The sequence below is a fragment of the Biomphalaria glabrata genome, chromosome 9 (assembly GCF_947242115.1).
Source record: "Biomphalaria glabrata chromosome 9, xgBioGlab47.1, whole genome shotgun sequence".
NCBI classification, from domain to species: Eukaryota; Metazoa; Mollusca; class Gastropoda; family Planorbidae; genus Biomphalaria; species Biomphalaria glabrata.
This window is the reverse complement of record NC_074719.1, coordinates 24,882,383-25,118,975: the sequence shown is the minus strand read 5'-3', so window position 1 is coordinate 25,118,975 and position 236,593 is coordinate 24,882,383. Positions and strand designations below refer to the sequence as shown.

The window sequence follows — 236,593 nt, the reverse complement described above, 5'->3', positions numbered from 1 at the left end:
CTTCCTTCCTTGTCAACAAATGATTGTCTGCCTTTTTATGACGATATGAAACCAATTACGCCGGAGGACCATCTGAGACAAAGCCATCCTAACAAAATAGATTAAGATTTGAAGAACTTTCGAACACTCAAAGACAAAATTCTGAATAGACCCACAAAATTTCTCTTCGACATCATATAGAGAAATGATGGTTTGTGAGCGTCTTACAATATCTCTTTACTTATAGCAAAATACGGAAAACACTGTAGATAAAACATTGATTTTACCCAAACCTACATCTGATATTATTAAAAGAATTTCTTTAAGCAATAGTTCCAGGGCACATTGGTGGCATGAGTTATAATATAAAAAGCTTCTTATGTAATTTTTTGCATACGACATGTACAGTTTGGGATTAGCGTCGTCGCAGGCTCTGACAGGGTGTAGTGCTGTGTGATGCAAACTACCTAAGAAACGCCGGCTATTTTTCCTCAGGTCTGACTCACAAAACCTTTCTCATATTTGGGTATAGTTGCAAGGCAGCAGAGTTTTAAATTCAGTTTCCCTTCTGCTAGGCCAAGGCTAATGAGCCCTTCCTGCTCGAAGCTTACTGGTTTAGTCTACAGTTACTCGCCTTCGACCCTTTCCTGCTTGTGAAAACAGTTCCGCGGGCCCGATATTTGAGCCACACGTGAAAGATCAAGAAATACACGAGAAACTGCTCTTTGCGAAAACTTTTACAATGATACATAAGGCAAATCAATTAATTAATTAATATTTAATGTTTGAAGGACTACTTCAAAGAACAATAAATTCATACATGAAACATAATATCCGTAGCTACGGTTGATAAATTTGAAAAAAAAAAAAAAAAAAAAAAAAAAAGTTTCCTGTGTATTTGGTGATTCCAACAATACATATTAATTGTTATTTTAATTGGTTTAAATTTTGAATTTTATTTTTTAAAAAAGATATATATCTATAACTTAGTATGTAGCTTTGGATTACTTTTTTACTGTTCAACTTGCTACAGTTACAAATTAGTTTTAAAAATGTTGATGAATTTGTAAAAAAAAAAAAAAAAAAGCAGGGGGTCTGCCGAAAACAAGAAAACATGGCTAGGGGTCTACGAAACAAAAACGTTTCGGAACTACTGGCAATCATGGCCTTCCGGTTGTGGAAAGGACAATAAACGGTCTCCACCATTATCTAACTATGACTAAAATCCAAATTAGCATCATTAGAATTTGCGCATTATTTAGATCTAGTTTATTTAGAGATACAAATACGCGCCAATATGCGTTTTTTCCTTAAACTAATTTTCTGTGTTGCACCAAGAAACACGTAGCAATCTGGTGACTCCACAAATATTTCCTAGATTTATACACATTTATGTCATTAATCAAAACATGACATGCCACATGGTGATTTCGTTTGTATAATTTATACTAAGTAAGTTAAGGTAAAAACGAATCGAAATCACATTTAAATCTGGATGCACTGATACCATGATTTTATTATCGGGGGACTAATTAGATCTAGAATATAGATCTAGATCTATGATATAATTATAGTAGGCCTATCAAGTTATAATCAAGATCTAGATACTAGATCTAGATCTAGAACTCAAAAGAGTCAGACTGCATGAATGATGAATCTTGCCGTGACGATCTAGATCTAGATAGATTTTGATCTAGATTTAATTATCTAGAATGAATATCTAGATTAGTTTATATAGATCTAGATTTAGGCCAAGGAATTAGATTTTTTATATTATTCAAGGTCTATAGAGTCTAGATCTAGAAATCTAGATATTGCCTGATAAATTACTTTTAAAAAAGAAGATGATTACGTCCTACCAGCCTCTAGGTTTATGTGTTAATCACAGTTAATCAAGTCAAGCATGTTAATTATAGACGATTCAGGCTTATACAGAAAGCAACTAAGACTACTAGAGCGCTTTTACCAAAGATGCTTGAGCTCCATCATGGACATACGGTGGCAAGACCGCACTACAAACAGCGATGTCCTTGCGAACGCCGGCATGGACAGTATAGAGGGGCTTCTTATGGTCCGAGAGTTACGCTGGGCAGGGCACGTATTCCGTATGGGAGACGAACGTATGCCAAAGGCAGTCTTTTTTTGAGAGCTAAAAGTTTGTCGACGTTAACAGAGGTGCCCAACGGAAACGCTTTAAAGACCGGCTTAGGCGCCAACAAGCCTTAGCTGACATATACGAGAGCACCTGATTGCATTTGAGACCAAAAAAAAAAAAATCCGCTGCCAAGGACAGAGCAGACGGCGAAAAGAAAATCTTAATCGACCATCGACCGAAAATGGTCATACATGCGCTCGATGGGGCAAAATATGTAGGTCACAGTTGGCGCTCTGCAGCCATGGGAAATACTGCATTCCTCATTAATGTTCGAAGACAAGCCTTATTATTATTATTATTACAATCTGTAGGAATTTGTTAAAGAATATGGAATAAGAACTATTTTATTATGTCATGTTTTTGTAAGCTATGGTTCAGTGTTTTGTGCATTATTGCTATTTTATTTTTTATTCATCTGTCCTGAAAGCTGAAACGTCTCTAAATTTAGTGATTTTACTAATGGTGTTACTCTAACTCAGTGACTCCCCATGGGTCTACGACCTTAAATGGGTCTGTGTAAGTAAACAAAAATAATATGAGGGCTATGAGATGTAAACGGGGGTCTACGTTAGTGAATCTCATTTGAGCAGGTCGATTTAAATTTCCCATTAATGAAATAACTTCATGCACGCATTCGAATGAAAATGTTTTTGTTATAAACTATTCAAATAACTTTTGTCAAGAGGTAACTAATATTGAACATGGTCGAATATATAAAATCATGTAGACCTAGACACTACAGTGTTGATTATTTGACATTCGACCTCATTCCTTGTCAAACAAGCTATTGCCTATAAGCATTTTACGCAACAGTTTTATGTCATTTTGCTAGGGAACCATCAAAGTCATTTGAGACGATGCCATTCTAACAAAATAAAGATTTGAAATACTTTCGAAAACTGAAAGATAAAGTTTAAAATTGTAATAATAACTAGCAAGTTAGGTAGGAAGCTGACCTTTCACAGTTTGAAATATGTAGTTATCAAATAGCCAAAACTGAATGTATACTCTATCTACTATAGTGAAAGAAACTTATGTGTTGTTGTTTTTAATTATCATCAGAACTTCTTGCGCAAAAACTGCCATCACTAAAATGGCTGCGTCAAGTGTTGCGTACCGTCACTAGTGTTAGAGTAGTTTTCTATATACATGCTTTTCTGTTAGAAAGTAGATCATACTGTAGGTATCAAAACGCTACGATAGGGGCTGTTTAATAAAGCTGAAATAATTACGTTAACCAATGGTAAACAGCAAAAATTGAAGTTTTTAAAAATACTTCATACAGTAGCGTCTTAACGATCCCTTACCGGCGGCCAAAGCTACACCCGATGGGCTGAGCAAATCGATGCAGATTTTAAAATCACAAACTGCTGTATAAGTCAGAAATGTCTTAAAGTTTCATTTTGTTGTAAAAAGTTGTAACAATAAATCATCATGTTCTAAAATACTTTAATAGATTACTTCATATTCTTCGTCATTGTTATTAAGGTTTAAAAAATTTACTCAAGATCATTTCCTGCCAATTTTATCCAATTATCCCTAGCCATTTAAATCTTTTAAAGAAATCACATCTACAGTAGAGACCCAAAGGGCTCTCTTGAAGCAATGGCAGCATTAATTAAAGAAGCGAGTTCTACTCATTTGTCTATTGATGAAGACATGTGTATAGTATGTTGAACAAGCAAGGGACTGATGTTTTCTTCAGCAAATACATGTATTGTCAATGTTAGGATGTTATGATCATTATTACTGTTACACTAATTAGCTTGTAAACTTTTAATGGGTAGACCGGTGTTTCGAAAAGAGCTCTAAAAATGTCCTTAGAGATTTAAAAACGTATGCCTATCTTCGAGGAAAAAAAACCTACCTAACTGGCAAAACAGAGAAAACTCTAGTTTGACCGTTAAACTAATCTAGATCTACATTCTAGATGATTAGATCTAGATCTACATCTATCTAGATCGAGATCGTCACGCCACGGCAAGATTTATCATTCATGCAGTCTGACTCTTGAGTTCTAGATCTTGATATATCGTATAATGATCTATTTTCTAGATCTGATCAGTCCTCCCTTACTAATTCAACAGTTTCAATAATCCACTTGCTATTAGAATGTATACACGTAGACGCAACCAAAAGATTGCTGTCCAGAACTTTCTACTATCGTTTGAAAATGACGCAGACGATACTACATTTTCCTATCATTATCCAGGTTGAGAAAGTTCATGAACAGTGTTCAACTGTCTTTTAAACAGACTATTTGGCCATTTGAGAAGTCGTCAGTTGACTATCATAAGATCTAATCAACTGCAACAGTTCCGCGACAAGGTCACTGATTGGATCATGCAAACAGAGGATGGCTTCATCGCAATCCTAGGTCAGTCTGACACTCACGACCTGACGCAGCAAGAGAAGGGTGAACACATGTGTGTAGAACGAGCTAGTGTAAGTCAATTCAATATGTGTACTAGTTTGGTTTGATACCTTCAATGAAGTCCAGTAGGGCATCGGCGCCGAAGGCGCCATTATCCCGTTGATGGTTAGAAAGGCTTTTATCCAACCACCAGGCCTGGACATGGGGCTCTTCACCCTTGTCCTGTCTGAGGGCACCCAACGGTAGGCGGCCATATCGGTTGACTGAATGGGAAAACCGGGCCGTGCCGTGTACACAGCGCACCGTCCCCGCTCTTTGTACCACCCGCTATAAGTGGCCGAGAACAGTGCTAACTGCGGGGAGCTTGTCTCATATTCCTATACTGTAACTGCCACAATTCCGTGCTAAGGTCGCCAATCCAGGCTCCTGGTACTGATGACGACCCCCTTGTGGAACGGCGTGGCGGACTTTTTGGACTGGGTTCCGGGCGTTCTTTCCATCCAAACCTAGAGTGAGAGAAAAAAAACAAAAGCTCACCCAAGGAAGCCCGGCCGGGCCTGGTTTGCTACTCGTACTTAGCCTATCTAGTATCCACCCACTAGACGTATCCACCGGAGGGCCACGCTGAGGCGACGGGTAGCGAATTCCTCCGGTTTGAGGAAATGTTTGGGTCGACACATTGAATGTTCGACTTAAGAAGCAATAGGCTATTCTAAACTTATATCATGGAATAAATGCTGATATTTTGGTCTGCAGTTATACATACACCTCTCTAGAAATCTGGCAAGGGAAGGAAGACGGAATAGAAGGGACACACTTGTTAACTACCTAGTTATCTCCCTTGCAAAACAAAAAAAAAAAATAGAATTTAAGTAATACACACACACAAATATATACATAAGCATAGTGTCATAAGCCTGCCTTGCACATCGCTCTCCAAGTTAGTACGTAATGTGCCATGTGGCTCGTGCACTGTTAGAGTCTAGACTTCAGAGAACAGTTTAACTTGTAGAAAACAACGGATTTTAGTCTAGGTTTTAGGAAGAGACTGTGCTCAAGACAGACGTTGTGATGTGTTTGGGATGTCCTGTAAATAAACACATGACCTTGCTGTTATGTGTTTGTGATGTCCTGTAAATAAACACCTGACCTCGTTGTTTATTACAATAGATTCTGGTATCAAAATATAATGTTTTTTAGTTATATTTTGTTATCTTCAAACTTTAAAGCGGCGACTTACAAAGTATAAAGGGGGCTAATGCAACTTGTACCACCACATCAGCCAAGTACTATTTCTTTCCCTTGTTCTAGATATTAAACAAAATAATTAATTACCAATATTTAATTAACTAATTGTGCAAAATTTCAGCTTAATCCGAGATTGGGTGTTGGATAAATATCGTGTACAAACCTTTTAGCAGACAGAGTGAGTTGATTGAAGCTTTGTACAATTGTATACAATCGAAGGAAACTCATCTTTCTTGAAAGTAGATGGTTCAACATAATGCATTATGGGAAGAGATGGCGGCAATGTCTGTTCAAGTTTCTAGTCAAATGAGGAATTAAAGCGTTAGGCTTCCGAACCAGATATTCTCGGGTTCGAATCCTGATGAAGACTGGGATTTTAAATTTTGGACGCCTCTGAGCTCCCTCAGCTCTAGTAGGTAACTGACATAACTAGGGAAAAGTAAAGTTGGTTGGTCATTGTGCTGGATACATGACACCCTCGTAAACCGTGGGCCACAGAAACAGATGACCTTTACATCATCTGCCCAATAGACCACATGGTCTGAAAGTGGAACTTTTTTTACTCACTCAACACAAGAAGAAGCACTTCATCAAAAACAAGACTTGCATGTCAAAATACGCATGTGCAGCGGGAGCATACATTGTCAGTCGGCGCCGCGTCGGATTACTGAGTATGTCGGATATAAAATGTCGGACTATCAAGGGTCAACTGTACACATTTATAATCTTAGTGTTATCTAAATATATTAAATACAAACATCTTTATAACTTAAAGATTCGGTTTCCTAACTGCACCACCGTGCGAGAGGTTCCTATAGCAATATATCAACGTGTTAGCTAGACTGGTTGTGAACCCGGGACTCCTTTGTTCAATCATACTTTGTGCAATGGATAGTTAACAAGATTGTACGGATTAGTAGCCATTACGTTTTTCAACTTTTTTTTTCCCTAGGGATTGATATCAGAAGCTCATAATATTATCAACCGCCAGCCTTCCCTGTCAAGTGATGCAGCCCAGGGAAGCTCAGTCGTCCAGGTACTCTAAGTCAATTCAATAAAATGGCTAGGTACTTTGTTTAAGTATACATATATCTCTGTAGATCACTCAGATAGAACTCGATTCAATTAGGAGCCAACTAAAGTCTATAGCGCTGATTTATCTTTTTTTTTAACAAAGTATTTGTCATGTAATATAGACACTTTTAGACATATAAAGAACCACACTCGTGAATAATAAGAAATAAGTAGAGCACACGCGGTATCATTTTGATTATTTTGACATAAAAACACAACAACACAATCGCGTATGTGGAGAAATGTTTATTGAATTCTAATTTTACTTGCTCAATATTCAAATAAGGATTCAAATACAACACATTTTCGCTCCTTGAATACAATAAATAACCATCTGCAGTTTTAGAAACGCATTTTTTAATACTGAAAATCAATTTTAGAAAACTATATAAGTACCAGAAATGAATCTTACACAATTTCTCGCTTTCTGGCTGATAAACTAAACAATAATTAAAAAAAAATGTTTTTCGAAATTTTCAACCAGCTCAGTGAACGAAATGGCCAAATTAGTGAGAGTTACATTTGGCATCGTAGATCGTCAATTGTTTATGATCAACAATAGATTGGAAAAGTTTGTCACATTTACCACCATTGGCAGAAATATCACGATTACGATATTTGTAATGCTCAAAAAGTTCTTCCTTCGGAACATCGGAGATTTCCAAAGAAACTACGACAGCCCTTTGAAACTTCATGTCTATGTCGCTAGGAACGCTAAAGACTTTAGAGATAGATTTCGATGGATAAAATCGTTGTGAAGGCGACACTTATTCAATCTGCCACATTTTAAATTTACACAAATCGACTGACTATTTCTTGAAAATCCGATCCTAGGAAGAATACATTTCCATGGTAACAAAACTTCCTCTACTAATATTCAGTGTCTCCAGAATTTCAATATTTTTGAACATTTCTCACTGACCATCTGGCGCTTCAACGTTGATTTCCATTTTGGGCCACTTTTCACTTTCGTTTGTCTTGATGAGGACGAACTAACGGTGAAGTTAAATCAAAAAATGTGTTACCTGTCCAGAGAGCAAACAAAATTACGGAATTCATCTCAGCTGTAAAATTAAAATGGTTTTAGCAGCTAATATTTTGTGCTTCATAAAAGCTTTTGGACACTGAAGTGTAGATCTCTTATCATCATTATCTTTTCTTTGCGTTCCTCATGGAACATAGGGCCTTAGTAAAAACACGCCACTCTCCTCAGTCTCTAGTTTTTTAATGGCTTCCTAGCTCTTCCCTGTCCTCTCGGCTTCATTAGTACACTGCGTCGCCACGTTCTTTTTGGTCTTCTTTCTTGTTGTCTGGGGGTTTCACTCTAAGGCCTGTCTAGCTCTGTTGTTGGTATCTGTTCTAAGGGTGTAACCCATCAATCTCCACTTCCTCTCTAAGCTCTATACCTCTATATTTTTCTGTTCACCCATCTCCCACAGTTTGGTGTTTTCTATTTTGTTTTACCAGTGTATTTTAAGGATATTCCCCAGACATCTGTTGATGAAGGTCTGTACTATTTTATGTGTGTTGTTGTTTCTTTTATTGTTCTCCATCTTCAGATCGCTTAGAAACGCAGTAAAAATCATGGCCATGATCTTGCTGCAGCGATTTCAGTGGCCTACTTCTCCTGAATGTCGATGTCCATGAGGGACTCTTGGACTTGTTCCCTGTCATCATCCATAACATCTTAGTTTACAATTTAAGTTTCATCCAGTCCTGAGATTTCAGGTGTATTGGGAACATTAAATCGCAAAGTGAGTGCACTGACGGCCTGCGCACTGAAGATCGTGATCATTCCATAAAAAGATGAAATGTGTTTTGTATTTGTGGTGCATATAGGTCTGCATATAGAGTTTTTTTTAGTTATTTTTTCAATTACGAGCTCTTTATGGTAAGATGATTGAGACTGATAGATCCAGTTGACGGATATGGATACATCAAATAAAATATTTTCGTGAATTAATTACTCCGTTTGTTGCCGAGAGATCCCTGCACTATATGAACTCATCTCTTCTATATATAGCCTATATATATATATATATATATATATATTGATACAAAACAATAACTACCTCAGATCCCTATGGGAAAATATTATTGGCTCAATATAAAATACATTTTTTCATTTATAAATTACATTAAATAGTAAAATACTCACTAAAAAGTTTTTTTTAAGATTCTTGATTCGATTATTCGTTATTTTAAGTCTATAAAAAATTTTTATCACAAGGGAATATTTCTTTATGGCGCAATTGATATAAATCATAAATGAAATTCAGATCTAGATATAAATCTAATTTAACCATTCTGTAACAGTGTTTTAATTATTAGATCTAGATCTATATAATGAACATTGAATAGTGTAAGTTTTAAACATGTTAGAGACGCGAGAACTTATTTATATGTTATCAATCACACCTAGAAATAGATCGAGATTTGGGTAGATCTTTACAATAGGCCTACTATTCTAGATTGCCTCTAAGGGTAAATCTAAACTTAATTTAGTCAATAGGCAAAGACTATAGGTCTAGATCTGAATCTAGCCTAGATCTACATCTATATTGTGTATTTAGGCATATATTTAGATTGAGATATAATGTAGCTGAGATTGAGCTATATGTAGAAGATAGGTTCAGATCTAAAAGCTATAAACTGAAAACTACATGAAATAATCTACATAATAATACAGATATAGAAATATAGATCTACTTTGGTACTTTGACAAAATTTTTTAATTGATATAATACAACAAAAAATATCTAGTTATGTAGAGCAGTATTTCCCAAACTTTCTCCTTAGAGGAACACTTCGCACAATCTGAGTATTTAGCGGAACACTTCGCACATTCTGAGTATTTAGCGGAACACTTCGCACATTCTGAGTATTTAGCGGAACACTTCGCACATTCTGAGTATTTAGCGGAACACTTCGCACATTCTGAGTATTTAGCGGAACACTTCGCACATTCTGAGTATTTAACGGAACACTTCGCACATTCTGAGTATTTAGCGGAACACTTCGCACATTCTGAGTATTTAGCGGAACACTTCGCACATTCTGAGTATTTAGCGGAACACTTCGCACATTCTGAGTATTTAGCGGAACACTTCGCACATTCTGAGTATTTAGTAGAAAAATTTGCTTATTTGTACGTGGTGGCCTAGTTACCAGGCCTTGCTTGAATGTTAATGATAGAGATATCCAGGGCGGACTGGGGCGTTTGACCAATGTTTGCTTGAATGTTAATGATAGAGATATCCAGGGCGGACTGGGGCGTTTGACCAATGTTTGCTTGAATGTTAATGATAGAGATATCCAGGGCGGACTGGGGCGTTTGACCAATGTTTGCTTGAATGTTAATGATAGAGATATCCAGGGCGGACTGGGGCGTTTGACCAATGTTTGCTTGAATGTTAATGATAGAGATATCCAGGGCGGGCTGGGGCGTTTGACCAATGTTTGCTTGAATGTTAATGATAGAGATATCCAGGGCGGACTGGGGCGTTTGACCAATGTTTGCTTGAATGTTAATGATAGAGATATCCAGGGCGGACTGGGGCGTTTGACCAATGTTTGCTTGAATGTTAATGATAGAGATATCCAGGGCGGACTGGGGCGTTTGACCAATGTTTGCTTGAATGTTAATGATAGAGATATCCAGGGCGGACTGGGGCGTTTGACCAATGTTTGCTTGAATGTTAATGATAGAGATATCCAGGGCGGACTGGGGCGTTTGACCAATGTTTGCTTGAATGTTAATGATAGAGATATCCAGGGCGGACTGGGGCGTTTGACCAATGTTTGCTTGAATGTTAATGATAGAGATATCCAGGGCGGACTGGGGCGTTTGACCAATGTTTGCTTGAATGTTAATGATAGAGATATCCAGGGCGGACTGGGGCGTTTGACCAATGTTTGCTTGAATGTTAATGATAGAGATATCCAGGGCGGACTGGGGCGTTTGACCAATGTTTGCTTGAATGTTAATGATAGAGATATCCAGGGCGGACTGGGGCGTTTGACCAATGTTTGCTTGAATGTTAATGATAGAGATATCCAGGGCGGACTGGGGCGTTTGACCAATGTTTGCTTGAATGTTAATGATAGAGATATCCAGGGCGGACTGGGGCGTTTGACCAATGTTTGCTTGAATGTTAATGATAGAGATATCCAGGGCGGACTGGGGCGTTTGACCAATGTTTGCTTGAATGTTAATGATAGAGATATCCAGGGCGGACTGGGGCGTTTGACCAATGTTTGCTTGAATGTTAATGATAGAGATATCCAGGGCGGACTGGGGCGTTTGACCAATGTTTGCTTGAATGTTAATGATAGAGATATCCAGGGCGGACTGGGGCGTTTGACCAATGTTTGCTTGAATGTTAATGATAGAGATATCCAGGGCGGACTGGGGCGTTTGACCAATGTTTGCTTGAATGTTAATGATAGAGATATCCAGGGCGGACTGGGGCGTTTGACCAATGTTTGCTTGAATGTTAATGATAGAGATATCCAGGGCGGACTGGGGCGTTTGACCAATGTTTGCTTGAATGTTAATGATAGAGATATCCAGGGCGGACTGGGGCGTTTGACCAATGTTTGCTTGAATGTTAATGATAGAGATATCCAGGGCGGACTGGGGCGTTTGACCAATGTTTGCTTGAATGTTAATGATAGAGATATCCAGGGCGGACTGGGGCGTTTGACCAATGTTTGCTTGAATGTTAATGATAGAGATATCCAGGGCGGACTGGGGCGTTTGACCAATGTTTGCTTGAATGTTAATGATAGAGATATCCAGGGCGGACTGGGGCGTTTGACCAATGTTTGCTTGAATGTTAATGATAGAGATATCCAGGGCGGACTGGGGCGTTTGACCAATGTTTGCTTGAATGTTAATGATAGAGATATCCAGGGCGGACTGGGGCGTTTGACCAATGTTTGCTTGAATGTTAATGATAGAGATATCCAGGGCGGACTGGGGCGTTTGACCAATGTTTGCTTGAATGTTAATGATAGAGATATCCAGGGCGGACTGGGGCGTTTGACCAATGTTTGCTTGAATGTTAATGATAGAGATATCCAGGGCGGACTGGGGCGTTTGACCAATGTTTGCTTGAATGTTAATGATAGAGATATCCAGGGCGGACTGGGGCGTTTGACCAATGTTTGCTTGAATGTTAATGATAGAGATATCCAGGGCGGACTGGGGCGTTTGACCAATGTTTGCTTGAATGTTAATGATAGAAATATCCAGGGCGGACTGGGGCGTTTGACCAATGTTTGCTTGAATGTTAATGATAGAGATATCCAGGGCGGACTGGGGCGTTTGACCAATGTTTGCTTGAATGTTAATGATAGAGATATCCAGGGCGGACTGGGGCGTTTGACCAATGTTTGCTTGAATGTTAATGATAGAGATATCCAGGGCGGACTGGGGCGTTTGACCAATGTTTGCTTGAATGTTAATGATAGAGATATCCAGGGCGGACTGGGGCGTTTGACCAATGTTTGCTTGAATGTTAATGATAGAGATATCCAGGGCGGACTGGGGCGTTTGACCAATGTTTGCTTGAATGTTAATGATAGAGATATCCAGGGCGGACTGGGGCGTTTGACCAATGTTTGCTTGAATGTTAATGATAGAGATATCCAGGGCGGACTGGGGCGTTTGACCAATGTTTGCTTGAATGTTAATGATAGAGATATCCAGGGCGGACTGGGGCGTTTGGCCAATGTTTGCTTGAATGTTAATGATAGAGATATCCAGGGCGGACTGGGGCGTTTGACCAATGTTTGCTTGAATGTTAATGATAGAGATATCCAGGGCGGACTGGGGCGTTTGACCAATGTTTGCTTGAATGTTAATGATAGAGATATCCAGGGCGGACTGGGGCGTTTGACCAATGTTTGCTTGAATGTTAATGATAGAGATATCCAGGGCGGACTGGGGCGTTTGACCAATGTTTGCTTGAATGTTAATGATAGAGATATCCAGGGCGGACTGGGGCGTTTGACCAATGTTTGCTTGAATGTTAATGATAGAGATATCCAGGGCGGACTGGGGCGTTTGACCAATGTTTGCTTGAATGTTAATGATAGAGATATCCAGGGCGGACTGGGGCGTTTGACCAATGTTTGCTTGAATGTTAATGATAGAGATATCCAGGGCGGACTGGGGCGTTTGGCCAATGTTTGCTTGAATGTTAATGATAGAGATATCCAGGGCGGACTGGGGCGTTTGACCAATGTTTGCTTGAATGTTAATGATAGAGATATCCAGGGCGGACTGGGGCGTTTGACCAATGTTTGCTTGAATGTTAATGATAGAGATATCCAGGGCGGACTGGGGCGTTTGACCAATGTTTGCTTGAATGTTAATGATAGAGATATCCAGGGCGGACTGGGGCGTTTGACCAATGTTTGCTTGAATGTTAATGATAGAGATATCCAGGGCGGACTGGGGCGTTTGACCAATGTTTGCTTGAATGTTAATGATAGAGATATCCAGGGCGGACTGGGGCGTTTGGCCAATGTTTGCTTGAATGTTAATGATAGAGATATCCAGGGCGGACTGGGGCGTTTGACCAATGTTTGCTTGAATGTTAATGATAGAGATATCCAGGGCGGACTGGGGCGTTTGACCAATGTTTGCTTGAATGTTAATGATAGAGATATCCAGGGCGGACTGGGGCGTTTGACCAATGTTTGCTTGAATGTTAATGATAGAGATATCCAGGGCGGACTGGGGCGTTTGACCAATGTTTGCTTGAATGTTAATGATAGAGATATCCAGGGCGGACTGGGGCGTTTGACCAATGTTTGCTTGAATGTTAATGATAGAGATATCCAGGGCGGACTGGGGCGTTTGACCAATGTTTGCTTGAATGTTAATGATAGAGATATCCAGGGCGGACTGGGGCGTTTGACCAATGTTTGCTTGAATGTTAATGATAGAGATATCCAGGGCGGACTGGGGCGTTTGACCAATGTTTGCTTGAATGTTAATGATAGAGATATCCAGGGCGGACTGGGGCGTTTGACCAATGTTTGCTTGAATGTTAATGATAGAGATATCCAGGGCGGACTGGGGCGTTTGACCAATGTTTGCTTGAATGTTAATGATAGAGATATCCAGGGCGGACTGGGGCGTTTGACCAATGTTTGCTTGAATGTTAATGATAGAGATATCCAGGGCGGACTGGGGCGTTTGACCAATGTTTGCTTGAATGTTAATGATAGAGATATACAGGGCGGACTGGGGCGTTTGACCAATGTTTGCTTGAATGTTAATGATAGAGATATCCAGGGCGGACTGGGGCGTTTGACCAATGTTTGCTTGAATGTTAATGATAGAGATATCCAGGGCGGACTGGGGCGTTTGACCAATGTTTGCTTGAATGTTAATGATAGAGATATACAGGGCGGACTGGGGCGTTTGACCAATGTTTGCTTGAATGTTAATGATAGAGACATCCAGGGCGGACTGGGGCGTTTGACCAATGTTTGCTTGAATGTTAATGATAGAGACATCCAGGGCGGACTGGGGCGTTTGACCAATGTTTGCTTGAATGTTAATGATAGAGATATACAGGGCGGACTGGGGCGTTTGACCAATGTTTGCTTGAATGTTAATGATAGAGATATACAGGGCGGACTGGGGCGTTTGACCAATGTTTGCTTGAATGTTAATGATAGAGATATACAGGGCGGACTGGGGCGTTTGACCAATGTTTGCTTCGAATGTATATTTTTTCTTGTAATAGGGTCCCACATACTGTCTTGATTAATGAGGAAAAAAATATAATAGGTTACGAGGTGTGGTGTACAATAGCGCAAGCTGCTGAACGCTGTATTATTAATGAATGGCATTGTCGTCTCCATGTCTTGGCGAGTGTTTGGATGTATTATCAAACGTTACATATGTTAACAGGTAGGAATGGATGCACACCATTGTTGGCTCGGTCACATTGTAATGCCAGATTTTGACACCCAGTTTGCCCGTGTAAATATCTAAATAAATGTACATAAATGTCTGATGTTAAGAAACGCTGCCATCTTTTTTTCCCCCTAGCGTCCAAAGAAACGCTGCAAGAAAAGTCAGGCACCTCTGAGTGAAGAGCCACCGTGTAAACTGTTCAAGTTAAGCGATGAAACAGCTGTCCCGAGACATTGTCAACAAACTTTCAAGCCAGGAGAAGACAATCGACTTTGGAGTTTGTTGAAGCAGCTCTTCCCTGATCCCACAGTAGCGACAGAGACTCGCTCTAGTTCTGGAACACAAGCCACTTGCTCGTGGAAAGTAAAGAATTTTAAAAAATATATATTCTCAGTTCGAACCAGGAACCATTGAGACAAACGAAAGATGGTCCGGAGAGCATACCACACGACCAAACATTTAGATCTAAAATGCATTTGCAACAGAGTATTGTTTTTTATTAAAAGGAAACTAATAATAGTCACGCCTCTTTTAAGCAGACATTTCGCCCCAAAGGTTGCAGTTTGAGAAACATTACCTTAAAGTTAAGACGTTGAAAGATTCATTGACAAAAATTTGCTAGACTGACTGGAAAACTGTGACTCCTTTTCCAAAGCTTATATCAACTCACTCTGTCTGTCTGTCTGTCTGTCTGGTAAAAAGTAAGTTATTTCTCCTACACCCAATCTCGGATCAAACTGAAACTTCGCACTATTATTCATTGACATAGTCAAGACATGAATCAATTAAAAAAGGAACCAATTAGACAATTAATTATTGGTGATTCCTTATTTTGTTTATTAGCAACAAGGGAAACTAATTCTACAGTATTAGTTTTGGATGCACTATCAAACGTTACATACGTAAACAAGTACGAATGGATGCACACCATTTTTGTCTCGGTCGCAGATTTTGTTTCATAGCAACAAGAAAAACTAATACGTCACTATTCATAGCTATGGCTAATTGCGTTGGATTTAGTCCTCTTAAATAATTGTTAACGCTATTTCTCCCTCACGCATTCTCGGATCAAGCTGATACTTTAAACAATTATTTATTGTACCTAACAAATTATTAATCAATAAACACAATACTCAATTAGTCAATTAATTATTGGTAAATAATTATTTTGTTTGATAAAGAATAAGGGAAATAGCTTGTACATTATTTGTAGATCGTAGATATAGTTTTAAGGACGGAGTTCTTCCCCTTTAATCTAAGGCTTTGCTGTTTTTTTTTTAATATTTTTTTATATTTTGCTTGTTTACTAAACGCACAGTGTAATGTAACCCTAACCCCGAACCCTAACCCCTAACCCTAACCCTTAACCCTAACCTAAAACTAAAATTTCGTAGTTTCCGATTTTTCCATTTATAATTTCCCAATCAACAAAAGATCAGCAGAGTGTCAACGCTCAGTCTTCTCAACCGAGGGAAGCAGAAAAGGTTAGCTGGGTCGTCAAGGTACTGTACGCGTGCTGACTACAATGTTTCAGCCTACTTATATCCCAGTAGAGCACTCCTAAGTTAAGTCAATTCAATAAGTAGCCTAGCTACTATAGTCCTTTTTGTTTATCGCGTTGCCTTGTTCCTTTGTTTTAAATATTTCTTATCGAACTATTAATGTGCAATCGTGAGGGCCCTTACGTCAAATCCACGTGTGTTCTGAGCACGCTATTGTACAGCAGTGAGTCATGAATTACCTGTGCACAGCAAGAGAGAAAAACAATACAAATATAAACAATACTTAAAAAAAAAACAAAGCTTATATTAAGTGTAATTGTATCAATTAGTTTGCAACAGTCATGTCATTAAATTAAAACAGATGTAGACTAACAATAATCAATCTGTGCGATTCGAAATATTTTCACCTATTGTTTGTGGTTAGCACTATTTCTTGCCTTTAGCTTTCTCAATGCGCACTGATCCTATCACTAGACCCGTTGGGAACGAGGGAAAGGGTGGGGGAGAAGGGGGGGGAGAGAAGGGGGGAGGAGAAAGGGGGGTATCTGTGTCAATACAACCGTGATCGTTTTTTTTTAAATGCATTTTTATAAATCAACAAAACAGTGTACGACTTGAATTCGAACTCGAGGGCTCAAGCCTCCTCTAGTCAATGTGCTAACCACTGAACCAGCGAAGTGCCACTGAAATTAGACGGTTTCATAGTTATCTATTGTTAGTTTCAAACTTTTAAGCGACGACCTAATTCTCTACACACAAAAAAGTATAAAGGGGACTAATTCAACTTATATCACCACAACTATCAGATACTATTTTTTCCCTTGTTCGATACCAAACAAATTAATTAATTACCAATAGTTTATTAACTAATTTGTTTATTTTTTGTTTATTGATTCTTGTTTATTCAGGTACAAGAAATAATTATGCAAATTTCAACTTGATCCGAGATTGGATTTAGGAGAAATAACGTGTACAAACTTTTTACCAGACAGACAGCTAGAGTTGATAGAAGCTTTGTAATAACGCAAACGTCGGTATGGCATAAGATTCTCAGGACTTCTGAAGACATTCCTTCAAATAAAATTACAAGAAAATAAGTTAAAATAAAAAAAATAAAAAAACTTGTTCATTTTGAGTGAAATAGCATCAATTATTTTGAATCAATCATGTAGTCAATCATCTGGGAGAGGGTTTCCGATTATTTTGAATCAATCATGTAGTCAATCATCTGGGAGAGGGTTTCCGTGCTGCAATTTCTAAAGCAATTTGTATCTCAAGCCTGAATGATGGAAAGCCGACTTGTTTTGCCACAAAGCTACTTAATTACCTATAAAAATACTTTAAAAAAACTTATACGAAGTGTAATTACATCAATTAGTTAGGATCAGTCATGTAATTAAATTTGTTCTTATATATTTTTACCAATTGTTTTGTTTAGCGCTATTCCATGCTTTTAGCTTTCTCAATGCACTTATTACTTATCTGGACCAGGTGGGAAAAAGGGGGAGGGGGGAGGAGGACAATCGTATTCCAAATGTCCCCCTTTGCGTTCAACTCGTGACTGGCTCAAGAAAAACTACCACCGTCCGCTCTTCCGAAATGTGAATATCATTCAACGTGATCTCAAAGCAGGAGATATTGATATTGAATAGAGGAAACACATAGCTTTGGACCGCACTACGTGACCAAGAAAGCTTTGGACCGCACTACGTGCCCAAGAAAGCTTTGGACCGCACTACGTGCCCAAGAAAGCTTTGGACCGCACTACGTGACCAAGAAAGCTTTGGACTGAGAAAAATCATTAACCTAAGCTCTGGAAGAAAAAAGTGGCAAACGAAAAATGGCTGGCTCCTCTACCACCTTAACCTACGGTACACGTGGACGGCAATGTCTGGCTCTTCTACCACCTTAACCTACGCTACATGTGGACGGCAATGTCTGGCTCCTCTACCACCTTAAACTACGCTACATGTGGACGGCAATGTCTGGCTCTTCTACCACCTTAACCTACGCTACATGTGGACGGCAATGTCTGGCTCTTCTACCACCTTAACCTGCGCTACATGTGGACGGCAATGTCTGGCTCCTCTACCACCTTAACCTGCGCTACACGTGGACGGCAATGTCTGGCTCCTCTACCACCTTAACCTACGCTACATGTGGACGGCAATGTCTGGCTCCTCTACCACCTTAACCTACGGTACACGTGGACGGCAATGTCTGGCTCTTCTACCACCTTAACCTACGCTACATGTGGACGGCAATGTCTGGCTCCTCTACCACCTTAACCTGCGCTACACGTGGACGGCAATGTCTGGCTCCTCTACCACCTTAAACTACGCTACATGTGGACGGCAATGTCTGGCTCCTCTACCACCTTAACCTGCGTTACACGTGGACGGCAATGTCTGGCTCTTCTTCCACCTTAACCTACGCTACATGTGGACGGCAATGTCTGGCTCTTCTACCACCTTAACCTACGCTACATGTGGACGGCAATGTCTGGCTCCTCTACCACCTTAACCTACGCTACATGTGGACGGCAATGTCTGGCTCCTCTACCACCTTAACCTACGGTACATGTGGACGGCAATGTCTGACTCTTCTACCACCTTAACCTGCGCTACACGTGGACGGCAATGTCTGGCTCCTCTACCACCTTAACCTACGCTACATGTGGACGGCAATGTCTGGCTCCTCTACCACCTTAACCTACGGTACACGTGGACGGCAATGTCTGGCTCTTCTACCACCTTAACCTACGCTACATGTGGACGGCAATGTCTGGCTCCTCTACCACCTTAACCTGCGCTACACGTGGACGGCAATGTCTGGCTCCTCTACCACCTTAACCTGCGCTACATGTGGACGGCAATGTCTGGCTCCTCTACCACCTTAACCTGCGTTACATGTGGACGGCAATGTCTGGCTCTTCTACCACCTTAACCTACGCTACATGTGGACGGCAATGTCTGGCTCTTCTACCACCTTAACCTACGCTACATGTGGACGGCAATGTCTGGCTCTTCTACCACCTTAACCTACGGTACATGTGGACGGCAATGTCTGGCTCTTCTACCACCTTAACCTACGGTACATGTGGACGGCAATGTCTGGCTCTTCTACCACCTTAACCTACGCTACATGTGGACGGCAATGTCTGGCTCTTCTACCACCTTAACCTACGCTACATGTGGACGGCAAAGTCTGGCTCTTCTACCACCTTAACCTACGCTACATGTGGACGGCAATGTCTGGCTCCTCTACCACCTTAAACTACGGTACATGTGGACGGCAATGTCTGGCTCCTCTACCACCTTAAACTACGCTACATGTGGACGGCAATGTCTGGCTCCTCTACCACCTTAACCTGCGCTACATGTGGACGGCAATGTCTGGCTCCTCTACCACCTTAAACTACGCTACATGTGGACGGCAATGTCTGGCTCCTCTACCACCTTAAACTACGCTACATGTGGACGGCAATGTCTGGCTCCTCTACCACCTTAAACTACGCTACATGTGGACGGCAATGTCTGGCTCCTCTACCACCTTAACCTACGCTACATGTGGACGGCAATGTCTGGCTCTTCTACCATCTTAACCTACGGTACACGTGGACGGCAATGTCTGCAGATAAAAAGGCTACACGGTCACATAAAAAGTGCCCAACGAGATCAATCTTAATCTACTGAAGGAGGGCAACAAATAATATTGCAGAAATGAATAAAGTATCGTAACATCTGTAGGATGATGAACGGAAATATTGGTGTAAGATTTATTTGCATACAAACCTTCTCTCTTGTATGAGCTTTTTTTTCTTTGGTGATTTAGACCTCAATTCATTTGATATGTGGGACTTATTTCTTCCTAATAAGGTGTATACGTTCTTTCTGATGTGATGTTGGGCTTTCTTCCCTATTCAGGGCCTACTTTCTGACGTAATGTTGGGCTTTCTTCCCTATTCAGGTCATACTTTCTGATGTGATGTTGGGCTTTCTTCCCTATTCAGGGCCTACTTTCTGACGTAATGTTAGGCTTTCTTCCCTATTCAGGGCCTACTTTCTGACGTGATGTTGGGCTTTCTTCCCTATTCAGGGCCTACTTTCTGACGTGATGTTGGGCTTTCTTCCCTATTCAGGTCATACTTTCTGATGTGATGTTGGGCTTTCTTCCCTATTCAGGGCCTACTTTCTGACGTGATGTTGGGCTTTCTTCCATATTCAGGTCATACTTTCTGACGTGATGTTGGGCTTTCTTCCATATTCAGGTCATACTTTCTGACGTGATGTTGGGCTTTCTTCCATATTCAGGTCATACTTTCTGACGTGATGTTGGGCTTTCTTCCATATTCAGGTCATACTTTCTGACGTGATGTTGGGCTTTCTTCCCTATTCAGGTCATACTTTCTGACGTGATGTTGGGCTTTCTTCCCTATTCAGGTCATACTTTCTGACGTGATGTTGGGCTTTCTTCCCTATTCAGGGCCTACTTTCTGACGTGATGTTGGGCTTTCTTCCATATTCAGGTCATACTTTCTGACGTGATGTTGGGCTTTCTTCCCTATTCAGGTCATACTTTCTGACGTGATGTTGGGCTTTCTTCCCTATTCAGGGCCTACTTTCTGACGAGATGTTGGGCTTTCTTCCCTATTCAGGGCCTACTTTCTGACGTAATGTTGGGCTTTCTTCCCTATTCAGGGCCTACTTTCTGACGTAATGTTGGGCTTTTTTCCCTATTCAGGGCCTACTTTCTGACGTAATGTTGGGCTTTCTTCCCTATTCAGAACCTACTTTCTGACGTGATGTTGGGCTTTCTTCCCTATTTAGGGCCTACTTTCTTCCAGATTTGTGGCATTTGCTCACTACTCAAGGCTGTCATTCTTTCCCTTTTTAGTACAAGCAAATATTAAAAAATCCTTTAAAAAATATATATATAAGGGAAATAACTCCAAACTTACAGTTATATATCTCAGTAATGTACACGTTATTCCCCTTATTCGATATGAAACAAAATAATTAATTACCAATTATTAATTGGCGAATTGGTTAATTTTTAAATTGATTCATGTTTAGTTAGGCACAATAAATAATAGTTTTCACCTTGATCTGAGAATGGGAAGTGTGAGAGAAATAACGTGTTCAATAGACTTTAAAAAGACAACTCTACAATCTTTATTCTTAGAGAAATGAGGAGTTCTGTACAATGAAGGAGACACTATCCAGCGAAGAATCTCCTTCAGATGTGTTCAACCAAGAAAAGGTAGTAGCAAAATATCTAGAAGTTGAGCCAACAATTTGTCCGCAAGAATTCACACCAGTACCAGAGAACTATCCTTTGGGTTTTGCAAATCGAGCGTTCCCTGATACGATAGCAGATACAAAGAGAAGTCCTGGACTGCAGGTCACTCGTTCGTTGGAGGTGAAGCATTTTTGTCATATACATATATATATATATATATATATATATATATATATATATATATATATATATATATATATATATATATATATATATATATATATGTATGTGTGTGTGTGTGTGTATGTGTGTATATGTGTGTGTATGTGTGTGTGTGTATGTGTGTATATATCTTTCTTGGATGTTGGCGTTGTTGTTTAGATTTTTGGAATCGATTTTTCGATCAGTTTTACACATTCAATCGTTAGCAAATTTAGCATTCAAACTCATGATCGATGACAAAACTTGAATAAAAAAATACCATTAGTCGTAATTAATTAATTTAAGAATGTAGGATAATGTAAAGATGTAGGTTAATTTAAGAATGTAGGATAATGTAAAGATGTAGGTTAATTTAAGAATGTAGGATAATGTAAAGATGTAGGTTAATTTAAGAATGTAGGTTAATGTAAAGATGTAGGTTAATGTAAGAATGTAGGTTATTGTAAAGATGTAGGTTAATGTAAGAATGTAGGTTAATGTAAGAATGTAGGTTAATGTAAGAATGTAGGTTAATTTAAGAATGTAGGTTATTGTAAAGATGTAGGTTAATGCAAGAATGTAGGTTAATGTAAGAATGTAGGTTAATTTAAGAATGTAGGTTAATTTAAAGATAATGTGGAAATCTGTATGTATAGTAATTTATTATAAATAAAACTGTATAGTTATCTTTGTATTCATTATCATTTTCACAAATGATTTTCTTTCTACATACACCAATATCTCACAGAATGTCTTGCAACATAGACTCTACATTTAAAACTATATCTTTCAATAATATAGAAGTTATTTTCCCTTTAAGAGATCAAATAAATTAATTGATTATCAATATCTAGTTTACTAGATATAAAAATAATAATAATAATAATCATAATAATTATTATTATTACTTAATTTTTAAATTGATTCATGTTTTGGTTGATACAATAAATAATTGCTTGAAGTTTGAACTTGACTCTGAAATAAAGAAATAAGTCTAAGGGCACAAAACCCAACATATTTAGCCAGATCTCTGAAAAAAATAATTAACTACCAGTAATTAATTGACTAATAGGTTATTTATTTTTTAAATTAGTATTATTTTCCTTCGCCAATGAATAATTGTGCAAAAGTTTCAACCTGATCTGAAAATGGGTGTGGGAGATGCAACGTGTCCAAACTTTGTACTAGTCAGCCAAACAGAGGGAGTTGATAGAAGCTGTGTAAACACGCAAAATGTAAAGAAATACCTTTTAAATAGCTTACTCACGGGAAAGAGCAAAACATTTAGAGCGATATAGTTTAATAAGATATGATTAAGTCCCTTTTTATATCAAACATAATTAATTAATAACCATCAATTAATTACTCTAGTTAATTACTTTAATCTCTGTCTCTATCGATTAGATAAATGTATACAGACAGCAATCCAGATGTCTAAATATTAATAATGATAGATTCAAGAACAACAAAGAAGTGTAAAATGTAGCCCTAAGTCAGCTTGTGATCTCTAATGTAAGATGTAGCCCTAAGTCAGCTTGTGATCTCTAATGTAAGATGTAGCCCTAAGTCAGCTTGTGATCTCTAATGTAAGATGTAGCCCTAAGTCAGCTTGTGATCTCTAATGTAAGATGTAGCCCTAAGTCAGCTTGTGATCTCTAATGTAAGATGTAGCCCTAAGTCAGCTTGTGATATCTAATGTAAGATGTAGCCCTAAGTCAGCTTGTGATCTCTAATGTAAAATGTAGCCCTAAGTCAGCTTGTGATCTTTAATGTAAGATGTAGCCCTAAGTCAGCTTGTGATATCTAATGTAAGATGTAGCCCTAAGTCAGCTTGTGATCTCTAATGTAAGATGTAGCCCTAAGTCAGCTTGTGATCTCTAATGTAAGATGTAGCCCTAAGTCAGCTTGTGATCTCTAATGTAAGATGTAGCCCTAAGTCAGCTTGTGATCTCTAATGTAAGATATAGCCCTAAGTCAACTTGTGATCTCTAATGTAAGATGTAGACGTTTTGCTTGAAGATGTGCCTATGTGGAAGCTCTATATAGTTTATCAAAGAACTTGTAACGCTAAAGAGGAATCGAAACTTGATAGTTGTCTACACAAAGTTGTTTTTTTTTTTTACATTTCAGATGAACAACTTCAAAGCGATGGAGAGATTCATCTTTCTGGACTTAGCCTCTTGTCCATTATTTTTCAAGAACTTTCGGGGGCTGTTTATGGATAAAACCTTTGTATTCGGATTAACGAAACCCTGTTGTTCCATTAAGTTTACGAAGTATGCTATTAACAATTCTCCCTCGTTGATTGATGTGAGATTCATGGATTTTGCACATGAATCTATTGTAACAATAATCTATTATAATAATATTAAAATGTCGCACCGGTTAAAATAATTCATTAGCGCAGGTTGTTAGAAACTTCCATCACTACTAAGTTGCAATAAAATGACACCGTGTAGATATAAGTTTCTTGAGTTTCATTTTTTTAAACTCCAACTTTAAACAATAAATATATGCACAGTAAATAGGATTCAGATACAGGATACTATAATATTAGAAATGATGAAACAAACTAACCAACTTTGCATCTTAACTAGTGACATCTAACTCTCAATCTGTCAGAGTCAAGGAAAACCTTCAGTAATCTACTTTATAATCTCTAGCCCCAAACCTCTATAATCTTCCTCTGACGCCAAAGCTACTTTATAATCTCCAACCCCAAACCTCTATAATCTTCCTCTGACGCCAAAGCTACTTTATAATCTCTAACCCCAAACCTCTATAATCTTCCTCTGACGCCAAAGCTACTTTATAATCTCCAACCCCAAACCTCTATAATCTTCCTCTGACGCCAAAGCTACTTTATAATCTCCAACCCCAAACCTCTATAATCTTCCTCTGACGCCAAAGCTACTTTATAATCTCTAACCCCAAACCTCTATAATCTTCCTCTGACGCCAAAGCTACTTTATCCTATACTCTTAAGCGAGCAATTCTTGTATGTATGTATATATATATATATATACATATATATATATATATATATATATACATATATATATATATATATATATATACATATATATATATATATACATATCCTATACTCTTAAGCGAGCAATTCTTGTATGTATCCTATACTCTTAAGCGAGCAATTCTTGTATGTATGTATGTATGTATGTATATATATTTATATTTATATATATATATAAATTTTATTTCGAAAACGGCTCTAACGATTTTCTTTAAAAGTTCACGGTATGTGCATAATAGTGAGAAAAAAATTCTCAACTCATTGGCCAAATCAGGAAAACTCGAGGTCGACCGTTATATCGGTTTGAAAATGGCTCATTATCGAAAAATTTATTTTGGCTAGAACGTTTTATGAATGAAATTTTCTATATGACGTCAATGGGAAAAAAAAACTTGACACCGCTTACGTCACTAGGCTCACAGCAGTACACTAAGACATTTCTTCGCAAACAAGAAAAAGTTTTAATGATTCAATTGGCGTAATTAAACATTTGCGCACCATCTTAATTTACATTGATCCATTATGAAACTATGGAAGAAAAATAATGAAATATCTTTATGTATAATTAGTTATTGTGTTTTAAAGGCTTTATAAATTGTTTACACTTGAATTGCGTACACCCGTAGGTAGCTTTTACTTTGTTATTATTTTGCTGGTGAATTATTTCAATGTGTTTAAGCTTCGAAGTCTGCCGTCCAATACCAAAACGTAGGAAATGGTCATAACACAGCTTATCTATGCCTTACTTGCACAATCAGGGCCGGCCCTAACATTTGCGGGGCCCTATGTGAAAAAAATGAGGATTGCGCGTGGACCAGTAAGGGTATTGATAAGGATAATAAGTGAAAATAAAGATTTTGTATTAGAAAATAAATTCGTATTTGCATTACATTTTTATTAAATGAAAGCTGACGATGCCGTTTTTTTATATCACGCGTAGGACTGGCGTTTACCATATTGATTGACACCCCAAAATGACAATTTTGTCTTTTTAAGGACATTTTTATGTGTTTCAGGAGGAGATTTCCAGGAGCTCCTTGAAAACAAGGAGACCACGGGAACCCTATTATAAATTATAATGGTTTAATTTAATAATTTACACCTAGAATTAGCGCGGAGCTTTTGAACCTTCGGGGTCCACCACTGTGACAACATAGGCCTAGGGCTGGCCCTGATGATATCCAGCTCGCGGTCAACGAATTTTCATCACGCTGCTGCCCTTTTTTTTTATTTGTTAACCTATAAACCTCGGTAAAACAGAAGTCATGTTCCAAAAGTCACTCAATAAAACCTACTCAGCCCAAAGATCACTGCCATAGACATCCCTTAAAGTGGTAGATAACTTCACATTATCTGGGAAGCATTGTATCAATTGACGCATTGTTTTAAAGAGAGTTTGATATGTGATTATGGATAGTCGTGCTTTTGGACGCCTTCAAGCGAGAGTGTGGCGAAATAAATCGCTCGCCTGTCTACAAAAATCAGTTTCAACCAGTATTCTCTCAACCCATCTATGTGGATCTGAGACATGAGTACTTTATAGAAAGCAACTAAGACTTCTTGAACGACTTCACCAAAGACCACAATACAAACAGCGATATTCTTGCAAAATGGTATGAAATTCGAGTCCGAAGATAAGTGAGGAATGCAGTATTTCCCTTTGCTGTGCAGCCCCAACTGTGATCTACATATTTTGCCACATCCAGAGCAAGCATAACCATTGTCCGCAGGTGGCCGATTTAGATTTTCTTTTCGCCGTCTGCGTTTGTTCTCGGCTGCAGATTTTCTTTTTGTCTCAAATGTGTATCCCGCGGCCTTCGTGAGAGACCTCCAGCTGTCTCGTTCGGAGGCCGCATGCAACCAGGTGCTCTCTTCTATGTTAGCCAAGGAAAGTTGACGACTAAGCTGGTCTTTGAAGAATTTCCGTGGAGCGCTTCTGTCACGTCGACCAACTTTTAGCTCACAAAAAAAGACTGCCTTGGCATTCGTTCGTCTCCCATACGGGATACGTGCCCTACCCAGTGCAACTGTTGGACCATAAGAAGTCCTTCTATACTGTCCATACCGGCGTTGGCAAGGACATCGCTGTTTGTAGTGCGGTCCTGCCACCGTATGTCCATGATGGAGCGCAAGCATCTTTGGTGAAAGCACTCAAGAAGTCTTAGTTTTTTCTGTAAAGTGTCCATGTCTCAGAGCCATAATGAATATATTAATTGCAATATTAAATGTCAGAAAGTAACAATTTTAGAAGTTACACTGCAAAGACTTTCTTACAAGCCTATAATAGCCCAATAGTTCTACATGAAAGAAGCAATGTAAAACGTTAAGACGTGAGCTGTGGTTTTCTATAGGCCTACTGTTGGGGTGACTTTCTATTCTAATCGCCATGTACACTTACATTGAGAACTGAAAGAACTAAAAAGCAACTCTTCGGATTGATAGTCTTTACCCGATAGTTCATTTTCGTAATTACAACAATATTCCCAAAATAACTTCGGGTAAATATCCTTCCTTAACAAATTATTCATCCGAGCGAGGCTCGGTCACCTGATATTGTATATATATTTATATATATATATATATATATATATATATATAAATTTTATTTCGAAAACGGCTCTAACGATTTTCTTTAAAATTTCACGGTATGTGCATAATAGTGAGAAAAAAATTCTCAACTCATTGGCCACATTGGGAAAACTCGAGATCGACCGTTATATCGGTTTGAAAATGCCTCATTATCGAAAAATTAAGTTTGGCTAGAATGTTTTATGAATGAAAATTTTCCATGACGTAAACGGGAAAAACGCTGCTTACGTCACTAGGCTTAACGCAGTACACTAAAATATTTCTTTGCAAACAAGAACAAGTTTTAAAGAATCAATAGACCTAATTAAACATTTGCACACCATCTTACTGTAGATTGATTTATTATAGAACTATGAAAGAAAAGTAATGAAATTAAATGTGCCGATATATGATTAGTTATTGTGTTTTAAGTGCTTAATAAGTTGTTTACACTTTAATTGTGTAGAGCGGTGTAGATATCTTTTACTTTGTTGTTTATTTTGCTGCTGACCTTCAGCTGTCTCGTTCTGAGGTTGCATGCAACCATGTGCTCTCTTCTATGTCAGCTAAGTCAAGTTTGCGCCATAAGCTGGTGTTTTAAGCGTTTCGGTGTTACGTCGCCCACTTTTTAGCTCACCAAAAAAGACTGCCTTTGGCATGCGTTCGTCTGAGATTCGTCTCCCATACAGGATACTGCTCTGTCCAGCCTAACTTTCGGACTTAAAGAATTCCCTCTATACAAAGGCCGCGGATACACATTTGAGACCAAAAGAAAATTTGCTGCCGTGGACAGACGCAGACGCTAAAAGAAAATCTTAATCGAGCACCGCGGACAATGGTTATGCTTGCCTTGGATATGGCAAGATATGTAGGTCACAGCTGCAATCCTCATTAATTTTCGGACTCTAAGACAAGCCTTATTATTATTATTATTTTGCTGGTGAATTATTACCATGTGTTCATGCTTCGGTGTCTACTGTCCTGTACCAAAACAAAGGAAATGGTCATAACACAGCTTCTCTACGCCTTACTAGCTCACACTGAACATGATATCTAGCGAGCGGTCAACGAGTTTACTTACGCTGCAGCCTCTTTTGATTTAATTATAAACCTCGGTAAAAAGCTTGGAGTTAGGGCGTGTTGACGGAAAGCCCAGGAGAGATCTGAATGGAGGGATGTGTAAAAGCAGGTCATAGCACCACTGGGATGGATGGATGGCAAAAGCCGGTATGAACTTCTTATAGTCCGACAGTCAGGCTGTGCAGGGCACGTATCCCGTATGGGTAACGAGCATATTATTCGGCGTAACAGAGGTGCCCTACGGAAACGTTTCTTTAAAAAACTAATGCAATGATTTAAGACTAATAAGAAAAAATGAGCCATTTTACTTTGTCACTAAGTGCATGTTTTACCCTATAACGTAGAGAAGTTACACTGCAAAGACTTTCTTCCAAGCCAATAATAGTAAGCCTACAATAGTTTTACGCAAAAGATGGATTGCAAAACTTTAAGACGGACTTGAGCTATAGTTTTTCTAGACTGTAGGAGGACTTAAAAGACTTTAAATTTAATCGACATGTTCAATTAGGCCTACAATTAGAACTAACAGAACACTAAAACAACTCTTCAGATTAGTAGTCTTTATCCGATCGTTCATTTTCGTAATTACAAGAATATTCCCAAAATGACTTCGGGTATATATCCTTCCTTAACAAATTATTCATCCGAGCGAGGCTCGGTCACCTGATATTATATATATATAATATCAGGTGACCGAGCCTCGCTCGGGTGAATAATTTGTTAAGGAAGGATATATACCCGAAGTCATTTTGGGAATATTGTTGTAATTACGAAAATGAACGATCGGGTAAAGACTATCAATCCGAAGAGTTTTTTTTCGTTCTGTCAGTTCTCAATGTAAATGTACATGGCGTTTAGAATAGAAAGTCCCCCCAACAATACGCCTATAGAAAACCACAGCTCACGTCTTAACGTTTTACATTGCTTCTTTCGGGTAAAACTATTGGTCTGTTATAGGCTTGGAATAAAGTCTTTGCAGTGTAACTTCTAAAATGGTTACTTTCTGACATTTAATATTGCAATTAATATATTCATTATGGCTCTAAGACATGGACACTTTACAGAAAACAACTAAGAATTCTTGAGTGCTTTCACAAAAGATGCTTGCGCTCCATCATGGACATACGGTGGCAGGACCGCACTACAAACAGCGATGTCCTTGCCAACGCCGGTATGGACAGTATAGAGGGACTTATTATGGTCCGACAGTTGCACTGGGTATGGCACGTATCCCGTATTGGAGACGAACGTATGCCAAAGGCAGTCTTTTTTTGGTGAGCTAAAAAATGGTAAACGTAACAGAGGCGCCCCACGGAAACGCTTCAAATACCAACTTAGGCGTCAACTTTCCTTGGCTGACATAGAAGAAAGCACCTGGTTGTATGCGGCCTCCGAACGAGACAGCTGGAGGTCACTTACGAAGGCCGCGGTGATACACATTTGAGACCAAAAGAAAATCTGCTGCCGAGGACAAACGCAGACGGCGAAAAGAAAATCTAAATCGACCACCTGCGGACAATGGTTATGCTTGCCCTGGATGTGGCAAAATATGTAGGTCACAGCTGGGGCTGCGCAGCCACGGGAAATACTGCATTTCTCACTAATATTATGGCTTTAGTAAGAATCACCAAAGGATGCAAAATCTCTACGTTATAGTGTAAAACGTGCACCTAGTAACAAAGTAAAATCGCGCATTTCTTTTCTAAGAGACTTAAAAACATCACATTAGTATTGTAAAGAAGCGTTATTGTGAGACATCTCTGCTACTCCGACAACCTTTCAGCTTACTAAAAAAAAGATTGTCAAAATATGTTCGTCCCCCATGCGGAATAAGTGCCACGCAAAGCGTGACTGTCGGATTTTAAGATTTTAAGATGTCTATGTGCGGTGATCTTTGGGCTGAGTATGTTTTATTGGGTGACTTCTGGAACATGTTTTACTGAGGTTTACTTGTTAACCGTTGACCGCGAGCTGGATATCATCAGGGCCATCCTTAGGCCTATGCTGCCGCAGTGGGCCCTGAAGGTTCATAAGCCCCGCGCTAATTCTAGGTGTAAATTATTAAATTAAACCATTATAATTTATAATAGAGTTCCCGTGGTCTCCTTGTTTTCAAGGAGCTCCTGGAAATCTGAAACTCATAAGAAAAAGACAAAATTGTCATTTTGGGGTGTCAATCAATATGGTAAACGCCAGTCCTACGCGTGATATATAAAAACGGCATCGTCAGCTTTCATTTAATAAAAATGTAATGCAAATACGAATTTACTTTCTAATACAAAGTTTTATTTTCACTTATCCCTACCCTTACTGGTCCGCGCGCAATCCATTTCACATAGGGCCCCGCAAATATTAGGGCCGGCCCTGGTTGTGCAAGTAAGGCATAGATAAGCTGTGTTATGACAATTTCCTATGTTTTGGTATTGTACAGTAGACTTCGAAGCTTAAACACATTGCAATAATTCACCAGCAAAATAATAACAAAGTAAAAGCTACCTACAGGTGTACGGAATTAAAGTGTAAACAATTTATAAATCCTTTAAAACACAATAACTAATTATACATTAAGATATTTAATTTCATTATTTTTCTTCCATAGTTTCATAATGGATCAATGTACAATAAGATGGTGCGCAAATGTTTAATTACGCCAATTGAATCATTAAAACTTTTTCTTGTTTGCGAAGAAATGTCTTAGTGTACTGCTGTGAGCCTAGTGACGTAAGCGGTGTCACGTTTTTTTCCCATTGACGTCATATAGAAAATTTCATTCATAAAACATTCTAGCCAAAATTAATTTTTCGATAATGAGGCATTTTCAAACCAATATAACGGTCGACCTCGAGTTTTCCCGATGTGGCCAATGAGTTGAGAATTTTTTTCTCACTATTATGCACATACCGTGAACTTTTAAAGAAAATCGTTAGAGCCGTTTTCGAAATAAAATTTATATATATATATAAATATAAATATATATACATACATACATACATACATACAAGAATTGCTCGCTTAAGAGTATAGGATATCAGGTGACCGAGCCTCGCTCGGATGAATAATTTGTTAAGGAAGGATATATACCCGAAGTCATTTTGAGAATATTTTTGTACCAGGTGGCCGAACCTCGCTCTGTTAAATAATTTCGGAAGGTTATATACCCGAAGTCATTTTGGGAATATTCTTGTAATTACGAAAATGAACGATCGGATAAAGACTACTAATCTGAAGAGTTGTTTTAGTGTTCTGTTAGTTCTAATTGTAGGCCTAATTGTACATGTCGATTAAATTTAAAGTCTTTTAAGTCCTCCTACAGTCTAGACAAACTACAGCTCACGTCCGTCTTATAGTTTTACAATCTATCTTTTGCGTAAAACTATTGTAGGCTTACTATTATTGGCTTGGAAGAAAGTCTTTGCAATGTAACTTCTCTACGTTATAGGGTAAAACATGCACTTAGTGACAAAGTAAAATGGCGCATTTTTTCTTATTAGACTTAAATCATGGCATTAGTTTTCTAAAGAAACGTTTCCGTGGGGCACCTCTGTTACGCCAAACAATATGCTCGTTACCCATACGGGATACGTGCCCTGCCCAGCCTGACAGTCGGACTATAGAAAGTTCATACCGGCTTTTGCCATCCATCCATCCTTGTGGTACTATGGCCTGCTTTTACACATCCATCCATTCAGATCTCTCCTGGCCCTAACTCCAAGCTTTTTACCGAGGTTTATAGTTAAATCAAAAGAGGCTGCAGTGTACTCAAACTCGTTGACCGCTAGATGGATATCATGTTTAGTGTGAGCAAGTAAGGCGTAGAGAAGCTGTGTTATGACCAGTTCCTTTGTTTTGGTACAGGAGAGGTAGACACTGAAGCATGAACACATGGTAATAATTCACCAGCAAAATAATAATAATAATAAGGCTTGTCTTAGAGTCCGAAAATTAATGAGGATTGCAGCTGTGACCTACATATCTTGCCACATCCAGGGCAAGCATAACCATTGTCCGCGATGCTCGATTAAGATTTTCTTTTAGCGTCTGCGTCTGTCCTCGGCAGCAAATTTTCTTTTGGTCTCAAATGTGTATCCGCGGCCTTTGTATAGAGGGAATTCTTTAAGTCCGACAGTTACGCTGGACAGAGCAGTATCCTATATGGGAGACGAATCTTAGACGAACGCATGCCAAAGGCAGTGTTTTTTTTTTGGTGAGCTAAAAAGTGGTTGACGTAACACCGAAACCCTTAAAAGACCAGCTTATGGCGCAAACTTGACTTAGCTGACATAGAAGAGAGCACATGGTTGCATGCAACCTCAGAACGAGACAGCTGGAGGTCACCAGCAAAATAAACAACAAAGTAAAAGGTATCTACACCGCTCTACACAATTAAAGTGTAAACAACTTATTAAGCACAATAACTAATCATATATCGGCACATTTAATTTCATTACTTTTCTTTCATAGTTCTATAATAAATCAATCTACATTAAGATGGTGCGCAAATGTTTCATTAGGTCTATTGATTCTTTAGAACTCGTTATTGTTTGCAAAGAAATATTTTAGTGTACTGCGGTAAGCCTAGTGACGTAAGCAGCGTTTTTCCCGTTTACGTCATGGAAAATTTTCATTCATAAAACATTCTAGCCAAAACTAATTTTTCGATAATGAGGCATTTTCAAACCGATATAACGGTCGACCTCGAGTTTTCCCGATGTGGCCAATGAGTTGAGAATTTTTTTCTCACTATTATGCACATACCATGAACTTTTAAAGAAAATCGTTAGAGCCGTTTTCGAAATAAAATTTATATATATATATAAATATAAATATATATACATACATACATACAAGAATTGCTCGCTTAAGAGTATAGGATATATATACATATATATATATATATATATATATATATATATATATAAATTTTATTTCAAAAACGGCTCTAACGATTTTCTTTAAAATTTCAAGGTATGTGCCTATTAGTGAGAAAAAAAATCTCAACTCATTGGCCACATCGGGAAAACTCGAGGTCGACCGTTATATCGGTTTGAAAATGCCTCATTATCGAAAAATTAATTTTGGCTAGAATGTTTTATGAATGAAAATTTTCCATGACGTAAACGGGAAAAACGCTGCTTACGTCACTCGGCTTACCGCAGTATATTTCTTTGCAAACAATGACGAGTTTTAAAGAACCATTAGACCTAATTAAACATTTGCGCACCATCTTACTGTAGATTGATTTATTATAGAACTATGAAAGAAAAGTAATGAAATTAAATGTATGTAAATATCACGCACATTTTTTAGAATGGATTTTTTTTTGTAGCGACTTGCGCGCAGTAGCGTAACGTCGCAACATGATTAGGCGCTAAACCAATTCCTTAAACTTTTTTAAAAAATCAGATTTTATTTATTTTTTGTTTAGTGCCCCCATCCGAATAAAAGAAGATTATTTTTGTGCGTTTTGTCTGTTGGTCGGTCTATCCATCACGATTAGATTAACAGATAACACTAGAGGCTATTGTAATTCTGATTTAACCTTTAATTTTTCATTCAGAAATATTGCAATAGTTTTAAGTATCTATAATAGATTGTTCCAGATGTTTTGTGAAAAACAAATCAATGCCAACAGATATTTGTTTTCTCTTCTTACTTATATTAGATTTTATTTCCATGCTTAAAAGTTGCAAGAAACACATGATCTTTAATATATTGTTCCGGTTTTTTAATGTAAATAACATATAAATGCTAAATAAAAATATCTATACTGATTTATATTTCATTAACTATAAAGTTGTTCCGGATATTGTTTTATAAATAATAAATTATGTCAAATGATTGTTTGAAATCGCATAATTGACTAATATTACACTTATATTCTTTGACACTACGTCACTATAGTTTATTTATCAATATCAATTGTTCCGAATTTTACATTAAAAACAAATTTATGTCAAATAATTTTATTTTTTTCAAAAATATCGACAATAGGTTATTCAGGATTTTAAAATAAGAAAAGTAATTTACTAGAAACGATTATTGAAAATCAATTTTTAGACTTATTTTACAGTTAATTTTCTTGCCGAAACATAATAAAAGTTGTTTAATCAGTAAATAATGTTCCGGTTTTTGTTTCGAAAAAGAAATCGACCTACATTACCTTAATTTTCTTACAAATCGTCGCCAAAAATGATCCGAATTTTATATGAAAAATCTAATAACGCTAATAAATGTTTGAAATCCCTCTTCTAATAAATAAAACAAATAATTTTCTCATTTACGAAAATTGGTTGTTCCGGATTTTTTATGAAAAATAGTTTAACTCTATGTACACTACATTTAACTTTCTAGCTAAAACGTTAGAAAATCTAATTATCGTTAATATTATGCTCCGATTTTTAAGGAAAACAACTTCCTAACACCAAACTATGGTTTGAAAAATCTCCATAAGGCTATGGTACATTTAATTTTCATACCAGACCATCCCACAAATTTAATTAACGGCTTTTGATTAATCTGGAATTCTTATTTTCTCTCACTATAAATATATAAACATTCGGAACAATCTATAATAGAAACTTAAAACTAATGCGATGTTTCGGAAGGGAAATTAAATTTTAATCAGATTTTCAGTAACTTTTAGTCTTTTTTTTTCTCGCTATTAACATAACGGACAGACAGACTGACAGACAAAACCAAAAAAAGCGTCTTTAATCCTTATATATATATATATATATATATATATATATATATATATATATATATATATATATATATATATATATATATATATATATATATATATATATATATATATATTAAGTCTAACTAGCCCATCAAATGAAATGCCAAAAGAACAAACTCGGTGCACCAATGTCTATGAACACTCGACAAGCTTCTCATATAGATGATATTTTTTAGTCTAACTAGGCCGTGTGACGTAGTGGATTTTTTTTCCTTTCACGTCATATGGAATACATTCTTTAAATGCTAAAACAACTCGGTATAGTAATGTTTATTTAACCTCGTAATGTGACTCGCATTTTAAAAAGACATAATAGCTAGATTTAGATCTAATCTAGATTTTCCACACTAGATCTAGATTTTTGTTTACACTAGAGCTAGATTTTTTACACTAGATCTATATTTTTTTTTCTTACACTAGAGCTAGATTTTTAAAACTAGATTTAGATTTAAGTTCTAATTAAAATCATTATAGAATCTAGATTTAGAATTTCTTGGTCTAGTTTAGAATGTTTGTAGTTTTACATGTTTCGGATGTTCCTTCAGAGTTGTAGTCCAAACCTCCCGTAGGACGACGGGGGATGGGAGCGGGCAGGGTTTGAACCTGGGACCATCGATGAATTCAAACGACAGTCCAGCGCGCAAACCGCACTACCAGACAGCCATGATTTAGACTAGATCAAGATCTATAATTTTAATTTCTAGGCTTAAAGATTTTTATTTCTAAAGTCTAGATTGTCAATATGTCAATATTGCAATGTTATAAAATACTAAAACTAATCTACTATTTTAATATTTCATATTGCAATTAGTCTATTAATTGATTATCTAATGTTTTTTTTTATATAAATCTTATCTAAATTACATCTACATTATCCCAAATATATATTTTAGATCTAGATCTAGTAGATATAGATATTGAGAGTGCTAAATTAGTAGTTTAATTTAGGTAGATTTACATCCTTATTCTAGTTCCATTTAGGCCTAAATGAAAATGCTCAATACCAAAAGATTATCTAAAATCGCTCTTCTGACATATTGTACATATCCGGTAGTTGTCATTCCGTAATGTGTAGGTATATTATCAATAGTAGGCTATTAGTTTGTAACCAGTTTGTCATTAGATTAAGAGCAATGCCTGGTCGTGCGGTTAGCGCGCAGGACTGATTATCTCTACGGTCTCGGTTTCATACCCTGCTCGATGCCATCCACAGTCGACCAGCGAATATGCGGATCCGACAGGGATCCGTCTCCCACGGGGGCCGCCTTTGATCTTGTTTCTTTTTGTTTTTCAGACATAAATTATACTGTGAGTTGACTGAAAAGAAATGTGTTCACATCTCAAATGACATTGGAGATTCAAAAATATCCATTGGTTTCGCTTTGGCTCTATTGGTAAGTAACACTCATGTGATCATAGCATACATTGTTATCATTGTATCCTTTATACAATATATAGACCACTTTGGGAATCACTGGCCTAGAGAGATTTAGTTGTAAGTGTCTACGTCTTGCTTTTAGATAAGCTTTGTGTGTGTGTGTGTCTGTGTGTGTGTGTTTAAACTTTTTTTTTTAAAATTTTGCTTGTTCCTAGTTTCTAGTCCCTCATTTAAGCTGATGATTTCTAGCAGACCAAGCGCCTTACTCGGGCAGTGAAAAAAGAACTATTGTTCATTATTATTAGAAACCTGACCAGCGACCCCACACCTTTCCCAACATTAAACGTTAACATGTTGTTGACCTTTTCTAGAGTTTTTGTTTTTAAAAGTCTTATTCCTTTATTTGGATAGATACCTAAGATGGATGACAGAGTCTCATTTATTTATTTGGTTAGATAGATAAGATAGATGACAGAGTCTCTTTTATTTATTTGGTTAGATACCTAAGATAGATGACAGAGTCTTATTCCTTTATTTGGTTAGATACCTAAGATAGATGACAGAGTCTCATTCCTTTATTTGGTTAGATACCTAAGATAGATGACAGAGTCTCATTCCTTTATTTCGTTAGATACCTAAGATAGATGACAGAGTCTTATTCCTTTATTTGGTTAGATACCTAAGATAGATGACAGAGTCTCATTCCTTTATTTGGTTAGATACCTAAGATAGATGACAGAGTCTCATTTATTTATTTGGATAGATACCTAAGATAGATGACAGAGTCTCATTTATTTATTTGGTTAGATACCTAAGATAGATGACAGAGTCTTATTCCTTTATTTGGTTAGATACCTAAGATAGATGACAGAGTCTTATTCCTTTATTTGGTTAGATACCTAAGATAGATGACAGAGTCTTATTCCTTTATTTGGTTAGATACCTAAGATAGATGACAGAGTCTCATTCCTTTATTTGGATAGATACCTAAGATAGATGACAGAGTCTCATTCCTTTATTTGGATAGATACCTAAGATAGATGACAGAGTCTCATTCCTTTTTTTGGTTAGATACCTAAGATAGATGACAGAGTCTCATTCCTTTATTTGGATAGATACCTAAGATGGATGACAGAGTCTCATTCCTTTATTTGGTTAGATACCTAAGATAGATGACAGAGTCTCATTCCTTTATTTGGTTAGATACCTAAGATAGATGACAGAGTCTCATTCCTTTATTTGGATAGATACCTAAGATGGATGACAGAGTCTCATTCCTTTATTTGGTTAGATACCTAAGATAGATGACAGAGTCTCATTCCTTTATTTGGTTAGATACCTAAGATAGATGACAGAGTCTCATTCCTTTATTTGGATAGATACCTAAGATAGATGACAGAGTCTCATTCCTTTATTTGGATAGATACCTAAGATAGATGACAGAGTCTCATTCCTTTATTTGGTTAGATACCTAAGATAGATGACAGAGTCTCATTCCTTTATTTGGATAGATACCTAAGATGGATGACAGAGTCTCGGCGTCATTGCCATTTTATATCATTTCCAACACTGATGGATTGAATGAGACAGTTCGACAGTTGGGCAATGGTAAAAGGAAAATAAAATTAATGACTGCAGCCATCAAGGAGGCTTTTTCTTCAAACGACTTTACCATATAAGACAAGCAACACTAAGACCTTCAATGACCAGTGCTTGCTGTAAACTCGACTAAACTTACTAATAGACTATCTCGATAAAAAGTGTTTTTTTGTTTGTTTGTTCAAAAGAGTCTATTTATGAAATATGGAATATGATCAGAACAGAATGATTGCAGGTATGAATGAAAATAAATGTGTCGATTTCAATTCAAGGACTAGAAGATGCACAGGATTGTTGAGCCAGTGGTAGACTAGCTAGGACGTCACTCCCCTTCCCCGATCAATGAGCTAGTGGTAGGTTAGATATGACTCCCCTAAAGATGGATGAGCCAGTGGTAGGTTAGATATGACTCCCCTAAAGATGGATGAGCCAGTGGTAGGTTAGTTATGACTCCCCTAAAGATGGATGAGCCAGTGGTAGGTTAGATATGACTCCCCTAAAGATGGATGATCCAGTGGTAGGTAAGAATTGACTCCCCTAAAGATGGATGAGCCAGTGGTAGGTTAGATATGACTCCCCTAAAGATGGATGAGCCAGTGGTAGGCTAGATATGACTCCCCTAAAGATGGATGAGCCAGTGATAGGTTAGATATGACTCCCCTAAAGATGGATGAGCCAGTGGTAGGCTAGATAAGACGCCCCTAAAGATGGATGAGCCAGTGGTAGGCACTGGCGGATCCAGAACTTTGGAGTGGGGAGGGGCGATTTTTTCCAAACCCTAACCCTAACGTCCAGTAAACCCTAACCCTATGCATAAACGTGCGTACAGCATATATATATATATATATATATATATTCATATATATATATATATATATATATATATATATATATATATATATATATATATATATATATATTCGATATATGAGAATAAAATAAGACTGTTTCTCAATCTTCGGCGAAAAAAAAAGTCATGTTGAGGCCTTCCTCTTGCAAGCTTGGGGGGTCTGTGAGAGCGCTGTAAGCTTACTCATTGGGGTTCGGGGCGAAGCCCCAACGCCAAAATCGTTTTCTTGCACTTTTCACTGCAGAAACGCATTCTCCTGACATCTACAGCTCATTACTTATTAGTGGGGTTCGGGGCGAAGCCCCGACTCCAAAAGCGCTTTCTTGCATTCTTCACTGCAGAAACGCATTCTCCTGACCTACAGCTCATTATTCATTCTATTATAAAGGAACTTTTGAATAATGTGGAAAAATATTCTAATATGAATTTATAGTCCCTTAATACATCGCTAATACAACCGATTGGTTCTTTGAAAAGATAAGATACCCCACATCTTTAGATTAAGGATTTGAGGATTGCCGCCGAAAAAAAAATTCAATTAATAATATTCAATAGAATTCAATAATAAATTGTGAGTTATAATCCTAAATTTATTTAACTAGAAAAATATGAGATAGAGTAAAGGTTGGAAAAAGTCAACTAGGAAAAGATTATTTGGCTTTTGAACTCATCTCAACCGTGACTAATATTGAAAAATTTCGTTTGAATTATAACTTTTCCAAAGCAAAGTCTTTCTTAAAATAGTTATGATAAATTCATGTGAAATTACACAAACTCTATCTGGAAAGGGGAAGGGCGGTAAAATGAAAACGATTAATCCTCTCTCCTTTTTATAATTTCTGCTAATGATTGCATTTTGCATTAAAGAATAGGGATTGGGCGACTCGATATAAGAATTTACTTTATAGCATATATAAATTATATTAGTGACATATTCTTTTAATTATGTAATTTCTTACTATAATACAAAAAGAAAAAGTATTGGTTTGTCCGATGGGGGGAAGGTGATTGCATGTATCGCACTTCCATCTGTTTATATTATATAGATATTCGACTAATTTTGTTCATATACTATGATTTCTCCATAAATGTAGGACCGCCCCCCCCCCCCACACTCAAAGGGTTTTGATGGGAAGGGCAGTAGAGGTATTCGCTCCTCCCCTTCCAATCGGCCAACAGGTGAACGACATAATATAAAGACCGGTTAAAATACCAATAACAAGTTTTAATCATATAGATATTTAATTAATTCTTTTAGCAAGCTGTGATTTCTACAAATAAATAGGACCGCCCCCCCACTCGAAAGTTAATGTGGGGGGGGGGCGCATTGATGCCATCGCCCCTACCGCCCCCCCCCCCCCCTGGATCCGCCAGTGGTGGTAGGTTAGCTATGACTCCCCTAAAGATGGATGAGCCAGTGGTAGGTTAGCTATGACTCCCCTAAAGATGGATGAGCCAGTGGTAGGTAAGATATGACTCCCCTAAAGTTGGATGAGCTAGTGGTAGGTTAGATATGACTCCCCTAAAGTTGGATGAGCCAGTGGTAGGCTAGATATGACTCCCCTAAAGATGGATGAGTCAGTGGTAGGTTAAATATGACTCCCCTAAAGATGGATGAGCCAGTGGTAGACTAGCTATGACACACCCCCAACCGATCGATAAGCCCGTGGTTATTAGCTATGACGTACCTAATTGATAAGCCAGTGTCTAACTATTGATGACGTACCTAATTGATAAGCCAGTGTCTAGCTATTGATGACGTACCTAATTGATAAGCCAGTGTCTAACTATTGATGACGTACCTAATTGATAAGCCAGTGTCTAACTATTGATGACGTCCTTGATCGATGAGTGACAGGTAGACTACCTATGATGGTTGTTAGTTGATCGTAAAATGAAGATAAGCCTGAAGTTAGGATTCCAGTGCGCCTTACGGCAATAGAAATAAGCATTACATTTGACTGGTGTGATAAATTACATATTTACAGATTTTGGATACTTTAAATATTTTGTATTGACATAAAATTGTTTGAAATGAACTTGTTGTTTTCTTTCTTTTTTACATCCATTCATTTTTTTTTTATTTATAAATCTTTTTTTTTTTTTTTTTTGTCAAAGACATTTAATTATTTCATTTCGACTATTGGGATTAAATATAATCAATGCTCTAATTATGACAAAAAAAAATACAGACAGACATCTGATCTAAGACTAATTAGTCTCTCATAATTAATATAAATATTCAGAATCTAGATATAGACCTGTATGCATTGGTTAATATCCATGACTAAATGCATGACGCGTAGCACGTAATCATCTTCTTTTTTGAAGTAACGTCTGTATTATATAAGATAGGATAAGATGCTTTTTTTTTGCAAAAAAAAATAGGTGCCGGTATTCAGTGATTAGGTGCCGATACTCAGTAGTTGATTGCCTAACTTTTAACTAATAAAAATTAATAATTGTTAAAATAAAAGAAAAGTAATAATTTTTTTTCAAAAGGTGCGGGTACGCAGTACTGGTTCGTACCGCCACACACACAAAACCCCCCTGCATATAGATATCTATAGTATATTGTGAGACACTTAGTTAGTATTAGTAGTTTGTATAGAGACGCACCTTAGTTGACGGACTTTAAACGCGACTTAGTGACGTCATGACTTAGTTGGGTTAGAGACTATTGATGTAAATAAAGTCAGTTGGTTTTAGGATTTCTTAGGGAGAATGTGTTTTATAGACTCGACTGTGGCCTTTTTCGGTATTAAACCATCTGCCGTGCGGTATGCGCGCTGGACTGTCGTTCAGACTTCTCGATGGTCCCGGGTTCAAACCCTGCCCACTCCCAGAACAGCACGCCCCTGTGTTAACGCTTTCATTTTTTCAATAAGTAAATGAAGTATGGTATTAAAAGCTGATGAGAAATCAATAAAGAACAATCTAAGAATCCTACATAAGTGTTAGATAAGTCCAGATGTTTGTAGACACAATTTAAAATACTTAGGACTAGTCGACCGGCGGCGTAGCATACGCCGCTATTTTTAGGGCCGGCCTTAGGCCACTGCAACCTATGCGACCGCAGTGAGCCCCGCACTTTCATAGGACCCGCTCTAATTTAAGGTGTATAAATTATTAAATTAAACCATTTTATAACTTAAAACAGATTTCCCACGCCCTCCTGTCGATTTAACAGGAGCTCCTGGAAATCTCCCGAAATCGCAAAATACACGAAAAAGTCCTTAAAATTTATGGAAATATTTACACAAAAATTGTCATTTTGGGGTGCCATTCATATGGAAAACGCCAATCTTACGTGCGGCATTATGCATCAGCCGTAATTGTGTAATCTGGTGAAAGAAGCTACTCGCGCCTCAAACTAATGAAGAATTACTTGAGGTCAACAATTCTCAAAGATTATTTGAAACATTTGGTAATTCTTGCTATTGAGCGTGATCTATGTAGAAAACAGAATTATTATGATATACTGTATGACTTTGCTACACGCAAGGCTCGTAAAGTAATTGTGTAGGTAGTAAAGAATGAATAAAATGCATCGACGAATTTATTTTCTAATACAAACTCTTAAATTTTACTTATTATCCGCTTCCCTACCCAAACTTGGCCCCGCGAAATCCGTTTCGTGTTTGTAAAATGTTTTACATGCTTCGGATGTTCCTTCAGAGTTGAAGATAGTTTAATTATTTAGTCCAAACCTCCCGCATGACGAAGGGGGATGGGAGCGGGCAGGGTTTGACAGTGCAGCGCGCAGCCATCCGTAGCGAGCTGTGAAAACATGTTCTCCCCCCCCCCCTCTATTCGCAAAAATAAGAGTGATTTTTCCTTTACTTCTTGCTTCTCGTTCAAACTCTTGAGGGAAGAGGAGAATTATATATATATATATAGATTGCATCGTCTACACCAATACTCTTTTGGTAAGCTAATTGTAAAGGGTCCAAAGATTATTCAGAAAAAACATTTTAAACAGTTTTTCTAAACATTTAGACACAATGGAAGTTAGTGAAACAGATCTAAAGTCATTCATTTCCGTAGGTCTGGGAATAATTATGGACGACTTCCACACAGGTGGTATCTCATGGTTTAATAATGAAGTGGAGAAAATATCTTGAAAAGGTTCAGCTAGTTGTTCAGCACATTCTTTTAAGATTCGCCCTTTTATTCCATCAGGCCCAGCAGCTTTCATTGGCTTTACGTTTTTGAAAATGTTGCAGACTTGCTCTTTAGTAATCGCTAATTCTAAACAGTTGTTAACTTTGACATCTTCAAGGGCTTTGAGTCTTAGATAATTAAAATCGTTAGTGTCAAAACGACAATAGAAATTTTGACTTGTGCTCCTGCCATTTTGTTCATGATGCCCCACGCCTGTCTCATGTGACCTGTGTTAATCGAGTCTTCCAGCTTGGTGCGGTAGTTTCTCCTCCCTTTCTCAAGAGCGACGTTGAGATTTCGTTGTGCTCTTGTCCTGTCTGTCGCCACTCATATATGCTCTTGTCTTTTTGATAATTTCTCGTATTATTTTTGCATTGACCCATGGTTTATTGTTGGGGTATATGTTGATACTCTTAGTACTGATACACATGTTTTCACAGAATCTATATATATAATTCTCTTCTTCGCTCAAGCGTCTGGACGAGAAGAAGAAGTAAAGGAAAGATCACGCTCTTATTTCTGCAAGTCGGACGAACTAGAGTTACGCCACGGATAATAAGTGAAATTTAAGAGTTTGTATTAGAAAATAAATTTGTCTTTGCATTTTATTCATTCTTGACTATGTACATATGTACTATATCATAACAATTATCGTAAAAATCCATTCTTGTACGTTTTTTTAATGACTTTGCCATCTTTAAGTTTCGTGCGGTAATTAGGCAGCAGTTGTACTGTTTTGTGGTCCGGTGATCCTATTGGTGGCTTTTCACGAGAAGTGAATGCCCCTTTGATGTTACAGTAACATAAGTCTAGAGTTCTTTTCTCTCTTGTTGGACATGAGATGTGTTGATAGAAGGTGGGTAGGTCAACCTTCAAGGTGCATTTATTAAAATCACCCAGTATAACTACTGGTGCGTCCGGTGACCTTGTCTGAAACTCATGCACACGTCAGCGATGATTGCAGCTGCAACGTCCGTCTTGACTGTAGGCGTAACATAAACCAGGACTATGTAAATAACACCAAAGTCTCGTGGCAAATAAAAAGGTCTCAATGAGAGCGCCAGTTGTTCTAGATCCGGACAGCACATTCTCTTTTTAACCGTTTAGTTGGTACAGTATTTGAGGTTGATGTACACACACAGCCCGCCGCCTTTCTTGTTCTTAGACTGAGCCGTTCTGTCAGATCTCATGCAAAAGAAACCAACAATAGCAATTAGATCGTCGTTGTCATCCTCCTCTAACCATGTCTCAGTAAAAGCCAATAGACAACTTTCCCCGAAAACGTGGTCGTAACGAACATGGGCATATATCTCATCCACTTTGTTTCTGAACATAATTTTCTTAAACGTCAATTTGGTCTCGAGGTCAAGATAATCTAGAACTTGAAGACACATACGTCAGAAGGGTTTTCCTGCATGTCTTCATTAAAGAGTCAACTAAATAAAGAGATTTCAGGAACATTTTAAACATTATCTTCTAAGTCTGGATCTTATAGGCCTATCGCCTATCACGAGACTAATAAATTTAAATCCATTTTTTTTCAGTCTGGACTACTGTAGTATCTGTATTATATAGTCTATGGTATTACCAAAGTGATCATACATTCATAGATTCTGAGCAGAATTATACATTCGCTTTATAGAATATTTGTTTAATTAGCTTCATTAGCTATTAAGAGCTGTAAATTGCTCTTTTAAAAACTCATCAAACTCATCAAATTCATAAAGGATATTTGGACATTTGGCACAATGTCGTGATTCTCAAAGGAGAAGTTGTCTTTATATATATATATATTTATATATTTTTGTCTTACTTGTTAGGCCTATAGAAAAATATTAAATCTCCATGTCGTATAGTGTTAATAAAAACAGAAATAGATGGAAATTGAAAATCTTTATTTAAACGAACAATTTTTGTATAAGTATCTGTAGACTTTTGTTTTTTTAATAAATTATTGGACTATACATCCGAAATACTCAAAAAAAGAAAAAAAAGGCATTTGTATTCCTCTCTCTCTATCTAAACATGCAAAGCAATTGACTGTGTACCTAATATTGATTTGCATCAAATCAAGAAGAATGTGAAAACTTTATCTTGACAAACCTTTTTTTCTAGCTGTTTTTTTTTAAATACGTTTACATTTTTCTAAATAAATGTTATTTTATATAGAAAACCTCAAACCCCTATCCCTCAAGAGCCATGGTCTGCGGACATTTTCAGTGCACGGACAAAAGTTTTGGAACTCACTTCCCATTGATCTCAGACATACAACAAGTTACGCTACATTCAAGAAGAACATTAAGACCTATCTGTTTAAAACTTTTGTTAGATTAACTTGTGTTTGTAGCGCCTGTGTTTATGTCTACAAGGTTATCACCTTGCCTAAAGCCTACATTTTGTTTGTTAACAGCATTAAATTATTATTATTATTAAATCATGCGTTCCATGTAAAAAAAAAAAGCATAGTTCCATGTGAAAAATCATGCGTTCCATTTAAAAAATCATACGTTCCATATAAATAACATGCGTTCCATGTAACAAAAAAAAAATCATGCGTCCCATGTGAAAAAGTGGTCTGCGAAATGCAAAATATTTGAAAATTTGTATATGGTTCTTAGATTTCGTATTTAGACAGATCTTAATATACACGGCAAGAAATGCATTGAATAACGTAATCTGGGACCAGCTTAAAGGTTTCATACTGTTACGTTCCTTTCTAGAATGAGACTCTTTAAACAGTACATTAACACTAAAACAACAACGTCATCGCTTAGAACTCATTTTAATTCTCATGAACACTAGAACACTATTTCGTTTCTATTTTCTCCATTTTCTTTTCTCCTCTCCGTTCAACATGCATTCGCACCATTTCACATTTACATTAACATGCGCACGTAACACCCCCCCCTGTTTAACAAGTTCGATGTACATCGAACGTCCCAAATATAAATTGTCACATATCTTATCAGCCTATTCCAAGTTAAAACTACTTTAAATTCTCTGTAACATAGAGAACCATAATGTACTACAAAACAAAATCATACACAATGACATATTAATACCAATACAATTCTAACATTAGATTTAACATATAGCATTTATATTCACCCATTGTGACAGTAACAATCACAATACTAATTGTTATTATGAACAATTGACACATATATATATCTATGCATATCTCTATGTAATCATGCAGATTTCGTTAATACCACTCCCCGCCTATAATTCAATTTAAATCTATATCTGTTCACTAATCATTGTTGTGTATACTCCCAATTGGACAATCCTCTGTGGAATATCTACTACACTCCGTGCCAGAATTTACAATTGTAAACAATAAAATAGATTAATTCTTAACAGCATGTAAGTAATCATTATATACCCTACACAATCTCACCAACCTAAGTACATCGTGATAATGTATCTGCCACAACATTTTCTTTCCCTGGTATTGTCTTGATCTCAAATTTATAGTCCATCAGTTGTAATGCCCACCTAGCAATTCTATTATTACCACATTTATTTAAATTAATAAATGCCAACGGAGCATGATCAGTCCATAATTGAAATTTAGCCCCCATCAGATAAAAACTTAGCTTTGTTATGCACCACACAATTGCCAGCCCCTCTTTTTCAATAGTTGCATAGTTTAACTCTGCAAGGGTTAGTTTCCTGCTTACATAAAAAACAGGGTGTGCAATTCCACTATACTCTTGCATCAAACAGCCCCCTATAGCTATGGATGAAGCATCCGTTGCCAAAATAAATTCTCTAGTACTATCGGGCAATTTTAATATTGGGTTTTCAGAAAACACCCTCTTAATCTTGTCTAGCGATCTTTGACATTGTTCAGACCAGACTATAATGTTAGATTTCCCTTTCTTGGTAAGATTTGTAAGAGGTTCAATCATTTCTGCAAATTTTGGAACAAATTTTCTATAAACATTGCATAGACCTAAAAGGCTTCTAATTTGTTTTTTTGTTTTTGGTACACTAATATCCATTATTTTTGCAACTGTTTCTTCCAGTGGTGTAATTGATTCATTTTTTATCTTGTATCCCAAAAAAGGAATTTCACTAAGTCCAATTTTTATTTTTGTTGGTTTCAATGTCAAATTGTTTCCCTTGATAATAGCAAATATCTCTCTTAGACTCTGTAAGTGTTCGTTCCAGTCCTCACTGAAGATGCAGATATCATCTAAATAGCAAATAGTGTCTCTTCTGTGGCCCAGTATCTTTGCCATCATCCTGTTAAAAGTGGCTGGGGCATTTACTAAGCCAAAACTCATCACATTCCACTGATAGACTCCGAATGGTGTCTTAAATGCGGATAGTGGTTTAGCCTCTTCCTTTAGAGGTACTTGCCAGTATCCTCTAGAAAGGTCCAACGTGGTGAAAATTTTCGCTTTTTTCAATTTAGTAAACATTTCCTCTGCCTGTGGCATTGGGAATGGGTCAAATTCTGTAACTTTATTTAGTTGGCGGTAATCTACACACAGTCTAATGTTACCACATTTTTTTTAACCAGTACAACTGGTGCAGCACATGACGAATTAGATGGTTCTATCACTCCCAATTGAAGTAGTTCATCTATTTCTTTCTGTAATGCTTCTCTGTGATGCAATGGTACAGCATATTGAGGTAGTTTATTTGGAACTCTGCCTGTTAATTTGATATCATGTTCTATGATATTCGTTTTTCCTGGTAAATCTGTAAAAATATTCTTAAAATCTTCTAATAATGTTGTTACTTCCTTAGCTCTGTCTGACGAAATTCCCTTCACTTCCACATCTTTCCATGTTTGACTGGCATCGGTTGAAATTGTTTCTATGTGTCCCAATCTTTCTTCTGTCTCAATGTCTACACTCACGGATGTACCCATGACCAATGGGTCTTCTTTACTGCTTTTTTCACTTTTTTGTTTCGACCTAAATTCTTTTAGCATATCCACATGAAATATTTTCAGCCTTGAATCAATATTAATTTCATAATCCACATCACTAATTTTCCTTGTTACCTTATAAGGACCCAACCATTTCGTGAATAGTACATTCTCCTTATCCTTTAGTAATACCAAAACATCTTGACCTACTTCTAGTTTGGTCAATTTCCTGTGTTCATTCACCCTAGACTGTGTTAGTTCATTTTTATCAAGCACATGTTTGCTCGCTTCCTCACAAGCCTTTATTACTTTATTTCTAGTTTCTGTCACTATATCGTAACTTTCTTTATTTCCAACATGTTCTTGTGGGAGTATTAGTTCTTTTAGGATTGCCATTGGGCCTCTTGGATTTCCTCCATAAATCATCTGAAATGGCGAATACCCCGTGGTTTCGTTACGGCTCTCTCTGTATGCGAAAAGGATTGAGGGTAATGCCACATCCCATTCTTTGGGATTGTCATCTGCTACTTTCGACAACGCCTTCTTTAACGTACAGTTAAAACGTTCACAAATACCGTTGCTCTGCGGGTGGTACGGGGCTGTAAACCGTTGCCGAATTCCAAACATTTTCAAAAATGTTGTCGTTAGTTGGCAGTGGAACTGTGTGCTCCTATCTGACAGTACCTCTTCAGGAAATCCAAACCGTGTAAATAATGTATATAACGCTTGAACTATATCACTGGCTTCAATTCTTTTTAGTGGGATCGCTTCTGGCCATCTTGAGCAAACGTCTATTACAGTTAGAATATATCGATGACCCCTATTTGATATCACCGGCATGGGTCCAATCAAATCAATCGCAATCTTCCTAAATGGCCTTTCTGGTATATCTACCTTTTGTAATGGAGCTCTGATTTTTTTAGTGCCTTTCATTTGACAAACTTTGCACGACAACACATAATTTTTGATGTCTTTGCTAATAGATGGCCAATAAAAGTCCCTAAATATTCTTTGTTTTGTTTTGTGAATTCCCATGTGGCCTGCATATGCTTCATCATGCCCATTCTTCAATATAACATTTCTAAATTCAGCTGGTACAACAACCTGTATAATTTTTCTTCCTTGTGACTCAATTTCTCTTACCAAAATTCCTCTTTCTATATAAAATCTTCCTCCTCTACCTCCTTTCTGGGCCAACTGACGCATCTCTGGGTCATTTTTTTGTTCTGTAATAAACCTTTCCTTGTTGAATACTACATCATTAAGTTCTAATGTTTCTGAGTTTCCTAATAATCCTTCTTTTTTTTTTTCTTATCTGGTAACTGAAATAATTTTTCCAGATCTCCTGCATCCAGGTCCTTACATTTGGATCGAGTAATACTCATTCCGAAACACTTCTTCCAATTTCCCATATCCTTTTCATTGCAATTCTTTATACCTGGAATATTTCCGATAATCAAATCAATATGAGCATGGTCTATTACACATGCATCCACAATTCCAGTAAAATATGGTGTATCAATTTTAATTCTAGCAACTGGTAATTGTACAGTCTTCCCATCAAACATCACACAATTCCTGGTTTTGCCGGTATATTCTTGTTCTTCTACTAATTTCTTATTAACACCCACAATTGTACTGCCTGAATCTCGTATCGTCCTTGCTATTTTGTTTCCCACGAAAGTCTCAAAATACTCAAGGCTTCCTGCACATGTTAACATTGAAAGGCTTTGATCTCTTCTATCTCTCACTCCGCCGTATCTTCCCTGTACATTTCTTTGGTATCGCCCTCGGTTACTATAAAAATGTCCTTGTCTACTACCCATTTGGTTCCTTCCTTGTCCTCTAAATCTATTTTGTTCATCATATCTAAATCGTCTTCCATTGTTGATGTAGTTGTCTCGTGTATCTCTTGTTCTGTTAAATGCAACTATTTCTTCTATGTCACTGCCTCTGGATAGTTTCTTATCGGGATGTGCCACTTTATAAGCCCTTATCAGTCTCACTATGTCTTCTATGGCTTTTGGTTTCCTCTCCAACAAAAATATTTTTAATTCCTCCTGACACTCATAAATTGCTTTGTCTATCATTAGAAATGTCTTTAAACCGTCAAAGGTCTTTTCTATTTTAGCGGTTTCAGTCCAATTTTCAAAACTACTGGTCATTCTGTCCAGGAATGTCTGTGGGTCATCATTTGTTTCTATCGCACAGTTAACAAATTGTTCACGGTAGTACGCCTCTGTTTTTCCGTACGTTCGTAGTAATTGTTCTTTCACCACGCTATAGCTGCTCTGGTTCATGCATATCTTCGATGGAACCTCTGCTACGAATGACTTCGATAATAAGAATGACCATTTGTCTTCGGGGTATTCCAGTTCCCTCATTTCAATTTCAAATTTCTTCAAAAAAATGTCTATGTCCATTTTAGCTTCTTCGAATATTGCACCTTTATACTTTGCTAGTTTGTTCCCTGTAGTTTCCCCTTTTCTTTTATCACTCTCTTTTTCTTGGGTTGTTTTTAACTTTTTCTCGGCCGTCTCTTTTTCGAACGCCAATCTCTCTCTTTCAATGGCAACTAATTCGTTTTTCTTTTCCCTTTCAATGGCTATCTTTTCTCTTTCTCTTTTGTCCTCCTTGTCTAATCTTTCCTTTTCTTTTTCTCTTTCTCTTTTGTCCTCCATGTCTAATCTCTCCTTTTCTTTTTCTCTTTCCATTGCTAATCTCTCCTTTTCTTTTTCTCTTTCCATTGCTAATCTCTCCCTCTCCATCAACCTTTCTTGTACGTATTTTCTTAGTTCTGCCCCTTCAAGCTCTAACAACCTTCCCTCTTCTTTCAACGCTGCTACCTCAGCCTTGTCCGCCATTTTCTATTACTATTAATCGAATTGAATAGTATCCTATCGCTAGATCTAGACTATATAATATGATATCTCTACTATCTGTTGACAGGAGATCAACTGTGTATAAAGGACTACGTAGGTTTTACCTTTACGTTGGGCGCCACTTGTTACGTTCCTTTCTAGAATGAGACTCTTTAAACCAGTGATTCCCAAAGTGGTCGATATAGACCCCCAGGGGTCTACGAAGACTTCCAAGGGGTCTACAAAAGAGAAAAAATAAATTGGGGGTCTATGAGATGTCCATGGGGGTCTACGATAATGAATTTCATTTCATTTGTGACTTTAATTTTCACTAACATTAATGCAATTATTTCCTACACTAATATGTAAATGTACAGAATACACCCACAAAATCTCTCTTCGACATCATATAGAGAAGATAATGCATTTGTGAGCGTCTTACAATGTCTCGGAAAACACTAAAGATAAAACATTGATTTTACCTGCCCTTGAAGTAGTTTTAAAAACTTGTATTACACACAAACCTACATCTGATATTATGAATTTTTTAAAGCAACGATACAGTTCAAGGGCATATCAGTGGTATAAATTATAACATTAAAAGCTTCTTATGTAATTCTTTGCAAACGACATATATATATACAGTTTGGGATCAACGGTCTAGCAGGCTCTGACAGGATGCCTAAGGGTTGCTTGCTCATTATTTTTCCTCAAGGTTGACTCACAACACCTTTCCCATGTTTGGGTATAGCTGCAAAGCAGAGGTTTGAATTCAGTTCTTCTGCTAGGTGGGTAGAAAGCGCCCGCCTTTCCAAAGCTTACTGGTTTTAGCGCCAGTTACTCATCTTCGCCCCTTCTCCTGTTAGTGAAAACAGTTCTGCGGACTCAATATTTGAGCCACACATGAAAGATCAAGAAATACAAGAGAAACTGCTCTTTGTGAAAATGTTTACAAGAATACTGAAAGCAAATTACTGAATTAATATTTAATGTTTCATAGAACAACAAATTCCTATATGAAACATAATATCCATAGCAACGGATGATGAGCCTACAAAAAAAAAACAAAAACATTTCCAGTGTGTTTGATTCCAGAAATATATATTTTGTTATTTTAATTGGCTTAAATTTAAATTTTATCAATCTGTATAACTTCAAATGTAGCTTTAAATTGCCTTTTCACTCTTAGACTCACTATAGTTAGACATTAGTTTTTAAAAATGTTGATGAATTTGCAAAATGCAATACAAGTAAACAGGAGGTCTACGGAAAATCAGAAACCATGGCAAGGGGTCTACGAGACAAAAAAGTTTGGGAACCACTGCTTTAAACAGTACATTAACACTAAAACAACAACGTCATCGCTTAGAACTCATTTTAATTCTCATGAACACTAGAACACTATTTCGTTTCTATTTTCTCCATTTTCTTTTCTCCTCTCCGTTCAACACGCATTCGCACCATTTCACATTTACATTAACATGCGCACGTAACACATACAATGATTTATTTACAAATGAGCGAGCTAAAATGACTAGTCTCATTACATGACTGTAGAGTCGCTGGATGATGTGAAGGAAGACAGGATTAGATATTATGGAGATGACGAATTGAAAAGGAGATTTAAAAGACTTTGATGCTGTTGAAAGAGATATAGACATTTTCAGAATGCCTTTTAGTGTATGCGGTATAGTAGTGCGACTGAAGTTACAGCTTCAATTAATAGAACTCCAAACTAATTATATCTAAATATTCTAAAACAGAGTTCTTCAAGAGTCTTGTCCAATTCCAGTTCACCATCAGGACCCCATTTTGTCATCAATACAAAATCATTCTGATATTTAAACAATGTCCACTTGGATAAAATAGAATCTCTTCTTAAATGTAGATCCTCTCACCCCTTTGGCGCTTTGGACTGCAAGCCGTCTCTTTAGATATCGTCTCCAGCAATGTCTGCAGCCACTTCCCGACGAAATGCGCACCATAAACTAACAGATCGTGCGCATCATAAACTAATAGATCGTACAGGATTATAATGTAAGATTTATGCACCTCTTGGCCTCATTATAACTGTAATGTGCTGCACCACAACATTTGTAGCTCTTGTGTTTTTGCAATCATTTTATATCTACTGTAGACGTAGATCTAGACCTATATCAAGTTTTATCGATCTAGATCTAAGTGATTTCTATTTTATACAGTACGATAAGTAAAGTAAGATTAAACTAATCGACAACTTATAATAAATCGAGACAGATTTACATCTAGATCTAGTTCATTGAATATTAAACCACTAAAAAATATCAATCTTGTTCTAGATCTAGATTCTAGATCTCGTTCTAATAGATTTTAGTGTGTAGATCTAGTTGTTATCTAAATCTTTATTCTATTGCCGTATTGGTGTGTAGTTTTCATCTTTCCGTTACTTTTAATAAGAAGTTAATAAAAAAAATGTTTATTACCACTTAGGGTGATAGAAACGTTGCGGAACCAGAGAATGGGGAAAGGTGAGCCAGTGGCGCCTATAGTGTATGCTTCGGACATGGGGGGCTCGTTACCCTTGGCTGGCCACTCGTCTAGGAGGAGAAATCTGAATTCAAAACTCCGCTGCCTTGTGGCTACACCTAGCATGAGTTCGAGAGTCAAAGCTGAAGAAAATGGCTACCAATACTAAATTGTATTGGAGACTTGCCGTTCTTTTAGATACAAAGGATAACTGGAGAGGGGGGGAAAATCTGTTGTGTTGGCGACATCGTTCCAACCATAGCTAATGTTTAGGCTTTCATCTCGTTACAAATCTATGGGCAGTGAAAAAAAGAAAATGGCTTCAGCGCTGGAAACAAATGAGCCAAACAAAGAATGGTTGCTCTACAACCAAAGCAAAAGTCACATTTCTCTTGAGTTGTATGTGGAATGGAATATCTGTCCAGATTGGGGCTCTACACTTTCACGTTCAAGTGTTGTACGAGATGAATCATAGTCGCTCTATGACAGAATAAAATACAATAAGAAATGATTAAAAACTTTTGTTTTACAAAGCTTATATCAGCTCACTCTGTCTGTCTGTCTGGTAAAAAAATTATACACGTAATTTCTCCCACTTAATAGTTACAGAAAAATTGGTTGCGGTGCTGTTGATGGATTTTTTTAGACAGTTGTTTAGACAGTGGTTTTAAAAACAAAAGCTATACTGAAGAAAACGAAAAAAGTCAATTTAGAATTTGTTTGGCTTTTGACTGACATATTGTACAGCATTGAAAGCTCAATACATTCAAATGTTCTCCTATGGCCCAAAGACTGGCCTCTCTCTTTGTATAACGTAGTTTATATATTGAAAATCTGGAACTAATAATTGAAAACAAATAAAAAAAAATTATAATAAAATAAAATAACCAAATGTATATAGTTCGTCCATCGTGGTTCGATGATGACCACTTTGTCATCCAGGGGGCTGAGGGCTTTGCACTGGGGTTTTATGCCTCCTCATGTGGCTGGTGAGACCTATGTGAGCCCGGAATGTTCGGCTGCACACTGGGCAGGTTATTCCAGCTGAAGCTAGTGTCGTTTGTCTTGCTTTTCTTTTCTGGCGTTTTTCTTCTGCCTGCGTTGTTCTTTTTTCCTCAGCAACCTGTGCGCCAGTTTTCACAGCGCGACGCCATGATGCTCTGTCGTGTGCCTCTGTCTCCCAGGTGCCAGGGTCTATGCTGAACGCCTTCAGAGAAGCTTTGAGGGTGTCCCTGAAGCGCTTTCTTTGCCCACCTTGCGAGCGCTTTCCTTCGCTTAGTTGACCATACAAGAGTCGTTTTGGGATGCGGTGGTCTTCCATTCTGTAGACGTGACCTGCCCATCGCAGCTGGGACTGCATCAGGATTGTGTGGATGCTTTGCAGACACACTCTTCGAAGGACTTCTGTATCTGGTATTTTGTCTTGCCATTTGACATTTAGTATTTTTCTCAGACATGTCATGTGGAAGCGGTTTACTCTCTTTGCATGTTTACTGTACACTGTCCATGTTTCTGAGGCATAGAGCAATGTAGGGAGGATGACGGCTCTGTAGACCCCTAGCTTGGTGTTTGTGGTGATACCACGTCTGTTCCAGACATTTGTAGACAGTCTGCCATAGGATGCACTGGCCTTGGCGATACGCAGGTCGATTTCACTATCGATTTTTCCATTTCTGGAGAGTGTGCTGCATTATACTTACAATGTATTGAGTTGAAAGCTATTTAACAATCAATCTACGTCTGTTGTAGTTGCTACGTTCTTCCACTGAATTTTCAGGAAAAAGCTTTAGTTTAAATGTCATCATTTAATCAGTTTTTTTTTAATTTCTCCTGAAAATGCTTAATGTGGTATGAGTTAAATTGGATAGTTTTTGACCTGCTCAGGAAATAATTAACTAAAATAAAAATAGATTAACATGAAGAAAAAACAAAATTATGAATTCAGCATTTTGTAATGAATACTTATTCCATTTCATTTCTAGCATTTACTTTATAAAAATCCAGACTCAAAGGTACTCTTGAAATAAATGGCATCACTTACTAATGAAGATAGTATTGAACCGGAGTGTATAACTGAACACTTGTCTAGTCTCTTTACCAGGTCAGTGCTACATTCCTTTTAAGAAATATAGAAATAGTGTAATACTCCCGATTCTATATTTTAATCTCCCTTTAAAAAAATCTTTGATGATGATCATGATGATGACATTGACATTTTCCCCCTAATTTAAACCAACTGTACACGATTCTTTAATAGATCAAATCCCTAGACTCACTGGAGAACGTAGTGTACAATAAACATAGTTCAACTCTTATCAAATCCCTAGACTCTCTGCTCACTAAAGAACGTAGTGTTCAATAAACATAGTTCACCTCTTATCAAATCCCTAGACTCACTGGAGAACGTAGTGTACAATAAACATAGTTCAACTCTTATCAAATCCCTAGACTCACAGGAGAACGTAGTGTACAATAAACATAGTTCAACTCTTATCAAATCCCTAGACTCACTGGAGAACGTAGTGTACAATAAAAATAGTTCAACTCTTATCAAATCCCTAGACTCACTGGAGAACGTAGTGTACAATAAACATAGTTCAACTCTTATCAAATCCCTAGACTCACTGGAGAACGTAGTGTACAATAAACATAGTTCAACTCTTATCAAATCCCTAGACTCACTGGAGAACGTAGTGTACAATAAAAATAGTTCAACTCTTATCAAATCCCTAGACTCACTGGAGAACGTAGTGTACAATAAACATAGTTCAACTCTTATCAAATCCCTAGACTCTCTGCTCACTAAAGAACGTAGTGTACAATAAACATAGTTCAACTCTTATCAAATCCCTAGACTCTCTGCTCACTAAAGAACGTAGTGTACAATAAACATAGTTCAACTCTTATCAAATCCCTAGACTCACTGGAGAACGTAGTGTACAATAAAAATAGTTCAACTCTTATCAAATCCCTAGACTCACTGGAGAACGTAGTGTACAATAAACATAGTTCAACTCTTATCAAATCCCTAGACTCTCTGCTCACTAAAGAACGTAGTGTACAATAAACATAGTTCAACTCTTATCAAATCCCTAGACTCTCTGCTCACTAAAGAACGTAGTGTACAATAAACATAGTTCAACTCTTATCAAATCCCTAGACTCACTGGAGAACGTAGTGTACAATAAACATAGTTCAACTCTTATCAAATCCCTAGACTCACTGGAGAACGTAGTGTACAATAAACATAGTTCAACTCTTATCAAATCCCTAGACTCTCCGCTAACTGGAAAACTCATCAATCGGTTGTAATAAGAAATAATCAACTGGATGAGTTCCGTAATAAGTTTCTTGTTTGGATGAAACAAGCTGAGGATTCCTTCGTTGCACTGACCAGACACACTGAGACTCACCAGCCGACTCAAACAAGAAAACGTCTCACCGCGAAACGTGGTTCTGTAAGTCAATGTTGTCAGTTATTATTGCGATTATATCTACACAAGAACACGCATTTCTTCTATAATATCAGGGTTTATTTGGAAAACTGCTCTCAAGATTTGTAAGTGAAACTCGACTCAACATTTATCGTATTCCTTAGAGCAGTGTTTCCCAAACTGTGTTCCGCCGGAAACTATTGAAGCAAGTAGACAATAAAAAATAATGTATTAGCTCTTCTCGGTAACGGAAAAAGCCCCCCCCCCCCTTCTATATTCTGACTCTAATTTGAAACCAAGATCAACGATTTAATGAATTCTGATCGAGTTTGTCTGTAGAGTGATTCAAAACAAAGCTGTCGTCTCTTGCTCGTATGGGCAGGGTTTAATCCACGAGTGGAGTGAGGCAGAAGACCTTTTTTGTAACCACCAGTCTATAGCCTGCATATTTTAAAAGGCGTGACCCTACAATAGTCTCCAGGGAGACGGCTGATCAATGTCAGCATTAGCTCTTTCATGTCAGTCAGAGCTCGGCGCTTCCCCCAAACCCCCAACCAGAGCTGAAAGTCAGCCAGGGAGAGTTGGAGATTCCAGCGACATTGCCCCATTATGAGAACGCCCCGAGAGCAAGAGGGTGCACTGACTCCAGTTACCAGAGGAAACCACGAGGAGGTCGGCGGGCACTGTTGCCGTCCCTCGACCTTCTTGGTGACATACATGCACTACGCATAAAAAGCAAGGTTTCTTTCCAGAGCTTTTGCAAGAGAGGATTTGAAACTGTCAAGCATTCACTTCAACGGAATTAGATAATAATGAGGAAGATGATATTGTTGTTTTACTTCGGTCTTCTATAAATCATTTGTGCGATGCAGGATATTTTATAACTTACCTTTACCTTTACCTATCCCTTAGTCTGTTGGACCGTTGGGGCACCAGGCAAGATTTGTCGACCGTCTTTCTCCATTCCTCCCTTTTTTTTGCCTTGTTTAGAATCTCTCTCAATGGCAGGCCTGTCCATTCTTTAATGTTGTCCTCCCATCGCTTTTTCTGTCTGCCTCTTCTTTTTTTTTTCCCCGGCACTGTTCCCTGAAGGAAGGTCTTTGCGAGCCCCGTAGATCTTGTAATGTGGCCAAAGGTTTTAAGCTTTCGTCTTTTCACAATAGTTAGCAGACTTGACACCATACCAGATTGTACAATTCAGTTTTCTATATGCCAAAAATAACATCGGTCACTATGACACATTATTTGAATATGTTTATATATACATATATACAGAAGTAGTAGAGTGAACACCTTCGTTTCGTGGACAAGACAGTAATAGTTTTTAATGTTCGTTCCTCTCAATGTTATGTCCAGGGATTGCTAGGAAAAGGTCAGCTCAGAATTCGTCCGCCTTCATTTGCTACATGTTCAACCTCTGACCCCCAGGTACTGTGTGAATGGTAATATGTTGAAGTCTATATAAATCTCTGTATAACTCACTTTTTTATTATAGGGCTTAAGACAGGGCCCACATCAGTAAATAAATAAGATTCATATTTGAAGTATGGAAGACATCTACACAATAGAACACATCTACACAATAGGACACATCTACACAATAGGACACATCTATACAATAGGACACATTTATACAATAGGACACATCTATACAATAGGACACATCTATACAATAGGACACATCTGTACAATAGGACACATCTACACAATAGGACACATCTATACAATAGGACACATCTATACAATAGGACACATCTATACAATAGGACACATCTACACAATAGGACACATCTACACAATAGGACACATCTATACAATAGGACACATCTACACAATAGGACACATCTATACAATAGGACACATCTATACAATAGGACACATCTACACAATAGGACACATCTATACAATAGGACACATCTATACAATAGGACACATCTACACAATAGGACACATCTACACAATAGGACACATCTATACAATAGGACACATCTTCACCATACGACAAGAGGATATTTGATTCCCACTTCTCGAGACACATAAATAGCTGCAATAAGCATAGTGTCTCTAAGCATGCTAAAGAAATCTTTATTAATCTGGTGTTCATCTAATCATTTCTAATGCAAGGCCATGATGTGAAGGTTTGCTAGACTCTCTGGTAGCCTGTAACTCCTTCAGACAAACCCACTTGTCAAATAAGTTAAAAGTAAATGTTTGGATTCATAGCCATTTCTAGTTTTCAATTTCCGTGTCCTTTTAATGTTGTATTTAGGGATCGCAAGAAGAAGGTCAGCAAAGAATCAGTCCACCTTCCGTAGCCAAACATTCAACCAAGAAAGCCTCTACCACCAAGGTACTGTAAACTTATTGGCAAGTTGCACAAGGTCCAGGTCTATATGTGTCTTTGTAGAACTCACTTTTTGTGAACAATAGTGAATAAATACGTTTTATATTTGGCTTATGATAAGCACCGTAGGAAACATCTACAAAATAGGACACATCTTAAGGGGAGGATTCACCTCAATTATATCAATTTTCTTATTTTTTTTACATTTTTCAGATATGGTTTCAAATGATTATCTATTCATTTCTCTACAGTTTTTCATTATTTTTAGTTATATTAGATGTTTTAAAATATTTTAAAATAATTTTACAAAATATCAAGTGTTCTAATTAATTTAGCTCATTAATCAAAGACACATGTACATCATAGGGCACATTTACATTCTATAAAACTTCTACACCTTATGACACAGCTAGGTCATAGGAAACATCTAGACAATTAGATACATGTACACTAAAAGATATATGTACGCTCCAGGACACATATACTCTTTATGATTAATTAATCTACACTCTAGGACACATCAAAATTATAGGACACATCTATACAATAAGACTCGTCCAAATCCTAGGGTTCATCTAACAGATAGGACACATCTATACAATAAGACTCGTCCAAATCCTAGGGTTCATCTAACAGATAGGACACATCTATACCATAAGACTCGTCCAAATCCTAGGGTTCATCTAACAGATAGGACACATCTATACCATAAGACTCGTCCAAATCCTAGGGTTCATCTAACAGATAGGACACATCTATACCATAAGACTCGTCCAAATCCTAGGGTTCATCTAACAGATAGGACACATCTATACAATAACAAGAGTAGCCTGATTTAGTTTAGGTAGATTGAGTTCCAAACAATGAAAGTACCCATAGATTAATTAAAAAACTACACAAGTTAGGAGCTTTAAGTTTCTCTCTGTGCTCACTTGGCAGTCTGGTACACCGAGCGATTGTTGGCGTGAACGGGTTCGACTCTCAAGAAGGGCATAGGAATTTTTTTTAAAAAACTAGTACAGAAAACAGAAAGAGAATATTCTCCAAAATGTATTGTAAAGTAAATCATGCAGTGGCGAACCATCCGTGTAGACAGGAAGAATGTTGACTGCCCCCCCCCCCTTTGTCTTTCTGTATGTCATTTGACACAATTAGATAAAAAAATATGAAATAATATTGAAAAGATTATTTGTTTTATTAAGCAAAAAAATATTTACTATAAGTCTCTTTATATATTATAGGTTATTATTTTTTTTTTCAAGTTAAATGTAAAGCCAATTAATTTGTTGAAATTCTTTTACTTTAAATGATAATAAAAAAAAAATCATGGCTTGAATATTCCTTGCCAATTGGCAGATCCAATGTGGGCTGCCTCTGAGTTTGTGTGATAACACAAACTCTCATAGTAATCTTGTTTCAAAATTAAAATACTCTAAATATATATATACCATGTGTTTATAAAGTGCTCTAAACTTTCCCCTAGTGTGATAAGCAACGCTCCGAAAAAAGAAAGGCAAATTTTCGCGAAGGACCACCACCAAAAAAGTTTAAGTTAACCCAAGAAGGATTACAAATGAAACACAAAGAATTAGTTTCCAAAAAGTGTCAGCAAACGTGGAATCCAGTACCAGAAAATCAGCCTTTGGGTTTCGCAAATCGAGTCTTCCCCGAAAAGATAGCTGATACAGAGAGTTGTCCTGGTCTGCAGATCACTCGATCGCTAGTGGTACAGTATTTTTTAAAATGAATATTTTATTTGCACAATGCATTTTGTTTCTCTCTGGCTGTGCCATAGAATGAATATTAGTTCGTTTTTTCCACTTTTTAAAAATACTTTTTCTAGGCAAGTGACATGCATACAGTTCTTAGGACATTTTTTGTCAGCCGTCAAAATGTGAAACAAAAAAAAAAAAGAAATTCGGATATAATTTTTTTAAATCTTTTATGGAAGCTTCTTTCTTGTGGAAGCCCCGGGCTGTAGCCACACCTGCCTTCCCTTAGATCTGGCCCTGCCTCTCATATTAACATAGAAACTCCCTTTTCCCTCAGCCTTGTTAATTAACACATGTTAATGAGTGTCCAGTGGATCAAATGTCTAAGTATAACTAAAGAAAAGAAAATGTCTAGACGAACCTAGAAGTAAATTTTGCGGTGTCTCATGTAAGATGTAGCGATGTAGTCCTATGTGAAATTATAAACTTTAATTTGAGATGTAGCAATAAGTGATCTCTAATGTAAGATGTAGCCCTAAGTTAACTTGTAATCTCTAATGTAAGATGTAGCCCTAAGTTAACTTGTAATCTCTAATGTAAGATGTAGACCTAAGTTAACTTGTAATCTCTAATGTAAGATGTAGACCTAAGTTAACTTGTAATCTCTAATGTAAGATGTAGACCTAAGTTAACTTGTAATCTCTAATGTAAGATGTAGACCTAAGTTAACTTGTAATCTCTAATGTAAGATGTAGACCTAAGTTAACTTGTAATCTCTAATGTAAGATGTAGACCTAAGTTAACTTGTAATCTCTAATCTTAGATGTGAAATATTTTTACTCACATGCACAGGCTTTCAACAGTTCCATAAAAGAATGTGTTTGAAATGGTCATTTCTAATTATTTGTCTTCACCCCTTAAATAGTATTGTTTGTTGAAGGTTGAGCTGACACTTTTGAATGAATCTATTTTGGATTAGTGTAGGTTCCATCTTTTGTTAATCTTTATTGTGTTTTCCCTTCGGTGACAAGTTTGACAATGCAAACAAGACATTCATTAAAACTTCGTTTCAGACAACATTCTGTCTTTATTTCAGTTATACAATTTCCAACAGTTGGAGAGATACATTTTTGTGGACTTAAACTTTTATCAATTTTTCCAGCAATTTAATGGAAAGTTTATGGATAACACTTTTGTGTATGGATTGTTTGTATCCAGCTCATTGGGAGATCCAACAGAGTATGTTATTGACAGAATCTTTTCAATTTTCTTTTTTCGTAAGAATGTAGGCTTCATATAGATGTGTGCATTATAGAATTGTATCTCTTTGAACATTACCCCCCCCCAGTCTCTCCATAGTAGGCTACGTCCATATTGTGGTAGAGAACCATCTATGGTTCCCTAACACAGGGACAGTCCTCCACAGTGATGGACAAGTTACTTCATGCGAGTCAACTTCGGCCCTCTTTCACCTTCACCTATCCCTTAGTCTGTTAGATAGTTGGGGAGCGAGCCAACTCCGGCCCTCTTTCACCTTCACCTATCCCTTAGTCTGTTAGATAGTTGGGGAGCGAGCCAACTCCGGCCCTCTTTCACCTTCACCTATCCCTTAGTGTGTTAGACAGTTGGGGAGCGAGTCAACTCCGGCCCTCTTTCACCTTCACCTATCCCTAAGTCTGTTAGATAGTTGGGGAGCGAGCCAACTCCGGCCCTCTTTCACCTTCACCTATCCCTTAGTCTGTTAGACAGTTGGGGAGCGAGTCAACTCCGGCCCTCTTTTACCTTCACTTATCCCTTAGTCTGTTAGACAGTTGGAGAGCGAGTCAACTCCGGCCCTCTTTCACCTTCACCTATCCGTAAGTCTGTTAGACAGTTGGGGAGCGAGTCAACTCCGGCCCTCTTTCACCTTCACCTATCCCTTAGTCTGTTAGACAGTTGGGGAGCGAGTCAACTCCGGCCCTCTTTCACCTTCACCTATCCCTAAGTCTGTTAGACAGTTGGGGAGCGATTCAACTCCGGCCCTCTTTCACCTTCACCTATCCCTAAGTCTGTTAGACAGTTGGGGATCTATCGCCCGTTATTCTCGATTCCTCTCTGTCTTTTCCATTTCCTAGATTCTGTTTCAATCACAAGCATGTCAAATCTTTCAAGTCTTACCATCGCTTTCTCTGTCTGCCTCTTCTTTTTCCTGGTACTGTTCTCTGCAGAAAGTTTTTTTTGTGAGTTATTTAAAACCTTCTGCGTTTGCTGATCTCAAGTTCGTACAATCGTTAAATGACATGCAAACAACTGACAGCTGTGTTTAAGTTGTTTCTTTATTTCATTAGCGAAAAAAATTTTAACGCGAATGTCAAATACAAAAATGAAGAGTAGAATAAAAATGTCGTGTCTTAAAAAAAAATAAAAACAAGATTACAAAGAGAGTTTGTGTTATCACACAAACTCAGAGGCGGCCCCCGTCAGAGTCGGATCCCTGTCGGATCTACCTATTCGCATGGAATATTCATGACGTGATTTAATTTTGATGGTCAAAAGTAATAATGTTTAAAAAAATTCATTTGCGTCTGTAAAAAAAGATTTTTTTTTCTGTTTCACATGTTTCATGTGTTCCTTCTAAGTTACAAAGAATGAACCTCTCGCTGGACGACGGATAATGGCAGCGAGTAGGTTAGGAAGCCTGCCTGGTCGTGCAGTTTGCGCGCTAAACTGACATTCGGATTTATCGATGGTCCCTGGTTCAAACCCTGCCTGCTCCCATCCCGCGTCGTCCTGCGGGAGGTTTGGACTAGAAACTAAGCTATCTTTAACTCTGAAGGAACATCCGAAACATGTAAAACAAAACAAACAAACAACCCGGGACCGTCGAGATAATTAGTTCAGTACGCTAACCGCACGACCAGGCATTGCTCTTAGCTTAATAATAAACTGGTTAGTAACTAATAGCCTATTATTGATAAAGAGATATATTACACATTACGGCATCTATTGGATATGTACAATATGTCAGAGGAGCGATTTTAGATAATCTTGCAGCATTGATTTGTAATGAGTTGTCATGATTTAGTGTGTAATATATCTATTTATCAATAATATGCTATTAGTTTGAAACATTATTACTTTTGACAATAAAAAAAATCACGTCTTGAATATTCCTTACGAATAGGCGAATTCAACAGGGATCCAACTCCGATGAGAGCCGCCTCTGAGTTTGTGTACCAGAATTTCTCAAGCGGGCACTGCAAATATCTTTAAATCGGATTTCAATATCTTCTTTAGATTTTTAGATCGAAAAATGGCAGACGGACGGATAGGCCACACAGAACTAATAATGGTCTTTCGGGGGCCACTAAAAATATAAAATATTTTTGAATTCATTTTTTAAATAAATGTATTTTTTTATTTCCTTTTTTTCATTCAATTATATTTGTTTGGTTAGAGATAGATTATACTGTGAGTTAAACAAAAAGAAATGTGTCCACATCTCAAACGACATTGGAACATCCAAAAATGCTGTTGGATTCGCTTTGGCCCTATTGGTAAGAAACATTCATGTGGTTGCAGCAGCTCCTGGACCACGTGGGCTTGATTATCTGTATTTTGCTATCAACTGCGTCTTTGCATATTAAATAAATACTTTTAATGGTCTTTTTGCTATACAGCCAAGAAATTAAACTTTTTTTTAGACACTTGACACAGCTAACAGTCAAACTTTATTTTTCAAGACTTAACATTGACCCACCAGCCATCCATAAAAGAAAAAAAAAAAATCCCCAGCCAAGGGGTAACGTTATTTTTTTCTTTCAGAGGAATTAGGAGTCAAGAACTTTAGTACACAGTAACCTGCCGGAAGGCATTTGACTGGCGTCTACAGCGAACATTTTATTGAAATGAGTGCAGTAGATCATAAAGCGAAAAAGAAATGCTATACTTTAAATATTAATAAAAGTTTCTTTATTCAAGAATGTCATGTTTGAAACAATTTAATGAAACAGTTTTTACTTGATCACTATTGAGATATGAATGTATAACTCTAATATAAATGGAACAGAGACCTAGTTTCTAGACAACACTTATAGTTATAAAATGTGTCATAAACAATGCCTAAGAACAAAAGATATAAACGACACATAAATCAACAACATTAATGACAGTACCACATTATACCAGCACAAATAAGCACATAGAAACATCCTATATAAACTATACATATGAATTGCGGTCATTTCATAACAACTTATTGAACTATATTCTTTCATTTCTCAACACGTATGAAGAGAGTAGAGGGAACACTATATATACACTACAATGACGTGTCAAAAAATATCAAAAAGTATTCTAAATAAGCATATTTATATAACCTATTAGATGAAATAAGGGCTTAAAGGCAAAGAGTCTTAACAGCACAATTACACAATAACAAAGTAGAAAAATTTAATTGGGGATGAAATAACTGGTGGAAGAAGTGACTAATGATGAAATGGCCGGGGATGAAATGACCGGTCACCATCATATGTACATATAATTGACACATAGTGATGGGCAAAAGTTAACTAAAAAGTTGCTAACTTTTAGTTTAACTAAAAAAAATTAGTTAAGGCCAAAGTTTAATTAAAAAAAAATAGTTTAGTTAAAATCCTAGTTTAATTAATTTTTTTTAGTTACAAACTAAAAAGTTTAATTACAAATTTTACAAACTTTTTTAACATACATACGGTCATACCAATAAATATTTAGATATATGTAATTCAGAGAATATATATAATGAATGATAGAGAGGATAATAAACTAGAGGGTTCACAGGTCACTAGAAAGCCTTTTGACCTTTACCCTATAATGGCCGCTTTTCCCGCCTTTTAAAAAAAAATACACGTGTTCATTATATTTCTATCAAGTTTCGCTGCTTGATAAATCCTGATAATTCCTTGTTTCTATAGATCTACATTTTGCTGCTTTTTTAGTAAACACCAGTGTGTTCCTGTATAGCTGCAGGCAAAGAATTTTGCTTTACTATATAGACGTAAAAGAAATGTCGACTCTTTTTATTTTAAAACTTTTTACTAGATAGATCTAAAGTTAGAGTCTAGTGACGTCTAGTCTATTAGTATTAGTCTATTACTACTATTAGATCTATAGACATAATAGTCTATATTTAATTATTTTAGTCTTAAGTAGAGTCTAACTCTTAGTAGTCTTAGATCTAAATGTAAATTTAAAATTATAAGTGAATAATATAGATCTATTAGTTTAGAGATTCTACTATTCTAGAATTAGAGTCTAGATTAGATCTAGATATATCTAGAAAATTCTAGATTACTTATTAGGCCTATACTGAGACCTAAGATGCAAAGATGATAGTTCTATAATATTAATGACTATAATAGGCCTACTAATAATAGTCACTATACTAGATATCTAATACTAAATTAACTAAATCTAGACTAGATCTACAATCTACATTAATCTACATCTACTTCTATTATAATTATACTTATATCTACTATCTAGATCTATTAGATCTAGATCTAGTATTATCTACTAGAGTATATTATATTATAGTATATTATAGATCTAAATACCTATATCTTGTTATAATCATAATTATAATAATCTAAAATCTCTAGATAGATCTAGAGTTACTAAGATATCTACTAGACTCTATTTAGATCTAGTAGTAGTAGTAGTAACTAGTATTTCTTAAATTATTTTTAGATTAAAATATTATGTTTTGATCTTGGTCTAGTAGCTAGATCTAATTCTAGATCCAGATTATATTTCTGATCATTTCGTATGTAGAAGATATTATTAATATTCTAGAATCTAGAGTTAGTTAGCGAGTCAACAAGCAGTTTTATCATTACTTCTAAAAAGGTAACTTATATTAGAACTTGGACAATTACTTCTAATTTCTTGCTATAATAGTATCATTCTAGTCTAATCTAGTGATTCTATTAAGATCTACATCTATCCCATAAAGACATTTAAATCTTTTTTCATGTGCACAAATAAATGTTTATTACATTTTGCTAATGAGATTGGTTGTTGTTTATATTTTTCATTTTTGGCTGTTTCGTCCTTAAAAAAGGTCAAAATAGTTAGTAAAAGTTTAACTAAAGTTTCTTAGTTTAGTTTAACTAATTTTTTCAATTTGTGATTAACTAAAAGTTTAATTACTTTTTTTTAGTTCAAACTTAGTTTTAGTTTAACTAAAAAAAATTAGTTTAATTCCCATCACTATTGACACATAAGCAACAAGTAGTCTATATTGTGACAAGTCAAAAACTCGCTGTCAGAGTCACTCAAATTTATCACAGCATTAATTATTATTATTTATTTAGTTTATTTCAATTATTTCCCCGTCCTAACCCCAATTTCTTCACCCGCACCACCCTTTCCTCTCCAGGCTAGACTTAGTTGACCACATTGGAGATAGCTAAAGCGCGTCCTTTCATTTATCTGCCCTTGATCGGGGAAAGGTAAACACACAATCTCTTTTGTCTTGCCCGCCGGATGTCTGAAGGACGGTCGCGGTTGACACCACCTTGGTTTGAATGCAAGCTAATCCTTCTCCCCCCCCTTCTCTCACGTCTTTCTTTGATCTAAGAGATTACCCTGGTCAACACACCGCGTGATATTCCAAAGTGCGGCTCCCACCTCGAGTCAAATCCACCCACGTGTAAGATAAAACTTAGCCTAGGGCATTTCCTGTGTCCGCCCGCACTTTCCAGGCTTATATAAAGTGAACCAACTCAAATCAGACTCTCTTTCATTCTCATGCGAGCTGAGCTATCGAGTCTGGACTGCTTCATTTTTTCTCACTCCTAGAGGAATACCTGGTGGTAAGCTGAACTTGATCACAAGTTCAATCTTAGTTACTTTGTGCTATTTCCATTGGATATTATCATGTGTATTTTGCTTAGTTCATTTATATTTAATTAGTGCATTGTGTAATTCTCACTGGCGTAAGTAGAGAACATAGACATGTCCTATGTATGTATTTATGAATTGCATTAATCTATTAATGCTACGTTGCTCAATTGATCGTTGATGCAACCATGTATATATTTGTACATCTTATTTTATTTCCTTTATCTCGGTTGACCGCCTTGATAACCTTACTAGCGCACTAACGCTGCGTCTAGAAAAGATATACGAGTTATCTCCCCTGTAGTGAATTGTCTCCCCTGTACTCATTTTACTCTAAGGAGAGTCGCGCCGCTTGAAGGGACACCCTCTCCATTCAAGCACGCTTCATTGTTCTCGACCCACGGTCATATGTAAACAAACCATCTGGGTCGCTGACCACCGCCCATCCCCCCCCCCTTCTTTCTCTATCCACCTGTGTTGTTTATTTGAGATTATTATTTCCCCTTCTATGTACATTTTTATATTATTATTTCCCCTTTTATGTACATTTCTATATTGCTACTATCTGCCATCTATTTTCCCAAATCCCATTTGTCATCATCTCCTCATTGTGCTCTAAAGCCATTTCACCAATCTGACGAATGCACCTCAGTCGAGGGCATCGATAAGATGCATGAGAGACATGTCCTAACTTGTCTTTATTTATCTGCAGCCTCCCTCAGGTGTCTGCCTATTGCCTATTTACCTGCCTAGTTATTGGATCAACGATCTATTTACCTGCCTATTTATTCATTGGATCAACGATCTATTTACCTGCATCTGTGCTTAGTGCTATTCAGCACTGCACTTGCCTACTGAGATCTACTCAACTCTACCACTTGGCGCTATCGGCATTGCCCGCCTATTCGACAGCCTACCTGTCAAGCTATTAGGTGCGACGTCCCTATAGATTCAGATCTGTGTGAGACGTCATAGCTACGCCAACCCTCTGCAACTCACTGGACATATCCTGTCAACTACGCTGCCCACGGCAGATCAGCTCTGCCCGCAGTAACCTTGTGCCCACGGTAGCCGGCCACCATGCCCTACTGTGCCCACTACAGATATTAGATTTTGGGGATTGAGACTCCACAAGAACTATATCACCGGCGTCCCTCTATCCGCTAGAGCACCACCTCCAGCTGCAGAACCTCAAGCCAGGACACAGCCAGCTGCGACATCAACAGGAATACCAGCTAAGTCAGAGGACAAAGTGACATGCTCTCTTATTAAATGCAAGAGTGATGATTAAATCTACTATTATTTAGAGATAGGTGCAAACCCTCCCCCTTTTTATTCATATATGTATATTTATGTAAATAAATATTCTTCATTTTAAACTTTTGTATCTATCTTTCATTGCTTTGTCTCGTTGCGTGTCTGCTCCCGATTCATATGCTGATAAGTGGGTGTGTGATAGCTTTAAAAATAATCATCCCCTAGACATTAAAACGCGCCAAGCACACATCACATTTCCCCACCTGTCACATATATACAGGACTAAAAATGAAACATGTAATAACATATATAAACCACATATAAAAGCAACAGTTGAGCAACACATATGCATCACTAATAAACAATATGTAAGCAACAGAAACCAACAACACGAGTAACCAAGACTTATTAACAATATATATTAACAATACACATAAACATCATATACAAAAACACATAATAACGACTTATTCAACCAACACATTTAAAAAACACATAAAAACAACGATAAACAGCACATAGCGAGCATATATAAACAAAACTTATTAACAATACAAATAAACAATACATTTAAACAACACATACAAAAACACACAATAAGCAAATATATACAACAAATATAAGCAACACTTACTTACTTAGACTTAGGTCCTCCCGCGCCTTTCGGCGCATTGGGCGGCAAGCTGTCTCCATAAATGATCTGTCACTGGCAATGTCTGAAGCCTCCTCCCACCTGGTGTCCACTGTTCTGAGGTCCTCCATGAAGGTGTGTCGCCAGGTAATACGAGGACGTCCCTGTTTGCGCTTTCCTCGTTTTGGCTTCCATGTTATCGCAACTCTTGGTGTGCGTAATTCATTTTGACGTACAACATGTCCCGCAAACCTCATGCGACGCTCAGTCACAACCTCACTAAGTGTTCGACTTCCAGTTCGGCATAGGATTTCCTTGTTTGAGATCCGGTCTCTGTAACTGACTCCCAAAATCCGTCTCAGCCATCTCTGTTGAGCCACATTTAGTCTTTTCTCAATTTTGACAGATGACTTCCATGTCTCACATGCATATGTAGCAGTTGGAATGACGATTGTGTTGAGAAGGTGTATTTTTGTCTCGAGTCCAATGGCTTGGCTAGTCCAAATAGGCTGCAGCCTTTGGAAAATGCTCCCTGCCTTTCCTATTCGGCACGCTACATCATGGTAAGCATCTCCATCATTTGTTATGATGCTGCCAAGGTACGTGAACTTGTCCAGCTCTTCAAGCTTTGACTCGCCAAGTCTGACGGGGACACCCTTTGCCTTATATCCCACTCGCATAATTTTAGTCTTATCCAAGTTTATGCCGGAGGCCAATTTTGGGTGCCTCTCTGCCTAGGCTCTCCGTCATTTCTTGAATGCATTTATTTGTAGCCCCGAGTAGCGCAACATCATCAGCAAAGTCCAAGTCCGTCAATCGGAGTTGTTCATGCCATGGAATACCAAAAGCAGTCTGGTTTATTGCTCTCCTCATTATGTAGTCGATGGCTAGGAGGAAAAGGAAGGGAGATAAGATGCACCCCTGTCTAACACCTGTCTCGATTGTAAAAAACTCTGTTGTTCCCTCTTCTGTTTTAATGCAGCAACTAGACTGACTGTAAAGGTGTCGTAGGATCTGGACGAATTTTTCTGGGATACCGTATTCTCTAACTATTTTCCATAGTGATTCTCGGTGGACACTATCAAGCGCTTTTTTGAAGTCCACAAAACTGATCGTTAGCCGTTGTTGGTACTCAAGACTTTGTTCTATATTTCGTAGAACGAAAATCTGCTCTGTACATGATCTGCCTCTTCGGAAACCTGCTTGTTCTTCTCTGAGCATTTCATCTACAGACTGTAGAAGCCGTCTCAACAAAACAGTGCTGAAAACTTTGCCTGGGACAGAGAGGAGAGTAATGCCCCTCCAGTTGTTGCAGTCTGCCAAGTTGCCCTTTTTTGGAAGCTTTACAATCACTCCCTTTTGCCAGTCCTCTGGGACTTTTGAAGTTCGCCAACAGAGATTTAACAGATCAGTCATTCTGTTAACAATGCACTGTCCCCCATATTTTAGCATTTCTGCTGATATCATGTCTAGTCCTGGTGCTTTGTTATTCTTTAGCACTGCAATGGCCATGGTAACCTCCTCAGCAGTTATTGGGTCTGTCTTGACCTTGAGATCATTGTCTGGAGAGGGGTCCTTGAATATGTAAGTTAGGTCTGGCGACAGTTGGTTAAGGGTCTTTTTAAAGTGCTCTACCCATCTTGCATCCTGTTCTTCTTTCGTTAACAAAGTTTTGCCTTCCTTGTCTTTTACTGGTGCCCCATGTCCACTCTTTGCTCCAGTGAGATCTCGGACAATACGATGAAGGGTTTTTGTGTCATTTCTGCTTGCAGCTGCTTGTGCCTCTTGTCCCTCTGCTCAATCCAGTCCCGTTTATCTCGCCGACAGCTTCTCTTTACTTTCAGATCTGCTTCCCTATAGGCTTCTTCCGCTAGGCTGCGATCCTGTGTTTCATTTTTCTGATCTCGTCTATGTTTGGCCTCTTTCCTCTCATCTAACAATTTCCTTGTTCTGTCTTGTATCCACCGTTCCTTGTATGAACCTCGCCTCCTTCCAATAACTTCTTCCGCGCACCCAATAGTGGTATCTTTTAAGTTGGCCCACTCTTCTTCAAGGGTCAATATATCTGCAAGAGCCTCAAAGCGGTTCGTTAGTTTCAATTGGAACTGTGCTGCAGTATTGCCGTCTTTGAGATTCTCTACATTAAATGGGCGGGGTCGTGTGGCTCGTTTTGGTTGGCGTTTAAATCGGAGCTTATATTTGCCACTGACAGATTTGTTTTACGTTTAATGCAATTCTTTTTAGCTCTGTGCTAATTTTATTTTGGACAGATTCCAAAGATGGATGACAGAGTGCCGGCGTCGGTGCCTTTTTTTATTCTTTCAGCAAGTGATGGATTGAAGGAAACAGTTCGCCAGTTGAATAATGTCAGAAGGAAAATAAAAGTCATTACCCCACGGGCTAAAGTCTCTTCTGAGGACTTCGTCCTATAAGAGCTACTCGTGTGGCTTCGTGACCAGTGCTTGCTGGGAACTTAACGGAACTTACTGACAGACTTGACATAATGTTTCTTTGAGCAACATTTATTTTAATTTATGATATATATACATGCTTATAATGGAAGCTAGGGATGGTCACTGAAAATTAAAGCGTGTTTTTTTGACGAGGTGTGCGGAGGGTCTTGGAGCTCTAAAGAGCCTGACAGATTTGCTATGAGTGAGCCTGTGGTCGACTAGCCCTATTATGTTGTTAATCTATAATGCAGCTAAGTCTATGTTTGCTATTGTCTCTGTTTTCATACCAATGTACACTATATTCGACTTTTGTGACAATTTATATATTTATATACATTTTTACATTAAATATAAATTATTTAATTTACTGTTTGTTTCTTCTTCTTTTATGTTATAACTAACAATAATGAAATCGGACTTTTTTTTTGGTCAGTGATATTTGACCATTTGAGGAAAATTCTAGTCTCAATCTATGGCCATTAAAAAAAAGACAAGACAATTTTTTAAAATACTTTAAGTGTAATTGAATTAATTCGTTTGGATTAGATATAAGACATAGTAATACTAGCTTCATGGGCGTAGCCAGGATTTTTTTTCGGGGAGGGTTTATCCTTCCCCCCCCCAAACCCCCCCCCCCCCCGGACAAAAATTATTTATATATATATATATATATATATATATATATATATATATATATATATATATATATATATATATATATATATATATATATATATATATATATATATATATATGTGTGATTGTGTGTGTGTGTACATAATTAATCTTTATTACATCTGACCCTTTCGGAAGACGTTTATTGTTCATTGTAGACTCCCCGCCCTTGCTAGCAAGAGGGTCTGGGGGAGTTCGCTACGCTCCCCCTGCGCGGGGCGAAGCCCCGCCGCCGGGCACCATTTCTGGTATTGAAAGCCAACAAAATGCATATTCTGAGGTATCTACAGTGCATTATCTTGCTATTAAAAAGTTTTATTTTAAAAACCTAATGTGCTATTCTTACTGACTTAGACCCTCACGCGCCGTTCGGCGCATTTTCCGGCAAGCTGTTTCCGCAACTCTTATTTTGCGTAATTCATTTTGTGTGAGAACATGTCCCGCAAAACCTCATGCGACGCTCTGTCACAACCTTACTAAGGATTCGACTCCCAGTTCGGCATATGATTTCTTTGATTTAGACCCGATCTCTATGACTGACTCCTAAAATCTGTCTTGTCCATCTTTGTTGAGATACATTTAATGATTTTCAATTTCGGCAGAAGACTATTCACACTTTATTAATGGAGCCCAAGCCACTGGTAGCAATTTGTAACCTTTCTTGACTACGCTCTTGGAATTACATGCCTGTATTTCGCTTTAGATTTTATATCGAAAAGGAAAGTTTTTTCGTCAAATCATCTGTTGAGGGGTTTTAAACTAAGAAATCTCTGGAGTTTTTTTTTGTTTTGTTTTTAATTCAAAACCCCATTTAGCTACGATCATAGAATTTGGTGACTGTAGTTTGCTTTAAAATAATATTGAAGAGAGAGGTTTTCAACTCTAAACGCTCTGTAGGGGAATTTTAAACTCAAAACCATCTGGAGGGGTTTTAAACTTTAAAGAAAAAGCCATCTGGAGGAGGGGGATTTACACACAAAACCCCTTTGGCTACGCTCATAGATTTTATAGTGTGTACTTTGCTTTTTTTTTTATATTGAAGAGGTACTTTTTAGCTTCAAACCCCAACTGGGGGGGGGGGGTTGAAACTCAAAACCCCTTTGGCTACGCTCATAGAATTTTGAGTGTGTAATTTGCTTTTTTTATTTTGAAGATGGGGTTTATCGTAAATTTTGGAGGGGGTTTTAAAATCAAAATCTTCCTGAACTGTGCTGTTGGAATTTGGGGATTGTTGTTTCCTTTTTTTTGTTTTGTTTTATAGAAGAGGGGGATTTAACTGCAAAAACCTCTGGTAGGGGGTTTAAAATTCAAAACCCCCTGTAGGGGGTTTTAAACTCAAAGCCCCCTGGTAGAGGGATTTGTATCTCAAAACCACCTGATAGGGTTTTTTTAAATCTCAAAACCCCCTGGTAGGGGGATTTAAACTCAAAACCCCCTGGTAGAGGGTTTTTAACTCAAAACTGCTTCGGCTGTGCTGTGGTAAGTGATGATTTAGTATTAAAATCTCACCTAAAATAAACAAAATGAAAGCAAAAATCAGTCACTTAATTCCGTCCCCCCCCCACCGGGGGGGGGATTTCATTTCGGGGGGGGGTTTGAACCCCAAGAACCCCCCCCCCTGGCTACGCCCATGACTAGCTTTAACTAAATTTCTATCCAAACTTTCGTGTGAATACATTTCCTACCTCTGGACATTAGCGGAGTATTGGTCCAGGCTGACTCTACTGGACATTAGCGAAGTATTGGTCCAGGCTGACCTTACTGGGCATTCGCGAAGTATTGGTCCAGGCTGACTCTACTGGACATTAGCGAAGTATCTGACTCTACTGGACATTAGCGAAGTATCTGACTCTACTGGACATTAGCGAAGTATTGGTCCAGGCTGACTCTACTGGACATTAGCGAAGTATTGGTCCAGGCTGACTCTAATGGACATTAGCGAAGTATTGGTCCAGGCTGACCCTACTGGGCCTTCGCGAAGTATTGGTCCAGGCTGACTCTACTGGACATTAGCGAAGTATTAGTCCAACCTGACCCTACACTTGTTGGTCTACAACTTCGAAATTGTTTTACTTTTTTAAGTAACAACGTGCAATCAATGAATGAGCAAGAGCCATGCACTGATAGTAAGTCAATGGTTTAAAATGATCTTGAAAGAATAGATGATATAGACATGAATGAATTTGAAATAATAAAAGTAATCAACAGTGGGGGAAATATAAATGACGGCATTTGTTTCATAAAGACATTTATTTGTAAAGCAACGATATGGTGACAATACCGACAGAATAAAACAAATTTATAAACAAGCCATATAAAAAAAATTAAATTTGAAATAAATCAAGACTAACAATAATAAATCTGTGCGATTAGAAATATTGTTACAAATTGTTTTTATTTAGCGCAATGGTATGCTTTTATCTTTCTCAATACGCTAAGATCCAATCACTTGTCTGGACCAGTTGGAAAACGGTAGTGGGAGAAGTAAAAGTTTGTTTTGGACTGAATCACAAAGTAACATTTTATGTTGGACTGAATCACAAAGTAACATTTTATGTTGGACTGAATCACAAAGTAACATTTTATTTTGGACTGAATCACAAAGTAACATTTTATGTTGGACTGAATCACAAAGTAAATTTGCCTCTTTTTATAACGCTAATATCAACATGTCTGTCTGATAAAAAAAAGTTTGTAGGACTCAAGGGGTTGAAGCATTTTGGTTGTAAAGGAAGTCATTTCTGATAACAAAGATATATAACAGTGACGCATCTTTTGCAAGAGTGTCCGCAGCTCCGAGAGCTGCGGGGTAGTTTGTCTGCAGAGTCACTTGACCTGTATGGGAGCTTAAAGGCACTACGCCTAACAGCAGAGTTTCTTGCCAAGGCTCTACGGGAGGACTGATCCTTCCAGCCTTGCCACCAATTGGAGTTCATCTCAGATAACAAAGATAAGATAAGAAATACACTGACAAAGATGAGAGATAAGGGAGAGCTAAGGGAAGCAATCAAGTCAATTAATTTAATTATTGTGGGCTGTGTGGTCAAAACCGCTTGGCTGTCTATCAAGGGGGAGGGGGCTTGAGTTCGACACTCAACTAGGGCAGAGTTGTGTTTACTGAGCGCCTAAAACAGCACGGAAAACATTCTCCCAGTGACCCCCTCCCACTGGTTCACAAAAGAGATTAGATTATAACGCTCTGAGCATGCCATACGTTGGAAAGTTGTGCTATATACAAGCAATTAAAAAAAATTACTGGGAGTAACTTAAAAAAAACAACTAAACCTATATTGAAGTATCCTATATTAGGAGCGCCTGGAAATCAGACATTGTAAAATATAAGAAAAAGTCCTGGAAATCTCAGGAAATTATTAAAATCTTTAGAAACCTCATACAAATCTCAAACTAATGAAGAATTACTTGAGGTCAACAATTTTCGTAGATAGATTGAAACATTTGGTTATTCTTGCTATTGAGCGTGATCTATGAAGAAATATAATTTTTATGATATGCTGTGTGACTTCGCTACACGCAAGGCAGGGGCGTAACTATTGATTTGGGGGCCCGGGGGGATTGACCTCTTTGGGGGCCCCTTGCATTTTGACATTCGACATATGACATGGGATAATGTACTCAAAAATATATAAGCCCCAAATCAAATTGGTTTCTTATATCAGTAAACTTAACAAAAAGTAATCAAGACTCTTTTAATGAATAATACCTTTGTTTATTAGTTAAATAATGCACAAGTGACAAATCTAAATTGATATCGCTTCACGTCGTGCATTCTGTGCAGCAAAGACATCTATAACATCAACTACATCGATACTTTCTAGTATTTGTGACTTCACTGACATTAAAGCCATGATAAGCCTTTCTTGTGTCATTGTGCTCCTGAGATAGCTTTTGATGAAGTTGAGCTTTGAGAATGATCTCTCACATGACGTAATGGAAGTGGCCTGAGTTAGAAGTATTCGGAGGAGGTTGCAAAGTTTGAGCACATGTAATTACCATATGAAGCCTATTTCCTCAATTGGTGATTGTATTACTGGTTTGTTGACGAAAAGTGCTCGTGCATCAATGACATCATTGAAAAAGCGATTTGCCATTTATTTCATCATACAAACAGGAAAAGTAGCACAGTTTGTCATAAGCTGGTCTTCATCTAACAGGTGTCTTGGTTCAAGAAGAAACCCTAAGGTATCCATTTTCTTTCCAGCCTTTGAAATCTGCCCTTCATCTCCATATGAAATCTGTCCAGCACTTCTGTCGCAACACGTTTGAATTGCAGTTCTATTGACAGTCCTACATTAGAACTCAACTTCCCATCTAGTCTTTTCTTTCTTCTGGTTGTTTTGATTACAGGGAATCCATAGTATTCAATACCTTCTTTTGCTTTTTAGATGGATTGGGTTTTTGTCAGTTTCTCATCATTTTGCAGAAAGCATGAAAGGGTACTCATTTCTTTAGCAGCTTCCCGTATATGCAGTCCAGACTTTTGCAGTTTCTTCTGAACTATATTAATTGGGCGCAAGAGCTTTGACCAGAATTCAAGATAGGCAAAAAATTCTTAATTTTCCACTGCATGAAGAAGATTATGTGCTAATATTATAATGGTATTACGTCATTGTTGGTTGTTTATGTTTTGTGCGCAAGCAAAAGGATTCAGAGCAGACAAAAGTGGGAAAGATCCATATCTGGTTATGCTCAAGTATAGAAATACTCCGATAAGTGGACTGCCTTATTCACCATCACAACTGCTGACGAGTAGAAGACTCAGGGAATCATTTCAACTGATCCCAAACTGAGACATTACTCAACGAACGGCAGATGAAAAGCAAAGTGAAATACAATGCAAAAGAAAGACTACCTAAAGATTATTCTGTCGGAGAGTTCGTCTAGGTCAAACATGGCAGAAAGCAGTTGTCATAAAAAAAAAAAACATTCAGCACCCAGATCTTACATGTAGTCGCTGAATGAACTCTTTATGTTGTCTTTTGTATTTATGTGTATTTTTCTGTTGTGTTGTCTTTATATGAGAAACGAGTCCTTGTAATCAAAATTGTAATCACAACAAATTTCCGTAAGGATCAATAAAGCAGTCTTAGTCTTAGTCTTAGTCTTAAAGACAAACGGAAAAACATACAGAAGAAATCAACATTTTTTTAGTAAGAGGTTCGATGAAGACATCTCTGGGTACTATGATACCGATGGAGACAATGAACTGCAAACTGTTGAAACAAACGAAACAGACAGTTATAGACCAACGTCTAGAGAACTTGTTGTGCCAGTCAAGACAACCAGCAGTGGACGAATTGTTAAAGTTCCTAGTAGCCAGGGCCGGCCTTAGGCCACTGCAGCCTATGCGGTCGCAGTGGGCCCCGCGCTTTCATAGGACCCGCGCTAATTCTAACTGTACATTATTAAATTAAACCATTATAACGTATATAAAATAACAGGGTTTTCGCGACCTCCTGATTTTCCAGGGCCTCCGTGAAATCTCATGAAAAGGCTAAATATACGATAAAGTCCCGAACTTTTTTTGAATTTATTCAAATCTCCTGAAGAATAGACGAAATTGACATTTTGGGGTGCCTATAAATAAAAAGTGGCATTGCGAGCTTTCATTTGATAAAAATTTATTGCAAAGACGAAAGTAGGCCTATTTTCTAATTAAAAAAAAATAATTTTGACATTATGCTCATCCCTACCCAGACTAGGCCCAGCGCGATCCGTTTCGCATAGGGCCCCGCAAATGCTACCCTGCTAGTAGATATCACTCTTAAGAACTTTAAAAGGAAGGGTGTGATAATAACTTCAAAAGGAAGGATGTGCTAATATTATATGATATTACGTCATTGTTTTTTGTTTATGTTTTGTGCGAAAGCAAAAGGATTAGATGGAAATAAAAATAGAGTTTCCATTGGATTGAGGAAAGATGAATAGAGGGGTAATAACTCGAGTGTGAAGTTTAATTCTGAAATTATAGACGCCAAACCCGAATAATGAACTATTCTAGCATTATTAAAAATTACTTTTGGATCTGTTATATTCGATTCTGTAAATTTTGCTTCAAGGTTAATTAGTGTAGCCATAAAATACTCGCCATTTAGATCTATTATTAGTAAGGTAACAAGATACCTGGAATTCGCTGTATATCATGCAGTTTATTCGTGGCAACAAAGTTTAAAATGTAAAACTAACATTAAAAAAACCTTTGATCTCTGTGGGAAAAAATATTTTTAAAATGTCAACAAAGTCAACGTAATGATAGACCTAGATCTAGGTTTAGTCTTTGTAATAAATTTAATCCATAAATGTTGAAAAAAAAAAGACACCCGTTGACACTATTTGTCAATCAAATATATTAATTTATGTATTTACAAATAAATTTCGGACACCCATTTGGGGCCCCCCCCCTAGGTGGGGGCCCGGGGGGATTTTAAAATTCTCCCCCCATCCCCCCCCTTTAGTTACACCACTGACGCAAGGCTCGTAAAGTAATTCTGTAAGTAGTAAAGAATGAATAAAATGCAAAGACGAAAGTATTTTCTAATATAAACTCTTAATTGTTACTTATAATCCGTATCCCTACCCAATCTGGGCCCCGCGAATTCCGTTTCGCATAGGGCCCCACAACGCCGCTAAATTTACGCGAGGTTGAAATAAAAATAAAGAGTCATCTTTCTTTGTCACAACGGTCCGGCCCTGCTATTTCGTGACGGGTGAATAGTACTTTTTCTCCCCCCCCCTTTTATTTTTCGTAGGGTAACTCTAGTTCGTCCGACTTGTAGAAATAAAAGAGTGTTCTTTCCTTTACTTCTACTTGCGTGTACAAACTCTTGAGCCGAGAAGAGAATTATATATATAGATGATGCAAACAACAGCGTCATGAATGTCATCTATTTACTGGTTTTCATCCATGCATTTTTTTTTATTTCAGTGTGCATTGTAAAATTTATATTAAAAAATTATTATATACTTTTTTTTTTTTCAAATTAATTTTATTTCATTCTATAAATTCTGTTTAGTGAATAGTGTTTAGCTTTGTTTTTTTCCCCATAAAATAATTGTTTACAGAGGTGATGAAATCATCTTATATCCTCCAAGTTCACCAATTAGTTTAAGAAAAACTCATAAAAGTCTATTATTTGGAAGGTGGTTGGAGAGACGGGAACATTACTATGAGAAATTCAGCTCTTCTTTCGTGGTCAAAGATAAGCACATTTCGCATTTCCTATGAACTTGAAGATGGCTAAAGGGTCCAATCCTTGCTTTAAAAAGCCAGCCGCATACATGGCATGGGGTAAGTTGGGATCTGTTGCAGATAAGCCTGGCTTCTTCTCTAAGACCCTTGTTAGCTTTGCGTTCTTTCATACTAGGAAATACATAGATCTAAAAGAAGATTATATGGAGAATATTTAATTAATCTGAAGAGAACAATACATTGCAAGGTAAACAACGTTTCAGACCATTCACGTATGTTGATTATGTTGATTATGTACGTTGTTCACAGCTAAAGAAATATGGTCTATTACAATTAGCATCATTTAATCTGTGGGCATTATAGCGTAGAGAAATACAATCCTCGTCGCCCAGATAGTTGTCTGGTTGGTCGTCGTAGAAAAAAATTGAATTCAAGCTCGTGTCAAAAGGTTGACCATCTTCTGACCAAATGAATTGACCTTCAGTTACAAGGTCGTCCAGCCCTACCCAGATGTTATGCTGTGTTGTGTAGGCCAGGTCAGCGATAAGTTCCAGTTTGTCCAAAGTTTTTGGTGCATAGAGCATCGAATTCATGCAGTGACATGCTTCTAGAGCCTGGAGGTAGGTTACAGGCACATAGAAGTAGGCCATGTTGACGGTCGTCAAGTTGAATGTGTGAAGACTGAAACACAGAGAAACACAGATCAGAACACAGATCAGAACACAGGTCAGAACACAGGTCAGAACACAGATCAGAACACAGATCAGAACACAGGTCAGAACACAGGTCAGAACACAGGTCAGAACACAGATCAGAACACAGGAATGAGAAGTTTTCAAAGTTAATCTCAAAATGTCTATTCTGACAATGTTTCTTTCTTTCTCTGAATCTCTCTTTTTTCGCTCTCTTTTTCTCTTTCTCTTTCTCTCTATAATCCGATTGTTCTCGTTTTAGCTTTCTTCTGTCACTCGAGCCAAATATTGTTTACTCTAGAGGTCACAGAGTAAGTGATGAAAGGTCAACATGTATTAGAAATAGTAGAAATAAAACAAGGTTACAAAGACAGTTGGTGTGGTCCCAGGCAGGTAAAAAGGCAGGTTTCAATATTATCAGAATAAAATTCTATGAAAGACAAATGACAGAAAATAATGAAGAAAAAAAGGTTAACAGATCTTGAGTGGTGCCCCAGCGGTCCAGCAGACCGAAGGATAGGTGAAAGTGAATGTGAAGTTAGATGTGAACCTGGCCTAACTGATGTCTTATACTAAGATAATATAATATAAGATAATTTTTATTGATCCAATCAAATGGAAATTCGTTTGACTACAATTGACAGCCTCAGCGTAACTACTGTGCAATAATAACATGGATGCAAATACGAACAACATTCACATCTTGGTGATAATGAATATGTAATTGATCTAATTGTTTTGTAAAGTGCCAATCTCTTATTCCTCAACAATAAAACATTTCCGTAAAACAAAATTTTAAAAAAAATCTTTTTTTCTTTGGTTAGGTGTTCTATAGTGCTGCAATTTTGATGCAGTTCACGCGATAATATGAAAAACTACTTATTAATTGTTGTTTTAAATTATGTCTGACTTATATGTATATTAAATAATTTTTTTCTCTTTAAAAAATAGTAAACATTTTTTGTGTATAAATATAGTACTAAGTATAACAGAACTTACATAACTTAACAATAAAAATTACAACCGTTTGCATAAATGTGTTTAAAATATGGTATAATGCTACTTTCCCTTATAAAGAGACTCATGTGTTTGTTACTGTAAATAGTGAATAGTTGTAAAAGTGGTGTATTTTTATGAAGAAACTGCTTGCATAAGTGATTTAATAAATTAGACTTTTCGCTTTCAGAAAAGAAAAAAGGAGCCGTTGCAACATTACTTTGAATGGTCTAAAATATTGTGATATCGGATTTTCACTATCTTTTCTAGTTTACGAGATCTAAACGGGACGGACGGACAGACAGGTCACACAAAACTAATAGCGTCTTTTCCTCTTTCGGGGGCCGCTAACGGCATGCGGAATAGATGTTTATAATTAAAAAGCAACAAGAATAGGTACAAATATAGAGCTTACACTGCTTATATTAAGTGTAATTCTATCAGTTATACAGATTTAATCATGTAATTAATTTGTAATATATCTAGAATAACAACATTACATTTGTGCGATTAAATCAGATAGATACAATGTTCTGAATCCAGATCATATTTGTTTCGCTCCTATTTTTCTTTGAACTCACCTGAACCCTTCATAGGCGTCATCCCTCGGAAGCACGTAGAGGTCACCTTCTTGTAGAGTTGGTCCAGGCTGTAAGGGAGACAGCTTGCCGCCAGGGGTACACATACTAGTGACTTCATCGAACATAAAGCTATAGCAGTTAGTAGCAAACCTTGACAAACAAAAACAAAACCCAAAGTTTTCTGAAGTTTAAAGGTTGATTATGTTTAAATCAGGGCCGGTCTTACAGATTGCGGGGCCCTATGCGAAACGGATTGCGGTAAGGGTTAGGGTTCTTAGTTGTGATAAGGATAATAAGTGAAAAGTAAGATTTTGTATTAAAAAATAAATTCGTCTTTGCATTTTATTCATACTTTACTAATTGAAAAATCACTGTCAAATTAACTTTACGAACCATCTACATTAGATAAAAGATTTCCAACAAAAAGCCGATAAACATTCAGATCTGCCTTTTATATTTACTATCGACTAGCAAAATATCGCTTTTTTAAGACGTCGAAATAGATTTAGATCTATAATTGTATACCAGTGACTATTAAAGTAAATTAAGAATTCGAACTTCTTGTTTTGGTTAAAATTCGCCTTATTAATACATTTTTATTAAATGAAAACTGACAATGACGTTTTTTTTTTTTAATCGCTATTAGGATTGACGTTTTCCATATTGAATGACACCCCGAAATTACAATTTTGTCTGTTTCTTAAGAGATTTCCATCAGTTTTCAGAAGATTTTAATAATTGCAGGAGATTTTCATGACTTTTTCGTATATTTTAAAATTTCAGGAGAATTCCAGGAACCCTTTAATAATAAGTTAAAATGGTTTAATGTAATAATTTACACCTAGAATACGCGCGGAGCCTATGAAATTGCGGGGCCCACTGCGGCCGCATATGTTGCAGTGGCCTTAGACCGGCCCTGGCTTAAATTAATAAATTATGCTCATTGTACAAGAGTATAGGCTTTTAGCGTTTTTATAGCCATGACTTGTGTGAGTTTTAAATGTGCATTATACAAATACATAGACTTAATGTCTATAGGATGGACATTCATAAAGTACAATTATAACATTTAGAGATTTCATGTTTATTTTTACAAAGCTTACATCAACTCACACTGTCTGTCTGTTTGATCAAAGGTGTGCCCACGTTATTTCTCCCACACCAATTCTCGTAACAAGTTGAAACTTTTCACAAATATTCTTTGGCATAGACAAGACATGAATCAATAAAATAAATAAACCAATTTGTCATAACCTTAACATGGGCGTAGCTGGGGGGGGGGTTGGACCCCCACCCCCCAAATGAAATCCCCTCCCCGCAAGGGGAGGGATCGGAATTTAGTGACTGATTTTTTGCTTTGATTTTGTTTATTTTAGTTGATATTTTAATACTAAACCATCACTTGCCACAGCGCAGCCAATGGGTTTTTGAGTTTAGAACCCCTACCAGAGGGTTTTGCAGTCAAACCCCCCTCTTCTATAAAACAAAACAAAACACAAATAATGTAAACGACAATCCCCAAATTCCAAGAGCATAGCTAAGGAAGATTTTGATTTTAAAACCCCATCCGAATAAAAACCCCTCTTCAATATAAGACTATCCATACATCAGTCACCAGATTCTAGCCAAGAGGAGTTTTGTGTTTAACCCCGCCCCCCTCCAGCGGGGTTTGAAGCTGAAAACCACCTTTTCAATATAAAAAAAGCAAATTACACACTCCAAATTCTATGAGCGTAACCAAAGGGGGTTTTGAGTTTAAACCCCCTACAGCGGTGTTTGAAGCTAAAAAATATCTCTTCAATATAAAAACAAACAAATTACACCCTCAAAATTCTATGAGAGTAGCCAAAGGGATTCTTTAGTTTAAACCCCCATTCAACGGGGTTTGAAGCTAAAAAAATACCTCTTCAGTATAAAAACAAGCGAATTACGCACTCAAAATTATATGAGCGTAGCCAAGCCAAGGGTGATTTTGAGTTTAAACCCCCTTCCCCAGAGGGCTTTTTTTTTAAAGTTTAAAATCCCTCCAGTTGGTTTTAGTTTAAATACCCCCATACAGAGAGGTTTGGTTGTTTCAAAACCTCTATCTTCAATTTTATTCTAAAAGCAAACTACAGTCACCAAATTCTATGAACGTAGCTATGAATTTGTTAAAAAAAAAACCTCCAGAGATTTAGTTTAGGACCCCCCAACAAATGATATTGACGATAAAACTTCCCTTTTCGATATAAAATCTAAAGCAAACTACAGTCGCCTATTTCCAAAAGCGTAGCCAAGAGAGGTTACACATTTCTACCAGTGGCTGGGCTCAATTAATAAAGTGCAGTGAATAGTCATCGGCCGAAAATGAAAAAGACTCAACAAAGATGGCTAAGACGGATTTTAGAAGTCAGTTATAGAGATCGGGTCTCAATCAAGGAAATTCTATGCCGAACTGGAAGTCGACCCCAGGTTGTGACAGAGAGTCTCGCATGAGGTTTGCGGGACATTTTATTGTTTAACTGTTGAAGTATACTGTGACCAAATTAAACCAAGTAAAAAATGAATTACGCATACAAAGAGTTGCCATGACATGGAGGCCATTACGACAAAAGCGCAAACATGGACATCCTAGTACAACTTGGTGCCACACTTTCATGTAGGTTCTCAGAGCAGGTGGGAAGAGGCTTCAGACATCGCCAGTGACAGGTTTTTGTGGAAGCAGCTTACCGCAAAATGCGCCGAACTACGCGGGAGGATCTAAGTCAGTCAGAATAGCACATACGTTTTTTTTAAATAAAACTTTTAATAGCAGGATAATTCACTGTAGATACCTCAGAATATGCATTTGGTTGGATTTCAATGCCGGAACTAGTGCTTGGTAGTACGTTAGAAATACGTTAGTAAATATCAGAAATCAATTGGAAACCACACATAAATCAATGTGAGACCATATACATTAGACAAAGTCTTATCCAAGACCAGAAAAATAGGCTTCATATCATACTGCAGACATATGCGACTAGGTCTTGGACCACAAATAATAGGCAAACATAATGAATTGACGAAAAGACAATAATCTATCTTTCTCAATTCGATGTGTTAGACTGGAAGTTATCATTGCTCATCTTATAATAACTCTAATGTTTAACTGTTGACCAAATTAAACCAAGTAAAAAAATGAGCTTTACATAACTCTGCTGAAATGCATTACTAACGTGTGCAAACAGTTGATACCACAAGATGCTGCTGATGTATCTCTCCAGCCAGTCGCAAGTCTCGTTGGTCCACAGTATTTCTCCTTTTTATTCACAAACAAAACTTGGGTCGTGTTGCTTGTTAAACTCATAGAAACTTGGGTGGACACCAAACCTTAAATACAAAGATATTTAATTGAATATAACTTGCCATGACACTGACTTGCGTCATGCACTTAACAAATGGCTGATCCTTGAGACAAAACAAAACGAAGCTTATACAATATCTATTATTATATTCCTAAGGACCCTGATTCATTCATGTACTGACTGACATAGCACTAATTCCCCCACTTGCCTTGGACAAAAAAAATGTAATCGATTACTACTTTTTGTGGGCCTAGAACAACTTTCACGACTGAAAAAGCAGCGGCTAAAATTACCAAAAAACGATTTTGTATTCGCGTTATAGACAAATATAGTTTTGAAGCCGATATATCAAAAAGTTCAAGAGGATCTTTCCTTCCATTTCGAGGAACTATTTAAACTATTTTTGCGTACATTTCTTCTTGGCGATTTTTGTAGACATTGTATAAAATATTTTTTTACAATACCTCTGTTCAAGTCAGAACTTCTTCAAACTTGGAAACAGTCAAGAACCCGCAGGGACAGCCGATCTCAAAAATGGCTCTAAAATTTTCCTAGAAATTTGTCCGTTGATGTATATCACTGAGAAAATAATTTCTTGCTTGTAGGCCCATGGGGAAACTGTAGTTTATGTATGGGAGTGTCGATAGAAGCGGCCCCCCCCCCCCGCTGTAACTCAACGTAACAAACTAGAAATCATAAGCCACAATTAGGTTAGAGGAGAGTTCAAATGGGTCAGGAGGTGGCGGTGGGCTGGGAGCTGGGCCAAAATGCGAGCAGTCGATGCGCAGGAAGCAATAATAGGCTCATGCCGAAAAGCATCCGAGAGATTTTGAACTATTTCGATTAAGAGCTGAACATTTGATGACTCCTCAGAGATTGTGTGTAGGACTAGTTCCTGAACATTTGATGACTCCTCAGAGATTGTGTGTAGGACTATTTCCTGAACATTTGATGACTCCTCAGAGATTGTGTGTAGGACTAGTTCCTGAACATTTGATGACTCCTCAGAGATTGTGTGTAGGACTAGTTCCTGAACATTTGATGACTCCTCAGAGATTGTGTGTAGGACTATTTCCTGAACATTTGATGACTCCTCAGAGATTGTGTGTAGGACTAGTTCCTGAACATTTGATGACTCCTCAGAGATTGTGTGTAGGACTAGTTCCTGAACATTTGATGACTCTTCAGAGATTGTGTGTAGGACTATTTCCTGAACATTTGATGACTCCTCAGAGATTGTGTGTAGGACTAGTTCCTGAACATTTGATGACTCCTCAGAGATTGTGTGTAGGACTATTTCCTGAACATTTGATGACTCCTCAGAGATTGTGTGTAGGACTATTTCCTGAACATTTGATGACTCCTCAGAGATTGTGTGTAGGACTAGTTCCTGAACATTTGATGACTCCTCAGAGATTGTGTGTAGGACTATTTCCTGAACATTTGATGACTCCTCAGAGATTGTGTGTAGGACTATTTCCTGAACATTTGATGACTCCTCAGAGATTGTGTGTAGGACTATTTCCTGAACATTTGATGACTCCTCAGAGATTGTGTGTAGGACTATTTCCTGAACATTTGATGACTCCTCAGAGATTGTGTGTAGGACTATTTCCTGAACATTTGATGACTCCTCAGAGATTGTGTGTAGGACTATTTCCTGAACATTTGATGACTCCTCAGAGATTGTGTGTAGGACTATTTCCTGAACATTTGATGACTCCTCAGAGATTGTGTGTAGGACTAGTTCCTGAACATTTGATGACTCCTCAGAGATTGTGTGTAGGACTAGTTCCTGAACATTTGATGACTCCTCAGAGATTGTGTGTAGGACTATTTCCTGAACATTTGATGACTCCTCAGAGATTGTGTGTAGGACTAGTTCCTGAACATTTGATGACTCCTCAGAGATTGTGTGTAGGACTATTTCCTGAACATTTGATGACTCCTCAGAGATTGTGTGTAGGACTATTTCCTGAACATTTGATGACTCCTCAGAGATTGTGTGTAGGACTAGTTCCTGAACATTTGATGACTCCTCAGAGATTGTGTGTAGGACTATTTCCTGAACATTTGATGACTCCTCAGAGATTGTGTGTAGGACTATTTCCTGAACATTTGATGACTCCTCAGAGATTGTGTGTAGGACTAGTTCCTGAACATTTGATGACTCCTCAGAGATTGTGTGTAGGACTATTTCCTGAACATTTGATGACTCCTCAGAGATTGTGTGTAGGACTATTTCCTGAACATTTGATGACTCCTCAGAGATTGTGTGTAGGACTATTTCCTGAACATTTGATGACTCCTCAGAGATTGTGTGTAGGACTATTTCCTGAACATTTGATGACTCCTCAGAGATTGTGTGTAGGACTATTTCCTGAACATTTGATGACTCCTCAGAGATTGTGTGTAGGACTATTTCCTGAACATTTGATGACTCCTCAGAGATTGTGTGTAGGACTAGTTCCTGAACATTTGATGACTCCTCAGAGATTGTGTGTAGGACTATTTCCTGAACATTTGATGACTCCTCAGAGATTGTGTGTAGGACTATTTCCTGAACATTTGATGACTCCTCAGAGATTGTGTGTAGGACTAGTTCCTGAACATTTGATGACTCCTCAGAGATTGTGTGTAGGACTATTTCCTGAACATTTGATGACTCCTCAGAGATTGTGTGTAGGACTATTTCCTGAACATTTGATGACTCCTCAGAGATTGTGTGTAGGACTATTTCCTGAACATTTGATGACTCCTCAGAGATTGTGTGTAGGACTATTTCCTGAACATTTGATGACTCCTCAGAGATTGTGTGTAGGACTATTTCCTGAACATTTGATGACTCCTCAGAGATTGTGTGTAGGACTATTTCCTGAACATTTGATGACTCCTCAGAGATTGTGTGTAGGACTATTTCCTGAACATTTGATGACTCCTCAGAGATTGTGTGTAGGACTATTTCCTGAACATTTGATGACTCCTCAGAGATTGTGTGTAGGACTATTTCCTGAACATTTGATGACTCCTCAGAGATTGTGTGTAGGACTATTTCCTGAACATTTGATGACTCCTCAGAGATTGTGTGTAGGACTATTTCCTGAACATTTGATGACTCCTCAGAGATTGTGTGTAGGACTATTTCCTGAACATTTGATGACTCCTCAGAGATTGTGTGTAGGACTATTTCCTGAACATTTGATGACTCCTCAGAGATTGTGTGTAGGACTATTTCCTGAACATTTGATGACTCCTCAGAGATTGTGTGTAGGACTATTTCCTGAACATTTGATGACTCCTCAGAGATTGTGTGTAGGACTATTTCCTTAGGCGTAGGGTGTAAGGGGGAGGTGTAACTAAGTAACTCGGTACTCGAATTTACGGGTAAAAAGTATATAGTTGGAGGGAGTAGCGTTGTAAAGCAGGCCGTGACAATTAGATGTAAAGCAGGCCGTGGCAATTAGACGTAAAGCAGGCCGTGACAATTAGACGTAAAGCAGGCCGTGACAATTAGATGTAAAGCAGGCCGTGCGAATTAGATGGAAATGGGGGTGGGGGTGGGGGGGGAAGCAGGACGCACAAAGTAAAAAATGACAAGCCCAAAAATATCCAAAGGTCTATCAAATATTTCAACACAAATGAAAACCAGAAGTCAGATAGTGTAAAGAAGACTTTGTTAAGTGGAGAGTCAGATAGTGTAAAGAAGACTTTGTTAAGTGGAGAGTCAGATAGTGTAAAGAAGACTTTGTTAAGTGGAGAGTCAGATAGTGTAAAGAAGACTTTGTTAAGTGGAGAGTCAGATAGTGTAAAGAAGACTTTGTTACGTGGAGAGTCAGATAGTGTAAAGAAGACTCTGTTAAGTGGAGAGTCAGATAGTGTAAAGAAGACTCTGTTAAGTGGAGAGTCAGATAGTGTAAAGAATACCTTGTTAAGTAGAGAGTTGGAGAAGGAGGGGAGAAAAGTGATACTCGAATTTACGGTTAAGTAAGAAAAATATATACAATATATAGCCTGGGACCAAATGAACGTAGCTGGCCACTGCGGTGGTTAATGCTAGTTTATGTATAGAAATGATACTTTTTAAATTTGGAGGAAACGAGACCTATGTCCTCCTTCAAGTTTATCATTATACATATTACCGCACTTTATAATTATATTATAATAATTATTAAAATAAAATAAAATATTAAAATAATTATAATCACGTTTTTATATCCTTTTAATACTTATATTTATTAAATTATTTAAATTATTACACCATTTCAATTCTTTGAGATTAATATACTTAATCCAAAGACAGCGATTGTTTGTATCACGATTTATAAGCTTTTCGTTGCTGTATCCCATTATGTCAAAAGCCAGTATATATCTTAGAAGATAGAACTTAATGGAAAAACAAATCCTCTAGAGATGATAGCACCATTTAAACTGACCTTTTTATTTCATGACTACTGTTAAACCGGGTTGTTCTTTTATTTTGTGTTTTACGACTGAACATTCGAAATGCCTTCACAAATACCCAGAACGAAAAAGACAAATCCTATGTTAATATTACTGAACATTCGAAATGCCTTCACAAATACCCAGAACGAAAAAGACAAATCCTATGTTAATATTACTGAACATTCGAAATGCCTTCACAAATACCCAGAACGAAAAAGACAAATCCTATGTTAATATTACTGAACATTCGAAATGCCTTCACAAATACCCAGAACGAAAAAGACAAATCCTATGTTAATATTACTGAACATTCGAAATGCCTTCACAAATACCCAGAACGAAAAAGACAAATCCAATGTTCATATTACTGAAAATTCGAAATGCCTTCACAAATACCCAGAAAGAAAAAGACAAATCCTATGTTAATATTACTGAACATTCGAAATGCCTTCACAAATACCCAGAACGAAAAAGACAAATCCTATGTTAATATTACTGAACATTCGAAATGCCTTCACAAATACCCAGAACGAAAAAGACAAATCCTATGTTAATATTACTGAACATTCGAAATGCCTTCACAAATACCCAGAACGAAAAAGACAAATCCTATGTTAATATTACTGAACATTCGAAATGCCTTCACAAATACCCAGAACGAAAAAGACAAATCCTATGTTAATATTACTGAACATTCGAAATGCCTTCACAAATACCCAGAACGAAAAAGACAAATCCAATGTTAATATTACTGAACATTCGAAATGCCTTCACAAATACCCAGAACGAAAAAGACAAATCCTATGTTAATATTACTGAACATTCGAAATGCCTTCACAAATACCCAGAACGAAAAAGACAAATCCTATGTTAATATTACTGAACATTCGAAATGCCTTCACAAATACCCAGAACGAAAAAGACAAATCCTATGTTAATATTACTGAACATTCGAAATGCCTTCACAAATACCCAGAACGAAAAAGACAAATCCTATGTTAATATTACTGAACATTCGAAATGCCTTCACAAATACCCAGAACGAAAAAGACAAATCCAATGTTCATATTACTGAACATTCGAAATGCCTTCACAAATACCCAGAACGAAAAAGACAAATCCAATGTTCATATTACTGAACATTCGAAATGCCTTCACAAATACCCAGAACGAAAAAGACAAATCCAATGTTCATATTACTGAACATTCGAAATGCCTTCACAAATACCCAGAACGAAAAAGACAAATCCAATGTTAATATTACTGAACATTCGAAATGCCTTCACAAATACCCAGAACGAAAAAGACAAATCCAATGTTCATATTACTGAACATTCGAAATGCCTTCACAAATACCCAGAACGAAAAAGACAAATCCAATGTTAATATTACTGAACATTCGAAATGCCTTCACAAATACCCAGAACGAAAAAGACAAATCCAATGTTAATATTACTGAACATTCGAAATGCCTTCACAAATACCCAGAACGAAAAAGACAAATCCAATGTTCATATTACTGAACATTCGAAATGCCTTCACAAATACCCAGAACGAAAAAGACAAATCCAATGTTCATATTACTGAACATTCGAAATGCCTTCACAAATACCCAGAACGAAAAAGACAAATCCAATGTTCATATTACTGAACATTCGAAATGCCTTCACAAATACCCAGAACGAAAAAGACAAATCCAATGTTCATATTACTGAACATTCGAAATGCCTTCACAAATACCCAGAACGAAAAAGACAAATCCAATGTTCATATTACTGAACATTTGAAATGCCTTCACAAATACCCAGAACGAAAAAGACAAATCCAATGTTCATATTACTGAACATTTGAAATGCCTTCACAAATACCCAGAACGAAAAAGACAAATCCAATGTTAATATTACTGAACATTCGAAATGCCTTCACAAATACCCAGAACGAAAAAGACAAATCCAATGTTAATATTACTGAACATTCGAAATGCCTTCACAAATACCCAGAACGAAAAAGACAAATCCAATGTTAATATTACTGAACATTCGAAATGCCTTCACAAATACCCAGAACGAAAAAGACAAATCCAATGTTAATATTACTGAACATTCGAAATGCCTTCACAAATACCCAGAACGAAAAAGACAAATCCAATGTTAATATTACTGAACATTCGAAATGCCTTCACAAATACCCAGAACGAAAAAGACAAATCCTATGTTAATATTACTGAACATTCGAAATGCCTTCACAAATACCCAGAACGAAAAAGACAAATCCTATGTTAATATTACTGAACATTCGAAATGCCTTCACAAATACCCAGAACGAAAAAGACAAATCCTATGTTAATATTACTGAACATTCGAAATGCCTTCACAAATACCAAGAACGAAAAAGACAAATCCTATGTTAATATTACTGAACATTCGAAATGCCTTCACAAATACCCAGAACGAAAAAGACAAATCCTATGTTAATATTACTGAACATTCGAAATGCCTTCACAAATACCCAGAACGAAAAAGACAAATCCAATGTTAATATTACTGAACATTCGAAATGCCTTCACAAATACCCAGAACGAAAAAGACAAATCCTATGTTAATATTACTGAACATTCGAAATGCCTTCACAAATACCCAGAACGAAAAAGACAAATCCTATGTTAATATTACTGAACATTCGAAATGCCTTCACAAATACCCAGAACGAAAAAGACAAATCCTATGTTAATATTACTGAACATTCGAAATGCCTTCACAAATACCCAGAACGAAAAAGACAAATCCTATGTTAATATTACTGAACATTCGAAATGCCTTCACAAATACCCAGAACGAAAAAGACAAATCCAATGTTCATATTACTGAACATTCGAAATGCCTTCACAAATACCCAGAACGAAAAAGACAAATCCAATGTTCATATTACTGAACATTCGAAATGCCTTCACAAATACCCAGAACGAAAAAGACAAATCCAATGTTCATATTACTGAACATTCGAAATGCCTTCACAAATACCCAGAACGAAAAAGACAAATCCAATGTTAATATTACTGAACATTCGAAATGCCTTCACAAATACCCAGAACGAAAAAGACAAATCCAATGTTCATATTACTGAACATTCGAAATGCCTTCACAAATACCCAGAACGAAAAAGACAAATCCAATGTTAATATTACTGAACATTCGAAATGCCTTCACAAATACCCAGAACGAAAAAGACAAATCCAATGTTCATATTACTGAACATTCGAAATGCCTTCACAAATACCCAGAACGAAAAAGACAAATCCAATGTTCATATTACTGAACATTCGAAATGCCTTCACAAATACCCAGAACGAAAAAGACAAATCCAATGTTCATATTACTGAACATTCGAAATGCCTTCACAAATACCCAGAACGAAAAAGACAAATCCAATGTTCATATTACTGAACATTCGAAATGCCTTCACAAATACCCAGAACGAAAAAGACAAATCCAATGTTCATATTACTGAACATTCGAAATGCCTTCACAAATACCCAGAACGAAAAAGACAAATCCAATGTTCATATTACTGAACATTTGAAATGCCTTCACAAATACCCAGAACGAAAAAGACAAATCCAATGTTCATATTACTGAACATTTGAAATGCCTTCACAAATACCCAGAACGAAAAAGACAAATCCAATGTTAATATTACTGAACATTCGAAATGCCTTCACAAATACCCAGAACGAAAAAGACAAATCCAATGTTAATATTACTGAACATTCGAAATGCCTTCACAAATACCCAGAACGAAAAAGACAAATCCAATGTTAATATTACTGAACATTCGAAATGCCTTCACAAATACCCAGAACGAAAAAGACAAATCCAATGTTAATATTACTGAACATTCGAAATGCCTTCACAAATACCCAGAACGAAAAAGACAAATCCAATGTTAATATTACTGAACATTACCCATGAACACTTGAACAGTGATAACTCTCTTCATTGTCTCTCTACGTGGCCAGGTAAATGCGTGAAGATGACAACAGAACCAAATCCCAATCAACATATTGCCAAGTATTGCTTCAAGTTTACTTCTATCTCAATATTCTTGTTTTCTCATTAAGTTATATCCTTCAATATATTTTTGAGTGAGTGAGTGATATCCCTTGTTGGGAAAGGGGAGCAATTAGGTGATGATATAATATATTGAATCCATAGTTCAGATGAGATTAAATCGTTTAGGAATTAATACAAGTTCAAAAAGAACACACCTTTATCTCATTGACACAAGACTGGTCATAGTATAAACTCAGCTCATTTCATATTAATCAATTGGTAGGAAACTAGATCTTATAGTTTAGATTCAGTATTTGGCCCAGCGTCTCGGGTTTTATTGGTTTATTCAAGGTCATGTTTCTGTGTTTGAGCAGAGTCTTGAGTTGACATTATGTGCTGTATCAATGAACATGGGAAATATCTTTTATACAAAGGAGAGAGAAGAAAGAAAATAACAGACAATTTTAAATGATCTCTCCTTTTCACAATTTTGTATATTTCACCTTCCACTCTTCTCTGGTTTTCCTCTGACTCCCAGCAGTGTCGGCAACGGGCATCAAAATTTGGCTGGAATTGGGTAAAGTATGCATAACTGGTAGAGTGTTCCATTCGCCACTCTATGAATGCAATATACATTAGTAGATGAAGGTCGAATAGCCATGTTGATATACATTTTAGTTTCATTTTTAATATTGCGTGCATGCGCAGCGCAGTCATACAAATTAAATGAGCACACCTCGTGATGGTGACATCTAATTCTAAGATCTAATCTTCTCAAAGATATTTCTTAATTGTACAGACGAAAGAACAAAATAGTGTCTATTCATTGGATTATTCAATAAAATTTACCTTCAAATTTGTGTTTTAAAAACATTTTTACAACTACACGTTTGCTATAACTGCGAATCCCATTGGACACGACAAAAGGGTTACATGAGGCACTTTGTAGGGGTTTTTAATGTGTACTAAATCAAACAGCTCTACATTTGACACGACGAAAGGGTTACATGAGGCACTTTGTAGGGGTTTTTAATGTGTACTAAATCAAACAGCTGTACATTAAAAGCCATATCTATCAACACAATAAGATTTAATTACCATAATCAATATCGCATTGGTTAATATTTTAAGTTTCTCATGTTTTTTTTTAAGAAAAATAAATAATTGTGTAAAGTTTCAACTTGATCCGAGAATGGGTGAGGGAGAAATAACGAAAACTATTATTAAAGGGAACAAAACACCACATATTTAGTCCTATCTGTTAATATTGAAGGACTTTTTTCCCTTTCTGGTATCAGTAATCAATTGACTATTTTGTTTCGTTTGTTTATTGATTCCTGTTTTGTTAGGTACTCTATAAATAATTGTTTTTCCACTTGATGGGAGAATGATCAAGGGGGAAATAACGTGCACGAAATGTAGCGCAGTAAGACAGACAGACAGACAAACAAAGAAAGTTGATTAAAGTGGATATATAATTTCTAAGTCAAAATGTAAACAAATTACAAACCAGAAAACTAGTACAGTGATTCTAAACCTACGACCTAGGAGCCATATGAGCCCATGGTATGGCTCTATACATCGAGCTTCAAAACTTTTGAGTACACTGCATGAAGAACCGCAGAGTTCTCTCTCTCTCTCTCTCTCTCTCTCTCTGTAATGCAGTACGTGACGATCGTGCTAGAAATGTATTTGACCCTCAGACTTGCAAAGTTTGGGTAGCTCTGTGTGTAGCAAAGTTTCATTTCCAATCGGATGCCTACAAACACGCAAGATGTCAGATATCTCCAATGTCTTTGTAATACTCTAGGTTATTTTCTGGTATCATTGGAATATGGATTTGTTTCTCTTTCTCTTTTTAATAATTACCTCTTGGTCAATATTTGTTCGAGGCCAAAGAACTTAAAAAAACCCACAAATCTTTTGTTTGCAAAAAAAACATAGAATACAATGTAAAATAAATTCCTTCTATTATCCGAAACTACAACAATAAAAGCAATCAATAATCTGAATATTATTATTGAAAGACTTACATTGTTCCCTTAAATATAAAAAATGTATTTTTTATGTATAAAATAAATTCATATATAAATAATATAATAACTATTAATTAAATGTGTGTAATTTTATGAAGGTCAATTATTTTTCCTCATTCGTTACATAATCTATTTAATTTACAACAAGCGTCCTCGACATTGTTAAGTTTGTCTTCTTCATTTGGAACAAGCGTCCTTGACATTGTTAAGTTTGTCTTCTTCATTTGGAACAAGCGTCCTCGACATTGTTAAGTTTGTCTTCTTCATTTGGAACAAGCGTCCTTGACATTGTTAAGTTTGTCTTATTCATTTGGAACAAGCGTCCTTGACATTGTTAAGTTTGTCTTCTTCATTTGGAACAAGCGTCCTTGACATTGTTAAGTTTGTCTTCTTCATTTGGAACAAGCGTCCTTGACATTGTTAAGTTTGTCTTCTTCATTTGGAACAAGCGTCCTTGACATTGTTAAGTTTGTCTTCTTCATTTGGAACAAGCGTCCTTGACATTGTTAAGTTTGTCTTCTTCATTTGGAACAAGCGTCCTTGACATTGTTAAGTTTGTCTTCTTCATTTGGAACAAGCGTCCTTGACATTGTTAAGTTTGTCTTCTTCATTTGGAACAAGCGTCCTTGACATTGTTAAGTTTGTCTTCTTCATTTGGAACACAAGCGTCCTTGACATTGTTAAGTTTGTCTTCTTCATTTGGAACACAAGCGTCCTTGACATTGTTAAGTTTGTCTTCTTCATTTGGAACAAGCGTCCTCGACATTGTTAAGTTTGTCTTCTTCATTTGGAACAAGCGTCCTCGACATTGTTAAGTTTGTCTTCTTCATTTGGAACAAGCGTCCTCGACATTGTTAAGTTTGTCTTCTTCATTTGGAACAAGCGTCCTCGACATTGTTAAGTTTGTCTTCTTCATTTGGAACACAAGCGTCCTCGACATTGTTAAGTTTGTCTTCTTCATTTGGAACAAGCGTCCTTGACATTGTTAAGTTTGTCTTCTTCATTTGGAACAAGCGTCCTTGACATTGTTAAGTTTGTCTTCTTCATTTGGAACAAGCGTCCTCGACATTGTTAAGTTTGTCTTCTTCATTTGGAACAAGCGTCCTCGACATTGTTAAGTTTGTCTTCTTCATTTGGAACAAGCGTCCTTGACATTGTTAAGTTTGTCTTCTTCATTTGGAACAAGCGTCCTTGACATTGTTAAGTTTGTCTTCTTCATTTGGAACAAGCGTCCTCGACATTGTTAAGTTTGTCTTCTTCATTTGGAACAAGCGTCCTTGACATTGTTAAGTAGTTCTATTGAATGAACAAAGTTTGTCTATGTCTTTCCAAATTCTACTCTTTTGATTTCTTACGTATTTCTCTCTTGGTTTCCTCCAAGCCACATTTCTACTACATCGTTCTCTCTTCTAGTTCTATGCTACCGCATGTTAGTGCTTAAATTACTTGATTATCGTTGAACCGATCCTTTTGTATTTAAATGCATAGAAAAAGGAGATAACTGTGTTAAAATTTAGCATGCACATCCCCTAGTGGAGATTGACATAGAATGTAGAACATCTATAAATAGCTTTGTTCTGGTGTCTTCGGTGTACAAGATAAAATGTTGATTGGCTACATCATTTTGTTTAAGTACTTGATAAGTTTGTGTGCACTTTTTAGCACTGCCGAGTTCAAATTCTCTAAGCACTTCTTTATGTGGCACAAATTAATTTCCAATAGACTTTCCTACTAGGACTTATAACTTATTTGTAAAAAAAGAAAAACATTTTAAAATACATTTGAGAAAAACAAACAACAACAACTCCATTTTACAATTTTGAAAGCAATAGAGTATAAACAAGAAATTATAATTGTAAAGAGTTAAGTCTAGCCGGGGGTCGAGCTCGTTCACCGTCAGCTCAGATTAACCTTCACCTGTATCCATTAGGCCCGAGTTACTCTGTTTAGTATAGTTGATCATTTATCGACACTTTCATGATCTAAGCATCTAGAAATAGATCTAGATCTAGACTGCTGATTGAGAACTCTCTGCAACTAGAATCTAGATCTAATCTATAATGGACATTAGATTTACGTAAAAATATAAGCTAAGCTTAGATAATTTATCAATAAACAGCAAGTTTAATTTAATAAACAACTTATTTATCGGTACACTAGTCTACGTCTGACAATGCCTTGCTTTTTACAAATTGTTTTCTCTTTATAAATTAATGAATGTTTTTGCCCAGCCCCTTTCTCCCCATTACCCTCGTTTAAGAATCCTGGTTAAGCAAATGTCTACAAATCTAATAACATTTATACAATTCCAATTACAAGCCTTTTGATAAAGACTTAGAAGACAATGCGCACAATTTCCTTGAGCATTAATAATTATTTAACTATTGAATCAGTAATGCTTTAAATTCGGAAATTCCCTAATGTCCTTTTAAGAACGCTCTGGTCCTTTCAATACCCATGCTGGATCTAGGCCTTGTTCTGTAGCCAAATTTAAATTTATTGCTTTTTTACTTTGAAAAAAATATGACGGTTAAACTACAGTTTTTCCCGTGTAGCCAACGAGCTAGTAATTCTTTTCTCAGCGATATACACCAACTGTTAAATTTCTAGGAAAAGGAAAATCGTTTTTGCCGTTTTTGAGATACGCGTCCTTGTTCTAGGTTTTAATTTCCAGGTTTCAGTTTCCAGGTTCCATGTTACGAAGATCAACTGCTGTCCATTGAGTTATTGTTAAAATTAGAGATCAATTCACTGTTATTTAGTTGGAAACAATGACGTTTAGTTTAGCGTCCTTGATATTGTTCAATTTATCTTAAAAATCTCCAACAGTTAGCCAAGTTCTAGCCCCTCTGAAAATCTCCAACAGTTAGCCAAGTTCTAGCCCCTCTGAAAATCTCCAACAGTTAGCCGAGTTCTAGCCCCTCTGAAAATCTCCAACAGTTAGCCAAGTTCTAGCCCCTCTGAAAATCTCCAACAGTTAGCCAAGTTCTAGCCCCTCCAATAATATAGCAACTTTAATGAATAAATAAAATGTGTCGGTACGTTCTGTAACCAAGAGTAAGTATTAGATATCTATTTAAAGAACAGCTTAAAAAAGAATAGCTTTTAAAATGATAGACCTAACAAAATAATCAAGTAGAGCATTTTAACCTCAAAAAGTCTGTGCTGAAAGTAATATAACCTATTTCAATAATATTTGTATCAAATATAATGTGGTTCAACTTTAAGAAATTCCACTTATATAGGATATCAGTATTGTAGATTCTAGTGTTAATATTTTAATATACTCATTTATAATTTAAACCTTAATGGATCCATATTTTGACCATATTATGTAAAATTAAAACTATTTTACTATTTTTTTAGCTCTTTGATTATTATTTTTAAGTTTTGGAATTACTTGATTACAGACTCATCAATATTTTAGAGAACAACAGACTTTGTGAATATTGATGGGAAACATTGATTTCACCAGCAGTCTTTTTGTGTTATCTTTGCTTTGAACTGTTTTTAAAAAATACTGTAGGCGGAAGTGGACCAAGATCACTAAGAGGACGATCTTTTGTTAGTACTGCGAGGCTAGTTTACTGACCACTGGAATCAATCGAGTCGATGATCTCTCTGTGATAGGACGTCTTACACGACAGACAATAAAACCCACAAGTTGGTCTTTGGTTAAGAAAAAACACTTATAAATGTTCTTGTGAAATGTGGTGTAGATGATGAACTCTTCTTTTGAACTGAATACAAGTTTAAGTATTGAACTGAACTCCTTGCGTCCACTTGGGCTTATTAAATACTTTCCTCTTAAAATCAATACTATTATTGATTTCTAAATTATGTACATAGGCGTATACTTTAACATACGTAGATGGAATAAAACTTTACAATGCTGTGAACCTTTTTAAAAGTTTATAATACCTTAATTATTTACAAGCATCAGTTTATTAAAATTATAATGTCAAAATTTTTAACTAGAATGTAATATTGTGTATATATGTTTGTGTCTGTGTGTGTGGATGGAAAAAGGGGGGTGACCGAAACAACGTGCACATAGGTGTTTCAACATAAATATTCTCATTTTTTTACAAAGCTTTTATCAACTCCCTCTGTTTGTCTGTCTGGTAAAACGTTTGAACACGTTATCTCTCCCACACCCATGCTCTGGTCAATCTGCAACTTCGCACAATTATTTACCGACTTAGACAAGACATCAATCAATAAAAAAATGTAACAAATCAGACAATTATCACTAGTAATGCATTATTTTTTATATTAGCAACTAGGGAAATAATGCTTCTGTATGCACATATATGGCTAAATATATTGGGTTTAGTCCCCTTAAATAATTGCTATTTCTTCCTCAGGCATTCTCCAATCAAGTTGATACTTTAAAGAATTATTAATTAAACCTAAAAAAGATGAATTAATAAACAAAAAATATTTAATTAGTCAATTGATCATTGGTATTTGATTATTTTGCTCGATATCAAATAAGGGAAATAACTTGTACATTATTTGTAGATATAGTTTTAGTGACGGAGTTCTTCTCTTAGATAAGATAATTTGCTTGTTTAAAAAATCATCTTTGTCCACAGTTACTGTATTCTTTTTAATACAGTCCCTGCTATCAGCGTGTTATTTATTTTTGGGTTCAAAGTTGATGATCTTAGTGATCAAAGCTAGAAATCTTTTTACCTTAATCTGTATGCAAATTAAAAATTACAATTAACACGCGTGTTTTTTATCTTTTATTTCCATATTACAATGATTTTTGGGAATATTTTAGAAGTGACATTTAACCTTTGAAGTTGGAAAGACTAAGCATTACAGGGCTTTGAAAAGGATATTATTATGTTTATTTCAAATTAGCGTTTCATCAGACGGATGGCAAGATCTTATAAATAGGGCACACTCAAGATATAAAGACCAAGTGAATGGATTTGCTATTAATTACATTAAAAATTTTGTTTCATGATTGTATGGCCCTAAATGTTCCAATAAACATGCCACCTAAATGTTCCAATAAACATGCCACCTAAATGTTCCAATAAACATGCCACCTAAATGTTCCAATAAACATGCCACCTAAATGTTCAAATAAAACATGCCACCTAAATGTTCCAATAAACATGCCACCTAAATGTTCAACTAAACATGCGCCATAACAATTCGTAGATCAAGAAATCGTGTTTTTGTTTAGCAATTGTTTTATACAAAGTAATTTCATCTTTCTACACTTTGACTTGGTGATGTGCAAACTAACAGTAGATATCAGTGTTTGTGGAAATCTAGTACAGACTAAATTGAACATATGTCCCCTTTATAATTGGTACAGTTGTTAAGTGTATTAGCTTCAGCATCATAGCGCATTGAGAAAGCTAAATGCATGTTATTGCGCTAAAAAAAAAAACAAGTGGTAACAATATTTCTAATCGAACAGATTTACTATTGTTAGTCTAGATCTAATCCAAATTATCTAACGGATTCGAAATAATTGATACAAATACACTTTGCATAAGTTTAGTTTATAAAATATATATATTTGTTTATATTTTTATTGTTTTATTGATTCAAACAGTTGACAATGTTCTTTTTCATTCAATGTATTTGTATTATTATTGTTGTTATTATTATTACTACTATTACACTTTATCTTCCTCCTTCTCCTCAATCCCTTGACTTGCGTGGGTGGTTCCTTCCATTATTTCTTATCAGCGGCCGGTCAGTTCTTTTATTTAGCTTTTTCTTCATGCTATCTCCATTTGAAGGATGACTTTTGTCAGCAAGTCATGTCTTACACTATCACCTAAACAGCTCAGCAAGACATGTCTTACACTATGACCTAAACAGTTCAGCAAGACATGTCTTACACTATGACCTAAACAGTTCAGCAAGTCATGTCTTACACTATGACCTAAACAACTCAACAAGTCATGTCTTACACTATCACCTAAACAGCTCAGTAAGACATGTCTTACACTATCACCTAAACAGCTCAGCAAGACATGTCTTACACTATCACCTAAACAGCTCAGCAAGACATGTCTTACACTATCACCTAAACAGCTCAGCAAGACATGTCTTACACTATCACCTAAACAGCTCAGCAAGACATGTCTTACACTATCACCTAAACAGCTCAGCAAGACATGTCTTACACTATGACCTAAACCGCTCAGCAAGACATGTCTTACACTATCACCTAAACAGTTCAGCAAGACATGTCTTACACTATCACCTAAACAGTTCAGCAAGACATGTCTTACACTATCACCTAAACAACTCAACAAGTCATGTTTTACACTATGACCTACACAGCTCAGCAAGTCATGTTTTACACTATGACCTAACCAGCTCAACAAGTCATGTTTTACACTTTGACCTAACCAGCTCAGTAAGTCATGTCTTACACTATGACCTAACCAACCCAGCTTATGTCTCTGCACAGTATTGAAGTGTCCCTCATTAGAAAGATTATAAACTATATTTTAAACAAAAAAAAGCTTCTTCCTCGGTCTCTTTACTATTAAAGCCAAAAAGTGAATAAAGAGGGAGATGGGTGGGAGGAGCCTATTTCTTCTGAACGTCGAGAAAGAAACTCAAGTAACTGACTGACAAAGTCATTAAATCCGCCCATGTTAACTACATGGATCTAGTTTATATGTAGGTCAATGGATTGGACTAAAATATAGACAGCAAACTAAAAACGTCAAACAACAAATAATTCGACGAAACAAAAAATCTAATTTTGTTAAGAAGCAAAGTTTAGATAATGAAACAATAAATAAGAGATCATAACAGCAAAAGACTAAGCCAAATGTTTATGAAGTCAGTTTGTTGTTGAGTCTTACATGGGAGATGAGGTTCATATAGAGAGTCAGAAGGATGTATAAACACAACATTTTTCTACTTTTATGTGGTAAATTATTCTTTGTGAGCAAATGTATCATTGTTAGATTAGTTCCTTTTAAAAATGTGTCTTCTAGAACTATGTTTAAATTATTTTTTTCAAATAGAAGTCTTCTAGAACAGTGTTTCTCAAACTGTGTTCCGCTGAACTCTTAGTGCTCCTCGAGGCATGAATAGGCGGCGTTCCACGAACTACTGGAATAATTAGCTAGTAGGCCACCATGTGAATTAACCTCTCTAAAAAGTAAGCAGTGTTCGCTAAATACTCAGAATGTGGGAAGTGTTCGCTAAATACTCAGAATGTGGGAAGTGTTCCGTCATGGAAAACATTTGGGAAACTCTGTTCAAGAATATTCTCCACACTAAAGCATCATTGAATGAATTACCTTCCTAATGACTAGGGTTAGAGTTTTACTTTTATAAAACGTAGGCACCATATAAAGTGTAATGTAACTCGAAGATCTACGATGTATAAACATTGTAAATAAAAGGTCTTATAAATGTTCGATCATCTTAATTGATGAAACTTTCTCTAAATGCCCACAGGCTTAGCTTCCTGTACTGTTGCTTTAGCTATAGGGAGAGTGTTTGTCAAGACTAAGGTCAGTTTATGTGGTCCAACGAGACTGGACATCGGATGGACGGATAGGTCACTAGCGTCTTGTGGAGTGAACTGTATAAAAAGGTTAGTTTCGTAAAGACATTCATCAGTGGAAGTTTTTCATAAATGAAGTGGGGAACCAGTCACGGAACCATTGATAAGCTATAAAACTTGCTTATCAATAGAAATAGAATAAAATTTATAAAAAGCTATTTCGTTCTTAGCACAATGTAATTCTTATTTAATTGATAACATCGATCTTTCGGTATCGCGTCTCTGACATTGTTTATGTAGTTTATTTCGGTTTCATATTTGGTGTTTTTATTATTATTATTATTATTTTCTTACCTGCTTCTTTTGATTCCAATATAAAACTTGTATATTTCTACAAATCGGTTTTTATTCTGTTCTTGTATCTCCTCAAAGAATGTAAAGCGAATCTCAAGAAAACCTAGAGTAGATTACTGTGGTTTCACTTCAATATGAACATTCTCAGTGGACTCTCCCAATCACATATACTGAGGAGGGAGGGAGGGGGAAATTAAATGAAATAATAATGAGGAAACTTTGTACTAGAATGTTCTATTATTACAAAGCATATATCAACAATTCTTTCTGTCTGTCTTTCCGTCTGTCTGGTTAAATGTTTGTACACGTTATTTCTCACACAAGCTGAAATTTTTGCACAATTATTTCTAGTACCTGACAAAACAAGACTCAATAAAAAAACAACAATTAATTATTGATTATTAATTATTTTGTTTATATATCAAATAAGTGAACGAAATAGTACTTGACTGACGCGTAGGACGTAATCATCTTCTTTTTTGAAGTAACGTCTGTATTATATAAGAAGAAGAAGTGGTGGTATAAGCTGAAATAATCCCCTATATAGGTCGTCGTTTGAGTCTTAGTGAACACAGACCTGAAAAATACGACGAAGCTATAGAAACAATAGATAACTATACCGTCTTTCATATTTATAAGATCTCCACTAGCAGAGTGGTTAACGTGTTGGCTTGAGAAGTCTGGGATGGCTTGAGCCATGAGTTGGAATCTAGGTCGTTTCCCCACTTTTTTATTTTTGTAAATGCTTTCTTTTTTTTTTTGCTAGTCTAAATCTATTACAATTTTAATTACACAAGTCGACCGGCGGCGTAGCATACGCCGCTATTTTGCAGGGCCGCCAATGCAACCTATGCGACCGCAGTGGGCCCAACACTTTCATAGGACCTGCGCTAATTCTAGGTGTATAAATTATTAAATTAAACCATTTTATAACTTATAACAGATTTCCCGCGGCCTCCTGTCGATTTACCTAGAGCTCCTGGAAATATGAAATTGCAAAATATAAGAAAAAGTCCTGGAAATCTTACTATCCGTATCCCTACCCAAACTTGGCCACGCGAAATCCGTTTCGCATAGGGCTCTACAATGGATAAGTCCGGCCCTGCTATTTAGTGACAGGTGAATACAGAGTAGATTACTTGTTCTCTTTCCATGACTTCTTGGTCACAATGAGACATAAAAGAAGAATGGTCATTGATTACAGTCAAACAATAAATCGCTTCACCTTACTGGATGCATACCCAATGCCCCGAGTCGATGAACTGGTAGAACGGATATCCAACTATTCCGTTTTTAGTACTCTAGACCTCAAAAGTGCCTACCATCAAATACCAATCAAGACTGAGGAAAGACCGTTTACTGCATTTGAGGCATGTGGCAAACTCTACCAGTTCTGTCGCATCCCTTTCGGTGTTACCAACGGAGTTGCATGCTTCCAGAGAACAATAAATCAAATTATTGAGAATGAAAAGTTGCAGGACACCTTTGCATACGTGGACAATGTAACGGTATGTGGTCATGATCAAGAGTCGCACGATGAGAATATGCAAAGATTTCTAGATGCTTCTAGAAAGTATGGGATCACATTTAATGAAGACAAAAGTACGATAGCCACTGACAAAGTTTGCCTATTGGGATACGAAATTTCTAAAGGCCTTCTCAAGCCAGACCCTGAAAGATTCCAGGCTTTAAGAAACCTTCCTCCCCCTCATGATATGCGCTCACAAAAACGGATCGTGGGCATGTTGGCGTACTACTCACAGTGGATCCCAAATTTTTCTAACAAAATAAATGTTTTGGCAAATAACACGTCGTTCCCTCTTTCAGAAACAGTAAAGACAGCCCTTAACGAATTAAAGCAGGAGTTGGAGAAAGCTGCCATCTTTACCATCGACTATACTTGACCTCTGACGGTTGAAACAGACGCTTCGGATGTTGCAATAGCTGCCTCAACCAGGATGGCCGCCCCGTGGCGTTCTTTTCAAGAACACTCTCTAAAAGTGAAAGGCGGCACTCAGCTATAGAAAAAGAAGCCTACGCCATTGTAGAATCTTTAAGGAAATGGCACCACTACTTAGTAGGAAATCGCTTTACCCTTGTCACGGATCAACGCTCTGTAGCCTTCATGTATGACAAACAGAGCAAAAGGAAAATAAAGAATGAGAAAATTCAAAGGTGGAGACTGGAACTGAGCTGTTTCCACTACGATGTCTTGTATAGACCAGGCAAACACAATGTAGCGGCTGATACGTTTTCTAGAAACGGGTGTGTGTCAGCTATGAGTCGAAATGAATTGAAACTGCTCCATGACTCCCTGTGTCATCCGGGAGTAACAAGACTATGGCATTTAGTGCGAGCGAAAAACTTACCTTTCTCTTGTGAAGATATTAGGCTGGTTGTCAACCAGTGCAGAATCTGTGCCGAAGTAAAACCCAGATATTTCAGTAATTCTAATGGAACTCTAATTAAGGCGATGCAACCTTTCCAGAGACTAAGTATGGACTTCAAAGGACCGCTCCCTTCTACATCTCGGAACACATACCTGCTAACTATAGTTGACGAATTTTCAAGATTCCCGTTTGCATTCGCCTGTTCTGATATGTCGGCTTCAACAGTAATCAGATGTCTAGATAATTTATTTGGACTATTCGGAATGCCTGACTATGTACACTCTGATAGAGGTACCTCATTCATGTCAAGAGAGGTGCAGGAATTTTTACACGAGAGAGGGGTGGCCACAAGCAGGACGACCCCTTATAATCCCAGAGGGAACTCTCAAGTAGAAAGGCTAAACGGGTCATTATGGAAAGCTATAACTCTGGCCTTAAAAACTCAAGGACTCCCGGTTTCCAAATGGGAGCAGGCGTTAAACCAAGCCCTGCACTCTCTTCGTTCTCTGCTCTGTACCGCTACAAACGAGACACCTCACGAGAGAATATTCAAGTTCTATCGCAGGTCCACCTTCGGCAAATCACTCCCGACATGGTTAGCTCAACCAGGAAAAGTATTGTTAAAAAAGGGAGTCCGTGCATCAAAATATGACGATGGTACAATAGCTGTGGACTTAATCACATGCAACCCACAGTATGCCATTGTAAGACTTCCTGATGGAAGAGAAGAAACAGTGTCATTGCGACATTTGGCCCACGTTCCAAGAGAGGGAGAATCAACATATGGAACATGAAGACTTTGGGCCGGAGACAAACCCTATCACACAGATGCAGGTGCCTACTGACCATGTGGCTATAGAACCAATGGCTGCTCCTAACACATATGTACAACAAAGGGAAAATGGACATCAAGAAGAAGTAAATGCAGGGGCTGAGTCTCCTGTTAGAGAGCCGCCGATGTCACCAACTCCAAGCGACGGCAGTATTGGTCCTGGTAGATATAACCTAAGACCAAGAACAAGCAGACCTAATTATAAGGTCTAACATTTATTTAATTATTTTTCCATATCACAAGTTCTAACTCAGTAATTGTAGGCTTAATATGACACACTTTGAACTGATCATTTTATAGTGTATAGCTTTTCTAGTTAGACTTTTTGTATTGTATTACTTATTACATTATTAATCAAGACAGCTGGTCTTGATGTTTGTATGCATAAGGGACTGATAATTTTATAGTGTATAACGTGTTTGTTTATAGTTATACAATGCTTTTCAATAGAGTAAATCTGTAGGTATTCTGTAGGGATACTAAGGCCTCTTATATCGCTGTCCTTCACTATTGTTTACATGTTTATGTTCCTATAACTTTTAGGCGGGGTGATTGTAGTGTAACTGAGTTGATTTTCTGCGTGCGTCCAGCGTGTCTGAAGGTCATGGCCATTGTTGTGTTTCATGTCCAGTGTGTGTGTGTGTATAGACTGCATCAGTGGTATGCTAGACGTGCTGGTTTCATTCACTGTTTACTGTAGTCTAATTTTGTCGAATAAAGCCATATTATTGGTATTCTAGTCGTTATCATTTCATTACACAATGGTTAAGTCCGGCCTTGTTATTTTGTGACAGGTAAATACTTCACATTTTTCAGTTCAATTTGAAACGTTGCACAATTAATCATTGTAAAAAAAAATAATCAATCGGTTAATCAATTTGACGTAATTAATTAATTTCGCTTTCTAATAGAAAATGTAATTAGCCAAGGGGAGATAAACCTTCTTCCGGATACCTTCTATAGCTCTATGGCGAAAATCAATAAAAATGATGCAACTATGCTCTCTGCGCACCACTGTCAATATGCACCAGATGTGTAACACACACGACAGAGCAGAAACTCATTTTGTCATTTGACTGCCAAAGTGACTACAGATAGAGACACATTTCCTCTAGGTAGAGACGTAAGATAAAACAGTGAAAATGTATCTGTTCTGAGTCTGTTCTGAGTCTGTTCTGAGTCTGCTCTAAGTCTGTTCTAAGTCTGCTCTACGTCTGTTCTGAGTCTGTTCTGAGTCTGTTCTGAGTCTGCTCTAAGTCTGTTCTGAGTCTGTTCTGAGTCTGTTCTGAGTCTGCTCTAAGTCTGTTCTGAGTCTGCTCTAAGTCTGCTCTGAGTCTGTTCTGAGTCTGTTCTGAGTCTGTTCTGAGTCTGTTCTGAGTCTGCTCTAAGTCTGTTCTAAGTCTGTTCTGAGTCTGTTCTGAGTCTGTTCTGAGTCTGTTCTGAGTCTGCTCTAAGTCTGTTCTGAGTCTGTTCTGAGTCTGTTCTGAGTCTGTAGCGAGTCTGTTCTGAGTCTGTTCTGAGTCTGCTCTAAGTCTGTACTGAGTCTGTTCTGAGTCTGTTCTAAGTCTGTTCTGAGTCTGTTCTGAGTCTGTTCTGAGTCTGTTCTGAGTCTGCTTTGAGTCTTTTCTGAGTCTGTTCTGAGTCTGTTCTGAGTCTGCTCTAAGTCTGTTCTGAGTCTGTTCTGAGTCTGCTCTAAGTCTGTTCTGAGTCTGTTCTGAGTCTGTTCTGAGTCTGGAAGAAAAATATCGTTGCCATTAAGAGTACGTCAGTGGTGCGGTACAAGTCCTTCAGTGGAGGCGGAAGATTTCATTAGAGTAGCAGTATGTGGCACCCGTTACGTAGACAGTGGCGCCAGTGGAGGCGGAAGATTTCATTAGAAAAGCAGTATGTGGCACCCGTTACTTAGACAGTGGCGCCAGTGGAGGCGGAAGATTTCATTAGAATAGCAGTATGTGGCACCCGTTACTTAGATAGTGGCGCCAGTGGAGGCGGAAGATTTCATTAGAATAGCAGTATGTGGCACCCGTTACTTAGATAGTGGCGCCAGTGGAGGCGGAAGATTTCATTAGAATAGCAGTATGTGGCACCCGTTACTTAGACAGTGGCGCCAGTGGAGGCGGAAGATTTCATTAGAATAGCAGTATGTGGCACCCGTTACTTAGACAGTGGCGCCAGTGGAGGCGGAAGATTTCATTAGAATAGCAGTATGTGGCACCCGTTACTTAGACAGTGGCGCCAGTGGAGGCGGAAGATTTCATTAGAATAGCAGTATGTGGCACCCGTTACTTAGACAGTGGCGCCAGTGGAGGCGGAAGATTTCATTAGAATAGCAGTATGTGGCACCCGTTACTTAGATAGTGGCGCCAGTGGAGGCGGAAGATTTCATTAGAATAGCTGTATGTGGCACCCGTTACTTAGACAGTGGCGCCAGTGGAGGCGGAAGATTTCATTAGAATAGCAGTATGTGGCACCCGTTACTTAGATAGTGGCGCCAGTGGAGGCGGAAGATTTCATTAGATTAGCAGTATGTGGCACCCGTTACTTATATAGAGGCGCCAGTGGAGGCGGAAGATTTCATTAGAATAGCAGTATGTGGCACCCGTTACTTAGATAGTGGCGCCAGTGGAGGCGGAAGATTTCATTAGAATAGCTGTATGTGGCACCCGTTACTTAGACAGTGGCGCCAGTGGAGGCGGAAGATTTCATTAGAATAGCAGTATGTGGCACCCGTTACTTAGATAGTGGCGCCAGTGGAGGCGGAAGATTTCATTAGAATAGCAGTATGTGGCACCCGTTACTTAGATAGTGGCGCCAGTGGAGGCGGAAGATTTCATTAGAATAGCAGTATGTGGCACCCGTTACTTAGATAGTGGCGCCAGTGGAGGCGGAAGATTTCATTAGAATAGCAGTATGTGGCACCCGTTACTTAGACAGTGGCGCCAGTGGAGGCGGAAGATTTCATTAGAATAGCAGTATGTGGCACCCGTTACTTAGACAGTGGCGCCAGTGGTAGTGGAAAAGGGATACTTGTTGAGATACTCTTCAATACAAGTAGAAATAGATAAAGGACAAGGCCGATTTACAAAACACACACAGGCTTTAATCAACCATATTAGATAACGAACAGCAACACACATTTCCTGCTCCCCTAAGGCGCGGCTAATGGAACTATCTCTCACCTCACATTATATCCCATATCACTAATACGGCCACGTAAATGTGGAGGGTATCAGTTCAACTGGCAGAGAACTATGGAGGGAGGGGGGGGGGGAGGAGAGCCCAAGACCTAACGAATGTTGTCAGCTCGTCACCATTCACAAGTGTAAGTACACATCTACATTAACCTTGACATTGTTTTAGATACGTCACTTGACAACATTTACGAAAGTGATAATAATCAAACACTGTACTGCCTCCCTAGTGCTATATAGCATCATTTTACTTTTCCATAACATCTATCAATCGTTCTCTGACCAAATTTCGTTGAGAATATCTTACATTTAAAGTGAGTCTAATACCGTTTTCTTTCTATGTATGCTCCTGCTAACCAGTTGTTGTTTTCTTTGCTACTTGTACCAAGAAAGTGTTCACCACATAACAGGTATAGCATTATTTGCATCCTTTAGGTATCAAGGTTATTGCTACAGTTTTATGTTCCATAATGTCACCAACTTGTGTACTCCTGGTGGTCAGTTGATGCCTTTGAAGTCAGGGCCGGATGAAAGGGAAGGTGACCTTTTCGTACTTCTAAGTGATGACGCATATTATGGGTTTGGGTGAGTTGTTGTTCTTTGATTTAGAGAGACAAGACATATAGTAAGTAATTTAGTAAGTGAGAGAGAGAGAGAGAGATGAGAGAGATGAGAGAGAGAGAGAGATGAGAGAGAGAGAGAGAGAGAGAGATGAGAGAGAGAGATGAGAGAAAATTCACATTTCATTGAGTAATAGGGATGACTGAACGTACAATCCAAAAAAACGGCCAGCTCCTCTACCACCGAAGCAAAAGCCACCTTAACCTGCGCTATCTGTGGACGGGAGTGTCTCTCCAAAATAGGGCTCCACAGCCACATGAGGAAGTGTGCTCTGAGATGAACCATAGTCATTCTACGACTGAAGGAGGCCAATGATGAATGTATGTATCTCTTACAGAAACGGATAGAGTGAATGGGGTGAAAGATATTGTATAGAAGTCAGTTAAAGTGTTGATAAGTATGAAATAAAGATTTTAAATGACATTTTTTAAAAAGCTGTAAAAATGAAAAGAACTTTTCTTATTATTACAAAAAAAATTGAAGAAAGTAAGAAAAGCAAATAACATCAACCAATATTTTAACTGATATTTACATATTAAAATATTTTGTATTACATAACTCCAGCATTATGGCACTACCACTCTATGAGTAAAGCTTTGTTTAGATTGTATCCCCTTCACTCTAGCATTAATGTTTCTACCTTATGAAAAAGAAAGTGTGCTATTTCCTTAAGTAGACAATTAAATTGTATTTCTACATTTTTTTTCATCCCACTAGTCTTGAAAGCTACATGTCTGCGACTGTAAACCTGGCATTCTACCAAATAGACGTCAACTATACTCAAGCCATTGGAGCGTGTCAGTGTCTGAACTCTAGTCTCTATGCCGCTAAGTCACTTGATAAGTTCAATCTCTACGCTCAACTGGTCCATGGAGTGGCGCACGACACGTGGATCGGAATGAACGACCTTGAAACAGAAGGTCGATTTGTTTGGTCGGACGATGGTCAACCATTTGATACGCAGTGGATGACCACTTTTTTCCAATTTGACCAGCCGGACAATTATTTAAACGAAGATTGCGTTGAAATGCATTGGGACAATCAAAAACTGAATGATGACAGTTGCAACAAGACTTTTTATTTTATCTGTGAAAAACAATAACAGACCTGGTGGAAATATTATTGGATGAAATAGTTCCACCAGAGTAAACCGATAACATTTGTTAGGGCATTTCCATTGAGCTATATCCCGAGTAAGAATACAGAAATACGTTGAAATACTTAGAAGAAATACATTAAAATTAATTAAAAATACATCATACAAATACATGAAATATATCATTTGTATGAAATGCATCATAAAAATATATTACATAAATTACCACTAGGAAATAAATCATAGCTCTACTTTATGTATTTCATTGAAATAAGATTTTTTTTTGGTGTGTGTATTTTCTTCTTCCTTATGATAAATAGAATTTCTTATCGGAGTACACCTTAAAATGTAAAATGTATGTATGTATGTATTTATGTATGTATGTGTGTATGTATGTATGTATTTATGTATGTATGTGTGTATGTATGTGTGTAGGTATGGATGTATGTATATGTATGTAGGTATGTGTGTAGGTATGGATGTATGTATATGTATGTAGGTATGGATGTATGTATATGTATGTAGGTATGGATGTATGTATGTATTTATGTATGTATGTGTGTATGTATGTATGTTTGTAGGTATGGATGTATGTATATGTATGTAGGTATGGATGTATGTAGGTATGTATATATGTATGCACATATGTCTCCGGTATCGAGCTACAATAGATGACAAAAAGTTTCAGAGAATCATTCTTTCTCCTCAGATAAAATAAACAAAAAATATCTATGCGACAGTGTCCCTCACTAGACCGAGCTGATTCAAGGGAATGGTCTCCATTAACTGCAGAGGCTTCAGCAATCGTAGAATGCTTCTCAGCCTCAATGTGACGCCTTGGTAGAAAGGGCAGTAAGAGAAGACGCTAAGTCCAATAGGAAAGCAACATACAAACCCCGAAGGGGTGCCTAAGAACAGAATTCTTTGCACTTGGAGGTTGCAAAAGGAGACCCAACAAACATGTCCCCATCCACACACCAGGGGCCACATTATGGCAGAAACCTGCATGGTAAATGTGGCTCGGAGATGGAATATCGAAGGAGTTTCTGTCAGGGGGGGAGGGTTACTTGCACTGAGTTCCCGGGTTCCCCCACCTGAACAGTGTAAACCAGAACAAAAGTACTAGCAAATAAAACTGTGACTAGCTAAAGATCGAATACATTAGTTAACAACAAGAGTGTAAGTTTAACAATTTAATGAACAAATGAGGTGTTATGATATAATTGATGAAGTCTCAATAGTATTCACAAAAAGCAAGTACACATAATCAAATTTTTAAAAATAGATATAGCACACCTTAAGCTTAGTGCCATAATTCAATCACGAAGCCAAGCCCACAACCCAATGTCATTGATGCACGGACCATTCCAGAACAAACCACTGGGACTGTTAATCAGGCATGACTACGACAGAGTCCCAAGCCTGCGTCCCTGAACAAGAAAAGTATGCATTCCTTGTGACCCCCATTCACAATATTATATTAATAACGATTTTAGATCTACAACATGAAGAAGACAGTAAATTAAACTAACTTAACCAACTGGGGAAGAAACCCACAACAGAGAGCTCCATCTCAAGGCAAAACAAACAGAGCAATGACACCAATATAGCGCGTCCTTAGAAACTAATGCACAAACCATTATGGTGCACTAAAGAGAAACATCAAGCAAAGGAGCAACTCCAGATGAGCACGACAGTTTCACCGTCCTCGCTTCTAACCCGAACGTTTGGAGATACTTGTGATGTAACTAAATGAAATCTGCTTGGATTCCTCTAAGACACAACAGTTGGTCTGGCATTCCGATGAAGGGAGAACTGACATGGGCCTTGAGTTTCAAGAGTCTTCGACTCAAATCTTTGAACAATTACAAAGAAAGATCTTCAAGGAGACCCACAGATAAATATTTCCCACAAACTAGGAATTTTAACCTAGTTTTTCAAGGCGAATTTTTTTAGCATTTCAAAGCATGAATTCTTTGTAGTGAGAGTAATCACAGCAGCTGACATGTTCATCTTGTTATACTAATTGGTGACAGTTTCAAGGGAGATAACTTTAATCACAAGTCCAGCAGCTGACATGTTCATCTTGTTATACTAATTGGTGACAGTTTCAAGGGAGATAAGTTTAATCACAAGTCCAGCAGCTAACATGTTCATCTTGTTATACTAATTGGTGACAGTTTCAAGGGAGATAAGTTTAATCACAAGTCCAGCAGCTGACAAGTTCATCTTGTTATACTAATTGGTGACAGTTTCAAGGGAGATAAGTTTAATCACAAGTCCAGCAGCTGACAAGTTTATCTTGTTATACTAATTGGTGAAAGTTTCAAGGGAGATAACTTTAATCACAAGTCCAGCAGCTGACATTGCTCATCTTATTATACTGATTGGTGAAAGTTTCAAGGGAGATAAATGGCGCTACAAAAACTGGAAGTTTTATTCAGATAGAATATAGAACAATACATTTTAATGAGTTTACACGTTAAGAGGAGTTAAAATAATTAAGACATACTAACCTTGGTGACTATAAAATGTCTATGAAAAGGTAAAATATTAAAATAAACAGTAATAATGACGAAATAATTGATAACCTGAGATAAAATTTATTAATGTTTATTAATTCATATTTTTTTTTTTTTTTTTTTTTTTAAAGGAAACCTCAGAATTTGCACTATTCAGTTTTAGCTTTATCATCATAGGAATCCTTGGGCTTTATGCCTCTTTTCTTTGCCTCTTTTTTGGGCTTTATATGCCTCTTTTATGGGCCATCTTGCCTCTTTTGTGGGCTTTTTTTTTTTTTTTTTTTTTTTTTTAAATATGTTTTTATTTGTAAGTTACCATAATTCACAAGTATTAAATATTAGATGAAATTCTATTTAAGACAAAAGATGGAGAGTAATGGTAAAAGACGGCCAAAAGATCTTGTATGGTGCCCCAACGGTTCAGTAGACTAAGGGATAGGTGAGGGGGAATACATGTTATAAGTGACGAAGGATAACAAGCAAAAAAAAAATATACTCTTTTAAAATCAAAGGTTATATAATGGGAAGAACCGCTCAATCCTTTTTTTATATCTCTCAATGCTGCAAATTTTAACTCTCTTTTTGTATATAAAAAATAACTAACTACCACTAAATGATGAACTAATTGGTTAATTTTTTGCTTCATTCATGCATTTTCATGAACTGTGAAAAATTCTGCTAAATTTTAACTTACTCCAAGTATTAGAATTGGGAGAACAAACGTGAACAAAATGTGTACCAGGCAAACATATAGACAGACGGAGTGAGTTAGTATAACTTTGTAATTACAATTACTGAAAAACATCATCTTCATTGTTTTTGTGCTGTTTTTCTGTCCGTCTGTCCATCATGTTTAGAACTCAAAACTAAAAGCTCTATTGAAAATATAATTTTATCAACACCTGTATTGTGCTCTAAAGAGGTCAAAATGATACATTTGGCCAACAAACATATGCATACAAAGGCTATTTGAACACTAATTTTTAAAAGAAGTTTTATAAATTCTAAATCGTTAGTAACCGTGAATTGGCGTTAACAGTGGAAGGACATTTGGAGAGTAAATAATGACAATATTTTCCTTCGTTAACAGATGTATCAATTTAAAATTGTGATATTTCTAATTTTAAAAGCAATAACAAATGAATCTATTTCTACTTTAAGTGGCAATAAATTTGATTACTCTGAGTGAGATATGATCAGATCGGAACGAATGGAATTGGATTTGATCGAATCGTATTGATTGAAATCTGATCGGTTCAAACGAATTTCATCTGATCGAATCGGATCAGATTGGAACTAATCGGATCGAATCAAACGGGTCGTCATAAAAAAAAATGGCCTGTCTGGGAATCAAACTCGTAACATTCGCGTTACTAGCGCGTCGCTCTATCAACTTCACTGCCAATTTTGGGAATTTTCAGACTTCCAGCTTTTGACCGACTTTTTCCTGTCATCCACCTTCATTCCATGAAATGAGCGTTAAGTTAATTGAAGATGAAAATCACACAAGCCTCGTTATGTAAGATATGTCAGAGAATGAAATCAAGACATTGAAGAGGTAGTGTGAGTTCTCTCGTACAGATTGCAAGCATATTCTAAAGCAATAACAAGTTCTGATATAAATTACATGCTACATTTTTTTTTCAAAATTTTCTTTATTTTTTTAAATTTTACTGAAACCTGTAACTTTTATTAGCCTGTTCGATGAAGCAAATTTTCTTGACAAGATGGTCGATCTACGAATATTTCAACAATGTATGCTTAACACTTCATACCTGGTCAAAGAGCTCCAGACAGCAGCAGAGAAATCGTGTTAAATACAGACCAAACATCCATGTAAAGGGTCCAAGGAATTGATCAGGACTTAGTTATAGGATCATTTAATCGAATCTCACGTTATAAATATTGGTTTCTGATAGATACATTAATCAGAAAGTACCAAATAATAAAATTTAATGTTGGACTTTTAAAAATTTTTATGACCTCTGACCTAACAAATAGTGTCTATTTATATAAGAATGCTGTGAAGATATTAACTGGTAACATAACCTTTACTACAGCTAATGCAAGTGTAAGAGGTTGATTTAAACAAATAGATCTAGAAACAATAATCAGCAGAGTTGGTTATCTTCAGCTCCAGTATCATCTTACTTAAGAAGTTACAAGCTGTAATAGGATCAATATCCCTTTAGGTTTGTCATTTATTGAGTTAAAGATATTCTTAATACAAAGAGGTCATCAAAAAACCAATCACTTATTCTGGTCATTCGGAACGAAACCTTTTCTTAGGTCCAAAGCCTTGACCGACTGGGTGTTCATATCGGTCCTGGCATCACCATACCAGCCGCGACCTAGTCGTGCCATATGATGGGTATCCATTTGTACTATATCCTTATGGTGTTCAAAGTTTGATAAAGCGCTTTACCACTCAGCCACCGTTTGATAACGCATTGAAAAATGAACGCCTTCATGCGTGGGCTTGTGTTCAACCATTTTCTATCATCAAAATAAATATCTACGGTTAAAAAAAAAACAACTACTTACAGTTGGTCTTTAATTACTTTTTTTTTAAATTTGTTATTACAATCATACACTGTTCACACAAATGCTAATTCTATGACTTTTATCGCTTAGCCTGTATAAGTCATAATAACAATATAGTTTGTCCATCTTGGTTCCAGTTCAGTCATTCAGGGCGCTGAGTGCTTTTCTCAGGGGTTTTGTGCCTGCACATTTGGCTTGTGAGACCTTTGTGAGCTCGGAATGTTTGGCTGCACACTGGACAGATTATTTCAGTGTTATTGACCTTTTTTTCTTTGCTGATTTTCTTCTGCCATCGATATTCTCTTATCCTCTGCGCCAGTTTTCACAGAGCGACGCCATGATGTTGTATCCTATGTTTCTGTCTCCCAGCTGGCAGGCTCTAGGCTCAGGACTTTCAGAGACGCCATGATGCTGTATCCTATGTTTCTGTCTCCCAGCTGGCAGGCTCTAGGCTCAGGACTTTCTGAGACGCCATGATGCTGTATCCTATGTTTCTGTCTCCCAACTGGCAGGCTCTAGGCTGAGGACTTTCTGAGACGCCATGATGCTGTATCCTATGTTTCTGTCTCCCAGCTGGCAGGCTCTAGGCTCAGGACTTTCTGAGACGTCATGATGCTGTATCCTATGTTTCTGTCTCCCAACTGGCAGGCTCTAGGCTCAGGACTTTCTGTCTCCCAACTGGCAGGCTCTAGGCTCAGGACTTTCTGAGACGCCATGATGCTGTATCCTATGTTTCTGTCTCCCAACTGGCAGGCTCTAGGCTCAGGACTTTCTGTCTCCCAACTGGCAGGCTCTAGGCTGAGGACTTTCTGAGACGCCATGATGCTGTATCCTATGTTTCTGTCTCCCAACTGGCAGGCTCTAGGCTCAGGACTTTCTGAGACGCCATGATGCTGTATCCTATGTTTCTGTCTCCCAGCTGGCAGGCTCTAGGCTCAGGACTTTCTGAGACGCCATGATGCTGTATCCTATGTTTCTGTCTCCCAACTGGCAGGCTCTAGGCTCAGGACTTTCAGAGACGCCATGATGCTGTATCCTATGTTTCTGTCTCCCAACTGGCAGGCTCTAGGCTGAGGACTTTCTGAGTCGCCATGATGCTGTATCCTATGTTTCTGTCTCCCAGCTGGCAGGCTCTAGGCTCAGGACTTTCTGAGACGTCATGATGCTGTATCCTATGTTTCTGTCTCCCAACTGGCAGGCTCTAGGCTGAGGACTTTCAGAGACGTCATGATGCTGTATCCTATGTTTCTGTCTCCCAACTGGCAGGCTCTAGGCTCAGGGCTTTCTGAGACGCCATGATGCTGTGTCCTATGTTTCTGTCTCCCAACTGGCAGGCTCTAGGCTGAGGACTTTCTGAGACGCCATGATGCTGTGTCCTATGTTTCTGTCTCCCAACTGGCAGGCTCTAGGCTCAGGACTTTCTGAGACGCCATGATGCTGTGTCCTATGTTTCTGTCTCCCAACTGGCAGGCTCTAGGCTGAGGACTTTCTGAGACGTCATGATGCTGTATCCTATGTTTCTGTCTCCCAACTGGCAGGCTCTAGGCTGAGGACTTTCTGAGACGCCATGATGCTGTGTCCTATGTTTCTGTCTCCCAACTGGCAGGCTCTAGGCTCAGGACTTTCTGAGACGCCATGATGCTGTGTCCTATGTTTCTGTCTCCCAACTGGCAGGCTCTAGGCTGGGGACTTTCAGAGACGTCATGATGCTGTATCCTATGTTTCTGTCTCCCAACTGGCAGGCTCTAGGCTCAGGACTTTCTGAGACGCCATGATGCTGTATCCTATGTTTCTGTCTCCCAACTGGCAGGCTCTAGGCTCAGGACTTTCAGAGACGCTTTGACGGTGTCTCTGAAGCTTTTTCTGTGCCCACCTTGTCAGAGCTTCCCTTCCCTTCATTGGCCATAAAGGTGTCGTGAAGATATTTGGGAGTCTTCCATTCTGCAGATGTTGCCTGCCCATCGCATCTGGACTGCATCAGGATCGTGTGGATGGAAAGACTTTAATATTATGTTGTTGTTTTTCTTGCCATTTAACATTCTGTATTTTGATGAGACAGATCATGTGAAAGTGGTTTAGTTTTTGTGTGTGTATTTTGATGAGACAGATCATGTGAAAGTGGTTTAGTTTTTGTCTGTGTATTTTGATGAGACAGATCATGTGAAAGTGGTTTAGTTTTTGTCTGTGTATTTTGATGAGACAGATCATGTGAAAGTGGTTTAGTTTTTGTCTGTGTATTTTGATGAGACAGATCATGTGAAAGTGGTTTAGTTTTTGTCTGTGTATTTTGTCTATTTATTGTCAAAGTTTCTGAGGCATAGAGCAATGTGGGGAGAGTGACAGCTCGATAGAACCCTAGCTTTGTGCTTGTAGTGATACCTCGTCTATTCCAGTATATCCTATGGTAGACTAAAAAAATAAACAATATCATTTAAACAAATAATACATATTAAATTAATTATTCGAAAATGTGTTAGTCAAGTATTTCATTCAATGTTGGGACTTACATCCCGTTTGGTTGCTACTACAGCTGAAGAGAACTTTAGAAATAGGCCTCTATCTAGCCTAGTGGAAATAGGGATTACTGAAATGTTCGGGGTTCGTCTTGATAAATATGAGAAGTATTTTAGTGTTGTTTCAATGCAGTTCTATTTGAGTCTACTGAATGAATGTACTGCATTAAGTGTACCACAATGACGACTGTGGCGTCTACGCTGAAACGAAATAAGCCAAAATTTGGACGACTGCGAATAACATGGCGCCTTACTTCCATCGACTGTATACCGAACTTTATAATTCAGTTGGTATGACGCTTGGAGCATTGCCAGGAACCAGTCTTATGGATGATATGATTGTGTTTTGAGAAACTCCTGCGCCTGTTGATTTCACTTGGTGGACCTGAGCTGATTCAATGGTCAATGTCTCAACTCTCAACATGAATCCTTGTCACATCCCGTTACCAATGGTATTCCAGAAAGGGTATGAAAAACTTATAATTAAGTAGAAAACATAGATTTAACTTGATAGACATCTACACTTTGTAGACTATTTGTCTCTGGTTTAATTATATAATAATTTTATAATATAGTAATAATTAATAATACTAAAATAATATGATAATTATAGAATAATGATAATATTAATAATAATAATAATATAATATGTAGTTATATACTACTGACGATACATTAATATTATATATTAAATCTTTATTACATAAGGTACTTGAAAACGCACATCAGGTCATAGCCTATACATTAAATTAAAACAAAAAAATATTTTACTGTTGCCAACTAATAAAAATTGTTAACATTGATCAGACGATACGATTATGTGTAATGCGAAATCAATCCATACTGAAATATTTATAGCACACTCCACATTGATTAAAGAATAGATTTCCAAATTTTAAAAAGCACATATAGGCCTTCCAGTGGCGTATTCGTGTCATATGTGATTCGTTTTTATGATAATGTGATGCTTTTATTTTTAAATTAACAAGTTTAAAAGATTCGTGAGAACTTTATCATGACCAGATACATTTACATATTTAGTTCATTTATTTTGTAAGTTCATATTCTTGCCTCTAATTAAAAATAACACGAGAAGATCGCCTATGCTATTAATCGATTCATTTCTAAAAAAAAAAGAAATTTGATCATTTAAATTATAGACTGGGCACTAATGTTACAGTGTAATAACATTATGTACAATTGTTAAATAGTGTATATCTGTGCCTTTAATAAATGGACATGTTAATTATCGTTTTGGTTTTATTTGGTAAATACATTTATTATAATTAAATTTAAAACATATCGTCTTTTTAAATTTTAAGAAAAAAAAATATTGGCATTTGATATTGGAATAAGTTGACAACATATGCGTCTTCTAAATGCTTTATGCTTTAGGATTGTCTGTTTTACAAGTTACAGACGTTCCGTCAAGAATAAAGATTATTAAGTACTAGCCCAGATCTGCTGCAGGACGACATGGGATGGCAACATGTTGTTTTTAAACTCGGGACCATCGAGGAGATTGTCTCTAGCAATTACCACATGACCGTGTGCAAATGATAGGTTTTATAATTTTTTCTTTGAAAACTAGTTTAGGTAAACATGCATATTAATAGAGACATATTAACTGCTAAGCTAATGTTTTTTTGCTTGCTTTTATAGTTTTATAAATGGAGTACCCGTTATTGTACCTTCTTTAAATACGTAAACATGCACATTTTCTCTGTTCTAGATTTGGTAGCATGCAATATGTATACAGAAGAAACATTTGTCAAGACCAATAGTAAATCTTGCGGACCTATTAGACTGGCTTCTGGTTGGACTGACGTGTCAGTCTTGTCTTGTGTGATGAATTGTTTCAATAGGTAATGTTTATAGTGAATGACGTGTGTGTATTATTATTGTACTATAATATGATTTTTGATACATTTTATTCTGTTGTTTGTGAAATTTCACTAGGTAGAAGTTGGTGGAGAAGAGAAACACACTTAGAGATTTTAAAAATGAACGAAATTCTAAGATCTTGGTGACTGTGTGTTCAAGACACAATAGAAAACATTCGTCCAGAAAAACATCACACGTGACATAAAACTCTTAATAAAGCTTACTGATCAAGGACTTACAGTTATACGGTACATTTAAAGGCTTGAACACATTAACCAATTAATGTAAAAATAATCTATTCAATAATCCTATTTAGTTCTAAACGTGTTCATACTAAGTCAGGTCAGTGTGTCGTAAGAGAATGCCTATTTTAAAATTCCAATAATATAAAGACTATCAACAATATAAAGACTATCTGTAAGTTGACCACAATAAATTTAAGTTATATTGTTTACCTTGTTTCTAAGTGTTTATGTAGTGTAACACTCTGTTTCATGTGGCGTGAATAATATTGTTTCTATATTATTTTACATTGTCAATGGTACACTCTCCCAAGTTTTTTTTTTTTTTTTTTTGCTTTGTAAATTAAATTGTCATTAGCCATTTTTATAATCCTGTTTCTTAAGTCCTTTCTGTCACTTTGTATTGTTATTATTCTTGTGTTTTGAAAAGTGAAATTGTTTTACAAAAATATATATTATAAAATCTGATATCTGTGTAATACCTGGCTTATGTCCCTGAACCCCAAAGTTTTATATTTTGTAAAAGTAATTTTCTCCTTCCCTTTTCAATGTTTCTTTTCAATGTCTCTATTGATCTTGTATCTTAGCAAACAGCTGTTTTGAAACGAAAGTTTTGTTGGAAATTAGAAGACGTATTTTAACCTTTGGACGTCAAAGTAGATATTTGGCACTTTGCCATATCCTCTGGAATACGAATGACTTGCCGGGGTGATTGTTTTTTATTTTTGAAATATTTTTTACTTCGAGCAAAGCCTACTGTAACTGACAGTCCGAACATTTTTGTGCAGGCTAAAATGTAATGTATAGGTCATTTGTTTCTGGGTGTCACGTGGCCAGCACAACGAATAACCTCCTTTACTTTTTCCCAACTAATGTCAGGACCACGATGAATTAGAGCTGGGTGGACTCAGAGGCGCCCAAGGATCCCGAAATTAAAAACCCCAGTCTTAGCTAGGATTCGAACTCGAGACCTCAGGGTCGGAAGCCAAGCGCTTTACCGCTAAGCCACCTTTACACCATCTGTTCTTTAGAATTTAAGGTTTGAAAAGGGGAGCTTTACTTACAACTTTAAAATGTGAAATGCTCTAAATTGTTCAAGGAATATAGATCTTACTATTCAATAAAAGCTAGTTACTGTGCTATTAGCTCATAGAAAACACACCGCTGTTATGCTAAAATGTTTATTAACTTTGATGTCAAGGTACGTAACTGGATGCCGTAGTTTCATGTTTAATGACCTGACAAACCTGTGTACACCGGGTGGCAGATTGTCTCCCTTCTCTTCAGAACCAACTCCACTAGAAGGTGATGTCTACCTACTAATGAGTGATGACGTCTATGATGGCTTTCAGTAAGTAGACCAATGATAGAAACGTGGAAAATACAAAAAGAAAGAAAAACAAAGCCTGCCTGTGAAGAATTAACACAGAATCATCGGCATATCGCAATGCTGAATCATTAAGTTCCCATTTTTGTATAAAACAAAATTAATTAATTAACAGTAATTGCAACAATTTATTTATTTATTTATTCATGTATTGTTATTGACTGTAAATAGATGTGCAAAATTTTATTTTGATTCAAAAATTGGAAGTGGGTGTACAAACCTCAATAAGGGGAATAACTGCAAATATGCAACCATATCTCGCAATAAGTAGCATTTATTTACCTTGTTCGATGCCAAACAAAATATTTAAATACCAATAATTAGCTGGTTATTTTTTTTATTCGATTCATACTTTGTTAGGTACAAAATTGATAGTGTAAACTAGTGTAAAGTTTCAACTTGGGAGAAATAGAGTACAAAAATTCTACCAGACAGACACAAGTGTATATTATATAATATGTAAAACGGAAAGGTTAATCCATAACCGAACTTATTACAAACAACTAGAGAAGTGCATGCTTATTTATTTTATTTTATTTCTATCGGAGATGTTCATACTTGCCAGAACTACAAATAACTGTCTGGTGTGTCCTGTGTACACATGACAGGAAGTAGTGTAAGCTTTGTTTGGTTTTAAAGGTTGAGGATAATTGGTGAGCACTTTTTAGCAATGCAGAAACAAATTAATTTTTTAAGGTACCTCCATTTGTTTCACAAAACAATTTCAATAAGAAGGAAACATTAGATGTTCAGTCTATTTCACTCTAATGGCGCAAACTTATAATTATTTAAAAACCAATTCGCAACACTTGCATAAAGTTGTGCATTTTAAAATTATAGGCTAGTGCAGTGTTTATCAACGTTTGACTTGTTTATATCTCTTATAGAGTATTGGTAACGCTGAATACCCTCTCGTACCCCCCCCCCAATGGATTTATTTTTGTTTATTTATGTAAGTTCTGTTATAAACAGGGCTTTTTTTGTGACGGTACACACCAGTACGGCGTACCGGCACCTTTTTGAAACAAAATTACTTTTCGTGTATTTTAACGTATGTTATTATTTTTTAGTAGTTAAAAGTTAGGCAATCAACTACTGAGTACCGGCACCTAATTACTGAGTACCGGCACCTAATTACTGAGTACCGGCGCATATATTATTTTTATTTTTAAAAAGCGCTGGTTATAAATAACATAGATTTGGCTGAATGAGTGGATGAAATAGTTTGTGTTTACATGACACAGTATCATCCATTCGTTTCCTGTTTTTTTTATTTTCATCTGATAAGCGATCTTTTTGACTTCATGTCTAAAACTGCTGAAAAAGTTTTTATCAACTGGACATAGGCCTACCCCACTTTGGGAAACACTGAACTATAAGTAATGACTTTGATTTTCCAAGTTTAAGATTGTTATTATTTCTCACTAAAGATACTAATGTCTGTCTCCAGTCTAGACTACAGCTACACGCCTGTCAACGTGGCCTACTATCCAATGAACGTGAACTTCACACAGGCTGCAGACGTCTGTCTTTGTCTTCAGGCGAACCTCTACGTTGTTGAGAACGAGGATAAATTTAAGACACTGGTTTCTCTGGTGGGCGAGACAATGCAAGACACGTGGATTGAAGGGAGGATGTCTACTTACTCTCGTACCAGTGGTGGCTATATCTTTGGGGATGAGTTGAAACTCAACTATTACTACTATGAAGAGCGAGACACGACAGAAATGTGCAAGATACTGAACTGGGAGAGTCAATCTTTAACTTATGTGAACTGTGAGGAAACGTTTCACTTTGTATGTGAAAAACCTGTTTAGTTAATTATACAAGTCATAGAAACATGTTTATTTATTGTTTGCCTATATAGAAACTTCTTTAATAAATAGTTTTAGTCATAGAGTATGTTTTATTTATATTAGCATTCATATAAAATGTTTAATTAATGTTTGAAGTCACAAAACTAGTGAAGCTTATTATTTGTATTTAAAATAAACAACCTGCTTAGTTAATTATTCCTACTAATAGAAACCTACACGATTCTGTCAAGTTCTCTAGTTTCAGTTGAATCTCATTGAATGAGCGTGGATATTATGTCACAATTCTATTCTCATCTGTTTTTGTCTTTGAAATGAGCACTATTTCAAGTTAGGCTAGCTAGAGTATTGTGACGTATTTCTGAATCTTCTGGCTAGATGTACTAGTAGGCACACAAATAAAAACACTGTAAAGAACTTGACGACTCAACTTTCAGTTTCATATAACTTTATTGACTATTAAATCTAACAATTCGTCAATGTAACATGTAGCGTAGAAGACAGTACAATATCTGTCAGTTTACAGTTAGCTATACTTCGTTGCAATTCATCTCTTCACTTCGTTGCAATTCATCTCTTCTCAACTTGCATCGAGCCGTTTTCCACAGAATAGACCAACGACACACTTCCCAGTGTCGCTCCAGGTCTCCCAAAGCTGAACCAAGTCGTATTCAAGTCTACCGAATCAGAGCCGTTCACGTCTTACATCGACTGTATCGACTGTAACTGCTCAAGTCCACTGTAGTTCGCTGTATAGACTTTAACGACAGTAGTCCACTCCAGTTAACTCTACCCTAGTTAACTTGCATCGAGTCGTACACATTTCTCTTCTACAGTCTCGCACAGTAGACAACAGTAACAAAGACTGTACCGACCATTCTACCTACGACTCCATACGACTACCTACGACTGACTTTCACATTAACTCTCTGGCTTATATAGAGTCCCTAATCGCTCCTCCAAAGTATCTTCTGGAACAACACGTGAGGAAACGTCATAACCTGTCTTTGTTTATACATGTAGATTCCAGAAAACATCGGCTGCAGTGTCATCTTGCTGGGTTCACAAGTTGTGACCTCTATCTGTCACTGGACATTGCTAGTACCTTCTGGAACAACACGTAAGGACACGTCACATCCTGTCTTTGTTTATACATGTAAATTCCAGAGAACACCCGCTACTGTGTTATCTCGCCGGGGTCACACGTTAACCTCTGCCAGTCAATGGTCATTTGTAACAATATTATTGCAAGTGATGAGCAGACAGATGAAAAACATTACAATGTTTGAAAATAAATACAGTCTTTAAAAATCTAGGATTAATTCTAAAACAACAAAACATTCTGTAGCTCCATAAACGTAATTTTGAAAAATCCCAAATAAAAAGTTAACTTTTTACACACAAAAAAAACCCATTAAAACAAAACATAAAAACAAAAAAACATCTATCATTGGATTACAAATAAAATGACTTCATGGTGTTGAAACCTATCTACAAATGGCTTGAATTTGACCAAACAGATGAAAAGCTCTGGAGAGATCTGAAGGAACAAGACTTGCTGGAGTTGGTCAAGTTCATTCATGGGCTGTACCGTCTCTGGCTTAAGAAATGGATGTTTGAAAAATGTTGCTTTGGGAGACATTGCATTACGATGCAACATAATGGAAATTTCTAAAATAGATTATAATAATTCGTTAAAATTTTCAAACATTTTCTTTTGTCTATAAATTTGACTTGCTTAAAACTTGGAAAGAATGTTGAACTATTTCAATTAATTACTTGATTTTAGAAATAAGTTGGAGGAATCATATTTAAAAAACATGAGCAATTAAGTACTCCTACTGCAATTAGAGAATGTAATGGGTTGCCTGAATCAGCGAGGAAAACCAACGACTTAGCAGGATTTGAGTCATGGATTAACCTGTATGACAAAACTTATACATGAAATGCATAGGACTTAATTATCTTCTGTTTATGTAAGATATCTTAAAATATTTTAATTGTGAATAAAAAAGACTTAGAATTAAATTTATTATAAAATTAATTTTTAATTTGTTTAAATTTTTACTAGAAAACCTAAAAAAAAAAAAAAAAAAAAAACAAGAATGAGTAAAAAAAATATATTAACCTATCGGTAATTAAAAACAAAGTTTATATTAAGCGTAAGTGTATCAATACGTTTGTGTCAATCATGTCATTCAATGAGACTAACTAGATAGCAGGAAGAGGACCGCTAAATAGCAGGGATAGGGAGAGACGTTGACACGGATTGTTAACTCGAGGAGGGTCAGGCGACGTTCTCGGAAGTAAATAGTGATAGTAGCGAGAAGTATTTGAGACATCGCCACAATTTCAGCCTCGCCACCATAAACGCCGGAAGTATTCATGAAGGCAGCGTATTGTTGAGCAGAGGTATGACTGTGCTTCCATGAGTAAGAACAACGGACAGGGCGTCGCCATAGTTTTCCCAATGTTCGCAAACAAAGCTTACAGCCATCTTGCAAAGTTCGAGAGCAACAGTTTCGTCGTGGACTACATTGAAATACCTGTAGACTCCGCGAAATATCTGTGAAGCGACACTATTTAAAAAAAAAAGTATAAAACAATGTTTGGCGCGATAAGGGACATAAACCCCTGAACCTCCTATTTAAAGTCGGATACACTACCCACTGAGATAATCGAGTGTTAACACTATTAAAGAAAATTACTCACAAAAAGTAAAGTGCCTAAAACTGAAGCATAATCTTATGTACTTTTCAAGTTCTATTTAGAAAGGCCGCTGATTCACTGGCGTGTCACTAATTCTCTCCCTTGCCGTGGAAGACAAAATACAAAACGATCACCAGTTCTGTGTAGGCTGTGAACAAATCAATGAAAAAAGACAGTGGGTATTGCCAGTAGTTCCAAAACACACAAAAAAGTTCAGACCTAGATGACCATGCCTTATATTAACTGTGAGAATTGGTCAGACTTCTAATTTTAGATCTAAAATACATGCCCATCTACATATAATCTTTTACTATAATTTATAAAAGTTTCTTTTAACAGAAGATATGATTATGATAAAATTGTAATTCAGATACCAAAGACTTCCTGTCTAGATCTACATGGTTACAAAAAGAGTAAATATGTAGGCCTGGACCAAACAGGAAGTGGTCAGTTCTCTTATGTTGTCTTTCCAAAACATACTAGGTCAAAATGGCGAATAAAAAAATCCTATACAGTAAATGTAACCGCTCTGGTTTCGATCATGAAATAAACTTGTCATGGATCCAAGTGAAAAGAGATAAAAGGTTAAAGTTTCGTATTCTTTCGTTCACGGCAAGTGGAAGGATTAGTGAGAGCTGAGTTAGTGAATTAGGGCCCTTAGAAATATAATACAGATTGGTTGTGTAAAATAGTCTCTGTGGAAATATTAATTTCTGTGACCTTCTGGAATGGTTTTCATCTCAAATTAATTGGCAAATATCCCATTTCCTCTTGTGAAATAATTCACAGCGCTCCTAGTTAGACCTAATGTCTACACTTCTAGTGTAATAACGTTCAAAGTAAATACTTAGGCTTCTATTCAAGGCTGAATATTTGCTCTCCAATCTGTTCCTATTGATTAGTAAGTGTTGCGTGATTCTCCAGAACACAAAAGAAAAGAAAGATTTCGAACTGAAACAAACTATTTCATTGTTGTCAAATATTTATTGTGTTCAAGACGTGAATTTAACCAACAAGAAATAAGCTCAACAATCAAAGTGGTGTCTCTTATATCTGTTGTTATAATGTTGTTTGTAAGTACTTACTGTGTGTTTCTTGGTAACAATGCAGAGTTTAGATTTGGACATTCACTTAGAGGACTTACTACTGCATGAGCAATATCGTCTGCGAGACAACAATGGGAATTCTAACTACTTTCCTAACTATATTTGGTATTATTGATGTATTTTCCTAAAACAAATTGTTTTCAAATAAATATATCCACTTAAATTGTATAAATCTAATTTGTTGATGAAACAGTTTTATTTGGTTTAAATTTAGAGTAGATGTTTTTTTTTTAATTCTATTGATCGTTTTTGAATATTTTTCTTAGAATCTCTTTATTTTTTTCTTGTTTAGTTATCTCCCTCTACAGTCTAACCGTCACCGCAACCAACACGTCAGATCTGAAAATGTTTGTTAAGAGTTATGGGAAATATTGTGGACCCACCAGGCTGAACTACGGCTGGGCTAGCATGTCCGCCCTGGCATGTTACAGGAAATGTGCTGATATGTAAGTAGAGTCAGATTTCGTCTGGTTCGCAAAGTTTAAAGAATGATCGTTGCCAATTTGGTCATTGTAAACTAAATTCTATCAGATAAAGCAAAAAAAAAAAAAAATTAAATTTACTTATTTATAGCAACAAAACAACACAGACTAACTAACATGAAAATAGTAAATTAAACTAAAAATGTATTTATAAAAACATTCTAAAAACAAACAAAAAAAAAAAAGGAAAATAAAAACAGGTGTTTTAAGTTTTCATCATGAAATAAACTTCTATATTAAACATTTCCATCTATTGCGAAAAGAGTATTAATAGCTAGTTAATGTTTCTGTTTTACAGAATAAAAATAATATGCAATTAGTGCATTACAAGAATGCTGTGTTGTTGTTATTTTAAAGTTATTTGATACATTTTGTGCACTTTTAGAGTTGTAGAATCCAATGTTGTCACATTTTTACATTGAAGCAATTTTTAGTTGTTTACTTTGTAACAGTGAAGTTCAATTTAGCGTCTTTGATACTGTTAGTAAAGTTCCTCTTTCAGAACTTGATACTGTTAGTAAAGTTCTCTTTCAGACCTTGATACTGTTAGTAAAGTTCTCTTTCAGACCTTGATACTGTTAGTAAAGTTTCTCTTTCAGACCTTGATACTATTAGTAAAGTTCCTCTTTCAGACCTTGATACTGTTAGTAAAGTTCCTCTTTCAGACCTTGATACTGTTTGTAAAGTTTCTCTTTCAAATTTTTATACTGTTAGTAAAGTTCTCTTTCAGACCTTGATACTGTTAGTAAAGTTCTCTTTCAGACCTTGATACTGTTAGTAAAGTTTCTCTTTCAGACCTTGATACTGTTTGTAAAGTTTCTCTTTCAGAACTTTATACTGTTAGTAAAGTTCCTCTTTCAGACCTTAATACTTTAAGTAAAGTTCCTTTTTCAGACCTTGATATTTTTAGTAAAGTTCCCTTTTAGACCTTGATACTGTTTGTAAAGTTCCTCTTTTAGACCTTGATACTGTTAGTAAAGTTTCTCTTTCAGACCTTGATACTGTTTGTAATGTTTTCTTTTAGACCTTGATACTGTTAGTAAAGTTCCTCTTTTAGACCTTGATACTGTTAGTAAAGTTCCTATTTTAGACCTTGATACTGTTAGTAAAGTTCCTCTTTCAAACCTTGATACTGTTAGTAAAGTTCCTCTTTTAGACCTTGATACTGTTAGTAAAGTTCCTATTTTAGACCTTGATACTGTTAGTAAAGTTCCTCTTTCAAACCTTGATACTGTTAGTAAAGTTCCTCTTTTAGACCTTGATACTGTTAGTAAAGTTCCTATTTTAGACCTTGATACTGTTAGTAAAGTTCCTATTTTAGACCTTGATACTGTTAGTAAAGTTCTTCTTTCAGAACTTGATACTGTTAGTAAAGTTCCTCTTTCAAACCTTGCGATCTATAGGGTAGATGATGTAAAGGTCATCTGTTTCTGTGGTCTACGGTTAACGATTGTGTCATGTGGACAGCACAACAACCAACCGCCTTTACTTTCCCCATCTGTCAGGTACCCAATAGAGCTGGGTGGACTCAGAGGTGCCAAAAGATACCGAAACACGATTCGAAACCAAGCGCTCTACAGCTCAGCCTCTTTTTTTATTGACATTGTTAAGTTTATCATAAAAAAACCTCAACAGACAAATGTAATACGTGCTAAATCTAAATTATCAAATTTTACTAGCAGATGTGGTAATGGTAAAATTTGAGTAGTAATAAAAAGTGCCATTCATGGTCAGTTTCTCACGATATCAAAATACAGTAACACTCAAATAATGCGTGAATTTAAATTGCTGTAACTATCACAATCTCGACTCGTTTGAACAGACAGCTGGTATCACATGGTGATGTACAAACAAAGTTTTGACAGACAAACATTAGCTGTGACAATTGTACAGTTGGATAAAATACATTTGACGTAAATGTGAACCTAAACATGGTAGGTCTGACAGAAGTTACGTAAATGTGAACCTAAATATGGTAGTCCTGACAGAAGTTACGTAAATGTGAACCTAAATATGGTAGTTCTGACAGAAGTTACGTAAATGTGAACCTAAACATGGTAGATCTGACAGAAGTTACGTAAATGTGAACCTAAACATGGTAGTCCTGACAGAAGTTACGTAAATGTGAATCTAAACATGGTAGGTCTGACAGAAGTTACGTAAATGTGAACCTAAACATGGTAGGTCTGACAGAAGTTACGTAAATGTGAACCTAAACATGGTAGGTCTGACAGAAGTTACGTAAATGTGAACCTAAACATGGTAGGTCTGACAGAAGTTACGTAAATGTGAACCTAAACATGGTAGGTCTGACAGAAGTTACGTAAATGTGAACCTAAACATGGTAGGCCTGACAGAAGTTACGTTAATGTGAACATGGTAGCCCTGACAGAGGTAACGTAAATGTGAACCTAAACATGGTAGCCCTGACAGAAGTTACGTAAATGTTAACCTAAACATGGTAGGCCTGACAGAAGTTACGTAAATGTGAACCTAAACATGGTAGCCCTGACAGAAGTTACGTAAATGTGAACCTAAACATGGTAGTCCTGACAGAAGTTATGTAAATGTGAACCTAAACATGGTAGCCCTGACAGAGGTTACGTAAATGTGAACCTAAACATGGTAGGCCTGACAGAGGTTACGTAAATGTGAACCTAAACATGGTAGGTCTGACAGAAGTTACGTAAATGTGAACCTAAACATGGTAGTCCTGACAGAAGTTACGTAAATGTGAACATGGTAGCCCTGACAGAAGTTACGTAAATGTGAACATGGTAGTCCTGACAGAAGTTACGTAAATGTGAACATGGTAGCCCTGACAGAAGTTACGTAAATGTGAACCTAAACATGGTAGGTCTGACAGAAGTTACGTAAATGTGAACCTAAACATGGTAGGTCTGACAGAAGTTACGTAAATGTGAACCTAAACATGGTAGGTCTGACAGAAGTTACGTAAATGTGAACCTAAACATGGTAGGCCTGACAGAGGTTACGTAAATGTGAACCTAAACATGGTAGGTCTTACAGAAGTTACGTAAATGTGAACCTAAACAGGGTAGGCCTGACAGAAGTTACGTAAATGTGAACATGTTATCCTGACAAAAGTTACGTAAATGTGAACATGGTAGTCCTGACAGAAGTTACGTAAATGTGAACATGGTAGCCCTGACAGAAGTTACGTAAATGTGAACCTAAACATGGTAGTCCTGACAGAAGTTACGTAAATGTGAACATGGTAGCCCTGACAGAAGTTACGTAAATGTGAACATGGTAGTCCTGACAGAAGTTACGTAAATGTGAACATGGTAGCCCTGACAGAAGTTACGTAAATGTGAACCTAAACATGGTAGGCCTGACAGAAGTTACGTAAATGTGAACCTAAACATGGTAGGTCTGACAGAAGTTACGTAAATGTGAACCTAAACATAGTAGTCCTGACAGAAGTTACGTAAATGTGAACCTAAACATGGTAGGCCTGACAGAAGTTACGTAAATGTGAACATGTTATCCTGACAGAAGTTACGTAAATGTGAACATGGTAGTCCTGACAGAAGTTACGTAAATGTGAACCTAAACATGGTAGTCCTGACAGAAGTTACGTAAATGTGAACATGGTAGCCCTGACAGAAGTTACGTAAATGTGAACATGGTAGTCCTGACAGAAGTTACGTAAGTGTGAACATGGTAGCCCTGACAGAAGTTACGTAAATGTGAACCTAAACATGGTAGGCCTGACAGAAGTTACGTAAATGTGAACATGGTAGCCCTGACAGAAGTTACGTAAATGTGAACCTAAACATGGTAGGCCTGACAGAAGTTACGTAAATGTGAACCTAAACATGGTAGCCCTGACAGAAGTTACGTAAATGTGAACCTAAACATGGTAGTCCTGACAGAAGTTACGTAAATGTGAACCTAAATATGGTAGGCCTGACAGAGGTTACGTAAATGTGAACCTAAACATGGTAGTCCTTACAGAAGTTACGTAAATGTGAACCTAAACATGGTAGGCCTGACAGAAGTTACGTAAATGTGAACCTAAACATTGTAGGTCTGACAGAAGTTACGTAAATGTGAACCTAAACATGGTAGGTCTGACAGAAGTTACGTAAATGTGAACCTAAATATGGTAGTCCTGACAGAAGTTACGTAAATGTGAACCTAAACATGGTAGTCCTGACAGAAGTCACGTAAATGTGAACATGGTAGCCCTGACAGAAGTTACGTAAATGTGAACCTAAACATGGTAGTCCTGACAGAAGTTACGTAAATGTGAACCTAAACATGGTAATCCTGACAGAAGTTACGTAAATGTGAACCTAAACATGGTAGTCCTGACAGAAGTTACGTAAATGTGAACCTAAATATGGTAGGCCTGACAGAGGTTACGTAAATGTGAACCTAAACATGGTAGTCCTTACAGAAGTTACGTAAATGTGAACCTAAACATGGTAGGCCTGACAGAAGTTACGTAAATGTGAACCTAAACATTGTAGGTCTGACAGAAGTTACGTAAATGTGAACCTAAACATGGTAGGTCTGACAGAAGTTACGTAAATGTTAACCTAAACATGGTAGGCCTGACAGAAGTTACGTAAATGTGAACCTAAACATGGTAGCCCTGACAGAAGTTACGTAAATGTGAACCTAAACATGGTAGTCCTGACAGAAGTTATGTAAATGTGAACCTAAACATGGTAGCCCTGACAGAGGTTACGTAAATGTGAACCTAAACATGGTAGGCCTGACAGAGGTTACGTAAATGTGAACCTAAACATGGTAGGTCTGACAGAAGTTACGTAAATGTGAACCTAAACATGGTAGTCCTGACAGAAGTTACGTAAATGTGAACATGGTAGCCCTGACAGAAGTTACGTAAATGTGAACATGGTAGTCCTGACAGAAGTTACGTAAATGTGAACATGGTAGCCCTGACAGAAGTTACGTAAATGTGAACCTAAACATGGTAGGTCTGACAGAAGTTACGTAAATGTGAACCTAAACATGGTAGGTCTGACAGAAGTTACGTAAATGTGAACCTAAACATGGTAGGTCTGACAGAAGTTACGTAAATGTGAACCTAAACATGGTAGGCCTGACAGAGGTTACGTAAATGTGAACCTAAACATGGTAGGTCTTACAGAAGTTACGTAAATGTGAACCTAAACAGGGTAGGCCTGACAGAAGTTACGTAAATGTGAACATGTTATCCTGACAAAAGTTACGTAAATGTGAACATGGTAGTCCTGACAGAAGTTACGTAAATGTGAACATGGTAGCCCTGACAGAAGTTACGTAAATGTGAACCTAAACATGGTAGTCCTGACAGAAGTTACGTAAATGTGAACATGGTAGCCCTGACAGAAGTTACGTAAATGTGAACATGGTAGTCCTGACAGAAGTTACGTAAATGTGAACATGGTAGCCCTGACAGAAGTTACGTAAATGTGAACCTAAACATGGTAGGCCTGACAGAAGTTACGTAAATGTGAACCTAAACATGGTAGGTCTGACAGAAGTTACGTAAATGTGAACCTAAACATGGTAGCCCTGACAGAAGTTACGTAAATGTGAACCTAAACATAGTAGTCCTGACAGAAGTTACGTAAATGTGAACCTAAACATGGTAGGTCTGACAGAAGTTACGTAAATGTGAACATAAACATGGTAGGCCTGACAGAAGTTACGTAAATGTGAACATGTTATCCTGACAGAAGTTACATAAATGTGAACATGGTAGTCCTGACAGAAGTTACGTAAATGTGAACCTAAACATGGTAGTCCTGACAGAAGTTACGTAAATGTGAACATGGTAGCCCTGACAGAAGTTACGTAAATGTGAACATGGTAGTCCTGACAGAAGTTACGTAAGTGTGAACATGGTAGCCCTGACAGAAGTTACGTAAATGTGAACCTAAACATGGTAGGCCTGACAGAAGTTACGTAAATGTGAACATGGTAGCCCTGACAGAAGTTACGTAAATGTGAACCTAAACATGGTAGGCCTGACAGAAGTTACGTAAATGTGAACCTAAACATGGTAGCCCTGACAGAAGTTACGTAAATGTGAACCTAAACATGGTAGTCCTGACAGAAGTTACGTAAATGTGAACCTAAATATGGTAGGCCTGACAGAGGTTACGTAAATGTGAACCTAAACATGGTAGTCCTTACAGAAGTTACGTAAATGTGAACCTAAACATGGTAGGCCTGACAGAAGTTACGTAAATGTGAACCTAAACATTGTAGGTCTGACAGAAGTTACGTAAATGTGAACCTAAACATGGTAGGTCTGACAGAAGTTACGTAAATGTGAACCTAAATATGGTAGTCCTGACAGAAGTTACGTAAATGTGAACCTAAACATGGTAGTCCTGACAGAAGTCACGTAAATGTGAACATGGTAGCCCTGACAGAAGTTACGTAAATGTGAACCTAAACATGGTAGTCCTGACAGAAGTTACGTAAATGTGAACCTAAACATGGTAATCCTGACAGAAGTTACGTAAATGTGAACCTAAACATGGTAGTCCTGACAGAAGTTACGTAAATGTGAACCTAAACATGGTAGTCCTGACAGAAGTTATGTAAATGTGAACCTAAACATGGTAGTCCTGACAGAAGTTACGTAAATGTGAACATGGTAGCCCTCACAGAAGTTACGTAAATGTGAACCTAAACATGGTAGTCCTGACAGAAGTTACGTAAATGTGAACCTAAACATTGTAGTCCTGACAGAAGTTACGTAAATGTGAACCTAAACATGGTAGGTCTGACAGAAGTTACGTAAATGTGAACCTAAACATGGTAGTCCTGACAGAAGTTACGTAAATGTTAACCTAAACATGGTAGCCCTGACAGAAGTTACGTAAATGTTAACCTAAACATGGTAGGCCTGACAGAGGTTACGTAAATGTGAACCTAAACATGGTAGGTCTGACAGAAGTTACGAAAATACTTTGAAGACCAGATCAAGCGCCAGTTTGCTTCGACATACAAAATGAACACAAGACAGCTGGCGGCTTTCGAATGTGACAAAGATTTCTGACAAAGTCCACAGGAGACACATTTGAGACCAAATGGAAATCTAGTGACGTAGAGGTAGATGGCGTTTAGAGAACTTAAACCGACCACCAGCAGACAACTGTTATGACTACGCTGAATGTGTAAAATATTTAGATCACAGCTTGACTGCGTGGCCACATGAAATACTGAATTCTTCGTTGAACTTTAAACAAACCTTATTGTTAGGAAAGGTACAATACATACACGTAAGTCTTAGTTTCACATGACTAGCACATAACCAACATGTACCTTCTACCTGCTTCACTCCTACCAGGTACTCACAAGCATGCTACAGTTTCCTGTATAACGACAATACCAAATTGTGTATACCTGGCGGCAAGTTGTCTCCATTACAGCCTGAGCCAACTGTACAAGAAGGTGACCTCTATATACTGCTGAGTGATGACGTCTTTGATGGGTTCAGGTGAGTTCAACAATGCAACTTATGATGTGACGATTCTTATCGCAATGTGCAGATAGTGAATAAATCTCTATGTTTGTTTTTTTTGTGTCCGGAGATAGAGAATGAAGATATAAGTGAGTACTATTTTCAAGTACATAACTTTGTTGATTAAATCAGTTGAAAAAAGTTATTAGTTGTTTGTAAGACGTAGTTCCTAGATGTATTTGTGTACATTTGTATGGGGTAGTAGAGTATAGTTTCTAATTCAAATATTAATGAGATGTTAAGAGCCGAAACAATGATTCATCTATATTGCAAATACAGAATGCAGCACTAGGGACCAGATTTTAATGAGAGACAATGCTGAATTAAATATAGAGACATAAGGAACAGGACGCGGGCACTATGATTTCTTTAACGCTTGTGTAGTACTTAAAACAAAGTGCAATAGTAACTTTTTTGTAGAAGCGAACTTTTAAAAATATCATACATTTTTCAAGCAATATTTAAAAGTCAGTTCCTGTTAAATCTGCAACTATTCATTCTTTTTCAGAAATTGATTTAAATGTTACGTAACGGGCTGAGATGCTGGGGTCGTCTATGAGTATTTTTGAAATACAAGCTTCTTTCATTATTAGTTTTTTTTTAACCGAACTTATGTCAAGTCATTCTCGGATCAACATGAAAACTTTGTACATTTATTTATTGTCGATGACAACACACAAATCAATTAAAAAAACTAACCAGTTAGTAAATCAATTACTCTTAATTAATTATTTTATTATTATTATTTAATAAATTAGCGACGGGTGACCCGTGACAATAATCATAATAATGTAGATTATCAGGACGTTCGTTAAAAATTTTAAACTAACTCTAGACTTCTAAAACCTTTAACTAATTGATGAGCACAGTAACAAAATGCGTTTTCCGCTCCCTAGGAAGCTTAAATTTGAATTCAAAGTGATACGGCAACACTGGTACCCCCTCCAACAAATTTGATTGGGAATTCTATAAGGATGAAAGCAAAACAATGAATAAAAATATTTCCAATCGCATAAATATAGTATTGTTAGCCTAGGCCCTAGATCAATGGGCTATGTTGCGCTTATGCGTTTCGTTTCTTTGGTTTAAAACTAGAATTAGTTAATTGGGCCGGAAGTAACAGTTGACTTATACATCTTTTGCATTTTCAGTTCTCATTTTAAATTAAACTGACAATAATATGCTATTATTTTAAGTGTACATGATAGAGAAAAAAATTCTATAAAAATATGCGGGTAGTTGGGATCAAACCCGATCCAGGCTATAAAAAGTAAAGGCCTGATACAAACTTGTGAATCTACACATTTACAGTTTTTTTATCTGATGAGTCTTTTACCCAAGATCTGTGTATTTTTTTTTAGGACTAGCTTATTTCAAGTACCGCATTTTCCGATACACAATTTCACACAAAAAAAGATAATTGTAAAAAATAAAAAATAAACAGTGTAGTCATTTTAAAACTTTTAATGATTTTTAAAAAGGCATTTCTAAAAAGTTGTTACTGTAATCAGTTGTGAATATTCGTTTGTTATGAATCTCACTGTCTGTCTATTTTTGTGTCTGTTCACCCAAAAGTAACTAAAGCAAAACAAAATGTATCTAATTTAAAAGAATAAACTTTTCAGTCCTTGGATCTGTTGGAAATTTGACTTTGGATTTTTGTATGACTTAAAAAATGATTGCATGTTTCCATTACTATTTATAGTCATCAACTTGCAAAAAAATGGGACCTAAAAAAAACCTGTCAAACTCAGTATAAAAGAGAAATAAAGCTATTTAACACAGATGTCACTTAAGTAGAGCAGCTTAAGCTTGCAGGGAAATAAAATTAATTGAAAAAATTGGCCCTACCTATGGAGAATACTGTTTAAATCATTTGAAAAAGACTTGTTTCTTTTTAGGTGTTTTTCTCGATAATCACATTTTTGCTTCGGTCACCTTCTTTAATTTGTATCTACTTTTTTATTTATTGATGGATTCTTATGAAATTTGGAATATATGTTAACAACATAATGTAGTTCCATTCTATAGAGCCAGTTTTTCAATTATTGTCTTAATTTTTTTAATTTTCAACATTTTGTCTCCAAAATTGTGATTTTTTATAGAAAAAAACATATTATAAGTTTGAATAAAAATATTTAAAAAGTAAAAAGATTTATTCAATTTCTAAGTCTATAACTTTCTAGATACATTGTTTAAGTATTGAAGAATTCAAGTTATTTCATTCATTTTCAACAAATACTTTAGGGGTAGATTCGGCTTAAAGTTACCTTAAAAAATCCAATATGGCGGCGTTTCCATGGCAACCAAAAAAATCTAAAGATTTTTTTTACATTTTTTACATTAGATTAACTCCATATATATGTATACCAAATATGAATGCATTTGGTTAAAAAATAAAAAAAAATAGCCTCAGGTGGTCCTCCTCCCCTTAATGTTTTCTTGAGTTAAGGGGTCATGTTTAGTAAACACAAACTAGGACTCGCAGGTCGCGGGTAATGTCAGGCTAGTATTAGTATATTAGGTCTTGGCGTTGAAAAGTAGATCTATAAGTAGAAGCTTATTCAATATTGTATAGACAGTAGATCTACTGAGTCTGATCTAGACTAGCAATAGAATTTTTTTAGATCTAGATATAGGCTCTATATAGAATATTCTAGATAGTAGATCGGATAGTAGTACAAGAAAATGGAATTAAAAAACTATTAGCCAACACCAAACCAAATAAAGCTTCTGGACCTGATGGTATTCCAGCTAGATTACTCAAAGAACTAAGCAATGAGCTAGCCCCAGTGTTCAAAATACTCTTTCAGGCTTCACTTAACCAGGGCAGAGTACCAAAGGACTAGAAAGAAGCTAATGTCACCCCCCTATTTAAAAAGGAGAAAAATCTGACCCAGGAAACTACAGACCAGTATCACTTACCAGCATCACATGTAAAATCCTAGAACACATAATATGTAGCAACATCATAAACCACTTAGACAAACATAATGTCCTCACACCATACCAACATGGCTTTAGGAATTATAGATCATGTGAAACACAACTAATAGGACTAATTGATGATTTTTCAAAAGGTTTAGATAATAGTGAACAAATAGATGCTATCTTACTAGATTTTTCTAAGGCTTTTGACAAAGTTCACCACCATAGTTTGCTTAAAAAATTAAAATATTTCGGCATTAATGGTCCACTGCATCAGTGGATTAAAAATTTTCTGATAGGGAGAGAACAAACTGTAATAATAAATGGCTCTAAATCAACACCGATAACAGTAAACTCAGGTGTACCTTAAGGAACAGTCTTGGGTCCACTACTATTTTTAATTTACATAAATGATTTACCAAATTGCATTAGTTCAGGAAGAAAAGTAAGATTATTTGCAGACGATTGCATAATATATAGAACAATAAAAACAACACAAGACACAGATATTTTACAAAGAGAGATGAATTACAGAAATGGGAATCAAATTGGAGCATGTCTTTCCACCCAGAAAAATGTCAGTTGTTAAGAGTAACAAAAAAACTAAAACTAATTAATTCCACTTATCTTATTCATGGCAAACCAGTAACACAGACTAAAAACGCAAAATACCAAGGTATTATAATAAATGAAAAACTATCATGGAATCCACATATTGATGAAACTACAAAAAAAATCAAACAAAGCATTAGGATTTATTAAAAGAAATTTCTATAAATCAAATAAGAACATAAAACTAAAATGTTATTTAACCTTGGTTAGGCCAATAATAGAATATGCATCCTCCGTTTGGGACCCCTCAACTCAAGAAAACATTAAGAAACTAGAACAGACACAAAATAGAGCAGTGAGATTCATAACAAACGAATATTCACATTTGACTAGAGTAACACCTTTAGTAAAATCACTAAATTTAGAAAGCCTTCAGGACAGAAGACTCAAAAGTAAAGTAGCAATCATACATAAAACACTGAACCATAATCTTCAAATACAAAAACAAAATTTAATAAAATACTCTGAAAGACACAAAGATAAAGGCTCATTCCTCGTCCCATATACTAGGACAAATTTGTACAAATACTCCTTCTTCCCTAGTGCAATGAGAGCATGGAATGGGTTGCCTGAGCTAGCCAGGAAAACCAGTGACTTGGCAGAATTTAAGTCATTGGTTAATATGCATGACTAAATGCATGACGCGTAGGACGTAATCATCTTCTTTTTTGAAGTAACGTCTGTATTATATAAGATAAGATAAGAAGATAAGATGTAGGACTATCCTAATTAATAAACTTTAGTCAGGTAGAGCTAGATCTAGACTAGTGACAATCTAGTCTCAAGATAGAATCTAGATTTCTAAACTAGATTCAATCTGAAATGTAGGATATAGATCTAGAGTCTACTTAATGACAATGTCAGTGATTCCGAAGATTAATGATGAGTGCAGTGTATACTGTTTATTTAAATGTTTCACGAATCACATGTGTCCTTGTGGTGATATGACTACGCCTACGGTATACGCAGAACCGTGAATGGCGTGAACAGTATACGCAGAACCTATTGCGAGTTGATGCCATAAATATGTAGATTTTAATATTGTAGAACTATAGATCTATTCCACTTAATTTATTTTAAGAAATCTACTAATCTCATTTATAATATTTAGCTCTAGATCTGCAGAAAACTTGCAAAGAAACTGAATCACTTTCACATGACATGTCTAAGAAAAATACTGAATGTTAAATGGCAAGACAAAATACCAGATACTGAAGTCCTTCAAAGAGCGGGTCTGCAAAGCATCCTGATGCAGTCCCAGCTGCGATGGGTAGGACACCTCTGCAGAATGGAAGACCACCCATCCCTAAATGACTCTTGTATAGCCAACTAAGCGAAGGAAAGCGCTCGCAAGGTGGTCAAAGAAGCGCTTCAGGGACAACCTCAAAGCTTCTCTGAAGGCGTTCAGCATAGACCCAGCCACCTGAAAGACAGAGCATCATGGCGTCGCGCTGTGAAAACTGACGCATAGGTTGCTGAGGAAAAGAGAACAGCGCTGGCAGAAGAAAAGTGCCAGAGAGGAAAGTCAAGGCCCACGACACTAGCTCCAGCGGGAATAACCTGCTACGTGTGCAGCCGAACATTCCGGGCTCACATAGGTCTCGCCAGCCACATGAGAAGGCACAAAATCCCAATGCAAAGCTCTCAGCCCCCTGGATGATCTAGATGGTCATTGTCACGATCAGACTTGAACTATATTGCACCATCAATGATCGTGATTGCCGAGGATCTTGAAATGATCTTTCGATAAGATGATCGTATAGAAGCAGACAGATCTATGTTGATAATACGATCATACAGAATGTTGCCAATTGATAAGAGGATCATCTAGGTCTAGGAGTTACTACTTGACAAATATGATCTAAGTACGTTCTAAATTCAATGAAGAAACTTCTCTTCGTCCAAAAACAATTACTTTAATTAATAACTTGAAAACACTATTCACAAATAGTTACAATGGTTAAAATGTACTTGAATTGAATCTACACAATAGTATATCTGAGTCTTGATACAAATAAAATATATATATTCTTAACTACATACAAGTTAGATCTTATCCCTACAAATCTATACACACGACTGAGGCTATTTTGCATCTTCGCCGGGTTTCAGCTCGTAATCACGTGATCAACAACTTACACCTCCCAGACCAACCAATCATTGCAGTCTAATGTTTCCCAGCTATGTCAAGCTACGTCGGCAAACAATCCCGAAACTGTTACCATATATGGTCATAGTGTACGTGACAGTCATCATCGAACCACGATGGATGAACTATACATGTTACCAATGCATTCATTCAGATTTAAATATATAAATTTAATTATACTAATAAAGATATGTAGATTATATATATATACTGTGTTAGCGAATAGCGTTACACAAAAAACGAACCTGGTTTTTTTTCAACTCTGATACTTGGTATGTATAGTAAAACAGCACCTACCTAAATAAATCGTAAATAGAGAGCAAATACCTATATTTATTGTAGTATATAGATCTGTGCTTTTATATTATAAAACTTTCGTAACTGCTTTTATAGAGAAATGACTTTTGTAATTTCTTTTACTGAAAATTTGGGCTATTTGCGTCTGACACATATTAAATTTTTATATGCAGCAACAAAGCTCATTACAAATCAATTGATGCGATTGCACTCCTTATAACCTTCTTATAGAGGTATATTTTTTACCTGTTTTTATTTGGTAATTTTTTGCTTTCAGTTCCCAAACCTTCAATGAAACCACTGCAGTTGTCGCCCGTTTCAACGTGTTAGCCAATTACACAGTCGCCCAAGAAACATGTCAATGTATGAAGTCCTATCTGTATGTCCCCAAGACCAAAGACAAATTTCAACTTCTAGAAAACTTACTTGACAACTTAAACTTCGTGAAGAACTGGATAGGAATGAATGACCTAGAGACTGAGGGCCAGTATGTCTGGACGGATGACGGACAAGTCGTGGACAGTGGATTAATGAAAGAGCTCTTTGAGACGGACAAACCAGACAATTACCAGGGGAGTGAAGATTGTATCATGATTTATTACTCTGGAGCATTGAGCAGACTATTTCTGGATGATCTTTTCTGCTATGAAAAAATACCATTTTTCTGCGAAAAGTATTAGTAACTCTTTCTATTAATAACTCTTCTTATTAGTAACCCTTTTTATTAGTAACTCTTTCTATTATTAAATCTTATTAGTAACCCTTTTTATTAGTAACTCTTTCTATTAATAACTCTTCTTATTAGTAACCCTTTTTATTAGTAACTCTTTCTATTAATAACTCTTCTTATTAGTAACCCTTTTTATTAGTAACTCTTTCTATTAATAACTCTTCTTATTAGTAACCCTTTTTATTAGTAACTCTTTCTATTAATAACTCTTCTTATTAGCAACACCGTATGTGTGTGTTTGTGTTGAACTAATTCTATTTAGGTATTAAGGGAGGAGAGAATTGCAGTCTCTAGAAAGCAACATTATTTGTTTAGATTTGTTAAAATAGTTTATTAAAATAGAAAATGCTATATCTATGCTACAATAGTGTAAAATGAGGTTTTCGAAGTGGGGAGAATTTTCACTAGAGATGACTCTTAAACAGGGTAGAGGTTATAGTGAACAAACTAAACTATAGCATCATCACATCTGTAGACTGCTGGTTATGCGCTTGTAATGTCTTCACGACTGTGTCGAGTTCAAACCTTCCCAGCTGCCCTCCTGTGTGTAATCATGAGCTAGAATGTGATGTTCCTGTCTGGAGGGGAGAAACACAAACTGTTTTATTTCGAACTTCTTTGCTTCTACTTTTTGAAAACAAATTGCATTGAAATGGTTTCAGATATAAGCAGTGCTACATAAACGAAAAAATGAATACTGAAAAAAGCTTTTTCTACATAAATGTGAACTTCTGGTTAGTTCCATTGTGGTTCTCATATGTCAGTGTTAAATGGTTTTTCTTTTTAGCACTTTATTTTCTCTGAGTATTTATTCTTTTTATTTATTTTTTTTACATTTATAATTATTTGTTTATGTAACATTGTTTTAAATAAGATACACATTTTACAAATACATTTTGACTCACTTTCTTATTCTTTTTTATTTTCAGAAAAAAAAATGTTCTTTATATTTTAGCTCTCTTTGACATTTAGTAGCAAAAAGATTTAGTTTAACTCTACTCTAAAGCAGGGGTTCTCAACCTATGGGACGCGACCCCCTTGCCAGTGGTCGCCTTAGACCATCCAAAATATGGATGGGCAGAGTTGTGTTACTGAGGGCCTAAAGGCACCACGGAAAACCAACTCCTAGATACTCCCTCCCCCCCACTGGTCCACAAATGAGATTGGACCAAAAGCGCTCTGAGCATGCTATAAGCATGAAAGTAGTGCTATATAAAAGCTATAATAATAATAACTGTCATATCAAATTTTAAACAGTTTAAAATGATGTAAATTAATAAATAATGAAACGTTACGCCTTTTTGGAATCCTGGATATTATTTGAATGGTCACGTGGAGACGTAGCTGTAAAGAGTTTAGTTTCTAATTCATTGTAGGCCATCGTTTTATGGTCCAATGTAGTAAAGGTAATATTTCATTAGGGAACAACCATGACAATTAAACAGCTATATCTAAATGAAACAACTATACCTAAATGAAACAGCTATACCTAAATGAAACAGCTATACCTAAATGAAACAGCTATACCTAAATGAAACAGCTATACCTAAATGAAACAGCTATACCTAAATGAAACAGCTATACCTAAATGAAAATGAAATAGTGATAACCAAATAAAATAACTTAGGATTCCGATAACTTTTTTCAAGCTCATACTCTTGGCCAGATACAATGCTTTATAACCTTTTTATGCCTAATAGATTGTAATGTTAAGCTCATATTTTCTATTTCAACTATTAGCTGACACTTCCGTCATAGTCATAAACACAAGGAAAGATTTTACAAACACAAAGCAAGATATTACAAACACAAAGCAAGATATTACAAACACAAAGCAAGATATTACAAACACAAAGCAAGATATTACAAACACAAAGCAAGATATTACAAACACAAAGCAAGATATTACAAACACAAAGCAAGATATTACAAACACAAAGCAAGATATTACAAACACAAAGCAAGATATTACAAACACAAAGCAAGATATTACAAACACAAAGCAAGATATTACAAACACAAAGCAAGATATTACAAACACAGGGCAATTTGATGCAATCAACAGGCAATTTATTATAAACACAAAGCACCATATAACAAACTCAAGGCAACACATTTGAATCTTTTCTTTTCGATCAGTAATTTCACTAATTTTATAGATCGTCGTGCTAATAACACTAATGTCGTAGGTTTAATCCTCTTGGAGGGCTCTGGTCTGTTTCAACGTATGTTAAATTACTATTTTTAACCAATTGGACAGAAGCAAAAGTCAAACTTGTGACCAGATAAAGTCAAACTTGTGACTAGATAAAGTCAAACTTGTGACTAGATAAAGTCAAACTTGTGACTAGATAAAGTCAAACTTGTGACCAGATAAAGTCAAACTTGTGACTAGATAAAGTCAAACTTGTGACCAGATAAAGTCAAACTTGTGACTAGATAAAGTCAAACTTGTGACCAGATAAAGTCAAACTTGTGACTAGATAAAGTCAAACTTATGACTAAATAAAGTCAAACTTGTGACTAGATAAAGTCAAACTTGTGACTAGATAAAGTCAAACTTGTGACTAGATAAAGTCAAACTTGTGACCAGATAAAGTCAAACTTGTGACTAGATAAAGTCAAACTTGTGACCAGATAAAGTCAAACTTGTGATTAGATAAAGTCAAACTTATGACTAGATAAAGTCAAACTTGTGATTAGATAAAGTCAAACTTGTGACTAGATAAAGTCAAACCAGAGACAATCATGAGACATACGAGGCTTGGAGAAATGGAAAACCTTAGCCGTTAGATTTAGGATACAAAACAAAGAGTCGTGTGACGTCAAAATGCTTTCGTCGACATAAACTCGATCCAAACAATGGAAGGATAAATTGCAGAGATTACTTGATATCACAGTGTTTCTAGCAAAACAAAACTAGAGACATTTAGAGACGTGATTAACGTGGAGTATTTGTTTTAAAGGGAGTTAACTTGAAACGGTAGAAATGTAAATTCAGTTCTAACAAAAAATATATAAAGTTGATAAGACGCAATGCCCACAAAAATTCAGACTTTATAAGTTCTCAAAAGATATACTTATCGAGACATAATGGTTGCTATGAACTTGGGTGTGTCGTTAAACAGCACACTTGACATCACACACTTGACATCACACACTTGACATCACACACTTGACATCACACACTTGACATCACACACTTGACATCACACACTGATCAGTTTTAAGATTTGAAAAAGGGTGGGGAGTGGGAAGCTGATGAGATCAGTTCTTAGACCTTAAAATGTCGAGTTCGACGATTATGCAGTGTCTGGAATCCACGGAGGAGTCAACTACAAGCAACTTTAAGAACCAACAAAACAGTTTTACTCTTTCAATAGGGGAGAGAAATATGGAGGTACAGATCTTAGAGAGGAAGTGGAGATGGATTGGTCACACCCTTAGAAAAGATACCAACAACAGAGCTAGTCAGACCTTAGAGTGAAACCCCCAGACAACAAGACGTAGAGGAAGACCAAAAAGAACACAGTGTACTAATGAAACCGAGAGGACAGGGAAGAGCTGGGAAGCCATAAAAACTTTCTGAGACCCTGGAGAGTGGCGTGTTTTTACTAGGGCCCTATGTTTCATGAGGAACGCAAAGGAAGTAGATGATGATGATTTCAATATCTGTGAAAGTGAAAGATGCTTTTCAAAATTTAAGTTAAGAGCTATTTGAAATCGACTTAAAGGACAGTCACAATTTTCATATCTGGCGATTTTTGTCTACTGAAAACGTAGTCATAACATATTTTGGCTTTGATAAATTTATAGAAAATATTGGAAGTTTGAAATTTAGTAAACAAAAACAACTTTAATTTGTAAATTAGTTTAATAATTAACTATTAGTTTTTAAGATATTTGTTACTATTTGTTCCCTTCATTGTATTTTACGAAATTTAGCACTATTTTTTCTTTCTTCCTTACAAACCTAACAATATATAACAGCTTCTATAAGACGTTCATTTAGGTCTAATAAAGAAAACATATAAAAATATGTTGATTGATATTGGTTTTAATTGTCATGATCTTGCATGCATGTAATGTGTGGCGTTTTATGTCTCCAGAGACGTCATTTTTCCTTTGATATTTCTCTTATGACTGAAGAGGGTCATCCTTGATACACAGCTGTAGTCAAAGGTTGGGTATCTGTAATCCCCAGGCGCTGTATCACTTTCACTCTTCTGTCTTCTTCTAGTGTGTAAGCCGTCTGCAATCCAGGACCTTTCATTTATGCTTGCTCATCCCCGTGGGTCTATCCAGTGCCACTTTTCCAGTGCCACTTTTTCCAGTGCCACTTTTTCCAGTGCTTCTTTTTCCCAACTGTAAGTGTCGATTTTGAAGAACTTCATGTCGCGTTTAGATACCATAAAAGAAGGCGACCAGCGGCTCTCCTGCCCTCTATTAGATCACCATACAAAATATCTTGTTGGAGTCGACGTTGCGACATTCTGTGAACATGACAAAGCCAGCTAAGGCGTGTACTGCTAAAGACAAGCCAGTTGTCCTAACTCCCAGCTCTTCGTAGCACTTCTTTATTGGTTATTTTATTTTGCCACCTTATAAACAATGAGCCTTAAGCATCGGAGCTGGATGATATTCAGTTATGTTTTCGTACCAAGTGAAGGTTAACCTTGTGTAATAAACATTCCAATATGGACATTAACAATGAACTTTCCAAATAGAATCAATGATCTTTTCTCAGTTTCATAACCATTAATGAATGCCGGTAATTATCTCAATTAGTATTATTTATTAATGACATAGTCCCCCTACGACAAAGGTCTAAGGACAGATGATGAGATTATGTTTCGACAAAAGACCAAATGAGTTGACTGCACTGAGTGACACCCACTCTTGTGACGCCACCGCTAGGCAATAGTCCTCCAAATATTTATTTTTCTGAGCGTATAGAGGTCAAGGCAACATCAACCACAAGATAGCTCATAGTTGTGCGGTACTTTTGCACCAAGTTTATCTAAGTAAACATAGCCATTGAATTTCTGAAAGCGAGGCTATCTGTTTATTGATTATTGATTGATTTTTAGATCTATACATTAATAATAATAACAATACGCTACATGTATGTAACGGTTTTCTCTCGCAGCAGTGCAATCTTATATATTGTATAGACAATGAATATAAAACTGGTTTGAAATATAATCAATTATAAAACTGTTCAGGAATAAAATGAGTCAAAAGAGTTGTCAGAAACAAAAAGGGTTGCGGACTATTTATGCATCATAAATACGCTTTAGAAAACAATAAATGAAGACACTTTGGATACAAAAAGGAATGTTCTAAATAGATGTATCTAGCAAACATAACGATCTAGCGACTTCTCAAAGATATTGGACACAATTACTATTGAATTAAATAAAAGATTAGTTCCGCATTCCTGAGAATATTTTTTTTAATTAAGGGATGTGTCTTATTAATTGTCTGATAAAAGATAGCTATTTTATTTATATGGTAATTTTGGGGGGAGATTTTTCTAATGAGCTGTTTGTTGATTAGACTAGTGTTTTGTTTTATTATTTGTTTAGTGTTTTGTTTATCTATTTGTTTAAGTCAGATATATGTCGTCTAGTTAAAGTAAGTTTAAAAGAAACATAAGTATACAATCTTCTAAAGTCATAAGAACTTCACAAGTAGAGTGGTTAGTATGTCGCCTTGAGAATGCGTGAGCCATGAGTTAAAATTCAGGTCGTTCCCCAACCCACCTTTTTTTTTGTAAATGCTTTTTAAAAAAATAGGTAAAAATATTTCTAATCGCACAGATTTATTGTTGTTGGTCTAGATCTATTATACATTTCATGACCTGATTGAACCAAACCAGTTGATACAACTACACTTCGTATCAACTTTTTAAAAAGTATTTTTTTCTTATCTGTTTTGTCACTTTCTGTTGAAATCGTTCAGTTCACTTTTAAGTTTAATGACAAAACTTAAGAGGCAAAATGTGTAGGTGAAGTTGCTTTTATCTTTCTTTATATTTAAAGTAAATGAATCAATATAAATTGTTTTTATTTTAAAAAAAATTATAAATACTATTTATATACATGCAAAGTTCAAAATAAATATGAAATATGTCAATATATATTTCTAGCATGAAACCTGTATTATTGTCTCACGGAGACTATAATAGATAGTTACTTTGTGTAATATTTTACATTATTGTTTTTTTAAGCAATAAAGAAATGTGATTTTTTATACATTTATGTTGTAAAATCGATAATCAATTTTTTTAAACAACTTTTAATATATTTTTCATTATAAAATTGTTATTGTTCGCACATCAACATCTATAATACCTTAAGAACAAAACATAAGACTATTGAAAAAAAAACAATATTATACTCTTTTCAAGCCCTTTATATTTTTTTTTGTAATTGTCTATAAAGATGCTAATGCTTGCTTTCGGAGTGACCATTTACAGCGGTTTCTGTACATGTTGGATAAAAGGGAATAACTTTTCCTTCAGACTTAAAGGGCAGATGATTACCGACGGTTAACCTCAAGCAATGTTAAGTACATATTACAATTATTTGGACTCAGGAGAGCCCTAAAAATTCCGACATTCAATATCTAGCCATCACTGAGATTCGAACCTAATGCACCTTAGCTCGGAAACCAAGCGCTTTACCTCTCAGCTACCACAAGTGTGATTCAATTGTCTTTTTTTCTAAAGCATTATTTTAGTAAAGCGAAAATATAGAGCATTCATTGTGTGGCTCATGACTCTTAGTAGAAATGCCTTCTTGATCTTGTGTATATTTTAGATAAAACTAAATTACAAATTCAAAATATATTGTAAAATGAATTGATTTCAATTGCATTTGAGGTTATGATACCATTTAGAAAAAGCTTAGGTAGACAAGGTCGTTTCTATAGCCATTCTAAACAGTAGTCATTTATCCCTATATTATGACTCTGCGGGTGCAATAGGACTTATTAACACCCAATATATATAAAATGTGTATAATTTATTTCTGGTCAAGGTTAAATATTTGCATTAAAAAACGTCCCATGTTGACTACTTTTATTATCTCCATGTTACGCGATTCTTTGAACAACAATATAGGCCTACTAGACTTAATTAAAGCAGGAACTATTTAAATGTCATCAAATATTGACATGAGTCAAGCTGTAAATGAAAAGATAGAAGAGTACAAAGTGAAGACCATGAACTAAATCAAATATTGATATTAATTTTTTTCTTGATTTTTCTCTTCTTTTAAAAGATCAACTGTGGTATTCACTCTCATTTGAAAATATAAAGCTCAAAGTTTAGCAATTTCTCTAGGAAAATGAACATACTAATATGTTTCTTAACATTATTTGGTAATTTGTAGATCTAGTAGTAGCCTAGTTTTGTAATATTATAGCTGCAGTTTTTATATTAGTACTAGAACTGTTGATCTCAATGCTAGTGTGTTGGTCTGTAATGAAAATATATTTTAATCTTTACGCTATGATATTCAAGCCTGGAATTCATAGAAGGTGGGGTGGGGGAGTGGACAATGATCTCAGAAACGGCTCTAACGATTTTCCTATAAATTTAAATGTTGAGGTATGTCGCTGAGAAAAGAATTACTAGTTCGTTGGCCACACGGGGGACAACTCTAGTTTGACCGTGATCATTTTTCAAAGTAAAAAATAAATCCTATACTCTTAAGCGAGCAATTCTTGTATGTATGTATATATATATATATATATATATATATATATATATATATATATATATATATATATATATATATATATATATATATAAATTTTATTTCAAAAACGGCTCTAACGATTTTCTTTAAAATTTTAAGGTATGTGCATATTAGTGAGAAAAAAATTCTCAACTCATTGGCCACATCGGGAAAACTCGAGGTCGACCGTTATATCGGTTTGAAAATGCCTCATTATCGAAAAATTAACTTTGGCTAGAATGTTTTATGAATGAAAATTTTCCATGACGTAAACGGGAAAAACGCTGCTTACGTCACTAGGCTTACCGCAGTACACTAAATTATTTCTTTGCAAACAATAACGAGTTTTAAAGGATCAATAGACCTAATTAAACATTTGCGCACCATCTTACTGTAGATTGATTTATTATAGAACCATGAAAGAAAAGTAATGAAATTAAATGTGCCGATATAGGATTAGTTATTGTGTTTTAAGTGCTTAATAAGTTGTTTACACTTTAATTGTGTAGAGCGGTGTAGATACCTTTTACTTTGTTGTTTATTTTGCTGGTGACCTCCAGCTGACCAAAAAAGACTGCCTTTGGCATGCGTTCGTCTGAGATTCGTCTCCCATACAGGATACTGCTCTGTCAAGCGTAACTGTCGGACTTAAAGAATTCCCTCTATACAAAGGCCGCGGATACACATTTGAGACCAAAAGAAAATTTGCTGCCGAGGACAGACGCAGACGCTAAAAGAAAATCTTAATCGAGCACCGCGGACAATGGTTATGCTTGCCCTGGATGTGGCAAGATATGTAGGTCACAGCTGCAATCCTCATTAATTTTCGGACTCTAAGACAAGCCTTATTATTATTATTATTTTGCTGGTGAATTATTACCATGTGTTCATGCTTCAGTGTCTACCTCTCCTGTACCAAAAACAAAGGAAATGGTCATAACACAACTTCTCTTCGCCTTACTTGCTCACACTAAACATGATATCCATCTAGCGGTCAACGAGTTTGCGTACACTGCAGCCTCTTTTGATTTAACTATAAACCTCGGTAAAAAGCTTGGAGTTAGGGCCAGGAGAGATCTGAATGGATGGATGTGTAAAAGCAGGCCATAGCACCACTAGGATGGATGGATGGCAAAAGCCGGTATGAACTTCCTATAGTCCGACAGTCAGGCTGAACAGGGCACGTATCCCGTATGGGTAACGAGCATATTGTTTGGCGTAACAGAGGTGCCCCACGGAAACGTTTCTTTAGAAAACTAATGCCATGATTTAAGTCTAATAAGAAAAAATTCGCCATTTTACTTTGTCACTAAGTGCATGTTTTACCCTATAACGTAGAGAAGTAACACTGCAAAGACTTTCTTCCAAGCCAATAATAGTAGGCCTACAATAGTTTTACGCAAAAGATGGATTGTAAAACTATAAGACGGACGTGAGCTGTAGTTTGTCTAGACTGTAGGAGGACTTAAAAGACTTTAAATTTAATCGACATGTACAATTAGGCCTACAATTAGAACTAACAGAATACTAAAACAACTCCTCAGATTAGTAGTCTTTATCCGATCGTTCATTTTCGTAATTACAAGAATATTCCCAAAATGACTTCGGGTATATATTTAAGAGAGCGAGGTTCGGCCACCTGATACAAAAATATTCTCAAAATGACTTCGGGCATATATCCTTCCTTAACTAATTATTCATCCGAGCGAGGCTCGGTCACCTGATATTACATTTTAATATAGCTACAGAACTAGGTCTAGTTTTTTGAAAGGACTATCGCGTTCGGGAAAGTCCGAATCTAAGACATAATTCATTCAAGAGTTAAATAAATTAATGTTCATGAATATTTTGCGCATCGTCTTCTAGTCTAAATCACTTGTCATTGAATATTACAAAGTGTAGTAATCTTTACATTCGCTAACCAGGAATTTTGTTCTCGGGGGTAAGTGGGGGGTTAAAAATGTTCCATTGTTTCTTAATCATTCATTAGTTATTAAAGTGAAAAAATACAATCACTCTATAAGCTGAAATAAGGAGATATAGTGTGTTTTTTTTTAAAGTATTTCAATGCTTTTCAAGTTTTTAAATTGAGTTTATTTGCTCACTTATTGTTATAATATCTTCTGTTATTGTTTAGCCCTCGCTCCCTGCAGCGTCACAGCCACCAACGCGTCAGAACTGAACTTGTTTATTAAAAGTTTGGGCAAATATTGTGGACCCACCAGGCTGAACTACGGGTGGACTAGCATGTCGGCCCTGGTATGTTACAGGAGATGTGCTAACAAGTAGGTCCACGTCTAGTATTATAGTGTACGTTAATAGTTTATGGTAATATGCTTTTTAAAAATAATTTAAAGCATTAAAAACAAACAAAAGAAAAAAAGATTACTTTAAAAAAAAAACAAAGCTTATCTAACGGAAAGAACCGCTAATTACAGCAATTTATTAAAAATGGCAGGGTTTAGCCCCCTTTCTGTCATGTAAATAAAAAATTAATTAGTTAGTACTAACTGTTTAAGTAATTGGGTAATTTTTGGGTTGATTCGTTTATTGTCATCGACTATATATAATTCTGCAAACTTTCAACTGAATCCAAGAATAGGTAGATGGAGAAGAAACATGCCAAAACGTAATAAGGGGATTAATTCCTAATATATAAACCCACACCTCTCATTAAGTAGCAGTTATCCCCCTTATATCGATATCAAACAAAATAATTGATAACCAATAATTAATTAACTAATTGGTAAATTTTCTTATTGATTTGTGTCTTGTCTTGAATAATTGTTCAAAGTTTTAACTTTATCCGAGAATAGAAAATGGGAGAAATATACATGTCAAAACTTTTTACCAGACAGACAGACAGACAGAGTCAATGTAAGCTTGGTAAAAATCATTTCCAAATTTTAATATTGATTAAACGCTAGTGAACAAAGAAAGTTGTCCCTAAGCTACGAATTTTTTATTGGCCAAGGCAGTCAAACGAAAGATCCGTTGGACATTGTTAACCTTGAACACTATGAAAATAAAAGTAAAACAAACGTAATATATATTTTTTACAATTTATCATTCTCCTTCTGAATTCGTTTTCATTTGACATGTCGGAGGGTTCAGATCAGTAATCCTACATCTGAGATGAACAGCGCAGTGGTTTCCGGATCAGACAGTTCTCCGTATAGTTTTTGTAATACAGGAAGGTTTTGGGGCCAGAGTCTTTTTAAAGCCTCTGATATATCATGCAGCTTTGAAGGACATGGTCAGCATTCTCTGTTGTGTCCGGGTCTGAGTCGAAAAAATATGCGTTGGTCATGTCGAGATAGCTTATAATAGGTATCCTTTTTCTTGAAATTGGGACTTGAGCTGGTCCAATTCTCATTTATTCTATTATCTATTATTTTCACCATTTCTTCTAGGTAGAGAGGAATTTTCATTTGTTTGTTCATTCTTTTATCCTTGGTCAGTTTGTCTGCTCTTTCATTGCCTTTTAATTCAATATGTGCTGGAATCCATTGAAGAACAGTTTCTTTGCTGTTAGTGTTAATGTTTACAAGGGCTGTCCTGAGTTGCTGTATATAGGAAGTATCCGAGTTTTTCAGGCTTTGAAGGACTGTTTTGGCATCAGTCAGTAAGAGAATTTGGCTGTTTGGTGTACATGGATAGTTTATTAGTGTAGTAGCTGCTAGTACCTTCGATGAAGTCCAGTAGGGAATCGGCGCGTAGGCGCCATTATGCCGTTGATGGTTAGAAAGGCTTTTATCCAACCACCAGGCCTGGACATGGGGCTCTTCACCCCTGTCCTGTCTGAGGGCACCCAGCGGTAGACGGCCATATCGATTGAATGGGCCAGATTGGGCCGTGCCGCGTACACAGCGCACCGTCCCCGATGCTTCGTCACCCGCTATAAGTGTCAGGGACAGTGCTAACTGCGGAGAGCTTGTCTCATATTCATATAATGTAACCGCCACTGTCCCTTGCGAGGGTCGCCAATCCAGCAATCCGGAACTGATGACGACACCCTTTGTGGAACGTCGTGGCGGACTTTTTGGACTGGGTTGTAGGTTACTTGTTCCATCCCCACCCCGAGATAAAAAAAAAACAACAAAAGCTCACCCAGGGAGACATGCTAGAAGGCCTGGTTCGCTACTCGTTCTTTGCCTATCCAGTTCCACCCCTGGACATTTCCACCGGAGGGCCACGCTGAGGCGACGGGTAGATGGAATTTCCTCCGGCTCTGCTAGTTCCAGTGCTTGCCTTTCTGCTCTATGACTGTCTGAGAGATCTCCAGTTGCAATAGACTTTTCCAGTCTTTCTCCATTGGGCCATTCAATCAGTATGCCAGCTCCTCCGTTTGTGTTCGATTTTTGAGAGGATCCGTCTGTGTAGACTCTGACCCATTGGTTGTTGGGGTAATGGGTTTTTAGAAAAGAGTTCACTAATTCCTTGGGCTCTGTTTGGTTGTGATCGGATTTTTTGGTTACGCTTTCGATGCTGTCTCATATAGGAGGGAGAGAACTCTGGTCCCAGGGACGAAAAGCATTATGCTGTTTTGTTGACTCATAGGGATATTTCTTAAGTGGTATTTCTTTTTATGGTTCTGTGATTTCTGAACAAAATTAGTTCTTTTTTGTCGGTTTTGGGTGTCGGTCTTGTGGTTTCTGGATTTGAGTTGGTGCCTGTCTAAAGATTCTATTTTGATGAATTGGGAAAGTTTTTTTTTCTCTTCTTTCATCCAAAAAGACCAGGGCAGCAATTTCCTCCATAGAATAATTGTAATTAGCAAAGCTGAGTTTTGAGTTTAAATCCCCATTCAGAGGGGTTTGATGCTAAAAATACCTCTTCAATATAAAAAAAAAAGCAAATTACACACTAAAATTATTTGAGCGTAGCCAATCCAATCGGGGGTTTTGAGCTTAAACCCCTCTTCTACAGATGGCGTTTGTTTAAAGTTTAAAAACACTAAATGTGGCTCAACAAAGATGGCTAAGACAGATTTTAGGAGTCAGTTATAGAGATCGGGTTTAAATCAAGGAAATCCTATGCCGAACTGGGAGTCGACCCTTTAGTAAGATTGTGAGAGAGCGACGCATGAGGTTTGCGGGACATGTTCTCCCACAAAATGAATTACGCATAAGAAGAGTTGCAATGATATCCTAGTACAACTTGACGCTACTCATTCATTGAGGTCCTCATGGCAGGTGTGAAGAGGCTTCAGACATTACCAGTGACAGATTTTTATGGAAACAGCTTGACGTCAAATGCTCCGAACGGCGCGGTAGGGTCTAAATCAGTAAGAATAGAACATTAGGTTTTTGAAATAAAACTTTTTAATAGCAGGAAAATGCAGGGTAGATACCTCAGAATATACATTTTGTTGGCTTTCAATATCAGAAATAGTGCTTGGCGGCGGGTCTTCGCCCCTCGCTGGGGGAGCTCCTTGCACGACACTAATGACCCTCTTGCTAGTATTGGCTGGGAATCTACAATTTTTCCACTAACTCATGGAAGAACCTATTCTAGGGCACAATAAACGTCTTCCGAAAGAATGAAGGGTCAGAATGCAATAAAGATTATGTACACACACACATAAATACATATTAAAAAAAATTCGCGGGGTGGGGGGTCGGGGGGAGGGGAGAAAAAAATCCCCCTCAAACTCCCCCCCCCCACCCCGAAAAAAAATCCTGGCTACGCCCATGCCATATAAATCAATAGTGCAAGATTTATTACACTTTGACAATATAAAAGTAAAATAATCAACTTCCTCAAATTTATTTATTGATTGGTTTATTATTTTCAATTGATTCTTATTTCATTAGGAACAATGAATAATTGCAAAGTTTCAACTCGATAGGAGGAAGTAGGAGAAACAAAGTGTTACCAAAACTGTACCAGACAGAAAGAGTTGATAATACGCTGTATTAAAATAGTGCCTTTTTAAAAGGAAGTTTATACCTATATCACTCTATTGCAATTATAATGGATACTAGATAGAAACAAGCGTACATTTGGGCTAACAAAATGCCATACAAGCTATTAATAAGCACATTCCTATCTCCCATACTAAAAGTACTTTTAATTCATGTATTTGGAACTATGGTGAAACAAAAGGACGAACGGACATACAAACACCAAAAAGATAGATAACGCTAAATCTCACCCCACCAGGTACTCACAAGCATGTTACAGTTTCCTGTATAACGACAATACCAAATGGTGTACACCAGGCGGCAAGTTATCTCCCTTACAGCCTGAACCAACTTTACAAGAAGGTGACCTCTATGTACTGCTGAGTGATGACGCCTATGACGGGTTCAGGTGAGTTTAGCCATACAATTTATGAAGTGACCATTTTTATGTTCTACAAATTATCTGGAGGCCTAAGGTCGACCTCTGAGAGGAAAAGATGAGTACTCCTGTATACAATAAAGCTCTATATTAAAAGTCTAGGACTCTAGGAGATGAGTTTTAGTTTTTCAGCAGCAACTCCCCTTGAGGACAGCTGCCCAGTTGAGATATAAATAATGCCTACTTCCTACTGGACACGCAGTAACAGCACAGTAAAGTGATGGAAGGTTTAAAAGACAAGAAGAAGTTTAAGTACCGACTTATCATCATTTTTTTTTGTGTACGTCAAATAGGTCGGGACGGTCAACAGATCTTTCAGTTCAACAGACTATAGTCTTATAGTTCGTCCATCGTGGTTCGATGATGACCACCTAGATCATCCAGGGGGCTGAGAGCTTTGCATTGGGGTTTTGTGCCTCCTCATGTGGCTGGCGAGACCTATGTGAGCCCGGAATGTTCGGCTGCACACTAGGCAGGTTATTCCAGCTGGAGCTAGAGTCATTGGCCTTGCTTTTCTTCTCTGGCTCTTTTCTTCTGCCAGCTTTGTTCTCTTTTCCTCAGCAACCAGTGGGCCAGTTTTCACAGCGCGACGTCATGATGCTCTGTCATGTGCCTCTGTCTCCCAGGTGTCTAGGCTAAATGAACGCTTAATTGGCCATACAGGAGTCGTTTAGGGATGCGGTGGTCTTCCATTCTGCAGACGTGTACTGCCCATCGCAGCTGGGACTTCATCAAGATTGTGTGGATGCTTTGCAGACCCGCTCTTCGAAGGACTTCTGGTATTTTTTCCAACAGACCAAGAGTTAGGTGAAGATGGGATATCGGGACTGAAGCCCAATATGACCCGGGGTCATTCGTCATTTGTGATTGGTCATTGTTCACAGTTTATGGTTCTCAGTTCAAGGTTCATTGTTGATATCTATCAGTCAAGCTACCCAATAGTTTTAGTACTGATACAATGTATACAAGTCATTTATATTTGATGCAAACTATGTTCATTGTTGGGTTATTCATTTTGTCTGTTAGGGAATATTAAAAACTCTAATTGAATTTTTTCAACACTGCGTTACTTCGATCCAGTACTTACAAACTACACTATGACTTGCGTGACTTGCAAGACAGAACGTAAGTAATAAATAACAAATCTCTCAAAAGTGAAACGCACAGCGCTCTTGAGTTTTTTATAAGAAGTGAACATTTTTTTGACATGGCCACTCCAAATTTTAGATTCATCATTCAAAATCATCATCTGTCCCTTGATGTCGTAGAGGTGATGTAATAGACTTCCTAAAACCTAAACGAAAATGTCATCTGAGAGATTTTACTACATTCAAATAGTTGAAATAAACCATTTCTTAATGAAATCTGCTCATTGCATGTTTTTATGTCTAAGTGTATGCAGTGGCTTAGCTATGGTGGGGTTTGAGAATTTTAAAATCCCCCCGGATCCCAACTTGAGGGGGGCCCAAAATTAGTGTTTTTTACATTACATATTAAATATTAGGCAATATGCAGGGTCCTCCAAAGAGGTCAAGCCCCCCCCCCCCCCCCGAGCCCCTAAATGATGGAAAATCCCTAGCTACGTCCCTGAATGTATGTTTGCGGTTGATTTTTTCCAATACGAACAAAGGCTAGAAAAAAAAAAGTACTTGATGTGTCTAATTCGTATTTGATTCTATCTAAAATTTGCAAAGATCACGGGGTTATTAGAAATATTTATTGTACCGTATTGTGTTGAAAGAAATATTTGTATGAAATAATTCCACTTTTTAATCAAACATCAACAGACGATAGATTTTTAAGAACAAGAAGAGTTAACCTATTCCCATTGTTAAAGGGAAGACATTATTTCTTGTAGAAAGAGAAACTTATTGGGAATGATTTGGTGTCTGATAAACTTTTGTTGGAGAATAGCTTCATATTATTATTTTATAAAGCGCTTGTCTTCCGAACCCGACGTCTTGGGTTCGAATCTTGGTGAAGACTGGGATTTTGAATTTCGGGATTCCTAGGATGTCCCTGAGTCCATCAACTCTGATGGGTACCTGACTTTAGTTGGGGAAAGTAAAGGCGGTTGGTCGTTGTGCTGGCCACATGACACACTGCTCTTTAACCGTTGGCCAAATAAACAGATGACTTTAACATCATCTGCCCTATAGAGTGCAAGGTCTAATAGGGAGCTATGTAGGGCATATTGATTTTTTTATTTTGCTTGGACACCTTTTAAAATACTTTTTGGGAAACTTTTTTTGTTTTTGTTTTCAGTTTACGAGCTTTGAATGAGACGACGGCAAATGTTGCCCGATACAATAAGAAAGTTAATTATACAGTCGCTCAAGAAACATGTCAATGTATGAAGTCCTCACTATATGTTCCCAAGACCACAGACAAATTTCAACTTCTGCTGGCTTTACTTAACACGTCAAGCGGGGTAAATCACTGGATAGGGATGAATGACATTGAAATTGAAGGTCAATTCGTATGGACAGACGACGGACAGGTCGTTGATAAAGGATTGATGTTAGAACTCTTTGAGAACGGAAAACCTGACAATTACGGCGGCCTGGAAGATTGTGTTATGATCACTTTTTATAAGCTCAAGGGAAGATCATTCCTTGATGATCTTTATTGTTCTGCCAACAGATCATTTATATGCGAGAAGTATCTTTAATTCAACTTATTAGATTGTATTATAATTTTATACTTTTTCAAAGTAAAAATAAATGTAGATATAGCCATAAAACTAGGTCTAGATCTAGAGCCAGCGTAGGTTTTTAAAGAGATATCGCGTTCACGATTGGAATAAATATCCAAGCATTTCGTGTTCGTGTTTTTGTCTATTTCAGAAAGTTTACGTTGAAACGAAAGAAAAATTAAAAAGATCATCAGAGGACAACGGCTTGGAATGCATCAAAGGTGGAAAAATATACAGGTCGTAATCGGTTCTACCTAGTCATGTGATACACTGTACACTTTCTTAATCCTCGGAATCAAAGTCATTGCGATTAGAAGTTGAAGGTAAAGCTCGAAAGAAAATGCACTATAAATATTGTTTTTCTAAGCATGAAGGTAAAATTACGAAACTTAAATTTCTAAACAGAAAACTTTTAATAAAATGTTTTTGTAGATCTATTTATTTCAAAGCATACGTCTATTTAGATATAGATTTATATTTAAACCCTTTTTGACTTTACGTGCGGTCTTAAGCTATTAACTTTTATACTTGAAAAACAAGCAAAACAAAAAAAATAAGACTCTTTCAAAAACAAAACTAATTTAAGGGAAAGAACGGCTAATTACTGCTAATGTCAAGATGGTAGGGTTTACTTTCCTTTCTGCTATATGAAACACAAAGGTCATCTGATTCTGTGGGCCACTGTTAACGAGGGTGTCATGTGGCAAGCACAATGACTAACTGCCTCAACTTTTACCCAATTGATGCCAGGTACCCATTAGAGTTGGGAGGATGATCTTAAAAATTCAAAACTCCAGTTTTCACCGAGATTGAAATCCAAATCGGTTCGGAAGCCATGTACCAGTCAACCCCCATGTTCCCGTGCTCTAGAAGACTGGATTTTAAACAAGTATTAACTAGAGAGATAACAAGTTCATATAAAAACGTGACATACAGGCTATGCATTACAAATTTAAAGTCTGGGGGGGGGGGGGGGGGAATTTGTGAGGATATCACAAGGGATATCACTGATACTGAGTAATGAGACAATAACAGTCAGTAGTTAGTTCCCTTAGTCTCGTTGATGGAACACTGTAACAGTCAGTAGTTAGTTCCCTGAGTCTCACTGATAAATCACTCTGCTTTAAAAATCAATAAAAACTATATTTAATTCAATAATAAATGAAGATTTCTTTCTGAAATTTTAGTAAAATATGTTGCCTTGCAGCTTATATGTGTGAAATCTAAGCTCTATGACATAACCATGACAAAACTTTGATTAACCAGATTACAAAAAGAGTTTGTGCTCTCAGAGGCGGCCCAAATTGAATTCACGAATGGACCAGGAATATTCAAGCCATAGTCTTGTTTTTGATCGTTTAAAATCATAAAATTTGGCGTTATTTTTTTACTTCAACACAAACAGGACAACACGTCGTCAATGATAAGACTCTAACAATGTCAACACAAACAGGACAACACGTCGTCAATGATAAGACTCTAACAATGTCAACACAAACAGGACAACACGTCGTCAATGATAAGACTCTAACAATGTCAACACAAACAGGACAACACGTCGTCAATGATAAGACTCTAACAATGTCAACACAAACAGGACAACACGTCGTCAATGATAAGACTCTAACAATGTCAACACAAACAGGACAACACGCCGTCAATGATAAGACTCTAACAATGTCAACACAAACAGGACAACACGTCGTCAATGATAAGACTCTAACAATGTCAACACAAACAGGACAACACGTCGTCAATGATAAGACTCTAACAATGTCAACACAAACAGGACAACACGTCGTCAATGATAAGACTCTAACAATGTCAACACAAACAGGACAACACGCCGTCAATGATAAGACTCTAACAATGTCAACACAAACAGGACAACACGTCGTCAATGATAAGACTCTAACAATGTCAACACAAACAGGACAACACGTCGTCAATGATAAGACTCTAACAATGTCAACACAAACAGGACAACACGTCGTCAATGATAAGACTCTAACAATGTCAACACAAACAGGACAACACGTCGTCAATGATAAGACTCTAATAATGCTTCTGGAATAATGGTTTTAAAAAGAGCTCCCTTAACGGTAGAGCTGCGTTAACTGGTCACCAAAGAACAGCACGGAAACCTCCCAAACAAAATAACCCTAACCCTAACCCTACCCATAGTAATTAAACTAATTGTTTAAATTTTTATTTGATTCTTGTGTTGCCAGGTACAGAAATAATTGTGTAAAATTTCAGCTTGATCCTCCGAGATAGGCTGTGGGAGAAAAATTTTTTACCAGACAGACAAGCAGACAGAGTGAGTTAATATAAGCTTAGTAGAAAGTAAAGTTAAGACTTGAAAAGTGAATTCAGTTGAAACGAATTGATATAATCCTTGTAGTTGTGGCTTCAGTACAATTGTGAGAATGTTTAGTGAAAACTTATTTATAAATTATGGATTTAATTATGATGGAAGATAAAATATTTTATTTTTATATATTTTCAAAAATATTATTGAAGTGATAAGCATGAAATACATTAAATTACTTTTTTTTTTTACAGAAATAACCATCTATATATATAAATTAAAGAGCGTTGTTTTTTTTAACTAATGAATGTTAGATTTTAAAAAATGGATCATATTTTACCCAGCTCACTTTTAGAAAAGAATCCTGGTTAAGCGAATGTATACATCTACTAAACTTCATAATATTCCAATGAGAGTCCTTTAGATCTAGACTAACAGCAATGTGCGCAAAATGTTCTGAAACATGAATTACTGAAACTCTTTAATGATAAAATACCCAATGACGTCCGTTCAAGAAAAATATGTTCTCGTTCTCTGGCCAAATTTAAACTTATATATTTTTATACTTTCAAAATTATAACGGTTAAACTAGAGTTTTAGCAATCATATACATCAACTGTCAAATATATTTCGAGATCCATTTCCAGGTTTTTGAGCCGACCCACCCAGGTTTTAGTTTCCTTGATTGTCTGAGTTCAAGTAATTTAACCAGAAAAACATACATAAGAACTCATGATTAAGCAAAGGTATATAGTAGAGTCACTATTGCGGAACAGTTTGCTGCTACTTTTAGTTTTAAATTTTTTGCTCCGTTATGGCTAGACCTATGGAAAAACTAAAAGTATCTAGGCATTGCTCATCCATTTTCCGATAAAAATAGACGCTTTGTTTAGTTTTTCAACACATATTTAAATTTTACATTCCAATCGACTGAGATATGGTCAGTCACAATTACGGAACAGAATTTTTCAAGAAGTCACAATTGCGGAACACGGTAAAAATGTCGGAACAAAGCCTATATAAAGCATATATTTATTAGGCTTATATAATACGAGCTCATTATCCTTTACATTAATTTTTTGTTGTGTTGTCTTTATATGAGAAACGAGTCCTTGTAATCACAACAAATTTCCGTAAGGATCAATAAAGCAGTCTTAGTCTTAGTCTTAGTCTTAAGACACACATTGTCACTTTTTAATTATTTATCTCTTCTTTAATTTAATTGACGTCACACTACCCTGATTTTCCTTACAAGGTTTTATTTTTCATTCAAATTTTTTGTTATATTAATACTAGATAGGCCTATAAGATATTATTTGATATTATGATTTGTCCTCTTTTTGCTGGACGTCTGGTAATCATAAATTCTATCTTATGTGTAATATTATTCTCAAAATGTTTTTAAATTTATATTACTCATAAACTCATATTTAAACTCCAATAATCTAAATCACTACGTAAATGTGCAGGTCAAATAAATAACATCTATAGTGTTCCACAATTGTTACTATCTCTAAAAAGGTAAAAACTGGGTAAATACCTCCCAATTTTTTAAAAATTGAATTCCTGTTTGGTAGCTATAAAATGAAGTGTTTCCAAATCCATTTATAAATCGAAAATTAGGTGTATCATGCAGGTGATGGGTCATTATCATTTTTAAAAAACCTTAAGCCCTGACCCTTGCGGTTCTCCTGGTACGTCAAAAAAAAAATGGACGATTCCACACCTGTCAACTTTAACCTGGAGTCAAAATTAATTTTCTGCTGTAAAAGGAAAACCCTTATTTTGAAAATGTAGAAAAATGGACCATGCGCAGTACCGTTACAGTAATATAGCAGAAAATTTCAAAATAAAGTAGATTTTAACTAATTTTGACTAGCTGTTCCGCAAACATGCCTGTTCCGCAATAGTGACTTTACTCTACATGTAATAAACAGTGTAATATTTTTATGCTAGATCTTTAGATCTAGATTCTAGACTACAGACCTATATATATTAGACCTAGACTGGAAAACGGAAACAATTTCTTATCCGCGATTGATCAACTCACAGACCTATACATATAGATTGTTATGTATTAATCACAGAACTATCTCTGTGGCATTTTACGTCTCGAGAGACGATCTTTTCCCTTTGCAACTTCTTGTGTGACTAAGGAGGCCAATCCTTGATACACAGCTGCGATCGCAGGTTGGGCATATATAATCACCAGGCGCCGTTGCATTTTCACCCTTCTTTCTGTTTCTGTTGTGTATGACATCTGCAATCTGTGACCCTTCCTTTATGCCCTCTCTCCATGTGGATCTGTCCAGTGCCACCTCTTCCCAGTTGCCAGTGTCGATTTTGAAGAGCTTCATGTCGCGTTTGGATACATCCGTATAACGTAAAAGTGGGCGACCAGCGGCTCTCCTGCCTTCTATTAGATCGCCATACAGGATGTCCTGTGGAAGTCGACCTACTGACATTCTACGAACATGGCCAAGCCAGCCAAGGCGTCTGCTGCTGATAACAGAGCGGATGTCCTGGCATCCTGCTCTATGTAGCACTTCCTCATTGGTTATCTTATCTTGCCACCTTATTTTAAAGATCCACCTTAGGCATCGGAGGTGGAAGACATTCAGCTTTTTTTCCTGCCATAAGTAGGTTGACCATGTTTCACTTCTGTACAGCAAGGTGCTCAACACACAGGTCCGGTAGACTAGGGCTTTAGTACTGTTAGTCAGCAATATGTTGTCCCAGACTCTTTTCTGCAACCGTGACATGGTGGCCATTGCCTTGGCTATCCTGTTGTTTATGTCTTTATCCAGTAGAGTGTTGTTGGATATGATGGAGCCAAGGTAACAAAAGTGATCAACAATTTCTAGTGGTTGGCCATTAATGCTTACTTGAGGTGCAGTGTTTGTGTTTTGGACAAGTATCTTAGTCTTGCTTTGACTGATGTTTAAGCCGAACTTCTGGCAAGCATCAGTTTGTCAACCATGGACTGTAGCTGAATATCAGAATCAGCCACAATAGCTGCATCATCAGCATACAGGAGTTCCCTGACGAGTAGCTTCCTAACCTTGGTTTTTGCCCGCAGCCTTGATACATTAAATAGTTTTCCAGAGGCTCTTGTATGGAGAAACACACCTTCGTTTATGTCGATGTACGCATAATGCAGTAGACAGGAGAAAAATATGCCAAACAGAGTAGGTGCGAGCACACATCCCTGCTTGACACCACTGCAAACCTCAAAAGGTGCTGATTGGGCTCCATTGAATTTGACAGTACATTTAGTTTCCTCGTGAAAACACTCAATTAACTTCAGTAATTTGGGAGGGCAACCTATTTTCCTCAGGAGTTTGAAAAGGCCACTTCTGCTGACCATGTCAAAAGCTTTAGTCAGATCAACAAAAACAATGTAGAGGGGTCTATCTCTCTCTCTCTGAATTTCTCCTGCAGTAGTCGTAGAGAAGATATCATGTCTATAGTGGATCTACCGCTCCTGAATCCACACTGAGTCTCTGGGTAGACTCTAGAAGCTATCACTTGCAGCCTGGATAGTGCCACTCTAGCAAAGATCTTGCCCACTATACTGAGGAGAGAGATACCCCTATAGTTGTTGCAGTCACTCCGATCCCCTTTGTTCTTGTATATTGTGACTATAGTTGCGTCACCAATGTCCTGTTTCAAAGTGTATATTGAAAATGAAGAAAAACCATAAATAAATAAATAATGAATAAGACACAAAAAGACTTTAGTTCGACCGTTATAATTTTCTAAAGTACCAAATGACAAACATTTAAATTTGGCTAGAGACCTAGAAAATATTAGTCGCACAGAATGTTTTACGCATGACTTAACGTCTTTGAATATTTCATCAAGTCGTTGAATCAATTAATGTTGACGAACATTTGGTGCACCGTCTTCTAAATTCTAGATCACAGATCTATATATATTACTTCTAGAATGAACATGGAGATCACAGATCTATATATATTATTTCTAGAATGAACATGGAGATCACAGATCTATATATATTATATCTAGAATGAACATGGAGATCACAGATCTATATATATTACTTCTAGAATGAACATGGAGATCACAGATCTATATATATTATTTCTAGAATGAGCATGGAGATCACAGATCTATATATATTATATCTAGAATGAACATGGAGATCACAGATCTATATATATTACTTCTAGAATGAACATGGAGATCACAGATCTATATATATTATTTCTAGAATGAACATGGAGATCACAGATCTATATATATTACTTCTGGAATGAACATGGAGATCACAGATCTATATATATTACTTCTAGAATGAACATGGAGATCACAGATCTATATATATTACTTCTAGAATGAACATGGAGATCACAGATCTATATATATTACTTCTAGAATGAACATGGAGATCACAGATCTATATATATTACTTCTAGAATGAGCATGGAGATCAAAGATCTATATATATTACTTCTAGAATGAACATGGAGATCACAGATCTATATATATTACTTCTAGAATGAACATGGAGATCACAGATCTATATATATTACTTCTAGAATGATGTCACAGTCTTAGTTGACATTGCATGATCTAAATTTCACGTCATGTTAAGAGTTTAAAAGACACGTGGAATTCCTGATGTAGAAAACAGGAAGAAGAATGAATAAAGTTGACTTTGAGTTCAGTCAAGTCAAATCAAGTTAGTAAGGTCTTGCTCCCGGTCCAGGAAGGTTCGACGTGGCTTCCTGGACTGGTGTATATATATGTATATAGCATGAAAGTCGATGGACTAGTGATTGTTGCTTAATAATATTTGAGAGATGATTTCATTATGTGCTTATTGAATATTAAGTTATTATTCGTATTTCAATGGATATCTATAGTTGAAGCTCCAGTGTCACTAGTAGTAATTGTTCTTATTGTTACCCGCTGAGATGCGGACGTGATTGATACATTTGATACCGCTGCTATGCGGATAGGATTGTTTATTATTTCTTGACTTGTAGCACTAACAAGGAGTGCAGTGTCTTATTATTATTATTATTATAGTAAAATAAACTTAATGTTTGTCTGCTGAAACGAGCTTCAGTCAGTTTATAATATTTGTCTTGTCACGTGTCTAGAGTACTTCAGGAAGAAAGAACCCAGTATTACACGACATTCGCATGCTACAAAATTACACCATTCAACGTTCATTGACAAATGAGCATGGAGATCACAGATCTATATATATTACTTCTAGAATGAGCATGGAGATCACAGATCTATATATATTACTTCTAGAATGAACATGGAGATCACAGATCTATATATATTACTTCTAGAATGAACATGGAGATCACAGATCTATATATATTACTTCTAGAATGAACATGGAGATCACAGATCTATATATATTACTTCTAGAATGAGCATGGAGATCACAGATCTATATATATTATTTCTAGAATGAAAATGGAGATCACAGATCTATATATATTACTTCTAGAATGAACATGGAGATCACAGATCTATATATATTATTTCTAGAATGAGCATGGAGATCACAGATCTATATATATTATTTCTAGAATGAACATGGAGATCACAGATCTATATATATTACTTCTAGAGTGAACATGGAGATCACAGATCTATATATATTACTTCTAGAATGAGCATGGAGATCACAGATCTATATATATTATTTCTAGAATGAGCATGGAGATCACAGATCTATATATATTATTTCTAGAATGAACATGGAGATCACAGATCTATATATATTACTTCTAGAATGAGCATGGAGATCACAGATCTATATATATTATTTCTAGAATGAACATGGAGATCACAGATCTATATATATTATTTCTAGAATGAGCATGGAGATCACAGATCTATATATATTATTTCTAGAATGAACATGGAGATCACAGATCTATATATATTATTTCTAGAATGAACATGGAGATCACAGATCTATATATATTATATCTAGAATGAACATGGAGATCACAGATCTATATATATTATATCTAGAATGAGCATGGAGATCACAGATCTATATATATTATATCTAGAATGAACATGGAGATCACAGATCTATATATATTATATCTAGAATGAGCATGGAGATCACAGATCTATATATATTATATCTAGAATGAACATGGAGATCACAGATCTATATATATTATTTCTAGAATGAGCATGGAGATCACAGATCTATATATATTATATCTAGAATGAACATGGAGATCTTTTAACACTACAAAAATGTCCTGAAAACTTTTTAAAAAGTTGAAACAATGCGTTGTTTTGTAAAGTAATTATAAGAAGTAAAGTTATTTTTCAACCCTAACCTATGTAACATGTAATTTAATGTTTAGATCTAAATCTAGTAATGGACATGGAAAAAAGAGCACTCTCGTCTCAAATTTATTATTTAGCAATTTTTAGATACATAAAAACAAAATCAATCTATTTAAATGTACATATGACTAAAATCAATAGACGTGAATTATTTCGATCTAGGATGTCGATATATTATCTTAATGGAACTAACAGGAAATAGCTTTATTTCATACATTTGCTTGAATATATAGTTGTATCTATTATTGTCTAGGTCTGTGAATCGATCAGTCGCGGATAAGAATTTATTTCTGGTTTCCAGCCTAGATATAGTATATAAGTCTATGGTACAGATATTGTCTTGTAAATGATAGAATTTGCTTTTCTCTTTTACATCATGATGACGGGGTTGTTTCCCTTGTAACCAATTATTAATGTTCTGAAAGAAAGAGATTCTTATTCATAAATATGTGACCTTTCTAAATTATGATTTCATCTGTTTATAAACTTTCAGTTTTTATAACCTATAGTGCGGCAATGAAGCCAATCCGGTTATGGTTTACAATTAACTACATTGAGTTAAAAAAAACTGTTACCTCTGTTATATTCTGTATGTTGGTCTAAAATGTGCATTGGTATATTCATGACATCTATGTAAAAATAAATTAATAAAATTGAAAGTTCCAAAAAACAAAGTTTTGCCAGTGTGGTCAACAAGCTAATTATCTATTTCTATAAACATCAACTATCAGATTTCTAGGAAAATCATTTGATCCGTTTTCAAGAATTGCGTCTACCCACCCTTTGTCTACCCAGAAAGTTCCATGATTGTGTGACTTTAATAGCGACACTGCAAAATATATTTTTTAAAATTCTATATTCTATTTATTCATTAATCCTCGGCGTAAGTTTGTGATGGTTTCATTGGAATAAACATACACAAAGTTAAAATAAGAATTGTGCTAACGACACAATCCTATTGTCAAAACAATAATAATAAAGATTAGGAAATAGTGGAGTAAATTTTAAATTGTGTAAAGAGTGTAATGGTGCGCAATTGTAACTGTGACTGCTAAATCAAATTTATTATCGGTAAATGTTTTATTCATTTTTATCAACAGACCAATATATGTGACTACAAGAATAATACATTTATTTAAGAATATTTTTACCAAAATCTTGATGAATTTTGATATAATGATTCCTACGTCCTAGTATGATTATTAAGTACTCCGTTAGTTTCCGAAAAAAAAAAACAGTCTCAACAATTGGGATTCAAAAACATTTGTATCCGATGAAGGAGGTGTTTTTGGTCATGACGACTGCCACCTTTATTACATGGTTTTGTTTCTTTACTGTGCTGTGTATGAAATGTTATTATAATCTGGAATCATTAAAAAGACAAACAACTAATGGTGAAGAAGAGTCATCTCTAAATCAACAAATATGTATCCTTGCTAGTTAACTCGGTTGAAACACCTCGTACAGCGAGAAGAGAACAGTGAAAACTAGAATATAGTGAGGCAGAGAGGGGGGAGGTATGGAGCGCGGAGTAACGAAGGGGAGTCAAAGGTTAGTATGGTGGAGTGGACGAATGGGGCCACATTATCATCGAGGAAGGGGGCGAAGGTGCAGCCAACGTATATCACACATATTTCACAAAAGAAAATTTCAAAACTTGGGTCAGTCTGGAAACCATGATCCGCCTCCTCAATTGATAGCTGTCCTCGTCCTAACGGCCATCTACAGGTGCGAGACGTGAAAGTTAACTAGAAATATGGAAAAGAGATTAAACGTGGTTCAACCAAGATGGCTAAGAAGGATTTTACGAATAACATACCGAGATCATAGAGAGTAATTTATCGCACAAGCACTCGTCCAGTTGGTGTATTGGTGACCGAACATCGTATAATAATATGAAAATCGGGGGACATATCCTAATGCAAGATGAAACAAGTAGACCAAAGTCAGTGGACGAAACAAGTTGACCCAAGTCAGTGGACGAAACAAGTTGACCAACGTCAGTGAACGAAACAAGTTGACCAAAGTCAGTGGACGAAACAAGTTGACCAAAGTCAATGGAAGAAACAAGTTGACCAAAGTCAATGGAAGAAACAAGTTGACCAAAGTCAATGGAAGAAACAAGTTGACCAAAGTCAATGGAAGAAACAAGTTGACCAACGTCTGTGGACGAAACAAGTTGACCAAAGTCAGTGGACGAAACAAGTTGACCAAAGTCAGTGGACGAAACAAATTGACCAAAGTCAGACTTAACATGGAAGCCGAAACAATAAAAGCGGAAACAAGGCCATCCAAATCTAATTGGATGGCTGCCTGGTCGTGTGGTTTTCTGGACTGTCGTTCGGATTTATCGATGGTTCCGGGTTCAAAACCTGCCCAATCCCATACCACGTCGTCCTGTGGAAGGCATTGACTAGGGGGTAAATTATCTTCAACTCTGAAGGAACATCTGAAATATACAAAACATTTTACATTTTTTTATACAGTGGCGTGACTAGGTTATGTGTAAAAGATCAGGGTGTCAAGCCCCTTCACGAAAAAAATTCACTCCCCAAAAAAAGCATTATTTTTTAACCCTAATACAGTGAGCTAATTAATTTATTTTTATTAACTCCCCCCCCAACCGCGAATTTTTTTTTATATGTATTTGTGTGTGTGTGTACATAATCTTTATTGCATTCTGACCCTTCATTCTTTCGGAAGACGTTTATTGTGCCCTAGAATAGGTTCTTCCATGAGTTAGTGGAAAAATTGTAGATTCCCCGCCAATACTAGCAAGGGGGTCTGGGCGAGCGCTAGGAGCTCCCCCAGCGCGGGGCGAACCTGATATTGAAAGCCAACAAAATGTATATTCTGAGGTATCTACAGTGCATTTTCCTGCTATTAAAAAGTTTTATTTCAAATACCTAATGTGCTATTCTTACTGACTTAGACCCTCCCGCGACGTTTGGCGTATTTGCCGTCAAGCTGTTTCCATAAAATTGTAGATTCCCAGTCATTACTAGCAATGGGGTCTGGGGGAGCGCTAGGAGCTCCCTTAGCGCGGGGCGAACCCCGCCGCCAAGCATTATTTCTGGTCTTGAAAGCCAACAAAATGCATGTTCTGAGGTATCTACAGTGCATTTTCCTGCTATTACAAAGTTTTATTTCAAAAACCTAATGTGCTATTCTTACTGACTTAGACCATCCTGCTCCTTTCGGAGTATTTGCCGTCAAGCCGTTTCCATAAAAATCTGTCCCTGGTAATGTCTGAAGCCTCTTCCCACCTGCCATGAGGACCTCAATGAATAAGTGGCGTCAAGTTGTACTAGGATATCATTGCAACTCTTCTTATGCGTAATTCATTTTGTCGGAGAACATGTCCCGCAAACCTCATGCGTCGCTCTCTCACAATCTTACTAAAGGGTCGACTCCCAGTTCGGCATAGGATTTCCTTGATTTAAACCCAATCTCAATAACTGACTCCTAAAATCTGTCTTAGCCATCTTTGTTGAGCCACATTTAGTGTTTTTCAATTTTGGCAGATGACTATTCACTGCAGTTTATTAAGGGAGCCCTGCCACTGGTAAAAATGTGTAACCTCTCTTGAATACGCTCTTGGAATTAAGTGACTGTAGTTTGCTTTAGATTTTATATCGAAAAGAGAAGTTTTATCGTCAAAATCATCTGTTGGGGGTTTTCCACCTCAAAATGCTCTGTAGGGGGATCTTAAACTCAAAACCATCTGGAGGGGGTTTAAATGAACGCCATCTGTAGAAGAGGGGTTTAAGCTCAAAACCGCCGATTGGATTGGCTACGCTCAAATAATTTTAGTGTGTAATTTATTTGCTTTTTTTTTATATTGAAGAGGTATTTTTAGCATCAAACCCCTCTGAATGGGGGTTTAAACTCAAAACCCCTTTTGGCAACGCTCATAGCATTTTGAGTGCGTAATTTGCTTTTTTTCTTACACTGAAGATGTATTTTTTATCCTCAAACCCCCCTGGCGGGGGGGGGTGGTTTAAACTCAAAACCCCTTTAGCTGCGCTCATAGATTTTAGAGTGAGTAATTTGCTTTTATTTATATTGCAGAGGTACTTTTAGCTTTAAACTTAAAACCCCTTTGACTACACTCATAACATTTTGAGTGTATAATTTGCTTTGTTTTTATTATTAAAGAAGTATTTTTTACCTTCAAACCCCGCTGAACTGGGGTTTAAACTCAAAACTATGTCAAAACCCATTTAGTTACGCTCATAACATTTTGAGTGCCTAATTAGTTGTTTTTTTATATTGAAGAGGGGGTTTATCGTAAATTTTGGAGGGGGTTTTAAAATCAAAATCTCCCTTAACTGTGCTCTTAGAATTAGGGGATTTTCGTTTGCATTTTTTTTTTGTTTTATAGAAGAGGGGGAGTTAACTGCAAAATCCCCAAGTAAGCGGTTTAAAACTCAAAACCCCTAGTAGGGGGTTTTAAACTCAAAACTCCCGGTAGGGTTTTTAAACTCGAACCCCCCTGGTAGGGGGTTTTAAACTCAAAACCCCTGGTAGGGGGTTTAAAATTAAAACCCCATTGGTAGGGGGTTTTAAAATCAAAACCCCTTTGGTTGTGCTGGGGCAAGTGATGGTTTAGTATTAAAATCTCACCTTAAATAAACAAAATCAAAGCAAAAAATCATTCACTAAATTCCGATCCCCCCCCCCAATGGGGGACAGACGGACAGACGGACAGACATCTCACACAAACTAATAGAGTCTTTTCCCCTTTCGGGGGCCGCTAAAAAAAACTGAAACAATCTGCATTCGTTATTCCATGGCCTGAACCAAATCGACAGGCGGGCCTAGATTTTGCAGACGATATAGAGTTACTTAGGAATTCAATTGAATGTATACAAGAGATAATGGATGTCACGATTCGGTACTGTAACCTCCTTGTACTTTATTTTAGAAAAGTTTCAGTGTCAAAAGTAATTCACAAAGTAAGCACGTGTTAATTTTAATTAACCAATCAGAGAAAGAGGTCAGGGGAAAAGTCTCAAATATCAGTTTCTAGAAGGTGAGAAGTAATAGAAAGGTCTAGAATAGAAGTTTCAAGGATTCTTGAAAAGACGATTTAAAAAGGTATAAATTGAGGGAAAGTTAGTTAGTGGAATACCTTAAGCAGTTGCAGGACTTTGAGCAGTTGCAGGTAAGCTATTCTGCAAAAGAAAACTCCTGTGGGAGTGTCCAAGGGAATGCGAGAGTTTTCCCATTGCACGGTGCGGATTCGAAAGAGAGCTTCCACGTCCCTGTCAGTAATCCATGCGCCGTTCCTCAAGGGACTGTTACACTAATGGCGAGTCCTGCACGGTTACATTGATACAACATAGGAAAATGGCGGAGGTTCCTGGTGTACTCGTCCTTCGGTCATGCATTCTAGTTCATGCGCTCGGAGTGCCAGATACATCGGAAATAGCAATGCTTTACATAGGCATTGACTTGGAGCTCTTCCAGACAGAACGGTTTTGTTCAAGCAGGCTTACATGCTTAGAGCTCGAAGAGCATTCGACTCAGCTCTTTTGACAATCAAACCGCGAGTTGTTTAGAGTCAAGTTAGAGATAGAAAGTGCAGTTGTATCAGTATAAAGTTGTATTAGTATAAAGTTGTATTAGTACAACTACATTGTAACTAAGAAACGTCATGTGGAGCAGTTTGCAGAGAGTCTGGATAGAGAGAATCGTTACAATAGATATTTGTTGTTACGTCAATGATTAGCCTTGAATCTCGTTCAAAATTTATTTGTTTTGAAATTCACTTTCAAAAATTATAAAGCTGACCAACTGAATATATATAAATATTTTTTTCCTAACTCTGAAACAAAAATTAATTAGAAATACGTTTTGAGAAGACAAAGCTTTTATTTAAAAGTTGTCATGTAATTAAATTGGTAGTAGATCTAATAACATTAAATCTGTGCTATTAGAAATATTTTGCCAATTGTTTTCTATTTAGCGCAATTTAATGCTTTGGCTTTTTCAATATGCTATGATCCAATGACTTGTGTGGACCAGTTGGATGAAGGGGGCATCTAGGTGATTGCTTTTTCAATATATATATATAAATTTATATATCTAAAGAGAACGCATTTAAAAAGTAGGACTAAAGCCTTAACCTCTTCAAGCCAATACACTAATCACTGTGCCAGGAGAGTGCAAATGACATTTTTAGTTTCATACTTTTCTCTCTACAAAGTAAAAGTGGACTAAATCAACTTATACCAATGTATCAGTCAAGTACAATTTCTTTCCATTGTTCGAGATACCAAACAAAATAATTAATTACCAATATTTAGTTAACTAATTAGTTAAATATTTTTATTGATTCTTGTTTGTGCGAAACTTCATTTGATCCGAGATTGGGTGTGGAAGAAATAATGACTACAAACGTTTGACCAGACAGACAGAGGGAGTTGATATAAATATAAGCTTTGTAAAAAAGATTTTAAACAGATCACTTCACGTTACAACAAATAAACACAAACAACTTTAATTCAATATTGTGTCAAGACTTTGAAATATAAACATTACTTCAAACTTCAGGCAGGACGGAACTCTTTATAAAACACTTATTTTAACTCACAGCATCTGTCGTTCTGGAAAAAATCTTGAACACGACATTTCCATCCTCGGATAAAGTGGACATTTCGCAAAATTATTCTTAGTCGATGACAATACATGAATCAATCAAAACATTACTTATTTAAACAATTAATAGCAATTAATTTATTTTATTTTATAAAGAGAAGGCAATTTAAGCTTTAAAGCATTGAGAAATATGGCAGTGATTTAGCAGTTATTCCCCCTATATATTTTTTTTTCAAAAGTTTTTGTTTATATTTTGCTTATTTTCCTATGTAACAGAGGTCAGGTCGACATTAACCATATAATAGTTCATAGTTGTGCAACACATTAGATCTAGGCCAACATAGCAATAGAAATTCTGAAAGCAAGATATATTGATTATCGATTGATACATTGATAATACAAATAGTATTCTATATGTAACAGATTTCTCTCGAGGAAAATAGTGTAGTCTTTTATAATTTACGAAAAGGAGTTAAATAAATGACAAGAACTATTAAAAATACTTATTTCATTTCAAGATTACTATTAGAAAGTATAAGAATTGATAATATGAAAACTCTACTCCAAGATTTGTAAAGAGTATAGGAGGTTTAGATGAACAAAATCCAAACGCTTTCGTTAATAAAAAATGGATTTTTTTAAATATGACTATTTAGCTATGGAGAATTGTATTGCTTTCAATATTTTATTTTATTAAGAGAATAAAGAGATGCATTCCAGTCAAGGCCGGCCTTAGGGCACTGCAACCTATGCGACCGCAGTGGGCCCCGCACTTTCGTAGGCCCCGAGCTTACTCTAGTTTTAAATTATGGAATTAAACCATTTTAACTTAAAACAGGTTTTCCACGGTCTCCTGAATTTCCAGGAACTTCTGGAAATCTCCTGAAATTGCAAAGTATACGAAAAACGTCATGTAAATCTCCTGAAATTATTAAAACTATCCTGAAAACTAAAAACATGTTCTGAAAAATAGACCAAATTGTAATTGCGGGGTGTCATTCAATATGTTAAAGGCCAATCCTACTCTAAAATCTAAAAGACAGATCTGAATGTTTATCGGCTTTTTGTTGGAAATCTACCTTCCATTGTAGATGGCTGAAAAGTTAATTTGATCGTGATTTTGCACTTAGTAAAGTATGAATAAAATGCGAAGAAGAATTTATTTTCTAACAAAAAATCTTAATTTTCACTTATTATACTTATTATCCTTATCCATACGCAGACTAGGCCCCGCGCATTACAGATCGCATAGGACCCCGCAATCTGTAGGACCGGCCCTGATTCCAGCAGCCTGTGATTCAAGTTTTGATGACCAATAGAAGGATTATCTGTCCCTCCGTCCTCTGTCCTGTTGAGATCTCAGAAACTAGAAGAGATATTGACACTCCATATCATGATATTTGAGATCTCAGAAACTAGAAGAGATATTGACACTCCATATCATGATATTTGAGATCTCAGAAACTAGAAGAGATATTGACACTCCATATCATGATATTTGAGATCTCAGAAACTAGAAGAGATATTGACACTCCATATCATGATATTTGAGATCTCAGAAACTAGAAGAGATATTGACACTCCATATCATGATATTTGAGATCTCAGAAACTAGAAGAGATATTGACACTCCATATCATGATAGTTGAGATCTCAGAAACTAGAAGAGATATTGACACTCCATATCATGATAGTTGAGATCTCAGAAACTAGAAGAGATATTGACACTCCATATCATGATATTTGAGATCTCAGAAACTAGAAGAGATATTGACACTCCATATCATGATATTTGACATCTCAGAAACTAGAAGAGATATTGACACTCCATATCATGATATTTGACATCTCAGAAACTAGAAGAGATATTGACACTCCATATCATGATATTTGAGATCTCAGAAACTAGAAGAGATATTGACACTCCATATCATGATATTTGAGATCTCAGAAACTAGAAGAGATATTGACACTCCATATCATGATATTTGAGATCTCAGAAACTAGAAGAGATATTGACACTCCATATCATGATATTTGAGATCTCAGAAACTAGAAGAGATATTGACACTCCATATCATGATATTTGAGATCTCAGAAACTAGAAGAGATATTGACACTCCATATCATGATATTTGACATCTCAGAAACTAGAAGAGATATTGACACTCCATATCATGATATTTGAGATCTCAGAAACTAGAAGAGATATTGACACTCCATATCATGATATTTGAGATCTCAGAAACTAGAAGAGATATTGACACTCCATATCATGATATTTGAGATCTCAGAAACTAGAAGAGATATTGACACTCCATATCATGATATTTGACATCTCAGAAACTAGAAGAGATATTGACACTCCATATCATGATATTTGAGATCTCAGAAACTAGAAGAGATATTGACACTCCATATCATGATATTTGAGATCTCAGAAACTAGAAGAGATATTGACACTCCATATCATGATATTTGACATCTCAGAAACTAGAAGAGATATTGACACTCCATATCATGATATTTGAGATCTCAGAAACTAGAAGAGATATTGACACTCCATATCATGATAGTTGAGATCTCAGAAACTAGAAGAGATATTGACACTCCATATCATGATATTTGACATCTCAGAAACTAGAAGAGATATTGACACTCCATATCATGATATTTGAGATCTCAGAAACTAGAAGAGATATTGACACTCCATATCATGATAGTTGAGATCTCAGAAACTAGAAGAGATATTGACACTCCATATCATGATAGTTGAGATCTCAGAAACTAGAAGAGATATTGACACTCCATATCATGATATTTGAGATCTCAGAAACTAGAAGAGATATTGACACTCCATATCATGATATTTGACATCTCAGAAACTAGAAGAGATATTGACACTCCATATCATGATATTTGACATCTCAGAAACTAGAAGAGATATTGACACTCCATATCATGATATTTGAGATCTCAGAAACTAGAAGAGATATTGACACTCCATATCATGATATTTGAGATCTCAGAAACTAGAAGAGATATTGACACTCCATATCATGATATTTGAGATCTCAGAAACTAGAAGAGATATTGACACTCCATATCATGATATTTGAGATCTCAGAAACTAGAAGAGATATTGACACTCCATATCATGATATTTGAGATCTCAGAAACTAGAAGAGATATTGACACTCCATATCATGATATTTGACATCTCAGAAACTAGAAGAGATATTGACACTCCATATCATGATATTTGAGATCTCAGAAACTAGAAGAGAAAGTGGGCCCCGCGCTTTCATAGGCTCCGCACTAATTGTAAGTGTAAATTATTAAATTTAACCTTTATAACGTATATATAATAACAGGGTTTCCACGTTCTCCTGATTTTCAGGAAATCTTCTGAAAAGGCAAAATCTACTGAAATTATTAAAATCTTCTGAAAAATAGACAATATTGTCATTTTTTGGGTGCAAATAAATAAAAACAGCATTGTGAGCATTCATTTAATAAAAATTTATTGCAAAAATGAAAATATTTTTAACTTAAAAAATCTTAATTTTGACATTATGCTGATCCCTACCCAGACTAGGCCCCGCGTAATCCGTTTCGCATAGGGCTCCGCAATTGCTAGGGCTGGCCCTGTGTTTGGGAGGTGACTATTTAACAAATTTTTAACACGTTTATGCAGACGGTTTAAGATTTTTTGTCAAAAATTAATTTTTAAAAAATGTGTATTACTAAATTAAATATTTTCTGTCATACCAGTGACTTATATTTAAACTCAATGTTTAGGGCCTATTTAGTATGCACATGAGTTGAATGTATCATGTAATCATAATAATCACCACTTCAGCTGTAGGAATTGCACAAATTTGTATCCACTACTAGACACAAGATTTCCTAAACGACTCTCGATATTTTAATAATATTAATAACTATAATAATAATAATAATTATTATTATTATTATTATTAAGACTAGATTGTTGTAAGAATATAAAGGAATCATTATGTAATTCATGATGAAATGAATAAATGTTATTTTAGCTTTGAAAATGTAAACAAATTTTAATTTCTAAATTTAAGACAATGACATTCCCATGGTGAGATTATGAGGTTGTGAAACTTCGTCTCAAAAGTTGAGGTCGAACTGTTCACTTCTAGAAGCATCTTTAGAAGTATTCACCAAGAACTGTTCACTTCTAGAAACATCTTTAGAAGTATTCATCAAGAACTGTTCACTTCTAGAAACATCTTTAGAAGTATTCATCAAGTACTGTTCTCTTCTAGAAACATCTTTAGAAGTATTCATCAAGAACTGTTCTCTTCTAGAAACATCTTTAGAAGTATTCATCAAGAACTGTTCTCTTCTAGAAACATCTTTAGAAGTATTCATCAAGAACTGTTCACTTCTAGAAGCATCTTTAGAAGTATTCATCAAGAACTGTTCTCTTCTAGAAACATCTTTAGAAGTATTCATCAAGTACTGTTCACTTCTAGAAGCATCTTTAGAAGTATTCATCAAGAACTGTTCTCTTCTAGAAGCATCTTTAGAAGTATTCATCAAGTACTGTTCTCTTCTAGAAACATCTTTAGAAGTATTCACCAAGTACTGTTCTCTTCTAGAAACATCTTTAGAAGTATTCATCAAGAACTGTTCACTTCTAGAAACATCTTTAGAAGTATTCACCAAGAACTGTTCACTTCTAGAAACATCTTTAGAAGTATTCATCAAGAACTGTTCACTTCTAGAAACATCTTTAGAAGTATTCACCAAGAACTGTTCACTTCTAGAAACATCTTTAGAAGTATTCATCAAGTACTGTTCTCTTATAGAAACATCTTTAGAAGTATTCATCAAGAACTGTTCACTTCTAGAAACATCTTTAGAAGTATTCATCAAGTACTGTTCTCTTCTAGAAACATCTTTAGAAGTATTCATCAAGAACTGTTCACTTCTAGAAACATCTTTAGAAGTATTCATCAAGTACTGTTCTCTTATAGAAACATCTTTAGAAGTATTCATCAAGAACTGTTCACTTCTAGAAACATCTTTAGAAGTATTCATCAAGTACTGTTCTCTTATAGAAACATCTTTAGAAGTATTCATCAAGAACTGTTCACTTCTAGAAGCATCTTTAGAAGTATTCATCAAGAACTGTTCACTTCTAGAAGCATCTTTAGAAGTATTCATCAAGAACTGTTCTCTTCTAGAAACATCTTTAGAAGTATTCATCAAGTACTGTTCTCTTCTAGAAACATCTTTAGAAGTATTCATCAAGTACTGTTCACTTCTAGAAACATCTTTAGAAGTATTCATCAAGTACTGTTCTCTTCTAGAAACATCTTTAGAAGTATTCATCAAGAACTGTTCTCTTCTAGAAACATCTTTAGAAGTATTCACCAAGAACTGTTCACTTCTAGAAACATCTTTAGAAGTATTCACCAAGAACTGTTCACTTCTAGAAACATCTTTAGAAGTATTCACCAAGAACTGTTCACTTCTAGAAACATCTTTAGAAGTATTCACCAAGAACTGTTCACTTCTAGAAACATCTTTAGAAGTATTCACCAAGAACTGTTCACTTCTAGAAACATCTTTAGAAGTAATCACCAAGAACTGTTCACTTCTAGAAACATCTTTAGAAGTATTCATCAAGAACTGTTCACTTCTAGAAGCATCTTTAGAAGTATTCACCAAGAACTGTTCACTTCTAGAAACATCTTTAGAAGTATTCATCAAGAACTGTTCACTTCTAGAAGCATCTTTAGAAGTATTCATCAAGAACTGTTCACTTCTAGAAACATCTTTAGAAGTATTCACCAAGAACTGTTCACTTCTAGAAACATCTTTAGAAGTATTCACCAAGAACTGTTCACTTCTAGAAACATCTTTAGAAGTATTCACCAAGAACTGTTCACTTCTAGAAACATCTTTAGAAGTATTCACCAAGAACTGTTCACTTCTAGAAACATCTTTAGCAGTATTCACCAAGAACTGTTCACTTCTAGAAACATCTTTAGAAGTAATCACCAAGAACTGTTCACTTCTAGAAACATCTTTAGAAGTATTCATCAAGAACTGTTCACTTCTAGAAACATCTTTAGAAGTATTCACCAAGAACTGTTCACTTCTAGAAACATCTTTAGAAGTATTCACCAAGAACTGTTCACTTCTAGAAACATCTTTAGAAGTATTCACCAAGAACTGTTCACTTCTAGAAACATCTTTAGAAGTATTCACCAAGAACTGTTCACTTCTAGAAACATCTTTAGAAGTATTCACCAAGAACTGTTCACTTCTAGAAACATCTTTAGAAGTATTCACCAAGAACTGTTCACTTCTAGAAACATCTTTAGAAGTATTCATCAAGTACTGTTCTCTTCTAGAAACATCTTTAGAAGTATTCACCAAGAACTGTTCACTTCTAGAAACATCTTTAGAAGTATTCACCAAGAACTGTTCACTTCTAGAAACATCTTTAGAAGTATTCATCAAGAACTGTTCACTTCTAGAAACATCTTTAGAAGTATTCATCAAGTACTGTTCTCTTCTAGAAACATCTTTAGAAGTATTCATCAAGTATTGTTCACTTCTAGAAGCATCTTTAGAAGTATTCATCAAGCCCTAAAACTGACACTCGGCCAATTTCCAGTTTGAAACGTTTCCCAAAGTTCACTGTACACAGTTTGTGTTCCCCTAAAAGCCAATGTCTATTAGTTTGCTAACATCGTGGTCAAGGCTGAATATTTGCTTTCCAAACTGTCCATATCGACGTATTCTCTCCCATGTTGTTTCCACACAAAATGTAATCCAAATTATAAAAGGAACAATTTTAAATCAAATATTTACATTAGCTAAACGAGGCGAAGAACATGGTGCAGATATTTATATTGACATTTGTGTGTATCGATTGTTTCTTGACATCATTTGCAAAGTTTAGAGATTAGTTGTCATTTGATGTTGCTAATCTGACAGGATTAAGTATAATTTCTAGCAAAATGATTTCTAAGATATATTTCATGGCTATAATTGGTAACTTATATTTATAGTCTTATAATCTGATTGTTTGGTGTTTATTTTAATATTGTTGTTGTATGTTTTACGTAGATATGAAATCTTTGTCTATAATAAAAATAATGTTTTTCAAAATTCATGTTTGCTCATGTAATTGACTTTATTTCTGCTTTTGTGTATAAATCTCTTTTTTTTTTTTTTTTAATAGTTATGTTCCCCAACAGGCTGACCTCCACAGCCACCAACACAGTTATTCAAATGTTTGTTAAGAGTTTTGGCAAACATTGTGGACCCTCCAGGCTGAACTACGGCTGGGCTAGCGTGTCGGGCCTAGCATGTTACAGGACATGTGTTAACAAGTAGGCCTACACATTTAATTAATCTTATGTTTTGGCAATCGTCAATGAATAAAATGAAATTGTAAAATTTAATTCAAAGTATTGTTTTCCTTATCATGTTAAAAATTTTAATAGAAATAAGATAACAAAAAGAGTTTGTGTTTTCTTTCGAATTCTTTGGCGGCTTCAGTCTGACCACCTCTTTGGCAACCAGTGCAGGTAAAAAGACAGATTTCAACATTTTTAGCGGTACATTGTTGGCCTCCTTCGCAAGTAAAGCGAATTTAATTTCTCTCATAGATAAATGGAAGGAAAATGTGGGCATTAGTTATGATCGGTACGATGTCGCCCACACAACAGTTCCCCCTTCAACACGCAGCCGATAAGTCATGTCCTAAGGAACGGTATATTTCAGTTCCGTGGCAGGTTCTTCCAGGTGGTAGCACTGAGGGCGGAATGGGTCACCCGCTCTTCATTTTTTCCTCCCGAAGCCGTTCCCATGTTTGAGTATAGCTGCAAGGCAGAGGAGGTTGGGAGTTTTCTTTCTCCTGGGTGGGTAGCCAGTCCCTCCTGCCCGAAGCTTAGTAGTTTAGGCACCCAGTTGCATGCCTTTGCCCACTCTCCTGTTAGAGATATTATTTAACCCTAACTAAATATCTGAGCCGCACTTGAAGGCTAGAGTTAGATGGCTGTGAGCCGCACTTGAAGGCTAGAGTTAGATGGCTGTGAGCCGCACTTGAAGGCTAGAGTTAGATGGCTGTGAGCCGCACTTGAAGGCTAGAGTTAGATGGCTGTGAGCCGCACTTGAAGGCTAGAGTTAGATGGTTGTGAGCCTCACTTGAAGGCTAGAGTTAGATGGCTGTGCGACGCACTTGAAGGCTAGAGTTAGATGGCTGTGAGCCGCACTTGAAGGCTAGAGTTAGATAGCTGTGAGCCGCACTTGGAAGCAATCTATAGATAAGAGGGCGCTACAGGGGTTAAAATCCTTGCGGAATTAGGCAATGACAGCATGAAGATATTACAATATCGCTTTACGTTTTTTATTTTGACAATAATATGTCGCGATAAATACCTATTTTAATAATAGAGTTAATATAAAAAAACACGCAATCCTTCGAGATATTGAAAGTAGTAGAAACTATAAATAACCAAACCATTTTTCCTTCATGCAACCTTTATCTACATTTAACAGTTGATTACCTGAAAACACTGGCATCCATCAGACGGAACCCTGATAGTTAGATAGATAGATAGATAGATAGATAGATAGAAAGATAGATAGATAGATAGATAGATAGATAGATAGATAGATAGATAGACAGAAAGACAGATAGATAGACAGAAAGACAGACAGATAGATAGATAGATAGATAGATAGATAGATAGATAGATAGATAGATAGATAGATAGATAGATAGATAGATAGATAGATAACACTAAATCTCACCCCACCAGGTACTCACAAGCATGTTTCAGTTTCCTGTATAACGACAATACCAAATGGTGTATACCTGGTGGCAAGTTGTCTCCCTTATTGCCTGAACCAACTCTACAAGAAGGTGACCTCTATATACTATTAAGTGATGACGCCTATGATGGGTTCAGGTGAGTTTAACAATACAAATAATCATAGGACCATTTTTTATTTTATTCTACATATTTTTACTAAATAAATCTATCAGAGGCAGGGTTAAGGAGTGCGCGAACTAACACCAAATATATATATAGTTCGTCCATCGTGGTTCGATGATGAACACTTTGTCATTCAGGGGGCTGAGGGCTTTGCACTGGGGTTTTATGACTCCTCATGTGGCTGGTGAGACCTATGTGAGCCCGGAATGTTCGGCCGCACACTGGGCAGGTTATTCCAGCTGGAAATACACTCTCTTTCAAGTTTTAATACTCCAGACGTATTATTTTATTTCAATCCCAACAGAAACAAGTGAAAGCTTAGATACTCTTCTCTGTTGAATTGTATGCTTTAAAAAGGAAACATTGTACTTTGATTGGTATGAGTTATGTTATGTGACGATATGGTTGATGTCGGAGATGAAGTGTTCTACTATCTCTATTTAGGCTGAGCTTTATGTAGACAAATATCGACAACGCAAAATATATATTAGAGTAAGGAGTGTAATTCAACATAATAATTGCTTAAATTCCAATTGAGGAAACAGTCCAACGTAGTCTTAGTCAACATAGTACTTCCTTTCTCTAATAAATAATTAGCATCTCTCTGTCCGTTGATTTCGTCTCCTAGCTAATCCGAGTTATGTTTTTAATCTATCTTCACGTCACTGCAGAAAGTCCGATTATGCTACTTCTACTAAATCACTACAGTTAAAAATAAGAACACATTAATTAAGATCTTTGTTGGATTATTAAAGCGTGGTGATGTCCCTCCTATGACTAGTGACGGTATATTATAGCAACACGAAGGATCTAATCGTGGGCTCGGCCTCCGGTCTTCGCATGGGAAGGTAACCCATGACGTTGGCTCTAGGAGTTGTGTCTCCATGAAAACGGAAGTGATTAAACGATCATCTTGTTGACGGGGAACCACCGTCAGAGAGGTCAGTGAAGAGCCAAACTCTGATTGGTCCCGTTGGTCAAATGGTAAGAAATGAGAGCATGCTTGAATCTAATCAGGGACACACTGAGGCTGAATTACAAGTAACATTGTGCTATTACATAGATGAAAGAATTCTTCCTTTTTAATTATCTATCAACAGACGAAAGATTTACTTTTGGGTTAAGGCACTCACACTCAACTAGGAGAAGGAGAATTCTGGATTGAAACCCACGCTTGAGGCTAATTCTAAACCTACGCTTGAGGCTAAATACACACCTACGCTTGAGGCTAAATACACACCTACGCTTGAGGCTAACTCCATACATGCGAGAGAAAAAGCTGGAAGATGGTGACGATTAGGCGACTTTTAGCACACAATGCTACACTGAAATCTTGTTGATCATGATCTGCTTCGGCTATTTTAGACTAACAACAGGATCTGATGTGTGTCATAAATGGCCGCCATAAATACTTATTATAATAGTAATAGTTAATATAAAGAACTACACAAGCCTTTGGGATACAATAGTTGTAAACTGAGGGCGGCTACTGGATGAATGAAGTCACTAAGTGAAGATTGAAGATATCTTTTTGTAATTATTAAATAACAAGGCACAAGGAATATCTTCTGTCCTATTAGACATATGAATGACTTAACGAGTCCAAAGATGAAGGAGGAGTGCAGTGTTTCACATAGCTACACAAACCCAGTTTCGATGCCAGCATATTTTCCACCTCTAATGCAGACAAGGGGGGGTCCACGGGGGGTCTATTTAAGTTTTCTTTACGTTATCTGCGCCTGTCTTCTACAAGGTCTTTTCTTTTGGGCCTCAAATGTCTGTCCCGAGTACTTTTTGAGAGCTCTCCAACTGTCTGCTGCCAGCTACTTTCCTCTTTACCAGTGAGTGCATAATGGCGCTTGAGTTTATTTGTATAGCACTTACGCGGGCCAGTCCTATGAGACATATAAAAGAGTGTAAATAGTACTCCAAATGATTTATATCTTAATTTTACTTTGTAACCTTTTAACATTGAAATGACAACTTCCGGAAACTTTGTGTCTTTCAGTTTACGAACGTTCAATGAGACGACGGCAAATGTTGCCCTATACAATAAGAAAGTTAATTATACAGTAGCTCAAGAAACATGTCAATGTATGAAATCCTCACTATATGTTCCCAAGACCACAGACAAATTTCAACTTCTGGTGAATTTTCTCAACACGTCAAGCGGGGTAAATCACTGGATAGGGCTGAATGACATTGAAATTGAAGGTCAATTCGTATGGGCAGACGACGGACACGTCGTGGATAAAGGATTGTTGTTACAATTCTTCCACAAAGGAACCCCAGACGATTATAAGGGCAATCAAGACTGTGTAAGGATTTGTTTTTCTAATGGAAAACTGCTTCTTGATGATTATTATTGTACAGACAGCATACCATTTATCTGCGAGAAGTAATGCTAGTTCAATTTATAGACCTAGACTTCAAGATTTTATTTAACGGCCAACTGATATCTAGTAGTGTGTGTGCCAGTATTGTTTCTGTGACTATTTTATAGAAGCTAAACCTAAAGAAAAAAACTCCCTTCTTTAATCTTGAGACTTAGGAACCATTAACACATACCCACACACACACTCATCTATACGTATGTAATAATATTAATAATAATAAGTGGGTAGGAAATGGTTATAATTCATTTTTTAACTACATTACAACAAGATAAAAATGTTAAAAATTTCGAATGGACCTCATTCATCAATCGTGAGCAAACAGCATTAGTCACGTGATTCTCTATCTCTTCTATACAAATTAGGATCTAATTTTTAATTCACAATGGCTATCACGTGACAGTTTTTTTTATCACTATTATCACGTGACTAAATGTTGTTTGTTTACGATTGTTGATTGGGGTCCATTACACAACAGTTTGTTACTTTTCAATCTTCCTCGATTTGTCGAGCACTTAGTTGTCTGCATCAGGTAACACCTTGGCCGCTGGTCAGTGATTGTAGAGACGTGACAGTAGGAACTTCCATTTTTGTTGGCTAGCATTGTTTAGTTATAATTATGTCATCTTTATAAATCAAACCATTCTAGTAACTTTGTAATACCTGGCTGTATGACCTTCCTGCTAACAGAAAAGCACGCATACAGACAACTTTACTAACACTAGCAACAGTACGCAACGTCTGCCGCGGGCAGTTTTGGCGCTAGAAGTTCTGACAATCATTTTTTTTGAAAAAGCACAAAACATTTTTTCACTTTATTACACTATAGTAGAATAGAGTATACATTATCTCCAACTGTAAAGCGAAGTGTTAATAAAGTTTTTTGTAAGTATTTGATAAATACATATTGCGAATTATGATAGATCGGAATCCTACATGAGACCACGACAAGCTCCCCCCATCCCTTATATATTATAGGTGATTTATCCAAAACACACAATATAACATCATTTTTTTAAATCTATAATATAAAGCAGAAAGTAAGGCGTATGTATGTATGTATGTATGTATGTATGTATGTATGTATGTATGTATGTATGTATGTATGTATGTATATCCCGAATAAAAATCAAAACCGTTTGACCAATCTTGATAAAACTTGGCATAAAAGTTTCTTAGATCATGGCGGAGACCGTAGTGTGTGTTGAACAGGAGGGGATTAAAAAGAGACCAAAAGCACTTAATTTTATTTCAATTAAATAACGAAACGTTTTAACAAATCGAGTAAACCCGTTTTCATAGAAATTATATTGCATTGGAATATGTCAGCTTAACGGGTAAACCCATTTTCATACCTACTTTTATATTTGTGGCAAAATATTTAAAAAAATTATGAAGGGAACATTCTCCAAATTTGACAGATCTAAATCCAATCCAGTAGATCAGTGACACCCAAACTAAGGCCCGCAGGCAGCGGGTCTTATCTGGATAGTTATATGTATTATTTACTTGGCTATACCATGAAATAAATAAACCATTTTTGTGTGAACAAATATTGTGGATTGTTTTTGTTCTAATCATTGTTTCATTTTGTTTTTAGACAACATTTTAACACTAACAACATAATGATGTAAATAACAAAACAAGAATTACGTCACACACTGAAATCCCACAAAAGAAAAATACTTTGAATGCAAAGACATAAACAAAACATAGTAAAGACCACAGACCTATATATATATAGTATGTTAAGACTGGACATGGAGATCTCTTAACACTGCAAAAAATGTGAAAAACTAAAATAAAAGTTGAAACAAGGCGTTGTTTTGTAAAGTAATTATAAGAAGTAAAGTTGTTTTTTTCAAACCTAACCTATGTAACAAATAATTTAATGTTTATGTAGATCTAGTAATTAAACTTCAAAAATAAGAGCACTCTCTCTCTCATAATTATTATTTTGCAATTTTTAGATACATAAAAACAATCTATTTGAATGTACATATGACTCAAATCAGTAGACGTGAATTATTTCGATCTAGGATGTCGAAACATTATCATTATGGAAACTAACAGGAAATGACTTTATTTCATACATTTGGTAAATTTGGCTAAGCCACCGCGCCTCCAAGATATTTGATTGACTCTAGGATATTTGATAGGCTCTAGGATATGTGATAGGCTCTGTGATATTTGATAGGCTCTGTGATATTTGATAGGCTCTATGATATTTGATTGACTCTATGATATGTGATAGGCTCTGTGATATTTGATCAGTTCTATGATATTTGATAGGCTATGTGATATGTGATAGGCTCTGTGATATTTGATAGGCTCTGTGATATTTGATAGGCTCTGTGATATTTGATAGGCTCTATGATATTTGATAGGCTCTGTGATATTTGATCAGTTCTATGATATGTGATAGGCTCTGTGATATTTGATAGGCTCTGTGATATTTGATAGGCTCTGTGATATTTTATATGCTCTATGATATGTGATAGGCTCTGTGATATTTGATCAGTTCTATGATATTTGATAGGCTCTGTGACATTTGATAGGCTCTGTGATATTTGATAGGCTCTGTGATATTTAATAGGCTCTGTGATATTTGATAGGCTCTGTGATATTTAATAGGCTCTATGATATTTGATAGGCTCTGTGATATTTAATAGGCTCTGTGATATTTGATAGGCTCTGTGATATTTGATAGGCTCTGTGATATTTGATAGGCTCTGTGATATTTAATAGGCTCTATGATATTTGATAGGCTCTGTGATATTTGATAGGCTTTGTGATATTTGATAGGCTCTGTGATATTTGATCAATTCTATGATATTTGATAGGCTCTGTGATATTTAATAGGCTCTGTGATATTTGATAGGCTCTTTGATATTTGATAGGCTCTATGATATTTGATAGGCTTTATGATATTTGATAGGTTCTATGATATTTGATAGGCTCTATGATATTTGATCAGTTCTATGATATTTGATAGGCTCTATGATATTTGATAGGCTCTGTGATATTTGATAGGCTCTGTGATATTTGATCAGTTCTATGATATTTGATAGGCTCTGTGATATTTAATAGGCTCTGTGATATTTGATAGGCTCTGTGATATTTGATAGGCTTTATGATATTTGATAGGCTCTATGATATTTGATAGGCTCTATGATATTTGATAGGCTCTGTGATATTTAATAGGCTCTGTGATATTTGATAGGCTCTGTGATATTTGATAGGCTCTATGATATTTGATAGGCTTTATGATATTTGATAGGCTCTATGATATTTGATAGGCTCTGTGATATTTGATAGGCTCTATGATATTTAATAGGCTCAATGATATTTGATAGGCTCTGTGATATTTGATAGGCTCTATGATATTTGATAGGCTTTATGATATTTGATAGGCTCCATGATATTTGATAGGCTCTATGATATTTGATCAGTTCTATGATATTTGATAGGCTCTGTGATATTTAATAGGCTCTATGATATTTGATAGGCTTTATGATATTTGATAGGCTCTATGATATTTAATAGGCTCAATGATATTTGATAGGCTCTATGATATTTGATAGGCTCTATGATATTTGATAGGCTCTATGATATTTGATAGGCTCTATGATATTTGATAGGCTCTATGATATTTGATAGGCTCTATGATATTTAATAGGCTCAATGATATTTGATAGGCTCTATGATATTTGATAGGCTCTATGATATTTGATAGGCTCTATGATATTTGATAGGCTCTATGATATTTGATAGTAGGATAGGCTCTATGATATTTGATAGGCTCTGTGATATTTGATAGGCTCTATGATATTTGATAGGCTCTATGATATTTAATAGGCTCAATGATATTTGATAGGCTCTATGATATTTGATAGGCTCTATGATATTTGATAGGCTCTATGATATTTGATAGGCTCTATGATATTTGATAGTAGGATAGGCTCTATGATATTTGATAGGCTCTATGATATTTAATAGGCTCAATGATATTTAATAGGCTCTATGATATTTGATAGGCTCTATGATATTTGATCAGTTCTATGATATTTTTTTGGCCTGATCCCTTTTTTCTTATTACATCATGCAAAAGTGTTGAAAATCATCTTGGGTTTAATTTTATAAATCCCGCTTGAAGATCGAACTATTAAAATTAAATTGTACTAAAAACTCTCTTAAAAAAATACCCACCAATAATGGATTTGAATACTTGACCCTCAGATTTAAACCCTGACCCTCTACCAACATTCTTATCATTCCATTCCAATCTACCAACTAGGTGTTAATTTAAAAGGAAATTAAAAAGAAACTATGATCTTGTATTTATCAATATTCCAGTTAACAAAAAAACATGTTAGGTTGATATTGCTAATAAACAATCGGTTTGGGTAAATTTAACCTCTTCGTTTATGAAAGTTCCTTAGTTCTTCTAGGCACACGGAAAGTAATTACAGGTTAAATTTTCGTATATTTTCGTCCACCGCAAGTGGGAGAATTATTGATGAGTGAATTATGACTTACTAGTCGACCGGCGGCCTTAGGTGACCTCAGTGGGCTCCGCACTTATGCGGCCGCAGTGGGTCCAGCACTTTCATAGGACCCGCACTTTCATTGGACCCGCGCTAATTCTAGGTGTATAAATTATTAAATTAAACCATTTTATAACTTATAACAGATTTCCCGCGGCCTCCTGTCAATTTACCAGGGGCTCCTGAAAATCTCCTGAAATTGCAAAATATACGAAAACGTCATGGTAATATCCGAAAATTATCAAAATCTTAGGAAAACTAAAAAAACTCATACGAATCTCCTGAAATATATAGACCAAAATTGTCATTTCGGGGTGTCATTCAATAAGGAAAATGCCAATCCTACGCGCGACAAAAAAAACGGCATTTTGGAATCTGGTGAAAGAAGCTCCTCGCGCCTCAAACTAATGAAGAATTACTTTAGTTCAACAATTCTCGTATATAGATGGAAACATTTCTTTATTCTTGCTATTGAGCAGGATCTATGTAGGAAATAGAATTTTTATGAAATACTGTATGACTTCGCTGCACGCAAGGCTCGTAAAGTCATTCTGTACGTAAGCTCTACGGGAGGACTGATCCTTCCAGCCTTGCCACCAATTGGTGTTCATCTAAGGTAAGCAGGAAAGGATAAATACAATGCAAAGACGAACGTATTTTCTAATATAAACTCTTAATTTTCACTTATAATCCGTATCCCTACCCAAACTGGGCCCCGCAAAGGTTGAGTCCGGCCCTGCTTTTTAGTGACTTTTAAATACAGAGTATATTACTTGTTCCTCCTCCCCCTCCCCCTCTTTTTTCGCCACTACGTGAGGTAGAAATAAAAAAAAGTGATCTTTCTTGTACACAACTGTCCGGCCCTGCTATTTAGTGACGGGTGAATACTACTTATTATCCCCCATCCCCTCTTTTTTTTTCCTGGCATAACTCTAGTTCGTCCGACTTTCAGAAATAAAAGAGTGATCTTTCCTTTACTTCTTCTTCTTCCCGTTCAAACTCTTGAGCCATGAAGAGTATTATATATATAGTCGACTGGCGGCGTAGCATGCGCTGCTTTTTTGCAATGCCGGCCATAGGCCACAGCATCCTATCCGACCGCAGAGGGCCCCACACTTTCATAGGACCCGCGCTAATTCTATGTGTAAATTATTAAATTAAACCATTTTATAACTTATAACAGATTTGTCGCGGACACCTGATTTACCAGGAGCTCCTGGAAATCTCCTGAAATTGCAAAACATATAAAAAAAGTCATGGAAATCTCCGGAAATTATTAAAAATCTTTTGAAAACTTATACAAATCTCATGAAATATATAGACAAAAATTGTCAAATTGGCGTGTCATTCAATATGGAAAACGTCAATCCTACGGGCAATAAATAAAAGCGGCATTATGCATTAGCCGTAACTGTGTAATCTGGTGAAAGAAGCTTCTCGCACCTCAAACTAATGAAGAATTACTTTAGTTCAACAATTCTCGTAGATAGATTGCAATATCAATCCTTGCTATTGAGCGTGATCTATGTAGGAAATAAAATTTTCATGATACACTGTATGACTTTGCTACACTCAAGGCTCGTAAAGTTCGTGGGATAACTCTATCCGCAGAAATAAAAGAGTGATCTTTCCTTTAGTTCTTCTTCTCGTCCAAACTCTTGAGCGAAGAGGAGAATTATATATATAGATAGATGCTTATATATATTAAAATTTATTCAAGGCTATTAACACCACAAAGTTTATTGATAAATAAATGAACAAATATCAAGGTTAAAATCGTTCGATTGCATATAACATACTAGAATTACAACAAATCATGAATTTTAAATTTTAATTGTGACAAATAAATATCTCTGTGCCCACTGGTAGCGATAGGCTCTCTCCTTGTTTAACTGGGGGGAAAAAATCGCCCGAGTAGACACACACGGAACCGATCTTTCATTTACCATTATGGCCACCACAATTGAGTCTTTACATCCAAAGGTTTGCAAAAACAATTCAGCTGTTAGCCCTAATTGTCCTTATGCTGTTACAACTAAAACCCGCTTATGAATTCAATGATACTGCTGCAATAGGAGGCTATTGTAATAATTATTTATTGGGGAATTCCAAGCTAAAGAGTCTTGCTTGGAAGAATAGTGACTGAGAGCTTCATGTTTTATCTTCATACCAATGTGCACATCGTTCACTGTAGAGAACTCTAAAATTCTTCATAAATGTCCAAAGGTGAAGGCCATGGGGGTGCTCCTATTATTGCTGATATCCTGGTTTTCAGGAAGCTTTATCGATTTGCCACTGAAGCAGGCCAGAGATACATGCCTATGCTAGGGTTTGAAGTTTTTCTTAACACGTAAATCAGTGTAAATTATGTTTACATGTGAGCGAATAACATCAAATAAAAAAAACAAATACACAGACTAATTGCAATGTTTATCATCTCCATCTTTAAAAAGTGATAAGTCTGAAACTAAAAAATTATATGTAGAACGAGTTACAGTTCTTGTTTTATTGTTTTTTTTTATATAAAAATTGATTTCATATATATTGTAATAACTTAAGTGAGGCAACTCAACGAGACATAGACGTTTATTTACACTGAGACATGACAAACACAAAGGGCATCTGCCTTGAGTACAGCATCTCCATATTGGCTCTCTACTTGGGCGGAAATCGTTTGTCTCTTATGTCAACATCCGACTTGTCTGGTCACTGATAGTGCGCACCTTCTTTCTGCACTATCTTGGATGGCGGTGCGCATGGCAAGGTCATAACATTGCCCCCGTCTTAGCACTTTTCGTCCCGAAAAGAAACACTGCAGCTGAGGTTTGACAGTTCAGGTGGAGGTCGATCAGTGGGAGCCACAGGCGGCAGGGAGCGTGTTCCCCACGAGGCCATCCGCATTGTTTTCTTCCAGTGCTGCTTTCTCTTTCTCCAGTTGACCAGGCTGTTGTTGCGATAATGATGTGGCCGTTTGTCACACAAAGAGATAGGGTCGAGCACTGTTTTCTTCAGCACAGCCGTTGATCGGACACGCTGTCTCAGCAGACCTTCCCGACAGACGCTTCTCAAGGGAGCTGCAGGTTCGCTTGCAGCCACGTTGCAAGCAAAGTCCAATGCACCGAAGTCATCCTCAGACAACAGTCCTACGTCCAGAAGATAGGTCTCTTCAGGTTCAAGTGGAAAATGTCTTTCTCTTGACAGCTCAGATTTAGAGTGATTTGATTGACATTCATCTATGCCAATGTCGATGATGATGGTAGAAGTACATATGCGCTGTTGGTGGTTTTCTTGGCATCTAAATTCTATGTGTGAAGCGCCGCACGTACAGTTCATGCTAAACTTCTGGATGCTGTTGTCAAGCTTCGAATTTCCCTCGTGAGCACCGGCAGATAGGCAGAGGTCTTTAAAGTCCACAGCAACAGGCTCGAACGCAGACCCAACGTTGTCTTGATCTGTCCGGCTCATTGAGGTATTGGTAACAGGTACAACAGGAACAAACGCTTCAGGCACATAACAGACTTCAGTTAAGGTACTGGTAACAGGTACAACAGGAACAAATACTTCATTTGTCTCTTTCCGTTTGACTCGGTACATCTCTTTGAGATTATTACAGCAATCGCCATCACGTTTCTCGTCTTGAAAGTCACAACCACAAGACTTGCCCACAACACAGACACAGACGGCGCTCAAATCCCCAGCGTCTCTGTCACCACTGTTTGTGCAACCACAGTCTTGACCACGCAACTTCTTTACCAACGAGTCTACAGGCAACTGCTCCTTTACCAACGAGTCTACCCCTTCTTTCATTCGAGACACCATTTTATCTACCTTGTTCCCCATACTGTTAATTTGTTCACACATTGCTTCATTTATCTTGCCAATAAGTTCATAAATCTCCGGTTCAATTTCAAATAAGTAGGTATCTGGATCTTCGTCTTCATCTATCAAGGCTTGCCGGAGACGAGCTGTAAGCACCTCCTTGGTACCACCAATTATCTCATATCGGTTACGAAGTTCCTTCCTAAGCTCTCTAACTGAGAGTTGGTCTAATCGTTTCAAAGCTGCCATTGTAAATCCTACCTCCTCTCGTTGAGTTGCCTATAATCCCACTTCTGACACCAATTGTAATAACTTAAGTGAGGCAACTCAACGAGACATAGACGTTTATTTACACTGAGACATGACAAACACAAAGGGCATCTGCCTTGAGTACAGCATCTCCATATTGGCTCTCTACTTGGGCGGAAATCGTTTGTCTCTTATGTCAACATCCGACTTGTCTGGTCACTGATAGTGCGCACCTTCTTTCTGCACTATCTTGGATGGCGGTGCGCATGACAAGGTCATAACAATATTTATAGCTTTTATAGAGCGCTACTTACATGCTTATAGCATGCTCAGTGCGCTATGGTCCAATCTCATTTGTGGACCAATGGTAGGGGTATATGGGAGGTTGTCCGTGCTGCCTTTAGGCGCTCACTAAACACACCTGTTTCTGAGTCTGGTGTCGAACCTCGAGCCCTCTTCATAGGTAGCCAAGTTATAAGCGTAGTTAGCCGCTGGACCACGCTTCCCAGTAATATTACATGCATATCTATTACATCTTAACAGGTACACGTTTTAGTCTGTCTTTCCTCATTGAACAAATGTACAGTTTGTAAATAATTCATCCATGGTTTTATCTACTTATTCATTATCTTTTATCTTATCAATGGACATGATATAGCTACTTATTTATTTTAATATTGTGGGGACGTGTGGATGAGAGGCAAAAGCCGCTTGGCTACCAATCAAGGGGAGCTCAAATCCTGACTCGAGTATATTTGTGTGTGTTGAGCGCCTAATGACAGCACTGAAACCTTCACCCAGGCCTGGTCTACAAAAAATGTTCCTCCACGAAACCCTCGAGATAACCAATGTCCAATAGTTGACACTGGAACATCCTTCAGGACTTTTAAAATAACTGGAGATTTGCAATATTGTACCCAATACTTGCATTTGTACAATACCTCTATTCAAGTCAACAACTTCATGGTGGGCGGAACTTGGACGCTGATCTCAAAAACGGCTTTAATTATTTTTTTGATTTCCTAGAAATTTAACAGTTGATGTATAGTACTCAGAAAAGAATTACTAGCTCTTTGGCCACATGAGGAAAACTTTAGTTTGACCGTTATATTTTATTCAAAGTAAATCATAAATAAATGTAAATTGGACTTGAGAACAAGACTATTACCGATAACTACGTTTTTTATTAAATATTTAGTTGCTTTAAGTTTGTTGAAAGATTATCTAACCTTTGCTTATATTTTTACGTAAATCTAATAAAGATTACATCTAGATTCTAGACTTAAAAGTAGATCTAGTTCTAGACTAGATCTTAAGAGTTCCAAATCAGAAGTCTAGATCTAGTTCTAGATGTCCACTAGCCGAATGAGTACCATCGTTCCTTCAAGCAGCTGACGGTGTCATAATCTAGTGTACGATACCCGGTCTGATCCAAACATTTGTTTTGATTAATTTTGTTTTTATTTTAATATATTTGAAGTTGCATAATGGATGTATTTTCTTTTTTTTTTCAATGTATTTTTATAGTTTTCTTATTTAAAAAGACAGAAACAATTAAAGAGAAAGCGTCGTAAAAACATAATCACTTCTATAGTTTAAACTTATTGAAAAATCAACATCTTAAGTCTTGACACTAATGCTCTAGTAGCAAGACGTTTGACGTAAAGACGTCTGACATAAAGACGTCCTTCGCGTGTAGTAAGATACACTCAGACCTGTCAAGCTCTTTTAACTCTCCATTCTCTAAAAACATGGGACATCGATTTGATTCAAAGTTAAACACTTCACATTTCAAGTAGTTGCAGATTGTTTATATAACCGTAAAGCTTGAACAATAAATGTCCACTGCCTTCTCTTTCCCACGATCCAGTTGTGTTCTTAGTAACAAGCATGTGAGTTACACTAACGAGTTTTTAATAACTGGACAATGAACACTGTGTGTACTTAGTTTGAAATCTTAATAGCAAAGTCAATAGTAGGAAATATAACTCGCATTAGAAGAGTGACATTTTCTTGTGGTAGAACTGAACAGTAAACAGAAGGAAATTCAAAATGCCCATTTGATGTAAGCCAAAAAAAATGCTTGGTATAAAATATGAAACAGATTTAAAGAGCATGTAGGTAGTGACAGGATTTCCAGAAGAGGACATCACGTGATACACACATTGTCAGCATGTTCATGAAGATTTGTGTCTTGATATTTTTCAGTAAATTTTTTTTTGAAACTTAAAGTAATTAAACACACAATTTATCAATCCCTTTAGTAAAAGAAGTGAAATTTACATAAATTCTATTCATTTAAGTTTTAAACACTATTTTGTATAATTCACTATGACTCTCATAGGAGGCGCGGCGGTGGCTGAGTGGTAAAGCGTTTGGCTTCCGAACCGGGATAGGGGTTAGAATCCTGATGAAGACTGGGATTTTTAATTTCGATATCCTCATGCGCCTGTGAGTCCACCCAGGTCCAGCTCTGATGGGTACCTGACGTTAGTTGGGGGGAAAAGTACAGGCGGTTGGTCATTGTACTGGCCACATGACACCCGCGTTAACCGTAAGCCACAGAAACAGATGACCTTTACATCATCTGCCCTATAGACCACAAGGTCTGAAAGTAGATTTCTTTTATTACTCTTTAAGCTCGTCTATGCTTTATGTTGACATTTAAAAAGAAAAGGCATAGTTTATTTCTTCATCAATCGACTTATCTTTATCAGACTTTCACAAACTTGTATATTTTTTTCTTTTATAATAACATTTCTAAACAAAAAAACAAAAAAAAAATGAAAAAAAAAGCAAACTATTTTTACTTCAAAAAGGTTCATAGATAATACTCAAACATTTAAAATTATTGTGTCGTTAGTAATGTGACTTTCTCTTTCCAAATTGTACTTAGTAACGTCTGAACTTGCATGCATAACAAGATAATAAGCTATGTGCTTGCTTTATAGTTTTTCTTTGAAAATGTTTAATTTCTGTAAGCTACTTCCACCATTCCTTCATATCCAGTTGCTGCTAATGTGTTGATTCCACAAATATTTGATATTTTTCTACCTGAAAGTATGTATTGCTGTATGCACCAACCTTCTATTCTGTTTCGTTCATGTAGTCTTATAACAATGCTGATATAAACTTGGTCAGTCTATCTATACAGGTAAACTCCTGTACACGTTTATTCTTCCACTTTTTTAATTTCGGATCAACAATTTGCCAATTAGTTAATCAGTGGTAATTAATAAATTTTGTTTTACATAGAAAAGGGAGAGATAAACCCTATAGTAATGAGAGATCTGCCTGTGATTGTTTGGTGCTTCCTCTTATATAAGCTTTGTTTTCAAAAAAGTATTTTTTTGTTTATTTTACTTGTATAGATGAAAACAATTCGCCCATATCTGAAGTAAAAATTAAAATAATATATGAAACTGAAATTTGTGTTTTCACATTTACATTTCATCCGATACTTAAGCAACTCAGGTTTTAGCACAAGTCATTAGTTTCTTTCTTTCATTTAGGCGAAAAAAATCTAAAATTAATTGGTTTAGAAAACAAAATCTGGGTAGAAACATTTCTTCAAAAACGCTCTGTCGACTTTTAAATAACTTTGACAGTTTATGTATATCTTTGGAACAAACTTGCTAGCTAATTGTGAAAACTCTGGTTAAAACGTTATAATTTTTCAAAATATAATTATCTAATTATTAAATTTGGTCCAGAAAACATTTTGCTTACCATCTTCTAAGTATGAATCTTTAGGTCTTTCACTAATGTAGAATCTTCTGTACCATATAGATCTAGATCCAGCATTCTAGTCTTAATGTGTCTTTTAATGTTGTCCTATTAAGTACAAAGTCGTCGCTCTTACAAAAAGTCATCAGCTTCATGAAGGAGGAATTTAAAAAAAAATAACTTTGATACAATTCCTCTTATCAGCCTGCACATTTTTCATCGGTTTAAAAAAAAGAAAAACCTGTGGGGTGTATGGATACGTATTCAAAAACGGCTTTAATAAATTTCCTTGAAATTTTTACGTATATCTTTAGGGAAAAATAACTAGCTAATTGACTATACATGGAAACATTCTCTTTTGACCGTTATTCTTTTTCAAAGTACAATAATTTTACAATTAAATTAGCTCTGAAAATCTAGACATTCGATATCGTGAACGCTCTTACGTCAGCGGGTAGTCCCGAATGTATTCATGACAGAGTCCAATAGATAATAAAACATTCAGAAAAGATGTGCACATCGACTTCTAAGTCTCGATCCTAGATTAGAGTCTAGATCTAGAGGCCTATCATTAGAATGGAGTAGATTTGCACATCGACTTCTAAGTCTCGAGCCTAGATTAGAGTCTAGATCTAGAGGCCTATCATTAGAATGGAGTAGATTTGCACATCGACTTCTAAGTCTCGAGCCTAGATTAGAGTCTAGATCTAGAGGCCTATCATTAGAATGGAGTAGATTTGCACATCGACTTCTAAGTCTCGAGCCTAGATTAGAGTCTAGATCTAGAGGCCTATCATTAGAATGGAGTAGATTTAATACATTTGCTTAGCAAGGATTTGGTTTAGGTGGAGGGGAGACTATCAATGAGGTAAACAATTTTCTATATTTTTTAAATCTATGATTTATTAGTTATAAAGAGTACAATATCTGCTCTTTCAAAAAGTGATCTTCTTCCTAAGGAAGGAAGTGTTTTGACATAAAATAATAACTTTGTTTTTCTGTTCCTTCTTTTCATTGTTTTTCTCCACAACCATTAACATTGAAAGAAAGTGTACAAGAGAGGTGCAAAGGAAATGGAGAGTTCCACAGCCATATTGTACTTTCAAGTTCAGTTATGTTTTAGACGTGTTTAGTGTAGGCTGTGCATATAGTTAGAGTGGAGATTGACGTATTGAAATAATGGAATGTGCAAGTTTGTTGTTTTATTTTTAAAGATGTTGTTTCTGCCTGGGAAATGAAAGTATTTTTCCTCAAAACGAACAATGTCTGTGGACCTACGCGTCTAGGAAGGACCTGGACAGACACATCTCTGGTTTCGTGCGGTTTAAAATGTAGGAGAATGTAAGTAGATTTGACCAAAAAAAAAGTTTTTTTTAAATGTTGTGTAAATTCGTATGATAAGCCACAGTGTGTTTGACACTGACTGGATTTAAAGCAATGTTAAAAAATCAATGTAATTTTAACTAATTATAATTTCTTTTCAAAAACTTTGTTAATATTAATAATATTATTATGATATGGGTTAAACAATGTAGAGGTCATCTATCTGTGCAGAAAAAAAAATGGCTTCCAACGGCGTTTTGTGGCCAGGATTACAAGCAAAAAAAGATCAAATTTTTGAAATCCCTGCTTTCACTAATTTTGGAGCTTAAGACAAACTGATATTGAATTTGAAATCAAGAGTGTTACCTCTAGTCCAAAAACTGTCAGTTTTAAATGTATCTATATAATCCCACCGGATAACATTCCCATGCAGCGATCATACCGAGACCAATCGTTAAAGTTGGCTTCTACGCTGCCCACAGGTTGCGACGTTGCAGGTCATTGTTCAGGCCTTCTGTGACGCTTGGTGTTGATCATACTCACTTGTATATGTCTGTAGTACAAGAGTATATAAAGTCAGAAGATTGTTAGATAAATGATAAAATCTATTTATAGAGTAGTGTGGGATATTTACTTCCGATACAAATAATGAGTCGTTAATTTATTTATTGTGGTAGTCTATTTCATACGTTTTAAATCATGAGAAGAAAAATAAGCGAAAAATGTTATATACTTAAAAAAAAGCTCATTTAAGGGAATTATCCACATTTTACAGTCCTATATCTCAATACTCTAAGATTTCTTTCCCTTTTTCAATGCCAAACAAAAAAAATGTAATTGATTACCACTTTTTAATTAACTAATTGATTTTTTTTAAAGACTCAAGTTTTATTAGAAACAATGAATATAGAAAGTTTCAACTTGATCAGAGAATGGGAAGTGGGAGAGATAACATGTTCAAAATGTGTACCAGACAGACAAACAGAGAGACTTGATAGAAGTTTTGTTTTAAAAATCCCATTCACAACTTCAGATCTATTTATACACCAATACAATATTGTGCTTTTTGAAAATGAAATAAAAAGGTAAGAAACAAATGGGTTTTAGTTCAAAATGATTCTGTAACTTTAACTCCCACTGTGCAGATATGGAGAATAATGGTAATAATAATTATTTTTACTTTGCTAGACTGATACTCTGAATCTCCTTGTTATGTTTCTGTTGTTTCAATTTAACGCACATCAGGATTAAAAAATCATTTTCGTTTGTCGACCTTGTCCACACGAGGTTCACTACTTCATTCAGCTAGAACTTTTAGTTCCTGGTAGACACAGAACTCAACCATCTTTTTCTCCGTAGGGCGAAGAAGTCTGAGATTGAAGGCACGTTTGAACAAACCAACATTAGTTGAGAATTTCTAATTGGAAATCTGATCTATGGAAAGGAACTTTATCACAAACTGAATCACGTTAAAGTAGCCATTTGTAAAGATACAGACAGAGCCCTGACATTGTCTCTACCAATACGTAGAACTGTTGCTCGGAACGCTTCCTTAATGCTATCTGGAAATAAAGACACATTTCAGAACACGGGATTTCAAAGAAGTTTGTTTACGATGGGAACACTTCTATTGTGACATTGACTTTAAACAATGAAAGAAGTGAATCAGAGCATAGATGCACTGACCAAAACTAGGCATATGTACTAATGATACAATGATTGTTTAAAATCTTTATTTGTTATCTGTTATTTATTTTTATTTATTTAATCCTTTACAAAACACACACTTTCTTGTATAGGTTCAGTTCGGACTGCTCTAGCTTTATGTTCCACAAAGTCACAAAGCTGTGCACACCTGGTGGCAGACTGTCTTCTTTACATCCCATTCCAGCTGTTCATGAAGGTGAACTCTACATCCTGATGAGTGATGACTTGAATGACAAGTTTAGGTAAGTCTGATTATCATCCTCTTTGTGGTAGTTGGGGTGCGGTGGATGAGTGGTCAAGCATTTGGCTTCTGAACCTGGGGTCCTGGGTTCGAATCCGGGTGAAGGCTGGGAGTTTGAATTTCGGAATGTTTAGGGTGTCCCTGAGTCCACCCAACTCTAATGGGTACTTGTCGTTAGTTGGCCAAAGAAACAGATGACCTTAACATCACCTGCCCTATAGGTCGCAGGATCTGAATGGAGAACTTTACTATTTACTTGTATTGGTTAGAAGGAAATAAACCTGTGTAGGTGATAGAAGAAACTTTACATGTGTGGTAACTATAAGGACCTAAACTAAACTGTTTGTTCGCTAGAAGATAGACAGAAGAAGTAGATAGAAAGAAATAAAGATGTGTGTTAGCTAGAAGGACCTAAACCTGTGTGGAAGCTAGAAGGACCTAAACCTGTGTGGTAGCTAGCAGGACCTAAACCTGTGTGGTAGCTAGAAGGAACTAGACCTGTATGGTAACTGAAATCAACTAAACCTGTATTGTAGAAATGAGGCATATGGCAGTACAGTCCAGTTCTGAGCCTGGAACAAAGCGATCTACTGTAGGAATAGTTTATCCATTTTGTTTCCAATAATCAGGAATAAGAAAACATTATTTTATTATGAACGCTGTAGTCTATAACATGCATTTACATCAGGCCGAAGAAGTCAATGTTTTTATCTTGTTTTAAACTTTCTCTCTACATAATCTCTTTACATAATTATAAAATCTGTTGTTTTTTTTTTAATGTCTTTTAGCTTCGTATCCTTCAATAACACAACAGTTCAACTTTTTTACTTCAAAACCGAAGTGAATTACACACAAGCTTTAGAGATCTGTCGTTGCTTCGACTCTACTCTGAATGTGGCCAAGACGAATGACAAATACCAACTTTTCGCCAGTCTTGTAAAAGAAACTAAACATGACACGTGGATTGGATTGAATGACATTGAGTCAGAGGGCCACTTCGTCTGGGTGGATGATAAGCAAGAGTACAATACAAGTATTAGCCCTAGCTACTTTCAAGGAGACCAACCAGATAACTACAATAATAACGAAGACTGTGTCATGATGCGCTGGAGTAATCTTCAGTTGAACGACGAGAGATGTGATAAAACGTTTTATTTCATCTGTCAGAAACCGTAAAAGATGAAAGTCAATTAGCACTGAGTCTAACTTTGTTCGTTTTTTGTCACAGATTACTTAGATTTTATTTTTATTAAGGACTAGTACTGAATAACGGCTATTCCCCTATAATTGTTCTTTGGTATTTATTTTTATTTCGACAACTTTCAACTTATCAGTTGGAACCCCCTATTAAATTCGGAACCTGTAATCTAGACTAGAGGACTAGGTCTAGATCTAGATTCAATGTCTCCTTTATACAAGTTATAACGCGATTATTTTTCTCTTAATAAGTAATAAATGTGTTTGGTATCTTGACATAATCATTGAATGACTTGAGTAACACAAGAAAAAGACTTTGGTGACATTTCTTCATAACATCCATGAGCATAGAAAGACACAATCGCCTCGAGTTAATTTGAATCAGGCAAAATATAAAAAGTACTTTAAAAAAAAACAACTTATCAAAGCAAAAGTATTTCTCATTAAAACTATATATCTCAAAAAAGTAAAATAATTAATTGTTAATATTTTATTGACTAATTAGCAAATTTTTACAACTAATACCGTCATGGAACAAAACCTGGACACGGATCGGGATAAAAAATGTTCCTTCCTTTTTAGATCTAACTGTTGATATGGTGCGCACAGGTGCACGCGTTCAATATAATAAAGTATCATTCTCCGCCATGACACTAATGGTTGTTGTTTGTTTATTGCTGACCTAGATCTTAATTAACATGGTGGCAGCGGTGTATTAATGATCAGAGGTAATCATTAATCAGTATATAAAGGTTTATTGTTTGCAATAATAAATAGGCAACATATTACAAGGCTACGCCGTGCAATGGCAGCTAGAAATTTACTTCCTATACCCGAGCCGCTCGAGGTAGAAGGTAACATGGCCGCTAATTGGCAAAAGTTTCACCGGAGCTGGCGAAACTATGAGTTAGCCACTAAATTGTCGGAAGAATCAGAGGAGGTCAGAGTGGCCACCTTTCTAACAATTATAGGAACAAAAGCGATGGACATATATGAAGGTCTTGAAATTGAGAAGGGAAAAGAAAGAAAGATGGAAGAAATAGTGAACAAATTTGAAAGTTTTTGCATTGGAAAAACGAATGAAACTTATGAGCGCTATGTTTTCAATACTCGTGAACAGCAATAAGGCGAGGACATTGAAAAGTACATAACAAATCTGAGAAGACTAGCAAAAACGTGTTGTTTTGAACGCCTGGAAGATAGCTTGATTAGAGACAGAGTAGTTCTTGGTGTTAGACATGAATGCCTCAAAATGAAATTGCTACAAGATAGTAGTCTCACATTGGAAAGGTGCAGAAACATTTGCAGAGCATACGAGACCGCCAACAAACAGTTGAGACAAATACAAGCCGACCCTCCAATCATTGAGAAAGTATCAACACCTTCAAGAACAAACATTCAGAAAGGTAAATGCAGGTATTGTGGAAAGATTCACGAATACATTAAGGAAAAGTGCACTGCATGGGGTAAAACATGCCTAGCGTGCAAGTGGAGACATCATTTTGCTGTGATGTGCAAAAAGAAAATTCAGCAGGTGTCAGATGATATGTCTAACGATGAAAGACAGCTGCAGTCGGACACAAGAGATGATGTCATGATGGTAAAAAATGAATGGGTGATGTCTTTGGAGAACCACAAAACGAAAAGGATGACAGCAGCTATGACAGTAAATGGTCACCGTGAAAGGTTTCAAATGGATAGTGGAGCTGATGTAAACACCATCCAGGAAAAATACGTAAATAAGAATCAGATAGAAAAGGCAACGCAAAGATTACTAATGTGGAATAAGACTGAAATGAACCCCATAGGGAAAGCCACTCTAACGACGAGAAATGAGAAAACTAACGAAACATTTGAGGTGGAATATATAGTTGTACCGAATAATCTAGCATGCCTTCTAGGTCATGAAACTTTAACAAGAATGAAGTTAATCAAAGTCAATAAAGATAGGTTCATAGCATCAGTAGTGAATAACCAAGAAGAAGACTGTAGTCCAAAGTTTACTGGTGATTTGGGTGACTTAGGAGAAGTGTCTTTAAAGATTGATAGCAGCATTAAGCCCAAGGTTCTGCCGTGTAGAAAGATCCCTATCGCTTTACAAGAAAGAGTTAAGGAGGAGTTAAAGACCCTAGTGCAGAGAGGAATCATAGAACCAGTAATAGAGCCTACAGAGTGGGTGAGTCAGATGGCAATTGTGGAAAAAGCTAATGGAAAAATTAGGATTTGCATAGATCCACAAGCCCTGAATAAAGTTTTACTAAGGGAATTCTATAATCTTGCTACTTTAGATGACATATTGGCAGATTTGAACGATGCCAAAATATTCAGCAAATTGGATGTGCAAGAAGCTTTCTGGCATGTCAGACTAGACACCACGTCATCTAATTTGACAGCAATGATAACCCCTTTTGGAAGATACAAATGGAAACGATTACCATTTGGTCTGAAAGTGAGTTCAGAAATTTTTCAGAGAAGATTAAATCTAGCACTAGAAGGACTGAAAGGCTGTTTCAATTACGTTGATGATATTATAGTGGTAGGAAGAGGAAGAACGAAAGAAGAAGCACTCAGAAATCATGATATTAACCTAAGAGAGCTGATGAAGAGATGTCAAGAAAAGAAGATTAAACTGAACCACGAAAAGTCTGTTTTTAGAACAGCTGAAATTAATTTTTGGGGTCATATTATTACAGAAGCAGGAATAAAACCAGACCCGAACAAAGTATCTGCGATTTTGAGTTTGAATGCTCCAAAGGATATTTCATCAGTCCGAAGATTCTGTGGCATGGTTCAATATCTTGCAAGATTTGTTCCAGACTTGTCGACAGATTTACAGCCCATAACAGAGTTGATCAGAAAGAACACACCATTTGTTTGGTCTGATCAATGCACACGAGCTTTCATCGAGATAAAACAGAAAATATCGACTCATGGCACACTGATATATTTTGACCCTAACAAAGAGCTTACATTACAAGCAGATAGTAGCCAAAATGGGTTGGGAGCAGCGTTATTACAAGATGGAAGTCCAATAGCATATGCTTCTAGATCATTAACTGATACTCAGAAAAGATGGGCACAAATTGAAAAAGAATTGCTGGCAGTGGTTGTTGGTTTGGAACGTTTTGACCAGTATACGTATGGCAGGACAGTTATAGTTCAGAATGACCATAAACCACTGGAAAACATCCTTCAAAAACCACTCAGTTCTGCTCCGAGAAGGCTACAAAGTCTAATGATGCGTCTTTATCGTTACGATATCCAGTTTCAATATGTCAAAGGCAAAAATGTGTTCATAGCTGATACTTTGAGTAGAGACCCATCAGAGGAAAAGAGTGATATCCCTGATGTATGTGTCAATACAGTCGGACTGGCAATACCAGATGCAGTGCTGGACAAAGTCAGAATCGAGACAGAGAAAGATAGAACAATGCAAACACTGATTCAGTATATCCTAAATTAATGGCCAGACAAACATAATAGTCTACCTGAACTAAAACAATATATTTCACTAAGAGACATGTTAACATACGAAGACGGACTTTTGTTGAAAGGAGAACAAATAATCATACCGATATCACTTCGCAAGGAAATAGAAGAAAAACTCCATGCAGCACATCTGGGAGTAGATTCAATGAAAAGAAGAGCAAAAGAAACAGTTTTCTGGCCTGGATTATCAGCTCGAATAAAGGAAATAGCCAACTCATGTTACATTTGTCAGAAAAACAAACCAGCAAATCAGAGAGAAGAATTAATACAGCACGAAATAGGTTCTAATCCGTGGGACAAGATTGGAATTGATTTATTCCAAATGTGTGACCAACAATACCTAGCTATAGTGGACTATTATTCAAATTTCATAGAGGTAGAAAACATGCAGTTGACAACAACACACGCAATTATAAAGAAACTGAAAGTTGTATTTGCAAGATATGGGGTGCCCAAAGTTTGTTTATCTGATAGCGGACCTCAGTTCACATCGGAATATTTTTCCAAATTTATGATGGAATGAGGAGTGACTCATTTGAAATCTTCCCCAGGACACCATCAATCCAATGGAAAGGCTGAGTCAGCAGTTAAAATTTTGAAGAACATAATGAAGAAATCTAGAGAATCAAAGTCATATGCTTATGAAGCTCTTCTTGAATTTAGAAATACTCCAAGGCAAGACACAAATCTAAGCCCAGCTCAGATGTTTTTTGGTCGGATGACTCGGATACCAAACAAAAGGAGTAACATTAAGATTTCTACATGTCAAGAGAACATTATGAGAAGGAAAGAAAAACGTCAGATGAGTGTAAAAACATCTTATGATAAGAGGTCAAGAAATTTAAGTCAGCTGAGAACTGGACAGATGGTCTATTTCCAATCTCCTAATGACCATACATGGAGACGTGGAAGAATCCAGTCTCAAGTCAATCAGAGAGCTTACATTATTCGAGGTGACAATGGTGCAGTGTACCAAAGAAACAGAGTGCATATCAACCCGAACAGAGAAACAGAAGAAGATATATTCCCCGATACTGATGACAATATACAGGACAATAGAACTCATGATCAACACGTTCGCCACTCATCAACTCATCATTCCCTGCGACCAAGGGATCAGTTGAAGAAACCGACAAGATTCAATGACTATATGTCTTAATGAACTATTGAATGTTGATTTTTAAATGTGATATGTTTCATATTCATTGAAGCGTATATGTGTATGTTATGTTTTGTTGTTTATGTTGTTGTGGTTTTGTTTTATTTTATTTTATGATACTCCCCGAAATGTTTTTTTTTTTAATTTTTTTTTAAAGAAAAGTGCACGCGTTCAATATAATAAAGTATCATTCTCCGCCATGACACTAATGGTTGTTGTTTGTTTATTGCTGACCTAGATCTTAATTAACACTAACAGTCATTAATTATTATCAGTGAATCCATAGCTCTACAAGATTTATAAAATAGATATAACATTTTTAGAAAAGTATTTTTTTTCCTTGTTTAATTGATTCATGTTTGTTTGTACAAGAAATAATTGTGGAAATTTCAACTTGATATGAAAATGGGTGTGGGAGAAATAACGTGTTCAAAATGTGTACCAGAGAAAGTTGATATAAGATTTGTAAAAAAAAAATGCTAAATGAGATTTTACTTACAAACTTCCTTTTCTCTTTTATACTGTATCCAACTTTCAGAGACTTCTGTTCAATGCATTTCCCTATTTAATCTATGCTGCGAATCGCACTATATTTCGATTGAAAACTGAGCATTTTGCAATCTATGAGAAAATGTATTAAAATATTGTGGAATTAAGATTTTTTTTGTTCAAGAAACTTACTAGAACACAATATTCATTAGGTTAGCTCAAATATTGAAAAGTACACACGATACTATTTTATTGTTGCGTTTTATAGATTTAAATTTTAAAAACTACAAGTGTTAGTAATATTTGAAATAAAATATTTTAGTCAAGCTGTTTACAATTTATTTTGATTTTTGTTGGTCTGATATTTAAATGTATCGATACCCAGCACAAATGTATCTGCGAAGTCTCAGCTCGATAGAATAATGAACATTTGTGAGAGCAGCGTCAAAAAAGTAAATAGATATTTTCGCGAAAACCATTTAGGCGAAACTCTGCTGGTGGGGCTATGTGTATGTTACACCCACCCTCGTTGCACTCCTATTCTACACCCCTGGAGTTAGATGCCGTATTTAATTCAATAATAAATCTTGATGATATGGCGAAATAAAGTGCTGACTAGGGCAGTGAGTTACGACTTTGCCTAGAAGCATTACATGAACGAGTTGAACACATCGCAATACCTTAAATCTCCTTCTCACCTTCATTTTGTCTAAAGGGCTGTGATTAAAAAAGAGTAATGGAAGAATCAAACAAAACAAACGTAATTTGCTGCCTTTACCTTCGTAACTATAGACAACTATTAATCTAATATATAAAGTAGAATGTAAGGAGTATGTATATTCCTTATAGAAATCAAAACCAATTTTAATGATACTTTGTATAAACGTTCTTAGCGGTGATCTTAGGAGACGTAAATTGGCCTTACAACAAGAGGGTTTACTTAATTTAGGTCATTGAGGCATCTTGGGATAGATTTCAACTATTAAAACAGCAAGATGCCATTTATATTATAACAAAACAAAAAGAGAAAAAAAAAACGAGCAAGGCCAGGTAAAACAATAGCTAGTTTTAAATTTATAAAAGCAAACTCCTTTTAAGTACAAAAATAAAGTTTATTTACTGATATAAAAAAGGTAAATATTTATAAAACCAAATGAAACAATCACAGAATCACAGACCTATATATATTATATATAACTAGACTGAAAACAGACTAATTCATATCCGATAGTTATATAGGCCTACGTAACTCTTTTTCAAGCTCTAGGGGAAGTCGCCCTGAATCTTGAAAAATCGCGTGTCTGTCTTAGAGTAGCTATGATCTTTAGTTTTCAAAGTTTAGATCAATATCTTGTATTTTATATGTTACATAGGTTAGGTTTGAAAAAAAAAGTTCGTTGTTATAACTACTTTACTAAACAACACCTTGTTTCAGATTTTTGAAGTTTTTCACATTTTTTGTGTAGTGTTAAGAGATCGGTGCCTCTAGCCTAGGGATAATACATAGGTCTGTGAAAACAACATCCTGAAGACACGGATACAATATAAATACATAAATTGAGCGAAAACAATATTATAACTCCGTATTGAAGAATAGTAAAAAAAATGCCTTCAAATATTCATAAAAAAAACAACGTCTTAATGTAGAATTCTCAGAAATGTTAGATACATAATAAATTAATTAATATTTTTGTCTTTATACATCCGCGACAAAATGATGCATTCGCAAAACCCATATATGGACACCAAGTTTTAACAGAATAAACCCAAAATAGAAGAAAAACATAGCAATCTGATATTGTGAATGGAGATATAGAAATTTCTGTAATCTTCTAGAACACCCGTAACTCACAAACTTTGCTCCCTTTATGTTTTAAACATTTGTCAGCAGCTTTTCCACCCTGGGGTACATTCCTGAGCTGGTATTATTCTAAGCAATGATATTACGCATTACATTAGGCAACAACTCAGTGGCAGGAAATTTCATAGTTGGTACTCCCACCGCATAGAGGGCTCCTTAAGGTTGTCTTCTGATGTTTGAATACTTCAAGGCAGCGGAGGTTTGAGATTAAGAGTACTCCTCTCCCTGATCGATGATGTTAGATCAAGTCCTATCTTAAGAAGTAGACACTACCATCAACGGCCAGAACTTTAGAATCTGGGTCAGCAGTCAGTTCAAGGGATACAGTTTTAGGAACGTTTGTTCTTTTTTCTCTACATATTACTGATTCCAAAATATTACATTTTTAAAATAAAATATTTCAATCTATAAATATAATTGATTCCTTCAAATATCTGTCAACAAAGAAATATATTGAGGTACAGATGTTCTATCACCATTACAAATGTCATTCTAAGGGAAAAGAAAATCGGTTTAGTAGCTAGTTAAGGAACGGAACCAGGTCAAAGAGAGTCAGAAAATAGAAGCGAGTCTCCCAGGTCGTCATTCATTGGATGATGATGAAATGTTGACTTAGTAAAAAACATGATTGAGCCTACTGTGCCGGACATATTGTTGTACGAATGAAACAAAAGTCTAATGAACATTACATGTACAAAGAAATAATTGTAATAAATAGCTTATCCTTTTAAAACCTCATGAGTAAACTAGCAGAGAAAACGTATTCAAAATGTTAAATGTTTTGTTGTATTTATAGAGAATGCAATGTGATGAAGGTTTTCTGCAAACACTAGTACAAGTAAACAGAATCACAAAGAAAGTCAAAGATTTAAATTTAACTTGTAATTCACATTAAAAATAAGAAAACACTTTTATTTTGTGCATATATTGCTCGTTTTTTTAATGTAACTCTTATCAGACAGATCTAATGGATTATTAGATACAGTGACAGTGTGAGATTTCAGTGTGGTTGAATCTGTTTTTTGGCAGTTTTAATCTGGTTAGGGTTAAAATTAAAAAATAAAAAAGGCATACATTGTTTAAGTTTACTCATGGATTTATCCTCAAGAATCTTTATAGATTTCTCTGTTTACTTGGTCAGTGCTTGGGTCTTGGACGGATCAGTATTGAAGTCAATCTCATCAAATAGGGAACTGAGCTCCTTGTTGTAGGTCTTCATGTTACAGCTAAAGACATTCATGACTTCGCTGATTGGAGAGTCTTCGTTCAGGAGCAGACGACTGTAAAGTACAGCAGGTTCAGCATCGCTCTCCACTTTGACAACATTTATCCATGTGTATTCTTTTGGAGGTCGTGTATTATCTGCTAAACTCTCTTTACTTTGAGTGAATAGCTCGTCTTGTTCTGGTTCAAATACGTCGTGGTCACTGGCTTTTCGAGGGCAAGCCTCGGGACTATTGGGGTTGATATCAGGATCTACATCGTTTGGTCTAGGATCTGCTGTAACACACAAGTCGTTGGCACTAGGCTGGTTAGAGCTATCCTCGTGTCTGGCTAGATTGGAATTAGCTATGACTTTATTAAGTTTAGAATATTCTGGATCGTCGTCTATTAACCGATCATCCGCTTCTGTTACCAACAAATCGTGGGTATTTGCTTGATCACAGAGATGCTCGTGACTGGCTTGAAGTTCATGTGAAGCTACATGCTGCCTTGAGTAGTCAATAAGAAATGGTTGGTCATTTTCATCAGACATGTCGCAAGCGATAAAAAGTTTATGGCTATCATCGTCAGTGTCACCCTTGTTGTCAGCAAAGGTTTCGTGTTGATACATTTCGTCACTGTGACCAGCATAGTTGTCTTTTTCAGTACTTTCCATCGCAATGTCATCTTCGCCATTCACACATTCTGTTAAACCATTTGAGTTGATCTCCCAAGTTGTGGATTGATTGTAGTCCAACTCCTCTGTTGCATTCTCGTCGTCATTTGTTTCATACAGGAAATTTTCTATGAAACTGTGTAAGCTTTCACTTATTGTGGGCTTTTCCTGTGGGCCATTCGCTTTGTTGTCATTACTCTGTAAGCCATTGTCAGTTTCTTTCTGCAAGTTGTTAAAACTTGGGTCTTCACAAGGCTCATTATCTTGATTATTATCTACAGCGGGTATATTCTGGACGTTTTTGTCTGATAAATCCTCACGCATTGCTTCTTCAGCAGCTCTCGAAAACTTTGCTGAATATTTTTTATTCGTTTTTTTGCCTTGCATTTTTAATTTCATTTTTTTACTGAGAGTTTTTGTGGGTGCTTTTAGATTCCTGCCAATGAAAACATTCTGGGCCATAAAGTTTCTGATTTTGTCGGGCACTCCGAATTTCGGATTAGTATTTAATGCATACAGAATGCTGTTTTCTAAGAGATTGTCGAAACGTGATTTAAAACTACAAAAGGCATTATCCTCCAGCAACTGCTCGTAATGGTCCATTAGTCCAGCCATGCTAGAGTCTCGCCATTCTTCTAGAAGGGTATTGTAGCGTACTTTCAAAGTTGACATACACTTGAGCTTCCATTCATCTATAATCGAGGTCATCTTAGAACTGATTGCGTCCACAGAAAAACATATGTCGCCTTTAGGACTCGAATCGTTGGTTTCACCATTCATGTGCTTCATTTCATTTTTTGGATCCATCAGCAACTTAAAGAAGTCATTGAGTTGTTCTTTAATTTTTTTCTGACTTTGAGTTTCTTGTTTGGTTTCATCGATTGACTTCAGAAATAAAATAATTTCTTTCATTGTATTTGCAAAGTCATCTTCAAAATCGTATTGAACAGGCGGTGGGATATTTACTTTAGGAGCCTTGCGTTCAGAAGTATTGATTGCCTCAGAAGAAGATTTGTCTAAGTCTTTCATAGAAGTTAAATCATTCACTTTTGTACTAGCCTTGTTATTGACTCCATCTTTCGATGTAACTTCTGTACTATTTTGATCATTATTATTGACTAGATTTGTAGTTTCTACGTTTAAATTATCCGAAGATGTCAAAGAATGTTGTTGGCCAAATGAACCACTTAATCTCGAACCAACAGTGCCAGTCTTCTTGAGCTGCTGACCATGAAGAACTTCATTTGATTCTCGTAAGACATGACAAATACCAGAAGACTGTAGAAGATTGTAGGGAGCCCCTCTGTACGGTCTATTGAGCAGCTCAGTTAGAACAGGGGCATTCAGAATTGACGAAGTACTGAGAATTGGGGGACGTTTGTCTTTAGCACTTGACGGCGGTTTAGAGTTCTGTAAGCCTTTATGAATTCTTTTCCTATGTTGATCTGGGCTTTCATTTGCATCTGATGTGGAATTTGAAGTACTGGACATTTTTTTCGACGCATTACTTTCATGTGAACTTTCTCTAATGACAGTTGGTAAAACTGGTGGCAAATCAAAATCTGACGTAATGTTCTCGAATGATGCTTCAGGAATATCATCCTGTAGTTGTTTATTTTCATGTGTAGCATCGCAGTCAGAGCTGACAGTGGCTGCATTACTTTTGGACTGGTCAGTAACATTTGTATTCTTTGATGAATTATTTTTTGATTCTTGTTGTTCTTGTGAGACGGTTATTAGACTGGAATTTTCAGCCATAACGTCTAGTAAATTGGACGATTCATGGCTGCCAAAAAAAGATTCATCATTGGAAATGTCAGTGCTAGATTCGACTGATTCAGCTGGCGTTAGATAGTTTAAGAAAGTTTCATTTATTTGGGATTGATTATTACATAGGCTTTGATCATCTTGGAAGTTTTCAGCAATAAGATAATCATTGATCGAAAAATAATTATGTACATTTGGATTCTCATTTGTTATCTGATTTGAGGCACATGATTCAATCGAAGATGATTGTTCTGGGATTGTTTTTTCTCGAGTGTGATTAACTATCTCCAAATGTTCATTTGTTTGTCTAATGGAAGAGGCTGCAACGTCTGGCTGGATAAGGTATGAAATATCATTCCAGAGATTTCGATCAGTTTGATTTACTTTGAACAAGCAAGACTGGTCAGAAGTAGTTTGTGAACCAAGTAGAGATTGGTCTTTTGATGCTCTTTTCTCAGTTATGGAGTCGCCAGGAGGGTTAAAAGCCTCAGTCACGCAATCAAATTGATTATTATCGCACTGAAAGAAAGTCTCGCCAGTCTTAGATTGAGTCCCATGTTGTTCAGCTTCGTTGATTGATAAACACATGTCCCTGAAACTTTGGTCGTTATCACGTGACAATTCCGTCTGGCTGTCTGTAGATTTTTCAGTTTGGTTATTGGAGATCTCAGAGCCTGATCCTGGAGGATAAGCTAATTGTAACGGATTGTTGACATACGTATTGTCATTGTTATTGTGGATACTTGCTGGAGGTACGTTTAACACTTCCTGGCAGTTTTCTGAAATAGTGTTAGTATTAAATTGATTACTATCAATAGTCGTGCTGCAACTAGGATGACTGTTGACAGAATTACGTTCAGAAACCATTGAACTAATTCCATGACTGTGGTACTGGTTGTCAGGAGGACTAAAACCACATTGGCTGTTTGTACTGTTGGAACTATTGTTGTTAGAGACAGAAAGAAAGTTCACAAAGGGTTCATTATGATTCGGCTGTCCATTAAAGCTCTGATTGGTGTACACTGGGGCACAATTGAGAGGCTGAGTTAGGAAATTGGATTGATTGCTTAACATTGTGTTGTCAAAGTTGTTATTCATAGCAGGACTATTGAAACAATGAATGCTTGTATCCTGACTGTTCAGAAATGTTTGGTTGTTAACAAATACAGGTTGGGTACATGTTGGGTTGCCTACAGCTGTAAAGTTAACAGATCCATGTGCGTCACTACTGGCAGTGAAGTTATTTAAAGCAGGTTGGTAATTAGGAAATTCATTGTTTGATATTGGTTGATTGTTAAAGGATGTATTGTTAAAAACAGACTGGCAATTTTGAAAAGCATTGTTAACTGGCTGACCATTATAAACTGAACTGTTAAAATATGACTGATGATTGGCAGCTGCATTGTTAAATACTGGTTGGTTATTTACAACAGCATTGTTAAATATTGATTGGTTATTTACAGCAACATTGCCAAATACTGGTTGGTTATTTACAGCAGCATTGCCTAATACTGGTTGGTTATTTATAGCTGCATTGCAAAATGCTGGTTGGTTATTAACAGCTGCATTGTTAAATACTGGTTGGCTATTTATAGCTGCATTGTTAAATACTGGTTGGCTATTTATAGCTGCATTGTTAAATACTGGTTGGCTATTTATAGCTGCATTGTTAAATACTGGTTGGCTATTTATAGCTGCATTGTTAAATACTGGTTGGCTATTTATAGCTGCATTGTTAAATACTGGTTGGCTATTTATAGCTGCATTATTAAATACTGGTTGGTTATTTACATTTGCGTTGCTAAATACTGATTGGTTATTTATAGCAGCATTGTTAAATGTGTTAAATATTGGTTGTTCATTTACACTTGCTTTGTTAAATAGTGGTTGGTTATTTACAGCTGCATTATTAAATGTGTTAAATATTGGTTGGTTATTTACACCTGTGTTATTAAATAGTGGATGGTTATTTACAGCTGCATTGGTAAATACTGGTTGGTTATTTACAACCGGATTATAAGAAAAAGGTTGAGACGTAAAAATGTTATTAAAGACTTGTTGACTATTCGGAGATGGAACATTAAAATTAGGTTGGCTAATAGTTGGCAGAGAATTGAAGCTACATTTGCTTGTATTATTGTGAGTATTTGATATTTGTGTGTTATAGGTCAACTGGCTACTATTGACAAGTGAACCGGTTAGTGCAGTTTGTTGGTTTCCTGATGGGCTTACAGTCTGACCTGCTGTGGAATGAATATCAAGAAATGACTGGCTAGGAACATTGGCATTCTCAAAAGCTGAGGTGAAGTTAAAATTTCCATTGTTAAAATGGGTTGATTGATTTTCTACTAGGCCCGATACATTACCTGTAGCATTAACCGGGTGAAGGGTTTGGCTATTTTGAGTTTGTAAAGAGCAGTGTGCATTCTGATTTGTAAGAAACGTCTGCTCTGGGGCTACATTGTTGGTTCTAGGAGGTTGATGGTGTGGAGTTGGATGATTTAAAATTGCTACATCATGACTATTAGGAAAACTGTTGAAGTTGCAGTGGTTGCGATCGTAATTGATTGGTGACTGATTAGTTACGGGACTTTGGTTAAAGAAGGTTTGACAATAAGATGGCTGATTGTTTAAATTGACTTGAGTGTTCATGGCTGCTGTATTAGACGTAAAAGAGTTGTTGCTGATCTGACTAGCGCTTGAAGATGGGTTGTTTAACATATTGTTGTGAAGAGTTGGGTCTACAGAAGACTGAAAACTACGAGCATAATTATTATCTGTCTGCCTGCAAAGTAAATTTTGATGATTAATATTCAGATTTGTGTGATTCTGTGAGTTTTGATTTGGAGGTCGTTCCATCGAGGAGGGATGTATGAAATCTCCTGATTGAATCTGATACACTGGAGGATCTTTAGGGCATTGATTCAATGCAGACTGGGAATTGCTTGGTAAAGAATAGGCTGCGCTTACGTGAGAAGTAATTTGTGGAAAAGCCTGTGATGTGGCATTGAATGTATGTGTGCTACTGCTAAAATGTTGTTGTGATGGGGGCTGTGTACTAAATGTGTCATAAATATTCATTGGTTGACTGCTGCTGTTAGGAATCTGGGTAGAAATTCCTGGATGACTTGTAGATTGCTCTGAGGTGGTCATACTGTTGAAGGTACTATTGCTAGACACGGCTATGCTCAGATCTGGTTGGTCATTTGATTTATGCAATTTCAACTGTTGATCCACTTGTTCCCCATTACAAACAGGCTGCTCGTTTTGGTCGTAGTTTTTAGTGACTGAATCGTTTCGCTTCTCAGAGCTGTCAAGAACGGCTTTACTTGAATTTTGACTGGCAACATGTTCCATTGCCTTGGGATCACTACATGTACTCTTATTACCATTACATTCTTGAATCAAAGTTTCCTTGGTCACATGATCTTTAAACGGTGAACTATTGGATAAGCAATTCTCAATGACGGAAGCAAAGTCTAAGGCTGGTAATTCTATTGATGCTTGAAACTCAGATTTTGAATAGTCTTTGCTTGTACTATCTTTTAAAGACTCTGCATCAGAATCATGGCCAAAATTGAGTTTTCTTTTCACGCCAAGGTGTTGTTCACTTCGTTGATCATTTGTTCTTTTACCATTTATGTTTGTAGACGTGGAAGTATTTGTATTTCTACTGTGCAAAGCTTCATCTGTAGTTGAGATCTGGACACGTTTCTCTCTCTCAGGGAAAATAGACTTGGCTAAAGATTTGGTCTGTTCTTCTTTTGCTGCGGATACTATCTTGACGTCTGTAGGCTTTTTTGTAATTTTGGGTGTTAATTTCATTTCAGTACTCTTGGCTAGTTTCGGTATTGAATTAGCTTCAGTAATCCTGGCAAGTTTCGGTATTGAATTAGTTTCAGTAGTCCTGGCAAGTGTCGGTATTGAATTAGTTTCAGTAGTCCTGGCAAATTTCGGTATTGAATTAGTTTCAGTAATCCTGGCAAGTGTCGGTATTGAATTAGTTTCAGTAGTCCTGGCAAATTTCGGTATTGAATTAGTTTCAGTAGTCCTGGCAAGTTTCTTTTTTAATTTCACTTCATATGCTGTAGCCAGTTTCGGAATCGAATTAGTTTCAGAAGTCTTGGCCAGTTTTGGCATTGAATTAGTTTCAGCAATACCGGCAAGTTTAGCTATTGATTTAGTCTCAGATGTCCTGGCAAGTTTCTTTTTTAATTTGACTTCATTTGTTGTAGCCAGTTTTGGAATCGAATTAGTTACAGAAGTCCTGGCCAGTTTTGGTATTGAATTAGTTTCATCAATTCTAGAAAGTTTCTGTGTTAATTTCATTTCAGTTTCTGTAGCCAGTTTTGGAGTCGAATTAGTTTCAGAAGTCCTGGCCAGTTTTGGTATTGAATTAGTTTCAGCAATACCGGCAAGTTTAGCTATTGATTTAGTCTCAGATGTCCTGGCAAGTTTCTTTTTTAATTTGACTTCATTTGTTGTAGCCAGTTTTGGAATCGAATTAGTTACAGAAGTCCTGGCCAGTTTTGGTATTGAATTAGTTTCATCAATTCTAGAAAGTTTCTGTGTTAATTTCATTTCAGTTTCTGTAGCCAGTTTTGGAGTCGAATTAGTTTCAGAAGTCCTGGCCAGTTTTGGTATTGAATTAGTTTCATCAATTCTAGAAAGTTTCTGTGTTAATTTCATTTCAGTTGCTGTAGCCAGTTTTGAAGTCGAATTAGTTTCAGAAGTCCTGGCCAGTTTTGGTAATGAATTAGTTTCAGCAATCCCGTCAAGTTTATGTATTGAATTAGTTTCAGTAGTCCTGGCAAGTTTCTTTTTTATTTTCCCTTCATTTGCTGTAGTCAGTTTCGAAATTGAATTAGTTTCAGTAGTCCTGGCCAGTTGCGGTACTGAATTAGTTTCATCTGTCCTGAGTGGTTTCAGTGTTGATTTATTTTCTGTTGCTGTTTTTAGTTTTGGTATTGAATTTGTTTCAGTACTCCTGACAAGTTTGGGTGTAGGTTTTAATGTATGTTTTCTTTTTCTCTTTTGATTCATAATAAATATCGTCTCAGTTTTTTGTGTAGGCTTCCTTATGCGTTTTGGTGCTGAAGGGTTAGATGTTAAGTTTGAAAAAAAGTGTAAAGTATTTGACTCTGTTGGCTCAAGCACTGTTGGCTCCGGTGAAATTGGGGGTTCAAGTTTTACGGGAATGTCGTTTAGAACTGCTGACGTATCTGAAAGAGAAAGCTCTGTCTCTAAACTGGTACCTGGTGTTGTGGTTATGTCGATAGTTTCTTGGCTTACAGTATTCAGGCTCGTTGGTTGAGGTCTCTTCCTCCATGTACGCTTTAACGCTGGAAAAAAAGTTTAAATGTTTGATTGAAAAAAAATGGCGATATAGTGATACAGCATGTGATTTCTGAAACTAAAGCGCACTTATACAACATAATATATTAAAGTATACATACGGTGACAAAAAGCTCATTAGAAGCATGGCTAAATTGAATTCTTAGAATGCAGTGTAGATGAAGAACAAAGATGGGCCTTCTGTACTCAACCATCAGTGAACATCTCTGTCTTAGTAGTAATACTGTGAAGAGACGAATGTTGAGCTGGTTCAGTTACATTGTAAGTCAACTTCCAAGTAGAGTGGAAGGAACATACGAAAGAGGGGTCACCCAAAGAAAAGCTGACTGGACAATGTGAAAGAATGGACTGGCCTCACTCTCGATATTTTGCAGTTGCTGACCGGATACAGTGGTGGCAAGCAGTCACAGTAACAGTACAACGTAAGACAAGGGATAGATGAGTTGATGAAAACTGCTTCTATGTATTTGAACTTCTACATAAAACCAGGCAACGGAAAAAAATGAGGAACTAACTACTAACATGTACATTGCCGGTCACTCTTCAAAACTATTTCGATCCTTTTATAGAAACCTGGTACACCGATTCTGAATAGATCACCACAATAAAAATACTTGTACTGAAACATAGCAATCGTATAGGAATAAGCTAAAAGAATACAGCACATTCTTTGATATAGATAGCAAGAATTCAGTGTCACTGGTCGTAGACTTACCCTAAAAAATTGGAATTACAACATTAGATCTTTATCTTACAGGATCAAGTTGCTTTGCAAAGCTAACTCTGTTTAAAGAAGAGCTCGATGGAGAGATAGATGAGCTTTAAGTCACCTCTTTGCTATACTATGATTTAAAAACTAGCTTTACTAAAATGTAAGAACTAGCTTTACTAAAATGTAAGGACTAGCTATACTAAGATGTAAGAACTAGCTATACTAAAATGTAAGAAATAGCTATACTAAGATGTAAGAACTAGCTATACTAAGATGTAATAACTAGCTATACTAAGATGTAAGAACTAGCTATACTAAGATGTAAGAACTAGCTTTACTAATATGCAAGAATTAGTTATACAATATGTAAGAACTAGCTATACTAAGATGTCAGAACTAGCTATACTAAGATGTAAGAATTAGTTATACCAATATGTAAGAACTAGCTATACTAAGGTGTAAGAACTAGCTATACTAAGATGTCAGAACTAGCTATACTTAGATAAAAGAACTAGCTATAGCAATATGTACGAACTAGCTTTACTAAGATATAAGGGCTAGCTATACTAAGATGTGAGGACTAGCTTTACTAAGATGTAAGAACTATATATTAAACATTTTTGATGTTTTATATAAGGAGAAAAAGGGAATATAAAAAGACTAGACAAAAAACATTTTTGAGATAATTTATAATTGAATTGGTTTATATCCTACGTGAATTCTGCGTTAAAATATGTTTTTTTTTCTCGGTTTCAGAATTAACTCTAGGATTTTTTTAAATAAATTCAATAGATAATTTTTTTTTTAAATTCAATTATTTAATGCACACTCTTCCTTAATCTTACTTACAACTACTATTCTATGAGTGCATTTATTGTACTTGGACTTCTAGCTGTTAGACATGCTTACAAACAGTGGACGTTGACTAGGACGATACTGAAAGGATTCTGTCTGGCAGAGATCTTAATGCTGTCTGGCAGAGATCTTAATGCTGTCTGGCAGAGATCTTAATGCTGTCTGGCAGAGATCTTAATTCTGTCTGGCAGAGATCTTAATTCTGTCTGGCAGAGATCTTAATGCTGTCTGGCAGAGGTCTTAATGCTGTCTGGCAGAGATCTTAATGCTGTCTGGCAGAGATCTTAATGCTGTCTGGTGGATGTCACGTCCAGTTTGTTATGCACTGTTGCCTTAAATGTACTCTACTACCGGTTCATGTTCACAATGATCATTACTGTTTATGGTGTTGGTGTAAAACAAACAAATAGCCATTTGAAAAGGAATAAACTCACTCTTACGGTGGAGCTTCTCCACACAATCCTCTATACGATGTAGTGGGATGTCAATCAACTTGTGCTTGACGTTTTCCGCCTTATCCCTCTCACAGCTGTCACACACCTGAGCTGTCTTCCACCCACAAGTTGCACACACAGACACCAGTCGGACCTTCTCTTGAAAACACGTTGGACATCTTTCTTTGAGCAATCTAATCACAGTGGGAACCTGACACTGAGGAATACGAACATAGAACACATTTACGTAATGACAATGGATAGTTTGAAGAATCCTGTAAGCTTATGAGGAAAGAAATTGGAGGGTCATATGTAGGGAATCGGGATAATATGAATTTTGATTTTGTAACAAGCAAAAGAAAAAACAAGGTTACAAAAGACAGTTTGTGTGGAAACACAAACTCAAAATCGGCCCCCGAGGTGGTCCACCCAGGCAGGCTTCAATATTTTCAGAAAGAACATCCGAATGAAATTATATCAAAGACAAATGAGAGATAAGAATGGAGAAAGAAGGTTAACAGATTTTGTGTAGTGCCCCAACGGTCCAGCAGATCAAAGGATAGGTGAAAGTGAATGTAAAGTTAGGTGTGAACCTTGGCTAACTGGTTCCCCTTTCAGACCTTGTGGTCTATAGGGTAGATGATGTAAAGTTCATCTGTTTTTGTGGCCTACGGTTAACGAGGGTTTCATGTAGCCAGCATAACGACCAACCGCCTTTACTTTTACCCAACTAATGTCAGGTTTTTATTAGAGCTGAGTGGACTCAGAGGCGCCCAAGGATTCCAAAGTTGAAAATCCCAATCTTCACCAGGATTCGAACCGGGACCCCTTGCTCGAAAGCCAAGCGCTTTACCGCTCAGCCACCGCGCCTCCCCTGGCCTAACTGATGTCTTATAATTGATCTAATTGTTTTGAAAAGGCTCAATCTCTTTTTAGCTTTTGGTTCAATCTCTTAATCGAATCCTCAAAATATATAAAAATGTTTATACAGTGTAACTGCCCCAGCGTAAAAAAAATTCGCAAAATGATATCTTTAAGATTACTATTCGTTTTAAATTAGGTCTAACTTATAATGCATACTAATTATCTTTTTCTCTTTAAAGAACTGCTTGCATAACTCATTTTAAAAATTAGATTTTTCGCTTTCAGAAAAAAAAAAGTAGCCATTGCATCAGAACTTTGAATGGTCTAAAATATTGTGATGTCGGATTTTCAATATCTTTTCTAGTTTACGAGATCTAAACGGGACGGACGGACAGACGGACAGACATTTCACACAAAACTAATAGCGTCTTTTCCCCTTTCGGGGGCCGCTAAAAAAGATTACATTTTTAAAACAAAGTTTATCTAAGGGAAATAATCACTAATTTCTGCCATTTATCTGATAATGGCTGGGGCTAGCTCCGCTTCTGCCATAAAATTACATTAATTAATGAATACTAATTGATTAATTAATTAATTAATTAATTTGTTAATTCGTGTATTGTCATTGACTATGAATAATTATGCAAATTTCAACTTGATCCGAGAATGGGAAATGAGAGAAAAAATAAAGTGTCGAAACGTAATAAAGGAATTAAATCCACACACAAATAAAAAGGGTTAAGACTTTTTTTTTTAAATGTAATTTTCAGAAAATCCTAAGTACACTGATGGCGTATCGTCAATTACTGGTAGAGAAACCTTGCTTGAAAGGTTTTAAGATCGTCCTTTCCTGAACTATCATTGCATTACACTCCAAGAAACTTTGTGTGGTGGAAACAATGCTGAATTTACTGCGTGTTATTTGTACCAGTTGAGAGATGTTTGAATACCATTAGAGCAAGAGGATTAAACAGAAGAGAATTATGAGGATGTAGTGAACAGTTTGCTATGGAATATGAGGGTCTCAACCTTCATTGAATAAAAGCGTTGGCTTTCTAGAGGACAAGTTCTCAGAAGGTATTGCAAACCGAAAAACAGAAAATAAAGATGAGCTGCCTGAGGTAAGACTTTTGTATGATGAAGAATGGATGTTAGATTTAGCCTTTTTAGTTGATGTTACAGTCATATCAATGACCTAAACAGGAAACTTGCTCTGTAAGAGAAAATTGTTTCCTAGTTTAGTCAAAGATATCAGTGTACAGCTTTTTATTCCTCAGTAAGGAAACAAGGATTTGAGTCGATGTCCACAGTTACAAGAAGATTGTGTTGGAAATGAAAGTCAATTGTACAAAATATATTGAAAATTTGTTTTAATAATTTTTCTGAAGACTGCATGGGGCGTGAAGGCTGAGTGGTTAAGCGCTTGGCTTCCGAACCTGAGTTCTGGGTTCGAATCTCGGTGAAGACTGGGATTTTGAATTTTGGGATTTGTGGGGCACCTCTGAGTCCATCCAACTCTAATGGGTACCTGACATTAGTTGGCCAAAATAAAGGCGGTTGGTCATTGTGCTGGCCACATGACACCCTGCTCATTAACTGTTGGCTAAAGAAACAGATGCCGTAAACATCATCGGCCCTAGAGATCGCAAGGTCTGAAAGGGGAGCTTGACTTTTCCAGTTATAAATTCACTTTCACTAATTGAACCCAAATATTCTGAAGATGCCCAGTAACCAACAAGTAGAGCTTATTGACCTGAAGACAACTCTATTGCTGAAATTGAAATGTATTAACTTTCCTCACTCACAAATGAAACTGAAATGCTTCAATTGTGGCGACCAATAGCACTCTGTGGAAAACTTTAATTAAAAAATTATGCCCGTGTCTTCGTATCAACATTCAGATGCAGCGAAAGAAAATTGTTAAGAACAAACTGAGATCGATGCTGTCCGATTCAAATTTCAGGACCTGTCAGTTGCCTTCAGTTACGAAAGTAACAATCAATTTTCCTGATTAAGTGAAACCAAATCAAAGTCAAAAGTCTCATTGCATCGAGTCATGTTTATCCGAAGGTAAAAGAATCTTGTTTAAACAACTGTTCAACAGTGTTCAAATATTATTATAAGTACATTCAGAAATAATCAATTTAAAACAAAAACTCAATACAAATTAAGAAATGTCCATACAATGAGTTAAATTTATCTTGTTTTCCTATGCAACTGCTACATCATTTGATTTTACAGGGTATATATAACTGCCAAACATCTTATCTTATCTTATATAATACAGACGTTACTTCAAAAAAGAAGATGTCCAAATTACCATATTTTAAAGGACTGAAAGGAGTTAAAGTTTGTCTGATGCATCTGAATTAGAAGTGGTAAAAATTGGCACATGGAAGCAAAAGGTTGGCCACCTCTGGTTTTGAAAATTAAAAAAGCCAGCAGATGAGACAGTTGTTTTTTTTTTTTTTGTTTCTTGTTTTTTTTTTACATGAAACGCTGGAAAGTATATAATTACTATTCATTTCAACCCTTATGCAGATTGATATCATGATGGTCTTCTTTTGTGTAGAAACTAGTCGAAATAAAACAAGGTTACAAAGACAGTTTGTGTGGAAACACAAACTCAAAATCGGCCCCCGAAGTGGTCCACCCAGGCAGGTAAAATGGCTGTTTCAATATTTTCAGAAAGAACATCAGAATGAAATTCTATCAAAGACAAATTACAGAGAAGAAATGAGAAAGAAGGTTGACAGATCTGTTGTGGTGCCCCAGCGGTCCAGCAGACCAAAGGATAGGTGAAAGTGAATGTGAATGTTAGATGTGAACCTGGCCGAACTGATGTCTTATAATGAATATCTAATTGATCTAATTGTTTTGTAAAGGGCCAATCTATTATTCAAATCCTAAAAAAAGAAAAAAAAAGTTAGTTGTTCTATTCTTGAGTAGTTGCATTGCAGTTCACGCAATAACATGAAAAAACTACTTATTATTTGTTGTTTTAAATTATGTCCAACTAATATGCATACTAAATAGATTTTTTGCTCTTTAAAAAAGAATACTTTTTTTGTTTAAATGTTGCAATTAGTATGACAGAACTAACATAACTTAGCAATACAATTGTAATAAAAAGTTTTTTTTTTGACAAAAAATCTAAAACCATTTGCATAAATATGTTACATGGATGCTCGTAGGCATGGTCCCCTCCTAAAGTGCCTCCCGTGTTTGTTGCTATTAATAGTGAATAGTTGTAAAAGTGGTGTATTTTTATGAAAAAACTGCTTGCATAAGTGATTTTAAAAATTAGATTTTTTCGCTTTTAGAAAAGAAAAAAATAGCCGTTGCATCAGAACTTTGAAAGATCTAAAATATCATGATGTCCGATTTTCACTATCTTTTTTAGTTTACGAGATCTAAACGGGACGGACGGACAGACATTCCAGACAATAAAAATAGAATCTTTTACCCTTTCGGGGACCGCTAAAAATGTGATAAAAAATGAAACTAAGAAAAACTCACATGGAATGTAATGATGTTGTGTAAAGAAAAGATTAATGACTTGTCTTGACTTCCATCACTGGATTGATTCATTTCATGACTGAAAAAAACAAACATATATAGCACCATTATTTGAGCTATCTTGACTGGCCCTGTTTCAATGCGTCTCTCTAAGACATTAGCAAATAAATGGGATTACTGGCCCTGTTTCAATGCGTCTACCTAAGTCATTAGGAAATAAATGGACCAATGCTACGTACACATGCTAGTGAAGATGTTGACACAACTAAGGGAAATAACAAGCGTTGTATTTGGTACACAGTATACTTTTATTTATAAAAATTTCTAGTACAATCAAATTAAAATCAAATTTATTTTACAAAGAGCATAAGCTGAAAAATGTTGTCTATGATATGTCATTTACAAAGTACAAAGAAACATAATAAAAAACCTGCAAAATAAATCTAGATCTATACGTCAATGAGCGGTCTCTAGCTCGTTACCAAGTAGATAAATTATGTCATTGAAAACAAATTAAATGACTCTACATCCACTGTTCACAGTAACATATAATTATTAAAAACAACTGATTTGGGGATGTTAAACCTTTTAGAAATAATCTTAACTAATTTAGGGATAACCAGAGTTTCATCTCAATACAAAGTGGTGGAATTATTTTAAAAAGATGAAGGGTCAAATCCAGTGGCGTCACTAGGAGAGGTACGGGGGATGCGGTCCGCAACCGAGTGACACCCATATGAGGGTGAGACCCAAGTGAGTAAAATTATATCTTGGCATAAGCAGACACATCAAAAAAAAACCTCTACAGATTTACCCAAAGATGCATAGGCACATCAGCTTTAGCAATCTAGATCTATCTATTTTATTTTAGACATTATATTTTTTTGTTTGTTGATGCAAATGTCTAAAACGTTATCTAATTGCTTAAACAGGGATGAAAATGTGGTCTTTTAAAACAAAATATCGACTGTATTTGCATTGTAATTATTTTATACTTAAGTATTAATCAGGTAAATGCAACATTATTGCCAAATTTTACAAACCTTACAAACTTAGCAAAACGATCGATTCGAAAGGTTATTTTGAAGAAAAATTGTAATCCCTCTTCCCAGCGCGATTCTATATAATCTATCTCTTTTTATTTTTTTTACGGCAGAACGGACCCATTCCTCCTGACTAACGTACCATCGTACCATTGACGTTTTTTTTTATGAGCACAACAGACCCGCTACAAGACGTCTTGCTAAACAGGAGGATGACCTTGTTTCAACCTTTGAAATGTTCAAACAAAATCTTACAGCAAGGCACAAAGATATGTTGGGTCTATTGAAATGCATAGCCACAGACACACACACACACACACACATATATATATATTGTTATGTACGTAACTCTTTTTCAAGCTGTAAAGTGTAAGGAAAGTCGCCCCGAAAAAAACGAAAATCGATCTTTTCTTTCTTAGAAAAGTAATGAAACAATGCAATACCATTATGTGGATTTTAAATATAATTGGCTATTGTTAACATTAATCACAGAGTTATATTTTACGCAAATCTATGATATAAAGCCATTTCCTCTTAGTTTCCATAGATCGAAATAATTCTAGTCTGTTGACTTTAAAAGCATCTTATAACTTTTGATTGTATATTTAAATAGATTTATTGCCTAGAATGGCCAAGATCTTTCTAGATCTATTATAGATTATGTATCTAAAAATTGCAAAATAATAATTATGAGACGAGAATGCTCTTATTTTCGATGTTCAGTTACATAGGTTAGGGTTTTTTTTAATTGCTTCATATGACTACTTTACAAAAAAATGCTTTGTTTCATAGGCTAGAGTTGAAAAAAAAAAAACACTTTGCTTTTTATAACTACTTTTCAAAACAACGCTTTGTTTTAGCTTTTTTTTTTTTTTTGAAGTTTTTCACGACATTTTTTTTTTTGTAGTGTTCAGAGATCTCCATGTCCAGTCTAGGTATAAATATATAGAGGTCTGTGTGCATAGCATAATTTTAGCTGATTGAGCTTCTTGTTCTATATATGAGGAACTTTTTTTTTGTCTCTGTAACTGAAAAGATGTTCATTTTTTTAAGCTATATCTTTTTTTAAAATAATAACACTCTATATTCTCAGCCCCCTTTATAAAAAAAACGCGTATGTGGCTGTTTCATAATCTTCAATTTTCTTTGCACTGACCTATCAAATAGCTGTCACTATTGCCTCTCGCTCCACCCCCACACCCCTCCTTTTGCAAAATTACATGCATACACGTTCAAATAGCCAGACCAAAGAAAAACACTAGACGTAGCAATAGCATAAACGATTTATTAGACATGATCATGGTCACCAAGTTGATTACATCGATTAATTAAGCAAATCAAATTAAATTCAAATGGACCTGGACATCAAAATAAATATGCTTTGGGGGGAGGGGAAGAAACTATGTTAATAGAGATAATTCTTTTTATCAAATTGATTATACACAACTATAATTAGAGAGGAAACGTGTGTGTGTGTGAGAGAGAGAGAGAGAGAGTTATTTAGCAATAATAGATTTCACATGATTTCACTAGGTCACATAATATCGCATTCATCCCATCTGTTACTTCCATTAATAAAGTGTAAACATTCGCCTTTCTTTTTCTTTATCTTTCTAGTCCAACAATATTGACAGATGTTCAAATTATTTTGTAATTAAGGCTGATAGAGATTAGAAAAAAAAATCACGAACTTGGCATCTTTGGTACTGAAATTTAAATCGAGCTTCAGACGATAGTATTTTTTGTGTGACTAATTATTGTTCTGTATAATTACCATTTACATTTTTAACTAGTTCCAATTCTGAAACATTCATTTTGAATCAGGGATTTAAGTGGAGATCATTTTGCCTTCTCGGAAATTCTCAACAAATAACTTTTCAAAATTATAGCTTACCCACAGACCTATAAAAATATATATTCTGCATTAGATCTGTCACAGGTAACTTCTGAAGCCCACCTAGTGTCCGCTGCTCTGAGGTCCTCCATGAAAGTGTGGCGTCAAATTATACGAGGACGTGCCTGTTTGCGATTTACTTGTATTGGCCTCCATGTCATTGCAACTCTTGGTATGCGTAATTCATTCTGTCGGAGAACATGCCCAGTAAACCTCATGCGACGCTCGTTCACAACCTAATTAAGTGGTCTTGTCCATGTTTGGCTTGGGATTTCTTTTTTGAGACCCTATCTCTGACTCCTAAAATCCGTATTAGCCATTTTTGCAAAGTGACATTTAGTATTTCCTCCATTTTGACAGATGACTTCAATGTCTCGCATGCATAAGTTGCTGTTGGGATGACGATTGTGTTAAGTAGGTGGATTTTTGTCTCCAGTCCATTAGCTTGGCTTGTCCAAATAGGTTGCAGTGTTTTGGAGAATGGCCCCTCCCTTTCCTATTCGGCATGATACGTCATGATAGGCATCCCCACCGTTTGCTATGATAATGCCAAGGTATTTGAACATTTCTTCAAGCTCTGACTCGCCAAGTCTGACGGGGACACCCTTTGCCTTAAAGCCAACTCGCACAATTTTAGTTCTATCCAAGTTTATGCGGAGGCCAATTTCGGGTGCCTCTTTATCTAGGCTCTCCGTCATTTTTTGTATGCATTTACTTGCAAACCCTCCAGTTGTCGTCCTTTTTATGAACCTTTACAATGACTCCTTTTTGTTTTTTTTTGTTTGCCAGTCCTAAGGGACTTTAGAAGTTAGGCCTGTCTTGACCTTGAGAACATTGTCCGAAGAGGGGTCTTTGAATGTGTAAGTAACATGGAAGGTTTCTCCATTTGCTGATCGTTATGTTATCTTGTGTATTTATTTGTGCTTAAAATGTGTTTCCTATTGACAAGCTGATGGGTGCGAAGAGTGAAGCAAACGTTCAATATTATCACTCATGTTGTCTGCGGAGCCATATGGTCCCATGACGTATTCAAAGCCAGTTCGGTTGCAACTGGTTTTAGCGTTAGTCTCCGATCAGTAGAAGGAGGTCATGGCTGGGTGTTTCACTCTCTTCAAAACAATTAATAAATCTATATTGATTGTACAGAAGACCCAAAATTTTTTTGAAGATTTCATCAATATGGAAGTTCCATAATAACTTTTCATTTATAATTATACCAGATATTTTGAGTTTTTAGTCTGTGTAACTAGTTTACCATGAGTAAAATATGTTGTTACTCTTAATAACTGGCATTTTTCTGGGTGGAAAGACTTGCTCCAATTTTCTTCCCATTTCTGTAATTCTTCTAATTCTCTTTGTAAAATTTCGAATCTTGTGTTATTTTATTGTTATATTGTTTATATATATATATATATATATATATATATATATATATATATATATATATATATATATATATATATATATATATATATATATATCAATCGTCTTCAAGTAATCTGAATTTTATTCCTAAAATAATGTTATTTGGAAGATCATTTATGTCAATTAAAAATAGTAGTGGGTCTAAGACTTCCTTGAGGCTTAGGAAGACAGAGGCCTATCGACAACAAAATTAGACTTAAATTAGACTTAAATTAGACTTAAATTAGACTTAAAACTTCATAAAAATTATCAAGAAGGGCCTACTTCTTTTAATAAAGTAGAAATATGGCTGAAAGTATTAATTTATGAAAAAAAATTAGTCTCCAATATAGTAAACAAAATGTTCTCTAATGCAGTAGTCAATTTCCTGTAATGTGGTAACAAAAATAAACACCATATTGTGATCAAAAAGAGTCTTAAAAAGTAGATTATATATTCTTCTTCCTTATGGTGGATAAAATTAAGGATGGCGTATGGTTTAAATATGTTCTCTTTGAATTCAATGACTTTTTAAACTCACCAAATTACGGCCTTACTTGAACAGCAGAACCCATTAGAGTATAGAGGTCCTAAACTTCCAAATTAACACAAAATATTGGCCAATAATAAATTTCTTTTTATAATGATTCAAACTATCTCTGCGGCAAAACATTTGCTGTTAAAGAAACTAGATATTTTTTAAAAAATGACTCACCCACACGAATCCGACTGGCCGGTGAACAAACCTTAACTGCCTGAGACGCTTGAATCTAGATCTCTATATATAGTAAGACTAATGCTCTAAAATGTTATGACTTCGATACAATCGATGGATATAGAACTATTAGTTGTTTTGAAGAGAGTGAAACAGGTGCTGTGACAGCTGACTTCAAAGTAAGGTCGCACTTAGAGAGGGGAGATACAATGGCATTACTGTACTCTCTCTCTCTCTCTCTCCTCTCTCTCTCTCTCCTCTCTCTCTCTCTCTCCTCTCTCTCTCTCTCTCGTTTAAAGTATCTATCAATAAATTTTTAAAGTTTATTTCTTCCTTTTCATTTATCTTCTAGCTCAACCTCCATCTTTCCACACTATGTCCCTCTTATTTTCTTTCTCTCTCAATTATTTCTACAAAATTGCCTTTAAAAAAACAACACGCTCAATGAAATGTTCTATTTCTCTGAATGTAAACATCCTCCATACTTTGGTTTCTGAGTATAGCATCATCACTAGTAGACTCATCTTATTTTTGTCAACGCATTGAACAAAAATGTTTGTCTTTAACTCTATTTCTTATTCCATACTTGTCATTCCCTCTCTGCCTAGGTCTCTCTCTCACTGCCTAGGTCTCCCTCCCTCTCTCTCTGTCTAGGTCTCTCTCCCTCCCACTCTTCTTAGGTCTCTCTCTCTTTCTCTGCCTAGGTCTCTCTCTCTCTCTCTCACTCGATGCCTAGATCTCGATATCTCTATGTGTGTGCGTGTGCTCCTCTCAATCAATGCTAATGTATTTTGTTTAGTATTGATTTTATTCCCCTGTTTCATCTATCTCAATTTCTTGTCTTTTGTAGTGGCAGAAGTTAAATCTATTTGGTGTCTGCCAATGACTGTTAACCCTTAGGACTACTTCAACATTTTAAGCATTTGGAATTTCTACTTATTGTGTAGGCCTACAAGTTTTTAGTTATCCCATCATTTTGTTGGAGAACGTTGAGAGAAATACATTTGTATAGCCATGTTTGTTAGTCCTACTGATTAGATGATCCTAAGTAGCTGACGTTTCAGGACATCATAACATTTTTAAAAACTCTATTCTACTGATAAACATTACCTCCCCCCCCCCACCTTTACTTTACACACGATCGACTATGCCCCTGTCATCATCTCGGTGCACATGCTGGGGTGTCAAGTTCAGGGCATGTTCCTCAGCCTCAGCGTGGCGCCCAAATAGAAACGCATATAGCGATAAAATATACAGGCCTATAGCGAAACAAAAAGGACTCCCGGTGGGGAGTCATCAGGATTCAAAACGTGTTCTTAGAACTTTGCGGGCATGAAAGAAAGTCTCATCAGTCTAGTCCAGAACAAAGTTCATTAAACGAGCGGTTTTGCCTATTTAGAGGTATGCAGAGTGCAGAAGCCATCGCTACTGATGGCCCTTGCAATTTGGAGTAGCCCATGATCAGCACTACTGTAGGGTTACTAGATGTCCGACTAAAGGAGGACATCTATTCCTTTTTGAGGTAGTGTCCTCCGTCCGACAGACATCGACCTAAAATGTTAAAAGGTTCTTCGTAGCCTATGTTTCGTGACTTACTGTAATGGTATATATAATTAAACTATCGAATTCAATTCTTCATATCTTCTGATATAAACATGCAAACAATTGGCCTAATGGAATGGGGTATTAGGCCTAATGTAAGTGGTGCACATTGTTTAAACAGAGCATTTACTTGAAACGTCCTTCAATGAAAAGTGTTTTGGAATATTTTTATATATTCTTTTTATATATTTCAAGTGAAACCTTTTAGAGGGCCTACTTTCAAGCTCACCAAAATCTGTGACTTTTTATTTTGAACAAGAGTCTTTGCTTATCAACACACAGAAGGTGAGATCACAGAAAGTCTCCATGGCAGTAACGTAGCTAGGGAGTTGGGGGACGGATACTTGACCTCTTTGGGGGCCCCTGCATTCTGACATTCGACAAATGTCATGTGATAATGGTGTAATATTTAATGTTAAATTTCAGACACTCATTTGAGGGACCCCTCAAGTGGGGGGAAGTTTCAAATTAGGACCCTCCCCCCTTTTGCCCACCTTAGCTACGCCACTGCTTCATCGACTTAGTAAGAAGCATTCTTCTCACAAAGTATCCTACAGATGGAAGAAAGTGTTGTTAGTTTTTTAGGACACATAAATAAGATAGGCCCTACTAATGTTCTAATTTTACAGTTGAAGATTGAAGCCGACTAATGTTCTAGTTTTACAGTGGAAGATTGAAGCCGACTAATGTTCTAATTTTACAGTTGAAGATTGAAGCCGACTAATGTTCTAGTTTTACAGTGGAAGATTAAAGCCTACTAATGTTCTAGTTTTACAGTGGAAGATTGAAGCCGACTAATGTTCTAGTTTTACAGTGGAAGATTGAAGCCGACTAATGTTCTAATTTTACAGTGGAAGATTGAAGCCGACTAATGTTCTAGTTTTACAGTTGAAGATTGAAGCCTACTAATGTTCTAGTTTTACAGTTGAAGATTGAAGCCTACTAATGTTCTAGTTTTACAGTTGAAGATTGAAGCCGACTAATGTTCTAGTTTTACAGTGGAAGATTGAAGCCGACTAATGTTCTAGTTTTACAGTGGAAGATTGAAGCCGACTAATGTTCTAGTTTTACAGTGGAAGATTGAAGCCGACTAATGTTCTAGTTTTACAGTGGAAGATTGAAGCCTACTAATTGTTCATCAATAAATATTTTTGCCTAGTTTTGAAAGTATACTTTGTCTTGTCCCTCCTATAGAACGCTCATAGCGCTTTCCCAAACTCTCTGCAAGGACCCTGAGCCATCGATCCTAATGTATACACCAAGACAAACCTGGTGCCTTTATTGCCAGTTTGCGAGAGGCCAGTGGTGTCACTAGGGAGGTGTGGGGGTACGGTCCGCACCGGGTGACACCCGTTAGGGGGGTGTCACCCAAGTGAAAAAAAAATGCACTTTTGGAATAACTGACAATTTTAAGAAAAAAAAAGTGCCAGTGGCTAAATATTGGAACATGTTATTCACAATTGATAAATAGATCTATATATATATTTTTAAAAATATTTCGGCTAAACATATTTTATTTTTACAAATAGTCCAAAACGTTACATCATACGTTATATCAAAAGCAGATGTGAAACCTTACTTTCAGCTGTATATTAGCTGCATGTATATAAACACTGCTTAGGTTTTTAACAATGTTTTTATCAAATCTATTGAAATAGTAGCTAACACCGCAATATCAGGATGCCAACCAATATTATTGTTTAACAAATGACGACATTCTTCAGGCATAAAATATTATAGACATGTAATTAATGTGTTGTTTTTTTTTACAATAGGAAAGTAACTAAGTGACTATTGAGATTTCTGAAGGCGATGATGTAATTTCAAAAGTTGAATGTAAAAGAAAATCTAGCCAAGATGAAGGAAATGTTACAATGAATCAGTTGAATGATATTGACTTCTATATTTTAGAGCAGGGGTGGGCAACCTTTACCTATCGAGGGCCGCATTAAAAAAATTTTAGAACAGGGAAGGGGGCCAAATATGTATATTTAATCTATATTTACAACTTAGAAAAATAATAGATGTCTTTTAATTTACATCTTTACAGTAATGCACACCCATTTACATTTTTTACACTACCAATTGAGGAATTGCAATAAGATTTAGCAGTTTCTGAAACTAATTTTACGAATATTTTAATCACAAAAACTCTGTTGTATATTTGTACTTAATGTGAAGTATTGAACTGTTTACATTTTTGCATGTTCCGGAACTGTAGAAACAAGCTAACGAATTGGTATTTTTGTGACCGCTGTTAAATTACAGCCAGTCAACAATATAGTCAGCATCGACCTGTTCTTGTACTTATTTATTCTTAAACAAAAACATTCTTGTTCACAGACGTATGTGGATCCAATGTGAAAGCTTAGCATGTTTTTTTTTTAAAGTGTGGACATACAGCTTCTGGCACATATAAAATTTCCATGGAACAACTGACTGGAACTTCTCTTTCAGGTCATAATTTGCTTAGAAGTATTTCCTTTTGGAGCTGAATCAGCCATGGTGAACTAAAGGTATAAAAAAAATTGGTTACAAGTTCTTGACGTCTTAAAATTTGCTTTCAAATTTCACAATCAAGGAATCCAAGTAGGTCTTGTACTTTTCATCATTTTAATAGAAATAAATTCACCTGTCAGCAAAGGAAAATGATAAAAACCGTTTTCACTTAGTTGCTTCTAGAAATGGGATAGCTTTGTTTGAAACGATGCACATACATTTCATGACATGTTCATTGTGATTTACGTAAAGTCTGTCTTCCACTCTAATAGAAGAAAATATTAGTAACAAAGTCACAGTCTATGTCCCTCAAGGAACATAACAATGTCTTAATTAAGATCCTATATTTTTCTCAATACCTTGCCCATGCTAACCTAACGTATACTGCTGTGGTACCGAAAAAAACGGAATGTTTAGTTTCCAAATCTTTATATACTTCTTGTCCCATAGCACTGATAAGTTTGATCACTGAGATAATTGGGTCAATAATAAGTTTGATATTCAATGTATCCTTGCACAAAGTTATCCTTATAGAGATTATGTTTGGGATATTGTTATTTTATTTTTTTTAAAAGTAGGCTATTTCTCAGTCAAATCACGGGCTCAATCAATTGTTACTTTTGTCATCTTGTTCCAAGCCAACCCAACACTTTTAACGCAGTTCTTCATAGCATTGAATAAATACAGGTCTGAGTTTGTGTCTTTGACTCAGTGTTTGGAAATATTGCCAATAAGAATAATCTTCGTTTACTTTATTAACCTTTTAAAAATGACATGTAGAGACAATGTTTCTTTAGTTTCTTCATGATAAGTGATAAGAAGTTTCATTAATTTATATAGATATTTAAAATTAGTTAATTTAATATATTTCCATTTTTTATATGTTTAATCTGTGGGCACAACTGATTTCTGTAGGCGTTTGCGGACCGTATAAAACACTCTGGCGGGCCGCATGTGGCCCGCGGGTCGTAATTTGCCCACCACTGTTTTAGAGGATAGTTTCTTTTTGTCGTGTGCCAATTTCACGTGAATTGCGCAGAAAATTATCCAGAGGAAAAGGTATATTGGAATCGGAACATCAAAAGACGTATGATGAATAGTCATCAGGATTGGAAAATGGGAAAACAAGGGCATCAGGTTACAAATACAATTGACAAGGAAGTTGTTGCTATGATTGATGTAAAGAAGAAAAACAATGGAAGGAGATATTGCACGGACTGTTTCTATAAAATCAGAATATTTATAAATTTATTTATAAATGTTTTAGAAATTCACGTAAAAGATATGC

The 236,593-nt window shown here is 36.3% G+C and overlaps 9 protein-coding genes across 18 annotated transcripts; 7 read left to right on the top strand and 2 right to left on the bottom strand.

Annotated features, from left to right (window-relative positions):
* Positions 1-1,294: 1,294 nt before the first annotated feature.
* On the top strand, positions 1,295-38,803 carry LOC106065588 (uncharacterized). 4 transcript variants are annotated; one of them, XM_056042199.1, is made up of 8 exons: positions 1,295-1,431; positions 4,390-4,579; positions 6,709-6,792; positions 14,905-15,132; positions 21,456-21,692; positions 23,844-23,989; positions 36,435-36,534; positions 38,030-38,803. In XM_056042199.1, the coding sequence occupies exons 1-8, from the start codon at positions 1,394-1,396 to the stop codon at positions 38,195-38,197; spliced, it is 1,191 nt and encodes a 396-aa protein (XP_055898174.1). In that variant the 5' UTR covers positions 1,295-1,393; the 3' UTR covers positions 38,198-38,803. The 4 variants fall into 4 exon arrangements, with proteins under 4 accessions (XP_055898174.1, XP_055898175.1, XP_055898176.1 ...); XM_056042200.1 differs by having other exon boundaries at positions 1,296-1,431; positions 4,347-4,579; XM_056042201.1 differs by having other exon boundaries at positions 1,302-1,441; positions 4,347-4,579.
* A 14,150-nt stretch (positions 38,804-52,953) lies between these two features.
* On the top strand, positions 52,954-72,440 carry LOC106069403 (uncharacterized). 4 transcript variants are annotated; one of them, XM_056042384.1, is made up of 9 exons: positions 52,954-53,077; positions 55,365-55,483; positions 56,657-56,840; positions 58,173-58,244; positions 59,086-59,166; positions 60,644-60,886; positions 61,969-62,111; positions 64,309-64,408; positions 71,895-72,440. In XM_056042384.1, exons 2-9 carry the CDS (start codon positions 55,410-55,412, stop codon positions 72,054-72,056), a joined length of 1,059 nt encoding a protein of 352 aa, XP_055898359.1. In that variant the 5' UTR covers positions 52,954-53,077; positions 55,365-55,409; the 3' UTR covers positions 72,057-72,440. The 4 variants fall into 4 exon arrangements, with proteins under 4 accessions (XP_055898359.1, XP_055898360.1, XP_055898358.1 ...); XM_056042385.1 differs by having other exon boundaries at positions 52,954-53,091; positions 62,035-62,111; XM_056042383.1 differs by having other exon boundaries at positions 52,954-53,091.
* Positions 72,441-80,114: 7,674 nt separating this feature from the next.
* LOC106069402 (collectin-10-like) lies at positions 80,115-82,365 on the bottom strand. The gene is made up of 2 exons (XM_013229058.2): positions 82,229-82,365; positions 80,115-80,640 (listed from the first exon to the last, which is right to left on the bottom strand). The coding sequence occupies exons 1-2, from the start codon at positions 82,351-82,353 to the stop codon at positions 80,250-80,252; spliced, it is 516 nt and encodes a 171-aa protein (XP_013084512.2). The 5' UTR covers positions 82,354-82,365; the 3' UTR covers positions 80,115-80,249.
* Positions 82,366-102,826: 20,461 nt separating this feature from the next.
* LOC106069404 (C-type mannose receptor 2-like) lies at positions 102,827-112,300 on the top strand. The gene is made up of 4 exons (XM_013229059.2): positions 102,827-103,004; positions 103,541-103,679; positions 110,792-110,941; positions 111,695-112,300. Exons 1-4 carry the CDS (start codon positions 102,971-102,973, stop codon positions 112,077-112,079), a joined length of 708 nt encoding a protein of 235 aa, XP_013084513.2. The 5' UTR covers positions 102,827-102,970; the 3' UTR covers positions 112,080-112,300.
* An 8,525-nt stretch (positions 112,301-120,825) lies between these two features.
* Positions 120,826-125,449, top strand: LOC106069405 (uncharacterized). The gene is made up of 4 exons (XM_056041906.1): positions 120,826-120,919; positions 121,385-121,517; positions 122,980-123,129; positions 124,616-125,449. The coding sequence occupies exons 1-4, from the start codon at positions 120,886-120,888 to the stop codon at positions 124,980-124,982; spliced, it is 684 nt and encodes a 227-aa protein (XP_055897881.1). The 5' UTR covers positions 120,826-120,885; the 3' UTR covers positions 124,983-125,449.
* Positions 125,450-129,092: 3,643 nt separating this feature from the next.
* Positions 129,093-144,179, top strand: LOC129928045 (uncharacterized). Its single transcript, XM_056040055.1, has 3 exons — positions 129,093-129,240; positions 136,619-136,768; positions 143,056-144,179. Exons 1-3 carry the CDS (start codon positions 129,140-129,142, stop codon positions 143,456-143,458), a joined length of 654 nt encoding a protein of 217 aa, XP_055896030.1. The 5' UTR covers positions 129,093-129,139; the 3' UTR covers positions 143,459-144,179.
* Positions 144,180-154,747: 10,568 nt separating this feature from the next.
* LOC129928376 (collectin-10-like) lies at positions 154,748-160,269 on the top strand. Its single transcript, XM_056042595.1, has 3 exons — positions 154,748-154,878; positions 157,419-157,568; positions 159,864-160,269. Exons 1-3 carry the CDS (start codon positions 154,748-154,750, stop codon positions 160,267-160,269), a joined length of 687 nt encoding a protein of 228 aa, XP_055898570.1.
* A 37,428-nt stretch (positions 160,270-197,697) lies between these two features.
* On the top strand, positions 197,698-204,418 carry LOC106073648 (alpha-N-acetylgalactosamine-specific lectin-like). 3 transcript variants are annotated; one of them, XM_056042942.1, is made up of 4 exons: positions 197,698-197,778; positions 200,344-200,638; positions 202,420-202,569; positions 203,357-204,418. In XM_056042942.1, the coding sequence occupies exons 2-4, from the start codon at positions 200,532-200,534 to the stop codon at positions 203,742-203,744; spliced, it is 645 nt and encodes a 214-aa protein (XP_055898917.1). In that variant the 5' UTR covers positions 197,698-197,778; positions 200,344-200,531; the 3' UTR covers positions 203,745-204,418. The 3 variants fall into 3 exon arrangements, with proteins under 3 accessions (XP_055898917.1, XP_055898916.1, XP_013089715.2); XM_056042941.1 differs by having other exon boundaries at positions 197,703-197,778; positions 200,512-200,638; XM_013234261.2 differs by lacking the exon at positions 197,698-197,778 and adding an exon at positions 199,995-200,165 and having other exon boundaries at positions 200,512-200,638.
* A 5,575-nt stretch (positions 204,419-209,993) lies between these two features.
* LOC106073649 (uncharacterized) lies at positions 209,994-231,329 on the bottom strand. 2 transcript variants are annotated; one of them, XM_056040620.1, is made up of 4 exons: positions 231,205-231,329; positions 226,149-226,227; positions 221,766-221,982; positions 209,994-219,751 (listed from the first exon to the last, which is right to left on the bottom strand). In XM_056040620.1, the coding sequence occupies exons 2-4, from the start codon at positions 226,218-226,220 to the stop codon at positions 211,893-211,895; spliced, it is 8,148 nt and encodes a 2,715-aa protein (XP_055896595.1). In that variant the 5' UTR covers positions 226,221-226,227; positions 231,205-231,329; the 3' UTR covers positions 209,994-211,892. The 2 variants fall into 2 exon arrangements, with proteins under 2 accessions (XP_055896595.1, XP_055896596.1); XM_056040621.1 differs by having other exon boundaries at positions 221,772-221,982.
* Between the last annotated feature and the right edge of the window lie 5,264 nt (positions 231,330-236,593).

What these genes read in the sequence shown, in the direction of transcription:
- LOC106065588 (XM_056042199.1), top strand. Translation starts at nt 1,394, where the DNA reads ATGCCACATGGTGATTTCGTTTGTATAATTTATACTAA. An exon ending in AAGCCACTTGCTCGTGGAAA is followed by an intron (nt 15,133 to 21,455) that starts GTAAAGAATTTT and finishes CTTTATTCTTAG; the next exon opens with AGAAATGAGGAGTTCTGTAC. An exon ending in GTTTCGCTTTGGCTCTATTG is followed by an intron (nt 36,535 to 38,029) that starts GTAAGTAACACT and finishes TTATTTGGATAG; the next exon opens with ATACCTAAGATGGATGACAG.
- LOC106069403 (XM_056042384.1), top strand. Translation starts at nt 55,410, where the DNA reads ATGGCATCACTTACTAATGAAGATAGTATTGAACCGGAGTGTATAACT. An exon ending in GTTCAACCTCTGACCCCCAG is followed by an intron (nt 58,245 to 59,085) that starts GTACTGTGTGAA and finishes TGTTGTATTTAG; the next exon opens with GGATCGCAAGAAGAAGGTCA. An exon ending in AGATCACTCGATCGCTAGTG is followed by an intron (nt 60,887 to 61,968) that starts GTACAGTATTTT and finishes TCTTTATTTCAG; the next exon opens with TTATACAATTTCCAACAGTT.
- LOC106069402 (XM_013229058.2), bottom strand. Translation starts at nt 82,353, where the DNA reads ATGTTCGATGAAGTCACTAGTATGTGTACCCCTGGCGGCAAGCTGTCT. An exon ending in GACGCCTATGAAGGGTTCAG is followed by an intron (nt 80,641 to 82,228) that starts GTGAGTTCAAAG and finishes TCTGTGTTTCAG; the next exon opens with TCTTCACACATTCAACTTGA.
- LOC106069404 (XM_013229059.2), top strand. Translation starts at nt 102,971, where the DNA reads ATGTATAAACACAACATTTTTCTACTTTTATGTG. An exon ending in GGAGTGAACTGTATAAAAAG is followed by an intron (nt 103,680 to 110,791) that starts GTTAGTTTCGTA and finishes TGCATCCTTTAG; the next exon opens with GTATCAAGGTTATTGCTACA. An exon ending in GACGCATATTATGGGTTTGG is followed by an intron (nt 110,942 to 111,694) that starts GTGAGTTGTTGT and finishes TCATCCCACTAG; the next exon opens with TCTTGAAAGCTACATGTCTG.
- LOC106069405 (XM_056041906.1), top strand. Translation starts at nt 120,886, where the DNA reads ATGGACATGTTAATTATCGTTTTGGTTTTATTTG. An exon ending in GTGATGAATTGTTTCAATAG is followed by an intron (nt 121,518 to 122,979) that starts GTAATGTTTATA and finishes TTTGATGTCAAG; the next exon opens with GTACGTAACTGGATGCCGTA. An exon ending in GACGTCTATGATGGCTTTCA is followed by an intron (nt 123,130 to 124,615) that starts GTAAGTAGACCA and finishes GTCTGTCTCCAG; the next exon opens with TCTAGACTACAGCTACACGC.
- LOC129928045 (XM_056040055.1), top strand. Translation starts at nt 129,140, where the DNA reads ATGTTTGTTAAGAGTTATGGGAAATATTGTGGACCCACCAGGCTGAAC. An exon ending in TACAGGAAATGTGCTGATAT is followed by an intron (nt 129,241 to 136,618) that starts GTAAGTAGAGTC and finishes CACTCCTACCAG; the next exon opens with GTACTCACAAGCATGCTACA. An exon ending in GACGTCTTTGATGGGTTCAG is followed by an intron (nt 136,769 to 143,055) that starts GTGAGTTCAACA and finishes TTTTGCTTTCAG; the next exon opens with TTCCCAAACCTTCAATGAAA.
- LOC129928376 (XM_056042595.1), top strand. Translation starts at nt 154,748, where the DNA reads ATGTGCTGGAATCCATTGAAGAACAGTTTCTTTGCTGTTAGTGTTAAT. An exon ending in GACTGTTTTGGCATCAGTCA is followed by an intron (nt 154,879 to 157,418) that starts GTAAGAGAATTT and finishes TCACCCCACCAG; the next exon opens with GTACTCACAAGCATGTTACA. An exon ending in GACGCCTATGACGGGTTCAG is followed by an intron (nt 157,569 to 159,863) that starts GTGAGTTTAGCC and finishes TTTTGTTTTCAG; the next exon opens with TTTACGAGCTTTGAATGAGA.
- LOC106073648 (XM_056042941.1), top strand. Translation starts at nt 197,745, where the DNA reads ATGTTCATGAAGATTTGTGTCTTGATATTTTTCA. An exon ending in TTGTGTCTTGATATTTTTCA is followed by an intron (nt 197,779 to 200,511) that starts GTAAATTTTTTT and finishes TTATTTTTAAAG; the next exon opens with ATGTTGTTTCTGCCTGGGAA. An exon ending in GACTTGAATGACAAGTTTAG is followed by an intron (nt 202,570 to 203,356) that starts GTAAGTCTGATT and finishes AATGTCTTTTAG; the next exon opens with CTTCGTATCCTTCAATAACA.
- LOC106073649 (XM_056040620.1), bottom strand. Translation starts at nt 226,220, where the DNA reads ATGAATCAATCCAGTGATGGAAGTCAAGACAAGTCATTAATCTTTTCT. An exon ending in ACAACATCATTACATTCCAT is followed by an intron (nt 221,983 to 226,148) that starts GTGAGTTTTTCT and finishes CGTATTCCTCAG; the next exon opens with TGTCAGGTTCCCACTGTGAT. An exon ending in GGAGAAGCTCCACCGTAAGA is followed by an intron (nt 219,752 to 221,765) that starts GTGAGTTTATTC and finishes CTTTTTTTCCAG; the next exon opens with CGTTAAAGCGTACATGGAGG.